General features: G+C 39.5%; 1 protein-coding gene across 5 annotated transcripts; it reads left to right on the top strand.

Annotated features, from left to right (window-relative positions):
- The first annotated feature begins 98,376 nt into the window (after window positions 1-98,376).
- On the top strand, window positions 98,377-248,127 carry IRF2 (interferon regulatory factor 2). Of its 5 annotated transcripts, none has more exons than XM_043971938.1 (10): window positions 98,378-98,624; window positions 120,561-120,611; window positions 182,761-182,854; window positions 202,325-202,424; window positions 203,301-203,477; window positions 203,753-203,799; window positions 212,567-212,684; window positions 229,299-229,463; window positions 244,673-244,719; window positions 246,671-248,126. In XM_043971938.1, exons 3-10 carry the CDS (start codon window positions 182,768-182,770, stop codon window positions 246,977-246,979), a joined length of 1,050 nt encoding a protein of 349 aa, XP_043827873.1. In that variant the 5' UTR covers window positions 98,378-98,624; window positions 120,561-120,611; window positions 182,761-182,767; the 3' UTR covers window positions 246,980-248,126. The 5 variants fall into 5 exon arrangements, with proteins under 5 accessions (XP_043827875.1, XP_043827873.1, XP_043827874.1 ...); XM_043971939.1 differs by having other exon boundaries at window positions 120,561-120,615; XM_043971937.1 differs by lacking the exon at window positions 120,561-120,611.
- Window positions 248,128-288,358: the final 40,231 nt, after the last annotated feature.

The following is a 288,358-nucleotide window of genomic DNA, read 5'->3' as shown; positions in this document are numbered from 1 at the left end:
CCTGAGTTCAAATCCGGCCTCAGACACTTAACACTTACTAGCTGTGTGACCCTGGGCAAATCACTTAACCTCAATTGCCTCACTAAAAAAAAAATTAATTAATTAATTAAAAAAATGTTGTCCTTGGATAAACTGTTGCCCTGGTTCTGCTCACTTTAATCTGTGACAATTCATGTTACCCAGGAATTCTGTGAGCATCTCATTTTCAGAGAATATTGCATTACATCAATATACCACAATTTGTCCAGAAATTTACCAACAGATGGGCATTCCTTAGATTCTAATTCTTTTTTCTCTCCCCCTGACGGTTCAGTGACTTGCCCAGGGTCACACAGCTAGTAAGCACACATACTTTTTACTGTCTCCTTCAGGATCAGGAAGTTTGTTTTATAGATGTTCCCTCCCTTGTATCATTATCCCTCTTGAGAATACATCCCCATCCCTGCTAATTTCCCTTGTGAGTTTGATGGTGTGTGTGTGTGTGTATGTTGGATTCTAAATTTATTTATTTGTACTTATACAACCTTTTTTTCTCTCAACATTGAGGTTAATTATAAGACAGCTACTATTTCCTTCCCACTAAAAGATATTTTTATGTAGTTAAAATATATTTTGCATATACTTATATGGGCAAATATCTGTTGAGAGATGTAAGCTTTTTTTTGTTTAATTTTAATATTTTTTCCAATTACAAACCATTTTTAACCTTCATTTTTTTTTATAATTTTGATTTCTAAATTCTCTCCCATCCTCTACACCTTCCCCATCTCATTGAAAAGGGAAGCAATTTGATAAAGTTTATGCATGTACAATCATGCAAAACATATTTCCATTAATATGGAAATTCATATTTCATATTGTGAAAGAAAACACAGGCAAAAAAAAGCTCTAAGAAAAATAGAGTTTTTTTTTTAAAGTATGCTTCCATTTGCATTCACTTTCTAAATTTGATATATTTCTAAAACAAACTGTTTTTGTATGTGTTCTCCCCTGTGTTTCAAGTAAGACTGAAAGTTCATCTGATGTTTTCTCCTCCCACACCTTCTTCCATGTTGCTATACATACTCATACACACTATTATGGGAAATTCAAAGGTCCATCCTCTTCTCCCTCCTTTCTACACTAGAAGATTCCTTTTAACTTCCCTTTACTTCCTCTTTTCAAAACACTCAGAACAGAACCAATATATCCCCAAGAACCTCTCTTAAAAAACAAAAACAAAAAACTTTAACAACCACAATGCCCTTTGAAGAGATGAAAATTCTGAAGGGACATTTTTCTCTTTTCCTTCTATTTAAATGTTAGCACCACATTATCATAGATTCCCTTTCCATTGTTCAAATAAATTTACCTTTCCAGGGTGGATTTTTCTTTCTTTTTTATGTTTTATTATATTTTAATTTATTTTGTTAAATATTTCTCAATCACAGTTTCATCTGGTTCATGCTATCACTGAGGTCCTTGAAGGTATGTTTGACACTTCTTTTTTGTTTTGTTTTGTTTTAATTTCTATTTATTTGTTTTAATTTTCATTTTATTTAGAATTTTCCCCATTACATGTAAAAAACTTAAAAAACAATTTTTCACATCGATCTTTTAAAACTGTATTTTCTAAATTTTCTCCCTCCCTCCTTCTTCAACTCTCCCTATGAAATCAAGCAATTCAATATAAATCATACATGTGCAGTTATGCAAAACATCTTCACATTAGTCAGGTTTTGAAAGAAAACAGACAAAATAACTTTAGAAAGATGAGCTAACAAATAAAAGTATACTTCAATCTGTATTCAGATACCATTAGTTCCTCCTCTGTTGGTTTGCATTTTTCATACATCCTTCTGATATCATCCTGCTCATCATTTCTTTCACAGTTACTATTGCTAACTGTATTACCCTTCATCTTATTCCCTCCCCTTGATCGTTACTCTATTTTCTATCTTCCTACACCCTTTTCCTCTTCAAAGTATTTTGCTTTTTACTGCCCCCTCCCCCAATCTGCCCTTCCTTTCTTTGCCTCTCTCACCCCCATCTCCTTCCCCTTCTACTTTCCCTCAGGGCAAAATATATTACTATACCCACTTGAGTATGTATGTTATTCCATCTTTGAGCCAATTCTGATGAGAGTAAGGTCCACCCACTCCCCCACTCCTTCCCCATCTTCCCCTCGACTCCATAAGCTTTTTCTGGTTTTATGTGAGCTTCTTTTCCCCAGTCCACCTCTCCCTTTCCCTTTCTTCCAGTGCATTCCTCTTACCCCTTAACTTTATTTTAAAGATGTCACCATCAGTCAGCTAGGTGACACAGTGGGCAAAGCACCAGCCCTGGACCCAGGAGGCCCAAAGCCCAAATCTGGCCCCAGATATAAGCCACCCCACCCTGCCTGCCCCACAAAAAACAAGGATAAACAAAAAAAATACTTTACAGATATCATCCCTTCATATTCAAGTCACACCTGTGCCCTCTAAGTATATTCCTTTCAGATACCTTAATACTGAGAAATTTCTTATGAGTTAGAAGTATTATCTTCCCATGTAGGAATGTAAACAGTTTAATATTTTAATATCCCTCATGATTTCTTTTTCCTGTTTACCTTTTTATGCTTCTCCAGGGTCTTATATTTGAAAGTCAAATTTTCTATTCAGTTCAGGTCTTTTGATCACAAATGCCTGAAAGTCCTCTTTTTCATTGAAGTCCCATTTTTTTTTGCCCTGAAAGATTATACTCAGTTTTGCTGGGTAGGTGATTCTTGTCTGTAGTCCCAGTTCTTTTGCCCTCTGGAATATCATATTCTATGCCCTCCAGTCTTTTAATGTAGATGCTGCTAGATCTTGTTTTATCCTTACTGTAGCTCCACAGTATTTTAATTTCTTTTTTTCTAGCCGCTTGCAATATTTTATCCTTGACCTGGGATCTCTGGAAGCACCAGTCAGAATAGCACAACCAAGGTTGGGATTACAACCAAGAATCACATATCATGCAAAACTTTATATAATCTTTCAGAGGAAAAAATGGGACTTAAATGAAAAAGAGGACTTTCAGGTATTTGTGATGAAAAGACCTGAACTGAATGGCAAATTTGACTTTCAAATGCAAGACCATAGAGAACCATTAAAAAATGGAGTTGGGGAACATACCTGGGGTCGTGCAGTGGGTGACTGCCTTGTGTCTAAGGCCGGGTTTTGGCTGGAATCCCCCTGGGTTCAGGGTGGATGCTTTGTCCACTGTGTCACCAAGCTGCCCCATGATGACATCTTTAGGGTAAAATTGAAGGGTGAGAGAAATGCACTGGGGGAAGGGGAAGGGCAAAGGTAGCATGGGGTGAAATCCCACATGAAAGAAACAAGAAAGAGCTTATGGAGTGGGGGAAGAGATGGGGGAGGAGCAGGGCAGTAAATGAATTTTACACTCATCAGAATAGGCTCAAAGACCTTAATCTCATCATAGTTGCCTCAAGGAGGGATAAACACACACCAAATTGGGTGTAGTAATCTATTTAATCTGGGCAGTAAATGAGCCTAACACTCATCAGAATTGGCTCAAAGATCTCAATCTCATCAGAATTGGCTCAAGGAGGGAATAATATATACTCAATTGGGTGGAAGAATCTATCTAACCCTGCAGGAAAATAGAAGGGGAAGGGGATAAAGACAGAGGGGCAAAAGAAGGGAGGGCAGATTGGGGGAAGGGACAGACAGAAGCAAATCCCTTTTGAAGAGGGATAGGGTGAAAGAAGATAGATAGTAGAATAAATATCATGGGGAAGGGAATAGGCTGCAAGGAAACAATAGTAATTGTGAAAAAGAGAAAAGGGAGGAAATTATACAAAAATATTCATAGCAACTCTTTGTGGTGGCTAAGAATTGGGAATGAAGGGAATGTCTATCAATTGAGGAATGACTGAAGAAGATGTGGTATATGATTGTAGTGGAATGATATTGTGCTATAGGAAATGACAAACAGGATGAAACCAGAAAAACCTGGAAAGACTCATGAACTGATGTATAGTGAAGTGAGCAGAACTGGAAGGACATTGTGCATAGTGACAGCAGTATTGTTCTATGAGCAATTTTGAATATTACAGGGTATGATGACTGCTTTAGTCTTCAGACATCTGCCAAGTCAAGGACTCTGAGTCCACTTGCTCAGGGTAATGTCACTTAACCCTGTTTACTTCAGTTTCTCATCTGTAAAATGAGCTGGAGGAAAAAATGGCAACCTACTCCAGTATCTTTGCCAAGAAAACCCCAAATGGGGTCACTAAGAATTGGATGTTACTGAACAAAAACAAAAACAAAAAAGGAAAATTAATCCCTCATATAGGGAAATGGGTGAATTCTTGGTCTTAATAAAGTCTTATTTGAAAGTTTTCCATTCCATTAAAGATTTTTTCCCATGTAGAATAATTGACAGACTAAGTTATGATTCTAAAATTAATATTTTAAAATTTTCTATTCAGAGTAAGTTGTGAGCCTTTATATTTTACCTTTTGGAATATTGTATTCCAAAAGTTCTTGTTTATAGTAAAAGCTACTAGGTTTCGTGAGATCTTGACTATGGATCCTTGGGAATTGACTTGCTTCTTTTTGGACAGTTGCAGCTCTAGATTTTAGCTATAAAATTCTTAGGGTTTTTTCTGTTACAGATTTCTTTCAGGGGTTGTATTATTTCTATTTCATTTTGTCCTCTGTTGTGAATATGTCTGAGCAAGTTTCATATTTTTGATTTCTTAAAATAGAGTGTTTAGGATTGTTTTTTAATCATAGTTTTCAGGGAGTTCAAAGGTACTTAAATAATTTCTTCTTAACCTATTTTCCAGCTCACCTATTTTTGATATTAGATACTTTAAATTTCCTTTTATTTTTGTAATCTTTTGACTTTGTTCTAATATTTCCTCCTATAGTATGAAATTTGGCATTTTCTCTTCTAAACTATTTACCTTCCAATTCTTTCATTCAGAGCATTTATTTAATTGTTTAACTCTTGATTCTTTTCCTCTAGGTATTTATGTATTTCTTGTGGAAAATCTATTTTTTCCTTTAAGTCACTGATTGTAGTTATGGAGTTATTCTCTCCATCCTTGGGGAAATCTCTAGAGACACAATGATTTGTTTTAATACTGACCAGTGTTTTCTTTGTCTTATTTATCTCTCCTGTTTTTGTTACTTTATTGAGGCTTTGTTCCAGGTCCTGGCTCTGTCTCCAGCTGTGCTTTTGGGTGGGTTGATCAGCCCTGCTTCTTCTCACCCTGGGTCACCTGGGTTCCTGTGCTAATGTCCATTTCCCTGAGTTGGGCCTCCTCCCATCTCTGCATCTTTGGGATTCATAGTATTAGATCTTCTGGGCCCACTAGTATCTCAGAACAGAGTGCTAATGACCTGACTTCAAGACATTCTCCTTCCTTTATCAATAAGTTCAGTGCCTAAATCATACATAGTCCTTCTCTCTGCCTTAACACCTGCCCTCATCCTAGGGAACTTCAACTTTCATACTGATATTCCCTTAACTTCCCAATTCGTCATTCTCAATTACATGGCAAACTCCTCCATTTCATATCAACTATGTACAGAGATGGTCCTACTCTTGACATTGCCATTATTCAACTTCTCCATAAATGAATTCTGAAATTCATTTATCTGATCATAATTGTTTATCATCCAGTCTTCCTTCTGACTCCTAACCCTGATTTTCATCCTCACTATTACTTCTTTTTTTTTTTTTGAGGGGCAATGGGGGTTAAGTGACTTGCCCAGGGTCACACAGCTAGTAAGTGTCAAGTGTCCGAGGCCGGATTTGAACTCAGGTACTCCTGAATCCAGGGCCGGTGCTCCATCCACTGCGCCACCCAGCTGCCCCCTCACTATTACTTCTAATTCCTCCACCCCTCAGTTCTGTCCCAGGCTATTACCCTTGCACTAGGTATGTAACAACATCTCTCATATAACCAACCCCCAAGCCCCTTTCTACTGACAGTGCCCCATACCTGGTAAGAGCCCTCATCACCTCATGCCTGGATTGTTGTAATAGCTGCCTCAAATCCCTCCCCACTCCAAACCATTCTCCATTCAGTTGTCAAATTGATATTCCCAATTTGCACAAATTTGATCATGTCACACCCCTACTTAATGAACTCCAGTGTTTTCCTATTTCCTCTAGAATCTAATATAAAATACTCTGTTTGGCCCATTCTTACCTTCCATCAAGTTTACACTTGTTAACTGTGGGTGTCTCCATCATTTTCATTAAACCAGTATTGATGTTTGTGAGTGTTCTGGCCCAGATGAATAAAGGAGTTACCATACACCAAATCTCTGAAAGCTGCCTGATCCTTTTCTACTCCACTGTTGCCAATCATGTATTGGTCCAGCTTTCCCTCCAAGTTAGCAACAAACTGTTCTTGCTCACAGAAGTGTTCTAATCTGTTGACATCAAGAATTCTGGTAGTCATCTTTCCTTCAGGCCTCCACTTTTGTTCTAAATTCACTCAGAGAAATAATGTCAGTTCAAATGTTACATAAAGGTTTCTTTTTATGCCATTGTATCTACATTTTAAAATTAATAGTATGAGTTTATTTTCATAGAGATTTTAATTCTTTTAAGATTGTGTTTTAAGACAGTTTCAATTTCATTGTCTTTATTATTCCATGTGTATTTTGTTCTTCTAAATGGTTTTGTTTTTCTGATTATTTGATCAAATTATATAAAGCATTTTCCTTGGTAAATTGATTACCATGACAAGTGTAAATTAATTCTAGAAGTACTATTTTTTACTGAGCTTTAAAAATTATTATTTAGAATTATTGTATATTATATTCTGAGTCAAAGCAAATTCTGTTTCATCAAGGAAACACCCTGTGTTTCTCGAGGAAACAAAGGGGGGAATGTGATAAAATAATGGGATTTAGCAGATACTCAAAGGCCCACCTGGAGATGAATCTAAACTGATTGAATTAAGTGAGACTGATTGCTGATTAGCCTACTTCAGGTTAACTAGATTGTAATCACACCTGGCTAGCCCTTAAGAAGGTATTGTTCTCAGAAGCTAAAGACTTTGAACTTAACTCGAGATCACCTTCAAATCCAGTGAACCAATGGATTTAGATGACAATAACCAACCAGCTTGAAGCAGTGTGTAAGGACCTTCTATGCTCTGGACCTATAAAAAGCTTCCACACTCAGTTTGCTGAGAGTTTTTGGTTGAAGCAGGTTCGTGGCGAAGGACTTGAGGAAGAACCCAACCAGGCTGGAACTCTAGGCTAGATAGGTCTTTTCTTAACTTTCTGAACTCCATGTGAATACCTGGTGTGCTTTAATAAATGCTTAATGCCCAAAGACTAGTGATAAAGCTTCTAATTTAAGGCAACCACACTATTTAGATTTTAAACATCACAGTTGAATGCCAATATTTAGCTTGGAGAGGATGAGTCTATGATTGGCCCAGCACTCTGTGCCACACATTGCCTTCATTACTCTCACCTCCTGTCTGTCTCACATAGTCTATTAAATACAAATGTTTGCTGTGAGGGTGCATCCATGAAGTTTTATTGCATCTAGATAAATGGAAGACAGTGTTGGTGATGAGTTCATGAGACATGCAAGTCCTCAATAGTAAGTGACCACTGCTGTTGCTGTTTCTGACTCCATTCCTCTCAAGGACTCCTTGCCATGTCTGATAGTCTCTGGTGTTAAAGTCACCTAGAATAAGAAGCTTGTCCTCTTGTGATACATTGATTATGGGGGTCTCCAGATCTTCAAAAACTTTTTCTTTGCCCTCATCAGAGTTTGCCATTGTGGGAGCATATGCACTGATGACGGTGGCGTGACACTTTCCTGCAAGTGGCAATCCCATTGTCATGAGACTATCATTCACTCCTTTTGGAGGGCATAGAAGCTCGTTGACTAGATTATTTTGACTGCAAAATGTATGCCAGCTTCATGATGCTTCTCATCACTGTGACCACTCCAGAAAAACACATACCCAGCTCTGACTTTGGTAAGCCGGTCTTCATTTGTTAGCTTTGTTTCACTCAGGGCTACTGTTTGAATGTGGTACTGATGTTGAGTTCTCTCACAATAGGAGTTGTTTGTTTTTCAGGTCTGCTCGAGTTCATGTTTTTCATAAGCATGCACATTCCACTTTTTGTATGTGTGTGTGTGTGTGTGTGTGTGTGTGGACTGCAGGTAGGATGCTTGCTGTGGTAAGCAGGTGTGTCATTTGAAATTATATGGCGGTTCCTATCTCTGCCCCAAGGTTTAGGGAACTTAGCTGGGGTTTCTAATATATTGCTACTTATAAATTAGCATCAGTCTGGGGGCATTAAGCATTTATTAAAGCATATTAAATATTAGTAAAGAGAGAGCATATGGCTCAGAAGGTTCAGAAGGGAGAGAGCTCAGCATGGCCACCTCCTCCAAGTCCCAGGCCAAGAGCAGGAGAGTGAGTATAAACTTCCTGCATTCCAGAGGAGAGGCAGCCCTTACACACTGCTTCAAGCTAATTGGCTAGCATCATTCAAATCTATTGGTTTACTGGACTTGAGGGCGGTCCATGACCAGTACATGCTGAGGTTAGAGTCTCAGAGGACAGACCCTCTGAGGGAAAAGGCTTTCAGGTAGGTGTGGTTTTAACCTCTATTGTGAGAATCAGGGTGCAACTCCCTGCTGAGAAAGACATTGTGAGAACCAGGGTGATACCCCCTGAAAAGAAAGCATGTGACTAGTGTCTGGAAGCTGCCTGGCATCTGGAAGTTACATTTATTCTTAGACTGCCCGTAAGTCATGTCAATCAATGGGCCAGCCAATTAGCTTGGTGCTATGTGTGTGGGCTGCACCTCTTCTGGTCCTGCAGGAAGCTTCCACTCAAATGGGACTAAGAAACTGTCTCTTTGGTTGCTGGGACAAGCTCATGGTGGCAGAAGAAGCAGGCCAGGGGAGATAGGTTTTTTCATAAACTTTCTGAACTCCACGTGTTCTAATATACTTTAATAAATGCTTAATGCCCAAAGACTGGTGCCAAAAGCTTCTAATTTAAGGTGACCATACATTAGATTTTAAACATCACACTATTCACAGTCCAAGGTCCAACTTGACTGACTCTGGGCTGGCCTTAAAAAAGTCAGGCAAGGCTCTGGAGTTAGATCCTTAAGTGGCGGGGGGCGGGGGGGGGGGCGGCTCTGGAAGCCCCCAAACCCATTATTTTCTCACACAGGCCAGAGCTGGGATAGATGAAGTGGACAATTTTCAGGGCACCTTTTCTAGCCCCTTCCTCATGTCAGGAGGTGAGCAGTCTGGTCCTTAAAAAAGGCTGCTCAGGGGCAGCTAGGTGGTGCATTGGATAGAGCACTGGCCCTGGATTCAGGAGGACCTGAGTTCAAATCCAGCCTCAGACACTTAATACTTACTAGCTGTGTGACCCTGGGCAAGTCACTTAACCCCAATTGCCTCAACAAAATTAAAAAAAAAAAAAGGCTGCTCATACACCCTGTGGTAAAATATGAAAGTTTTTAACAGTCGGTTAGGATAAGTGAAAGACGCCAGTTTTTCAAGGACCACCCTTTTGGGGAGGAGATGAACAGTCTGCCTGCTGCGCATGTCAGACTGCCTGCCGGGTACAGTCCGCCTGCTGCGCATGTCAGACTGCCTGCCAGGTACAGTGCGCCTGCTGCGCATGTCAGACTGCCTGCCGGGTTTTTTTGGACTTCCGGGGTGGAGAGAACGGGGGTAGCCTTTTTTGCCGGCTTGGCGGGACTCCGGGCGGCGCGGCACAGACGGTCTGACTCACTCCAAAGGTGGCCTAAATCGGTTTGGTGAGTTTTTATAAGGAATATAGACAGCCTAGATTTAAGACGATTTGTACTGTATTTCTGTTTTCCTATCCTTCTAATCAACAACACCTTATATACAATAAAGGCTCTATCTAGAAAACCAGAAGCTTCTTCCATTTACTAGTCTGGGAGATGAATTAAGGGAAGGGTTAAGTAGGGGAGATTTATGATCTAATATCCAATTTTAAATCTCACAGTTTGGCGACCACGAAGGGACCTTAAGGACCCTCCCACCCTCCCTAGTTTGGCCATAAGCCGGCTAATTCGGTGGATTTTCCAAATACCCCCCCCCCCCCCCCGCGGACTTTCCCTTTGTCTAATCTCCCTTAAAGACTTTAAGCCTCTAAAAGTCTTGCTTTAAACAGAAAAGCCAGCCCAGTTTAAAGGGCAAGATGCTCGAATATTCTACCATCCCTTTGATTTTTCTCATCGGAATGTATTGGGACAGCATAACATCCCGACTTAGAGGAATAGTTTATTCAATGGTCCTTCATAACATTATTGGTTTTTTCCTCATTCAGGCAGCAAAAAGTTTTTTGTATAATAGTATACGTGAGAATCTTTGGGAAAATACGTTTAATATAAGTAGAAATTTTATGCCTGCAATTGAAATACCTTTTAATACCACATCCATAGTTCATACGACTAAGGATTTTATTTTTTTTTGTTGTTTTTTTTTTGTTTTTGTTATTATCATTGTTTTTGTTATTATCATTGTTATGATGTGGGGGAAACTCTCACATATGGAGAGAGACCTCAAAATGGCTGTTTCTACTAGAGATGATCCAAGTTCAGAATCAGATCAGCAGAAACTACTCCCTCTGCAGGAAGCTATAGAACATAGTAAGAAGGGAGTGCCAATTCAAGTCAGAAAATATAGCCCCTTTAGACCAAGTGACTTGAGCGCATGGAAATCAATCATCCCTAGTTTTGAGAAAAATCCAAACACTGTAATTTCACAGTTAAGGACTATATTTAATGCATATCAACCCAGTTGGGCTGATGTTACTTGCCTTTTGGAAACTTTACTGTCCCCAACTGAGATTACAGATATTATCTCAGCAGGAAATGCCCTTGTTGCGAAAGGTAAGGCCGATGTGGAATGGCCTCTAAAGGATCCAGAGTGGAATTTATTAATTTGATCATTGACAATGCTATGCTAAGGTTTTAAAAATACAGCAATTCAAACAGTTAAAGAAGATAATCCAGCTTTCCAGACCAGAGTCCAGAATCCAGTTTTCCAGACCAGAATCCAGTTTCCTCCTGATGACATCTTACCACTTCAAGAAGACAAGAGAACTCAGAGACTTTATATGAACTGTTTTGCTTTATTAGCTTTTACTATCTCCTTTCTGTTATATACTATCTGTAACATGTACTCTCTGCAGAGGCTCTCCCTTTGCAAGACTAATGTCAAAGCGTCGGTTCATGAGGAAAAAAAAAAAATCGCCCCTCTGGACAAAACTTTCCTCTCTTCCTTTTCTGTATTGTTGTTCGCATATTATTAGTCAGCAAAAGTTATTATATTCTTTTTACTGTTCCATCAAGGAAACATTCCGTTTCTTGAGGAAGCAAAGGGGGGAAATGTGGTAAAATATGAAAGTTTTTAACAGTCGGTTAGGATAAGTGAAAGACGCCAGTTTTTCAAGGACCACCCTTTTGGGGAGGAGATGAACAGTCTGCCTGCTGCGCATGTCAGACTGCCTGCCGGGTACAGTCCGCCTGCTGCGCATGTCAGACTGCCTGCCAGGTACAGTGCGCCTGCTGCGCATGTCAGACTGCCTGCCGGGTTTTTTTGGACTTCCGGGGTGGAGAGAACGGGGGTAGCCTTTTTTGCCGGCTTGGCGGGACTCCGGGCGGCGCGGCACAGACGGTCTGACTCACTCCAAAGGTGGCCTAAATCGGTTTGGTGAGTTTTTATAAGGAATATAGACAGCCTAGATTTAAGACGATTTGTACTGTATTTCTGTTTTCCTATCCTTCTAATCAACAACACCTTATATACAATAAAGGCTCTATCTAGAAAACCAGAAGCTTCTTCCATTTACTAGTCTGGGAGATGAATTAAGGGAAGGGTTAAGTAGGGGAGATTTATGATCTAATATCCAATTTTAAATCTCACAACCCAGAGGGCTACAGAATGCCACTGTTGTTTCAGTTAAGTGAGAAGACAACCTTAAGGTCCCGGGTTGCTTGTGTGCAGGGTTGTGACTATAGTTCCCAGTATATCCACACCTGCTGCTTAGTCAATTGCCTGTCACCACAGGCCTTTGAGGTAGGCAAAGCTGCTAAAATGGTATAGGTGACATCCTATTGACTCACACATAAATTGGATTTAAGCTAGGAGGAGTTGTGCAGGGTTGTTGGCCTCACCTTGTTTTCCAGTCATCGAAGTCCTGCAAGGCAAAAGTCAGGATGACTGGTGATGGCCTAGTATCTTTGATATATGCCAAAGCTCCAAGCACTCCCTAGCACCTGCTTCAGCTGCCTTCATGGCCCTTGGAACAAATGGTTCTTATCTGCCCATTCTGCAGGGTCTGCAGCTCAGTCTCCACATGCTTGGGGCAGACCTCCCCCCCCCCCCACTGATGGGTTTGAGAGTTCTTGGTTACCCTGAACCTTGTTTAGCCCATCTGCCAAAATGGTTTACTGGGGTATGGTCCCTGAGCATGCTACAGCTTCTTGGAGTCATAGGTGGGAGTTGGGTGAATCAAGTGGACACCAAAGGGGGATGAGCAGGCCTGAAAAGGGCTCAGCAGCCCTCACAACAGGTGTACTACTCTTCCCTGAACACCCTTCCATCCCCGCTCCATATTACCACTAGGATCAACATAAAATCTTGTCTGGCTTTTAAAGATCTTTACATTCTGGTCGCTCATCTACCTTCTAGCTTTGATAAGTTTTACTGCTCTCCCCTTATCCACAAAATACTCCATGCCTTTTCACAGGCCATCATCTCTCATGCTTGGGATGCTTTCCCTCAGCTCAGCCTCATGATTTCCCTGGCTTCCTTCAAGAGTAAGCTTGAGTCCCACCTTCTGCAAGAGGCCTCTCTCATTCTTGCTCATACTAGGGTCTTCCATCTGCTCTGTATAGACTGTAGAGTTATTTACATATGGTTTCCACCATTAACATGGGAACTCCTTGACAGTAGGCACCATGTGTCTGTCTTTCTTTGCATCCCCAGCACTTAGCATTGTGCCTGGCACAAAGACAGAGCTCAACAAATGCTTATGAACTGGTTTCTTGATGTCCCTCAGAGCCCATTGGCACCTGAGCAGGCTGAGTCTGAGTGCTGTTGCTCCTGCACCACACCGCGTTGGTCACTGCTATTCCCCAGGGCTTCCAGCGTGAGCTCCTTGAGAACAGGGACTGTCGTACTTTCCCACTTATATTCCTAATGCTTAACACAGTGCTTTTCCTATAATGAAATTCTAGGGATGGTATATATAAGAGGAACTACTTCCATTGCTTGGACCCAGGGGGCAAAGTCAATAGGTACACTAGAAATTGCAGAAAGGTCAATTTTCAATAATTAAAACTATCCAAAATCAAAACTATCTAAAATTTTAAGGCCAGCCCAGAGAGATAAGGGGATGCCTCTCATTGGTTATTTTTTAGCTCTCCAAATCCAGAAAAAAAAAAACCAACACTGTGGAATCTAGATGCAGATTGAATCATACTATTTCTACTTTTTTTGTTTTTCTTTTTTAATTCTTTTGTTTTGATTTTTTTTTTGTTTTGATTCTTCTTTCACAGCATGACTAATGCAGAAATATGTTTAAAGTGATTGTGTATATATAACCTATATCAGATTGCTTGCTGTCTTGGGGAGGAGGGAAGGAGAGGAGGGAGGGAGAAAAATTTGGAACTAGAACTCTTATAAAAACAAATGTTGAAAACTATCTCTACATGGAATGAGAAAATAATAAAATACTTTTATGATTAAAAATTTAAAAAACTGTTTACCGATGTATTTTGTTTTTAAATTACAAACATTTGCAGATTAATTCCACTCCGTGACAAGTTTCTGGTAAATTAAAAAAAAAAAAGCCAGATGGAACAGTTCTGGAGCTGAAGTCAGAAGACCTGAGTTCAAATCCAACCTTAAACACTTACTGTATGACCCTGGACAAGTCATGAACTCTGCCTCAGTTTTCTTATCTGTAAAATGGGAATAATAATAGCACCAATCTCACAGGGTAGCTGTGAGGATCAAATGAGAATATTTATAAAGTACTTTGCAAGCTTTACAACACTATATAAATGCTAGCTGTTATCATTAAAACAATTAAGTAAAACAATAAGATAACCTCATCTGAAAGTTCATGCAACATTCCATATCTGTAGCACTCCCCTCCCTCTCTATTTTAATTTGGTTTTAATCACCAGTTAATTAATTCATTGAATAATTAATTTTAATTATTTTTTCCTTCCTACCTTTTTCCCATTAAAAAAAAGAAGAGAGAAAAGAAAAACAAATACCCAATAACAAGTATTCATAGTCAAGTAAAACAAAGTCCCTATTGGAAATGTCTAATAGGTGGCTTCTGATAAGGGATTGGAACTCAGGAGAGAGCTCAGGGATGGATAAAAAGATCTGAGTCACCTGTATTCTACTATAAGCAATCAATAGTGATAGCCCTAGAGAAAGGACATAGGTCCGTGAGAAAGAAGCTTCCTGATATCTTTATCTAGCTTAAATGTTTCGAAAGATCCATGATGTCATTTGTAGGGGTACTCCCCCTACTCATGGCTCACTCTGGGCCTTACCCTATTGCTTCATGCTTCATGAATGGCCAGGCCTGAAGAAGCGACTAAGTCTCTGGTGCTGTCTTTCCTCAAAGCTCAGCTGGTCTGTGAATGGCGGACAAGCAGTCCAACACCAGGCCTGTTCTCAAAGCCTTCCCAACTTGCTAAAATCTTCCAAAGTTTTTATTACTCCTCTGGGCCGACTTTCCAGAAGCCAGAGTCATCTCTATGCCCTGAGGAGGCATCAGACAAAAGTTTGGAGGGAGGAGCTATGTCACACCCACAGTGAATTAGACAAGGCAGCCTGTCATGGTGGACAGAGAACTAGACTGGGAACTAGGAAGACCTGAGTCCTGCCTCCAAAAGATACTTAGTGAACCTGAGCAGTTCCCAGCCTCTCCGAGCTCCAGGCACTTTTCTAAGGCTGGATATTGTAGAGAAGGTGCAGATCTACTGTGATGGAAGAAACGCCTCACCAGGGAGGGGCTCCTTACACTGATCAAGTCACCGATTGGTTTAAAAAGAAAAAAAAAAGGGAAATACACCAATAAATCACACTTGAGTCTGATACCATAAGAAAGAAAACTTCAGAAAATCCACAGTAGTAGATGGGGAAATCGGAAGCAAAATTTTACCAAAGTCTTAACCCAATTAGAAAAAAGGAAATAGACATGTATTAGCTGCCTACTATATGCTAGACATAGTGCTAAGTGCTTTACAAATATCTTATTTGAACTTTGCAACGACCCTAGGTGGTAGATTCTATTATTAACCCCATAAAATGGGGGTTGAGGAAACTGAGGCAGAGACAGAGGTGTGTGAATTGCACAAGGTCACACAGCTAGTAAGTATCTAAGGCCATATTTGAACTCCGGTCTTCCTGACTCCAGGCCTCGTGCTCTATCCACTGGGCCACCTAGAGGTCTCCAAAATTATCTGTTTCTTACTACAAGCAATCAATAGTGATAGGCATTCAAAGGGCTAAATGATATTGGTGTGGTAGGTAGTTCTTTCCTCATTATATCCTTCCAGAAGAGTCTTGGGGCTCAAAATATTCAACAGCATGTCCAATGGCATGATAAAAAGCAGAAGAGTCCTTATCTCTCCTCGTTTCCAGACTCTTCAATAATTTCTATCAAATTTTGTGCCTTCTGAAATGCTTTCATATCCATTCTATTTACTTAGTGAGGTATTGTTTTGGAATCACAGACTATGAAATTTGAAAGGGCCTTAGCGTTCCCCTAGTTCAATCTCCCACCCTACTTAAGACTCTCCCCTATGACATTCCTGACAGGTGGTCAGTAATCCTGTCTGAACTAAACTCTCATGATGGGGAAGCTCATGACCTTGTGCGACATACTATTCCACTGCTGAACAGCTCAGGGTTAAGTGACTTGCCCAGGGTCACACAGCTAGTAAGTGTCAAGCTTCTGAGGTTGGATTTGAACTCAGGTCCTCCTGAATCCAGGCCCGATGCTCTATCCACTGCACCACCTAGCTTCCCTCGTGATGGCAACTTCTAGTCTTAGTTCTGTCATTTTAGATACTCAAAATGTTGAATCTTTCATTTACATCAAAGCTCTTAAAATCAGGGAAGTAAACAATCTTCTCCCTCTTTCAATCCCCCTCCCAAGTTTATCTTCCTTCACCATCTTTGCTACATTTCTCTGAAAATGTGGCAAGTTTTCCATTTCCCTCCCCAGATGTGGCAGCCCAAGAAAAGCACCATTCCAGGCATGGTCTGTCCAGGGCAGATCTTAGGGAGACTATAATCTCTCTTGTACTGGATGCTGTGTTTCTATTAATGTAGCTTCTGGTGGCCTTATGCTGCCATGCCACACTTCTGTTGGAGATTGAATTTACACTGTCACAGGCAGCATGGTACACTGGAAGGAGGGACTGCTCTGCTATTAGAGAAGGTAGGTTTGAGTACTAGCTCTGGCTCTTACTTGTGGGACTTTAACCTCTCAGTGCCTTTGCTTTCTCATCTGTAAAGGAGGGGTTTGGATCTGATCACTTGCAAGGTTCATTTTATGGCTCAAACTATGATTCTAAAACCACTAAGTTTTTTTGTAGTAGAACTTCATACTCATGCTTTTGATTTTTTTTAAGCCCAAGTGCATTTACTTATATTATAATATGGCTTATCTTCCATGAGGGGTTGCTGTGGGAGTCAGGCAGCCTGCCTATTCTTTAGTCAAGGTCTCAGGCACTTTTATCACTGCCTCTGTGTGAATGGCCTACTTTCTTATCTGTCACAGGGATGGGCATGGGTTTCCACCAATCAAATTGTTCAGCTTATTACTTCCATGTATTCATCCCTTGCCATTTGTCACATCACATGTTGTATATCTTGATGATTCACCTCTTGCAGAGTTATTTATTTGTAATGTGTTTAATCAGATTAGATAAAAGGTAATAAAAATGAAAGCATTATTCACTATACATTCCATTTAATACACAGACTCTTCCAAAGTCAATCACTTGGGGTAACTCTCCTAGTCATAACTTCATGGACAAATGGGGTATAGGATACTGTAAGGGAATTTGGGGATGTTTCTCAGACAGAAATACTTTGCCTTGGTGTCTATCTAGCTGGCATATATGTAATTTACATTGTGTTTGTTTTAGCCCGTGGTCCCAACTCTATCAAGATACCTAGAGTTATTAGATTTCAATAGGGAGAACCTTGGAATCTATAAAAGATTGACATAGGTCTATAGAGTTATGTGAACTATCACATTCATGCAAATATAGGTTGCTCTTGAAGCCGCATCCCTAAAATAAGATTTCTTTGGGAAGAAGGAAGGGAGAAACCTATAGGTATACAATGAAAAATAAACTAATATGGGGTACATTCAAATTATATGTGAGACAGATTTCGTGAGGAGATGTATGAACTACATTTGGCCTAATACAGTAATTTGTTCAGTCATCAATAGAGAAACACATCCTATGATTCTGTTTGTAGAGGACATAGCATAGGCAATAACGTTCCTAACCTGGACAAGTCACTTAACCCTCATTGCCCGCAACCCCCCCCCCCCGAAAAAAAAACCAACCAACCCCGCCCCCGCCAAATGTCAAAAACAGTAAGTTCTTATTATTGTCTGTAATGTCTGAAGTCAAAGCTCCCATTGAATTTATTGCAATCCAATTTGGGGATTGTAGTAGAGGAATTTGTGGACTTCTTAAATCAGTTCAAGGTAAGAGACTTTATGTTGTGTCAACAAATTACTCAGGATGACTGCAGTCAATAGCTGATAATGGTGTTAGGTCAAGGATAGAACAGTCAACATCTGAGAGTGTTACTAAGTCAAGGATAAGACAGATGGAGAGGGCCATCAGCTGAGACAATATCTGGAAGGAAATGCCTACAGGGACAGACAGATTAGTGGTATTGAATAAGAAGGGTATTGTCAGTTCAGGTGGTACAAATGAGATAAGATTCTTAGGGGTGTGTGTGTGTGTGTGTGTGTGTGTGTGTGTGTGTGTGTGTGTTTAGGAGTAAGATGACAGACTTGATAGGGAAATTTAGTGGATGGAAGTATTACACAATGATGCTCAGAATGGGGAAGAATTAGAGATAAGGATCATGGCTTTAGAGATAAAACACATCCCCTCTAATCCAACCCCCTCATTTTATAGATAAGGAAACTGAGGCGAGGAGTGGTTTAATAACACATTCAAGGTCACACAGATATTAAGTATCATTTGAAACAGTAAGCAGTATTTGAACCCAGATCCTCTGACATCAGAGCCAGTATGTTTTCCAATATACCACACTGCCTCTGAATATAAACTATCTCTGTTGGCCATTTTGTCTGGAGGCATCTCAAGCCTACCTCTTAGCAGGAAGAAATTAAGAACCTCAAAATTAAGGATTGTATAGGATTAAGGAGTGTAAGATGAAGTCAAGACCAGAGTTTGAGTGCTACCTGAGATACTTCTTATCTCTCTGATAATGGGCCAGTCAATCTTTTAGAGCCTATAAAATATAAAATGGGGATAATAATAATTTCAATAACTATATTACAGAAAAAAACCTTGTGATCCTTAAGACACAAATATGAATGAGTCATATGACAGACTCACTTATTGTTAGGGAAATACACAAGAGTTCCAGAGAACATTAATAACCGGCCCCTGGTACTTGATAAATGCTTTTACGAACGGCTAGAACCAGCACTATCAAGACATGCCACAGGTTCTAGAGGAGCTCAGAAATCATCGTCACACATTGACTATCACAGAAGGTTTGAGGCTGTCTTTGGGAAACATGGCACATATAGACTCTGAACTCCACTTGAATCGGCAGGCCAGGTGTCCAGGGCAAGGCTATACCTATATTCCCCTGAGAGTTCTCTGGGAATACCAAGGCATTGCCTCTGATTGTTTGCTTCTCTAATGTACTTTTCTCAAGCTTCGATCTGTCATACTCTTCAATATTAATCAACCCTTTGCCATCTCCTCAATATTATCTAACTAATGATTAGTAACCCCAGTATCAACTGAGCACACTGTCTTCTACCATGTTGGTCCCTGGGAAAAATGGGCTCAAACTTAGTGGTTGTTACAAAATTCTTCCCACCAAATTTACATCCAGGTGTGGTATAGCCAATAGAAAAGTTGCCCCTTAGCTTGCAGGACGTAGTATCTCTGCTCCTGGGTCAATTCACTATTCTGCTGTTAAAATGAATAGTCAGCCTGATATAAGAAACTTTTTTTTCTTCTTCACATTGAGGTATTTTTTTTCCTTTTTTTTTTTTCAGGACAATGGGGGTTAGGTGACTTGCCCAGGGTCATACAGCTAGTAAGTAAGTGTCTGAGGCTGGGTTTGAACTCAGGTCCTCCTGAATCCAAGGCTGGTGCCTTATCCACTGCACCACCAAGCTGCCCCACTGAGGTATTTTTTTTAATGTCACCAAAGTCTGTAAATTTCACTTCAGTCCTTGAGGGGATTTCTAACTACTAGGATAAGGACTCACTATTTGACAACAACTGTTGGAAAGACTAGACAGTAGGATGGAAGACATTAGATTTAGACAATACTTCATGCCTTTGACAAAAATTAGCTCCAAATGGATATGAACTAGATATGAAAAGTCACATTATAAACAAAAAACTTGCCCATCTGATCTATGGGTAGGAGAAAAGCTCATGACCAAACAATGAATAGGAATTTTCCCAGAAAATATAATGGATAATTTTGATTACATAAAATGGAAAAGGTTTTGCACAAACAAATGTAATAAAGTTAATACAAGGGAATCAATTAACTAGGGGAAAGTTTTGCAGTAAGTATCTCTGATAAAGGTCTTACTCTTAAGAAACATAAGGAACTTATTCAAATTTATAAGAAAAAGAGCCATTCCCCAATTGGTAAATGATCTAAGGAAATGAACAGGCAGTTCTCAAGGGAAGAAACCCAGGCCATCTGCAAACATATGAAAAAAATTCTCCAAATCGCTAGTAACTAAAGGAAATTCCTATTAAAATAATACCGAGATTCCACCTTGCACTTATCAGAGTGCAAAGTTTGGGGCTTAAGAGTGACAAAGATTTTTTAAAAATGATAAGTACTGGAAGAACTGTAGGAAAACAGGCACATTGATACACTGTTAGTTTGATCTATGAAAGGGTACAACCATTCTGGAAACATATTTGAAATTATATTCCAAAAATTAATCAACAGTGATTCTCTGACCCAGCTATACCATGCTAGGCTTATTATACCCAAAAGAGATCAAAGAAAAAGGAAAATGTCCTATATATATGCATATATACATATATATATATAAAATTATATCAGCTTTGGGGGGGTTGGAAAAAATAAGGGGATTCTCATCAATTGAGGAATAGTTGAATGTTATATATGAATGTGATGAAATACTACTGAGGAAATTGATGATGTCAAAAAGATATATAAAGACTTATATGGACTGATATAGAATAAAGGGAGCAGAACCTAAAGAACAATTTATGCAATAACATCAATCCTACAAGAAGAACAATTTTGAGGATTTTTATAAATTGATTAAGTATGAAATGAACATAACCAAGAGAACAAATTGAACAATAACACATTACTGTAAAAATAAACCTCTTTAAAGGCTGTAAGAGCTGTGATCAATACAATTACTATCCATGATTTTAGAGGACCAAAAATGAAACATGCTACCCATAGATTTAGGGTGCAGAATGAGACATGTATATGTTTTTGTACATAACTATTGAGGGAATTTTAAAATTATGTATATTTTTGTAAGAAGTTTTCTTTTTTTCTCCCAAAGGGTTGGAGGAAGAAAAAATAGATTTCTCTAAATTTTTTAAAATAGAGAGATAGGTAGATGTTGCAGGTGTCAAATGTTGCATGTACCTTCAGTTGAGGTCGTTGTATTATTAGTTTTACTTAGCTAAATAACTTTATTATAAGAGACCTCTCAATAAGTGAGAATAATCTATAAAAGTTTATAATATAAAAAGAAAACATCAATAAAATATGGAATTAAGAAAATCTATGGGGGCAGCTAGGTGGTGCAGTGAACAGAGCACAGCCCTGGAGTCAGGAGTACCTGAGTTCAAATATGGCCTCAGACACTTAACACTTACTAGCTGTGTGACCCTGGGCAAGTCACTTAACCCCAATTGCCTCACTAAAAAAAAAAATCTATGGACCTATTAAATTACTAAGGTGAGCCAAGGAGTTATCAACTGATCTGTTTATGTCAGAGAGACAGACAGACAGACTGAGAAAGACAGAGAGAGGCATGATAACCAAAATTCCTGTTACAAAATTGGTCAAGACTTGTGAATTCCTTATTTCCTGGCACTAGAGTTAATGAAAATATCTTTTGCATTTATCCTAATTGAACAAAGAATCGCAATCCTCATATATGATAGCGTCTCTTGGTGGACGGCTATGATGGGTATGGTTCTTGTGAATTCTCAAAACAAATCCCCTCTTGAAGGAGGCTTACCATCATTTCCTTCTTCAAAGGCTGCTAACTTGTCTTTCAGTCCTTCTTCTGGTCTTCTTTCTTTGCACAGCGTTTTGGAAGCTTTGATGAATCTGTGGTTTCTAGTAGTATGGTTCTCACCTTCTTGCCTTCCTGCCCTGTGAGATTCTTATCTTATCCTTGTTTTCCCTTAAATCCTGCAGAGAGGATCCACCCTACACACTGGGAGCCTTCCTCCCATTCTCTTATTGTCTCAAAAGCCTTTGCTTCTCTGCCTCTCATTTTCATTCTGTGATAGGCCCACCACCTCATCCAGACTCACCAGTTCTTGATGTTATCTTTTAAGTCTTTTGTCTCTCCCCTCCCTTTAAAAAAACCCAAAAAAAACCCAAACTTGTTATAGCCCCCTTAGACCCACGGTGCTTCTTTATATTGCTCTCATAAAAAACAAAGACCAGCAAAAAATGTTTTCATTTCCCTCCTTTCATATTTCTTCATTAATTTTTTGCTTATGCTCCTCGTTTTTCAGTATTTCCATTTACAGCGAACAGTGACATTCACCAGTGTTCTCAAGGAAATTGAGGGAGAGGGAGGAGATAGAAATTCATAATTTTGTCTGTTCATAATCTCTTACTGCTACTTTTGCTTTTACAATTCCACTTTTTTCCTACCATAGTCTTCAAGGCCTATGTCCACACACTGCCTCCTCTGTCCTTTAGCTAGCTTAAATTGCTGTCTCCCTTAAGTGGCCCTTCTCCTTGTCAAGGAAACCCCCGCTACATGCACATGTGATCCCCTCACTTATCTTCAGTCTCTGTCTACTGGTTGCTTCTCTACTACCTATAAAAAGGTCTATGTTACCGCTATCCTTAAAAGTCCTCACTAGATCTCCATTCGCTAGTTGCCTATTTGTGGCTAAACAACTTGAGAAAATGTCTCCAATCTGTGCCTTTGTACCCTCTCCTCTCAATCTCTTAGAAACTCTCTGTAGACTGGCTTCCAATCTCATCATTCAACTGAAGCTGTTCTCTCCAAAGATCTCTTGCCAAATCTAATGGTTTTTTCTCAATCTTCATCTCTTTTGACCCCTATGCGTTCTTTGATATCGTCAATCACCCTCTTCTTCTCTCTAAGTTTTCGCGACGCGGTTCTCTCCTGGTTTTCCTCCTCCCTGTCTGACTGCTTTCTGTCTTCTTTTTCAATCTTCCTCCGGGTCATACCTGCTAACTGCAGGCATCCTCCAAGAGTCCATCCCAAGTCCTCTTCTCTCTCTATGATATTAGACTTGGTGATCTCATCAGCAGCCACAGATTCAATGATCATCTGTAGGCATATGATTCTCAGATCTATCTAGCCCTAACCCTTTTCCTTTGCATGTCCAACTGACTATTGGACATATTGAACTGGCTGTCTCAGGGATATCTTAAGCTTAACATGTTCAAAAGTGAACTTACTATCTTTCCCTACAAACCCCTCCTTCTTTAAAAAACTTCCCCATTAGAGTTGAGGGTCCCACCACCCTCCCACTCACCCAGGCTCACAAACAGTGTCCCCCTTGACTTTACTCTCAAGTTTCCCTTTTATCCTAGCTATGCCCTCCTCTCTCTCCAACACTACTGTCACCTGGTGTAGGCTCTCATCATCTCAAGACTGGACTACTGCAACAGCTTTCTGGTTGGTCTCCCTGTCTCAATTCTCTCTCTCCACTCCAGCCTATCCTTTCCTCGGCTGCAAAAGTAATCCACCTAAAGCCTGGGTGTGATTGTCACCTTTGTATAAAACTTCTGACTACTTAGAGCTGGCATTTACATGAAGCCTGCTACGTGCCAGGCACTGTATGAATATTCTCTTCCTTGATCCTCACAACAATCTTGGGAGGTAGGTGTTGTTATGACTCCTATTATACAACATGGGAAACTGAGGCAAACAGAGATTAAATGACTTGCCCAAGATCACACAGCTAGTAGGTGTCCGAGACTGGATTCAGACTCGGGTCTTCCTGACTCCAGGCCCAGTGCTTTATTCACTATGCTGCTTGCTACCTCTATTACCCCCAGGACCAAATATAAAATCCTCTCTTTGGTTTTTAAAGCCCTTCACAACATGTCCCCTTCATTTCCTCCCCTCTACCTAGTCCAGGATCCAGTGACATTGGCCTCCTGGCCGTTCGTTTCATAGGGCATTAAATGTCCAGCTTTTTCACTGGCTATCCATCATGTCTGCAATGTTCTTCCCCCTCTCTTTGACTTCCTGACTTCCTTGATGTCATTCAAGCTTCAGTTCATATCCTACCTTTTACAATTCTCTTAGCTGCTAGTGCTTCTGAGGTAACCTTCTGTCTACTCTGTGACTATCCACAATTAGTTATTTACACGGTGCTTCCCCCATCAGAATATGAGCTTCTTGAGGGCAGGGACCTGCTTTTGCCTTTCTTCATGTCCCTGGCACTTAGACCAGAGTGTTTCGAATACTGAGTTTAATCAATGCTTTGAACTGTTGTTATTATGCTGCAATATTGCTGGGGACTGTGTTATTCCTATTTTTTAGATCCAAGTCAGAACAAACTCTAAATACAGAAACAGGACTAGAACTCTGGTTTCCTGACAGGATGATTAGAACTTAAAGATCACGTAGGTAGGTCAGCCTCTCCATTTCACAGATGAGGAAATAAAAGTCCAATCAGTCAACAAACATTTAGTAAGCACTTATTGTAAGCCAGGCGCCATGGTAGATGCTGGGGATAAAAAGACCAAAATGAAAACAGGTCTTGCCTTCAAGGATCTTAATAGGCTTTACCACCAGAGCCAACAGCCCAGAGTAATGAAGTATCAGGGCCCCATTCCACCCTCAAGTTCTCTCATTCCAGATCTGGAATTCCTTCTTTCTGCTAGACCACTCTGGCTCCAGAGACTGGAACTGATAATGAATGGCTTAATGAGCTGGAGAGTCAGTTCCCACCACATCCCCTTGTTAGCTGTGCTCACAGAACCCCAGAGCTACAGCGGACCATGGTGATGGATCAGTCAATGCCCCTCATAGTGTCCGCCTGAACATTCACTTTATTGGAAAATCTGGGTGTTCAGACTCTCTACCCAGAGCTTTCCTCACTGCACTGTGTCCATCCCCCTCCACATATTCCCCACCTGTAAAAGGAGTGTACTGGATGAGCTGATTTCTAAGGTCCTATCCAGCTCCGATGCCCCATTCCCTCTAAAGAGCTTCCCCAATGTCCAGAGGCCAAGGAAAGACTGTTCTGACTCCCCATCAAAGTCTGAGAAAGCATGATTTTTTTTTTAAAGTCCAGCCTCAGGCTCATAGCTGGCAACTTTCCTAATTCCAGGAGAGAACATGCAGTACTAATTCCCATTTCACCTCCAGACTCCTCTCCCACTCGCTGAATACCTGGAAAAGATAATGCATCGACCCTCCCTATTTACTGACTTTAGAAGACACGGGATCTTTTATTTCCCATCCTTCATATAGAACCTCAGTAAAACAATAAAATGTAGACTGCCAAGCTGAGTAAACACCATGGGTCAGTCAAAGTGGGACTGCCATACACAAAGAATGTTTCTATTTTGAGGCTTTTGTGGGGAAATGAGAGAAATTTTCATATCAAATGAGTTGCAAATCCTTCTGAAGAATTTCAGTCTGGGATAAGAATAGAGCTGGTGAAGAGCAAGCTGATTACTTGAAAATGCTCTCTCATTTTAAGTCATGAGCTTACATCTGCCTGTCAAATGTCTGGAGAGAAAAAAACAACAATACTCTTCTATGGCAAAGACACAGTCCGCTGTCTGGATCCAGCGCTTTGTCATTAAATCATGATATCGTTGTGAGTCGTAGCGTTGTTTTCCAAGTGACTTGTAAATGATGTTGTTTTCACACTCATGACGGGTTCAATGTTCATTTCTGTCTAGGTTATCACAGTCAGGCTCCATGTCTATGGTCGAGAAAACCATAAGGAACAGCAGTAACAAGTTCTTCACAACATTTCCATCTGAGGGGATGCAGTTCCTATCTAAGAGATGTTGGGTAATTGCATAACTGGGGCTGCACAAGGAGGCCCTTGTGTCTCGAGTTATTATAACTCCTTAGTTATGTTAACAACCCACGGCTCTTGGGTACAGGGTCCTGTGTCTGGCAGGGTTTGAGGGGGGATGATAGTCAAGGTGGTGGTGGTGTTTTGACTTGCCTGGCACATGCTGTCTCCTGTCTCTCCCTCAAGGTGCCTTGCTGCTTCAGCTGGGCTGGTTTGCCTACTTGGCGGTGGCACTTGGTTGGCAGAAATGGAGAAGGTAGCTGGAGTGCTTCCCTGTCAGGGCTGTTGTGACAAGCTACCGAAAGGAGGCATGTGCAAGGTAGTTTATAAACCTAAAAAACATTTTATAAATGCAAACTATGAAGGCAAAGGGAAAATCCAGACAAGTGTTCCAAGTAAAATGGAAGAGAGAGATCACTTTCAGATGCTAAGACTATTTGGCAGAGCCAGATAGTAGTGGATCTTAAATGCCAGAGGCAAGCTGGACCAAAAGAAGACACCTGCACCTTAACACTTGTGGCTCTTCTGCTTCAGTGAGGCAAGAAAATCTAGCCCTTTGGAACTGACGATTCCAGTGAAATATTAGATTTCATTCCAGGTGCTGTTTTTCATATCCCTTTTCATGCCAACTATCTCCCAAATTACTTTCCAATATTGATAACCTATAGGACATCAAGGGACCTCACCCACAAAGTGAAGAGGGAGAAAAAACACTAGCCAGGAATGATCAAGGCACAAAGGATAAACAGGCATGCTTCAATTTCCTTGCCTCTGAAATAAAGGGGTTACACCAGATATTGGGGGATTTTTTTGGCAAAGATAGTGGAATGGTTTTTCATCTTCTTCTCCAGCTCATTTTACAGATGAGGAAACTGAGGCAAATGGGGTTAAGTGACTTGCTCAGTGTCACACAGCTAATAAGTATCTGAGGTCAGATTTGAACTCATGAAGATGAGTTTTCCTGACTCCAGGTCCAGTGCTCTCTCCACTGAACCATCTAGCTGTCCAACACTAGATTTTATTTTTTCCAAATTGCATGTAAAAACAATTTTAACATCCTTTTAAAAATTAATCTGGGGGGCAGGTAGGTGGTACAGTGGATAAAGCACCGGCCCTGGATTCAGGAGTACCTGAGTTCAAATCCGGCCTCGGACACTTGACACTTACTAGCTGTGTGACCCTGGGCAAGTCATTTAACCCCCATTGCCCTGCAAAAAAAATTTAATCTGGTTTTCTTCTTTCTTTTAAAAATTAAATTAGCCAATGGTTTATTTTATTGTTTTTTTCCATAGAACTAACTTCTATTTTTATTTATTAGTTCAATGGTTTGGGGTTTTTACTTTCAACTTTATTGATCTCTCTTTTGTTTTTCAGTATTCCTATTTTGGTGTTGAATTAGGGGTTTTAAATTTGTTCTTTTTCTAGTTTTTTTTTTTAAGTTTCATGCCAAATTCATTGATCTGCTCTTTCTCTTTTATTGATGTGTTTAGAGATAGAAAATTTCCCCTAAGCATTGCTTCGGCTACATCCTACAGATTTTTGTATATTGTCTCATTGTCATTATCTTTAACTAAATTATTGATTGCTTCTATGATTTGTTCTTTGACCTACTTATTCTTTAAGATCATTTAGCTTCCAATTAATTTTGAATCTATACTTCAAAGACCCTTTATTGATTTTTTTATTGCATTATGGTTCCAAAAGGGTACGTTTTAATATTTCTACTTTTCTGCATTTGTATGTGAGGGTTTTAATGCCCTAATACAGGGTCAGTTTTTGTGAAGGTGCTATGTACAGATGAGAAATGGGTAAAATTCTATTCATATCCTTTCTTATTTATTTTATGATTTGATTTATCTAGGTCTGAGCAGGAAATTGAGATCTCCCACTGATATGGTTTTACTGTCTATTTCCTCCTCTGATTAATTTAACTTTTCCTTTAAGAATCTGGATCCTACACCATTTTGTGCAATATTAATATATCAATATTAATATTAATTTATTACATATGAAATCTTTTAGTAAAATATCGTTTCCCTATTATCTCTTTTAATTAGGTCTGGTTTGGGATTCTAATATCACAGTCCTCATTGTGTTGCATGATAAATGCAATAGGAGTGGCATTCTGAAGGAACATGGGAAAAGCAGATGGGCTAGAATAAATATACACAGAGGAGCACAGAGGGGTGTGGGAGAGTCATATGAGAGACTGCACAATTTCAGGGGCATAGACAGACTGATTTTTAAGAAAGCTGAAAGAGGGAAGGGTACCAAATGTCTGGGAAAAATCATAAATGTTATTACTACCGTGCTCCCCCAAAGGAGATAGAGAGAATGTCATTAATTCCTAATCCATATGCCTACTTTCCCATCCCTATAAAATCATTTTGGGAAGAATCTACACAGATATTAAGGACATCACAGACAAAGGTACAAGGAGTTGACAAGCAGGCTTTTGCAAAAAAAATTTTGTATTGCAGATCATATCTTTACAATTATAACAGATACCATTATGTTTATTGTTTGTTGACTATCAAAAAGCATTTGACTCAGTAAGTGAAATGCTTCCTTAAAGCAGCAATGTCAAACTCAAATAGAAATGAGAAGCCTATAATCTGTACATAACGATCCCTTCAGGCCATACATTGACTTAGTTTTAAAGTGTAATGTTATCTATGTTTTATTTTATTTTATTTTATTTATTTTGCTAAATATTTACCAATTGCATTTCAATCTGGTTTGGACCAGATTGGGGTGTGTTACAGGCCACGTGCAGCCCACTGCCCACTCTCTCTTAAAGGATCTTCTCTAACAATGTGTTCTGTATGTATGTAAAAATCATATAAAATTTCTTAAAAGATATAACAACAAAGATAATCTTCCAAAATTGTCCAATTATCAATATCAAGGGACACAAAAACCAAAGAGGAGTATGCTTTCCAAAGGTTTTTGCCACTGCCATGTCGTATGCTTAGTGCAAAGCCAAAATCAAAAAGGGATTCCTTATAAATAGTGAAATCCTCCAAATGTTCCTATTTGTGAGTGACTTGTATTGATTGGATCCAGGCCAAAAAGCGTTGTAGAGTCTCTGGGTAGGATTTATAATAAATAATAAGAGTTAAGCTTAACCATCTACAGAGCAAACCAAGTGGAGGAAGTAGAGATTTTTTCATACTATAATATTCAGTTAGATGTACAATTCATAGAGCTATCCCATGAATACATGTAATTTTGGACAGACCCTGGGAATGACAATGAATCAGATTTACTTTTGAATAAGAAGAGAAGAATTAGCTAAATTATCTTTGATAAATTATGCAGTATTTTTAATGCCTCCAGACTTTTCCCCCAAACAAAGGCCCATCATTTAACACTATTATTCTTCTAGTAATGCTATATCTTTATAAATCCCAAAATTCTATACTCCAGAGAAGTAGGTTGAAGGTATCCTCAGAGAGAAGTATGACTCTAAAAGGAGGTGGGCTGGTCATTAGCAATACCAAGGGATACTGCAAGGATACTGATCCTTTGTTGGTATCCATGAAAGGCAAAGAGATCTAGAACAGGGCTTCTTAAACTTTTTCTACTCATGACCCCTTTTCACCTAAGAAATTTTTACATGACCCTGGGCTTATAGGTATATAAAATAAGTATACAAATCAAACATTTACTGCTAAATTTTTCGTGACCCCCATATGGGGTCACAACCCAGTTTAAAAAGCTTTGATCAAGAAGTGGATTTCCGGTATGTTGGGTGGATTCCTTGTGGAGTACTTATTAACAAACATATACAAATATATCAGATGAGATGGGTTGTAATATGCACCACTGGCAGCTATACTTAAATCAATGAGATTAGAGACCCATTAAAATATCAAGAAGAGATGGAAACGTAGTCATAATTGTCAATAGTTACTAGTGTTTCATTCACCTTTATTTTATTTTATTTTATTTTTCACCTTTATTTTCAGGTAATAATACCATGCAAGCGCTATCTAAATAGAATTTTGTTTTCTTTGAGAGGTTTTGAAATCAATTCCTGAGTTCCTTTTAAAGTGTGCTGCTCTCATTTCTCTTTTATGTCAGGTTAAACCACTCTTCTTGATTTCATCTTCCTATGTGTTATTTCCGCTTTCTTACTTAGTCCATCAAATACTGAAGAGTTAGAGTATAAATGTGGAGGTTCCCATTGACAATGATATTGAGAATGGGTCACTATAGAAACAATGGCAGATCTGTTTCATTTCACATCTATTTGTTGCCCAATTTCCAAATTTATCTACACACACTTTTACAGATGATTTAAGTTGAATCTCATACCAAGATTTCTACAGGGTCATCATCTCTTCTATTTTTGCTGTTCTGTGATAATGCAGTGCTCATAATTTTCCATCTTCTTCTTTTGTGCTGTTTTATAAATGAGTGTTCACTCTAAACTGGTGCTGCTTCAGCAAAGAGATGAAGTGTGTTGTTGATTAACAGTGGGGTTTTTGGCTGTTTTTGTCCTGGTTGGGGTAATCTGTTAAAATTTTTCTAAGAGGAGGCAGCTAGGTGGCTCAGTGGATAAAGCACCAGCCCTGGATTCAGGAGGACCTGAATTCAAATCTGGCCTCAGATACTTGACACTTACTAGCTCTGTGACCCTGGGCAAGTCACTTAACCCTCATTGCCCTGCCCCCCCCCCAAAAAAAATCTCTAAGAAATGATGGTAATCATAGTCAATGTTTTTTCTTTCTCATTAAAGTCAATATATTACATAAATAAAGTCATATTGCAAAGATCTCATGATTGGGATTGCACTTCAAGAAAGTTATTGACAGGAAGAAAAGAAAAATAGGCATATATATTCAGAGCAGCTTTATTTGTGATAACAAAAAACTGGAAATAAAATGTGTATCCAATAATTGGAGAGTGGCTAAAAATGTTAAATGAATGTAAAGAAATATCTCTATATTGTGAGGATTGACAAAGATGAAGAATTTAGAGAAATTTTCATGAAGTGAGACCAAGTGAAGAAAGCAGAAGCTAAAAAACAATATGCTCAATGCCTACCGAAACAGAAATAAAGACAGCACTAAGAGGCAACAACATCTAGGTTGTTCTAAGCCATCAGAGTAAAAGTATACATCTCTCCTTCCTGTTGACAATCAGTAAACTACAAATGCATAAGTGACATCCTGTCCATCACAATGAACTATGAGGAAGTTTGCTTAACTGTTTTTGGAGAATGTATTTTGTAAAGGATAACTCTGAAATGACTTTCCCCCCCCAAACCCAACCTCCACCACCTTGGTAACAAATTTGATTTGGTACACCGTTATTAAGTGCCTAATCTGAACAAACATCATCATTTACTGTCATTTGCAAAACAATTTCATTGTTGGCAATGTTTGCTACTCATCATGTCCAATGCTTTCAGATACTCTTCATGAACAAAATATGAACAAGATGGAAGGCCTGGGACTTCTGAATCATTGACAAGACTTTATCTTCTTTCATTTCTTTTTTTTAGTTTAATTTTTTTTTTGTAGGGCAATGAGGGTTAAGTGACTTGCCCAGGCTCACACAGCTAGTAAGTGTCAAGTGTCCGAGACCGGATTTCAACTCAGGTCCTCCTGAATCCAGGGCCAGTGCTTTATCCACTGTGCCACCTAGCTGCCTCCTCTTAACCCCAATTGCCTCACCCCCCACCCCAAAAAAAGAGTATATAACCTCTCTGCCAAGAAAATGGAAATGTACATCACTCTTGGCCTTCTGAAGTCAATCAGCCAATCAACAAGCATTTATTAAATGCCTGTGCCAGGCACTGTGTTAGATGTTTGGAATATGAAGACAAAAATGTTTATATTCTACAGGGGAAGACGTATGTAGGTAAATAATCTATATGAAAATACATTTAAAATAAATGCAAAGTAAATTTTTGGAGAAGACAGCATTAACACCTGGGATGATGAGGAAAGGTTTCATTTACTTACAAGGTGGCACTTGCACAGAATTTTGAAGGAAACAAAGGGTTCTAAAAGGAAGAACTACACAATGCCTGGCACTTAGTGTTTAGTAAACTTGACCTTGTTGTGCCATGTCTCTACTTTTTCATCTAATTTCTTTATGTTAGGACCTTTTATATTTAGGCTGTGTCACCATTGTGGCCTTTGGTATAAGATATCGCTCTGAGTCTAATTTCTAGTCTTCACAGTAGTTCTTGTCCCATTGGGAGACCTTATCTCAGTAGCTTATTCCCCTGATTTAATCAAACATTAAGCTATGATATTTGATGGCTTCAGGATTTTGCTTGTTCAGTCTATCCCACTGATCAGATTATCTATTTTTAACCAGTACCAAATAATTTTGATGATTATTTTGCTTTATGATATATTTTGATATCTGGTAATGCTAGACCCTTTTAATTTCTACTGTTTTTCTTTTTCCCTTGAAATTCTTCAGGTTTTTTTTTATTCCTACAGATGCTTTTAAATTTTGTTTAAATCTATAAAGTAATCTATTGTTTAATTGAGGCCTGAGGGTTATTTTATATTTTTATTATATCACCAGTTGCCATGGCCAAAGAATTTTTTAGGAAACATCCAAGTTGATGAGCATCTCTGAAATTCATTAAACTGCTCTGTAGAAACCAGGCTCAGTCTGTTGCTGGGATTGTATTCAAAGACTTTCCTGCATGGCAGAAGCAACAAAAGTTATAGTCTGTTGGCATAGCCTTCAGCAACTTGTGATGAGGTACTGGAGTATGTGAAAGATTTTTGAATATAATTTTGCATATCCATTACATTGAAGTTTTCAGTTTTTTAAAAAATACATAATTGAGTGTCTTTTCTGACAATTCCTTTTATTTTCTCTTCATTTCTTAGGAATACCTCCTTTTCATTTAAATTTTGTTTGGCAATTTGGTTTTCCTCTCTTTAAAAAATTAAATTAGTTAATGATTTATCTATTTTCTTGTTTTTGAAAAATCTGGTTTTATCATTGCATTAATTTTTTAAACTTTAAAAAATTATTTATCTAAGGGTGATTTTCCCCTCCTAAGAACTGTTCTGACTGCATCCAAATAAATTCTGGCATGCTGTCTCATTGTTACCATTTTCTTCATGGAATTATTTATTATTTCTCCGACTGTTTTTTGATCACTCATTCTTCAGGATTACATTGTTACTCTCTAAGTCTAAACACTTTCTTTCCGTTTCCTTCAGTGATTACAAATTTTATTTTGTTGTGTTCTGTAAAGAATGTTTTAATTATTTCTTTAACATTTCTGAATTTCTGTATTTATGTTTGTTACACCCTAGCAAATGGCTAGTTTTTGTAAAAGTGCTGTGGGAAGTCAGCTGAGTTGGTCTGGCTGACTTCTTTTAAAAAACCTTAAAAATGTTGAATATGTGGCAGTATAAGAAGGTGATGGCAAATGCTCATTAATTCCATCACCCCATGATACTGTAATAAGGTAGGAGTTTAGGTGACCCTAATCCCATCTCCTCATTTGAAATGTAGACAAATCAAGATTGTCTTTTGTTTATATGGAAATTGCTCACTCCTGTCTGTAAAAAGCAGCGCACAGATCAAGTCCAGGATGGTCCAACAGTATGTGCTGCCTTGGGGTGTTAATAAATTCCTTTTGCTTTACTTCTTGAATTTGCCTTTACTATCAGGGTGAGACCCTAACCTAGATTTTCTTTCAACAAATCTGACAAGTCTGAGCTGGGGGCCCTTTGTCTATGTGGCTATCACTGAGAGAGGACATGCTTCAACTTGGAGGCAGCACCCAGGCCCTCGTCTGATCTCCTTCCAAGTGGACTTCCCTGGTGCTTAGCTAGCTGTGAAGTGGTTGGAGAATTAAACTCTCCAAACTCAGGAAGAATAAGAAAAAAATAAGTCCTATACTCAAAATTTGATTCCCCTTCACCCCCATACTTGTGCACAAAAAAAAAAACGGAAGCTGAATGTATAGGAAGAGGCAGGGCAAGTAGGGGTCCTTACCCAATACTAGGTTGCCAGGGGGCAATTAGGGGCAGCTAGGTGGTGCTGTGAATAGAGCATTGGCCCTGGAGGGCCTGAGTTCATATCTCACCTCAGATACTTACTAGCAATGTGACCCTGGGCAAGTCACTTAACCCCAATAGCCTTAAAATCCAGGGTCTTCTCCAGTCATCCTAATCTACATCTTGCCACTGGACCCAGATGGTTCTGGAGGAAAGAGTGAGGTTGGTGACCTTGCACGGCCCTCCCTCACCTTAATCCAATTCACTGAAAGTCATGACATCACCACAATGTCATGGTCCTCTTCAAGAACAAAGGACAAACAAAAACAACAACAGGTTGTCCAGGAACAGAAAAGTCAAGAGGGCACTAGTACAAACAGGGGATCAGCACAGAATAAACCTCCTGCCAATCCCTGCTCAGGTGAGCTGTTAAAATCTTGAGAAAAGGAAAAGACTGCCAATTGAACCAGGAATGTCCAGCGTGAACTGGACTTGGTAACTGAGGTTTATAATTGTGGGAAGCAAATTTGAGAAGATAAATATGAGACCTTTGATTATTGTTAGCTGCACACATTAAAAACTGACTTGAAAACCAGAATGCAAGAGGAAAAAAGAAGAGGAAAAAACAAAGACCATATCATTCTTAAGGAACTGCTTTTATAGAGAATAATCAGAGAAGGAGGTACAGCTTTCCATGGGCCCCAGGAAGGAGGCCATGCAGGCAAGGAGGCAGGCTTACTGGGGCTTCCATTTCAGAAGGTTTTTTGGGGGGTTTTGTTTTGTTTTGTTTTTGTTTTTTGCAGGGAAATGAGGATTTTGTCTGATCTCAGTCCAAGTGGACTCCCCTGGTGCTCAACCAGCTGTGAAGTGGTTGAAGAATTAAACTCTTGCCCAGAGTCACCCAGCTAGTAAGTGTCAAGTGTCTGAGGTTGGATTTAAACTCAGGTCCTCCTAAATCCAAGGCTGGTGCTTTATTCACTGCACCACTTAGCTGCCTTCTTCATAAGGTCTTTAACAGGCACAAGGTCTTTTTACCTCAGAGACCTTTGAAAGTGAGCACTTTCCTTACCCATAAAAAACAACAACAACAACAAAAAACCCACAACACAACACTGGTGAGACAGCACAGAAGGGGAGATGAGATCTCAAACAGTTCTCCCAGCTGTCAAATTAAGTTGGTATGGGAGGCAGAGCCAAGATGGCAGAGGAAAGTCATTAATCACACAGAGCTCCTGACACAATTACCCCCCAAACAGCAATAAAACAACCCCTGGAGCAGAAAAACCCACAAAAAGATGGGCTGAGATTATTTTCCATCCAAAGACAGATTAGAGAGGGCCATGCTGGGCTGTAAGAAGAGTCCAACCCCATGATCTCACTGACAAAAACCCCAGGAAGGATGCACCAGAGCAACTTACCCCCCGAGCCTCCAAATCAGCTGTAGCACCAGCATCTTCTGGAACTAAGCTTTTGGTCAGGTGAGAGGGCTGAACGGCTGGGACCCTCTGAAGCTTGGGACAGTGTAGCTTGGAAGTAGGGCCCCACTGTAAGAGGGAGTTAAAAGTCAAGTAAAAGACGGCAAGTTGAACAAGCAAAGAAAGTTGAGAACAATAGAAAGTTTCTTTAGCAACAAGGAAAATCGAGGTACACCCTCAGAAGAGGATAACAACCTCAGGGCCCCTACATTCAAAGCTTCCAAGAAAAATATGAATTGGTCTCAGGCCATGGAAGCACTCAAAAGGGATTTTGAAGAGAAAGTAGGAGAGATAGAAGGAAGATTTAGAGAGGTGTAGGAAGATTGGAAAGAGAAATGAGAGCGATGCAGGAAAGTCATGAGAAAAAAGTCAACAGCTTGAAAAGCCAAATGGAAAAGGAGATACAAAATCACTCAGAAGAAAATAATTGCCTAAGAATTAGGGCTGAACAAATGGAAGCTAGTGACTTTATTGAGAAACCAAGGCACAGTAAAGGAAATCCAAATAAATAAAAAAATAAGGGACAATATGAAATATTTCCTTGGAAAATCAGCTGACCTGGAAAATAGATCTAGGAGAGAGTTATTTGAAAATTATTGGACTACCTGTAAACTATGCCCAAAATAAGATTTTAGACAGCATCTTCCAAGAAATTGTCAGGGAAAATTGCCCTGATATTCTAAAAGTAGAAGGCAAAATAGAAATGGAAAGAATCCACTGATCACCTCCTGACAGAGATCCCAAAACGAAAACCTCCAGGAACACTATAGCCAAATTCCAGAACTCCCAGGTCAAGGAGAAAATATTGTAAGCAGCTAGAAAAAAGAAATTCAAATACTGTGGAGCTACAGTAAGGATAAAACAAGATCTACCAGCATCTACATTAAAGGACTGGAGGGCATGGAATATGATATTCCAGAGGGCAAAGGAACTGAGTTTACAGACAAGAATCATGTACCCAGCCAAACTGATTATAAACTTTCAGAGGAAAAAATGGGACTTCAATAAAAAAGAGGACTTTCAGGCATTTGTGATCAAAAGACCTGAACTGAATAGAAAATGTGACTTTCAAATATAAGACCCTAGAGAAGCCTAGAAAAGTAAACAGGAAAAAGAAATCATGAGGGATATTAAAATATTAAACTGTTTCCATTCCTACATGGGAAAATAATACTTCTAACTCATAAGAACTTTCTCAGTATTAGGGCAGCTGAAAGGAATATACTTAGACAGAGGACATAGGTCTGAACTGAATATGAAGGGATGATATCTGTAAAGAATTTATTTTTTGTTTATCCTTGTTTTTTGTGGGGCAGGCAGGTTGGGGTGGCTTATATCTGGGGCCAGATTTGGGCTTGGGGCCACCTGGGTCCAGGGCTGGTGCTTTGTCCATTGTGCCACCTAGCTCACCCATGATGACATCTTTAAAATAAAGTTAAGGAGTAAGAGGAATGTACTGGAAGAGAAAGGGAGAGATAGACTGGGGAAAAGTAGGTCACATGAAAGAAATAAGAAAAAGCTTACAGAGCAGAGGGGAAGAAGGGGAAGGAGTGAGGTAGTGAGTGAACCTTACTCTCATCAGAATTGTCTCAAAGAGGGAATAACATACATGCTCAAGTGGGTATAGTAATATATTTTGCACTGAGGGAAAGTAGGAGGGGAAGGAGATGGGGTAGGGAGAATAGGGGAAGGAAGGAAGGGCAGATTGGGGGAGGGAGCAGTAAAAAGCAAAACACTTTCAAGGAAGGTGAATATGTTCTGCATAACTGCACATGTATGACATATTGAATTGCTTGATTTCATAGGAAGGGTTGAGGAGAGAGGGAGGAAGAAAAATTTAGAACACAGAATTAGCTCAAAGACCTTAATCTCATCAGAGTGGGTTCAAGGAGGGAATAATATACACACCCAATTGGAAGGAGTAATCTATCTAAACCTGCAGGAAAGCAGGAGGGGAAGAGGATAAGGAGGGAAGGGTGAAAGAAGGGAGGGCAGAGCAGGGGAGGGGGCAGTCAGAAGCAAAACACTTTTGAGGAGGAATAGGGTACATAAGATAGAAAATAGAGTAAATATCATGGGAAGGGAATAGGATGGAGGGAAACAGTTATGATGATTGACTATAATGGCAAAATGTATGGTACCTACTTTGCTGGGCTATGGGGAAGAAAACTCTTTGTCAAGTTTAAGGTACTATATAAAGGTTATGATGAACAGGATGCTATCAGAAAAACCTGGAAAGACCCACATGAACTGAAGCAGAGTGAAAAGTACTGTATACAAAATAACAGCTATAGTGTAAGATCATCTGCTGGGAAGCACGTGGTTATTTTCAGCAATGCAATATAACCCTGAAGGACTTAAGAAAATTGCAATCCATCTACAGAGAAAGAACTGATGGTTCAACCTGAAGACAGGTTGAAGCATAATTTTTTTTGACAGTTCCTTAATCTGAAGTTTTGTTTTTGTCTGTTTTCTCTCACAACCTGTCTAATGTGGAGATATTTTCCATGACTACTCATGTATAACTTATATTGAATTGCTTGAGCTCTTGGGGTTGGGGGGATGGGGAGGGAGGGAGGAAGAGAAGTTGGAACACAAAGTTTTAAAAAATTGATGTCAATATTTGTTTTTACATGTAATTTGGAAAATAAAATTCTAAACAGAAAAACCAGAAACAAAAACAAAAACAAAATCAAGTTGGTACTTACTCTTACCACCTTTTGATTAGACTTTCAGTGGGAAATAAGGAGGCAAAACTGAAATTCTTTCTGCTTTTACAAGCCTCAGTTGGTTGGAGATTGCAGAGATAAAGACAGACAAGAAAAGGATGGAAATCTTTTACCTGGTTTGTAGAAATTTATGACATTATAAACTAGAAACTAAAAGTTATCATGGAAATGTTTTATCATTACTGCAAATGTCCAAATTATGGTTTAAATATTTTTGTAACTGTTAAAATATCTTAGTGGATTTCTGGAAGTTTGCAGCTAGGATTAGGATTGAATGTAAACAGTGCACACCTCTCTCTCCTTCCTGGAGGATGATAGATAAATTCTGTCCTAGTAGAAGGTAAGTTCACCTTTTAGAATAAGCAGAACTGAAGAGAGTGTGAAATGATTCAATAGAATTTAATTCTTTAGGTAAACTGGAAGCAAAGTCACATAAATTGAATTAGACTCTGCAACTCAAGAAGTGAAAGTTTAGCAATTAATTGGTACTATATGTTAAAAAAAAACTTCAAGAGAAAAGGTTTAAGCAAGTAGAGAATTGATGTCATCTGATTGGCAATAAGTTTTGTTTCATGTTTTGAAGACATGCTGTTATGTGTGTTATTGTGTTTCTAAATTTTTTATGTTGTAAAATTTGAGAAATCATTATATCAGAAAAGCTATTAGAAAAGTAACTTCTATTTTAATCTGGATGTTGTTAGATTATAAATTGATCTGTTAAAAGAATGTGGTCAAAATATTTGAAAACTGCTAAATATTTAATGAGATATATTTTGCATTAAAATGGATCATAATGTCTTACTGTTGAGAGAAAAGTAACAAAAAGCCTCTTGAGTTATCCTTATCTGTGAGATTCCTTTTATAACATTGAAGGAAACATGGGATTATGGTTTTTGTCATACTCATGGCCACACTACATCTGTTTCCTGTTGTAAACGTAAATTTCCGAGCTTATAGCCACTAATGCTTACTCAGATTGATTGAGCACAAGCAGCGGAGATTAGGGTGATACAGTTGAGGATAGAGGAGCAATATAAATCCAGTTGTGGGGCTGTATCATGAGTACAGTTAGCACCAAAGTGGGGGCTGGGTGGAGTCAGCTACTTGGCAGTGACCCATTCCCCACACTTCACTCAAACATATATCCAGTTTGTGTAGAGGTGCTAGAGGAGATGCCAAGCTTAGGTGAGATGTATACCTTGCCCTCATGGAGTTATAGTCTAAGATGCAGGAGGATGAGACATATGCAGAAACAGCTGTATTACAAAACAACTCATGCGAAAAAATATCAGAAATAAAACAAAGTGCTAGGGGGATGTCTGAGGCTACTTAGGGGACATGGTTAAAGAAAGGAACTTTTTTTGGGGGGGGCATAATGAGGGTTAATGACTTGCCCTGGGTCACACAGCTAGTAAGTGCCATGTGTCTGAGGTTAGATTTGAACTCAGGTCCTCCTGAATCCAGGGCTGATACATCAGTCACTGTGCCACCTAGCTGCCTCCCTGAAAGGAATATTTTCAATTGGATTTTACTGGATGGACAGATGTCCAGCAGGCAAAAACAGGGAGAAAGGCCCTTTCCAGCATAAGGAACAGTCAGAGAAAGTATACAGAGGTAAGGAGGTACAGGAAGTCTTCAAGGGACAGAGTCATCTAGTGTGACTGGAGCTAAGATGGCTTGGAGGGTAGGAGTATGACATAAGGGAACCAGGCTGTAGAGGGTTTGGAATGCCAGGCAAAATGGCTTGAGCTCTAATCAAGAACCACTAAAGATTTTGGAGAGAAATGACAGGCTCTTTCCATGAAGAAGTTTAGCTGGAATCATTGTTTTGATGCATTGGGCAGAGAGAAGAGAAGGGAAGATTTCTTAGGTGACCATTATAATAGACCCTTGGTAATGAGGGCTTGTACTAGGGATTTCTTTCTCCATCTAGTGAGTCCTATCCCTTACTCTCTTCCCCCTGTAACACAGATAATGTCACTGGGGCATGTACTTTGGCCATGTTGGGGATGGGACAAGAGTTTTAGGCCCTTGATAAAAGACACACACAAACCATGTTGTTACTGTCTCCAGAACAGTCCACTTTGTCAAAGAAGATTGTCCATCAAGCTAGGAAGAGTATTCAATGCTCATTTCTTAAAAGAAAAGGCTCCATCTTCTAGTGTTCTTCTAGTATGCTTAGTATGTGGAAATTTTGTAAGCCCTTCTCTTGGATTTTCCATTAGGGGGAATTCTCTTCCCACCCTACCCCCAAAAGTTATGTGGTGGTCTGAATGAGTTAGAGCAAACTTTCACCCCAGCCCCCTTTCTCCCTCAGCTGCCTTTGAATGAATGAAAAAAGCATTCATTCATTGTGCCCTTACTATATGAATGGCATTGTGCCAGGTGATATGTATTCAAATACCCCAAAGCAAGACAGTTCTTGCCCTCTCTTTCCTTGAACTGTCCTCTGACCCGAGGGGCTCATCTTCTGATGTTGTATCTATTATCATTTTAATGCTATCCATGGGGTTTTCTTGGCAAAGACACTGGAGTGGTTTGTCATTTCCTTGTACAGTGGATCACCAAAGCCAAAGGCCAAAGTTGCTCAGTTCTATGAAGACCTACATTTTCTTCTAGGAATAACACCAAAAAAAGATGTCACATTCTTCAAAAGGAATTGGAATGCCACAGTAGGAAATTAAAAGATAATTGGAATAACGGGCAAGTTTGGTCTTGGAGTTCAAAATGAAGCTGGACAGAGGCTAGTATAGTTTTGTCAAGATGACTCTCTGGACATAGCAAGCACTATTTTTCAACACCCCAAAAGGTGACTCTACACATGAATATGACCACATGGTCAATACAGAAATCAGACTGATTATATACTTTATAACCAAAGGTGGAGAAGCTCTATATAGTGAGTTAAAACAAGACTCGGAGCTAACTATAGCTCAGATCATGAGCTTCTTATTGCAAAATTCAGACTTAAATTGAAGAAAGAAAGCAAAACAATCAGACTGTATAGGTATGACCTAAATAACATCTCTTATATGGAGGTGATAAATAGATTTAAGGGATTATATCTGGCAGGTAGGACTATGAGCAGAGGTTCACAATATAGTACAGGAGATAACAACAAAAAACATTCTAAAGAAAAAGAAGATCAAGAAAGCAAAATGGCTTCTGATGGGAATTTGCAAATATCTCAGGAAAGAAGGAAAGGGAAAATCAAAAGATGGACCCAATTAAATGTAGAATTCCAGAGATCAACCAAGAGAGATAAGAAGGTTTTCTTGAATGCGCAATGCAAAAAAAAAAAAAATAGAATAGAATGGGAAAGACAAGAGATCTCTTCCAAAAAAATAGCTATCAAGAGATAGTTTCATGCAAAAATGGGTATGATAAAAGACAAACATTGATAGGGACTTAAAAAAATGGAAGAGATCAAGAAGAGGTGGCAAGAAAATACAAAAGAACTATACAAGAAAGATGTTAACATCACCCATCACCATGACAGTGTGGTTACTGATCTAGAGTTAGACATCCTGGAGAATGAAGTCAAGGGGATCCTAGGAAGCATTGTTAACAATAAGGTTAGTGGAAATGACACAATTCCAGCTTGGCTATTTAAAATCCTAAAAGATGATGCTGTTAAAGTGCTATACTCTATCACCTCACACCTATCAGATTGGCTAATATGACAGAAAAGGAAAATAATAAATGTTGGAAGGGATGTGGGAAAACTCACCACTCATGTAGAGTTGTAAACTGATCCAACCATTCTGGAGAACAATTTGGAACTATGCCCAAAGGATAATCAAACTATACATATCCTTTGATCCAGCAATATCACTACTAGCTCTGTATCCCAAAGAGATAAAAAAGGGAAAGGATCTATTTGTACAAAAATATTTATAATAGCTCCTTTTTTTGGTGGCAAAGAATTGGAAATTAAGAGGATGCCCATCAATTGGGGAATGGCTGAACAAGTTGTATTCTTTGTAACAGAATACTATTGTGCTATAAGAAGTGAGAGCAGGCTGATTTCAAAAAAACCTAAAAAGACTTAAGTGGATTGATGTTGAGTGAAATGAGCAGATTCTGGAGAACATTGTACAGGAATATTGTACAATGATCAACTGTGAATGACTTAATTATTTTCAGCCATACAATGATCCAAGACAATTTCAAAGGATTCATGATGAAAAAATGCTATCCACGTCCAGGGAAAGAATTCATGGAGTCTGTTGCAGATCAAAGCATACTATCTTTCACTTTATTTTTTTCATGTTTTTTTCTTTTGACCTGCTTTTTCTTTCACAACATGACTAACATAGAAAAATGTTTTACACGATTTCACACATATAACCTAAATCAAATTGCTTGCCATCTAAGGGAGGCAAAAGTTAAGAAAGTTAGGGTGAAAATTTGGAACTCAAAATTAAAAAAAAAATAAATGTTAGAAATTGTCTTTACATATAATGAGGGAAAAATAAAATACTATATTAAAAATATTTCCTACCACCACCACCAAAAAATAAGTAAAGTGCTATACTCAATATCTGAGCAAATGGGAAAAGATCAGTTTACATCTCAATCCAAAAAAAAGAGCAATGCCAAATAATGTTCAAATTACCAAATAATTGTGCTCATTTCACATGCCAGTAAGGTTATGCTTCAGGTTCTGCAAGCTAGGCTTCAACAATATGTGAACCAAGAACTACCAGAAGTGCAGGCTGGTTATTAAAAAGGCAGAGGAAGACCAAATATTCACTGGATTATGGAGAAAGCAAAGGAATTCCAGAAAACCATCTACTCCTGATTCATTGACTATACTTAAAGCCTTTGACTATGTGGATCTCAACAAAATGTAGCAAGTCCTCAAAAACATGGGAGTACCGGATCATCTTAATTATCTCCTAAGGAACCTCTATGTGGATCAAGAAGCAAGAGTATGAAGTGAACATGTAACCACTGATTGGTTTAAGATTGGAAAAGGAGTATGACAAGGCTGTATATTGTCACTGTACTTATTTATCTTATTAGCACAGTACATCATGTGAAATGCCAGGCTGGATGAATCAAAAGCCAGAATTAAGGTTGCTGAGAGAAATATAAACAATCTCAGATATGGCGGAAAGTGAAGAAGAATTAAGAAGACTCTTGATGAGGGTAAAAGAGGAGAGTGTAAAAGCTGGCTTGATCTTAACATTTATAAAAAAACCACACACACCCCCAAAAACTAAAATCTTGGCAACGGTCCCACCACTTCCTGGCAAATGGAGGGAGAAGAAATGGAAATGGTGTCAGATTTTATTTTCTTGGGCTCAAAAATCACTGCAGATGCTGACTGCAGCCATGAAATTAAAGATGCTTGCTCCTTGGAAGGAAAGCTATGGCAAATATGGACAGCATACTAAAAAGCAGAGACATCACCTTGCTGACAAAGGTCCATAGGGCCAAAGCTATGATTTTCCCAGTAGTCATGTAGGCTGTGAGAACTGGACCATAAGGAACAGTGAGCACTTTCAAATTGTGGCAAAGACTTTTGAGAGTCCCCTGGACAGCAAGGAGATCAAATCAGGCAATATTTAAAATAATTCATTCAAACTGTTGTTTGGATGGACAAATATTGGAGCTTAAGCTTAAATGCTGTGGTACATCATGAGAATACAGGACTCACTGGAAAAGACGCTGAAGGTGGGAAACATTGAAGGCTAAAAGAAAAAGGGAAGGCCGAAGAGGAGAGGGATAGATTGATTGTTGTTCAGTTGTGTCTAACTCTTTGTGACCCTTTTTTGGGATTTTCTTGGCAAAGATACTGGAAAGCTTTGCCATATCCTTCTCCAGCTCATTTTACAAATGAGCTAACTGAGGTAAACAGGGTTAAGTGACTTGCCCAAGTTTACACAGCTAATAAGTGTCTGAGGCTGGATTTGAACTCTGATCTTCCTGACTTCTGACCTAGCATTATATCCTATGTGCCCAGATGGATAGTTAGGGTCATGGAAGTAATTAACATGGTGGATGGATAGGTAGTGGCGTGGAGGTCATGAACAGGGGCTTGGACAGATTACTTGAGACAGTGGAAGATAGAAAGGCCTGGCATGCTGCAGTCCACGGAGTCAGGAAGAGTCAGGCACAGGACTGAACAACAACAATGCTGGATCTGCATTGTACATGAAGACCTTGGTAAAACTTCAGCTTTGAGGGATTTTCCCTAGGGCTGAAGGCTGGGACTATAAAGAGCCAAGACTTTGAGGAAAAGCTTGATCCTTCTCTTCAGACCCTAGGCTCCCCTTGGCTGAACCTGGTCTTTTTGTGTGCTCAGAGTTTACAATCCTTGTGAGAGAAGGTCTCCTCCATCCTCCCATGCCTATTGGTTCTGTTCATATATTTCCATGGCTATGAAGACTGCAGTGGGCCCAAACACAGACCAGGAAACCAGCGGGCTTAAGACACAGATTTTATGTAAGGTGACTGGGTGACTAGGCAGAACTATGTTCATGATTCTGGAAGCACAGTGCTTATTAAATGCATTGCTGGGTTGCTTCTAGTGAGTCCAGTGCTTTCCTCTTTCTCTCTCTAAGTTCTTTTGTTTCCTCTCCATTGCATCCACTGTGGTCTCTCTCACAACATTTTTGGTACAGAGAAGGATTTGTGTGGAATTTCTGATGAAAGAGATAGTAGAAGTGGGGCAGCTAGGTGACACAGAGCACTGGCCCTGGAGTCAGGAGGACCTGAGTTCAAATCCGGCTTTAGACACTTAACACTTACTAGCTGTGTGGCCCTGGGCAAGTCACTTAACCCCAATTGCCTCACTAAAAAAAAAAAGAGAGAGAGAGATAGTAGAAGCTTTGACTACCATGATCTTTGGCACTGAGACATGGGAGGGTCACAGGGTAGAAAGGTTTGAAAAACACCATTGTGCACATAGGCTAGAGTGGAAAGGACCTGGATTTGACTCAAAGGATCATAGATTTGGATCCAGAAGGGACCTCAGAGGCCATCTCATCCAACCCCTTTATTTTTCAGAGGAGGAAACTGAGGTCCACGGGGGATGGGCAACCTCCACCGTCACGCTGGCAGGAAGTGTCAGAGCAAGGATATGCATCCAGATTCTCTGATACCAAGGACAGACACTTTCTATAGTACTACATGGTCTCTAAACTTTAGTCATGGTCCTGCTACTTACTAGTTCTGTTATCTTGGGTACATCAGATATCCCTCCCAGGCTTCAATTTCCTCATCGGCAAAATCATGGGGCTGGATTAGATGGGCTCTAAGAATTTTGCCAGCTCTAATTCCTAAGATTGTACTGGTCACATGTCAAGTTTGTGTCTACAAATTAAAATGTGACACATTTTCCTGAAAAAATGATCAATTAAAATGATTAGATTCCCTTAATTTCATTGGGAATGATGGCACACGTCAGAATATTTTATTTACTTTTACTGGCAGCCAGACTTGTGGGGTATTTTCTCTCCACATAAAAAGTATCCAAGAAAACATCTTTTATCATTCTCTTTTTTTAATCCTTGTCCCTTACTGTATATGCTTTTTAGTGTCCTGTGTACGAGCTCGGTTTGGTTTGTGTGTAATGGCCGATGAGCAAATTTGAAAATAAGTGGGTTTGCAGCAGTCAGAATGAGAGAAGTAGCAGGCTTAGAAAATAGAGTGGGAAGCTAACGGGCCATGGAAGGGATGAGTCATCACAGCTCAGTGTTTCAGAAACAGCTCAGCCTGGCCAGCTGTGTACACAGGTCCCATCATTTCAGAAAACTAATCAAAGCAAACTCCTAGCATTTGCCTGGAAAGGTAAAAGATGGGCAGTTCTGATATGAAAACCCACCTCAGGAAACATGTATCTGTGCCTGATGGAGAAGCAGGGTAAGGTCATCGGAAAAACATGGCAGAAGAGCTAGTCAACAGTGACCTGTGTTTTAGAATCCAATAACCTTCGAGAAGCTAAGCTGAATAGTTCCTTATGTTTCAGATTCAGAGGAACACCTCTAGGTTTAATCATTTTTCACAAGAAACTATGCAAAGTATTCATGTCACCCATGTGCCAGCTAATGCCAACCCAATTAAGTGTACCAAATGACCCAAGCCCTCACCCCAGGGTGAACTGAGGACCTCTGACATCAAGCAATACATGTCTAGGTGTGCCCATTATCATGATAATAGAATCCTGGGTAAAAACCATCATAGGCTTAGCAAAAGCATTTCAATGGAAAGAAAAAGAAATTTAAAAATAACACCCTAGACCCAATAATACTACAAGCATCAACATTCACCCTTTCCTGAATGAGTGTGCTTCCAGGAGAAAACATTACACATAAAAGCATTTGCAGAATAAAAATAAGGCAAATACAAATCAATACAGGGTAGTTGGAAAGGAGGGTAGTAGCAATTGAGGAATCAGGTAAGACTCGATATGGGAAGTTAAGCTTTGAGCTATATTTTGTTGTTTGGGTTTTTTTTGTTGTTTTTGGGGTTTTTTTTTTGCAGGGCAATGGGGGTTAAGTGACTTGTCCAGGGTCACACAGCTAGTAAGTGTCAAGTGTCTGAGGCCGGATTTGAACTCAGGTCCTCCTGAATCCAGGGCCGGTGCTTTATCCACTTCGCCACCTAGCCGCCCCCTTGAGCTATATTTTGAAGAAGAGGATTTCTATGAGGTAGAATTGAGGAGGGAGGACATCCTAGATATGGGGCAGAGCCAGTGCAATGACAAGATGTGTGGGGAACAGAGACGTGGCTAGTTTGTCTGGATCACAGAGTAGGGCGAGTCACAGAACCTCTTTGGTCTCAGTTTCTTCACCTGTAAAATGAGGGGACTAGACTAGCTGACTTTAATATTCCCTTCTGTTTCTAATCTATGATCCTAATCAGCCTTTGTCTCCAGTTCTGAGAAACATCAAGGATTGCAATCACTTGCCATCCCCTTGTTTGCCTTAAATTTAACCTTTTTATTTTTTGGCTTTCTCTTCATCATTGTGACATTCCAGTACTACTCGAATAGCATCCCTTTGGAAGTCAGCCTCAGCCCTCTATCAGTAGCTCTCGACCTTGGCCTCAGGGCCTCTCGGGACATATAATTTCTGCTAGACAGACCTATACCTGCTGCAGAGCATTCTGGGGACCACAGGCCTCTTCTCATTTCCTTCTCCTCTGTTTAAAAAACATTAGGTCTGGGGGAAGCTAGGTGGCGCAGTGGATAAAGCACCAGCCCTGGATTCAAGAGGACCTGAGTTCAAATCTGAACTCAGATACTCGATACTTACCAGCTGTGTGACCTTGGGCAAGTCACTTAACCCCCATTGTCCCACCAAAATAAATAAATAAACAAACAAAGGAAGGAACGAATAAATAAAAACTGTTAGGTCTGTGATTACATCAGTGCAGAGAACTCCAAGTGTGGAGACTTCCCACACCTGTGCCAATCGGTTACTGTCTCTAATTTTCAGGTGGGTGCTAAGAAGCTGTTAATTTTCCATGGTCATGTGTCAGAGCAGGGCTTGAATTCATCTTTCTCATTCCTCACCTACTATGCCATGCTGCATCATTTATGAATTAAAATGAGTTAATAAGGGGAATAGGCTGAAAAAAATCATGTTGCTTCATTTTGCTAGAACTACTGTCTAGGGCTTTTTAACGTGGGGTCTGTGGACCAGACTTCAGGGGGTCTATGAACTTGGATGGAAAAAAGTTACATCTTTATTTTCACTACTTTCGTATTAGAATTGAACATTTCCTTCTGTTACATAGGTAGGCAATGAATCATTATTCTGATTAGAGGTCCATAGGATTCATCAGGCTATCAAAAAGTCATGGTGTGGGTGCAGCTAGGTGGCGCAGTGGATAAAGCACTGGTCCTGGATTCAGGAGGACCTGAGTTCAAATCTGACTTCAGACACTTGACATTTACTAGCTGTGTGACCCTGGGAAAGTCACTTAACCCTCATTGCCCTGCCAAAAAAAAAAAAGTCATGATGTGGGGACAGTTAGGTGGCACAGTAGATAAAGCACTGGCCCTGGATTCAGGAGGACCTCAGTTCAAATCCGGCCTCAAACACTTGAAACTTACTAGCTGTGTGACCCTGGGCAAGTCACTTAACCCTCATTGCCCTGCAAAAAAAGAAAAGAAGAAAAAAAATCATGGTGCCTAAAGTCAAGGACCTCTGAATTAGGACAAATAATGTTATCAGAAAAGATTTATGCCATGAGTCAGAAAGAAGGAAAAGAATAGAATTATAAGTAGGATTCACACGTTAAAGGAATTTCTCCATATCCTCACTCGCAACCATGTTCTAGAATCTCCACCAAAGACAGATGCTTTGGGGATCCACAGTTCTTTAGAGTGAGTCTTGCTGACTTGCTGCTCTTGTCAAATGAAGTTGTAGGGAAAAAAGGAGGCATAAAAAATATTGTTTCTAAATAGAAAGACCTCTAAACTGCTTAAGGCATCCTAACAGTAAAAAATCATGCCCTTCTTCTCGGTTGAGTTATCAGATGCCTCTTTGTCCTTGATGCCCATCCAACTGTGAGCTTGTTGGGGGTGTTGGAACAAGTCTGACAATTAAAAAAAATAACATCCCAAACCAGCTGGGCATAGTGGTACATACCTGTAATCCTAGCCCCAGGGAAGCTGAGGTGAGCTCAGGAGTTCTGAGCTACATTGGGTTTGGCCAATTAGGTGTCTACTCAGTTTGACATTATATATTGTTAGTCCTTGGGAGCAAGGGACCACCAGTGTGCCTAAGGAAGGGTAAATTGGCCCAGATCAGAATCAAAGCACATCCAAGCTCTTGCCCTGATTAGCTGTGGGATTGGTTCCATGTGTAGCCCTTATACTTCCATCCTGCCTGAGATGGGGAGACCCAGTCTTAAAAAAAAACAAAAACAAATCAAACCAACCAACCAACCAATTCCCCCTCCCCAAACCCTATCAAATAGGGATAGAGGGGTTATAGGAACCAGCCAATGCATGTGGATAGAAAGCATCCCACAAATGATAAATTCAAAGTCATTCAATTGGGCTAGAACATTGAATACATGAAACAAACGAGTATATAATAAACGCAGAAAGGGACATTGGTGTCAGATTGTGGCTGGCCTTGTGCTTTAAGTGACCTGCAATTTATATGGCAGACAATGAAGAGGCATTGAAGGTTTTTGTTTGGTTTTTAGTGGAGGAAGGACATGGTCAGAGAAGTCCATCAGGAAGATTTTTTTGTTGTTCTGTTATTTTCAGTTGTGTCTGACCCCTCATCACCCCACTTGGGATTTCTGTGGCAAAGACACTGGAGTGAGGAAACTGAGGCAAACAGGATTAAATGACTTGCCCAGGGTCATACGACTAGTAAGTGGGTGAGGCCAAATCTGAACTCAGGAAGATGAGTCTTCCTGACTCTAGACATGGCACTTTATCCACTGTGCCACCTAGCTTGCATTGTTTGTAGGCTGGGACTTCTGGATGTCGTTTGTTCTGTCTTTGGAATGGTGTAGTAATATTTCACATACATTAAGTATTCTCATTCTCCAATATGGTTAGTGTAAAGGCAATGCAAAAAATAGTCACTGTTGGATGATTATGTGGACAGGGCACTATATCTGGAATCAGGAAGAACTAGGTTCAAATTCAGCCTCAAACACTTATTAGCTGTGAACAAATCACTTGATTTGTCTGACTTAATTTCTTCATCTGCAAAATGGAAAAATAGTGCCTACCTCTGAGGGCTGCTGGGAGGGTCAAACAAGATAATATTTTAAGTGTTTCATATACCTTAAAGTAATAAATGCTAGTTATTATTATTACTCAATACTTACAAGGAAAAAAAGATGTGTGTGTGTGTGAAATTTGTTGCCTGCAACATATATTTTAGTACTTCAGTATTAAAGTATATCATGTCACAAAAATCTATTTAAGATTAGGGCTCCTCTTCAGGCTAGGGCAGGCTCAATAAAGGATAGGAAGAAGTAGGTGGCCACTATTGATGGTCTGCCTTAAAGGCTTTTGGGATATTCACTTATCATGGGCCCCAGGGGCCAGAAGGTCAAGGGTATTTCAAATTCTCCAAAAATGGAAAGGTTTCCTCAAAACTTATTTAATATATACCCTTAGGTAAGATTGCCATTGAAATCATACATGTGACAGTGACATTTGACATCTAGATATGCCTAACAAGGCCACACTGGGCTGAAGCTCATTTCTCTGCCCTGTATTTCATAACAACTTAGAAACAAAGGGGTGAAAGGGATGAGAGCTGTGCCCGTTTTTCTTCTTGCCACTTTTACTTTCTGCTCACTTATCACCAAATTCTCCTCCAAAAGTTGTCTGACACACAACAGACTTCCTCTTCCTCACACTTAGTCTTGTGGGGATCTGGGGCAAACTACTGACATTTTACTAATCTTAACAAGTATGAACCAATAAGATTTGAAAAAACAAAACAGGGGGCAGCTAGGTGGTGCAGTGGATAGAGCACCGGCCCTGGAGTCAGGAGTACCTGAGTTCAAATCCAGCCTCAGACACTTGACACTTACTAGCTGTGTGACCCTGGGCAAGTCACTTAACCCCAATTGCCTCACTTAAAAAAAAAAAAAAGAAAAAACAAAACATGGTGGTCGGCATCAAGCATGAGCTGTCACGGACATGCACAGACGGAAAGGAACGTACTTCATTATGCTGTAGCATAACAGCACAGAGACCAAAATAAAACGTTGCTCTTGGAGAAATTCCTGTGGTTCAGGAGAAACCGTCGTCTGCATGCGAGGTGATGGTTGGGGATCTTTGGACAAGTCTTAACATCACAAGTGAGAGAGAGATACTGTGTGTGAGTCAGTGGTTGAGTCCTCTGACATACTTGGCAGTTTGGTAACAAAGGTGGAAAAAAAGTGACCCCCCCCATTATGATTATAAAAAGTGGAGACACCAACCCACCAGCGGTGCAGATGTTTCCTGAGTCAGAACTGCTGCAGAAGGCTATTGTTTCCAGAGGACTTTGTCACCGTAGAGGAAAAGGCTGCTTAGAGATCATAGGGTTGAAAGGGACCTGAGAGATCATATGCTCCAACTCCTTGATTTTACTGATGAAGAAATTGAGTCCCAAGGAAGTGAGGTGACTTGGCCAAGGTGATTCAATAGCATTTTTTTCTTTCTCCTATATAGGCTGATTTCTGAAAATCTGGTGTTTAATTAAAAAAAAACCCTTTAAACTTAATAATTAATGTTAAATGACTGAATATAAACCTGCAAGTTTTTTTACTTAATAGTATTTTATTTTTTCTAATTGCATGTAAAAATGGTTTTCATTTTTGAGTTCCAAATTTTTCTACCTCCCATCCATCCCCAAGACAGCAAGCAATCTGATATAGGTTATACGGTACAATCATGTTAAACGTATTTCCACATTAGTCATGGAGTGAAAGAAAAATCATAACAGAAGAGAAAAACCACGAGAAAGAAAAAAAAATGAGTGAAAATAGCATGCCTCAATCTGCATTCAGACTATTTACAATTTTAAAGGATGTATAATTTTAAAACTAAACCTTTTTATTTAAAGTTTTGAGTTCCAAATTCTATCCCTCCATCCCTGTTCCCTCCCCAAGGTGGCAAGCAATCAGATATAGGTTATACATGTCCAATTATGTAAAACATTACCATATTAGTCATTTTGTATAAAACAATTTGAATAAAAATGAAAGAAAGTGAATAATAGCATGCTTCAGTCTGTGTTCAATCAATATCAGTTCTTTCTTTGGAGGTGGAGAGTATACTTCATCATTAGTCCTGGATTATATTAATTTAAACAAAATTATAGCAATTACTTCCTGCTTGTTTTCATGTCCTCTTCTATTCTTTTTCTCTGTGTAATTTCTATCTTGTTGCTTTTATAATTTTTTAATTTTTATTGTTATATTTTGCACAGTTGCGTCTATACTTTTTTTTTTGGTGAGGCAATTGGGGTTAAGTGACTTGCCTAGGGTCACACAGCTAGTAAGTGTCAAGTGTCTGAGGCTGGATTTGAACTCAGGTCCTCCTGAATCCAGGGCCAGTGCTCTATCCACTGTGCCACCTAACTGCCCTGCGTCTATACATTTTATGATTCTACTTTTACTCTACATTATTTAAAATATTTCCTCATATTTCTTTGCATTCTCCACATTTCTTAAGGTTTAATATTTCATCTAAATTCAATCCTGGGTTGGCTTTAACCTGGAGTCTATATTGTAAAATGGAAAATATTTTTCTTTGGGCCCAAGGCAGCTCTCCACATGACTGTTCAAGACTCTGTTTTGGGTTAGTGAGGAAGCAAAGGAACTAGGAAATATTTTCTATGGGGCATTTAATTTCATCACTTTAGGCCAGTGGCAAAGATTCCATGTGATAGGAAGAAATAGCTCCTGCAAAGGATGACCTCCGAACAGTTATCCTTCCTAACTGTGGGGCTGTATAAAATATGCCACAATCATGCCATCTAACATCTTCATTTTTACTTATCTAGTGCTTAAAAGTTTTCTCTTCTAACCAAACATAAAACTTTGCTTTTTAAATGCCTGCTTTTTTTTAAAGACAAATGGTGATGAGGCTTACTATGAAGAAATATATTTTCATAACTGTCTCCTATGGAAAACGGTGAGAAATTAATGGAACAGATCAGAAAGCAGTTAGGAAAACACAGAACCAGTTTATTGTCCCAAGAGCAAGCAGGGATGTACATGTAGAGACTCCTTCTAAAGAAGAAGCTCAAAACCCTTTCTTATTAGTAGTTAAACTTTCTCTGCTCACTGGTTACAGACCTGGATAACCTCATTATCCAGTTTTTAGGTCTCTATTGGTAAATCAATCAGATCCAGATTGATCAATTTTCAGTTTTTCTGGCTTGTGAGCATAGGATGCTATTGGTTCCATTAGCATGATAAAAATCAGTTTGACATTCAACTTAAAAGCAAACAATATGACAAGAGTATATGATTCAAAAGGGGTTGTCAGAGATCAGGATACCCAGATGTTGTTACAAGTATGGGGAAGAAAACAGGATGGCTACCACAGACAAAGGTGTTCATTAGAGAGCCATAAAAGCTACCAATTATCCTGGGGAAAGAAGTCTAAGCAGATGGGAGCTGTTCTGCTAGCTATAAACTCTTAGACATCTGGAGAGGCAAATGGTACACCACACCCCAAATAACTCTGGGGTTTCTTGACACTCACTTGTATGCTGTCTGGGTTCAATTGAAGTTCAGTTGGAGGGTATTTTGATCTCATTAAGCCAAGGTTTCATAAGATTATTTTGTATAATAAGGCAGTTCCATCAAATGCAGGTGGTTTATATATTCATTACCTATCTAGGTGGAGTAGTGGATAGAGCTCTGGCCCTGAAGTTGGGAGGACCTGAGTTCAAATCTCACATCTAGCTGTGTGACCCTGAGCAAGTCACTTAACCCCAATTGCCTTAAACATCTGGGGCCATCTCCAGTCATCCTGATAGATATATATTGCTATTGGATCCAGATGGCTCTGGAGGAGAGAGTGAGGTTGGTGAACCTTGGATGGCCCTTCCTCACCTAAAACAAATTCAGCACAAGTCATGACATCACCCTGATATCATGGTCCTCTTTGAGAATGAAGGACAAACAACAACATTTGTATCTAGATTATTAAATTCTGCATAACACTACTACGTGCCAGGTACTGTGCTAAATGCTTTTCAAATATTATCTCATTTGAACCTCACAACAACCCTGTGAGGAAAATACTGTTATTACCATTTCACAGTTAAGAAAACAAACAGATAAGGGTGAGGTGACTTGTCCAGGGTCACACACAGCAAGTAAGTATCTGAGGCTGGATCTGAACTTAAGAATTCCTGACTAGAGGCCTAGTAGTCTGTGTACATTATGCCACCAAAAACCATTTTTTTGAAGTTCCTATATGAAGAAGTTTCAGCTAAGAAAGTAGCTGAACAGAAAATTAAGCCCCCCAACAATGCAAGGCAGGGCAGCTTTAACTATAAAGAACAACGGGACCAGATTAATCTCTTCCCCAGGCCACTGGAAGGCAAATTTCTCATTCCATTTTTCCCAAGAAAAGTTATCGTGAGTTTATTTCGTACAAAGAAGGAACAAGTTTAATTAAGTATTTACTACATGCAAAAGACAGTGCTAAGCATTGGGAATTCACTTAGAAAAGTAAGTCAGTGCCTGGAACTCCTCTAGGGACTCATATCCTAACAGGAAAAATAGAAGACATCTAGAAGGCTTCAGCTGCCACTGAGATGGAGACATGCTGGTCCTCGGGACGAGGCAAAGCCGATGTTAATGCCTCTTATTTTATTTCATGTTATTATTAAATGTTATCGGGGTCTGAGAGGAGAAGTACCCAAGGTGGTGGAGGTGGTTTGCCTTACCAAGCACATGGTGCCTACTATCTCCCGCTGCTCGGGGTGCCCTGCTGATCCAACTAGGGCTGCCTGTCCCGTGTATGACTATGACCCAAAATGAGTAAGCCAAGCAAATGAACACATCCTCCTGATTTTTAATTGTGGGTTACATCCATGTTTTCTTGTATAGGGACAACACAGCACAGTGGATGAAGGGTGAGCCTCGGGTTTGGAAACCTGGACTCAAGATCCTGTCTCTGTCCCATATTAAACTCAATGACCATTGACACATGATTAACTGTCTCAGCCTCAGTTTCCTCAACTATAAAATGGGAATAATAATGGCAATAGTCCCCACTTCCTTGGGTTGTTGTGAGGTTCAAATGGGACGGATAATGGATATAAATTGTTTTGCAAATCTGAAACCAGGATATAAATTTCAATTATTATAATATTAAACACTTCCCAAGCCCTTTTGATCCTGTGGTAGGGATCATTGGCATACCCAAAGTCTAGGCATGGGAAAAAGGGGAAAAACAAGAGATAAGAAGAAAAAGAAACATACTAGAAGAGGAAGGGATGAGGGAGACATGATATGAAAGGAAAATAAAAGTGGCAGCTAGACAGTGCCCTGGATTCAGGAGGACCTGAGTTCAAATCCGGCCTCGGACACTTGACACTTACTAGCTGTGTGACCTGGGCAAGTCACTTAACCCTCATTGCCCTGCAAAAAAAGAAAAAGAAAAAAAAGAAAGAAAAGAAAGGGCAGTAGAAAAGTGACACCAAGATGTCTATCCAAGTCCAGTGGATACCCAAGCCCTTTGTGCTCTGTGAAGAGGTCTACTTGTTGTGTCCTGAGCAGGGGGAGTGGAGGGGATTCCCTCCCCTTCCCCAAGGCACAGAGAGAGAAGCCCCTCCTCCACTCAGCTATCATATATCTATGAACACACGGCACCTGTTGGTTTATTCTATCTTGATCCAGTAAATTCAATCGATCTTTATGAAGAATCCACCCATGTGCCAGACATGGTGCTCAGTGCTGGGGACACAAAAAGAGGCAAAGGGCAGTCTTGGGCAAATGGAATATCCAGAGCAGGTTAGCAGCCTTGTGCACGTTGAGGGTCAGAAGCACCACTGGTTATCGGCCACCAGAGATGGCGACAGAGCCCCAGGAGCCCCAGCCGATGAACAGAGCCAGCCTGCAGAGGGGATCCGACTGCTGGAGACTCTTCGGCCAAGACACCTGCAAGCTTAGGGATGACTCATCCTGTGGATACGCCACGCCCAAACACAAGCTAGATGGGGCACTGCACTGTACAAAAAGAGACGCCCAGAGCCAGGGTCCTCCTTTGCCACATGTTTCCTAACATCTTAGTGCTTCAAGTGTGGGTCTACCAGGAAGCTTATGCATGTGGGTCAGCTGATTGGGATGGAGTGTTGTGTATACTTATTAACCCATAATTTCATAGATAGGGACAGCTAGGTGGCACTGACCCTGAAACTGGGAGAATCTGAGTTCAAATCTCACCGCAGACACTTCCTAGCTGTGTGACCCCGGGCAAGCCACTTAACCCAATTCCCTCAAACATCTAGAGCCATCTCCAGTGGTCCTGGTATCTATCTTGCCACTGCACCAAAATGGTGGAAATGGAGAAAATGGAGGAAAGAGTGAGGTTGGTGAATTTGCACAGCCCTCTCTCACTTAAATCCAATCCACTATTTAGTGGAAAGGGTGCTAGCTTTGTGCTGAGAGGACCTAGATGAAAATACTGTCTACCATTTGCTGCCTGCATGACCTTGGCCAAGTCATTTCTCTAGGCTTCAGTTTCCTCATCTGTCTACAGAGTCCCCTCTGGCTTCATATGTGTGATCTTATGATAGAAGTTGTAAAATCTTCAGCTAACCCCATTTTCCAACATACTATTATCCACTTTTCCCAAGTTTTTTATTCAGATACATAGCAATGACTGATTGAGATGAGATGATATTAAAATGAGATTAAAATATTTATAAGAAGTTATAACGGGGCAGCTAGATGGCGCAGTGGATAGAGCACCGGCCCTGGATTCAGGAGGACCTGAGTTCAAATCCGACCTCAGACACTTAACACTTACTAGCTGTGTGACCCTGGGCAAGTCACTTAACCCCAATTGCCCCACCCCCCCCCAAAAAAAGAAGAAGAAGTTATAATACTTTACATGAAATAATAAAAAAAATTAGGTAGTAGAGCAGATTATCTAAAAATAATTTACGTGAGGAATGACATTAAACGCACAGAACTCCTGACACAATTACCCCCAAAGAGCAATAAAACAGCCCCTGGAGCAGCAAAACCCACAAAAAATGGGCTGAGATTATCTTTCCAGCCAAAGACAGATTAGAGAGGGCTGTGCTGGGCTGCCAGAAGAGTCCAGCCCCAGGATCACAGCAACACAGATCTCAGGCACACTACGCCAGAGGAACTTACCCATAGCCTCCGAATCAGCTGCAGCACCAGCATCTTCTGGACCTAAGCTTATGGTCAGGTGAGAGGGCTGAACAGCTGGCCGGGGGGTGAGGGGGGTGAGGAAGTCAAGGGTGTCTGTGGGACCTAAGGGAGAATTTGGCTATCCTACCCCAGCAGGGAACCAGGAAGAAATCCTGAGCAGCAGGAGGCCCAGGTCGGGGAGGAGCACAGGCTCGTGGAAGCTAAGAAACAACAAAGCACACAAAGTTCTGCTGGCTGGTTAATTAGCAAGTAGGCTTGAGGTTATCTTTGGACCAGAGGGCAGGCCAGGTGAGAGAAAAACCTGCCTTTCCTCAAAGCAAAATACCTGGGACCTTCTGAAGCTTGGGACAGTGTAGCTTGGAAGTAGGGCCCTACTGTAAGAGGGGGTTAAAAGTCAAGTAAAAGACAGCAAGTTGAACAAGCAAAAAAAGTTGAGAACAATAGAAAGTTTCTTTAGCAACAAGGAAGATCATGGTGCACCCTCAGAAGAGAATAACAACTTCAGGGCCCCTACATTCAAAGCTTTCAAGAAAAATATGAATTGGCCTCAGGTCATGGAAGCACTCAAAAGGGACTCTGAAGAGAAAGTAGGAGAGACAGAAGGAAGATTTAGAGAGGTGGAGGAAAGAATGGAAAGAGAAATGAGAGAGATACAGGAGAATCATGAGGAAAAAAAGTCAACAACTTGAAAAGCCAAATGGAAAAGGAGATACAAAAGTTCTCAGAAGAAAATAATTACCTAAGAATTAGGATTGAACAAATGGAAGCTAGTGACTTTATGAGAAACCAAGACACAGTAAAGCAAATACAAATGAATAAAAAATAGAGGGAAATATGAAATATCTCCTTGGAAAAACAGCTGACCTGGAAAATAGATCCAGGAGAGAGAATTTGAAAATCATTGGACTACCTGAAAACCATGAACAAAATCAGAGTTTGGACAGCATCTTTCAAGAAATTGTCAGGGAAATTGTCCTGATATTCTAAAAGTAGAAGGCAAAATAGAAATGGAAAGAATCCACTGATCACCTCCTGACAGAGATCCCAAAAGGAAAACCTCCAGGAACATTATAGCCAAATTCCAGAACTCCCAGGTCAAGGAGAAAATATTGCAAGAAGCTAGAAAAAAGGAATCCAAATACTGTGGAGCTACAGTAAGGATAAAACAAGATCTACCAGCATCTACATTAAAGGACTGGAGGGCATGGAATATGATATTCCAGAGGGCAAAGGAACTGAGTTACAGACAAGAATCATGTACCCAGCCAAACTGATTATAATCTTTCCAGGGAAAAAATGGGACTTCGATGAAAAAGAGGACTTTTAGCCATTTGTGATCAAAAGACCTGAACTGAATAGAAAATGTGACTTTCAAATATAAGACCCTAGAGAAGCCTAGAAAAGTAAACAGGAAAAAGAAATCATGAGGGATATTAAAATATTAAACTGTTTCCATTCCTACATGGGAAAATAATACTTCTAACTCATAAGAACTTTTTCAATATTAGGGCAGCTGAAAGGAATACACTTAGACAGAGGACACAGGTCTGAACTGAATATGAAGGGATGATATCTGTAAAGAATTTATTTTTTGTTTATCCTTGTTTTTTGTGGGGCAGGGTGGGGTGGCTTATGTCTGGGGCCAGATTTGGGCTTGGGGCCTCCTAGTTCCAGGACTGGTGCTTTGTCCACTGTGCCACCTAGTTCACCCATGATGACATCTTTAAAATAAAGTTAAGGAGTAAGAGGAATGTACTGGAAGAGAAAGGGAGAGATAGACTGGGGAAAAGTAGGTCACATGAAAGAAATAAGAAAAAGCTTACAGAGCAGAGGGGAAGAAGGGGAAGGAGTGAGGTAGTGAGTGAACCTTACTCTCATCAGAATTGTCTCAAAGAGGGAATAACATACATGCTCAAGTGGGTATAGTAATATATTTTGCACTGAGGGAAAGTAGGAGGGGAAGGAGATGGGGTAGGGAGAATAGGGGAAGGAAGGAAGGGCAGATTGGGGGAGGGAGCAGTAAAAAGCAAAACACTTTCAAGGAAGGTGAATATGTTCTGCATAACTGCACAAGGATACGGGCAGCTAGGTGGTGCAGTGCATAAAGCACCAGCCCTGAATTCAGAAGGACCTGATTTCAAATTGGGCTTTAGGCACTTGACACTTACTAGCTGTGTGACCCTGGGTAAGTCATTTAACCCTCATTGCCCGCAAACAAACAAACAAACAAACAAAAATTGCACAAGGACATATTGAATTGCTTGATTTCATAGGGAGGGTTGAGGAGGGAGGGAGGACGAAAAATTTAGAACACAGAATTAGCTCAAAGACCTTAATTTCATCAGAGTGGGCTCAAGGAGGGAATAACATTCACACCCAACTGGGAGGAGTAATCTATTTGACCCTACAGGAAAGTAGGAGGGGAAGAGGATAAGGAGGTGTGAGATTTAAAATTGGATACTAGAGCATTAACCTCCCTTTTTAACTGTTTCCCTTCTTTATTTCCCAGACTAGTAAATGGAAGAAGCCTCTGGTCTCTAGTTAGAGCTTTTATTGTTTGGAAATTACAAGGTGATGTTGATTAGAGGGATAGGAAAGTAGAAATACAAAACAAATAGTCTTAAGTCTAAGCTTAGTCTATATTCCGTATAAAACTCACCAAAAACCCAAGGCCACCTTTGGGGGGGAGAGCCACGTCAAGCACATGCTGCTACGGTGACCTGGGCCGAGTCCAACCTCCGTCAGCCTCTGTCTGTGCAGCACAGCCAGCGAACAAGGAGAGCCAAAAAGAGAGATCAAAAGACCCTACTTCCGGGGGCAGCTAGATGGCACAGTGGATAAAGCACTGGCCCTGGACTCAGGAGTACCTGAGTTCAAATCCGGCCTCAGACACTTAACACTTACTAGCTGTGTGACCGTGGGCAAGTCACTTAACCCCCATTGCCTAAAAAAAAAAAAAAAAAGACCCTACTTCTGTTCTCTGCTTGCCTTTTAAGCTCGCACCCCGGAAGTGGATTGCCTAGCAGCCGGACTGGCGTGTGTAGCCCATGCACGGCCGTTGGTCTCCTCCCCGAAAGGGTGGTCCTTTAAAAACTGGCGTCTTTCCGTATTCACTAACCCCCTATTAAAAACTTTCTAGCACAGAGGGAAGGGTGAAAGAAGAGAGGGCAGAACAGGGGAGGGGGCAGTCAGAAGCAAAACACTTTTGAGGAGGAATAGGGTACATAAGACAGAAAATAGAGTAAATATCATGGGAAGGGAATAGGATGGAGGGAAACAGTTATGATGATTGACTATAATGGCAAAATGTGTGGTACCTACTTTGCTGGGCTATTGGGAAGAAAATTCTTTGTCAAGTTTAAGGTACTATATAAAGGTTATGATGAACAGGATGCTATCAGAAAAACCTGGAAAGACCCACATGAACTGAAGCAGAGTGAAAAGTACTGTATACAAAATAATAGCTATAGTGTAAGATCATTTGCTGGGAAGCACATGGTTATTTTCAGCAAGGCAATGATCCAATATAACTCTGAAAGACTTATGAAAATTGCAATCCATCTACAGAGAATGAACTGATGGTATCTGAAAGCAGGTTGAAGCATAATTTTTTTTTTGGATAGTTCCTTAATCTGAAGTTTTGTTTTTGTTTGTTTTTTCTCACAACCTAGTTAATGTGGAGATGTTTTCCATGACTACTCATGTATAACTTATATTGAATTGCTTGAGTTCTTGGGGTTCGGGGGGGGGGTTGGGAATGGAGGGAGGAAGAGAAGTTGGAACACAAAGTTTTAAAAAAATTGATGTCAAAATTTGTTTTTACATGTAATTTGGAAAATAAAATTCTAAACAGAGAAAAAAAGAAAGTGGAGGAGTGTGGCTACAAATGAAAGCAAATAAATACTTTGACAACTGAAAAAAATAGAAATAGAAATTATTTATGTGATGATTTTCCCCCTCCCTTTTTTGTCTTTAAAAATACTATTTGTACGGGCAGCTAGATGGCGCAGTGGATAGAGCACCGGCCCTGGAGTCAGGAGTACCTGAGTTCAAATCTGGCCTCAGACATTTAACACTTACTAGCTGCGTGACCCTAAGCAAGTCACTTAACCCCAACTGCCTCACTAAAAAAACAAAAACAACAACAACAAAAAACTATTTGTTATACAGGATGGCTCTTTGGGAGGGGAAAGGGAAGAAATACTGGGGGAAAGTATCGTAATGCAAAAAAAGAACCTTTAAACTCTGTTGTCAATTCCTTTAAGATTTCTGTTACAGAGTCAGGTAGGTGGCGCAGTGGATAGAGCACCGGCCCTGGAATCAGGAGTACCTGAGTTCAAATCCAGCCTTAGACACTTAACACTTACGAGCTGTGTGACCCTCGGCAAGTCACTTAACCCCAATTGCCTCCCTAAAAACAAAAAAACAAAAACAAAAAAAAAGATTTCTGTTACAACCATGACCCTGGAAATCTGGATTATTCAGTCACTGCCTCCTTCCCTACCTAAACTGATGTCCATGTCCTTGGCCCCTATATAGCCCTCAACATATCTCTGACAACTTCCTGAAGGGTTCTGCTGCAAGCACTTTGATTTCCTTCCTTACATACTTAAGCTTACAAAAGGAAGTTGAGGCTAAACAGAAGGATGGCTCATGAGTTGTAATTGGGGAGGCATATAAAGGAGCGAGCAGTCGATCTTCTCAGGCTGCCAGAGACAAGAAGAAACACCCCTTCATAGTCATTTTGTATCATGGTGCTCAGAATGAGCATTGTTAAATGGTGAAATGGGAAAATAATTGCTGCTTGTGCACCAAGAACTGCTGCTGAGAATGAGGATGAATAGGAATTCTAGAAAGAGCTCAATGAGATGCTCCAGATCAAATCAACACATACTTTTTGGGGGGGGGCGGGGCAATGAGGGTTAAGTGACTTGCCCAGGGTCACACAGCTAGTAAGTGTCAAGTGTCTGAGGCCAGATTTGAACTCAGGTCCTCCTGAATCCAGGACCAGTGCTTTATCCACTGCGCCACCTAGCTGCACCCAACATAAACTTTTATACCTTCAATGAAAAGATAGGGAGACATAGGATGGTGAAAAATACATTGGGAAACATGATTCAGTAATAAGAAATGCAAAAGGCTGAGGCTAAGTAGATTATCAATCTTATGCCTATATAGAAATCTCATGGATACTTTTTTCAAAAAGAGAAAATCGAGTTGGAGCTGGAAGAGAACCAAGAGGTCATATAGTACAGCAGTGTCAAATACTTGGTCCACAGGCCACACATCAGAACCAGATTAAAATATAATGGGGGGCAGCGAGATGGCGCAGTGGATAGAGCACTGGCCCTGGAGTCAAGAGTACCTGAGTTCAGATCCGGCCTCAGACACTTAACACTTACTAGCTGTGTGACCCTGGGCAAGTCACTTAACCCCAATTGCCTCACTTAAAAAAGAAAAGAAAAGAAAAGAAAAAAATATAATTGGGAAATACTTAACAGAATAAATACAAAAATACACTAGAACATGGTGTTAATATGTGGTTTTTCAAGTCGATATGTGGCCTCCAGGGTTGATGTATAGCTTAGTGACCCTAGTTTCTATTTGAGTGTGACACGACTGATATAGTACAACTCTTATTTTTCAGATGAGGGAACCAAGGTCCAGCAAAGCCTGCCCAAGACAGCACAGGGAACAAGCGACAGACATGGGGTTAGAACCCAGATGTCTCTGACTCCAAGTTCACAAAGCCATTTAAAAAACCCCACATCATTTTGTGTGTGTGCACATCTGTATACTCCCACACCCATATGGAACTGAGGTCCTCTGACTCCAGAGCCATCCTCATTCTACTCTGTATCATGTGACATCACATGATATCACAAAAAATGAAACTGATTATAGTCTAATGGACAGAGAATGGTGAGTTATTGATATGAGAGTAATTTTTCATCAGTTATCTACATAGTCAGTCTACTAATTTGTTAGAGCAAAAATAAAAATAAATTCCAACCTAGAAAAAATAATAAAAATAGGATGTGCAATTGAGGGAACTCTAATATGAACATTTAAACAAACTTTAAATTTGTCAAGCATAGAGACAGGTCAGTCAAGGGCAATACCAGTCCAGAATATATAGACTTGAGGCACCTGGTACAAGGGAACAGCCCTGGCTTGGGAATTAAAAGACCTTGATTCAAATCCCACCTTTGAGACTTATTATCTGTATGACTTGTTCAAGTCATTTAACCTCTGAAGGCCTCACATTTCATTATCCATAAAATGAGGGAGCTGGATTCACAGGGGCCTCTTGAGATCTCTTCTAGCTCTAAGATGATAATCCTTTAAGATTATTGCTTCATAAAATAGTTTTAGAGTAAAAAATCGAGGAAGAAAAAGGCAGTGGAGGAAAATAGAAGTTTAAAGAAAGGTTTTTGAGAAAACTCATTAAGTTAGATTGACCTAAGAGCATTTAAGGGTAAAACTGGAAGGGCAAAAAACTGACAAAAATGGAAAAGATTTTTAAAAAGGTTTCTAACAAACTGTTATACTATCATTGAGAATGGAGGTACTACATTGGGACACTAATACAATACCACAATTCCCAAAGTGCCGGATAAAGAAGTAGAATTGCTACCAAAAAAAAAAAAAAAAGATAAGAAGACAGGCTGGAGCAGATCAAGTGTATTTGCTAAAGGTGACATAATTTTGAGGGCATTGAGAGATTGATTCTTGAGATCTTTGAAATAGGGAAAGATACGAAATGCTTAATGCTAGAAATGCAGCTAATAGCTCAAATAGTGTTGCACAGCTCCAGTGTTAGCAGCTTGAGTGTTGCTAGCAGGTTGCTGCTCAAAGAATCCAAGCAGGCAGCAGTAGGTGGGTGAAGGCTTCTTTATTCATCTTCACAAAGATGGATACTCTTCTGAATGTGCTGGAGAGTGCACTATAGTGAGGTCCCTCGCCTCTATTTATACCCCTCAAGGGGCCCTCTGAATCAATCACATTACAGTTCCTATTTACATACAGCATTAAAAAAACAACCAATCACAGAATATAATACCAACTTCCCATAATATGGTAACTGTAAGGACCAATAAGATTGTATCAGTCGGCCAATCAGATTGTACTGGTTGACCAATCAGATTGTAGCACTAGGCCTTAATCTTATTCTGGGCAAGAATGTCCCCATTCCTCACTAGAACAGTGTTTTGTTAACACATATAGCCATACATAACTTGTCAAGAAACAAAACCTAAGTTGGGGTTTGAACAAGGGGGTCACATAGGGATCACCTCTGGTGCCTCAAGGTAAACTCCCAGCTTAACTCAGCTCCCACAAAACACAGGCCTCGTTATGATAGGTCCTGAAACCAGACTCACTCCCTGCCTTAAGGGCTCTGAGAAGAGTCCAAATAAGGTCTTTTCTCTCACTTAAAGAAATCATACCTTATTATTACTCAAAAAGCAACCAAGAAAATATCAATGTCCACTGAACCACATTCCTGCTTTCTCATCTCTAGAAAACATTTCTAAGAATACTACACATACATTAAATGTAGCCTTGATGACAGCAGAAGGAGAGAAGAGGTAGGCTTTCAGAAATAATTTTTACAGCAGACATCTTTACAATCCCACAACTGACTGAAATGGGCAGAGACTACAAAAGTCCATTATGAGCTTGATGAATGTCAAATTTCAAAAAGCAGTAGTATAAAATGCTACCTTAAATTTGAGTCAACAAGTTGGTTCCCATATCTATATTAAAATCACACAAGATTCAGTGAAATATTATCAGAGATACCTTGTTGGATTAATCTCTTGATTTTTAATATCAAATAAGCCCTAAAGCAGGAAACTTGTGAGGGGATAACTATCATAGAGATATCTGGCACATCCCCTATCAAAGAGGAATTCCCAACGGATAGTGACATAATCTGGATACTCTTGTTTGCTGGTAACAGTTTAGTGCTGATTGCAAAAGAAACCCAAAAGGCACATTATATTTTCACAAATGAGATTCATAATCACTCAAAAGAATTTGGCCTAATTATCCACAGGGGAAAAGCAAGTAGATGAACAACATCTAGATTGCAACGTGTTGTCATTACTCATTGAACTTTACCATCAATACCATTGTATGTGTGTATATAAATATTAATATATAGGACATACATCTAAATATGTCTATATCTAGATGTAAAATAGATGTATCTATTATATCTATATTACATTGTTAATTATATTATATATTATATTGTATGTGTGTGTATAGATATGACATATCTATACTATACATCCATCAGATATTTAGATATTTACAGCTACTATTTAGATATGAATCATATGCCTATTATATATTGAAATATACTTATATATACATAGAGAGCTATCTAGTTATATATAGGTATATCTAGAGAATATTTTTAGATATAACTATATTCATTTAGTATGAATATCTAGTTGATATATTTTCTATATAGATATCTATTTATATAGATATAGAGCTAGATATATTAAAAATATACCTCTATATGGTCTATGTATCTATAGATATAAATATATCCTATATATAGATGTCTATATCTATATACACATGAAGGGAAAATATGTATACATACATGTTTGTGTGTAGAGCATATCTTCAAAGCTTTAGTGTAGCTTTAAGCTTTAATAGGATCTACTTAAAGTATCAAAATTATATATAATACAACATATATGTACTATATACTTATTACATTTAGATATAAGTAGGGTCTCTGCTTTCAGGGCCTAATTACCGTTCCCTTTTATATGCATACATAAGTATAGATCTGTAGATACCTAGATAGATATACAAATATATTTAGACATGTGAATGTAAATATATGATACACCTGTATATGTGTATATATACACATGCATACATGCATTTGGATAGAGTGCTGGGCCTGGAGTCAGGAAGACCTGAGTTCAAATTCGACCTCAGACACTTACTGTATGATCTTGGCCAAGACACTTAACCTATATTTGCCAGTAGATAGCAGATATCATATAGATTTGCATACACATGCATATGCAATACACATGTCCACCTCTTCCTGGGCCTGTCTTTCTCTCTCTAATGGACTAGGCCCAGGGTTGACCAGGAAGAGTCGAGGGGACCAGAGGTCATTTGGAGAACGATTCCCCCTAAAACAAAAGCTCATTTTTGGGGTGGTCATAGGGGGGTGACGTCATAGAGGTGAGGTGGGAAGTTCTGCCGTTGCGTCCCGTCGACAGTTCACCATAGCGATGTTAGGAACGGAACATTAAAAAAAAAAATCAATAAAAAAGTTTTTTTTTAAGTCCAACAAAATGGACAAACTACTGATATCTCCATCGATCAAGGAAAAGGAGGGAGAAAACCGAAATCCGCAGTATTCGCTCAGAACCCACATTTGCCGGGCTGCTTCGCGGAACGAGGTTCTTGTGGGCCCAGAATCTCCGCGACCCCCGTCTCTGCCCCGCTGGGTTCCGAGGTCCAGGGCCCGGATCCTAGGGGAGCTGTGCGCGCATGCGCCTTCGCTCACTGTCTCGTGCACGCGCGCGCACGTACGCTCGTACGCTCATACTCTCTAGGGCCAACACACTGGGCAGTCCACGGGGGAGTGAGGGAGGCGCCCTGGGAGATCAGGACTTCCCGCGCCTCCCAGGCCCTTGGATGGCCCTGCGTGTTGTGGCGCCTAGCCTCTCCGGTCAGTGAGCCCGCAACCGCAATCGGGATGGACTCGGGCTGTGCCCGGGCCTGAGGTCCTTGCCGGCGGGCTGGCGGCACTACGAGTGCAGCTCCTTCTCTGCGCTCAGGGCTCGGAGGGACCCCGGAGAGGAGAGAGGCGTGTGGGGGCACCCCCGCGGAAAGCTGCCATCCCTAGGAGTGGATGGGGCGGAAGAGGATGGGCTCAGACCTGGAATGGGAGGGGGTGCACAAGGGGTTGAGCTCATGAAGCGGGGTGCAGAAAAGGATGCGCTCATCACAGAGTTAGGGGCGCAGAAAAAGGGCTCAGAACTGGGAGGGGGCAGAGAGGGGGTGGGAGGGGGCTAGGATTTCATCAGACGCGTGAGAGGCTAGAAAAGGATGAGCTCATCAGAAAGTGAGGGAAGAAAAAGACGGGCTCATGCCAGGGATACAGGGTCAGGAAAGGATGGAGCCATCCCAGGGATGCTGCTCTGGAAGTGGATGAGCTCATCAGGTATGGGGGAGGGGGTCACCATAGCAACTGGGGTTAGAAAAGGATGAGCTCATCCTGGGGGCGGGGCACAAAGAAGTGGGTTGATCCCAGGGATGGGGGAGGGGCAGAAGGGTAAGTGGGTAAAGGATGGAATTCTCCCTTCTCTCCCCCTTCCCTTTGTCTTTTCCTTTTCCTCTTTTGTTTCTTTTTGTTCTCTTCACTTTTCTTCCCTACCCCCTTTATTGTTCTTTTCTCTCTTTAGTCTTTTTCAATCTTCTCTGATTTTCTAAATAAACCATATCATCTGTTTATAAGAATAATACTTAACATTTATTAATTCTTTAAGATCACTTATATAACCTTATTTTTATGCATGTGGCCATATATGTGTGTGTGTGTGTGTGTATGTATGTATATTTTTTGGCGGGACAATGGGGGGTTAAGTGACTTGCCCAGGGTCACACAGCTAGTAAGTGTCAAGTGTCTGAGGCCCAATTTGAACTCAGGTGCTCCTGAATCCAGGGCTAGTGCTTTATCCACTGAGATACCTAGCTGCCCCCCCCATGTATTTTAATATCAACTAAAATCTGTCAAATAGGGGCAATAACATTTACCTTGCAGAATTGTAATTTTCGGATGAGAAAGTGTTTTGCAAAGTACTTAAGGAGCATATATAAATGACCAGATATATGTTAATATATTACACAAATCTATTATATATTGCCTATGTAGTATATTCATTTGAACCTCACAGAAGTTCTCCAAGGTAGATGCTATATTATTCCTATTTTATAGAGGAGGAAACAGGGTAAGGAAAATAAGTGACTTGTTCATTGTCACCCCCCCCAAATAAATGAATGAGGCAGGATTTGAACTTAGGTTTTTGTGACTCTCAAACCAGCACTCTATTCATTGTGCCTCCTAGCTGCCTCCATAGCTCCTAAATAGATATTTCAACCTCTTCCTTGTCTGTACTTCTTCTCTTAATTTTTAAAAATTTATGTCTGACATTTCTAAAACTGAGTGAAAGTAAATATCTTGACTTTAACCCTGTTCATAGCTGGAGAACTTCTAACATATACTGCTAGCTTTTTGGAGTCAAATAAATGCTTTAAAAATCATACGAATGTTTTTCTTTTATTCTTGTACAAAATGACTACTATGGTCATGTTATACATAATTGCACATGTATTAACTATATCTGATTGCTTACTGCCTCAGGGAGGGGAGGGGATGGAGGGAAGGAGTGATAAAATTTGGAACTCAAAACTATAAATAAAAATGTTTATTATTTTTTTAAAAAATAACTATATGAATGAAAAATTATATATTAATGGGTGATGTATCTGGCTTTTTCTGTTTATAAAATCACACTTTTTCATATTTAATATTTATGTCATCTGTTTATTTTTGGTGAGGCAATTGAGGTTAAGTGACTTGCCCAAGGTCACACAGCTAGTCAGTGTCAAGTGTCTTGAGGCCGGATTTGAACTCAGGTCCTCCTGAATCTAGGGCTAGTGCTTTATCCACTGTGCCACCTAACTGTCCCCTATGTCATTTATTTTAAAATTTTTTTCTAATGAAATATACTTGCACTTTTAATGTGAAATCTATTTAATCATAATGTTATCTGCTATTATACTTTATTTTCTAGTATTTTCATATTTTTACAGATTTTAATGATAATAGTCTTTAGTTTTTTTTCTTTCTTTGCTATATTTTTATTAGATTGGGAATCAGGACTGTATTTACCTTCTTGAAATAATCAGGTAAAATATCACCTTTCTCTATTTTAAAAAATTTCTCAGGGCAGCTAGGTGTCACAGTGGATAGAGCACCGGCCCTGGAGTCAGGAGGATCTGAGTTCAAATCCAGCCTCAGACACAACACTTACTAGCTGTGTGACCCTGGGCAAGTCACTTAACCCCAGTTGCCTCACTTAAAAAAAAAAATTCTTTGAAGGATAAAATTAACTTATGAGTATACATCTTGGTACATATAGTATATGAATATTATAATTGTTCAAATAATTAAAATAATCTTTGAGTACTGCTTTGGCTGTATGATATAAATTTTATCACTATAATTAATGATTTAAACAAATTTTTTCTGTAATTTGATCTTTAAGCAAACCTCTAACATAATTTTAGTTTGTACCTAAGCTTGCATCTTTTGTATCTATTTCTCTTAGTGATAGATTTTTATTGCTTTTAAAAAATTTTATTTTATTTTTGCAGGGCAGTGGGGGTTAAGTGACTTGCTCAAGGTCACACAGCTAGTAAGTGTCAAGTGTTTGAGACCGGATTTGAACTCAGTTCCGCCTGCCACCTAGCAGCCCCTTTTATTACCTTTTTTTTTTTTTTTTAAACTGATATGAGAGGCTTTGCTATGTAGCAGACTAGAATGAGCATAATCAGGAAGAGTAGATTCAGGTCCTACCTCTGACATATACTGACTCTGTGGCCCTGAGTAAGTCACTCAACCTATTTGGTCTAATCAGTTATCTAAGACTAAGTTGTAGAGAAGTTGCCAACCTGCAGTGGTAGAGAGTAGTTTCCTCACGAAGGAAGTAATAGGTACAATCTGTTATCGGATAATATGATATTTAATTTTTCTGCCTTTTGTCACTTTTTTGTATCCTACTGCATCATCTATTTTTGTAAATGTTCCATGTGTATTTGGAAAAAATGTATATTACTTTTCCATATTCTTTCCATTACGATATGCCAAATTTTTGTTTGATTTATCATAACCTTTGTATGGTGGCATTGGGGGGAATTTGGAATCACTGGAATGGGTAGGGTATGATGGGGTTGGATGTATTGATGGGGAAACAGGGATTTATCCATTTGAATCCCTTCTCTCATGATAGGAATTGGTTCTGCATTGAATGCAGTGTAATAATAGCATAATATTAGCTAGCATTAAATAGTGCTTTAAAATTTGCAAAGTGACTTGATAAGACTTGCCCAAGATTTTGTTATCAACTATCTACTTGTAGTTTTCTCTCCGGTTCATTCCCACTCTTGTTCAAGTTTTGAAACAGTCCAGGAAAGAAGATCATCTAACTTTCTAACTAGAATTCTCTCCCTCCCACATCCCTGAAACCATTATACTTATAGAATCATGGGATTGAAATGGAACTTAAGATCATCTGCTTCTGAGTAAAGGATTTAACTATAATCCTAGAAAGTCTTAGTCTTAAACTAGGCCATTCTATTCATGAGAACACAGATATTAGAGCTGTAAAGGACCTTGGAGTTTACAGGTAAGAAAACAGACCTAGAGAGATGAAGGGATTTACTTAAGGTCACACAGACAGGAAGTAGTAAGACTGGGGTTGGAGCCAGCATCCTCCTGACTTCTGCTCCTGTCCTCTGTCTCCTTTCCACAATGCCATGCTGGTACTCTGAATTCCAAGACTGGTTCTTTTTACTGATGCATAATGTAGCCTGATAGGGTTTTGAACATTTGCCCACATCAGCTCTTACCCCTCAGATTCTAGAATGTTCATTGAGAAAGACCCAGCTCAGATGTTGAGGAGTGAATGACCCACAGAAGAAACGGGTTAGGTAAATTCCTCAGCAATTTCCAGTGGCATAGAAGGTAAGAAGAGAGGGGTCCTAACAAATAATCAAGCTAGAATACAGAAGTATGTTTAATGGATGTGGGTCGTGGAAGTGGGATATTCATTGATCAGTGTTTATTGATCCTATTTTCCACTGAGTTCTACTCCAAGGCTTCATCATGGCCTGGAGTTCCATTTCTCAGAGACTGTGCCCGCAGAATGTAAGCTCTGACAGGTCCTACCAAGGTGGGAAGACTAAATAGAGATTTAACAACATCTAGCCAAAGGTTTTGGAATCAAGAAGCCCTGAGGGGTGCATGGAGTGTCCACGGAGGACTTGCAGTTCTGCTACGAGGTCTTGTGGACCCCTCTTCAGGGCTGCTTACCCACATTTGGTGTCTCCTTGGCACTCAACTCTCACCTGTGCCTCCAAGAAGCTGGAGCGCGCATAGCTACCCCATCCTGGTAAAAACCATCCCAGCAAATGGGCTAAACCAGGCTGAGGGTAACTGAAAGACCTCAAACCCATCTGTGAGTTAGGGGAATGTCTACCCCAAGCATGAGAAGACTTTTCCCCAGGCGGAATGTGCAGAAAAGAGTAGTTTTTGTTCCAGTGGCCATGAAGGCAGCTGAAGCAGGCACTGTGAAAGATTTAGAGCTTAGACATCAAAGATGCCAAGGTCACCCATTGCATCACAAGCTGTATACTGGTCATTCTGACTTTTGTCTTGCCACTGGACTTGGATGACTCTGGAAAAGAGAAGAAGGCTCATAACTTTGTGCGACTGTCTCACTTAAATTCAGTTCATATGCAAATCCAGACATCACCCTTGTGATATCATTGGTTCTCTTGGAAAGGAAGGATGAACAAAAAGGAAGAATTGAGTTCGAATCCCACATTAGACACTTATTTGTTGTATAGCACTGGGCAAAGGTCCAGACCTCTCATTTTCTCATCTGTAAAGTGAGGGAATGTGACCCTATCAGTTTTTTAAGTCCCTTCTAGGTCTAAACCTCTAATGACCTTGTATAATCTGTCATCAGAGGAAAACCTAGCTGGGTACAGACAGGCTCATCCCTAGAGGAGTGTGTTTGTCAGCCAGAAACCCCCCCACCCCCCAGCAACTCACACGATGCCATTTTGTCAGGCATAAAAGTCTGATCTGCAACAGTGAAAGGAGGGACCACATTGATGGCATCACAGACCTTTTGAAGTAGGAAGTGTAGAATTATTGACACTGTGCTTGGCTTCATTTCTTTGCTTCCTATTGCAAAGTGAGTATAACTTAGTGATTCACCTAAATAATTAAGCCCTGCAGCTCTTGGGGGCTTGTCTTTAGTAAGAAATAATTTTAGGAAACCCTTGGCACTTAAGTTATGGGTATATATTTGTATATACATATACAAGGTTTGTGAAGCATTTTATAAATATCTCACTTGGGGGAGGTAGGTGCTATTATTATCTCTATTTTACAAATGGGGAAACTGAGGCAAATAGGTCAAATGGCTTGTCCAAGGACACAGAGTTATTAAGTGTCTGAGACCTGATTTGAATTCAGGTCTTCCTGTGTGTGTGTGTGTGTGTGTGTATATACACACACACACACACACACACACACACATAATGTCTAAAATCTCATTCAATCTTTCTTTGTTTATATGCTGTCCTGGAATTGTTTTCTAATAGCTTTACATTTATAGATCTTATTCTGTGGTATAATGATTGGAATGACGCCACCTGCTGGATAGTTACTATAGGAAAGCTCAGCCATGAGGAGAAGGCTTCTGAGGGCAAGCCATGTGGTCAGGTCCTTGGCGTCAGGAAGTGATGTTTGCTCCTAGATACAGTCTATCAAAGCTACCAACCAATTAGCTTGGAGCTGTGTATGGGGGGGATGTGCCCAGTTTCACAGGAGGCTTCTGGGAGGAAGGAGGAAACGTTGGGTCCTTTTTGTTCCTGACCTCACCATGGCAGGTTGCATGATGGGGTCTCTTAGAAATAGTTAGATTTTTACTTTTCTCTCTGATCCTAATGCTCTTTAATAAATACTTAAATACTAATGCTAAAGCTTCTAATTTATTGGCTACCACTCATTAGATATTTTAGACAGTATAGCTAGAATTTTAGTCCCTTACAGAGGTGTAGTAGAAAAGTTATGGAGATATGGATCAAAATAATGGAGTTAGTAGACCTACATACTATCTTTGGGACCTTGGGAAAATTACTTAATTTTGCCCATAAGGATGTTGGTTTCTTTTAGCTATAAAGGATCTAGTATACTCATTGAGCCTTTTCTGCGTCCCCACAGCAAGAACTCAATAGATGCTTTTAGAATTGAATTGGAATATGAATATCAGCATAGTCATTAACAAAGACAGACTCTGTTGTTTTGTTTGTATGTGTTTTGATAAATTATGATGCTCATGTCAAGCTCCACCACATGGAATGGTGTTCTCCATGATATCTGTAGTTGTTCAAAAGAGATAGGCTGAATAGTTCACGCTGGGGAAACAGTAGATGAAAAGCTTATCTTCCCCAGGTTAAAACATTCAGGAAGACACCCAAAGTGATTGGCACATAGTAGGTACCTAATAAATGCTTATTGGCTGACTGATAAAGAAACCCAATGTGTTACATGTATTAAAATGTATTAAACCCAGTGTATTAAAAGGAACCTGAGAGATTATCTAAGCCAGGGATTCTTAATATTTTGGTGTCCTGGACCCCTTTTCAGATTTAAATGCCTAAAATAACAATAATAATGATGACAGTTGCTAGCATTCAATAGTGCTTTTTTTTTTTAAGTGAGGCAATTGGGGTTAAGCGACTTGCCCAGGGTCACACAGCTAGCAAGTATTGTGTCTGAGGACGGATTTGAACTCAGGTACTCCTGACTCCAGGGCCGGTGCTCTATCCATTGCACCATCTAGCTGCCCCTATTCAATAGTGCTTTAAGGTTTGTGAAGCATTTTATAAATTTCTCACTTGAGGGAGGTAGGTGCTATTATTATCTCTATTTTATAGATGGGGGAACTGAAGCAAATAGGTTAAATGACTTGTCCAGGGACACAGAGCTATTAAGTGTCTGAGATCCGATTTGAATTCAGGTCTTCCTGACTATGACTAGCCCTCTATCCACTATGCCACTTAAAATCCAAATGGTTATAAAGGAAATCAATTCTCCTGGAATATAGTTATCAAAATATTCTTAAAAATCAAGTTCACAGTCCCCATGATAACAAATTGTGATCCAGTTGAACTCTTCATTTTATAGATGAGGAAAGTAAATCCTAAGAGAGGGAAATAACTTTCTTAGGGTTACACAGGTAGGTTTTAGCAGACCCACCTAGTTCTGGAATTGTAAGTTACTCGAGTATCAGACATTTGGAGGTGCTGCAGATGGACAACGAGCTAAACCCAAAACTGAGTGGGGAGTAAAAAGTGGGCATGTTATGGAAGATGACTTGAATAGGAGTAGTATAAAAGACTATCTTTAGTGATAAGTGCACCCAGATAAGGTAGACTGGCTGGCTGTCCACTGAGCGGGACAAAGTGTGAGTATTGTACCAGAATCCACAAAACAGTAACAGAGGGACCATGCATAGGCCTCCCATTTGCTGACCGGATACTTTAGAGAAAATTGGCCCAAAACTACGCAGGATGAGAAGGCAAGGCAGGTGTGAGATCTGCACTGAAAAGAGGAAGTACCCACCCTTATGGGATCACAGAACCCTCTACTGAGATGTCAGCATGAAGTACAAAATTGTGAATGAAACAAAAAGGGCCTGCTGTGCATGCGTTGGTACAAATACACGGCTATGGTTCTGGTAGTGCCTAAACTGATAGTGGACTGGTTTTCAGTGTCTGCACTGAATTGCTCTTTGGTAGTGGACACAACCATTTTCCTCTGATGAGACAGGGGAAAAAAAGCTGCACCAAATACAGCAAACATATGGATGAAAATTTTAATCAGATAGCCAGGTGTTTTGTATCCAGGGTGTCCCAGAGGCTTTCGTGCAATTTCAAGCTTTAGTTTTAAAACTGAACTAAGGCTTTGGAGACACCCTGTTTATGACAAACATTTAGATATTGCCTGAATTTTATTTCTAGTTTTTGTCCCAGTGTTTGATATAATAGTATTCTCAGGAGTGACATTTTTACCTGTTGAAATTCTCCCATTTTTCTGAGGTCACCTCTTTTGCAAAGCTCAAATGATGCTTAATAGTAATAATAACAATAATAACTAGTATTTATACAGCACCTACTAAGTGACAGGCACTGTAACTAAGCTCTTGAAAAATACCAAATTGGGGGGCAGCTAGGTGGCGCAGTGGATAGAGCACTGGCCCTGGATTCAGGAGGACCCGAGTTCAAATATGACCTCAGACACTTGACACTTAACTAGCGGTGTGACCTTGGGCAAGTCACTTAACCCCAATTGCCTCCCCCCCCCAAAAAAAAAGAAAAATACCAAATTGATCAAATGAGATCCTCACAACCCTGTGAGGTAACTAGGTCCTATTATCCCCATTTTATAGTAGAAGAAACTTGAGGCAAATAGAAATTAAATGATTTGCCCAAGGTTATGGATAGTAGCTGAAGGCAAATTTTGAACTAAGCACTTACTGACTCTAGACCCTGCTCTGTCTATTGTGCCTATCCACCTAGCTACTTCATTAAAACCTTTTTTAATAGGCCCAGGCAGTAGTGATCTTACCCTCATTTGAACTTCTAGATCTTTTTTTTTGGTGGACTTTTCTTATATACTTGACACATTAAAATATGTATCAAAATTCCACGAGAGGGGGCAGCTAGGTGGCTCAGTGGATAGAGCAGTGGCCCTGGAGTCAGGAGGACCTGAGTTCAAATCCAGCCTCAGACCCTTGACACTTACTAGCTGTGTGACCCTGAGCAAGTCACTTAACCCCAATTGCCTCACTAAAAGAAAAGTTCCACGAGAGGCACTTGGAGTATACATAGAGGAAAACAACATAAGTCAATATAAACAGATTTCAAACAAATATTGATGACCAACTTCCTGAAAAATTTACAAAGAAATTGAGGATACTTTTATTTATCAGTTCTTTGTGTACAAAAAATTAATCATTATAACTATAACTAACCTGAAAAAATTATATATAATTGGATTTATGAAAAATTATGATTATAAGAGAAATGATAAACTTAGAAAAATTATAATTGGGCCTTAAGTCCCTTCGTGGTCACCATTCAAATGTAAAATATTTTGTTAACTAGGGCTAATTTTGGGGTGCTAAACTATGGATGACTTAGAGGACTAATCTGGGGACTTTAAGACTATTTGGCTATCTGACTTCGTTAATTTAATGCGGGCCATTTATAAAGTTCCACCACACTGCTCCCAAATTCATAGACTAAAGATTAAGAAGCCTCTTAACCAAATAATCAAAGCAGAGTTTATTTATGAGATACTATTTCAAATTAGGAATACAGGGAAATAAAGTACAACCTGATTGCTTTCCTGCAGTCTCTTTCCACTGCCTCTTTTCCACCTGGGGCACCTCGAATTTCTTGAATACAATAAGGGCCTTAGCCGCCTCGGGCCTCAGGGGACATTACACTTTCCCTGGTTTGTATTAAGGCCTGTAACCTTCTGTCTGTCTGCTCTGTCAGTTTGCCCTTTGGCCTCTCTTTTGCCTGCTCCTAGTCCTTCTAGTCTTCTCCTGTGTCCTTGTAGCCCCGTCTCTAGTCTCCTCAGCCGCCTCTTGACCTCTTCTTGTCCATCCGAACCCCTGAGTCTTGTCTATCTAGTCTGTCTCCCCGCTCCTGTCTCACTCCCAGGTCTATATATACACCTTTTCTTCTCTCCACTCAAATCTCTGGGCTTCCTTCAACCCCACAGATCAAGCTAATCCGCCAGCCAGAGCTGCAGCTGCGGGGTGTGCTCTCGAGCCTCATGCCTCAGCACAGGCCATCCGGGATCCTTCAGATAGCTCTGCTCAGGTTGGAGGGAGCTGGGGGCTTTTCTTCCCCCAGCTGTCTGACCTGGCGTCTTGTATAGCCCACGGGGCTTTTTCGCTCAGCTGAAGCTGAGGAGGGGGAGAGACCCTGAGGGCCTAAGGCTTTCTAATCTCAGCCTAAAGGTAGGGTCCCCAAATCAAAATAAATTTCCACATTTGGTGGATAGTATTTTCCTTCATAGGTCACTTCTAGTTGATTTGAGTAATTATAATACTCAAAATAACTTAGATGTTCACAATTATTCTTAGAACAATATTGCTGTTATTGTATAGAATGTTCTCTTGGTTCTGCTAATTTCACTCTTCATTTTTTTTTGTAAATCTTTCCATGTTTTTCTAAAATCGACCTGCTTATCCTCATCATTTCTAATAGAACAGTTGTATTCCATCACAATCATATGCCACAGCTTGTGTAGCCATTCCCCAACTGATGGGTATCCCCTCAATTTCCATTTATTTGCCACCACAAAGAGAGGTGCTATAAATATTTTAGAACATATAGATTCTTTGCCTTTTTCTCTGATCACCTTGGGAAACAGACCCAATAGTGGTATTGCTGACTTTAAGGGTATACACAGTTTTATAACTCTTTAGGTATAATTCCAGATTGCTCTCCAAAATGGTTGGATCCATTCACTAAAACACTGTTTCACCAACAGTGTATTAGTGCCCCAATTTTTCCATATCTTCTTCATTTGTCATTTTCTCCTTCTATCATTTTAGCCAGTTCAATAAGTATCAGATGATATCTCAAAATGTTATAATTTTCATTTCTCTAATCAATAATATTTAGATTATTTTTATGACTACATGTAGTTTTGATTTCTTCATAAAAAACTGTCTGCTCTAGCTGTGTGACCATGGGCAAGTGACTTAACCCTCATTGTCTCTGGGGGAAAAAAAACCCAAACTGTCTGCTAATATTTGATCATTTATCAATTGGGGAATGATTCATATTCTTACAAATTTGCCTCAGTTCTCTATGTAGTTGAGATATGAGACCTTTATCCAAGAAACTGTCTATAAAAATTTCCCCCCTACTTTCTACTTTCCTTCTGATCTTGGATGCATTGGTTTTATTTGTATAAAATCTTTTAAATTTAAATTGTAATCAAAACTATCCATTTCACATTTCACAATGCTCTCTGTCTTTTGTTTATTTATAAATTCTCCTATCCACAAGTCTGATAATGTGTTCCATGTTTTTCTGTTTTTTTTTAAATGATATCTCCCTTTATATCTAGATCATATATCCATGTTTAGCTTATCTTGGTAAATGGTCTAAGATATTGATCTATACTCAATTTCTGCCAGACTGCTTTCCAGTTTTCCTAACGTTTTTTTTTGACCAAATAGTCTATTCTAATCCCAAAAGCTTAAATCTTTTTTTTTTTTTTTTTTTGGTGAGGCAGTTGGGGTTAAGTGACTTGCCCAGGGTCACACAGCTAGTAAGTGTCAAGGGTCTGAGGCTGGATTTGAACTCAGGTCCTCCTGAATCCAGGGCCCATGCTTTATCCACTGTGCCACCTAGTTGCCCCCACTCATCTCTGTTTTTCCCAAAACAGGGTGCTTAGAACTAACATAATACTTGAGCTCTGTTTTAACCAGGGCAGAGTCCTAAGGGACAATTACTTCACTCGCTAAAGACACTGTGACTAAGAATCATCTGATGTATCTGGAGGGTACAGACTATGGAACAAGATTGGATAGGCAGCCCAGGTAAGTGGTGGTTCTCTTTAGGGAAGGAAAAGGAATAAGCATTTATTTCATGCCTACTGTGTGCCAGGCACTGTGCTAAGAACTTCACAAAGATTAGGTTTCATTGGGTTTCAGGATGGTGGCAGTGGGAACAGAGAAGTAGAAAGAGGCATGGTGCAGGTGGAGAATCAACAGGACTTAGCAACTATCTGGCTGTGAGGAGGGAGAGTCAAGAACATTTACAAATTTATGTTATTGTTTTGTTTTGTTTTGGTGAGGCAATTGGGGTTAAGTGACTTGCCCAGGGTCACATAGCTAGCTAGTAATTGTTAAGTGTCTGAGGCTGGATTTGAACTCAGGTCCTCCTGAATCCAGGGATGGTGCATCTACAGATTTATGAATGTGGGAGATGGGGTGAAGTGGTACCAACAGAGAAATGGTGAAATTAGATTGTGGAACAGGTCTTTGGTGAATAATAATGAGCTTCATCTGAATATGATTCCAGGTGGGATCTCTCTCCATTGGCACTACTCTTGTAAGAAAGGAGTCTTGTCCTTAGGGGGAAGTGGAAGATTTTCTCCTTCTGGTAGGAATTTATATGTAAAGTACATTTTAGGATTTTGTTTTTGTTTTTGTTTTGATGAGGCAATTGGGGTTAAGTGACTTGCCCAGGGTCACACAGCTAGTAAGTGTTAAGTGTCTGAGGCCGGATTTGAACTCAGGTCCTCCTGAATCCAGGGCCGGTGCTTTATCCACTGCACCACCTAGCTGCCCCATAAAGTACATTTTAAAAGTAATATATTCACATTATTGTGCTATAAGAAAAGACAAGCAGGATGATTTCAGAAAGGCCTAGAAAGACTTGCATGAACTGATGGATGGTGAAGTGAGCAGAACCAAGAGAAAGTTGTGTGCAGAGACAGCACTATTGTTTGATGAAGAACTGTGAATGACAACTATTCTCAGCAATAAAATGATCCAAGACAATTCTGAAGTACTAATGATGAAACACACCATCCATCTCCAAAGAAAGAATTGATATTGACCGAACACAGATTGAAGCATGCTATTTTTCACTCTCATTTTTCTTTTATTCAAGTTTTCTTGTACAAAATGACAAATATGGTCATGTTTTACATAATTACACATGTATAACACACATCTGATTGCTTACCACCTCAGGGAGGGGAGAAGGGAGGGAAGAAGGGATAACATTTGAACTATAAATAAAAATGTTTATTATTATTATTATTATTTTGGTGAGGCAATTGGGGTTAAGTGACTTGCCCAGGGTCACACAGCTAGCAAGTGTCAAGTGTCCGAGGTCAGACTTGAACTCTGGTCCTCCCGAATCCAGGGCTGGTGCTCTACCCACTGCACCACCTAGCTGCCCCTATTATTATTTTTTAAGGTAACACATACACATTTCAGATATTGCCTGTGTTGGTACTCAATAAGCAGGCAAGGTCCTACATTGGAGAGAGTGCTGGCTTTGGATTCATAGGATTTTCATTTGAATCCTGGTTCTGCCACTTATTACCTCTATGACCTTGGGCAAGTGATTAAACTCTCTGGGCCTCCATTTCCTCCTCGTTCAAATTCTCTTCCAGCTCTTAATCTATTACCCCTCACATGACTCAGAAACTAGGTTGGGGATGATGTGGTATAGAAGAAAGGATTAGGTTTGCATTTGGAGGACCTAGTTTCAAATCCCAACTCTGCTACTTTCTATCCTGACTCCAGACCCTGACTGTGTTACCTAGCCACCCCCAAGGCACTTAAATACTTATTTAGTCTGACTGATCTGTAAAATTAGTGGGTTGGACAAGATGACCTCTAAAATCTTTTTTATCTCAAATAAATTGTTAATATTAGTATCAAGCAGGACCCAAAGACAAGAACATTTTGTGTTTGAAATGCATCATACCATATAGAATAGAATGTAGAACTGGAAGGTAATCTTTTGTTCAATCCCCATTTTAGAGATTAAGAAACTGAGGCCAGTAGATTAAATTTATTGCCCAAGAATAAAATCCTCAAGTTGGACTCCTTAATTCCTATCTCTCCCTTGTCTAATCCATCCTACCTACCACTGCCAGGTGAGTTTTATTTGAACACCACTTTAATAATGTCGATCCTCTGCTCAAGAACCCACATGGGCTTTCCACTGCTTACTGGATGAAGTTCAAATGTCTCATTAAGTCACTTGTAAGTGGCAACATCATGTTGGACTAGCTGATCTCTAAGATCACTTCCAGCTCACCATCTTATAATAAACCATTCTGGGATTTAAAGTTTTCTACTGTCTGCCAGATGGTAATGGTAAAAACATGTAAAATTTTACAATACATTTCTCCTTTGTCTTGGAAATGGGGTCCACATAAAGCTGTGGACCAAATGTGAAAGACTGTGAGAAAATGACTCTATCAATTTAAACTGGTAATATCATTCTTTGAAGTCTATAACTTCTCCCATGTGAAGGAATACTCAAGGCTAACAGCAACTTTTAACGTGGGATTCTCTGCACATGAGCCTGCCTGAAGTAGCTGTCAAAAACCCATTTGAAGGGGCAGCTAGGTGGTGCAGTGGATAGAGCACTGGCCCTGGAGTCAGGAGGAACTGAGTTCAAATCCAGCCTCAGACACTTAACACTTACTAGCTGTGTGATCCTGGGCAAGTCACTAACCCCAATTGCCTCACCAAAAAAACAAACAAACAAACAAAAAACCCTTTTGACCAAGACTATCTTAGTCAAACTCAGGGAATTTCCTTAGTCAGATCATAATAGTATAAACAACACACAAGTAGGAGTCAGGAAGCAGACCTCACTCTGACATTAGTTACCTGGAACAAGTGACAAGGTTAATTTCTTCAACTTTAAAATAAAGAGGTTGGATCAGATGAATTCTGAGGCCCTTTCCCACTCTAAAATTCTGTCATTGTTTCATGAATCTCTTTCGTTGACTGTTGAATCACCTATCAGCATCTCAGTTTATCCCAATTATGAGCCGAGGACACTAGTAGTGTGCCCTGAGTGAGGCTCAGCCCAGAACACCAGGCTTGTTCTGTATCCAGCCAAACTGGCCAACTTCTTGTTGTCTCTGTTCTTTTCTTTGCAAGGCTCTTCCTCTTGCCTAGAATACACTCCTTTGTCTTCTGTCTCTGCCTTAGAATGAATTCATAGCTTCCTCCAAGGCTCAACTCAAGTGACGCTTCTAAAAGAGACCTTTGTTAACCCCACCTTCTCCTCCTCCCTAGTTATTAATGTCTAGTACAATTTTTTTGTCAGACTCTTCATGACCCCAGTCGGGATTTACTTGTTAAAGATACTGGAGTGCTTTGCATTTCCTTGTCCAGCTTATTTTACAGATGAGGAAACTGAGGCAAACATGGTGAAGTTGACTTGCCCAGGGTCACACAGCTAGTAAGTGTCTGAGGCCAGATTTGAACTCAGAAAGATGAGTCTTCTTGATTCCGGACCTGCACTCTATGCACTGTGGTGTCACCTAACTGCCTTTGCAGTTACTTTGTATCTATTTTGCACTGTATTACACAAGCAGGGATGATCTTTCTTGCCTTTATATCTGGTGCTTGGCACATAGTAGGCCCTCAACAAGTTCATACTGATGATAACTTTGATAGAGAGATGGCCCTAGAGGCAGAAGGACTTGGTTCAGGTCCTTCCCCTGAAGCATGCTGGCCTTGTGATCCTGAGCAAGCATAAAGCTAGGGGCATAGTAAATAGAGTGCCAGACCTGGAATCAGGAAGATTCATCTCCCTGAATTCAAATGTGGCCTCAGACACTTAAACTGCATGACTCTGGGCAAGTCGCTTGACCCTGTTTTCTTCAGTTCCTCATCTATAAAATAAACTGGGGAAGGAAATGTCAAATCACCCCAGGATCTTTGCCAAGAAAACCCCGAATGGGGTCAAGAAGAGTCAGACACAACTGAAAAAAAAAATGACTGAACAACAATAGAGGATCAGAGATGGATAGTCCTTTAGAGATGATCCTTGAAATGGGTACCAGTTTATGAATGAGGAAACTGAGTTCCAGAGTGATTTAGTGAATTTCCTAAAGTCACACAGATAGTAAGAAGCAGAGTTGAAATCTAAACCCAGAACCCATCATACTATATCATTCTTTCCATTACCCACTCTCTTTCACCAAGCTTTAAGAGTCACTGAGAACCAGCTGCCATGCTGAAGTTCTCTCCCTGCTTTCTCTACCACACAACCTGAGACCATGAGAAGTTAGGGGGACTCACCGTTAATTCTTTGCTGGTATATATTATGTTCACAGATTACAATATTCTCATCCAGAACATACATACACACATGTTTATCTGTATATATGTGTGTATACATGCATATACATATACATACACAAATATAGAAATATACACACACAAATTATTTTTTAAAACACACTCCAATTACAGTTTTCATTTTTAGAGTGGTTTTCTGGCCAGGTTTCCTTAGTATATCAATGCTTGTTATCCCACTTAGCACCCTCAACCTTTAACTCTTTACAACTTGGCTACATCATTTTATTAATCACCTCTGTATCTTACATGAAAGCCCTCTTCCATTGTCTCATTGTGACTTGGAGAGGACTCTGGTTCCTTGAAGCCTAGACCATAGGAGCACAAGGTTTGGCAAAGCCTATGTTAAGGACGGCCTGTTAAAGGACCACTCTAGCCAAGATCAGGAAAGCCTTCAGGAGATTATTATTTTTGGCTAAAACTCATGAAGATCTTCACAGTATAGGGATTATTTTGACTTCACTTTTCCCAGAGCAAGGCAAATTTCTCACTCAGGGTTCTAGAGTTGGAGTAGCAGCCTGAACTCCCATTCTACTCTTCCTCCCACTGTTGACTTCCAGCAATGAACTACTCAGTTCCCTTTAGCTACGTAACCCTAATTAGCTTTTATTTTGAAGCTAGAGCAAGCATGAAAGTACAAACATTTCCTGTTCTCCTTGCCCTACCCACTCCAACATTTCAGGGGGTATACTATCCTTTCTGTCACCTTGGTCTCTGGGGAGGGTGAGCTAAACTTAGTGTTGTTTCTACATAGCATTGGGCCCACCAAGTTCATGTCCTGAGACAGCACTGCTGGATACGCCACCAGATAGTTGAATCCTTTCTAGTTGGAACTTTAAAGCTGGGCCAGCTGTCTGTAAAATCCAGTATGAACCCCATTCCTGGATCTCCTGACCTTTCAGAACACAAAGTCATATCTTTCAATATCCTTCACCAAAAATTAAAGAGGGAATGCTGGGGTAAAGAACTGTGTGTTGATCTCAAATGTTCTAAGGTCTCTCATTCTACAACAAAATGTCTCTTCTCTCACTAGAAGGCTGTCAGAAACTTTTGGAAGGAGATATTCTGGTGACTAGCTCTTTTGGATTGTACCCCGGTTCTGGCCATCCAATCATAACTAACCAAAGAACCCTCCCTAGGGAGGGCAAATCAATCTAAAATCATTAAGTGCCTACTATGCACCATGCACTGGAATAAGAGCTGGGAATACAAATGGAAAGAATGTTAAGGGTGTACAAACAAGATGAATTCTTTGGTTCCCTTCTAGAGCTGGATTGAGAGAAATTAGTGGGGCAGCTAGGTGGCGCAGTGGATAAAGCCCTGGCCCTGGATTCAGGAGTACCTGAGTTCAAATCTGGCCTCAGACACTTGACACTTACTAGCTGTGTGACCCTGGGCAAGTCACTTGACCCCCATTGCCCCGCAAAAAAAAAAAAAGAAAAAAAGAGAGAAATTAGTATTTCTCTCTTGGATTTAATAATTAGTTATTGAATTAGGGCTAAGGTTTTTCCCCTTTTCTATTTCCTTATCCATAAATCAACTGTTGTAGGAAATTTTGAGAAAAATTGAACCAACCTGGGGCAGCTAGATGGTGCAGTGGATAGAGCACCGGCCCTGGATTCAGGAGGACCTGAGTTCAAATCTGGCCTCAGACACTTGACACTTACTAGCTGTGTGACCCTGGGCAAGTCACTTAACCCCAACTGCCTCACGAACAAAACAAAACAAAATGAAAAAACAACTGAACCAACTGGCTGAGAGAACTGGTAAGTCCCTATTCATTGGGTTTTGTCAGACAGGTCTGGGGTAGAAGTGAATTTCCTTTTTGATATATATATATATATTGATAAGTCTCTTTGATTAAGACTTGGGTGATCCAAGTCACATACCCCTCAAGACCCTCATTAGAAAGAGTCCACATCTCATTATAATATTGATTCTCTCATTAATTGTTATCCAGCAATCACCCACTCTTCCAAGGGCATATAAACTTTGAGTTCACCACCATGAGGGGATGTTGGCGTTCAAGAGTGTTACTGACCCTTTTATTGGTAAAATGCTAGCATTATTAATAAATTGATTAATTATACAGAAATGTCTCTTGACTTTTTAAAATGTCATAAGATGTATTATTTTTATGATTTCTCCCATACACTTTGATACCCAGATACTGGGCCTCTTGCCTAAGGACCTTGCCAAGGGTCAAAGATTCAAGCAGTAAGACTTCTTGTTTCCAGGACCCTGTCTAAGAGTAGTGTTTCTGGTACCAGACTCAACCAGGAGCCAAGCACACTTCACAATGCAAAGAATTCTCCAACTTTACAACATCTCTTGCCATCTTGGGATGAAGCAAAGGAATTTGTGTTGGAGAGCTAGTCACTAGGTATTTACATACAGATCCTGTACTCAGTTGTCTTTTGTTGATGTTTGAAGTCTTACTCTTGGACTGATCATTTTGCTTGTAACATTTTGCTTAGCCAACTGGTTGAGCAAACAGGTTAGCCACACCTTGGAGGACTTTAAATAACTGAATGAATTTCAGCAATTCAAGTTTCAATTGTAGAATTGAAGTGTCCAAGTTTGGGATTACCTTGTAGAGAAGATAGGGATGAGGAAGCGAAGAGACTTTCCATCTTTTCTCCTAACCCTGCCACCATTGGACATGTTATTGAAGCAACTGGACAAGAGGAAATGCCTCTACCTAGGAGCATAGACACACCCAAAGATTGTCATTGATACAGAGAGATACTCACCTACTCACCTGAGGGAGGAAGCAGTTTCAGGGAGTGTGTTGCCTTATAGCAGAGAAAAGTGATACTATGGATTCAAAAAAGCAGCACATCTGGGAGCCGAATTTGGTGTCCTGCCCGGCAGAGATGCTGCGTCCAAAGGGATCAGTGTAAGGGCATTACAAAGAACAAAAGGACTTCTGAGCTGAGCCATACAAAGAGTTGTGAGTTATCCTTTGCCAGCAGTGTATCCTTTAAGCTGGAACCGATTCTTCCAGATGTTGGGCTTGCTTCTAGGGTAGAGAGCACCCCACCTTAAGCCTTGTTAGCAATTGCAAACTCTCATTTTAATGGTGGTGGATTCCTGAGTGGCAGAAAAGGCCATAGCAGACTTCAACATAGTTTTCAGGGCCTTCCATGCCTCATGTTTACATGTTCCTTTTTGAAAATCAGAACATTGTTTTAATATTTCCATTCATTGGGCTTTGCTGCTATTCCCCACAACTGGAAAAAACCCACCAAGAACAGTTCAACATCTGCAAATTATCTAAAGGAAGTTCATTGTGGCAGAGTCTCTTGATGCTGTTGTTACCTTATCAGCTCCTCACCTATATTGCAATTTTCATTAATTATTAACTATTTTTATATATAACTATCCTGCCCAGGGTGAAAACTTGCTTCCCAGGGAGGAGCTGAAACCCTTTCATACTAAAATGTGCATTAAATTCGACCTGATATAACCATAGGGCAAGTCACCTCAGTTCTTTGAGTCTTGGCTGTTTTATTTTAAAAAATGAGGACAATGCCTGTAGTATAATAGGGATAATGATAGTACCTACCTCCCAGAGTTGTTGTGAGGGTCAGAGATAAGATTTGTAAAGCCCTTAACATAATGCCTGGGACATGGCAAGTGTTTAATACCTGGGGTTTTTTTTTCCCCTGAAGTGCTTTACAAACCTCAAAACATCATATAAATGCATTATTTTAATGCAACTAATATTTTTAAGCATCTACTTTAAGTATACTCTACTTGGTGCTGGGGACGTTATACTTCTTTAATACTTAAATAAGCATGTGAGTCCACTCATAATAATGGCTAACATTTATATAGCACTCATTCCATGCAGGTAATCTCATAGCCTTCTCATTGTTTCCAACTTCTATGAATGCTTTTTTTTTCTTTTTTTATTCTTCTTTCTTTATTTTTTTGTTACAATTTGAGTTCTGAGCTCTCTCCTTCCCTCCTAACCCTGCACTGGAGAAGGCCAACATTTGTTGGCCAACACAGACAGGTATATGAAACCATATAATATATTTTTCCATATATTATTTCTTTCTTTGGTAATGGAAAGAATTTTCCTCTTTAAGTCCTTCATGGTTGATTTGGTTGTTTTGTTGTTGTTGTTGTTGTTGTTGTTGTTTTTGCTGCAGGGCAATGAGGGTTAAATGACTTGCCCAGAGTCACACAGCTTTTAGAACCCAGGTACTCCTGAATCCAGGGTCAGTGCTTTATCTACTGTGCTGCCTAGGTGCCCCCTAGTCCAACAATTCTTATGTTATCCCTCCTTGATGTACTTTCCAGGTCTGTTGTTTTTCTTTTTTTTTTTTCTTTTTGCAGGGCAATGAGGGTTGTGACTTGCCCAGGATCACACAGCTAGTAAGTGTCAAATGTCTGAGGCCAGATTTGAACTCAGGTACTCCTGAATCCAGGGCTGGTGCTTTATCCACTGTGCCACCTAGCTGACCCCAGGTCTGTTGTTTTGCTAATGAGATACTAGCTATTTTGTGTTCTCTTCTATTTTTCATTCTTCTGATTTTGTTTTATTTACTGATGTTTTGTGAAGTCATTAGTGTTCCCTTGCCCAATTCTAATTTTTAAGTAGTTCTTTTCTTCAGTAAGTTTTTGGATCTCCTTCCCTAATTGGTTGACTTTCTTTTCATAATTGTCTTGATTTTCTTGTGTTATTCTGATTTCTTTACCCAATTTTCCCTCTACCTCTTTTATTTGACTTTTAAAATCCTTTTAAAGCTTTTAAATCCATTAAAATCTCTTCCAATAACTCTTTTGGGGCCTGTGACCATGAAAAAAAATCATTTGAAGCTTTACAAGTAACTATTTTGACTTGTCTTGTTCTGAGTTAGAACCCAGATTTTCTCTATCACTATAGTAATTATCTATGGTCAGATTTCTTTCTCTGTTGTTTACTCATTTTTAAACAATGGCCTACTTCTTGGCTATTAAGTTTATGTTATAGTTGGGCTCTGCTCCCAGTGTGTGTGGGATAATGTCTCAAGTTTCAGGATTTTTAATGCTATTATTTTTAGAGCTCTATCTTGGGGTCTTTCACCCTTTTGGTTCTTCCAATGTGCTACAATCCAAGGCCAGGTGTGGTCACCACTCTTCTGACTCACACTTTGATCTAAGAGTGACCTCACCTACTTCTTTCTGCCCCTGAGCTATGACCAAAGACCCCAGCATGGCTGCTACAACAAACACTCCTATCCTCTGTGGCCCTTCTGACCGCTGCAAGTGTCAGCTCACTCCTCTGCCCTAGAAGTGAAACCAGGGACTCCTCTCTCCTAGGAGTGACCACAACAAACAGGGCCTTTGCCTCTCTCTGAATGTTCTCACTGATGTGTGTTCATTCCTCCAGCACCCAGCCACAGCCTGAGACTATGCCTGACCAATTCCCCTGAGCTCTGTGTCCAACAGAGGTCTCCCTGCCCACAATCATCGCCTGATTACTGCTGGACCCCAGTTTCGATGAAACTTTTCAAAGCATCAGCTGCTCCTGACACAGCTACCACTCCCCCCCGCCCCGGCCCCCCAGCTTCTTGCTGTTTGTTGAAGGTATATTCACTTCACTCCTCTCCAGACCATCACCCAGGTAGACCAGATCTTTCCCAACATCCTCCCTAGTTGTCTTAATCTGGATGACCACTTTATCCCAATTTTTAATTATTTCTGCCATTCGAAAATTCACTTTGAAGCATTATTCTAAGTTATTTTGAGGGAAATTTGGGGGAGCTGGGTAATTTTATGCCTTATTCCACCATCTTCCCACAGTTCCCTCCTCCTACCTGTTTACATTCTCTATGCATGTTTTTCCATAGATAATTCATAGAACCACCCCCTGTCCCTATCCTAAATACAGACAGTTATATTTTTACCTAAGTGGACCATTCTGAAGACTTCTAAGTAAAGAGATTTTTAAGAAATGCCAATGTGGCTGTGGAGGTGGGGGAGGGAGGCAGGAAGGAAGGGGACCATGTGCCTGTGGAGGGAGGGGGCCAGGGACAGAGAAGTGAGAGCAGGAGGAGGAACACAATGGGGGCTGGGGCCAGCCATGTCGGGGCCTGGCCAGAACAGAGAAGAAGAACACTTGGGGAGCAGGCAGACACGTGGGAACCAGCCACGGAAACTGTCTGCAGTGGTAATTTGCAAGGCAAGACAAAGGTGATGAGCATTTATTAAATGCTTCCTATGTGCCAGGCTCTGTGCTAGATCCCAGGGATAGAAAGTAAACAACTGTGCACATTGGTGAAATCCAGAGAGAGACAGAAACACAGCTGGGAGGGAAAGGAAACATGGCCAGTCTGGTCTTATCCCCCAGCTAAAGGCCTTGGAAGGAAGACACAAATGGGAGATGGCGGGTGTTGGAGGGAGAAGATGCTCCCCAGTGGGAAGACTCCAAATGCTGAAGTTCTAGGGTAAAAAGGTAATTGAGCTTTGACAGTGAAGTGCAGAGAGAGTTAAAAGCATAGCAGGGAGGGGAATGGAAGCATCTCCAGCTTGGGCCAGTCACTAAAATGAAGGCCCTGGAAAGAACTTACCAGTGGGAGAAGGGGCCAGCATGGTGGAGGGAGGCTATGGGACTTAGAAAAAAAAATCAGATGAATGAATAAAGCATCAGGTCTTTTATTATATCTTTAATCCATAGATTTACTGAAGTAAAAGGGGGAGGGGGAGAAGGAGACGGAGACGGGAGGAGAGACAACAGTGGCAAAGACAGAAAGATTCATTAACTCAGTTATTGAGACTTTGAATGTGTTGGCCTTCAAAGGCAGAAGGGGGCTCATCAGTGGCACTTTAGGGAGGCTGCTTTTGGACTGAACACCCAACTCCCCAAAGCTCTATTTATTTCTCAGTTTTTGTGTGGGTTGCTTGGATTGCAATCACCTTAACTTTGGGCCAGCTCCCTGAGACAGCTTAAGTTCATGGGTTTTATAGGGAGGGGGCAGATTCTTGCTTAGGCAAATTTGTTTGGTTCCCCATTTCTGGAATCACAGACAGAGAGGCACTACTGGTTAGGGGGAGGTCCTGCTGAATCAAAGAGGAAGTACAAGTATGAGGCAAGGCAGGGCCTGGCAGGGTGTGGGCATTAGGAAAAGTAGGCATTTCCAGTGTCTAGAGGAGAAGCAGCCTGTCTTATGTGAAACTCTGGGGATCAGAGAAGTCTATAGGCTGTACCCCTTTTTGGATTACTATATGACCTATTTTGGGGGTGGTTTTCCTCTAGGAAAGGCAATGTAGTGGATAGGGTATAGGACCTGGAACCAGGAAATCCTGGGTTCAAATCCTGCTATGGATCCTTACAAATTATATCACTGTGGGAAAGTCACGTGGCCTCTCTGGCCCCAGTTTTCTCAGCTGTAAAATAAGTGGGTTGGACTCGGTGGTCCCTTCTGTCCCTTGATACCACAATCTTATGAACTTTGTATATTTTGTGGGTGCCAGCTGTTTTTTTTTTTTTTATCTCTCACTCTTGCCACAGGACTGGCCCACACCCTCTTTCTGATGAGCCATTTCCTCAGTGCTATCCCTAATGCTATTTTTTGGATAGAGGTCACCCTTAGAAATATGCTGTGGTCTTCCTGTGCTCACCATGCCTCTCTCCTTTTGGGTCACTGAAACTTGGATTCCTCAGATGTTATTATGTTATGTGATTTACAACTGTGGGAGCATCATGGGGAGAATGTTCGAGTTGGAGAGATGGATCTTTCCCCCAGGGAACCATTTAGGATGACTAAAAGCACAGTGTAATTTCCCAACTGCAAGCCAGCCCAGTCTTCCTCCTATTCAATTCTGGGCTCAACCTGTTGTCTTTTTGCTGGGGATACAAAGATGGAAAAATAACAATTTCTGTAAATAGCTGATCATTAACAACTTAAGATACTGTTTTACTCAAGGGGATTTACATTCCCAGGGGTACAAAACATTTAAGTCACAGGCTCTTAACCTTTTTCATGTCGTGAACTCCCTTAATAATCTTCTGAAGCCTACATCCATGTTTTTTTTAATGCATAAAATAAAATACATAAAGGAAACCAATTACATTAAAATAAAAGGACATCCCCCCTCAAAGGAGGCCATGTACCCCAGGCTAAGAATTCTAGCCTTAAAGGAAAAAAAGTTCCTAAGAAAAATTGCAAGTAAACAGGTTGGGATTTGGTGGGGGTGTGGGGGGGAATTGAGGGGGAAGGAGAAGGGGAGACCTTACCTTGCCCTCTCCTAGATCCTCAGTGCTATCATGCTGTATGTTTTTCTTTTTACAGGGAGATCTGAGAAACTAATTCACACTAACATGTTAATGACCTAGGGTATTAATCTTAGGAATGTTTTCATTTTAAAAAGAGGACTGGGGCAGCTAGATGGCACAGTGGTTAAAGCACCGGCCCTGGATTCAGGAGTACCTGAGTTCAAATCCGGCCTCAGACACTTAACACTTACTAGCTGTGTGACCCTGGGCAAGTCACTTAACCCCCATTGCCCCGCAAAAAAAAAAAAAAAAAAAAAAGAGGACTGACAGGATAGAGAACAATGATAATGCAAAAGATTGAATCTCTAGTAGTGGGACTTATAGGTCCTGTGGGAGGGATATTTTTGAGGATTTTCTGGCCTCCCTAAGATCACTTCATGGCAAATGGAGTAAGAATTAGCCCAGGTAGTCTATCTCTAGAGCAAGCAAGTCCTGCAGAATGCTGTGAGTAAAATAAAGTGGGGTTAATTGATTGGAGGTTCTGTAGGAACTGTGAAATCCAGGCAAGAGTTACTGATTTCCTTGGGCTTCATTGGCCAAGGGGAAATTAGAAAAAACAAACAAACACCTTGCTTCCTTCTTGGGGGCTATAAGTAGAGTGGAACTAGAAAGAGAACAAAGACTTTTCTTCTTGTATATCCAGGGAAAACAGAGTCTGGCACAGAAATGGCTTATGGCATCTGCGTAACTGGACAGATTTTTCAGAACCAAGGGACATAGAAGTGGAATTTATCTCCTACTCTAGACAATATAGGATGCAGACTTTTGTATACCTGTAATTTCCTCTCAGTTTATATAATTCCCGACCTTGTTAATACTTGTGCCATTACAAAGTAATCTGTATTGCACTCAAGGCAACTGTTGTGTGCATGCTGTGTGTTTGTGTGTGTGTATTGATGGTGTTGGTGGTTGTGTTTTCCTTCATGCCCTTACCTTATCTGTGAGCAGGTTGTTTCCCCCAGGAGAATACAACATCTTTGAGGAGAAGAGCTATTTCATTTTTGCCTTTGTATGTATTTAGTTATATTCATGTTTGTCTCTCTGGATTATTTGAGCTATATCTAGTACAGTGCCCAGCGCATAGTAGGTACTTAATAAATACCTCCTGTTGTTTTGTCCTTTTTTTGTTGTTGTTGCTGTTGAGGCAGTTGGGGTTAAGTGACTTGCCCAGGGTCACACAGCTAGTAAGTGTTAAGTGTCTGAGGCCGCATTTGAACTCAGGTCCTCCTGACTCTAGGGCCGGTGCTCTATCCACTGCGCCACCTAGCTGCCCCTGTCCTTCATTTTTGAAGAGGACAATGACATCATGGGGTGATATCTTAACCCATGCATGATTTGGATTTAAGTGAGGGAGAGTTGCCAAAGTCATCAGCCTCTCTCTCACTTCCAGAGTCATCCAGGTCCAGTGGCAGGATAAAAGTCCAAATAACTGGTGACGGCCCAGGGTGTAGTGGTTGACCTCGGTGTCTTCAATGTCTGATCAAGCTCTAAGTACTCCACAGCTCCTGCTTCAGCTGCCTTCATGGCTGGTGGAACAAATTGTTCTTCTCTGCCCATTGGGGGGGGAAGTCTTCACATCTGCCCAACTCACCCAAAGGTGTGAGATCTGTGGGTTACCCTCAGCCTGGTTAAGCTCATCTACTGGGACAGTTCGCTGGGTGTGGCCACTGTGCATGTTACAATTTCTTGGAGCCACAGGTGAGAGGTAGGTGGCAGGTGGGCACCAAAGGTGGATGAGCAGCCCCCAAAAGGGCTCAGCAAGCCTTCACACCTGACATTCTAGTCCTCCAAGAATACCCTATAAATCCCATGGCATTAAATACTTATTGACTGACTCTATGTCTTGTATGCATTTATTTTCATGTTTGTCTTTTCCATGAGTTTGAGGGCAGGGATTATTTTTGTCTTTCTCTTTCTCTCCAGGGTCTGTCCCTGAGCACCAGAAAGCTCCTAATAAATGGTTGTTGATTAATTGATTTTACATATGAAGAAACCTTGCCTTAGAGAGGTCACACGACTTGCCTATCTATGGTACCAGAACTGGCAAGTGGAAACAGCTAGTATGAGTTGGAATTGATACAATGCTCTTGCTCCTCCACTGCTTGCCCCTCAGCCTTCTCAGTGATGAGCAATACTGTAGCAACAAAGAGTGCAGAACTCACATTGTTTCACTCTCTTCCTGTACTGCCAAACAGACACTTTCTTGTCTTTTAGTTAAGTTTATTTTGTATGGTTTTTTCCCATTAGTTGTTTGTTAATATTGAAAATTGTTTTCATAAAGATTCTATTATTCTACCTTTACTAAAGTTACATTCCAGTGGCTCTTAAGGGCTGGGATGGCAGTGTAAAGTTCTTACCAGGCTGGAAAGGCTTCAAGTACTGGCTATCCAACAGACTGTCTATTGTGTAAAGGTACCAGCTAGGTGGCATAGTGGACAGAGTCCTGGACCTGGAATCAGGAAGACCTGAGTTCAAATCCAGCCTGGTACAGTTACTAGTTGTGTGACCCTGGGCAAATCATTTGATCCTGTTTACCTCATTTTCCTCATCTGTAAAATGAGCTGGAGAAGGAAATGGCAAACCTCTCCAGTATCTTTGCCAAGAAAACTGCAAATGGGGTCATGAAGAATAGGGCATGACCTGAAAACAACTGAATAACAATAAGCACCAATAGCAGTTGGAGATGAAAAAGAAAAGGTCTATGAAGAATTTGACAAGGGTGTTCTAAGCTATGTCAACACATGACTTCAATGTTAAACTGGTTTGAGGAGGTCAGTGCAAGATATCTTGGAAAATTTATTTCAGGATGAAAGCAGACAAAAGCCAAAGATTTGTAGGCTAATGTCTATGTCACGAATACTTTTTGCAAAAAGAAAATTAAAAATCACTGGTTGCAATGACATAAAAAAATGAAATTGAGTATGTGCCAATAGTAAACATAAACATAGCAGTCATTTCAAAATCCTATGTGTGTGCAGATTATCAGATGGTTAGAGAACAGGTTCAGGTAAGTGGCCTTATTAAAAGAAAGGCTAAAGAGAAGAAAATATGTTTCTAATTCTAGTAGTTTCAACCCAAACAAGGCATCAACTGAAAAAATGGGAAATGGACAAAAGTAAAGGTTAAGAACCCTTCTGTCCTTTTGTAGAAGTTAAATGCATACAAAACACTGACCATGTGGTAGATACTGAAAGCATTGAGCAGTCACCTCATCCAGAAAACATTGATTCTCCTTGCCAAAGGGGAGTACATTGGCAGTCAAGAGCAACACTAATTTTGAATACAAGCTCATTTGTAAAACATTACTGAGGACTAAAGAACAGTAGCATGGTTCTCTCTCTCTCTCTCTCTCTCTCTCTCTCTTACAAACACACACACACACACACACACACACACACACACACACACACACTCACTCCTGAAAAGTAGTCTGAGGTAACAATAAATGAATGAAAGAAAAATTCTTAAACACCTACTATGTGTCAAGCACTGTCCAGTTAGCTGGGGAATAAAAGGAGAAAAACTGACACATGCCTTGTTTTCAAGGAGTTCATGTTGAATATAAAAGAAAGTTCAGCTGTAGAGCAGATGGAAAAAGTGCAGCAAACTCTGAAGGTAGCACTATTGAGAAGGGAAAGCCCAAAGATCCATAGGTTACATAAGGAGTTAAGTCCACAGTATCAGAGGACGTATTGCAGGAACTAAGTTTTAGAGGATTTCAGGAGGTAGTGGCAAAGCCGATGGTAAGGCCTGGAAATCCTCCATCTCCTTAGAAGAATGGGAGCTAGATTTGAGCTATGGCTAAGTCAAGCTAACCCCAGAAGTGAATTCAGAAGAAAAACATACTGTTCTAAAAAGGAGATTTGTTGGCATTTTAATAGTGATAAGTCACGCTTAGACAATCTTTTTTTCTTCTTTTTCTTTTTTTGGTGAAGCAATTGGAGTTAAGTAACTTGCCCAGGATCACACAGATAGTAATTGTTAAGTGTCTGAGGCCAGATTTAAACTCAGGTCCTCCTGAATCCAGGGCCCGTGCTCTATCCACTGCACCACCTAACTGCTCCACTTAGACAATCTTTTATTCTCATAGGCAACGATGATGTAACACAGTTGTACCCTACCACCTTAGTACCTGATGCACTTAGTCAAGTAGGTGGCAATGGTAATTTAAGAACATGAAATCAGGTTGAGTGGCTGGAACTGACCAAATATATACAGAAGAAAACTGTGCTGAGATGATTTAATTTAAAAATCACTCAGGGATCACTTCTTAAGATACCTCAAAAAAGGAAAAGAATGAATCCAAAAGAAGCCGAAGATCACAGACAGTACTTTGAATGACAAAGTAAGGCAACTGAGAAGGCTTAGTAACTACTGATACTTCTCATCTTTATAAAACTTTTCCTTCTTCTCCCTCCCCGTTTTTCCTTTTATTTATTTAAAAATATTTTCAATGCCTTGTGTCTTTACATTGAAGTCATTTCTTAATTTTTTTTCTTTTAATCAGCTCATTGAAGTAATTTAAACCTCTTACCTATTCCCTCTCAGTGACATCTGAAGAGATATATGATATTCTGACCCAGGAGTTTTCTACTTCTCTGATATAAAGGGGAGATAGACTTCTTCTGTTCCTTGAGACCTTCACATTTTTTGTAATCTACTCAGACTTTAACTTTCAGTCATCTTTTCATTTATATTTTTGTAGTCGTGTATTTCGTCCTTTTGGTTCTGCTTATTTCACTCTGTCAGTTCATGAAAACCTTTCCATGTTTCTCTGAATTCTTTCTATTAATAATTTTCTTACTGCATGACAATATTCTATTATTCCATATACTATAGGTGGCTTCTCACCCCAGCTATTCTCCAATTCATGGGCACTGACTTTGTTTATAGTTCTTTGTTACTACAAAGAGTGCTATTAGGAATATTTTGGTATATATTGGAGCTTTCTTTCTATCTTTGACTTCCTTCAAATATGTTCAATTGTGGAATTGCTGGGACAAAGGAAGAGACAATTTAACTACTTTTCTTGCATAATTCCATACTGAGATCCAGACCGATGGTACCAATTCTATAGTGGCTAGTCTATTCTTCCATCTGTATAAAATCTTCATAAGAATAGGCTATACTATGTATTGGGAGTACTTTCATTGAAAACATTAGCCGGGAACAGACTTTTGTGGAAAATTTTCTACAGCAGAACACATCTTTACAGTCGTACAATAGGCTGAGATATAGCAAATATAAGATCCCACAAGTTTATTTGTTTATCAATTTTAAGAAAGCATTTGACTCAGCAAAGTAAATATGACCTGGACAAGGTGTCTCCCGTGGTTACATAATAATAATAATAATAATAAAAATCTCTATGATAGATATAACTACAAAGATGACTTTGTTCAGTGAATCACTTAATATTTAGATCAACTGATTATCAGACAGGGAAAAGCATGTTTGTCTACATTGTCTGCCAGTGTCTTGGAGCATAGCATCATACATGAAAAGTGCTTGCTTTGGAGTCAGTTCAAATTCTGACTAAGATACTTTCTAACTATGTCAATGTGAGAAAGTCATTTAACTGCTCTCAGCCTCAGTTTCCTCATTTGTAAAATGGGGATAATAACATCTTCCTTACAAGGTTTCTGGGATCATCAAATGAATTAATAGAATAAAACATGTTGCAAACCTGAAAGTATTTCATACATTTGAGTTATTATTTTTATTATTAGTCCCAAACGGGATTCTCTTTTGATAGTGAGGTTGTTCAAATCCTCCTATTTGCACTGCAAATTGCATTGAGTTCTGGAACATTACAAAGCCTGTCAGTAAAATTAACAGGATAGTGAAAAGAAATGGTCTTACCATCCACACTAGGGGAACAGATGGTAGAAAAAACTGCCCAAACTATGACTTGTAGCTAGTTCAGTAGTTCATCATATAACTCCATTACTGGGTAAAAATAATAATGATAATAGCTAGCATTTATATAGTACCTTAAGTATTGCAAAGTGCTTTACATGTTATTTTATGCTCACAACAACCTGTGAGATAGGTGCTATTATCTCCATTTTACAGAGGAAGAAACTGGGATGCTGAGATATTAAATGACTTGTCCAAGGTTCATACAAGTAGTGTCTAAGGCAGAATTTGAACTCGGGTCTTCCTGACTCCAAGCCCAGTGCTCTCTGCATAGTGCCACCTAGCTTTCAGAATAGATCTTGGACAGCTCCTATGGTTGGTTGGACATTGAGTTAAGCTGAGAACAATGTGGGTAAAGGAGATCTTAGAGCTATGGAACACGAGTGTGAAGTGTCCCCAGAGGCCAATCCCATCACTTTACAGATGAAGAAATTGAGTCTCAGGGAGCTTAAGGGATTTGCCCAAATTCACACAGGTAGCTAGCAACACAGGATGTGAAACAAGATCCTCTGACGTTAGTCGTGCTCAGGGCTGCCCCCTTGAATTGCAAAGTGCTTTCATTGATTCCAAACTACTCGGTGCTACAAAAAGCCCATTATCTCCACGCCAAAATCCTTCAGGAGTTGCTTTAAGACTGCAAACCACAAAGGAGTGCCTTGAGCATTGAAGAATCAGTAAGTGAAAAGGCAAGGGAAAGAAGGTGCTAGATGGTGCAGTGCATAGAGTGCCGGGTTTGGAGTCAGAAAGAGCCATCTTCCAGAGTTCAAATCTGGCTTCAGACGCTTACTAGTTGTGTGACCCCAGGCAAGTCACTTCACCCTGTTTACCTCAGTTTCCTCATCTGTAAAATGAGCTGAAGAAGGAAATGGCAAACTACTCCAGTATCTTTGCCAAGAAAACTCCAAATGGGGTCATGAAGAGTCAGACTGAAAACAGCAACAAAATGTTTACATAACCTAATAACTAGATATAAAAGGCGATTTGCTGCCAGAAATAGTTTAAAAGACGCTAAAAAAAGACATATCCACATGGGAAAGTAGGTGTATTCACTGGTCAGTAGCAAGCATGAGAGAAAAGAAATGCACAGCTCAAATGGTAGGTAGACTGGTACCCCAGGAGATACGAAAGGAACCATTCAGTAGGAAGAATCCCAGGAAGGGTTTATGGGAAAAGATGGATTAGAATCCACAGGAAAAGCAAGCCTGGAACTGCTACTGTTCTCCACGGTTGGAGTAACCATCCACCAAATACTAAAGTACCTACTCTTTTTAAACAGAAATCAAACCCCAAATATTCTCACCAGATACAATAGCCCTTAGTCTCCCCTAAGCCCCACCCAGATCGCCCTCTCCCCCAAATTACCCTCTTCTCAAACCTTGTCACTTCAGCTAGGGAGGGAGGTGCCGGGTAGTTTCTGTCACTGCTTCTTGACTGTGGCCTGAATGGAAACCTCTTGAGTTCCCTCCCCCTCGCGTGTGTGTGTGTGTGTGTGTGTGTGTGTATGTGTGCTCGCGCGCGCACCGTGCAAAGGCAAAGCCGACCCACGAACAGTTGCAGGTTGGAAGGAAGTGAAAATGAAATTGACTTTTCTGAGAAATGATGAAAGCAGCCCTGTGGGCCAATGAGAGGCGATGGCAAACTTCCGCACCTCTCCCAGCGCCGACTGACTTCCACCCTCTTCCTCCTCCCCTCCCCCGTCCCAACCCCCTTCTCCCCACCTACCCGATTGCACAAGGCGAAACAAACAGGGCCGAGGAGGAAGGGCGGAGGGAGGAGGGCGGAGAGAGGAGAGAGGAGGAAGGAGGAGGGAAGAGGGGGATTTCCAGCCTCTGCTCTTTGCAGTTTCCTCTCCTTGTTTTGCTTTCGATCTGGACTGTTCTCAGGCAAGCCGAGGGAGTAACTTTTAGTTTTGCTCCTGCGATTATTTCCACTGACGGGTTTTCATTTTCCATTTTTACACAACCCTAGCAACACTTTAACCGTGCAGGAATTACACGGGTAGCGTTGAACAAGCAAGCACACAGTGTGAGAGAGGTAACAATTATTTATTTATTTTCCAAATAATGGTTGTGTCTCTTTGCGAGGGGTTGTCTCTCTATGTGTGCTGGTGTGTTTGGGGGGTTCTCGCAGGGGGTATGCCTATGAAGACATATCCGTGGGTCTCTGTGTCCTCTGTGTGTGTTTATGGGGCGGGGGAGGAGGTTGACACAATGTTCTCCTGGCAGGAGATGCCCTGGCCCCGGAATAATCGTCTCGAAGGTGGATCCTCTGCAGTTTAGGGGAAGCTGCTGCCACTGCAGTCGCTCTCTGGGCTGCTTGGTGGAGGAAGCGGAGGAGGAGGAGGAAAAAGAGGAGGAGGTTGGAGGTGGTGGTGTTGGTTTAATTTCACTTTTGGATTTGTAGACGCCGAGAGGTGACTCCTTGGACACGGAGGTTGAGCCGCGCGTCCCAGCCTGTCGTCCCCGCCGTGGGGTTGTGGCCTTGGACCGGGGCCATGCCGATGATCACATCTGTCGGGGCTGCCCCGGAGGCTCCGGGCGCCCTCCCCAGGCCTGGGCACCGCTGCGAGCCAGGCAGGGAGAGGACGAGCCCGCCGGAGGGGCTCGTGCTGGGCCTCTGCTCTCCCGGCTCCCGGGGAGAGGACACCGCGTCCTTCCCCCCAGGCCCTGCCCTCGGGCTCGGGGGTCAGCCTGGACCCGGTTCGAGTGCCTGAGCGGCGAGGGGGGTGGGGGGGGGCTCGGCCTGCAGGCCCCCGGGACGCAGGGGAGGCGAGGTGCGCCTGGGGCTAGGCCCGGCCGCGCGCGTGGGGCGCAGCCAGCCCGGTGCCCAGGAACCGCAGCAGGGACAGGCCCCGGCTGCCCCAGGGACGCGGGTGCGGGGGACATGACATTGGCCCCGCACACGCGCGGGGAGACGCGCTGGTTACCCCAGAACCGCCGCCGCTTCTCCCCGGCTTGCCGGGGAGCTGCTCCTGGGCCCGCTCACTCCCAGCCGGCTCGGAGTGACGGCCCCTAGGGCCAATGGCGGGCCAGCGCCGAGGCCGGGCCAGAGGAGCCGGCCGAGCTCGGCGAGGGAGCAGGGTGTTCATCAGCTGCCCCCAGGCATGGGACACCTGGCGGCCAGACTGGAGCTTGCTTGGGTGGGGGGGTAGGGGGCACTGCCCAGCCCGCTGCCCCTGCCCTAGTTCCAGCATGAGAAGAGAGAGCCTTTCTCCAAATTTAACCCTGTGTGCTCAGCTCTTCCTCCTCCCCGGGGCGGCCCTAGGGCTGCTGGAGGTGGGGAGGGGGGAAGAAGAATTTCCCGTGCTTAAATGAAGCTCCATGGGTATAGGAAAGCAATGGCATTTCTAGCCTAATTAAGAGTGGCTCAGGCATTGGCTGGCTGCCTCTTCCTTCTGTAAGTGCCGATCAGATTGGATGTGCTTTTGATGAATGGCGAGCCAGGGTGGAGGACAGCTGGATTTCCTGTTGTTGATTTTCAGGAATTAGTAAGGTTGTGGTCAGGCTTTCAGTTATCCATTAATTTTCCTCGGAACCTACTGGTCTAATGCTTTGTTAATAATCACTGTCAACTTAAAAAAAAAAAAGGAATCCTATGACCTTGGAAAATCATAGGATTTTCGAATTCGAAGTGACCTGAGATAATTTCGTCCAGGGGATTCTTCTCCTGGGGTTCTTAGGTCACCCTTCCCCTTGGGAGATCCAGGATAGGAAGAAGTTACACCTTTAATTTCACTAACCTCTGACTGAATTTTTAGTATTTCCTCCAGTTTTGTAAAAGCTTTATTCTGAGAAAGGCTCTACCATATTGTCAAAAGAACTCCATGACACACCAAAAGGTTAAAGATTTTTTTTTTTTTTGCTGGTGATAAAACAGAGGATTTAGGGATTTTATACAACGACAGAAAGGAAGTAAGATCCAGAATTCCAGAACAAGGACAGTGCTTTTTAATCCTATGCTGAATATAAAGGTCTTCTGACTCCAGATTTATTGTTATATCTATTATCAGTGAATCAATAAGCATTTTAAAAATACCTATTTTGATCAGGTACCCGCTGGGGATACTCATGCACAAAACAAAACAAAAAAACCCAACCAACTTTAAGAAAAAAAAAAAAGCAAACATTCACGTGTTGGCTGCTGGAGATAAAAATACAATAAATGAAATTCCCCGCTTTCAAAGAATTTAGATTCTTTCATACTGCAACAGGCTTCCAGGGATGATAGAGGTTTAATTTGTATGAGTAATGATAATTCATCATTCAGTCGACTTGCATTTATTAAGCACCATGTCCCAGGCACTGTGCTGAGGTCTTGGGGTACAAATACAAGTGGAAAGTACACCCCTGCCCTCAGAGTGTGGACCTGGTAAAGACATTCAAAAAAGCAGAGGTCAAAGGGTGAGGGGAGGGAAAAGGCAGGGGTCAGATGTCAAGGGAGGGATGGACCATTTGGCCAAATCCAGAGAATAAAAGGATTCTATGGCTGGTCTGAGACCATTCCCCCAAATGGGAGAAAGCTGTAACAAATAGCAAAGAATGTTGCTCCAATAGACAAGTCAATTCAGCAAACTTTTTAATTTTTCTAAAGTCTACTAGGTGCAAGGCATTACAGAGGACAAAAAAAAGGAAATGATTCCTCCCCTCAAGGACCTTGCATTCCACTGGACATATGAAATAGTTTAAAAAATTTTTTTCTCTCTCTCTCTTTTTTTTTTTTTTTTTGCTTAGGGCAGTGGGGGTTTAAGTAATTTGCCCAGGGTCACGGAGTTAGTAAGTGTCAAGTATCTGAGACCGGATTTGAACTGAGGTACTACCTGAATCCAAGGCCGGTGCTTTATCCACTGCGCCACCTAGCTGCCCCCTTGAAATACTTTTCATTTGATAGTCAACATAAAGCATAGGGAGGGATTCTGGTGTGGTTGGAAGGTTGGCCTCTGGGTCAGGAACACCTGGGTTCAAGTGCTACCTCTGATGTATACCATAGACAAGTCAATTATCCTCCCAGTTCCCCAGGCAACTCTCTGGGACTGTTAAATTATAGATTCACACTGATGGAAGGAATTTCCACATTAGAATTCTCACAGGGATGAAATTCCATATCCACACACAAAAAAAGGGTGGGGTGGGGCATAAACTATCCAATTTCTGAATTCATTCAAATGTTGAGAGCTAGAAAAGTATCTTTAATATTCTATCTTCTGATTATTATTGTTATTCTAGGACAGAATCCTAGTTTAAAATTCACAGGTCCTACATAAAGATATTTGATAAGAAGCTAGGCTATTTCATATTTGATTTGTTTGCTCTTCCCTACCAACATTCTACTAACTGCCTGAAAGTGTGTATGTTATTTAATTGGGTGCTTTTTATTGTGAGCCCTTTGTTTGGAGACTGATCTCTTCAATTTTGAAAATTATTCCAACTCTTGGTTGAGCTAAATAAAGTGTGTGATTGACATGGAAAAAAAATGTGAACTGTCCAATTAAAAATGGTATCTTTTCATGTACTTCATGCATTTAACAAACATGGACCAATCAATGATTATGAACCTAGTTTCTTGTAAAGTCATGAAGGGAGAGGGAAAAACTGCCTGTTTGAGATATATGTGAGAGCTAATGTTTTTGGAGACACAGGCATTAAAGTTGGCTAAGTTTTAATAAACATTTAGCCATCTAAACCATGTCGAGTCTCCTACAATTCATTTCCATGAAAGTTTTCTTAAAATACATTTATGTTCCATTGAGGGCTACATTCGTTTCCAAACTGGATATGTTCACATTTAATTTTTAATTTACCTTTGTACCTTTTCTAAGAGGTTAAATCTTTACAACTTAAACTGATAATCTTAGGGAGAAAACCAGCTATTGATTTCAATGGCAAAGACCAGTGAATGATTATAACTTATAGCTTGGTTTGTTGTGCAAGAAGTTGAGTGCAAGGGGAGCCCTAGATATAGCATTATGTTTTCCTTTCCTTTTTTTTTTTTTTTTTGGTGGGGCAAATGAGGGTTAAGTGACTTGCCCAGGGTCAGAAGCTAGTCAAGTGTCTGAGGTTGGATTTGAACTCAGGTCCTCCTGAATCTAGGGCCAGTGCTTTATCCACTGCACCACCTAGCTGCCCCATAAATGTAGCATTATGTAATATATAATTGCTGTGATTTGTGTTGCTATGATAAGAACTTTTATATTAGAAGAAAATTGGATTTTGGTTTTCATTCTTAGGCTCAGAAGCAATAAAGAGATCATTCGATACTTCAGGGCTAACTTTAGAAATGCCAACATGATCATCCAGGTACACCTGAGGCAAACCGTGGCAGAAAATTGAGTTGTCACATTGAAATGACAGCAATTTGCACCAAGCCTACAGATTTCTGGTTCCTGAACAATGAAGTCATCATAAAAACTGTCCCCATTTTTCCTTGCTCTGTCATCTGAACTGCTTGGTTTAGTTGGTAAATATTATAAAGCATTACCACTAATTACAGATTAATATAAACTAACTTTCTCAGTTTTGGAGAGCTCAGCATTTGTTTTGCATTTATTTTTTCTTACTGCCCACTGGGTTTGGTTTCTTATTTAAAGGAAGCAATTGTTTAAATTCTTTTACTTTTTAAAGAATTCTATCAGCTATCCTTAAAGTAACAAATCCAGGTATTTGTAGACCACAGAAAAAGAAATGTTGCTCTGGATTAAATACTTTTTTCCCCTGGCCATAACACCAAAAATAAGTTTGGAAGAATTTTGTTCCTTATGAGTAAATTTAGACAGTAAAGAATTAAACATGAACTGTTTTATGTAAATGTATCAAGGGAAATATTTAATTATGAAATACAGCACTGTTTTTATTTTCTCATGTTAAAATAAAAATGCCATTCATCTCTGCCTTTGTTTAGGTTTCTTGCATAGGACCTGGGGGACAGGGGAGGGTCCCATCATCCTCATCATCAGTATCATTGCCTTATTATTATTAATCAGGCTCATTTGAACTTGACATTTTACAAAGCCTGCTGAACAGACTTGGTGAAGTTACTGTGGGCACTATTTAAAAGGGGGAAGAACATCGATCTGGGAGTATGGGTACTTGGGTTCTAGCGCTGCTCTTGCAATAACTAGCTTGTGACAGTAGTGAAATTATATAGCTTCTCTGCATTTTAGTTTCCTTATTTACAAAATAAAGGAGCTAGATGAGGTGTTCCCTCATGAAGTTTCCATTCCTAAAACTGTATCATCTACATTTGTCTGTCCCTGGTTATGTCTACACTGTCAAACCAAAGCAGAAGTTGATCCTTTTCTCACTTTGTAACCTTTGCTCATTTAAATAATTGATATGTAAACATCACTAACCAGTTTTGATAATGTTGGCTCAACCTGCCTTGCAAAGAAAATACTGTTGTGGTAGAGAGGGTTATTTCAGCTCTTCCTTTGAGAAGGATCAACAGGAAGGAATTTGTTTTGTGAGACTGGCTCTTTGTGAAGAGAGCTATTTTGTAATTGTTGTTGCTTTGTTTTAGCCTCAAACTCCCTTTTTATAGGCTTTGTGCATTCATTGTCTACCAGAAAAAAAAAAAAGAAAATTAAAGGTTGAGCCAGGAGCCTCATTGTCTACATCAGTTTCTCAGGTCCTGTGTGCTTTCCAGCATGATCTGTCAATGGAAAGAATGGACAGTTAAAATTCTCCCATTGCAGCTGATTTTTTACTACACCTGTCTCAATGGTGAGACATGTTTGGCTCAGAAAAAAAAAAAAGTTTGGTTATGATTATGTGGAAGATGTCAACTCTGCTTTCATAGTGGATATAGTGCTAGACTTGGAGTCAGGCAGACCACGTTTTAAATCCAGCCTCTGATATTTACCAGCTGCATGACCTCCAGGAAGTCACTTTTAATCTCTTTGAGCCTCAGTTTTCTTACCTGAAAAATGGGGATTATAGTACCTTGAAGAATTTACCTCATAGGATTGAAGTGAGACTCAAATGAGGTAATGTACAGAATCTCAACATTGTAAACTTCAAAGTACTTTATAAATATCACTATTATTAATAGTTACAATAACTACTATTTATCAAATTCTCACAGTGTGTTGGCACTGCATTGTACTTATACAGAAAATTAAATAATAATTCAATGAAATGAAATCGACAGTTGCCTTTTTTTTTTTAAAGCCAAGCGTACCAAGTACCAAGCATTCTCCTAGGCCTATGGGGCATATAAAAGAAATGCAGTATTTCAGTGGTTTTCAAGGAGCCCTTTACACTCTTTTTTTTTTTTTTTTGTGAGGCAATTGGGGCTAAGTGACTTGCCCAGGGTCACACAGCTAGTAATTGTTAAGTGTCTGAGGCCAGATTTGAACTCAGGTCCTCCTGAATTCAGGGCCCATGCTCTATCCACTGGGCCACCTAGCTGCCCCCCAAGGGGAAATTATTAAAGCAGCTTGGTTTTGTGGAAAAACTAGTAGGCTGTAGGTCAATAGTCCAATTAAGTCAATAAGTATTTATACAGTATTTGCTATCTACTAAGCACTGTGCTTAATTCTGAGGATATGAGTACAATAAAAATGAAAGCACATTCTAATGGAAGAATCCATCATGTAAAGGGGGCTGACAAGGAAGCTGCCTTGGATATTAAAGTCAAATGTAGGTTCCTAGAGAAACTCACCAATGGGAAAAGGGTTCCCCAAGGGAGTACGAAGTGAGGAGGCCTGGACCTGGGTTCAAGTTCTAGCTCTCATGATCTTTTCACCTATAAAAACAGAATGTTACTTTCAGGACATCTTTCACAAAGTAGTTGTGAGGAAAGTCTTTGGAGAGAGAAATGAGTACATAAATGAGTTAGCATTAATATGAAGAGGAGAATTATGATGATTTGGAGCAGCCTTGTTCCCAAAACCCTTTGGATGGGCTGCTTTTACAAAGTGGTAATGGTTCACCTGACTTAAGAGATTATTCGTAAGCTTTATTAAGTTAGGAAAGTCGTGGTGTTTATTATGACTTGGACAAAATTGGGAGGCAGGTTAAAGGTAACAACTTTGTGTGGTACTTTTCTTGATGCCTAAATAGTTCATTGTCTAAATTCCCTTCCATTTCTAAATGTTGAAGCTGTGGCAGACTACAGATAAAGGTGGAAGAGACTGGATTCATTGTCTGTGTCCTTAAGTTCACACCTGAATTCAGATGCAGAGAAAAGATGTAGAGATCAAATTTCTTTTTTCTTTTAAATTATTTTTAATGAGAGGGTAGATAAGATAATTTCTAAACTCCTTTCTAGCTCTAACATCTACATTCTATATTTGAGCATTTATTGTTCTAAATCTCTTTCAGGTAGCTCTGTGACTCCAGACAAAGTACTTAACCTTTGTGTATCTCCGTTTTCTCATCTCTAAAATGAGAATAATAATAGCACATGCTGCTGAGAGTTTTTGTGAGCACAAAATGAGATAATATTTGTAAAGTGCTTTGCAAATCTTAATCTTAATAAATTCAAGCTATCTTCTTCTTCATCACCACCACCACTGCCACCATCATCATCATCAACTCATAAATTCCCATCTCACTCTAAAGTTCTGTTCTCCGATCTCTTCCAGCTCCAACACTCTATATTTCATAAGGTAACTTGAACATTTTTTTTAAACTTTCTATGATCTAAATTATTTTCATTCAATCTCTGACATTCTGAAGTCCCTTTAAATTCTGCCATTCTGCTGTATTCCAAGTCTCCTTTTACCTCTGACATACCATGCTCTAAGATTCCTTTCAGTCCCAACTTTTTATATTCTGCATTGTAATTGGAGTCAAACTTTTTTTTATTAATTGGTTTTGTTTTTATATTTACCAACATTTATAGATTAATTCCACCTTGTGAGAGGTCTTATAACAGTGAAATAGCTAAGTAAAATTAATAATTCAGTGGTCTCATCTGAGAATGCTTGAAATACACATCTATAGGATCTTCCCATTTCTCTATTTTAAAAAAATGAACAGATATCTATTTACTCTCCCTTCCATGGTGCACTTTATTTTAAAAAAAGGAAAACCAAATTCTTTGTAACAAATATTCATAGTCAAGCACAACAATTATCTCAATAGCTGTATATATTTTAAATATATATTTATAAATTATATTTATAAATTGTGTGTGTGTGTGTGTGTGTGTGTGTGTGTGTGTGTGTTAGAGACCCTAAATCTACCACCTCTCTGTTGTGGATCATCAGTCCTCTAGAATCATGAACTATCAGTCTATTGATCATAGTTCTTACAGCTCTCAAAGTTGTTTGCTTTTTAAAATGTCATTGTATAAATTGTTCTGCTTATGTTCATTTCATTCTTCATCAAGTTGTAAAAGTCCTCAGAATTATTCAATTTTATGGTAAAGTATCAATTGTTCTGGTTTGCTTTCCTCACTCTGTATCAGTTCATACAAGTCTTTTCACGGCTTTTTGTTTCAACTTGTTTAACCAGTCCTCAACTGATGGTCATTTCTTTAGTTTCCAGATGTTTTTTTGCCACCACAAAAAAGATGCTATAAATATTTTTGCACATAAAGACCTTTTCCTCTTTCTTTGATCTTTTTTTGGGGGGTATAGGCTTGACTGTGATATAACTGGGTCAAAGAGTATGCACTGTTGAGTAACTTTTTGAGCATAATTCTACATTGTTTTCTAGAACGGCTGTGCCATTCAGATCTTCCAACAGTATATCAATGTACCTGTTTCCACATTGGCCCTGTCCAAAATTTATCATTTTTGTTTTCCTCTTTGCTACTCTTAGGGTTTTGAATTGTTTTAATTTGCATATATCTAATTAGTACTGATTTGGAACATTAGTAGCATGGATTTTTCTCCCCTATGACAATTGCCTGTTCATCTCCATAGACCATTTATCCATTGGAGAATGGCTCTTTTTCTTATAAATTTGAATCAGTTCCATATATACATTTCAATTACATATGCATGGGTATATAGATAAACACCGTGTTCTATCATCCATTTATCTTTCTATCTATCATCTCTATCTTTCTATCTATCTATGTGTATATCTGAAGTGATACCTTTATCAGAGAAAATTGCTGCAAAAACTTACCCCAGTTAATCATTTCTCTTTTAATATTAGCTTTGTTTGTACAAAACCTTTTTCATTTCCTGTAATTTAAATTATCCATTTTAGCTCTTGTGATTCTGTTTTCCTTGTTTGGTCATAAAACCTTTTTTCTTACCCATACATCTGATGGGTAATTTTTTACCCTGTTTTTCTAATTTGATTTTGATATGGCCTTTTATATCTTGGTCAGGTACTCATTTAGAGCTAAAAGATGTGAAGTGTTGGTGTAAATCTAATTTCTTCCATATTGCTGCCCAATTTTCCCAGCAGTTTTTGTCAAATAATAAGTCCTTATCTCAGTGGCTGAGGTCTTTTTGTTCATGGAATACTAGGGCATAAGATATATTTGCTTCCTTATGTTGTCTATATATCTAATCTGTTCCACTGATGGATCTCTTTATGTTTTAACCAAATTGTTTTTTAAAAGTACTTCTTTGGGGGCAGCTAGGTGGCACAGTGGATAAAGCACTGGCCTTGGATTCAGGAGGACCTGAGTTCAAATCCAGCCTCAGACACTTGACACTGGCTGTGTGACCCTGGGCAAGTCACTTAACCCTCATTGCCCCACAAAACAAAAAAACAAAAACAAAAACAAAAGTACTTCTTTGGGGCAGCTAGGTGTCAAAGTGGATAAAGCACCGGCCCTGGATTCAGGAGTTCCTGAGTTCAAATTCAGCCTCAGACACTTGACACTTACTAGCTGTGTGACCCTGGGCAAGTTACTTAACCCCAATGGCCTCACCAAAAAAAAGAAGTACTTCTTTCTAGTATAATTTGAGGTCTGCCACTGCAAGGCCCCCTTTGTTCTCATTTATTTTTTATTATAACCCTTGACATTCTTGACTATTTTACTTTCATATCAATTTCCATATTTTTTCCTAGTTCTTTGGTAGTTTAATTGATACAACATTGAATAAGTAAATTAATTTAGATAGTATTGCCATTTTTTGTTATTGACTGGTTTTATGTGGGAGCAATTACTATATTTCCAATTATTTAGCTCTGTATTTCTGTAAACAGTTATTTATAATTGTATTTATATAGTTTTTGAGTGTATTTTGGTAGGCTCTCAAGTATTTTATATCTTCTATAGTAATTTTAAATAGAATTTCTCTTTCTATTTCTGACTGAAGAGTTTTATTGGTATTATGTTGAAATACTGATGATTTGTATAGATTTATCAAATGCCGACATTTTTTGTTTCAATTAACTTTTTTAGTTGTCTTTTGAGGATTCTTTAAGTATACTATCTTATCTGCAAAAAGGAATAATTATGTTTCATTTTAACCTATGATTATTCCCTCAATTTCTTTTTCTTCTTGCTATGTGTGAGATTTAGAGCACTAACAACCTGTTGAGAAAGATATTGCAGGAAAGTTCTGCCATGAGGATAAAGCATGTGACTTAGAAACCATGTGACTTTAGCATCTGGGAGTGACCTTTTCTAGGGTTTCGAAGGTCAGTTTGGCATCAGGAAGTAATGTTTGCTCATGGGTTCTGTCAATCAGAGCCACCAACAAATTAGCTTGGAGCTGTGTATGTGTGGACAGCCCTGTTTCCTGTTACACAGGAGGCTTCTGGGAGGAGTAAAGCCTTTTCATGTCCTGGGGTGGGGGGGTGGGAGGGAGCTTGGCAGGAGAGACAGGCAGGAGGGAGAGAGAGAGAGCAGGCAAATCTCATAATTGATCCACTTGTTTCTCTTTACTAACCCCTAATATACTTTAATAAATACTTAAAAGTCTAAACTCTTGCTAAAACTTCTAATTTAAGGCGACCACTCATTAGATTTTAGACATCATAGCTAGAATTTTAGGCCATTACACATGACCAGAATTTCTAGTACTATGTCAAATGGAAGAGGTCACAATGGACATCCTTGTTTCACTCCAGAATTGATTGGAAAGGATTCTTCTTTCTTTCCATTATAAACAATGGTAGCTCTTAGTTTGAGATACGTACTATTATCATTTTAAGGAAACGTCCATTTATTCCCATGTTTTCTAATCATGTTGAACAGAAGTGGATGTTGTATTTTGTCAAAAGCTTTTTATGCATCTATTGAAAAAATCATAAGATCTTTTTTCATTTTGTGATTCATATTGTTTATTGAGTTTGTAGTTTTCCTAATATTAAATCTGACCTTAAATTCCTCATGTAATTCCAATCTAGTCATAGTGTATAATCCTTGTTATATGTTGTTTTAGCTTCTTAGCTAATATTAATATTTAAAATATTTTTTATCTATGTTCATTAGAGATATAGTTTTCTTTTTCTGTTTTGATTCTCCCTGGTTTATGTGTGATGATCATATTTGCATCTGAAAGGGAATTTGTTGGAATTCCTTTTGTGTGTATATGTGTGTGATTTTACAATTTATGTAATATTGTAATTAATCATTTTTTGAATATTTGGTAGAATTGGCTTGTGAATCCATTTGATTTTGTAACTTTTTTTACTTGGAAGTTCCTTTATGTTTTTTTCTAATGTCTTCCTCTGAAGCAGAAATTTCCCTAAAAAACCCCCCAATCCAACCCCTTGTTTAATTGTTAATGTTTTTTCTTTTTAATTTTGTTTGTTAATTTCTTCTTTGATCCTAAGGATTTTTATCTTCATGTTTAATTGTGGTTTAAAAAATTTATGTTTTTCTAATATTTTTATTTACATTCTCAATTCATTAATCTGATCTTTCTCTATTTTCTTAATGAAAGTATTTAGGGATATGCATTTCCTTGTAAGGACTGCTTTGGCTGTATCCCCTAACTTTGGAATATTGTCTCATTGTGGTTATTATCTTTAATGAAATTAATTATCTACTGTTTCTATGATTTGTTCTTTTAGATAAATTTTCAAGATAAATTATTTAGTCTCCAGTTGCTTTTTAATCTTTTCAGTGGGCAGCATTATTTAATATCATTTTCTGCTTTCTGTATTTGTGTCCTTAGGTCTGATTGACTTTGTAAAACATACAATTGAGAAATATGCATACTCCTTTCTATTTCCATTCAACAATCACCACTGATTTATCTTATCTAATTTTTCTAAAATTCTATTCAGGTCTTTAACTTCTCTCATGTTTGTTTGTTTGTTTATTTATTTATTTACTTACTTTACTTACTTACTTGCTTACTTACTTGCCCCATAAGTAAGTAAGTGACTTGCTCAGGGTCACACAGCTAGTGTCAAGTGTCTGAGGCCAGATTTGAACTTAGGTCCTTCTGAATCTAGGGCCTGTGCTTTATCCACTGCACCACCTATCTGCCCCTCATGTTTATTTTTAAAAAGGCCAATGGGATAAATTGAGGTCCCCCATTAATATAGTTTGATGGTATATTTTCCTTATAATTTAATTTTTCTTTTAAATATTTAGAAGCTATATTACAGGGTACATATAAGTTAGGTGTTGAAATAGCTTCATTGTCAGGCTTTCCTTTCAGCAAAATATAGTTTTCCTTTCTATGTCTTAGTTGTCTATTTTTGCCATTTCCTTGTCTGAAATCATCTTTGCTACCTCTGCTTTTTTTGTGTGTTTAGCTGAGGCATAATAGATTTTGCTCTGACCCCTATTTTAACCTTGTGTAAATCTTTATCTTGCAAGAGTGTGTGTGTGTGTGTGTGTATGTGTTTACAAAGAATCTATTGTTTTATGTTGCTTTTTAATGCATTCTGCTAACTTTTGTTTTATGGGTAAGTTAATCATATTCACATTTATGATAGTTAATTCTTTATGTCTTTCCATTCTCTTAGTCTCATACCTTTTTTTTTTACTCTATACTCTTCTTTTCCTTTTTAGCTCATTATTACCCTTTTTCCCCCACCCTCTGAACTTTCTCTTCACTATTCCCTCTCAAAGCTTAAGGTTTGTTTTACTTATGACTAATCCTTCTCTGAATCTACCCTCTCTCTTACATTTCTCCCCACTTCCTGTACTTATCAGTATCTCCACCAAATTTAATGTATTTCTACACCAAACTGTTTGTATTCCTTCCTTGTGTGCCTATAGTTCTACTTGCACAACCCAATTATTTGTCTTAAATTCTCCTTTCTCTTTTCCCATTTTCTATTAATATACCCTCTCTACGTAGACTCTTTTCTTTTTTCCTACATCTTTAAAACATAACAAAACTGTTTATAGGTCCTCTGTCTCAATTGTCTGTCTCAATATCCTCTTCTGACATTAAGCCTTTTTACACTTCATCCTCATAAAATCTCTTCATATTGTTCACTTATAGTTACATTTTTCCTTGATTTTCATATTTATATTTCGAAGTTTCTTTTTACAGTTTTCTTCCATCAGGAACATTTGAAAATCTTCTGTTTCATTGAAGATTCCTTTTTTTCTCCTAGGACTATTCTCTATTGCTGAGTAAGATTTTTTTTTAAATTTTTTTTATACCTTTGTCTTTGGTCTTTTGGAATATCTCATTCTTTGTTCTCTGCTTCTCTGGCATATCTCATGTGATCCTGATTGTGTTCCCCTGATATTTGATTTCTTTCTTTTGGGATGCTTATAGTAATTTTTTATTTGTAAGTTCTGGATTTTGACAATGACATTCCTGGAAGTTTTATTTTGGGGTTTCTTTCAGGGGAGTTTGGTAGATTCTTTCTATTTCCACATTGCCTCATTCTATTATGTCTGGGCACTTTTCTTTAATATGATAGTCAGCTCTCTCCCACCCCCCCACCCCCATGGATTTCCTGTAATCCTGTCATTCCTAAATGATCTCTCCTTGTTCTGTTTTTTTGGTCAGTTGTTTTTCTTTCTTTTCTCATTCTTTTGATATGCTTTCAGAGTTGTTTGTTCCATCTTGGAGGTATTAATTTCCATTTGGTCCTGTCTGATTTTTAGGGAATTTGTTATCAGTTTAGGTTTTGTACCTTTTCTGTTAAGCTGTTGATCATTTTTCTACTCTACCCTCTATAGTTCTCATTTCTTTTAAATCTTTCCCCATACTCCTACCATTTCTTCAAAGAATTTTAATATTCTTATGGGAAAGTTATTTTTTTCTTTATGGTTTTATGTTGTTTTTTTTTAGTTATTCTCCTCTAGGTTTGTTTGTTCCTTGTTCATCTCTGATGTCATAAAAGTCCTTTCCCTCCCTTTTTTTTTTGTTGATGAGGGCTCAGGAGTTGAGGTCTAAGACTCCCATACTCTGGGGAATCAAGTGAATTAGAAGACCTTTTCTTATACCTTTGTAGTATTTAGGCTTTTTTCTTAACCATAAACATTTTTTTCCTTAGTTGAATGAAGTTCTTTCCTTTGGATGGGGATAGAGGAGAAGGAGAAACTTTTAATTTAATCTCATTTAAATTTGGGTATGCCCTCCTATGGTGGGAGACACCTTGCTGAAATCTAGAGTGGGAAGGAGGAGAAAGGTTAATGTCTTTTTCTTCCACTTTCTCTTTTAAAAAAATAATTCAGCTTGAATAGAGGCTTCCCCTCCCACCCCCTACTGAGATGGTTATTCCCTTACCCCCCCCCCCCCCCCCCCGAGTATTTTTTTTTTTAATCTTAGTAGTGAAGTTTGTCAGTTTTACCTTAGTCCCTCAGGGATTTTTTTTTTCTCCTGAGGCTGTTTTTTTTTTTTTTTAAATCAACTGTCAACCAGAGCTGAGCCTTTTTTTTTTTTAACTTTAAACGAGGTGTGAACAAATTACATTATAGAAATATAAAGCCAGAAACCCCAAACAAAACAAAACCAAAAATACAAGCCCATCGAGAAACAATAGACTCCCTCATTTTGGTCCCTAATTCACTTATTTTAGTTTAGTACTCATAGATGTGAATATGGCACAGAATGAAGTTTGATGGGCAAGAGAAATAGGAAGAGATGCCAAGTGACTGATAATTGGATTTCTGCTGGAGAACCTTAGGCATAGTACAGCTGAGAACAGCTTCTGTTTGTATTAACAACTTAAACCCACATCTCTGTGCAAGGTACTGTGCATCAGTAATATTGAGAGATGGGCCAGGAAGCCTACTGTAAAGTCCCCTGCAACTGAGCCCTCACTCTCCTCCATAGAGATGGCAAAGAGACAGTGGGCCATTGCAGTTTGCCAGGGAGGTAGTCACAAGACTAGTCAACAAGAATGACAATGAGTGGGCAGCTCTTCCTTCCAGCAGGTGTGGAAGGCAAAGGGCATTTTACAATGACCCAAAGAGATCACAGTGTTGTTTTGTTTGCCAGTGGAAAAGTAATAGTTATATATGTATAAAGTGGAAGTTCTCCTTCAACTAAAGGAGAAAATGAAAAAGGTAAGAAAATATACTCCTTTACATTTCAGAATACCAGAGAGAGAAAAAAAAATTATTTGAAATGTGTGTTTGTATGTGTGTGTGTGGGGAGGGGGGGTGCTTCAGATGGCTTGGGGGGTAGTTAAAGTGCTTCAGAGAGAGAGACTGAAGAGGCAGAGGGGAATCCTAATTTGCTTTGGAAGATTTGAAGGATGTGACCCAGAAAATGAAGAGGAGGAATTTCTCAAGGCTTATATCTATGAAATAGGCTAAAAGCTTCCCAGATAGGGTGTATCTAGACCCTAAGAGGTGGAAGCAAGTTCTTTATTTTCAAGGAATAATGGTATGAGTAATCTATCCACTGCTATTAGGAGAGGGGTTGTTAGAGATCTGAGAAGCCATGGTGCTTAGTGACTCCTTGATGAGTGATACTGAGGCTAACTTATTCTAGCCCACAAGAACAATAGAAAAGGCTGCTGTATTCTACAGTTACCCATTACATTGTAAGCTCCTCATTAGATTGTAAGCTCCTTGAAGGCAGGAGCTGTTTTTTGACTTTTAAAAAAAAATTTCTAGCTTTTAGCACACTGCCCAACACTTAGTAGGCACTTAATAAATGTTGATTGATATGTTTGAGGACATATGATACTACCAAAAGGAGTCCTACAAACATTCCTAGAAATGATGAAGGGTCACAGGAATTCCAAAAGAGAAAAGTTGATTGGAAAGGGAACAAGTAATTAAGGAAATGGTGTTTGAGAACTCTATTCAAATTTGTAGACCATATCTTAGTTTAATAATGATGATAACTAACATTTGTATAGTCCTTTAAGGTTTATAAAACTCTTTACATGTTATCTCATTTTCTTTTTTTTTTTTTTTTTTTTGCGGGGCAATGGGGGTTAAGTGACTTGCCCAGGGTCACACAGCTAGTAAGTGTCAAGTGTCTGAGGCCGGATTTGAACTCAGGTATTCCTGAATCCAGGGCCGGTGCTTTATCCACTGCGCCACCTAGCCGCCCCCGTTATCTCATTTTCTATACAAGGTGTCCCCAAAGTCTTAGTGCAGTTTTAAGCTCCAACAGATTGCAGACATTGCCTCCTCCCACTTTGTGGCACATTTGTACCATACTCAAGTGAATCGTTGGCCAAATTCTGGGAGTCTTTGTTTCTTGATAGGTTTAAATTTTTGTTTTTGTCTTGTTTTCCTTCTCACAACATAACTAACCCACCTTCTTTTTTAGTCATGCGTCTCCATAATGACATAATCATTGTTGGTATAGAGCTATAGGTTGCATATACCCACCATGTTTGTCTGCCATCTTTCTCCTGGATATAAATTTAAGCTCCTTGACTACAGAGTCTGTGGTTTCACTATTGTTGAATGCCTAATGCTTTCTATAGTACTTTAGCACATGTTTGCTGAATTGAACAGGATTGAAGAGTTATAGAATTTCAGAACAGAAGAGATCTTAAAGATGATCTAGTTCTTTTTTCATTTATTTATTTGTTTTTGTTTCATTCATCTATTCATTTATTTTTTTGTTTTTGTTTTATTTGTCACATTTATTGTCACATTTATTATTTATCAAGTTATTTGCTTTATACATCCATTCATTCATTAATTTGCTTATTTATTTTTGTTTTTTGATCTTGTCTGACTCTTCATTGACCCCATTTGGGATTTCTTTGGAAAGATACTGATTGGTTTGCTATATCCTTCTCCAGCTCATTTTAGAGATGAGGAAACTGAAGTAAACAAGATTAAGTGACATGCTTACGGTGATACAGCTAATGTCTGAGGCTAGATTTGAACTTAGGAAGATGAGTCTTCCTGACTCCAGGCCCAGCACTTTATCCACTGTGCCACCTAGCTGCCCTTATTGGGAATATAAGGTGAAGGGAAGAGTGTGAATTTATTATAATTTACTTTCATAAAGAAGCAGTCCTTAATTCAGGGTACCAGTGTTGTAACTGAAGATGCCAGATGCCAACAAGCTGTTTTATACTCAATCCACGCGTGCCAGGCGAGTCCCCAGTCTCATGTCCTCATGTTTTCAGATACATAAACTTTATTTTATCAGCTTAATAAGGGTCATTATGATGCTCTAGGAAACTGATTCATGTTAACCAGAATACCTTTATATAGGATAAGATATGAGTGCTCATCATTTGTAAATATTACCTGCTTCTTGGATGGGGAGGGGTAGATCCAAACAGCGAAACAAATCAAAAAGTTGCTTCATGATCATAGATCTAAAAAATTATAATTTAGAGATTGCTACAAGGTTATTCACATAAAGCTAATGCATTATAGAGTAGTATCCTTCTTCACTGTAGGGTTCTTACCCCCCTCCCTCCCCACACTGGTATAGTCATTAGAAATCAGAGCTCTCCCACTTCTGAACAGATTTGTAGAAATACTGAAAAAACTCTTTTGCTTTCCAACTCCCCCTACATCTCCTTTTCTTGACTCTGTAAACCATCATCTTTCTATTTGTATTTGATATTCACATGTTATAGTTTCCAGGATTACAGTTCATTTTACAGTAGTTTACATTTAGATTTGGTAGCTTCTTGGGAGATAAAGTTTCTCAGCAACCATTTATAAATAATCTCATTCTGGGAAGATTTCCATGGATGATTAAGCCCATATTTTTATATCATTTCAGGAGGAGAGGAAGAAGAAAGGGAAAGCAATGCGTATATTAAACGGTTGTTTGTTTATGATAGGTACTTACAATGGAAGTAAATTTTTATTTCACACCGTGGAAATGGTATGCACTTTGTAAATATTTGTAGTTTGAGTGGGTGACTGACACCCCCAGAACCTGATGAGCAAGCCATAACAAAAGTTTATAACTACTTTTTAATCAACAAGTATTCATTGCTAACTATGTGTCAGACACTGGGAAAGCTGACAGAAATGAAGTCATCCCTGCCCTCAGGAAGCTTACAGGAAGGCTGCGGTGGCACAGCAGATAGAGTGCTGGGCTTGGAGTTAGAAAGACCTGAGTCCAAATCTGGCCTTGGACACTTACTAGCTGTGTGACCCAGGGCAAGTCACTTAACCTCTGTTTTCGTCAGTTTCCCCAACTGTAAAATGGGGATAATAATAGAGTTTACCTTGAAGGGTTGTCATGAGAATACAATGAGATAATATTTGTAAGAAGCCCATAGCACAGTGCCTGCCACATAGTAGGCACTATACAAATGCTTGTTCCTTCTCTCCACCTCCATACTGCGCCTTATAGTCTATCTGAAGAAACAACACACACACACACACACACACACACACACACACACACACACATATATACAAAGTAAATTGAATGAATGAGATTTTTCGGAGAGAGACCCTATCAGCTGTGGGATCAGTAATGACTTCATGTCAGAGGTTTTAGGTATTTTTTTTTTTTTAGTGAGGCAATTGGGGTTAAGTGACTTGCCTAGGGTCACACAGCTAGTAAGTGTTAAGTGTCTGAGGCCGGATTTGAACTCAGGTCCTCCTGACTCCAGGGCCGGTGCTCTATCCACTGCGCCACCTAGCTGCCCCGGTTGTAGGTATTTTGAGCTGAACTTTGAAGGGTTTCTGAGAGATGGAGATGATGAGGGAGTGAATCTTAGGGATTGTAATTGTTCAGTAGTGTCTGACCCTTCATGACCCTATGGACCATACTGTTGTGAGGGCCAAAATTTGATATACAGAGCATTATTTGGGTGACTCACTTTAATATTGGGGTCCTAGAAATATGAGGGACCTTTAAGGTTTAATCCTCCCCTCTGAACTGCCCTTTTTAGATATTTCTCCCAGGCCAATAAGAAAGGAGCCTTTAAGCTTTAGTTCACAAAAGGATCAGATTTTATTACTTGGGAATTAATTAAACAACAAAGGTGAAACTAATAAAAATCAAAGATAAAGAAATAGGAAAATAGGAATACAGGTAGATATTCTTAACTCTAAATTTAGCCTATGTAATCCTCAGACTGTTTTCTATTAAGCTAATTCAAAGGAATTTAGGGTTTTCCGTCATTAACTCACCAAACACCTCAACAGCCCTCCAGACCGAGAACCAGCATGTGCCACCAGGACCACAGTCGCCTCACGTTTGGGAAGTGCCTCGAGAGCTAGCGTTCCGGAAGTGCCCTCTAACCTCCTTTCAGGGAGTGTTCAATCTTTTCTCCCCCAAAAGGGGAGGTCCTTCAAAAGCCTATACCACAAATAATTTTTACCACACTGTCCATGGGGTTTTGTTGGCAAAGATACTGGAGTGGTTTGCCATTTCCTTCTTCAGTGGATTAAGGTAGACAGAGGTTAAGGGTCACAAACATAGGAACTATCTGAGGCTGGATTTGAACTGAGGTCTGGATACCTGGAATAGGAGACAGCAAAACCTAAAGAGCTAAGAGATTGCATGTGTGTAGTAGAATAGTAAGAAGGCTAATTTGGCTGGATGGTGGAATATGAGAAAGAGAGTAAAGACGATGGAAAAGGTAGCATGGAGTCAGGATGGTGAAGGACTTTCGGTGCCAAACTGAAGGATTTCTTGGATCCTAGGGAGAAGAGGGAGCCACTGGAGTTTATTATAGCGAGGTTGATCTGGTGCTTTGGCAAAGGTGTGGAGGATACACTGGGGAGAGAAGGCGATAGGAGGATCAATACCTGAACTCTAGAGATGACCCCCTGAATGGAGAGAAGGGGGCAGATATGGGAGATATTGTGTAGGTAAGAATCAAAAATATTTGGCAGCAGATTGGGCCTCTATATGGGGTAAGATTGCATGAGGAGATGAGGACGACCCTGAGTTGTAAACCTTGGTGCCTGGAAGGCTAAGGATGTCCTTGACTGAAATAGGAAAGTTTGGAAGAGTGGGTTTGTAGGCAAAGATAATGAGTTCTGTTTTTCATGCTTTAGGTTATATTGTAATGAATCTAAGTCCACGCCTGCTACAGGGTACTTAGTCATGGACCTAAAAAGAGATGTTAATTATGTCTACCTGTGTGAAAGGCCTTATGCTGGGCACTGGTGCTCCAGAGTCCCAAAGTTCCTGTCCTCCAACAGTTTACCTTCTGTTGTGTGGAGGAGAGTCCATGTTCCCGGAGAAGTAGATACACAGTATATTCAAAGTCATGTAAAGTAATTTCAAGATGGGGAACATGCTAATAACTAATGGAGGGGAGGTCGGGCCTCTTGTGGGGAGGATGCACCTTGGTTTTCTTCAGTGCCTAGTCATTTAATTAAAGTGAATTGGCAAATTATCTCCCTAACAAGATTATAAAACACTTTCATGTCAGTAATTTAAAAAATATATTATGTTTCTAATACATAAAGCACAGTATTAGGTAATAAGAATTAGTCCTTTCCCTCATGAAGATTGCAGCTTAATAGTGGGTCAGGACATGTAGACCACTGACTTTAAAACAAAATAAAGGGGCAACTAGGTGGCACAGTGGATAAAGCACCAGCCCTGGATTCAGGAGGAACTGAGTTCAAATACGACCTCAGACACTTGACACCTACTAATTGTGTGACCCTGGGCAAGTCACTTAACCCTCATTGCCTTGAAAAACAACAACAAAACCCCCACCACCACCAACCCCCCCCCCCCCCCGCAAATTAGACCTAAGTACCTAAGAGAGGCACAAAGGCATGAAGGGGAGAGGAAGAATCACCTCCTGGAGCCCCCAGAGGAGACCTGAGGAGGAGGTGACATGGGAGTTGGGCTTCAGTAATTGGAGCTTGGGGGTGAGGGGTCACTATGACACAAAGGGTTAAAAGTCTTTATGGGGGATGGTAAGGAGTCAGAAGTATAGACTATCTGGGGGGATGTAGAGGGAGATGAGGATGGAAGAGCCTGTGGGGCACCTTGATCTTTATCAGGAAGCACTGCAGGGTTTTAAGAGGAGACTGAGCTGGAGCAGGAAATGGCAAACCTTCAGTATGTTTGCCAAGTAAACGTCAAATGGGGTCATGGAGAGTTAGACACATGAAATGGCTGAACAACCAAGAAATCTGTGTAGAAGGCAGCCTCACACATGGATTTCAGAGGGAAGAGGCTAGAGGTGGGCATGCCTGGAGGACTTGAGTAGTTAGTGCTCCGCAGGCTGAGCTGAGGGACGGTGGAGGCAGTAGGGGCAGACGAGGGCACTGGGGAGCTGTCCCGGAGTCCAACTGACCGATTGGATATGACCAGTAGGAGATAACACTAACGTTTCCAATATGACTAGGTGATTGCCACTGAGGTCGGAAATCAAAAGGGGGAAGAGGTTTTGAGGGAAAGATGGACATCCCTAGAGGTTAGACATAAAGTCTGCTATTTCTTTCTATTTTTAAAGGGCCTAGCATAATGCTATACATAGAAATGAATGTATTTTAAGTTCCTTGAGGATAGGAAGAGTGTTTTAACACTCAATACATATTTCTCATTTTATTTTCAGATCAAATCCATTACAATTATACAGTTATATTACACATAATGCATACAGTTAGGTAGAAATTATATAGACTACATAATATTATACAAATATCCTATATAATTTTATATACACATTCATATAATACAATGACTCAGCATCAGCAATGTATAGGATCTGGATTTGGAATATTCCTCATAAAATCATCTACTCCAACCTCTTTATTTTTCAGATGAGGAAATTGAGGCCCATCGAGGTGAAATAACTTACCCAAGGTCATCTGGTTAGTAAGTAGCAGAGCTGGGATTTGAACCTAGATCCTCAGGCTCCAAATTCACTACTTTTTTTCACCTTCCCACAAAACCATCAACCATACCATGTGCCAGAATTTTATACATAACAGCTAAACACTAGTGCATTTCTACCTTCTCTCTCTCTCTCTCTTTTTTTTTTTTAGTGAGGCAATTGGGGTTAAGTGACTTGCCCAGGGTCACACAGCTAGTAAGTGTTACGTGTCTGAGGCCGGATTTGAACTCAGGTACTCCTGACTCCAGGGCCGGTGCTCTATCCACTGCGCCACCTAGCCGCTCTACCTTCTCTTAAGAACATGATGGCTTATTTATTGGAAAGTATTAGGTTTTGTTGTTCTACATAAGAGGTTGCTTTTTGTCCCAGCATCTTTTTTTGTTTGTTTGTTTTTGGTTTTTTGCAGGGCAATGAAGGTTAAGTGACTTGCCTAGGGTCACACAGCTAGTTAAGTGTCAAGTGTCTGAGGCTGGATTTGAACTCAGATCCTCCCGAATCCAAGGCCAGTGATTTATCCACTGTGACACCTAGATGCTCCCCTTTTTAAAAAAATTATTTCCCCCAATTACATGTAAAAACAATTTTAATGTTAGTCTTAAATTTGAATTCCAAATTCTCTCCCTCCTTCATCTCCGGCCCCCCCACATTGAGAAGGCAAACAATTTACCGTAGGTTATACATGCATAGTCATGCAAAATGTATTTCCATATTAGTTATATTGTGAAAGAAAACACAGAGCCCCCCCCCCAAATCCCAAGAAAAATAAAGTTTTTTAAAAAGTATGTTTCTATTTGCACTCAGATGCCAACAGTTCTTTCTCTAGAGGTAGATAGCATTTTTCATCATGAGTCCTCTGGAATTATCTTAAATCATTATAATTGCTGAGAAGAGCTAAATCATTTACAGTTGATGATCATTCCATATTGCTCTTACACTCTTCTCCTGGTTCTACTTCCTTCACTTTGTATCAGTTCATGTAAGTCTTCCCAAGTTTTTCTGAAATCATCCTCCTTGTCATTTCTTATAGCACAGTAGTATTCCATTAGAATCATATACCACTACTTGTTCAGCCACTTCCCAATTGATGGGCATCCCTTTGATTTTCAATTCTTTGCCACCACAAAAAAAGCTGCTATAAATATTTTAGTACAACTAGGTCCTTTTTTTTTAATAAAAATATTTTATTATTTTCCAGTTACATGTAGATATAATTTTCAACATTTGTTTTTATAAGATTTCCAATTTCAAATTTTTCTCCCTCCCTCCCCCATCCCCTAGACAGCAGGTAATCTGATATAGGTTTTATATATATATATGTATATATATATATATAAAAACATCAAACATATTTCTGCATTAGTCATGTTATAAGAGAAGAATCAGAGCAAAAAGGAAAAACCTCAAGAAAGAAAAACAACAGCACCAAAAACAAAAGAAATAGAATGGTTCAATCAGCATCCATACTCCTCAGTTCTTTTTTTTTTTTCTGGATTTGGAGATCCTCTTCCATCATGAGTACCCTGGAACTCTCCTGTACCATTGCATTGGTGAGAAGAATCCAGTCCATCACAGTTGATCAACACACAATGTTGATGATACTGTGTACAGTGTTCTTCTGGTTCTGCTCATCTCATTCATCATTAGTTCTTGCAAGTCCTTCCAGGTTTCTCTGAACTCCTCCTGCTCATCGTTTCTTACAGCACAATAGAATTCCATTACATTCATATACCACAACTTGTTTAGCCATTCCCCAATTGATGGGCAGCCCCTCAATTTCCAATTCCTTGCCACCACATAAAGAACAACTATAAATATTTTTGTACATGTGAGTCCTTTTCCCTTTTTTATGATCTCTTTGGGAAGAAGACCCAAGAGTGGTATTGCTGGGTCAAAAGGTATGCACAGCTTTATAGCCCTTTGGGCATAATTCCAAATTGCTCTCCAGAATGGTTGGAACAGTTCAGAGCTCCACCAACAATGCGTTAGTGTTCCAATTTTTCCACAGCTTCTCCAATATTTATTATTTTCCTTTTTTGTCATATTAGCCAATCTGATAGGTGTCAGTTGGTACCTCAGAGTTGTTTTAATTTGCATTTCTCTGATCAATAGAAATTTAGAGCATTTTTTCATATGGCAATAGTTAGCTTTGGTTTCTTCATCAGAAAACTGCCTGTTCATATCCCTTGACCATTTCTCAATTGGGGAATGACTTGGATTCTTATAAATTTTATATAGTTCCCTATATATTTTAGAAATGAGGCCTTTATCAGAAGTACTGGCCATAAAAATTGTTTCCCAGCTTTCTGTATTCCTTCTAATTTTAGATGCATTGCTTCTGTTTGTACAAAACCTTTTTAATTTAATGTAATCAAAATCATCCATTTTGCATTTCATAATATTCTCTATCTCTTGTTTGGTCATAAACTCTTCTCCTTTCCAAAGATCTGAACAGTAGACTATTCCTTCCTCTCCTAATTTACCTATAGTATCACCTCTTATGTCTAAATCATGTACCCATTTTGACCTTATTTTAGTATAGGGTATAAGATGTTGGTTTATGCCTAATTTCTGCCATACTATCTTCCAGTTTTCCCAGCAGTTTTTGTCAAATACTGAATTCCCAAATAGATACTTAAAAAAAAATTCTCTTTGGGATGTAATCCTTATATGGATGGTTTTATGGTCTTTGGGGCATAATTCCAACCTGTCTTCCAGAATGGTTGGATGAGTTTACAACTTTACCAGCAGTGCTCTGCTGTCTCAATTTCTCCACATAACCTCTAACATTTTTCATTTTCCTTTTCTGTCATATTAGCCAGTCTGGTATTCAGTTGTTTTAATTTTCATTTCTCAATCTATGATGATTTAGAGCATTTTTTTCATATGACTATAGATAGCTTTGATTTCTTCATCTACAGTTTTCACTACATGTTCATATCCTTTGACCATTTATCAATTGAGGAATGACTTACATTCTTTTAAATTTGACTCATTTCTCTATATATTTGAGAAATGAGAACTTTGTCAGAGAAACTTGCTATAAAATTTTTTGATTTATGATTATTGTATATTTTTCTCCATCCCATTTTCCCCCTTGTTCATCCTTCTCTTTGTGTGTCTCTCTCTGTTTTTCTCTCTGTCTCTGTCTGTCTGTCTGTCTGTCTCTCTCTCTCCCCCTTTTTCTCCTTTCCCCCATCCCTCCTCAAAAGTGTTTTGCTTTTACCACCACCTCACCCAATCTGCCCTCCCTTTGATCATCCTCCCTCCACTTTCTTTTATTCCCTTCCCCTCCTACTTTTCTGTAGGCTAAGATAAGTTTCTACACCTAATTGAGTATGTATTTTATTCCCTCTTTGAGCCTGTCCCAGCATCTTTTAAAGACAACAACAGAACAATAACAACAGCTTACCAACCTATCTTTTGCTATACTAACATACCTAATGAGGACTAAAAGCATTGGTATGCAATTAATAAGCTGTAAGGAAAGGGGCTACTTAGACAAAAATAGTGATTTACCTTAACATGTATCATTAACAACATGCATATTATTGTATAATTGTGGAATAAAGTGCATCATTATGAAATGAAGTCTCTTTAATGCCATCCTCTTATTGATGCTAAATGGTTGTGAGTTTACAGTATGGACTGGCCAGTGGAATAAAGGGAATTCTTTTTTTTTTAATAATAAACTTTTTTATATATGGTTTTGGGTTCCAATTTTATCCCTCTTTCCCTCTCTCCCCTGCCCCCTCCTTGAGGCTGCAAAAAATGAGATATGGGTTATACATGTATGATTATGTAAAACATTACCATATTTGTCATTTTGTACAAGCCGACTTGATTAAAAGAAAAAAATGAAAGTGAAAAATAGCATGCTTCAGTCTGTGTTCAGTCAATATCAGTTCTTTCTTTGGAGGTGGATAGTATGTTTCATCAGTAGTCCTTTGAGATTGTCTTGGATCATTGTATTGTTGAGAATAGTCAAGTCATTCACAGTTCTTCATCAAACAATATTGCTGTTTATGTGTACAATGTTCTCTTGGTTCTGTTCACTTCACAATACATAATTTCATGCATGTCTTTCCAGGCCTTTCTGAAGTCATCCTACTTGTCATTTCTTTTTTCTTTTCTTTTCTTTTCTCTTCTCTTTTCTTCTCTTTTCCTTCCTTCCTTCCTTCCTTCCTTCCTTCCTTCCTTCCTTCCTTCCTTCCTTCCTTCCTTCCTTCCTTCCTTCCTTCCTTCCTTTCTTTCTTTCTTTCCTTCTTTCTTTCTTTCGAAGGGCAATGAGGGTTAAGTGACTTGCCCAGGGTCATACAGCTAGTAAGTGTTAAGTGTCTGAAGCTGGATTTGAACTCAGGTCCTCTTGAATCCAGAGCTGGTGCTCTATCCACTGTGCCACCTAGCTGCCCCATGCCTTAAATCTTAAAAGCACCAGAGGAAGGCCTCCTCTATGGAGAATTTATGGAAAGACCATGGACAAGAATTGTATGAGAAGAGGGAGCATGTGCCAGATAGGTTTTGACCTGTGATGGTGGATTGTCTATAAAGTTCTAACATGATCAAAATAACACTGTGAAATAGCCTTCATTGAAGAATGTCAAAGAGGAAGCTATTTGACAAGCAAAGTCAATTCAGCCAGCCATTATTAAGTGCCTACTATGCACAAGGCAGTCTGCTTGACTTTAATTGCTCATTAGAAAGTAAAGATTTATGTCCCCATAGCTGAAATAACCTATTTTTGCAAGAACTAAAAAATGCTGAGGTCGTCTTTTTTTGCAGGGTTAGATGAATCATCCCAACAAGGCTAGCAGCTAGAATAATGAATTGTAAACGAATCCTTCAGCAAAGAAATTTCCAGCTGCTCAGGGTGTCAGAGCTTTCTTGTTTGTATTTTTCCAACACAAACACAATATATTAGTTCTTTTTCTTTTTCTTTTTAAAAAAAATATATTAGTTCTTAAAGACTTCTAGAGCATAAAGAACTTATAACCAACAAAAATTAAAAAACCCATTTTCACCCCCCCCCAATAATTCTAAAGTGAAATTTTGATGATCTTTTCCTTTGGTTAAAAGACTTTAAAAACTAAAATTAATTGCTCATGTTTAGGTTAATAAATAGTCATTAAGCACCTACAATATGTAAGGCACTGCTAAGATACAGTTTATAATCTAGTATAAAAAATGTAGGCCCCTCAAGGGCAGGGGATTTAAAAAAAATTGAATTGTTGACATCCAGCACAGTGCTTGGCACATACTAGGTGCTTTACAAATGCTTATTGATGAAAGGAGATGACATGCAAATACCTGATGCAAAATAGAAAATACCTGAGTAAGGATGATCTGGCATGTCAGGAATCTCAAGAGGAGGGAGCTATTCTTTTCTGCTGGAGAGATAAGGACTGGCTTTGTGGAAGAGATGATGTCTAAGCATTGTCTTAAAGGATGGAGAGGAGGACTTCAATAGGCAGAATTTGGAGAGAGACGGTTTGGAAGTGATGGAAGTGATGAAAGCATGGGGCTTGTTTTGAAGATTGGCTATTAATTGACAAGCATAGCATACATGTAGCTTGGGAGTGGTACCAGATAAAGAAACAGAAGTTATAGCATATCATGGAAGGTCACTACCACTTGCGACAGGCACTGGAGGTTCATTAAAGGTGTTTGAATTCTGAAGTACTGTGTTCAGATGTGGGTATTAGGAAGATTGATCAGACCAGGGTGTCAGATGAATTAGAATGGGGATAGGCTGATTCTAAGGCTGTCACAGTGGTTTGGATGAAAGATAATTTGAGCCTGAGCTAGAGGACTGGCAGTGGGGATTGCCAAGGGGAGGACAGGTGGGAAAGAAATAATTGAAAATGATTTGGTGTTAGGAGGTGGGATAACTCAGAAGGGAGAGAGGCTAAAATCATTGAGATTCTAAGAGCAGACCCAGGGCAAATGGCAGCACCATTGCTAGGGATTGGGAAGTTAGGAGGGAGTTCAGGTTTTGCGGAAAAGTGATTGATGACAAGAAAGCTTAAAACTTTCTCTTTTTTTTTTCTTTGCTGTTCTTTGCCACAGCTATTGATATTCAAGTAAGAGAAATGGGTATTAATCAGATGTGTATGAAGTGAGAGACACTGGAAAGAGTGCTGGATTCAGTCTGAGGAAGAGAGTTCAAATCCCAGTTTTTCATTTACCAGTTATGTGATCTTGGCCAAGTCACTTAACTTCTCTGGGCCTTAGTTTCTTCAATTGTAAAATGAGGGTGCTGGACTAGATTACTTATAACCACTGTCCCATCTCTAAATCTATAATATTCTAATGCATTTCTCCAAATCACAGATCCCTCTGGTATTGAGGAACTCCCTAAGGTAATATCGAGACCCTATGATATGGCTGCTGTTCCTCACTTTCTCCTATATTTTTGATCGGGGGTATGCAAAAGTGTTGGGAGACCAGGAGGAGGTCAAAGTATTTTTTATTGGAGAGAAGTATCAATTACAGAGATTTTTGATAAAATAAAAATTTTATTTGCTTAAATTTTGATAAAATTTTATTTGCTTATCTTCAAATGGCAGTTGGGAGTTTTTAGATAAGTTGTGGCTGTAAGAACTTGATATGTTTCTTTGGACTGTATCCATGAAAACAAAAAAATTAAGGGAAGATAAAGTGAGACAGAAATTTGAGAGAATGATAATACTTGGATAATTTCCTGTTAATTCTCTGATCGCCATGGCATTTGGAGTCAGAGGAGCTACATTTGAATCCTAGCTTGGCAGCTTATTACCTGTGTGACTTGGAGCAAATTGTTCTGAAGCTCTTTGAGCTTCATTTGTAAAGTCATGTAGGAGCCCTAACCACGTGATCTAAGCATTCACTTTCCCCTCCAGTATGCTTAGAGAAGGCATTTGATCTGAGTCCCTCCTTTGCCTCCCTCACTCACTACCTTGATTTATTCTTACCTGGGAACATCATGCATTCATTGCCTCCAGTGGAAGGCACATTCCATAAGGATGCTGTTTTCTTGTTACCTTGGTAACTTAGTAGACTTAGTTACTTAGTAGCTATGTAAAGTAACTTAGTAACCTTAGTTACTTAATAAAGTGCCTTGTATATGGTGAGTGCTTAGTAAGTGCTTATCAAATGAATGAACAAATAGAGCAAAATATTCTTTTGAAGGAGAAAAAAATTTCATGTTGGCTGTTTCATTCACTCATTCATTCCTTCTCTTCCCTTCCCTTCCCTTCCCTCCCTTCTCCTCCCCTCCCCTCCCCTCCTCCTTCCTTCATCCAACCCCACGTTGCAAAAAGAATTTGCATTTAGCTATTTTTTAGTTTGCCTATAGTCTCCTCATTTAGACTGTGAGCTCCTTGAAGGCAAGCACTGTCTTTTCCCCTTCTTTGTATCCTCAGCACTTAGCACAGTGCTTGGCACAGAGTGGGTGTTTAATAGATGCTTGTTGATTTGACTAAGTGGCCCAATTTTCATGGTCAAGGAAAGAATGGAATTAAAACAGTTCAGTGAATTTTTGCAACTCAGAAAGCCATTCTAACTTAAGCCTGTTTCAGCTCCCTCCTGGCTATCATGACTCACTGTTTCCATCCCCTTGTCAACACTTTTAATTATGTTCTTTTTCTGAAACACGCCGGGTCTACTTGGTTTTGAGGGGAATGGCATTCTGGCAACTAACAGGTATAGTAAGAGCCTCCCCCCGCCCCATGCATATTTTCTTACTAATTTTTTTTTTCCTATTTTGCTTTTGGGCTAAAAGGTACCTTGGCATAAAAGGTAACATGACATATTCAATATAAAATAGAGGGTTCGGTAGTTACCTAAGTGAATTTCAGTTAACACATAAAAGCAATTTGGATAATTTGGGACAATTTTCCCCCTTTTATAATAAATTTTTTTTTGCTTCAACAATCCTTATAATTACGTCAGTGTCCCACTTTATTGTGTTACTGTCTCATAAGCACAGTTTAAAAAAATCTCATTCTAATTCCTTTTCTGGGTTTTTGTGAAGTTGGAGAATTCAACTTCATTCATTCTGGCAGCAGTCACTGGGAAATACTGTCCTCACAGAACTTGAGGGCACATACTTTTATCCTGTGTGACTTAAATGGAAGAATCAGGATATTGTTTCATTTAAAAAACACCATTATTTCCAGACATGAGTAGGAGGAAAAGATTAGATTGGATAGCAGTTGGGAAACTGTGCAGTTGTTTTAAGTGATGGCATATGGCTATGTCCATCTTTCACTATTATTTGGGGGTGGTGGTGGAGCAATGAGGGTTAAGTGACTTGCCCAGGGTCACACAGCTAGTAAGTGTCAAGTGTCTGAGGCTGGATTTGAACTCAGGCCTTCCTGAATCCAGGGCCGGTGCTTTATCCACTGTGCCACTTAACTTCCCCCTTTCAGTGCTATTCTTATGGCAATGTTACATGGCATTATACATCACAGTTTTGAAAGAATCAAAATTACAAGTAATCCAATAAGGAAAATGACTGAATAGACTGTGGCACATTGGTAAGGGAGACTTGATTGTGCGAAATGAAGGAAAGATATTATTGAGGAGAAATATAGAATCAAGAAAGGAAATAGGTCTTAGAGTGAGAAGAAGAGAAGACAGATGAATATGCCAAGACATTGAGAGTCAGAGGGAATCTCCCATTTATTGGATAGATCTTCCTTGGAGGTTTACGATCAAGAAGGTGTATACATATCATATCCACATTAATGAATGATATATCCATCAGAGTATCCTTAAAATTGTTTGTAAAAATGTCTTGAGGGCTTGCCCTCCGTGAAAAATCATTTTATGTTAGAGTTCATTTATCATGGCAAAGAATGCCATAGTTTAGAATGACGAATGCTAAATGTCTGTTCCCTGATCATTGGAAGCATTGGGGAATATGGTAGATTTGTGCAATAACTTTCTTTTGGTTTATTTTAAAAATAATAAACATTTTTATTTAAAGTTTTGAGTTCCAAATTCTATCTTTGGCTGTATTTTGAAATGATTTTTATTGTCGTTGTTCAGTTATTTCCATCATATTCAATTCTTCAGGACCTCATTTTGGGGTTTTCTTGGCAAAGATACTGGAATGGTTTCTTATTTCCCATTCTCCCTCATTTTAGAGATGAGGAAACAGGTGAAAATGCCTAAGTGATTTGCTCAGGGTCATATAGCCAACAAGTGTCTGAGGTTGGATTGGAACTCAGGAAGATGAGTTTTCTGATTCTAAGTCCAGTGTCTTATTTACTGTGCCACCCAGCTGCCCTTTGAATTAATGAATCAGCCCTAACAAAAAAACAAAAAAAACCCCAAAACCAACAAACTCCCAGCATTTCCCCACTTTATTGTAAGTGTACAATATGGCATCAGCTTGTTTATTTGGAAACACTATAAGGCTGTTCCTTTGGATAACAAGAACAGTCAAGAGCTGAATTCTTACAAGATGAATTAAGCCAATGTACATAGTTAATAAGAAGAGTTAACTTAACCTTTACTTTACCTGCCAGGGCTTTTTGGGCCCTATTTACAGACTCATTCAGCATCTAACTGGTTTAATGGAAAGAATGCTGGCCCTGGAGTCAAGAAGACCTAAATTCAAATCTGGCCTCAGACAATTACTGGTCATTGTGCCTAGCAAGGGGATAATAGCTAGTAATGGAGATAATAATAACACCTGTCTCAGAGGATTGTTGTGAGAATAAAAGGAGATGCTATTTTTAAAAGTGTTTTGTAAACCTTAAAGTGCTGTATAGATGCCAGCTATTGTTTATTCAACAAATATTTGCTGTCACCCTCCAAATTTCCAGCATGGAAACGTCTTCCACCAATGTAGATCAACAGTTCCTCTGTAATTTAGTCTTAGAAAGTTTTCTAAGGCACATAATTAGTGGGGCAGCTAGGTGGCGCAGTGGATAGAGCACTGGCCCTGGATTCAGGAGGACCTGAGTTCAAATCTGGCCTCAGACACTTGACACTTATCACTTACTAGCTGTGTGACCCTGGGCAAGAAATTGCCTCACCAAAAAAAAAAAAAAAAAAAAAAAAAGATAGGGAGGGGGAACTTGAAGAGAAGAGCATTCCAAATAGAGTGGAGAATGTGAGTTAGTGATGTGTAAGTGTAGGGTATGCTCCCCTCTTCCCTCAAAGGGCTGTGTGCAGCCAGAGCAGGAAGTTCATTAGTAAGAGTAGGGATGAGAGGTTTTGAAGAAGTTGGCATTTGGATTAGGCTTTATGGGATGCCTGGGATGTATGGGGTATTCCAGGAGGACTAGCACCTCAGCTGTGAGGGCTTGCTGAGCCCTTTTCAGGGCTGCTCTTCCATGACTCCAAGAAGCATGTATATGCACAGTGGCCACACCTCTCTGCAAATGGGCTAAACCAGGGTAACTGATAGACCTCAAACCATCGGTGAATTAGGGCGGTCTACCCAAAGCATGTGAAGACCTCCTGCTGAATGGGAACAATTTGTTCTAATGGCCGTGGAGGTCACCAAAGCAAGCATTCTGAAGCATTTTGAGTTTGGTCAGCCGTCAAAGACACCAAGGTCATCCTGGGCCATCGCCAGTCACCTTGACTTTTGTACTGCTACTGGACTTCAATGACTCCAGAAGAGAAAGGCTGGTGACTTTGTGCAACTCTGTCTCACTTTAATCCGATTCATCCATGTGTCATGACATCACCCTCATGATGTTATTGGTCCTCTTTGAAAATGAAGGATAAACAGTAACAACAACAACAACATGGAATGCCTAGAAATTCAATATGTGAAAGAATGCAAAGGAAAACAGCATAAGAAATAACAAAGGCTCTGGACATATTGAAGGGTGGGAAAAAGGCAAAGTAGACCACTTTAAGTTGGATAGATAGAGTAGATATATGATATAAGACAGGAAAGGTAAGATTGTACCAAATTGTGGAGGGCCTAAGATTTCTGGTAGAGGAGTTTGAACCTTCCTCAGTAGGCCATAGAAAGGATTTCGAACAGAATAGTGACATGACCAGATCTATGCATAAAGAAGAGTAATCTGGATCAGTATGGAAGATAGGTTAGAGATGTTAGAGAGTGGTTAAGACCAACACTGTGATTAGCGATAGGGGGAAAAAAAGGTCACTGTTAAGAGCTAAATGGGACAATGTAGAAAATAAGTTTTCCTCTATTTTAAGCAAAAAAATTTTTAGCATGTTTGTTGTTTATTTTTATTTTTTCTCAATTACATGGAAACAAAATTTTTAACATTCATTTAAAAAAAATTGTGTTCTAAATTATCTCCCTCCTTCCCTTTCCAAGTCCTTGAGAAGGCAAGCAATTTGATACAGATTATACATGTGCAGTTATGCAAAACATTTCCACATTAGCCATGTTGCAAAAGAAAACACAGACACACAAAAAAGGATAAAGTTTAAAAAAATATGTTAAGCAAAGAGCACTGTAGTGTTTTGGGAACATAGAATTTAGAGTTGGAAGGAACTTTAGGGGTCATCTAGTTAATTCTCTCATTTTAAAAATGAGGAAACTGAGGCCCAAGACGGTTAAATACTCAACTTCACACAGTGAGTAGATAGCAGAGCCAGTATTTAAACCAAGTCCTCTTGGTTCCAAATCCTTTACTGTTTCTGATCGCCAGTTCTGACGTAAATGCGTTTTAAAAAACATTGGCTGAAGGAAGGCATCTCAAAGGTTTTGAATGCTCAGCTGAACCTTAAGATTTGATAGAAGGGGAAAGGTACTTATTAATCCTTAGTAGTCCCTAGCCACCATTTGGGTAGTGCTGATGCCTTTGGAATGAACCACTTTTGTATTTGAGAGTGATACTCAGCAGTTTATAAGACAGGAGGTACAAAGGAACAGAAAATAAAAACATTATGAGTAATCGCTTTATTTTGTTTTATTCTTTCAAGACAGTGGTGATAAGTAATTTGAAGTGCATGATAAAGGTAATTATCTGTATAATTCAGACAAGAAATTTAATACAGAATAAAGATAAAGGTGAAAAGTACAAGGAACTTTGAGAAGGCTATTGGGGTGTAAAAACCCCATCTCTCATCATTTGCGTCAACAGTGAAAGGGTGACTCACTGAGATGCTATTGTATCAGAGAGTAAATACTTAAGGATATTGTTAGTTGATGCCACCAGGATTTATTTGATAAGAAAGACTCAGAGATTCACCAGATACTTTGAGCAAAATAAGCAAAGATTTGCCTTTATCTTATAATTGACTCATGGCTAGACTGGCTCAGCTCCTTCCTTGAGAATTCTATGATTATGTGATAGAAGAAAAGATGCATATTTAAGGTTCCTTAGGGATACACAGATTTAAAAAAAGATTAAGGATTGAGATATTCCTGTGCAGTGATAAAAGCTAAAGACTGAAGAGAGTTGAGCCTCTATTTCTACCATCAAAGAAGAGCATTGCTTCTCTAAACTATAGAACAATGAGCTTTATTGCTTATCCCAGGCAAAATTCTAGAATAGCTTATTAGAATAATATTTTTTGAACAGTTTGAAAAGGAATTAGTGATCACAAAGCATCATCATGGGTATCATAAGAATAAGTTGCACCCATTCAGTCTCATTCCCTTTTTGTAGAGGTTTGCTAGACTGATGTAGAAACATGAGATAAATTATAACACAATCTATCTAGAATCTATCTAGGTTCAGAATAGATTGAACAGATTTAAAGGGATTGGCCACTGATCTTGTGTTTTTGTGAGTGACAGAGATGGGGGAAGATTTGTACAGGGTGGGCCAAAAGTCATGAAGGAGTTTCAATATTTAATAACTCCTTTATTTTTTGTGTTTAGGTTACAATACCATAGCATCATATATAGTATACATAGGAAATGAATTTACATTATATGTGAAAAATCAAATCTCATAAATGGAAAAAAATAAAACAAATTTTCAAAATGTTATTAAAACATCATGACTTTTGGCTCACCATGTAGTAATTTGGATACCAGTGTTAGATTCCAAGAGGATCTCCATGGTCAGGAAAGATGTGAATCTAAAGACCATGGCATGGGGGCAGCTAGGTGGCGCAGTGGATAGAGCACCAGCTCTGGATTCAGGAGGACCTGAGTTCAAATCTGACCTCAGACACTTGATACTTAGTAAGTGTCTGGGCAAGTCACTTAACCCTCATTGCCCCTTCACCACCCCCCCAACCCCCACCAAAGACCATGGCATAAAAGAATAGGTAGGAGTATGACAGCTAACTTCAGATATTTGAAAGGTCATCATGTAGAAGAGAGATTGTTTTTATTCTCTATTTTTCCTGTGGGCATAATGAGAACCAACTGGGTGGAAACTTCAGGGAAGCAGATGTGTCTCAGTATAAAGGGTTACCTAACAATTACAGCTATCCTAAAAAGGAAGAGGTTTTTACAAAGTAGAGTTTCCGGTTACTTCAGGTGTTCAAGGAGAGGCCAGATGATAGTCCATCAGTTAGCAGCGGTATAGGGGAAATTACCACGGGTGAATGATTTCTGAGGTTCCTTCAAAATTTTGTTTTTTCTATGATTGTCTAAAGTCTTCTACTCCAAAGAGTTGTACCAGTCTGGCACATCAGAGTTGGAGACCGTTGATCTCTGGATTATTTGGCTAAACTGAATGAATTCACCAGATTGTTCATCTTCCCAGTTCTTTTACCAGTATATTTATAGCTTTATTAAACCTCCACTGCCTTGCGGCTATACCCTTATATGGGAAAGGCTTCGGGAGTTAACCCCGAGGAAAAATCAGGAGTCGGAGTCCCTTAGGCAGTTGGATGTTGGACATCACATCCCTCTGGCAACTCCTGCGGCAGCACCGGTGCCAAACTGTACTGGCTCTGCCTCTCCTTTGGATCCAGCAATGTCACGGAGAGGGAAAACCTGCTGCATGGGCAACAGCTTGTTTTCCATATTGATCTGCCCAGGCCAGTGCCCTGGAGAGGACACTCCAGCTAATCCTCATGGGGTAGATACAACACGGGATGTGTCAGTTACCGTTAGAAGTCACTCAGGAGCTGAGGCTCCTGTATCAGACTGCACAGCCACACTGTGGCCTGTGGCTCTTCAAGGCGCTGATCCATGGTCGTCCGCGACTGATGGAGGCCTACACCACACTATAGCTTTATTGAAGATCTTATTAAAATTAAATTGTGTTACATAATTCAACAGCTGAACTGTGATAATTCCTTAAAAGATAAAACCAAACAAATGTTTTTTTTTTTAGAAATTCTGCATGTTCGCAGTGAGATAGGTGTGTTGAACTATTTTTAATGAATTGAGTCAGCAAATACAAATAATTGATCTGGGCATTTTTGAGCTAGGTTATTCAAATGATTGCTTCAGTTCGTCACTTAGACTTTCCTATTTAACATAGAAAATATACATATATTTGGCTTTGGAGACATAATGAGATATATTTTCTGTGTTTGAAAGACTCAAAGAAAGAGTGATAGAATTAGAGATTCACTGTGATAGGAATGGAATTCCTTAGACTTTCCCCTAATTTTGTTTGGAGGACAGAATATTTATCTTGTTCAATTTCACAGTCCTTGCTGATCATTATTTGAATCTTTTGTGTGGCACACTGTTTGTGCTGAGCCGAAAGTCTGAACAGTTATGGCTCTCCTTCCCTTCTCCCTTTAAACCCCATCCCCTTTTTAATTCCTATTGGGTATATGTCTTTTTTTTTTTTTTTTGCGGGGCAATGGGGGTTACGTGACTTGCCCAGGGTCATACAACTAGTAAGTGTCAAGTGTCTGAGGCCAGATTTGAACTCAGGAACTCCTGAATCCAGGACCGGTGCTTTATCCACTGTGCCACCTAGCTGCCCTGGGTATATGTCTTTTAATATTCCGGCATCTCATTAAAGTTTTTTCTTAAAATTTTCCTCTTAAATTTATAGTGTTGGGGCAGCTAGGTGGCACAGTGGACAGAGCACTGGCCCTGGATTCAGGAGTACCTGAGTTCAAATCCGGCCTCAGACACTTAACACTTACTAGCTGTGTGACTCTGGGTAAGTCACTTAACCCCAATTGCCTCACTTAAAAAAAAATATAGTGTCTGTTGATTATTTTTGGGGCACTGAGCCCAGTTTATTATTTTTATTTTATTATTTTAGTTTTGCTGAAGTATTCATTAGCATCACAGAAGATATCACAGACATTACCCAAATGAAAGGATTCACCATAGTGAACCTCTGTCTGCAGTGTGCACTGTGCTTTTATATTGAGGTTTGGAATGCTACAGACTCCTCCCAGATCAGCCTGACAATCAACTCAGGAAAAGCCAAGTGGATCAAAAATTCCTGTTACCCAGATGATGATTTGAAGTTGGCATGGAATGCCAATTGTGTTAGTTTATCAGCTTGATGAGGGAGGGAAACCCATTCTTGCAAAAAAAAAAAAGAAAAAGAAAAAAGGAGAAGGCATAGTAGGAGGAGGAGAAGAAAAGGAGGAGAATGATGAAAAAAGTGCAGATGAGAAAAGGAACAATAAAAAGATGTGTGCTGGATGCATGAGAGGTCTTTGATCTGATCTCATATGCCTCGAACATATGTCTAGCAAGGAGGTGGGCTAATTATGTCTTAACAGTGAGAGCTAATGGATGGGATACATAGTATATTAAAAATCCTAGTGAGAATGTTAATTAGAACCTCAATGGACTATTTATGGAAAAACATGAATGAGAATTGAGACACAGGATGCAAAGGCATGCCTGAATGAGTTACAGCCTACTTCATTTGGAACAGTCCCAGCAGAAGAGATCACAGACCCATTGAAATGATATAGTAGGAAGAACATTGGCTTTCTAGTCAAAGAACCTGGGTTCAAATTCTGCCTCTGTTGCTTATTACCTCGGGCAAGTCCCTTCTCCTCTCTGAGATTCAGTTTATTCCCTGTCACTCATACACTGATGGGGCTGGTCTACATGACCTCTGAGATCTCTCCCAGTTTTAAATCTATGATCCTATTATCCTGTAAACATTGAAGCAATTCACTCTGTCTGGTAATGTTTTTTTTTGTTGTTGTTGTTGTTGTTGACTTTTTTCTTTCCTTTTCACACACTATTTGCCAGTGTAATTCTTTTCTTTTTTTTTTTTTGAAAATACAATGTTCAGCTTTTTATTGTTTTTCTTTTTTTAAATTTAAATAAAAGTATTTTATTATTTTCCAGTTACATGTAGAAATAGTTTTAAAGATTTGCTTATATAAAATTTCAAATTTCAAATTTTTCTCCCTCCCTCCCCTCCCTCCCTAGACAGCAGGCAATCTGATATAGGTTAAATATACACAATAACATAAAACATATTTCTCCATTAGTCATGCTATATGAGAAGGATCAGAGCACAAAGGAAAAACCTGAAATCAGAAAACCAACAGCATCAAAAACAAAAGAAATAGTATGGTCCAATCAGCATCCATATCCCACAGTTCCTTTTTTTCCCCCCTGGATTTGGAGAGCCTTTTCCATCATGAGTCCTTTGGAACATTCTTGTTCTGTTGGATTGGTGAGAAGAATCTAATCTATCACAGTTGGTCAACACATAGTGTTGATGATATGGTATACAATGTTCTTCTGGTTCTGCTCATCTCACTCATCATCAGTTCATGCAAGTCTTTCCAGGTTTCTCTGAACTACTCCTGCTCATCGTTTCTTACAGCACAATAGAATTCCATTACATTCGTATACCACAACTTGTTCAGCCATTCTCCACTTGATGGACATCCTCTCAATTTCCAATTCCTTGCCACCACAAAAAGAGCAGCCATAAATATTTTTGTACATGTGGGTCCTTTTCCCTTTTTTATGGTCTCTTTGGGAAAAAGACCCAAGAGTGGTATTGCTGGGTCAAAGGGTATGCACAGCTTTATATAGCCCTTTGAGCATAATTCCAAATTGCTCTCCAGAATGGTTGGATCAGTTCACAGCTCCACCAACAATGCATTAGTGTTCCAAATTTCCCACAGCTTCTCCAACATTTATTATTTTCCCTTTTTGTCATTTTAGCCAATCTGATAGGTGTCAGGTGGTACCTTAGAGTTGTTTTAATTTGCATCTTTCTAATCAATAGTGATTTAGAACATTTTTTCATATGGGAATAGATAGCTTTGATTTCTTCATCAGAAAACTGCCTGTTCATTTCCTTTGACCATTTCTCAATTGGGGAATGACTTGGATCCTTACAAATTTGATTTAGTTCCCTATATATTTTAGAAATGAGGCCTTTATCAGAGGTACTGGCCATAAAGATTGTTTCCCAGCTTTCTGTATCCCTTCTAATTTTGGATGTATTGCTTCTGTTTGTACAAAAACCTTTTAATTTAATGTAATCAAAGTCATCTATTTTGCATTTCATAATATTCTCTATCTCTTGTTTGGTCATAAACTGCTCTCCTTTCCAAAGATCTGAAAGGTAGACTATTCCTTTTTCTCCTAATTTACCTATGGTATCACCTCTTATGTCTAAATCATGTACCCATTTTGACCTTATTTTAGTATAAGGTGTCAAATGTTGGTCTATGCCTAATTTCTGCCATACTATCTTCCAGTTTTCCCAGCAATTTTTGTCAGATACTGAATTCCTATCCCAGAAGCTGGGGTCTTTGGGTTTATCAAACAGTACATTACTAATGTCATTTACTACTGTGTCTCCTGTGCCTAGCCTATTCCACTGGTCCTCTACTCTATTTCTTAGCCAGTACCAGATAGTTTTGATGACTGCCACTTTATAGTAGAGCTCCAGATTTGGTACAGCTAACCCACCTTCCTGTGCATTTTTTTTTCATTATTTCCCTTGATATTCTTGACTTTTTGTTTTTCCAGATGAATTTTGTTATTATTTTTTCTAGCTCTATAAAATAATTTTTAGGTAGTCTGATTGGTATGGCACTGAATAAGTACATTAATTTAGGTAGAATTGTCATTTTTATTATATTAGCGCGGCCTATCCATGAGCAATTGATATCTTTCCAATTTTTTAGATCTGATTTGATTTGTTTGAAAAGTGTTTGGTAATTGTGTTCATAGAGTTCCTGTGTTTGTCTTGGCAAGTAGACTCCCAAGTATTTTATATTATCTACCATTACTTTAAATGGAATTTGTCTTTCTATCTCTTGCTGCTGGACTTTGTTGGTCATGTATAGAAATGCTGACGATTTATGTGGATTTATTTTATATTCTGCTACTTTGCTAAAGTTGTTAATTGTTTCCAGCAATTTTTGAGTTGATTCTCTAGGATTCTCTACATATACCATCATATCATCTGCAAAGAGTGATAGTTTTGTTTCCTCCTTGCCTGTTCTAATTCCTTTAATTCCTTTTTCTTCTCTGATTGCTAATGCTAACATTTCTAGTACAACATTAAATAATAGAGGTGATAATGGACATCCCTCTTTCACCCCTGATCTTATTGGGAAGGCCTCTAACTTATCTCCATTACATATAATGCTTGCTGATGGTTTTAGGTAGATACTGCTTATTATTTGAAGGAATACTCCACCTATTCCTAAGCTCTCTAGTGTTTTTATTAGGAATGGGTGCTGTATTTTGTCAAAAGCTTTCTCTGCATCTCTTGAGATAATCATATGATTTTAGTTAGTTTTCATATTGATATGTTGATTATGTTGATAGTTTTCCTAATATTGAACCAGCCCTGCATTCCTGGTATAAATCCCACCTGGTCATAGTGTATTATCCTGGTGATCACTTGCTGTAATCTCCTTGCTAATATCTTATTTAAGATTTTAGCATCAATAGTCATTAGCGAAATTGGATTATAATTTTCTTTCTCTATTTTGGCTCTACCTGGTTTTGGTATCACCACCATATTTGTGTCATAAAATGAATTTGGTAGAACTCCTTCTTCACCTATTTTTCCAAATAATTTGTATAATATTGGAATTAATTGTTCTTTAAATGTTTGGTAGAACTCACCTGTACCCATCTGGCCCTGGGGATTTTTTCTTAGGGAGTTCATTAATGGCTTGTTCAATTTCTTTTTCTAATATTTAAGGAATTTATTTTCTCTTCAGTTAGCCTGGGCAGTTTGTATTTTTGTAAATTTTTATCCATTTCATTTAGATTGTTAAATTTATTGGCATACAGTTGGGCAAAATAGTTCCTAATTATTGCTTTAATTTCTACTTCATTGGTGGTAAGATCACCCTTTTCATTTTTGCTACTGGTAATTTGGTTTTTTTCTTTCTTTTTTTAATCAAATTAACCAGTGGTTTATCTATTTTATTGTTTTTTTTTTTCATAGAACCAGCTCTTTGTTTTATTGATTAATTCTATAGTTTTCTTGCTTTCAATTTTATTAATTTCTCCTTTAATTTTCAGGATTTCTAATTTAGTAGTTAATTGGGGATTTCTAATTTTTTCTTTTTCTAGCTTTTAAAGTTGCATGCCCAATTCATTGATCTCCTCTTTCTCTTTTTTATTCATGTAAGCAGTTAGAGCTATAAAATGTCCCCTAAGCACTGCTTGGGCTGCATCCCATAGATTTTGGTATGTTGTCTCATTATTGTCATTCTCTTGGATAAAGTTATTGATTATTTCTATGACTTGTTGTTTGACCCACTCATTCTTTTTTTGTTTGTTTGCTTGTTTGTTTTTGGCGGGGCAATGGGGGTTAAGTGACTTGCCCAGGGTCACACAGCTAGTAATTGTCAAGTGTCTGAGGCCGGATTTGAACTCAGGTACTCCTGAATCCAGGGCCGGTGCTTATCCACTGCGCCACCTAGCCGCCCCCAACCCACTCATTCTTTAGAATGAAATTATTTAGTTTACAATTGATTTTCCGTCTACCTTTCCATGGCTCTTTATGACATGTAATTTTTATTGTATCATGATCTGAGAAGGATGCATTTACTATTTCTGCCTTTCTACATTTGACTATGATGTTTTTGTGCCCTAATACATGGTCAATTTTTGAAAATGTGCCATGTACTGCTGAGAAAAAGGTATATTCCTTTCTATCTCCATTCAGTTTTCTCCAGACATCTATCATGTCTAACTTTTCTGTATTCTATTCACCTCTTTCACTTCTTTCTTATTTATTTTGTGGCTCGATTTGTCTAATTCTGAGAGGGGAAGATTCAGATCCCCCATTAGTATAGTGTTACTGTCTATTTCCTCTTGTAACTCATTTAACTTCTCCTCTAAGAATTTGGATGCTATACCACTTGGTGCATACATGTTTAATATTGATATTATTTCATTATCTATAGTACCTTTTAGCAAGATGTAGTTTCCTTTCTTATCTCTTTTAATTAGATCTATTTTTGCAATTCGCTTCCGTTTAACGGGAGAGTTCATCCCATTCACATTCACAGTTAAAATTATTAACTGTTTATTTCCCTCCATCTTCTTTTCCCCTTTGTATTCTTTTCCCCCTTCTTTCTCCCTATTCCACTTGACCAGTGTTTTGCTTCTGACCACTGCCTCCCTCAATTTGTCCTCCCTTTTATTAGCTGCCCTTCTTTTTCTTGCCCCTTTTCCCCCCCACTTGTGCCCTCCCTTCTATCAATACCACCCTTTTCCCCCTTCCCCTTTTGTTTCCTTAAAGAGTAAGATAAGTTTCTTTATACAAATGGGAGTGTATTTTATTCCCTCCCTGAACCAAGTCTGATGAGAGTAAGGTTGCAACCATGCCCACTCCTCCCTTTTTTCCCTCTGTTGTAATGGGTTCTTTTTGTGCCTCTTCCTTTGATATAATTAACCCCATTCCACCTCTCCCTTCCTCTCCTCCCCCTAGTCTTCTTTTATTTTGTCCCTTAAGTTTCTTTATATCATCACATAAAAGTTGATTTAATAACAATACCTTTACAGAAATACAGATCCCAAGAGTTGAAAGTATTATCCTCCCTCATATGGACTTAAGCAGTTTAACATCATTGAACAACCCTTTTCTCCCTCTTGTTTACCTCTTTATATTTCTCTAGGGTCTTGTATTTGGAGATCAAATTTTCTATTTCTGGTCTTTTTCTCAGGAAGCCTTGGAAATCTCCTAGTTCATTGAATGTCCATCTTTTGTTCTGAAAGAGAATGCTCAGTTTTGCTGGGTAGTTGATCTTGGGTTGTAATCCAAGCTCCGTTGCCTTCCTGTATATCATATTCCAAGCCTTGCGATCATTTAATGTTGAAGCTGCCAGGTCCTGTGCAATCCTGACTGTGGCTCCATGGTATTTAAATGGTTTCTTTCTGGCTGCTTGGAGTATTTTCTCCTTCACCTGATAATTCTGGAGTTTGGCTACTATATTCCTTGAAGTGTTCCTTTTGGGGTCTTTGGTGTTTGGTGTTTGGTGTTTGATGTTTGGTGGATCTTTCAATGATGTTTTTATCCTCTGATTCTACGATTTCAGGGCAGTTCTCCATAATAATTACCTGGAATATGCTGTCTAGACTCTTTTCTTGATCATGGCTTTCAGGTAGTCCAATAATTCTCAGATTATCTCTCCTGGACCTATTTTCCAGGTCAGTTGTTTTTCTTCTATTTTTTCAGTCTTTTGATTCTGCTTGTCAGATTCTTGTTGTCTCATGGAGTTATCTGCTTCCATTTGCTCAATTTTAATTTTTATGGCCTTATTTCCCAAAGTAAGCTTTTGCACTTCTTTTTCTGTTTGGCTAATTTTTTCTCTCATTTGGCCAATTGTAATTTTTTTTTTTTGTAAGGCAATTTGGGTCAAGTGACTTGCCCAAGGTCACACAGCTAGTAAGTGTCAAGTGTCCGAGGCCGGATTTGAACTCAGGTCCTCCTGAATCCAGGGCCAGTGCTCTATCCCCTGCGCCATCTAGCTGCCCCACTAATTGTATTTTTTAAGGAATTGTTTTCCTCAGTCATTTTTTGTGCTTCTTTTTGCAGTATAACTCTTATTTCTCTTATTTTTTTTTTCCATTTTTTCTTCTACCTCTCTTATTTGATTTTTAAAAGCCTTTTTGAGCTCTTCAAAGATGGCTTTTGGTCTTGAGACAAGATCATCTTCCATCTTGAGTCTTCACTTGTGGCATTTTGAGTAACTCATCTGTGTTTGAATTTTGGTCTTCCCTTTCACCATAGAAGTTGTCAATAGTAAGGTTCTTTTTTGGTTTCTTGCTCATGTTGTAGGCTATTTTTAAACTTATCAAGTTGAAGTCTGTTCCTGGGGCACAAGGTTCATTGTTTCAAGCTTCTTACTGCTCTCAGCTACCCCACTCTCAGCTGCCCCACTCTCGGCTGCCCCACTCTCAGCTGTGTGGAGTTACAACAGTGTTGAGCTGCTACTGAGTGGAGCTTTGCTGAGGTGATCTGCCAGCTGAGACGAGTGGTGCTAAGCCACACTGAGCCGAGCTTTACTGAGGTGAGCTGCCTTCCCCTTTTACCCCAGGTGAGACAGACCTTTTCTGAAGTCTTCTAAATTTTCTCACATAGCAGGATTTTGTCTCTCTTTGTAGGTTCTATAGTTCCAGAATCTGTTTAGAGGCTTGGTTTAATGTTGTTTTTGAGGGAAATACGGGAAAGCTCTCTCCACCATCTTGGCTCTGCCCCCGGAAGTTCCCGGTAATGTTTTTAAGAGGCATTTCTGTACATTATTATCATCTAAAAAAATAAGGTATCTATAATAGGTTAAAAACTAAAGCCAAATACATTTCCATTTAAGATAGGAATGCCCTTTCTTGTCAATAGAATTCATTGGAATTAACTTCTCAAATGGAATGCCTTCTGTCAGCTTTTAACCATAATGTTGTGGAATCTCAGGAAATACTCCCGGATGGAAGAACAAATTTAATAAACTTTTAATAGAGGGATGAGAAGTAGAGACTGAATTTGTCTGTAAGACCACAGTGACATAAAGGTGCAGCTATAAGATAGTGTTGGCACAGTTACCTGAATGCTGTGCCAGTGATGGAATTGGTATTTGTGCCTACCTGCCATGGAGAAGTTTCAGTCTGTAGGAAATTTGTCAGCAGTCTGAAGCTTTTTCAGCCCATCTGATTCAGCTTTGCGTCTCCTGATAGGGTTTTTGTTTGTTTGTTTTTAACCTGCCAGAACATTTTAAAATCTATGTTCTCATTTCATTTTTAATTCCCCCCAACCCTTTTCATCCTGTAGAGAAGATAGGCCAGACCTGATTCCTGTTTTACAAATGAGGAGACCAAGACAGAGCTATCATGTGGCTTATCTGATTCCTGAGTCTCTTTTGTTCATCTTTAGTTCATTAGAAAGTTCAGTTTTTCAGATAACTAAATATAGCTTGTTAGTCAAAGAGCTGTAAAAACACCGCAGTTTTTCTGACTTCCATCCCAGACCCTTTTCATAAGATTTGTGATGGAGCTCCTTGATTCTTGCCTTGGTAAGTAATTCCCTAATGCAGCTTTGGTGGTAGATAGAAGGTCCTAAGCCTTATACCATCTTCAGATGTCCTATCCTAGTTGTTATTTGGCTGTAGGAACAAATTTTAAGAAAAAAGGTTACTTTTTTTTTTTTTTTGGTGGGGCAATGAGGGTTAAGTGACTTGCCCAGGTAACCCAGAACCATATGCATTTCCCCTCTTAGATCATAGGTCCTATTTTTTGCTTTATAGAATATTGTTACTGTGGATTTGGATATTCACCATAGATCAAAACTTAGGCATTGCTTTTGACCCTGGGATTCAGAAACTGTAATTGAGATTTGCTCATTCTGTCTGGGTGTTCTAATACAGAGGTGTCCAACACTTCCTAGCTCATCTCCTGTTTCTATTCGAGTTTGACACCATTGCTTTAATGACAATTATTCACTCAATACCTATTTTTGGGTCCTCCTAAATGTAAGGCAGGGTACTAGGGACTCTGTAAGATATAAAGATAAATGCTGGGATGGTCTGTGAGTTCAAAGAGTCAGGAGAAGAAAGGAGGACTCTAAAGGTTTGGAAATTCTGAAGTTCAGCCAATACTGGCTTCCCCTGTTCTTCCTTCCTCTATATGCATGCATTCAGCAAACATTTGCAAAACTCATACTGTGTCGACTGTACACATGTGAACAGAGTGTGTCCCTTTTGCTGAAAAGAGGATCACTAAATATTGGCCTAGTTGGTTCTTGGAGTTCAGTCTCCCTCTTAATACATGAATCTATTCACCCTCACACTTGATAGATAGCCACCAGGACTCAACTCGAAGGGATCCTGGGAAAAGGGGAACTCATTCCTTTGAAGGGCAGCCAGTTTTAGGAGCACTTCTGTTGCATGCATGCTGTCCCCTGCTTCTTGTTCCTGCCCTGTTTCACTCTTCCACAAAACTCTGAATTCCCTAGATAACAGGGACACTTAACAAATTTTTGTGGCACGGATCCTTTTGTCAGTCTCCTGAAATTATGAAATTAAGAAGAGTCTTAGAATAATGTTTAAAAATGCTTGCAGTAAAATGCATGGGATTATGAAGGAAACCCATTATGTTGAAATAAATTTGATCAAAACAAACATTTTTAAAGTTCATGGACCCCAAGCTAAGAACCGCCACTGTATGGTGACCTTATAGAGATACATCAGCTTCCAGAGATGGGATAAATGTTTTATTCCTCCTCAGGAAACATGAAGAACAACAGCAAGGCCTGGGTTTTGGAGATGTTTCCCATAGATTCAGCTCTGGAGAACCCTCAATGGGAAGTTGGGTCTTGTTCCAATTTAATGAACACCTGAGTCTCTTTCCAGAAACATAGAAAACCATAGAATCTTCCAGTTTGAAGTCCATACTAGAGATGGAAAAGCTTTCAGACACCATCTTATCCAATCCAATATTTTACTGACTTTAAGGTCATAAGCCAACCTCAGTCATCTTCTAGCTTTTCTACTTGGAACTCTCTCATCTCTGAGGTACCCTGACATCTCCAACCTCCCCTTAAATAGTTTTCATTATAAACTTGAAGTTAAGACTAGGGATTTCCATTTGTAACATGTGAGCTATTGTGAAGTCTTACTGTAGCAATCACCATCAGGAAGAACTGTGAATAACTTGACTATTCTCAGCAATACAATGATCCAAGACAACCCCAAAGGACTATGGATGAAATGTACTATCCACCTCCAAAGAAAGAACTGATATGGATTGAACACAGACTGAAGCATGTTCTTTTTCACTTCTTCCATTTTTTTCTCTTATTCAAGTTTTTGGTACAAATTGACTAATATGGTAATATTTTACATAATCTCACATGTATAACCCATATCTGATTGTTTACCACCTCAAGGAGGGGGGAGGGGAAGGAGGGATGAAAATTGGAACTCAAAACTATAAATAAAAATGTTTATTATTTAAAAAAAAGAAACAAACAAAAAAAGAAATCACCATCAGCAGTTGCTTAAATGCTTAAAACAGAGATTCTCAACCTGGGGGTCTTTGTAGTTTCTGAATATTTTGATAATTGTATTTCATTTTTTTTTTTTTTGCTGGGCTGTGAGGATTAAGTGACTTGCCCAGGGTCACACAGCTAGTAAGTGTCAAGTGTCTGAGGCCAGATTTGAACTCAGGTCCTCCTGAATCCAGGGGCTGGTGCTTTATCCGCTGCACCACCCAGCTGCCCCCAATAATACAGCAAAATTATACATCTCCAACAAGGCAAATGCTCAGGAGTAAACAAGTGTCAGTTGCACTTTTTTTTGGGTGGTTGTCCTTTATTTTATTTTAGAATTGCATTTTCAGAAAATTGGGAAATCATTCACCAGGACCAGGTCTAGTTCCTACAGAGGTGGGGTTTTCCTGAACACAAATAACTGATGACTTTTAAGTTGCCAACGTTTGATTACAGCCTCCCAATGAAGGAACGAAGATGAGCTTATTGTGTGAAATAAGCAGGGGGGCCAATAGGTGATTTTTCTGACTGTGAGTTTGACAAATTAACACAGTCAGCTTTGTGTAATTTGGCTGAGACAGATCCTGATTAACATCACTAGGGGCTTGCACTGAAGGCTTGCAAATCTTAGATCTCCACAACAACCATGTGAGTGAGGTGCTCTCTTTGAACTCCTTGTGGCACAAAACAAAACATAGATGATTGTGATTGCTTGTTAGAGGTGGGGCTCGAGTTGAATTCTTTTTGATGGAAGTAGAGTAACTTGTTTCATTATGATTTTTGCCTCTTAAGCTTAACCTCAAAAATAGATGTGACACAGAGATGCAGGTAACAGTAGTTTAAAACATGTCACTGTTATACATACTACTGAACACATGAATGCAATCTGTGAAAGCATTTAAGGGCAAGAACAAATTTAAAAGTAAATTTTTTAAAATGTCTGCCTCTTAGCAGACAGACAGCTTCTGAAATGGGAGGGCAGTATTACTACTTACTTTTTATTAGGGGCAATGGTTTGATTAATGGGGTGATGGATGGATGGCATGCTAAAGAGCAATTAGAACTTAGTGTAATGTCTTTCATATTGCTGGTCATTTAAACTTTTAAAAAGTTTTTTCCAATTACATGTAAATACAGTTTTAAACAATTAAAAAAAATTTTGAGTTCCTAATTCTCTCTCTCTCTTTTTCCTGCCCCCTCATTGAGAAGACAAGTAATTTGATATAGCTTATACAAGTGCAGTCATGCAAAACATATTTCCATATTAATCACATTGTGGAAAAAAACAGAACAAACAAAACCCAAGAAAAATAAAGAAAATTAAATAAAAGTATGCTTGCATCTGCATTCAGACTCCGTCAGTTCTTTCTCTGGAGGTAGATAGTATTTTTCATCATTCCTTCATAATTATCTTGGATGATTGTATTGCTGAGAATAGCTGTGATTCACAGTTGATCATCATACACTATCACTATTACTGTGTACACTGTTCTCCTGGTTCTGCTCACTTCATTTTGCATCAGTTCATGTAAGTCTTTACAGGTTTTCCTGAAAGTATCCCGCTTGTCATCATTTATACCACCATAATATTCCATCAGAATCATATATCACAACTTGTTCAGCTGTTCCCCAATTGATGGGCAACTCCTCAAATTTCAATTCTTTGCCACCACAAAAAGAGCTCCTGTAAATATTTGTATACATATAGGTCCTTTTCCTTTTTTAAAACAATCTCTTTGGGTATAGACCTAGTAGTGGTATTGCTGTGTCAGAGAGTATGCACAGTTTTATAGCCTTTTGGGAATAGTTCCACAATGCTCTCCAGAAAGGCTGGGCCAGTTTACAACTAAACCAACAGTGCATTAGTGTTTCATTTTTTCCATAGTCTCTCCAACATTTGTCATTTTCCTTTTCTGTCATATTAGCCAATCTGATAGGTGTGAATTGTTTTAATTTGCATTTGGTGATTTAAAGCATTTTTTCATGACTATAGATAGCTGTAATTACTTTGTCTGAAAACTGCCTGTTCATATCCTTTGACCATTTATCAATTGAAGGATAATTTGTATTCCTGAAAATTTGACTTAGTTCTCTATGTATTTGAGAAATGAGGTTTTTATCAAAGAAACTTGCCATTTTTTACAGTTATGATTATTGTATATTTCCCTCCCCTCATTTCTTCTTTTTTTCTTCTTTCCCCCTGTCCCTTGTCAAGTATTTTGTTTCTGACCACCACTGTCCCCAATCTGCCCTCCCTTCTGTCAGTCTCTCCCCCTTTTATTTTCTGACTCCTGCTTCCCTGTAGGGCAAGATGGATTTGTGGGTTCTGCTGCTCCAGGTTTTGTCTTATGGCATGATTTTTTTTTTTCGGTAAGGCAATTGGGGTTAAGTGACTTGCCCAGGGTCACACAGCTAGTAAGTGTTAAGTGTCTGAGGCCGGATTTGAACTCAGGTACTCCTGACTCCAGGGCCGGTGCTTTATCCACTGTGCCACCTAGCTGCCCCTTATGGCATGATTTTAAGGGAGTTAGAGGGATTTGGGGGAGAGCTCTGAGGAGTCACTGCCTGTCCTCTGCCATCTTGACTCTGCCCAAGATAGATTTCTATACCCAACTCAAAGATGGCTGGATGGGCAAGAAAAAACAACCAACCAACCCAGCTGCACTTTCTAACAGTCTTCTAAGCATTGTGATCTAACTTCTTTATTTGGAAGTCCAAGATCACAGAAATATAAAATGTTAAAGCTTGATGGGACTTTGGCAACCATCCAGTCCAGTTTTCTCATTTTTCAGTTAAGGAAACTGCGTTTCATAGAGGATAAAGAATTGACCCAAAGCCAACAGCAACTATGGCTTGATTATGATTCCCAGCTCTCTGCTCTTTCGCTACCTTGTCTGCTTTCTGGCAAATCAAGAGTAAATGCATAATTATGATCAATTTCCCCTTGTTTTGCCAATAAAAATGTCAGAGCTGCCCTTTTGATAAGAAAACACTTTATTTCTTCAACAGATAGTGCAAGGCAAATAAGGCAAATGAAAGGAAGGGACAAAGTAGAGTGGTGGGTACTCCCTAGGTCCAAGGCAATATCTTGTGATCTTAGATGGAGGTAATAGTAAAAAGTGGTGGAGGGGGAAGAAGAAGACAGGCACCAACAATTGATAATTTATTGTTGTAGTAATAACAACAATACTATTATAATAATATATACAATGAATCAAAATTTGTTGTAACAACAATGGCTGGCATTTATATAGTGCTTTTTGTTGTTGTTGTTGTTGTTGTTGTTGTTGTTTGCGGGGCAGTGAGGGTTAAGTGACTTGCCCAGGGTCACACAGCTAGTAAATGTCAAGTGTCTGAGGCCAGATTTGAACACAGGTTCTCCTGAATCCAGGGCCATTGTTTTTTTATCCACTGTACCACCTAGCTGCCCCACTATATAGTGCTTTAATGTTTGAAGCTTTATAGACGTTAATTTATTTACTATGGTTACAGACACAAAGGTGAAATAATACCAGCCTTCCAGAACCTTAGGTGGTAGCAGGAGAAACAAACAGGGACATGCATACAGAGACAAACAAAATAAGATCAAAGCTCAAGGAAAAGAAGATAAATGGTGATTTGTCCCAGTTACTCCATTTGGCTTCCAGTTACCATTTGGAATAGACACTCAATTCATATTTCCTAAAAATAGTTGAAGGGACTTCTGCTGGCAGGGGAAATATGCATTATGTGACCCTGTGTCTTGGACCCTTTTTCTTAAGTTATTTCTGTGCCTTTAGCAAGTTATCATCCAGGTGGTTGTTGCTTGCTGTGGCAGTCAATGTAAATCAGAGTAGTTATTTTTCTTTCTCAGAACTAAGTTAATTTTAACCCCAAATTATAGTAATAGATGCTTAGAACTGCAGATCGAAAACTTCTTTCTGAAATCAGCCCTGTCGAAGAGAGCAAAGTATTACTTTCTTTTCCTTCCCGCCCCCCCCCCCACTTCTGTCTGTTAAGATCATGGTTTAAAGTTGCTATCACTCAGTGCTTTAATTTTTAGCCTTGCCATGGTTCTGGAAAAGTTGTTCTGTTAACTAAGTCAGGATTTGATCAAGTTTTGATCAGGACATTGAAATAGAATGAAGATTTCTCCACCTCTTTCTAGTGACTGACTATTGTAAAATTGACAACTGAGACAGTATCTCTCATCAGATGGTCACATTTATTGACTTATTTCTAAGTGTATAGCACTTGACTAAGTATTGTAGATTGCCTAGTGTATTGGAAATAAAGACATGGCACAAAAGATCCCTATTACCATTAGTTATCAAGGTCAGGAGGGGCCCACAACTAGATTTAGATAAAATAATTTAGATATATGAATATTTATTTCTTGACTTCTACCCATCATTCCCCCCTCCAACCCCTGATCTTCTTTGTACACATTTTCCTCTTTTATGTTACTATCATCTGTTCATTTGAGGAAGCAGATCGTTCAATGCATCAATGAGTATTTGTTATCTATATCTGCTATGTGGCAGTGAGGGGTACAGAGGTAAAAATTAAATCACACCTGCCTCGAAGGAGCTTCCATTGTATAAATAAAAGCATCAGTAAAGAGACTCCTATTGGTACTAAACTCAGTGCTCTCAAGCATTTCTTATTCACTCATTTTGGAAGAGGGCAAAGAATGAGTATAGAATGGGGGCAGCTAGGTGGTGCAGTGGATAAAGCACTGGCCCTGGATTCTGGAGGACCTGAGTTCAAATCCAGCCTCAGACACTTGACACTTACTAGCTGTTTGACCCTGGGCAAATCACTTAACCCCCATTGCCCCACAAAACCAAAACAAAACAAAAAAGAATGAGTATAGAATGGCCAGTAGCTATTTGATACTGTGATTGGAGGGTAGCCTAGTTCTTGCCAAAGCCTTTGCTTTCAGATATGGACCCATCGATATCAAGCAGCAATCCTAGTAAGTCTAGACTTGTCACAGGACATTTCTGATTTTGAAGACCACAGAGAGACCAAGTCAACTTGATTTGGGTGACTGCACAGCTGGTATGAAGAAAGCTCTGGTTTGGACCTTGGACCTGCTTTCACGTGACTGCATAGAAGAACTACCCTTCCACTATACCATTGTCAAATAGCCAATTTACCAGTCCTCAGATCCTGTGGTTTGTCTGGAACTAGGTCTTGAGTCAGTGAGTTTAATTGGGTGGCTGTTTATAAGTTAATATAATGGAATGTAACATAACATGATATAATACAATATAATGTAGCAAAATATAATATAACAATTAAATTTAATGCATTGTCACATAATCCAATATAAAACAATCCAAGATAACATAATATGATGCTATATATAGCAAATAGACATATTTGCTGTATTCTACTGTCCATACTTAATGCCTGGCTTTCCACTTTTCTGAAGTTATTGAGTTTTACAACTCTTGAAGCACTGAGTGGAGAATTTCTGCTTAACATTCATATTAATAATTTGTTGTTGTTGTTGTTCAGTCCTTTGTAGTTGTGTTTGACTCTTCCTGACCCCATTTACAGTTTTCTGGACAAAGATAATGGAATGGTTTGCCATTTCTTTCTCTCTCTTTTTTTTTTTTTTTTTGCAGGCAACGGGGTTTAAGTGACTTGCCCAGGGTCACACAGCTAGTAAGTGTCAAGTGTCTGAGGCCGGATTTGAACTCAGGTCCTCCTGAATCCAGGGCCGGTGCTTAAGCACTGCGCCATCTAGCTGCCCCTGCCATTTCTTTCTTTTAATAATAAAAATAATAATAACTCATGAATAATCTCCAAATATAGAATATACCTTTGAAATGAGATCTCTTTGAATGGAAAAGATAGAATCCGGAAAACAATTCCACAGTTAAACCGTATTAAAAATAATTTACCTTTTTCTTAACATTTCTTTTAATTCATTGTATAGTGGAAGGGGCACTGGATTAGGATTAAGAGTATCTAGGATCAAATCTCGACTCTGTCCCTTTCTATGTATATAACTTTGGGCAAGTTTCCCTCTCTCTAAAGCAAGAGAGTTTGTCCTAGATGAGGTGCCTTTGAGCTTTTAGATTTAGGAAACATGATTCTATTTCTTATTTGTTTTTTGTAATCACTGTCTTTGATAAGCAGGAATTGTAAGAAATAAATGAATTTAAGAGAGAGATTATTGACATCACTTAAGTTTTTATATGCCAGTTTTTGGAGAAAAATTTGGCTTAAATTCAAAATAGTTCAGTTAGATAGCACTTTCTATTAATACAATGCTTTATAGACACTGATTCATTTGCTCCCTACCATAATCCTTTGAGTGTGAGCATTATCTCCTCTTATAGTTGAGGATGATGAGGCTAATAATCTAGATTAAGATCATATCATGGAAGTGGTCGATCTGTACAACCAGCTCAGGTCTTCTGATCCCTAGCCCAGGATTTCTATCCATTAGGTATGTGGTAGAAAGGATAGAGCAGGGGGGCAGCTAGATGGTGCAGTGGTAAAGCGCCGGCCCTGGATTCAGGAGTACCTGAGTTCAAATCTGGCCTCAGACACTTGACACTTACTAGCTGTGTGACCCTGGGCAAGTCACTTAACCCTCATTGCCCTACCAAAAAAAACAAAAACAAAAACAAAACAAAACAAAAAAACAAAAACAAAAAAAAAAGGATAGAGCACTGAGTTTGGAGGCAGGAAGACCTGAACTCAGATCTGGCCTCAGATACTACCTGTATGACCTTGAGAAAGCCTTTGTCTGCCTTAGTTTCCTCAACTGTAAAATGGTCATAATAATAGCACCTATTTCCCAAATTGTGAGGATCAACCAAAATAATATTTGTAAAGTGCTTAACACAGTGCTTGGCACATGGTAGACATTTAAATTATGTTGTTGTTTGTCCTTTGTTCTTTTTTTTTTTTTTTTGCTGGGCAATGAGGGCTAAGTGACTTGCCCAAGGTCACACAGCTAGTAAGTGCCAAGTGTCTGAGGCCGGATTTGACTCAGGTCCTCCTGAAACCAGGGGCAGTGCCCCATCTACTGCACCACCTAGCTGCCCCGGTAGACATTTAATAAATGTTTGTTCCCTTCCTTTCTTCCTCCCTTCTGTAAAATGGGGATAATAGTGCCTTACAGGATTATTGTGAGATAATATTTGTCAGGGGCAGCTAGGTGGTGCTGCAGTGGATAAAGCACTGGCCCTGGATTCAGGAGGACCTGAGTTCAAATCTGACCTCAGGCGCTTGACACTTATAGGCTGTGTGACCCTGGGCAAATGACTTAACCTCATTGCCCTGCAAAAAAAAAAAAAAGAGAGAGAGAGAGAGAGATAATGTTTGTAAAAGTACTTAGCATAGTGCCAGGCACATACTCAATAGATGCCGGTTTCCTCCTTCTCCCCATTACTTAAAGAATAGGTCTGTCATTGGTGAAGAGAAGTTAGCTTCAAGAGGTGATGGAGCCCACATAAGTGAGTCCCCCTGGAGGAGAGAGATTTCATTCATCCTTAACTGATGGAAAAGATAATTCTTCTGTGAGAAGCACCCTGAATATGGGATGTGTACTATTACTACTAGACATTTTTCTTTGAGGAAAGGTGTGGTAAAATGGCCATTCAGTTGTCCATGGAGCCTCTCTGTTGTCAGCTCAGAAAGTTTGTGCAAACAAGGTTTCTTAGAAGTCTTTTATGTCCTTTCTAAAATCTATACTTTCCATGTGAAAAACACTAGAACAGGAAAATTGCAAATATGCAACTTTTGAGATGGTGGTTATGAATGTTTTCTTCCCTCCTATTCCTTCCTCATTTTTGCCAGTAGCTTTTTGGACACTGAGCTTAGAGTTCACCAAAACCACTTGTTTTTTCTTGCATGAACTGTGGATTGGGTGTGCTTCCCCCATCACATATCTGTGTGTTGAATCCAGCTCTGGGTCTTCAGATTTGTCCCCATTAAATTTCATCTTATTAGATTTCACTTGTTGTTCAGCCTGTTAAAATGTTTGCAGCTTTAAATGCAGAAAGAAAGGTCACTGTTGTTGGGGCTGTGGATTGGTCTAACTGTTCTGGACCACAATTTAAAATTATACTAAAAAGGTAACTAAACTGTACGTAACCTTTGACCCAGCAATAACACTACTAGGCATACATCCCAAAGAGCTCAAAAACAGAAGTAAAGGTCCCATAATGCACAACAATATTTGTAGCAGCACTTTTTTTGTAGTAGCTTGGAACTAGAAGAGAAATGTGTTCCCATATGGAATATGACTGAACAAATGGTGGTATATGAGTGTATGTAATATTACTCTCCCCCCCCCCCAAATCCTGCCCCCAAATAAGTCCAAGAAACTTGGTAAAACTTGTATGAGCTGATTCAGGGACCCAGATGAACAGAACTAAGATAACCATAATAATGAAGTATTTTCTTTTCAATTTCAAATCTGACCTATTAGGTTTATTTTATGAATAGATGCTTACTGATATCTTTTGTTTTTACATCACCTACATTTTCCACTTTACCTTATGATAAAAAAATGTGTAATGCGCATAGTAGTTCCCAAGAAATGTGAGATGTGCAGATTTAGAGACCTCTCTACTCCAGAGGTTCATATGGACTATTTGTGCCCGACCTCTGCCTTCTTTGTATTGGTCTGGTTAGACCCAGTCAGACACATTATACCTTGATCCCGACAGAGTGACGTCATTTTGGTCCTCTTTGAAGGGCAACAACCGTGATTTTTTTTTTTTTAAAGCTGGATTACAAAAAAGCCAGCAACACATCCATATATTGAAAATTTCTTGTCTTATTCTGAAGTTTTTAATAAAATGACCAGTTGTGACTTTAGAGAACCAATGGTGAAGTCCCTTTAGGGAGGTGATGGACTATAGGTCTATACCTATAGGCATCTATTTTCACATGTGGCCAGTGTGTTGATTTGTTCTGCTTGAGTTTGCATATTTATTACAAAGGAAGGTTCTGTTAGGGGCAGAAGAGTCATTGGAAAGTGATGTGTTTTTTTTTTTTAAAAGAGCATCAATAAATCATTTAAAAGGAAAAAAGAGGTTTTCTATACTTCTGCTGCACTATAAAAGCATCATTAGGAGGAAATGCTTATTAAGGGGAAAATTGTGCCTTTCTTTCCCCCCTTCTACCATATGGAAAGAATGCTTGAAAAACATACTATGTGCTTGAGTGCATCTGTCTTAGAATTTGTGTTCTGTTCTCTCTCATCTTGCTGAATTGCAGAATCTAATGGCATCACGTCCTAAGAATTGCTTCTAATGCATTTATATATTTCTGTTATAGCTCATAGGATTATAAAATTTGGGGATGGAAGAGACATTAGAGGTCATCTAGTCCAATCTCATTTTACAGATGAGGAAACTGAGATACTGACCAAAGTTACCCAGATAGTAAACAGAACTATGATTTGAACCTTGGTCCTTTGACTCTGTCCAAATCCATTGCTCTTTCTTCTTTTTACTCTGCACTGCTTCAACTATAGTCATGATAGGTTAGAAATATAAGAATAAGTACCTTTAAAATGATAGCTTATCTTTTTTACTTCTTGCCTTATTAGAATTCAGTGAAAAACTAAAGATTCCTTTCTGGTGGTAGAGAAAAGGTGTTGAGAAATTCATTGGATCATAGGATTTAGAATTGGAAGGTTACTTTGAGATCTTACAGGTCAATTCTTCCTCCTCCTCCTCCTCCTTTTCTTCTTCTTCTTCCTTCTTTTTTCTTCTTTCTTCTTCTTTCTTCTTCTTCTTCCTTCTTCTTTCTTCTTCTTCTTTCTTCTTTCTTCTTCTTCGTCATGCTACCTAGTAGATTATGAATAATTTAGACTCTTGATAATGTATACCTTATTCACAAAGGACATGTCAGTTACTGAGGTTTAAGAAAACCAAACCAACCACTCAACAATCTTCAAACAGTTGCACATTTTATGCAGTTTTATCTTTTTGAGTCATACACTATGCTTTTCTTGCTAGTTCTTAGTAGTATGTTTTTATTGTTATTGTTGTTATTGTATTTTGTCTAAGCAAAAAAAGATGTAATAACCAAGAGAGGCAACATGGTATACTAGGCAGAATGCTAAGTTTTGAGACTGAAGTCCTGGGTTCAAGTTTCAGTTCTGCTACTTAGTACCTGTAGGTTCCTCTAGAGGAAGGTAGTGGTGCAATGGATAGAGCCTTGGGCTTTATCAGGAAGATCTGAGTTCAGATGGGACCCGAGATGCTTCCAAGCTGTGTGACCCTCGGCAAGTCACTTAACCTCTCTCTGCCTCAATTTCATCATCTAAAAAATGAGGATAATAATAGCCACTACTTCCCAGGGTTGTTGTGAGGATGAGATGAGAAAGTAGACCCTTAATAAGTGTTTACTTCCTTCTTGCTTCCTTCAAAATGTCACTTTCCCTCTTTCAACCTCAATTCCCTTATCCATAAAATGAGGGGGTTGGGCTAGATTCTCTTTTAAGTTCCCTTGAGTGGTCCTGTCATTCCGAGCTATTGCATCATGCTTGGACCATTTTAACTTTTCTACAATCTGACATAGCTCAACAATACCATATAATGATAATAGATAATGCTACATATTGAAGATATTATAATACCAACAAACCTCTTTAGCACTCATAATGAAATATTAAAAAGACTCTTTGCATGACTTCTCTTCAAGGAGGGTAGAAACATCCTTAATGTGGCACTCAAGGTCTGGTTCCAGTATATCTTTCCAGACCAAGGGTCTTGTATCCCTCCCAACATACAAAAGAGAGAGAAAGAGAGAGACAGAGGCAGAGAAAAAGAGAGACAGACACAGACACACAGAGACAGAGAGAAAAGAGGAGAGATGAGACAGAGACAGAGAGAAAGAGACAGAGAAAACAGAGAGAGAGAGAGATCCAGAGATACATAGAGACAGAGGCAGAGAGAAAAAGAGAAAGACAGATCAAGAGACACAGAGACACAGAAAGAGATAGAGACAGAGGCAGAGACAGAGAGAAAGAGACAGAAAACAGAGACACCAGAGACAGAACTAACAGCTAGGGGTTTCAAAAAAGACTTCTGATACAAGATAATACTTCCAGCTAGACCTGGAACAAAGCTAATGACTGCAGGAGGTAGAAGGGAGAAGGGAGTGCGTTCTAGGCATGAGGGTCAGTCTTTAGGAAGGTGGAACTATGGAAGATGGAATGCTGAGACCATGGGTGAATCAATCACTTAACTCCTGTGAGCCTCAGGTTTTTTCTTTACATTTGTAAAATATTGTTGTTGTTCAGGCTGGTGTGGTCTTGTGATAAGGTGCACGAAGGGAAATCATGCTATGCAAGGAAAGACAGGTTGGATCCAAATTGTGAAGACTGAGGAGTTTGTGTTTTTGAGGAGTTGTATATGTTTCCCTAGAGCAGGGTTCTGTGGGAGCGTTACTTTGGCAGCTCTCTGGAGGATAGGCTGGAGGCGGGGTGGGTGGAGAGACCACAAGCAGGGAAACCAATGTGGAGGACATTGCAATCGATGGGGCTGGATTTGATAAGAGTTTATACTTTGATAGTGGTCAAATGAGTGGAGTACGGGGCATCTATCTAATGCCTCTGCATCTTCGATTGGAGAAGGGAAGAGACTTGAAGCAGGGAGACCAATTAGGAAGCTCTTACAGTGATCTAGGAAAGAGGTCATCTTCACCTCAAAGGATGGTGGTCCTATGAGCGGAGCATCTTCACCATAGGTAAGGTTTCCTAGATCTCAGGCCTCTACCCCTTCAACTATTGCTTGTATTTCATTCTTCACTTTTCCATCTCTTATTTGTTGTCTGATCGTAAGCTTCTCAAGGGCAAGGGGGGCTTCACATTCAGCAAAGATTCTAATCTTTGCTCTGTACACAGCCTAATTCAGCTGAAGCCCTGATTAGGGTTTTTGGCTGCTATGATGGTCTAAAAGGATCCAGGGAGACCCTGACTTCATTTCAACTTACCAGACCTTTCTAGAGTATTTTTCATAAGATTTACACCTTCCTCTGAACAACAACAATATTTTACAAATGGAAAGAAAAAACCTGAGGCTCACAGGAGTTAAGTGATTGATTCACCCATGGTCTGACCAAAGCTAGTAAAGGTCCTAGCAGAGCCAGGATTCAAACCCAGGCCTCTTAATTCCAAATTTCCAGATCTTTCCAGTACACCTGACTACATTCCTCTCACCCAAAGTAACCTCCCACAGTGTTGGGGGAGGGGACTTCTAGCTCCTGGACAAAGATTGCTCTTCCTCTGTCAACATTAGTTTAGCATTGAAAACTTCGTACCTAGTATTTACCTTTGCAGTTGGAATTGTCCTGAATTGTAATGATCCTAAGCAAGGAATGCTTGTTTGTTTTCTTCAATAGAACACCAAGGCCACGTGATTTCCTCTTTGTGGCCTACTTGTAGCCACCTCTTGTACTTTCTCTTGTATCCCAACTAGACACCCCTCCCCCCAACCCCACCCTATGGGTTACTAAGGTACATAAGTAGTACTAAGTGAATGAGGATGGAGGAGCCACGAGCTTAGGCAAAATGGCCTATTTTCTCTTTGCAGTATTTTCCCCCCCTTTCAGCTTGTCCTAGGCTCTTTTTTCTTTGTTCCCCTTGAATAGGACCTCTGATTTAAATTGTATTGGGAACACTCAATTTATACAGATGGGTCCCTGCTCAGCAACTTAGTCTTGGGGAGTCGCCTGTGGCACTGGTCACACTGTCAGGATGTGTCAGAGGGGAGACCTGAGCCTTGGTGGTGTGGTCTCCAAAGCCAACTCTCCCTCCTACATCTTGGATACCTCTTCTAGGTGCTTTATAGTCTTAATAAGAAGAATTTACATTTTTATAATAATTTTTGTTTGTTTGTTTTGCGGGGCAATGGGGGTTAAGTAACTTGCCCAGGGTCACACAGCTAGTAAGTATCAAGTGTCTGAGGCCAGATTTGAACTTGGGTCCTCCTGAATCCAGGGCTGGTGCTTTATCCACTGCACCACCTAGCTGCCCCTTATAATACTTTTGAGGAAAGTAATGTGAGATACCCTTATTCCCATTTTAAGGGTAAGAAAAATGAGGCTTAGTGGTTTTAAGCAATTAGGGTTGCACAGCTAGCGTTAGAAGAAGGCCAGGAGTCCTTACTGCAAGCCCAGTGTTCTCTGTACTATATAACACAGGGCCTCTCTTACATAAGGAGACAACTGTCTGAACAAGTCTGGCTCTGGTATCAATTTTGGAAACCATTTGTATATTCCAGCATTAATTGAGAATCCCTAATGGCCCTGTGTAGGAGGATTCTATTTCTCAAAGAATTTCTATTTTTATTCTTAAGTGCCAAGAGTTGGATCCTTTCTGCAATCACTTAGATGTCTGTGATAGTACTTTGATATTTCAAAAGATTAATGATTTCACTGTTCAGTGGTTACTACAGTGACTGGCACGTGGTAGGTACTTAATAAGTGTTTCCTTCTTCCCTTCCTTCCTTCTCTAGAGTTATAGAGAAGTCTTGATTGTCAAGTCACATTGTTAAATTCACATTTCTGCTCATTCTTTCAAACAGTTGTTAATAGTTTTTAATTCTTTTGAGAACTACTTGATCATGTCCTTAGGCAGCTTTTGCTATTGTGTATTTCCATTAGTTGTCTGTATAGCTTGGATGTCGAATATTTATTAGTGATATTTGATATAAAGATTTCCCCCTCACTCCCAGTTACCATTTCACTTCTTATCCTAGATGCATTAATTCTGTTTGTACAAAAACTTCTTAATTTCATGAAATTTCAAAATTATTTATTTTACCTCTTGTAATTGCCTCTATTCCTTATTGGTTAAGAAATCATCTCATATCCATATCTATGAAAGGTGTATGATTTGCTTATTTCCTAATTTTTCAAGGGTATGATATTTAATATTAAGATTATGTATCCATTTAAAATTTATTGTGAAATATTATGTACAATATGGTCCCAAGCTAGTTTCTGCCAATTTGGGGGGTTGGTGGTGGGGCAATGAGGGTTAAGTGACTTGCCCAGGGTCACACAGCTAGTAAGTGTCAAGTGTCTGAGGCAGGATTTGAACTCAGGTCCTCCAGAATCCAGGGCTGGTGCTTTATCCACCTAGCTGCCCCCCAATTTTTTTCTAGTTCTTATCAGAGATGAAATTCTTTAATTTTAGGTTTATTGAACATTGAGTAATTAAGTTTAATTATTCTACTTTGTCTAATCTATTTCATTGATCTTTTCTTTTTTAATGAGTACCAAATTATTTTGCTATATTATAATATAGTTTTATGTCTGGACGTGCTATTCCTTTATTCATACTTTTGTTCATTAATTTCCTTGATATTCTAGGTCTAGTTTTTTGTCCTCCAAATACTTTTGGGGGGGTGGGGCAGGGCAATGAGGGTTAAGTGACTTGCCCAGGCTCACAGAGCTAGTAAGTGTCAAGTGTCTGAGGCTGGATTTAAACCCAGGTCTTCCTGAATCCAGGGCCAGTGCTTTATCTACTGTGCCACCTAGCTGCCCCCCAAATACTTTTTAAAAATTATTTTATCTAGCACTGTGTAAGATCTCCTTGGTAGTTTGATTGAGAGAGCATAAAATCTATACATTTTTGTGGTATTGTTATTTTTATTATATTTTCATGAACAATTCTAAGTTTTTTTTAAAAAATCATTTATAACTGTATCTATACAGGTTTTGAGTATGCTTTGTTAGATTGATTTCCAACTATTTTATGCAATTAGTAGTTATTTTGAATGTGACTTCCCATTCTATTAACTCCTGCATTTTGTTATTATCATATATAAATGATGTTGATTTTGTATATTTATTTTTTTAGTCTTCAAATTTGCTGAAGTTGTTGTCTCAGTTAGTTTCTTTGCTGGATCACCTAGATTTTTCTATGTCATGTAATCAGTAAAAAGGATAGCCATTACCTTAGTGGGTACCAACTTTGTCTCTGTTTTTTTGCTACTACAAAAAGAGCTGTTATAAATATTTTGGTATAGATAAGACTTTTTTTTTTTAAATTGTTGGCCTCTTTGGGGAGTGGAATCATTGGCTCAAAGGGTATGAGATATTTTAGTCACTTTCTTATCATAATTCCAAATTGCTTTCCTGAATGGTTAGAACAGTTCATAGCATGGGAGATTTTAGGAGAATTTTTTTCTCATAGTGATCCAGCTCTAAAACACTAGACCAGCTTTTACACATACATACATATTTTTCACAAGGCAAGTAGGTATGTGCAATTATCAAACTCCAGAAGAGAATTGAGACACACCCTCCATCTAACCAGCACTGCCTAAAATAGTACTCCACTTAAGATTAATCCTGGCACAGGGTCAAGTAGACCCTAGTGGGCTGGGGAGTAAAAATAGCTTCTATCCTCATCCTAGAATATCAAATACAAGATGTTTCTGAGATGGCAAAAAAGGTTACAATTGGGAAAAGGAAAATTCTAAGTACATTTTCCAGTAACCAAGATACTTTTCCTGACTTTACCACCAACTTCAGTGATGCTGGTCTAGTCATTTTTGCCTCTCTGCGTTCCAGTTTACTACTCTGTAAAATGGGAATGTGAAGCCAGACAACCTGAGTTTCCATTTCCTCCCTCCAACATTTATTACCCCTGAGGCTATGTCACTTCACCTTTCTCATACTTAGTTTGCTCATCCATTTAATGGGGTTAATAATATTTCCATATAGTAACTTAGAGCTTTATAAATCAAGTTGTTTTAGATAGTCTCCAAAGTTTCTTCCCATGGGAACATTCTTTGGTTCTAAGGTTGTAAAAAGATACTCATAATGCCTACATTTAATTATTTTTAGAGAAAAATGTGATTATTTTGAAACACAAAGGGAATTCTGATGTATGCTATATGGCTTCAGAATAGGACTTTCCAGAGGTGTGATGGCATACGATTTGAGAACTATTTCAACCCCCCCCCCCAAACCTCCCCACCTTTTTTTCTTTAGGTTTATAAAAAATTTCTTTTCCCTTTGAATAATAACACGAGGAGGACACATTGTGGTACAATGGAAAGAATTGCTGGTAACAGAATCAGGGGACCTGAGTTCAAATCACACCTCAAATTTTTGTTATTACATGTGTAACTTTGGGCAAGTCACTTCCTCCTTGGGTTTCCTATACTGTGAAATGAAGGTGGCTTTGAAGGTCCTTTCTAGCTTGAAATCTGTGATCTTTAGTCTAAATGGTTTGACTGAAAAACTGCGGTCTTTATTGAATATTCTTTCAGCTGCATCTGAAATGTGCTTAAAAAAGTTTTTAGAATAAATAATATTCACAGCTAAAGAGTTAATATTTAATGATCCATAGATTTATTTATGGAACTATTTTTGTCCTTGCCCTGGGGGATCCTAAATTTTATATATATATATATATATATATATATATATATATATATATATATATATATATATATATATATATATATATATATATATGACAGTAGTATAATGCTAGCTTCACAAGTCAGGAAAATCACAAAGTAAGGGTTTGAAGGCTAATATCTTATCATTTGCATGTCAGGTCATTTTCTTTAGCTACGTGACCCCAGATAACTCACCCTCTCCAGTCCTCTGTTTCCTTATGTGTAAAATTAAGGGTTGGATTCCAGTTGATAACCTATAAAAGAGGTATCATATACACGGTCCACAGATTGCATGTGGACCATGAGATTTTAAAGTGTGACCCAAACTATATTAAAGTGTAATTGGAAAATATTTAACAAAATAAATAAAAATATAATAAAACATAGAAATTATAGTTTAAAAATAAGTCAAAATGGGATCCACAGGGTTTCTAATGTGTGGTTTAGTGTCTTGTCCTTTCTATTTGCATTTGACATCACTCATCCATAAAATCCTTTTTACCCCTACTAAATTCAGTGATTCTATTATCTGGAAAGTGAACGGAATCACTGAGTTAGAAGGATTCTTGAAAGTTACCTTGTCTAACACAAACCTGAAGAAGAATTCTATCTATAGTATCCTCAACAAGTGTGCAGCCAAATGTTGCTTGAAGATCTTCAATGAAGGTGAAACCTTCCTACTTCTTGAAACAGTCCAGTGCACTTTGGGATAACTCTCATTATTAGGAAATTTCTCCTAATGTGAAGCCTAAATTTACTTCTTTACAACTTGTGCCGATTGGTTTTAGTTTTGCCTTCTGATGCCAACGTAAGTTCCTTAAGAACAAGGACTGTCTTTTGCCTTTGGATTCGCATAGTGCCTGGTACATAGTTGACGCTTAACAAATGACTGACTGACTGTGATACTGCTTCCTTATACAAAGAAGTCAGCAGAGTGTTTGTGGGGAAATTGGGAATAAGGTATGAAAAGGCTGGCTCCTGCCAACAGCCTAGCTCACAACCTGCCTACACAGTCTTAGCCTTTGTGACTCTTGCCCAGGTTCTCCTCCCGATCTTCCATAGAGGCTCCACTCAAAGGGAGACTTTCTCTAGATTAAAATTTCTTAACCTGGGATGTACACATGCACACACACACACACACACACACGTGTATATACATACACATGCACACACAATGTGTATTATATGTCATATCTGTATATACATGCACATATACAGGTGTGTATACATGTACACACCTGTATGTGTGTATGTATACCACACACACATACATACACACATCTGAGAGGATGAAGACCTGAGATAGGTGGTTTGAGTGGATAGAAGGGATTGGATGGGAAAGATGCGGAGGTAGAACTGACAGAATTTAGCAACTGATTACATATTGGGGGGGGGGATAAAGAAGGGGAAAAGTCCATGATTATTCCTGGGTTCTCTGGGTAATGATAGCAAAAAGAAAAAAAAAAAGGGAGTGTGAAAGAGGACTGGGTTTATAGGAGGAAAGATAGAACTCCATTTTTGATATGTATCCTATGGAGTTGACAAGCATTTAGATAGATGGTCAAGTTGGGAAGTTAAGCAGTTCAGATGAGTCGTAATTACATCCTATGCTAAGAGGGTAGCTGAGAGGATAGAGAGAAGGGAATGGACGTGACAGATATGGTAGTGGCAGAATCAACAAGATTTGATAAATTATTATGGGATATATGAAAGGTGATTGGAGAGGAAAGAGTCAAAGAAAATCCAAATTTTTGAACATACTGAAAGCTAGTTGAATGGTGTTCCTGCATAAAGAGTTTAGTAATGATAATAGGAATTAATAGTAATAATAATAAAGTCAGTAAGAGGAACCCTTTACCCCTGTAGGCCTCATATAGAAAATGAGGGGATTGGAGTCAGTGTCTTCGAAGGTCTTTCCGAGCTCTAAATCTAAAATAGGATGGGACTTTGTGAACAGTACTTTTCCCATGATACCTTTCTCATTCCTAAATTCTTCGATGGGTTTTCACTTTCTGTTAGTGTTGTTTTCATTTTCTTTAGAATATTTTCAATATGCAAAGTGCTTAGCATGCTCTGGGGCAAATATTTCCTACTGGTGTTTTAGGGGAAAGGTAAATCAGTAACTAGGCTGGGGGTGGAGGGAGCCAGTTGCTGTAAGCTATGCAAAAAGCAAGTCTAAGTTGCTAAAGTTGTTTGTTGTTCCTTTGGGCTAATGGAAGTTCTGGCTAACTATGAGAAAGGGGAATATGTGCAGTACAGAAAGTGAAACTGTTGGGAATGCCAACTTTTGGGACTTTGGTGAAAACTTCAATCGTGCCCTGCCAAAGAATGTAGTGTTGCTCAGATTCCAGATACAGGATGTCTAAAACAATGTCAATCAGTCTAAAGATTTTGTTTCTCTGAGTCAAGAGCTCATGCAATGCTTTTGAAGACCCCACCTTTGGTTTTCATAATTTCCCAGTGTGGTGTGCAATTATCAATTAGTACAACACCTGGAGAAGTGACCAGGATGAGAGTTAGTTGGAGACTGATAATTTTAAAAAACATTTTAAAAAATTATTTTATTTTTATTTCTATTTATTAATTTATTTTGCAAGCACCCATTTTATTATTGATTCTTAGCAAAACCTAGAGCCATTCTCAGAGAGAGAGAATGGCTTACTTTGATTTCCGTAAGGCAGGTACTTAAGCAGTAATAGCACAGTCCTTGGACAGTTCAAATTCATGGCTTGTCAGTCAGGTCCAGGGTCTGATTAATTCCCTGTTTCCTGGTTTGCGACAGGGTGTTCTTTCTTTCATGTGTCCAACACAAATCAATCTGATAATTTGAACCTTTTTTTTTTCTTAATAAAGGTTGGTTTCAGGGGGCAGCTAGGTGGCGAAGTGGATAAAGCACCGGCCCTGGATTCAGGAGTACCTGAGTTCAAATCTGGCCTCAGACACTTGACACATACTAGCTGTCTGACCCTGGGCAAGTCACTTAAACCCCATTGCCCCGCAAAATAAAATAAAATGAAATAAAGGTTGGTTTCTTTGCCCAGAGTGGCTATCCAGTTTCTTTTTGACATACCTGGGTGGGAGAGAAGTGAGGTGCAAGAGTGCAGCAGCAGCCGCCTCTGGACTCACAGCAGGGAGCCTCCATGTTTTTTATTTTTTTCTTGGGGGGGCGGAGCAATGAGGGTTAAGTGACTTGCCTAGGGTCACACAGCTAGTAAGTGTCAAGTGTCTGATGCCAGATTTGAACTCAGGTCCTCCTGAATCCAGGGCCAGTGCTTTATCCACTGCGTCACCTAGCTGTCTGCTTCCATTTTTTTAAAAGCCTTCTCTGATATTATCCCATGAGGAGAATGTACTTTCTCTGTGTTGCAACATTCAAGAGGGCTGGTTGTACCTCTATATGCTGCTGTTTTCACTCTGATAGGCAGAATTCATGACTTAAAGGAATTATGGTCTGTCACTCCTTACATACTTGGAAATAAAACTCAGGTCCACTGATGTTTGACAGTCATTTGGACTTTTGCTTAGAGGATGTGTGTGTATGTGTGTGCATGTGTGTGTGTGTACCAGTGCACACAATCGCCTATGTGTATATTTCTGTTTGTGTTGACAAAAGCCACAGTGTTTGCTTTAGTTATAAACTGATGGCAGAATCATTTGTTAAACATGGCAGATAGAGTTGAGAACTTTCCAGAGTTGAATGTGCTTGCTTGGATCGAGCTCTTTAACTCCTCCTCATTCCCTAAAAAATCAGGCACAAGTATTCTGGTTTTCCTATCTAATGTTTTCCAGGAGAATGAGCTTTTCCTCTAATTTAGCGGGGTATTCTTAGAGGGGAAAATCCCTTTTCAGTTCTTTCTTCTTGCTGATAAAGAAACCTTACCCCTCCTGTCATGCTTCCATTAGCCTTGCACCCTGCTTTCGTAAGTTGTTGCTTATGGACCTTTTCCAGATTGCATAGGTCTTTCCTGAAAGGCACAGACAGTTATTTAGTCCTACTGCTATAGTAAATAACTGCTTGGAGCACTTGTGTACAGTTGGGTTAGTTTTGACTGATTGCCACCCCTTGAAACAAAGGGGAGGCAACATGGTCTAGTAGATGGGGGCAAGGAGACAGAGAGGGAGAGGGAGAGGGAGAGGGAGAGGGGGAGAGAGAGAGAGAGAGAGAGAGAGAGAGAGAGAGAGAGAGAGAGAGAGAGAGAGAGAGAGAGAGTGAGTGAGAGAGAGTGTTTATGTAACCACATTCTCAAGGCTGTGGTACTAAGAACATCTATGTGTCACGTCTGTATTTATTATTGTTGAGATTCAGCTAGGAGAGGTCATTAGCCAGCATTGCAACAATGGAGAGACAACACAATGTAGTGACTCCCACTGGCCTCAGTGTCAGGAGAAAGGAGTTCAAATCTTCCCTCTGTCATGTATTAACTATGTGACTCTGGGCAAGTCATTTAATCTCTCTGAGCCTCAGTTTCCTCATCTGTAAAATGGATGAAGTAATGATTACACTGCTTATCTCATGCGGTTGTTGTGAGGGAAACATCTTGTAAACTTTAAAGTCCTTTATAAACATGAGTTACTATTATTATTGTGTAAATTTTAATCTGCTGTCACAGAAGCATTTTTACTGGACAGACTTTAGTCAATCCAGTACTGTTTGATGAACCTCATCCTAGAGGACTTTAAGATTTGTATTATTTATTGACAGAAATAATGAACCATAAATTGGATGCCTGCAGGCAACAACTAGATACTGACATGCTTGAATAAGGCTTATTATGAGAGAGTTAACTAGATTCTACCAGGTCAGCAGGCCAACTTCCTCTTTAGGGTCACTGAGAGCCCTTGTCATCGTCTCTGTCATGAAGTCACAGAGATATAGGAGAAATTGACTACCTGTTTTGTGATGCCAGCAGTACCTTCTTGGCAATGTGACCTACCTTTTTCCTTTAAAACCAAGGTGGTAAGAAACACCTTGGCTAAGTACTTAAGAGTCTGCTGAGGGTGGGTGGTGACAACGAGAAATACCAAGACATGATTGACTTCACAAAATTTGACAGATATCTTAAATTATTATAGAGAAGCAATATGGTCACCTATTTCCTTCCTTCCTTCCTTCCTTCCTTCCTTCCTTCCTTCCTTCCTTCCTTCCTTCCTTCCTTCCTTCCTTCCTTCCTTCCTTCCTTCCTTCCTTCCTTCCTTCCTTCTTTCCTTCCTTTCTTTCTTTCTTTCATCACCCATTTTCAAATCCTGGCTGTTACCTTAAACTTACTTCAGGACCAATACACACAATCATTTGCTAACTGTCACCTCTTCTACCTTTGCTAAATCACTTGTATCCTTCCCTTCTTTTTATTTGCACTGCAACTATCTAAGTATGGCCCTCCACCCAGACTATTACAGCATCCTGCTGACCAGTCTTCACACTTCTATTCTCTCTTCCCTCAAATTAATACTCCACACCCATGCCAAACTTATCATGTCACTCCTCTGCCCCAGACCTTTCATTGACTTCCTGCTGTGTACCAAATAGAATCCAGGATATACAGTCTGATATGTGAGGCCTTCCAAAACTGGAAGCCTACCTCTCTAGCCAGACTTATTTCATACTGCTGTCTTCCATCTACTGTTATGCCAAACTGGACTTTTTGCTATTTCCTACATAGAAACAATGCTCTGCTATCCCTGTATCTTTGTTTATATAATTTCCCATGTTTAGAGTATATTTCTCATATTGGTCTGGGGAAATCCAAGCTTTCCTTCAATCTAGGTCAGGTGATATTTTTATCATGAGGATTTTTCTCATTCCTACCCCTCCCATTAGGAATAATCTGTCTCTGTCTCTCTTCATTCTTCTATCTCCTTTTTTTTTCTCTTTTCAAGCTATAATATCCTGTTTATGCTTCTCTTATGTATTTAATCATGATTTTTTTGGTGGTTATTTGTACATATTATTTTATGTTATAAAGTACCATATCTAAGAGGTGACATTAATGAGAAACACCTTTAGCTAGAAAAGGAGAGACCAGTCACATAGCATGAATGAAAGGCAGTGGTTGTACAAACAACATGGTGTGTATGTTGGTACCCCTGAGATATTAAAAGAATCAGAATAAGGCCTCTATTCAATATACTGTTGAGGATCTATGGGAAGAAATGGGTGTGAATTATATAAGATAGAAAGGTATAGCAGATATTGAATCTATATCAGTGGAAAGAGTACCCATATTGAAGAGGGACCTGCCAAATTAACCATTTTTATACACCCCCACCTCTGCTGTTTTATTGTAATTCCCATCAGAGCCTTTTCTTATTTCACTTTGTATCTCTCCATGTGCCTAGCCATGGTTATCTCTAAGCCCAACTCACCTCCATTATCTCAAGACAGAAATATTCCCCCAAAAGTAAAGAACAACAAAAAGTTAAAAAAAAAATTCTCTGTAGAAAACTGAAAAGTGACTAAAACAAGTAAGAAAAAAATGACTTAAATGAATATCATGGAGTTAAAGAAGAAAAGGAGGGAAAGAGCAATTAAAGAATAATAATACAACATTCAGAAGTAAAACTGGAATCTTCAGAGTGATTAATGAACACAATAAAAGAAACTGACATAAGATCAATGAGAATGCTATTGTGAAAAAAATGAATATGAGACTCTGAAACTTGGAACAGTTGGTAGAAATCATAATTAATCAGTGGATTTTCTGAGGAATAGAAGGGCCCACTTGGAAGACAAAAAATGCAGAATGAGTCAAAAAAGAATTTAATAAAACTTAAAAAAAAACAAATGGAAGAAGATCTATCAACTCTGAAAATGAAAATACTGGAGCAAGAGGACAAGGCTAGGTGAGGTAAATTGAGAATTATTGTTCTCAGAAAAAATATGAAGAAGCAGGGTTTAAAAACTGTACTTCAGGAAATCACATATGAAAGTGTTGTAAACTGAGGACAAAGTGTTGGTTATTCAATTCCATTTGAGAGGAACCTCAAATTTAAGTCACACAGAAATCTAATAGTTTTCAACCCTCCAATGATAGCATCTTATAAACAGGTAGAAGCAAATCACATTTCAGAAAGTACTAATTTGACTTATGCAGCATTTGTCATTGAGGGTGGGAGATTAAAACAGTTTGGATTGATATATCTATATCAAAAAGCAGATAAACTGGTGGTTGCTAGACTTGTGTTATCTGGCAAAAATAGAGAAAAAAAGTGGTGGGTTTTTATTAGAAACAGTTCCACCTTTTCTTGTAAAAAAAAATAGAGACTACCTCTGGACAAGACCTTTGATATGCAAATCTGACCCCAAGTACAACATTAATAAAACAAATAAGACTTTAAAACAATGGAAAAAGAAGAAAAAAAAGGAAGAAAGAGCAAAGAAAACCCCCAAAATGATTCTTTTTTGCAGGGCAATGAGGGTTAAGAGACACACAAGGTCACACAGTTAGTAAGTGTCAAGTGTCTGATTTGAACTCAGGTCCTCCTGGATTCAGGGCTGGTGCTTTATCCACTCGGCCACCTAGTTGCCCCAATTCATTGTATTTTATATTCTATATGGAGTAAGAAGTGTGTGTGTGTGTGTGTGTGTGTGTGTGTTTATCTTACATTTTTAGAGTGACAGTGAGATAATAATGGCTAGAAATATTAATAGCACTGTTTATAATAGCAAAAATAAAGGGAATGGCTGAACAACTTTTGGTATATGGATGCAATGGAAAATTATTGTGCCATTAGAAATACAAAGAATTTAAGGAATTATGTGAAGACTTACATGAAGTGGTAGAAAATAAATAAAGCAGATCCAGAAAAGTAATACATGCACTAACTGACTATAGCTGCACTAATGAAGACAATTAGTAACAAATCTCAGCTTAAATATAATGGATGGCATTGGTTTTACCAGCTCACCATTAAAGTGCACAATCTTTCCAGGGGGTTATGTCTCTATTCCTTTTGTTTTGGTTCACTTATTTTCAGGTTTTGTACTTAGTGGTTTGTTTGTGTGTTTATGCTTGTCTGCTGTATTAAAAAAGTTAATTGCATCATCTAATTCAATCCTCTCATTATGACAAAGAAAAGAAAGAGAAATTGCTCAGAGTAATGAAACTAGTTAATGACAGACCTGGGAAAAACAAAACAAAAAACTCGTTTCCTTCATCCTGATTCAGTCTAAATTGCATTGGTTTTTAGTATTTATCCTTCAAAATAGTTCAGTTCATTTCAGACCAATAAATATATTTGTTGAGAATATTTAAGCATTTTAATAAACTTCTGGCACATTAATTAAATATTGACTTATGCAGTTAATATTAAGGTATATTAATGTTGGATTTTGCTGGTTGCAGTCTAGTCTAAAAATAGCTTTTCTGGTTTAATCAGTCATAAGTTATGCCAAATTACTAACTCCTTTTCTTTTAAAACTCAGTTTAAGGACTCGGGTAGAAGGAAATGATCTCACTCACCAGCTGCCTATATTTTTTACTTTCTATAAGAAAAAAAAAAGCAAAACCTAATTGATAAAATGAGATTAGAGTGCCAGGCACATGAATTTGTATAGATGGTGGAAATTATACTGCATTGGGTGACCTTTGTCCCCATGAAAGATGCAGGCTTGGCAGGGCATTACATCCCTGGGTTTTTATCTTGATAGTGTCTGTTTATGGATTTGCTAAAGACTCATCTTCAGGAGTTTTAAACCCAGCCTTAGACACTTAATAGCTGTGTGACCCTGGGCAAGCCACTTAACTCTGTCTTAGTTTCCTCATCTGTAAAATGAGCTGGAGAAGGAAATGGCAAAACCACTCTAATATCTTTGCCAAGAAAATAGCAAATGGGGTCATGAAGAGTTGCATGTGGCTAAAATGACTAAACAACTAAAATACCGAAAGACCCAAAAGCTTAGCTGAGGCCACAGGTGAAGGGACATTTGATGATATGAAAAACGGTTTCAACTCAGCCGCTGCCTTCATACTTCAGGAGCTGTAAAAAGTTCATGTTGGAGACTGGACCATGCATCACCATCATGTTACTGCTCTCTCTTGGCCCACACTGCTCAAACCTCTCTACTCACTAGCCCTGTATACTCTTTTCCAGCAAGTAGACATGCAGAAAATATATAACCATGATCTGGGAGAAGAGGTTGCTTGCAGTCGAAATTCCATTGGAGGCATGGAAGCATCATCTCAGGGGGTCTTCCCCCTTATTGTTGTTCATGTGGTAAGCCTTCACACTGCCTAGCAGTCCAGTCAGTGCAAAGTCTTCTGGACACTGCACCATTTTCCATTTGGTTCCATCTGACTACCATTTACAGTCAACCCTCAACATTCACACATTTAATTTTCGTGAATTCGAGCATTCGTGTGATTTTATTAGTAACCTCATTGTCACTTTTGTGTTGGCAACAGAGCATATTCACGGCTATGTACGGTAGAGGAAAAAATGACAGGTCTAATGCTATGTTGCCAGAAAGAGGAAAGTATTTGTAAAAGTGTGACTCTGCTCCAGAAAGTGTCTAAGTATGTTTCAAGTACACAGTGAAAAGAAGCTGTTTGGGGGTAAATGAGATGGTCAGCATCCTCGCCCTCTCTCCAGTGCTTATGGGACTGAGCAAGCATCCCCCCCATCCCCCTCAACTGCCCTAGCTAACAGCAAACTGCCCAGGCAGGAGTTCAGGACTTGGACAGGGGCTGGGACTCATCCAGAGACATACTTTTCATGGGGATACAGTAGAAAGGGAGATTCGAGATGGCAGGTATTGCCCCTTTCCCTTTTTTTACCTTGGGGTTCTTCTGACATTACTCCTGCCCCCCACCTTTCCTTATTCAGTCCTGCATTGCCTCTCTTCTCGCTAAAAAGAATTTTTAAAAAATGAAAATTTTATGGGTGATTGCATGATCACAGTTAGGAAAAGTGCATATTATCAGAATTAATGTTTTGCTATAAAAGATTGTAGGCAGAAAAGTGTATTTTCAGTAGTCTCTAGTGGTTTTTGGTGGTCAAGGAACCCAGCCACCTATTTCTCATAGGTTCAATGTATCAACATTTGCATTTTTGACTTTTGCACCCACCCTATTTTTTTTTGTTTTTTGGGTTTTTTTAGGCAACGGGGGTTAAGTGACTTGCCCACGGTCACATAGCTAGTAAATGTCAAGTGTCTGAGGCCGGATTTGAACTCAGGTACTCCTGAGTCCAGGGCCGGTGCTTTAACCACTGCGCCATCTAGCTGCCCCCACCCTATTTTTTTTTAACCTGGGAGCTCCCTCTGGATTTTGGTTTTAATATTTCTGGGAGGTTTTTTGCCTTTTTTTTTAAACGGGTGATTCTTTTCATTTCTATTTTGCCCTCACGCTCTTATTGACTGTATGTTCAGGGACATCCCCATTGGCAGACAGATGTGCTGCTATAAAATCTGAAGTTGCATGTCCCAAGGATCATTTGTCCTGACAGGCCCTTCTCCAGACAATAAACCTGGCAACTACTAAATGTGAACCATAAATTTTAGCAGTAATTGATCCCATAGCAAGTGCGGGACAAATATTTTCATGGATTCTTGTGTGCTTTCTCAGCAAGCACCATCTGTATGCCCAAGGTTAGACTCCCATCTCTAGTGGGCTCCTACCCCTCTGCTTGTATCTTCATGTGCCTCCTGAAAAAGTTTGTGGGAAGCATCTACCTTTGTCACAGCAGCCCAGTGGTGGGCCTTGCCACTCTGTTCAAAGGTTTAACATGGTTTCTGGTGACTTTTGGTTTGCCTAGTACATCATTAGATTGTAGAGCGGAAACAAGAAGGGGTCTAATAGGCCAACTTGTTCAATCACTTCATTTTATAGATGAAGAAACTGAGGCTTTAAGTGTTAAATGACATGGCCACGGTCACATAGGTAATAATTTCTGAAATATGTGCTAATACCTAAGACCCAGTAGGGATGAAAAGCCACAATGCTTGATCCAAAACTACTCCCATCCCTCCTTGGTTGATGATAATATTAGAGGTTTTTTGACTCTGTGTGTGTGTGTGTGTGTGTGTGAGAGAGAGAGACAGACAGACAGACAGACAGACAGACAGACAGACAGACAGACAGACAGACAGACAGACAGACAGACAGAGACAGAGAGAGGAGATCATTTTACAGGACTTTAATTCAAAGAATCAAAAACCACTCTGGACATTCTTAGATATACAATGATGCCTCAAAGCTATCTTGCTTAAAGAAATGGATATTTTTTGATCTGTTTTGAAAGACATGTACACAGTTAACTTCATGTCACTGCTTAAGTGCAATTTAAAATTGAGTACAAATTTTGATTGAGTAAAGTCGATTTTTAAAGAGATTTTTTTTTTCTGCTTGTGCTGGTCTTTTCTGTTAATATTTAAGCTAAGATCTAAAGTAAAGAGTTGGCTTTGTATTCAGAAGCAAGGTGCAGTCATGCAATGGAGTAAAATCCACCTCTGAAATGTATGAGCCAATATGCAATGAGGACTTTAAGAAATATTTGTTCTTCTCAAATATATGCGAGATCAATGCTATCTTTCAATGTAATCTTTCATTTGTGAACTGTTCTAAAGGCATTTGGGGGGAGGGTAAGGGTTCAAACAATGTTAATATCAAGTCACTCTAGAACTTAGCTTTTTCACTATTTTTCTTTTAAAAAAATTTTTTCAAGACACTTCAAGGAAATAACTTTAATTTCCTAGCCTTGACAAGTTTGTGGTATTATTTGATGTGAAAAATGTCACGTAACTCAACACATACTGCATGCATAAGAACACTTTCATTTTTTATATAAATATTACAAACATTTTCTCTCCCTCTCCTTATCCTCCCCTCCTTGAGCAATTCTTTAAAAAAAGTCCTCCTAACAAATACACATAGTATGGCAAAACAAATCTTAAGTCCAAAAATGCGTGTCTTATAACACATTTTAAATCCATCACTTCTCTGGTAGGAAGCACACGGCATGTTTCATCTTCAGTCCTCTGGACTCATGGCTTATCATTTCATTGATAAGAGTTCTATGTTTTTTCAAAGGTTTTTCTCATGTTATCTTTGCATAAATTGTTCTACTGACTTCACCATGCATCATTTCAAGAGGTCTTCCTGTTTTGTTTTGTATGGCATAGTTACAATCCATTACATTCTTATACTTTAATTTGTTTATTCATTCCCCAGTAGGTGGGCACCCCCTTACCTTCCAGTTTGGGGTTACTATGAAAAGTGCTGCTATAAATATTTTTGTACACATGGGTCCTTTTCCTCTTTCTTTGATCTGAGAATAGTTTTAAGACCCAAATGGTGGGCATTGTTAGGAAATATCTTTCCAAGGAACCTGTAGTTTTGAATTTGAAATTTGACTGTGATTTCTAAGTGGTCAGCTGAAGAAAAATCAAAGGCCAAGCTTCTTGTTTGATTATTGGTCAAAATATTGGGTACCAAAATGTGCTATTATTTTGTGGAATTTGAGGTTCAGATAGAATATCATGAGCAAGGGTAGCTAGGTGGATAAAACACTGGCCCTGGATTCAGGAGGACCTGAGTTCAAATCCGACCTTAAGACACTTGACACTTACTAGCTGTGTGACCCTGGGCAAGTCACTTAACCCGCATTGCCCTGCTCCAAAAAACCTCCCCAACCCTCCCTCCCCAAATCATGAGCAGCATGAGAGGAAGAGAGCCTAGTTCTGAATTTTTAGTAATTTGTGTCCTATAAAAACATGAATTCCATGTACATTTTTGTTCCATTCCTGATGAAATGAGGTATGGTGGCCTCACGTCCTCTCAATGTGGCCTTTAAGCAGAAAGGACTTACCTGAATCCTAGAAGAAGGAGATGTGTATTCTTCCACTTATGACACAAGTTAGTTGTGTAAACTTGGGCAAGCACTTAGACTCTGTGGCCTAAGTTTCTTCATCTGTAAAATGAGGGAGTTGAAAAAGATGAGCTTTAAAGACCCATCCAGCTCTAAAATTCTATGAAATCAATTACAAAGTCAAAGGCACTGTAACAGTTACCATGGAGGGATACAGATAAATCAGATCACAGAATTTTAGAATTCAAAGGGGCTTTGGTGGCCATCCATAGTCAGTCCATCTCTGAAAAATATTCTCTTCTACAATATCCCTGACAAGTAGTGATCCAGCTTTAGGACTTCCAGTAATTCCTGTCCTCAAGGAGTTTACCACCTGATCATAATTAGGTATGACCCACATAAAGGTGCTTTATATCCAAGCCCCATGCTGACACTAGGTTACCTTCTATAATATCATCTGTGACGGGTAAAACTAAATGCATGTGGTCACCCTATCTGTCCCCTTGTGGGGAAAGCTAACTAGGACAACAGTTTAACAGTTTAGGTATTAAACATTTATTAAAATATATTAGAGGTTAACAAAGAGAGAACAAGTGTCTCTAAAAGAATCGGAAAACCCAAACTACCTCAACTACTCCTGGTTCAGCTGCCAACCCCATAAGGTTCCCACCACCAACTCCCCAAACCAACTGACAAAACCAAATGCCTCATACCCTGCTTCAAGCTGATTGGTTGAGTGTGGTCTCATGTTGGTGTGAAGTAACTTCAGGACACTGAACCTTAGAAAAGTCAACCCATGCTCTCACAGCAGGGGCCTCTGGTAATAATAATATTCTCACACATCCAACCACTTCCAGACAATCCTACCTTAACCCTGTTGCCCAGTCTAAAAGTTTATTCATATTTGATTTCTTAGCCTGGTGAGTCTATAGCAAACCTTCTTAAACTGTGGGTTGATCCCATATGGGGTCACATAACTGAATGTGGGGACCATGAAAAAATTTGGCAGTAAATGTTTGATTTGTATACCTATTTTATGTACCTATATACCTGGGGTCATGCAAAAGTTTCTCAGGCAAAAAGGGGTCATGAGTGGAAAAAGTTGAAGAAGCCCTAGTCTAGAGGATTCATTTTTAGGAGTAGCAGAAGAAAAAGGAAAAATGGGTTTAGAGCATAAAAGGCCTTGGATGTCCCTCTCCCTTGCCTTCCTCTCAACCCTTCCTCTGGGCCTAGGCTGCCCCGACCCATTCTAGGCTGTTCAACTGCTCATATCATTTGGGTGGGTTGGGAATCAATTCAATTCAATAAACATATATTAGGGACAGCTAGGTGGCACAGTGGATAGAGCACCGGCCCTGGAGTCAGGAGGACCTGAGTTCAAATCTGGCCTCAGACACTTAACACTTACTAGCTGTGTGACCCCGGGCAAGTCACTTAACCCCAATTGCCTCACTAAAAAAAGCCAAACAAACCAAACAAAAAACACATATATTAAGCACCTACTATGTGTCAGTCACTGTGTTAAATTTACAATCTAATGGGGGAAGACAGTCAACAAAAGGAAGCTGGGGGTTGGGGAGAAACACCATGAGGTAGCCAGCATGAGGCATCTGAGATTAAACCCGAAAGTTTGGATCCTTGCCTTCTATACAGGAAAGGAATTGAATGCTCCACCCATCAGCCTTCCAGTCAGAGGAGAGACAGAAATCTGGGAAGATGTTGAGGTTCCAAGGCTGAACTAAGTAGCAAGATGAAAAGATTTGAGGGGAGCAGCTTCTCCTGGCAGGGACATCTTGGTGTAGAAACCAAGCAGAGAGAAACTAGAGAGTGATGACATGGAGGACCACCAGGCTTTGACACTTCTTCTGCTACTGCCTCTTAGCATCCTCTCAGCCTTAAATCTGCTCTCTTTAAATGCCTTATACACTCCAGAGCACCATCATCTGACCTATCAGTGTCACTTATAGATACCCTGTACTTTGTCATCTACCCTGCTGTAGAACCCTTAGGTCTTCTGGGTATTTTCATCTATCCGATAGCTGAACGCTCTGTTATAGACCATCTTCTTCAGTTAGTGTGTACACTTCTTTTTTTTTTTGTGTAAGTAAATCTAGTCATTTAATAATGAAATAAAACATTATTTTACAATGATAATCATATTTTTGTTTTAATTCACATATGGTTTTTCTCAAATAGCTACTAAGTTGTTAGGAAACAAATACTTATTTTGTTATTTGAAACTACTTAATAAACAGAATTATTAGCTTTTTATTTTGCCCTAGGGGAATCATGAATAAATTACCAAAATATCGAGTTCCCAAAAATGTTTAGGAACCTCTTTTCTAACATCTCAATACTTTTAAAAAAATAATAAACCTTTTTGTTTAAAGTTTTGAATTCTAGATTCTAGCTGTCCTTCTCTTCCTCCTCTACTCCCTCCCTGAGGTGGTAAGCAATCAGATATAGATCATACATGTAGACTGTGCACTTCTTTTTTCTCTTTCTTTCTTTCTTTCTTTGTGGGGCAATGTGACTTGCCCAGGGTCACATAGCTAGTAAGTGTCAAGTGTCTAAGGCTGGATTTGAACTCAGGTCCTCCTGAATCCAGGCTGCCCCCCCAAAACCCACTACATAGTTTTCGGGTTTTTGTTTTTGTTTTGTGGGGCAATGAGGGTTAAGTGACTTGTCCAGGGTCACACAGCTAATAAGTGTCAAGTGTCTGAGGCTGGATTTGAACTCAGGTTCTCCTGAATCCAGGGCCAGTGCTTTATCCACTGTGCCACCTAGGTGCCCTCTAGAGTGTGCACTTCCTGAAGGGAGGAACTGGCTTCCTTTCTCTGATGCCTCCAGTGCTTGACATATAGTAAACACTTAATACATTTTAACGCATTCATTCAGCCAAGGAGTTTTTGTGGGTAACTGTTAAAAGATTTCTGAATGGGGGAGTAAGGTGATCAAAACATTGATTTAGGAAGATTAACCTGCCAGTCACATACAAGAAAAATGGGAAGGAGATAAGAGTGGTAGAAGACCATTAAGATGGTTACGTATGAGATGATATGGGCCTGAATTAAAGCAACAGCAGTGACAGTATGAGGTGAGAGATTCATGAGAGATTTTACAAAAAAAGACATAGTGTGGTGAACTAATTTCAGCTTGCCAGATTGCATGGTATAATAGAGACAATAGGTCTGATGCAGTAAGTTCATTTGGTCAGAAAATGCTATTTATGCACAGGAAATAGTGTGGGTGAATCAGCAAATAGCCTTTGTCAGGATAGCTTGAGTTAGTAATGTTATCTTGTTTTTTAGAAGATAAAAACAGGATTTAGAAATCGGAGGGAACCTAAAAGATCCTTTAGTCCCCCTTTCCATTTTAGATAGGAGGAAACAGAGACACCGAGAGCTAGAAAATGACTGCTTGAGGTCACACAGTTAATAAGTGGGACAGTCAGGATTTGAACCCAGGACTCTCGGTACCAGATCTTTCTACTACACCAACCTTATTTTCTAACACATTAAACTTTGCTTGACATTTCAAATTAAATGATCCGAAAACTCATCATCAAAGGAGGTAACATATATATAGCACTTTGCAAACATTAAGGTTCTATATAAATTCTATCATTATTACTGGTAGTAGTAGGAATACCAAAAATATCATATTCAATTGATGAACATTTATTAGTAGAACCCAAAATATCATTCAATCAAGCAAGCAGTAAATATTTATTAAGTGCCTACTATGTGCGAGGCACCATGCTGTGGATTCAAAAAGAGTTCAAAGATAGTTCTTCCTCTCAAAGAGCTTCATCTCTTCCTCATAGAGTTCTTAACATGAAGCTCAGTAACACCAAAAACTCCATTATCAGACATGGCCAACGTACGGGTTTATTGTCGCTTGACTCTGCTTGCTTATTACAAGGGAGACTTAAAAAAAATAGAAGGGGTTGTTGGGAAGGAGAAAGGTAGGCTAGTGATAGCAGTGCTGGGGAAAGAAAGGAATACTAGTGTCAGGGAAGTATTTGATAAATGCCAGAAGATAACAGAAAATATTTTTAGAGTGAATTACAAACAAGTGGGACAGTTTTAGAATTAATAAGCTGAATTTTTTATATACTTAAAAAAAAAGAAACTGGATAGATGTAATGGAGACTTGTAGTTTCCTTTCCGGTCCTGTTATTCTGTTCTCTGTATATGGAAATGTGTGTGTTTGTTGGTGTTTGTCAGCAGAATGACAAAAATTTCATAATTGAATAAAGTTAAACCTAAGTAATAAATGAAATGGTTTAGTGTTTCTATGAGTATTTCCCTTACTCCTCCCATCACCCACCTCTCCCTTTGGCTTTTATTTAACTGAGAAAATTGAGACCATTTGACATGAGTTTCTTCTCTGAGTCTCTTCCTCAGAACTCCACCTCAATGTCCCACTCTCTCCTCTGCTTCACCAGTTTCTAATAAAGAGTTTCTTCACCCTGAGCACAGATCTGGCCCTCTGACTTCAATCACCTCTAGAGGCTACCCATGCGCTCTGGGATAAAGTCTAAATCCTGTTTTAGCTTTGAAAAGCCTTCCCAACCTGGTCCCATCTGATCTTTCCAGTCTTATTGAACATTTCTCTCCCTCTCACACTCTGCAATCCAAACTGGCCTTTTTCTTCACATATGACGTGGAATCTCCTATTTAGTGTATTCAAGGCATTCTAGGGAATGCAAAAAATAAATTATTGAATTCTTTTTCTTGTATAGCAATTCTTCTCTGGTTGGGGAGATAGGATATAAAAAGGCACAAGTTAAATAATAATACTATTATTCACTAATATTATAATTGCTGTATTACTAATACTGAAATAGTAATAAGTTAAATAAGAGGTAGCATTATAATAAAGAACATAGAATTCCACAAGGTAACTTCACAGGCTAATACAGGATCTGTGACTAAATTTATGATTTTTATGAGCCAGGTCAATGATCTTAGGCAAGAAGTAAGGCTGGATTGGGGTGAAAACATTCCATATGTAGGATGTGAATCTTGACCTGGATGTTGAAGGATGGGCATTAACCAGGCTGAGAGGAGAAGAGGGCCATTTCCAATGGGACGTGAAGGGAAGGCATGGCTGTGGGCTAACACAAGGTAGTTTGGGGGGCATCTTGAGTAGACATGTTGTTCTGAAGTGGTTGGTTTTGGAGCAGAGTAATGGGAGGTAATACTAAAAAAAAATAAGTTTGAGCCACAAGTTTAGCATGTGAAGATGATCTCTACTATATTTTTAATTGGTTTAATAACATTTTAAATGGCATCATGTTAGACTTTCAAGCTTAGTATGTGTGGATTGAGATCCTTTGTAAGAAGGGAAGCGTAAGTCCTTGAAAAAGTAATAACTATTGGGAATCCAGTTTGTCAAATGCTGCACATCTCTATTGACCCAACTCATATCTAGACTTGGAAAATGGGATGGTGAAGAGGAATGAGTGAATGAAAAAGCATTTCTTAAATATCTACCCTGCTATGTGTTAGACATGAGGAATACAGAAACGAAAAACAATAGTTTCTTCTCTAAAGTAACTTACATTCCAATGTGGGGAGCAACGTCCAGGAAAGGGCACTTTGGTTCAGGGAGCTACAGGTTGCTGTTACAGAGAGCTGATTGGTAGTCTGGGTGGATGGCTAAATGAAATGTGAAGTGTGTTTTAGTGAGGGACCAAGGAGTGGTTTGGCTTTGTGCTCTTTTATTTACCAATCAATTTGGTTTAGCCCCAGGGAAAGAGTTCTGATGCTGAGTGGGTTAACTTTTGTAAGAGAAAGAGAAGAAAATTACCTGAAATATGTGGACCTTATTTACCTTGTACATTGAACTTGGTGAAAAACAAATCAGGCATCACCTTTGTCTTTACTTCATGGGTTAGATTTTGCTGCTCAAATATCCATTTGATTTGGGGTCTTATCTATATGGGAACTCTACCCAATGATGAAGATGACAGTCCAACCATTGTCTATGCATCCTGTGCAAATCTCTTCTTTGTCTTCACATAAATGGGCAATAGGGGGTCCACTTAATGTGCTTGGGACCTTCCTCTCATTCCTGTGACTGTGTGCATACTAGTAGAGCACGTGGGTTACCCACCAGTCATCTCACATTCTCTGTGTGTGAATGATTCATCTTTTTTCCTGTTTATACACTTCTCTGATGACTTTTTAATGTCACTGTTCTTTCATAATTTCTTATCTGTAATGTGTTATAGCCTGCGCTCTCTCTCTCTCTCTCTCTCTCTCTCTCTGATAGAGAAGGGAGTAGTAGTCCAGGGACACACAGGGCCTGTAAGTGGGTCACAAGGTCCAAAAGTTGTCATGCCCTTTCCAGTAGCAATGGTCAGGTTGATCTAGCTACTATTCCCAGAGTAAAAGGAAAAAAAGAGAGGAAGGGGGTGACAAAGGGCTGACAAGGCAGATAGCAATTTGTCCAGGTAGGTCCAAGGCTCCTGGAGGATGACTAAACTGGATGTGGTCTGGTGCTGGCTAGATACAGTACTTAGGAATGTTTATATGCACTCTCTTACTCCTATATAGTGGCAGGTCGATGAAAGGACATGTAAAATTAAAATCAATGATTAACTTAGGGTTTTAAAATACAATGTTAGCAGTTTATAGCATATACACAGTATGAGGTAGCTTGGTGGCTCAGTGGCTAGAGCACTGGGCCTGGAATTAGGAAGACCCAAGTTCAAGTCTAGCCTCAAAACACTTACTAGCTCAGTGACCCTGGACAAGTCACTTAACCCCTGTTTGCCTTAATCCACTAGAGAAGGAAAAGGCAACCCACTGCAGTATCTTTGCCAAGAAGACCCCGTGGACAGTCTTGGCGTGTGACGGTCCATGGAGTCACGAAGAGTTGGACATGACTGAACGATAACAACAAAATACAGGACTTCAGATACCAAAAAGGATTGAAATGATTATAAAGGCTCCAAATTCTTACCAGAATCTCAGGATCACAAGTTTAGTGATAGAAGGAACATCCAATGCAACTCCCTCATTTTACATATCAGGAAATTAAAGCCATGGGGCTATTGGGTTTCTTGTCTAAGCTCACTCAGCTAGTGTCAGAGGTGAGACTGGAGCTCAGGCACTTTGACTTGAGACCCAGAGTGCTGTCCACAATACCACAATGCCTTTAACGGTTGTCTCCCCATTCTTGGAAGTATAGAACTGAAATATTTGAAAACGTCTGTTCAGTTGACTGGTTAATTGATATAAAACACAAGCTATGTTACTAGAATCTGCAACTGTATCTGTGTAGTGGTGGGCTGTGCCTTAAGGGGAGATGAATAGATTGGTTTTAGGGGATTTTTACTGTCTAAGCATATGTCCTTAGGGGGATTCGGCTGGCAATCTCACCTGACAGCTCATGGGAAACCAGGTGGCTGGTACTCTCCTCTCTCTCATGCAAGGAAGAGGTGGATTTTGAGCCCAAAGTGGAAGATAAATGAGCACCTCCAAGACAAAGAGCTTGAATTTACTTTTTCTTCCAATTGTACATTTGGAGATAGAGACAGGGGTCAGGGAGGAACACAGAACCTCCTTCTGTAACCATGATTCCGGCTTCAAAACCATCTAATATCATCTTTTTTCCTTCTTTAAAGGGGAACTATGCCTGTGGAGAGGATGCGAATGCGCCCCTGGCTGGAAGAACAAATAAACTCAAATACAATACCAGGGCTAAAATGGTTAAGCAAGGTAAGCGCGTTGTTTCTGTGTGCGTGGGAGGGTATGTGTGTTTGTGTGGGCTTTTGCATGTGGTCAGATGAAAATCAGAGGAAGCCCGATGTCCACATTCTCAGAATAAGAGACAAAGTCAGATGCTTGCTGATTCCAAACACAGAAAGCCAGACATAGATGACTTTTTGTGAGTGGCGACTTTTTTAGTTTTTACTGGTTTGAGCTTTTTAGCCTTAGGATGACATCAATAGTTGTGTCTTCTCCCTTTTTTGCATTCCTCATCATCCTTTGATGCTCCTTTCCTCCCGATGTCCTTTCCTACTCAAGTGCACTTCTCAAGACAGATGAGGAAAGGCCTCCATGGCCTTTCAGAGTTGGGAGGGCCCTTACACTTCATCAAAGTTAATTTTTATAACTTAGGTTAAGATCAACTAAAATAACATTGGAGAATGTTATGTTACAGATGAAGAATTTAAAGCCTCACTTCAAATACTCAGCGACAGAGCAGAGATTCAGCCCCAAATTTCTGACTCCAAATCTAAGACCTTTTCCACCCTACCATCCTCCTTCACCATTGTAACCCTGGACATGATTTCTGCTAGAATTAGCAGAAAATAAGCCAGGTTGAAATAGGGAGTCATTTGCCTGGAGATAGCAGTGTCCTTTGTCATTGATTTTCTACTTCTGAAATGGCCTCTTGGAAGAACACTGGAGCTAGGACACAGGGCCTGCAGTTGTATGGCCCAAAGGATATTTGAGTCATCCAAGCTGTTGGCTTTGACCAGGAAGGGTCCCCAGCCCCGTGGCGTAGGTATCACTAGTGATGTGCCACTGGCCATGCCTAGGGTTGGGATAGGGCCTTCCTGTTTTAAATGTCCAGGGGCCTTTCCTTCTTAGGTTTTCTAAGATGGTCACGCAGTGGAGCATCTCTTAGGGCAGTTTAATTAAGGTAGAGCTCTCTTTATCCTAACTTTTATGATCGATGAAGTTTTCAGAGACTCAGGATTATAGAATTTAGAGGTACAAGGAAACCTAGTGATCATCAGATGAGAAAATAGAGGCCTAGAGGGGTTATGATTTGCCCTGGGTCACACAGATGGAGAATAGAAAAGCTGAGATTCTTATTCAGGGCTTTGTGGTTCAAGTTTAGTCAGTCAATAAGCACTTGTTAAAAACCTTCTATGTGCCAGGCTGTGTGCCGTGTGTGGGGGATACAAAAAGAGGCAAAAGATGGTCGCTACCCTCAAGGAGCTCACTGTCTCATGGAAAAAGTCATTGTTCTTTTCACTATACCCTAATGCCTCATGTGGTGTATGTCATGTAGTAAATATTGCCTTTTTTTTTTCAGGGCAGTGAGGGTTAAGTGAGTTGCCCAAGGTCACATAGCTAGTAAATGTCAAGTATCTGAGGCTGGATTTGAACTCAGGTCTTCCTGAATCTAGAGCCAGTGCTTTATTCACTGTACCACCTAGCTGCCCCTAAACATTGCCTTTTTTTGTTTGTTTGTTTGTTTGTTTTTTGGTTTTTTTTTTTGTGGGGCAATGAGGGTTAAGTGACTTGCCCAGGGTCACACAGCTAGTAAGTGTCAAGTGTGTGAGGCCAGATTTGAACTCAGGTCCTCCTGAATCCAGGGCCGGTGCTTTATCCACTGCGCCACCTAGCTGCCCTAAACATTGCCTTTTTATCATGATTTTTTGAAATCCAGGGGCACCTCTTTAAGTTCCAAATGGGTGGGTATAGTACCAATTCATTCCTCCCCCACATTGTCTGTGCTGATTACAGTTCCTTCTCTTAAACAGAAGACTTGTATCCCTTTATTAATTATCTGAGTTTTTTTTATAAATACATATTAAATCAAACAATTAAGAAATGTTTATTATATCTTTTCTTTGTGCAGTGCCCTATGCCTACCTGTTGGGAGCAAAAGTATTCATTATGCTTCTGTTTTGTTTCAAGAATTTTTAAATGAGAGGACCTAGGTTCAGACTCTGTCTTTAACACTACCTAGGACTAAATCCAGTGCTCTCCAGATATGGTCTGATCAGGACAGAGTATAGCAGGGCTACTGTTACCTCCCTTTCAGTTGTTACTGTGACTCTTTAAATTACAATAGTTTTTAGTGGTGCTGAGGTATTTTTTTTCTAGATGGCCTCAGTTTCCTTCTCTGTAAAATGATGATAATAAAGCCTATAGCACCAACTTCACAGCATTGTTGTGAGAATCAATTGAGATAATTCATGTAAAATGCTTTTAAAACTTTAAAGTAGGGCAGCTAGATGGCACAGTGGATAAAGCACCAGCCCTGGATTCAGGAGAACCTAAAGTTCAAATCTGGCCTGACACTTGACATTTACTAGCTGTGTGACCCTGGGCAAATCACTTAGCCCCCATTACCCCGCCAAACAAACAAACAAAACCTTTAAAGTATTCTATAAGCACAAGTTATTATTACTAGGCAGCTAGGTGGCACAGTGTATAAAGCAGTAGACCGGGAGTCAGGAAGATCTGACTTCAAATCTCATTTCAGACACTTATCAGCTGTGCAACCTTGGGTAAATCATTTAACTACTCACTGCTTGCCTTGGTTTCTTCATCTGTATAGTAGGGATAAAATGCCACACATCTCCCAGGGTTGTGAGGATGTGAGATAATATTTGTAAAGGTGCTTAGCACTGTGCCTGACACATAGGAGGTGCTTAATAAATGCTTGTTCTCTTTTAAAAAAAAACCCTTATTTTATTTTGAACTTAAGAAATAAAACAAGTGTTTCTGTAGCATAGTAGACTTTAAAAAAAGGATGATTGCATATGAAACTGCACATCTATCATGTACAACTTGCTGTTCCTCTTAAATATATAATAAAGTTATCATGTAAATTTCTCTTTTTTCTCTAACTCCCCTTCCCCCACCCCTCATGGGTACCATTAGACACAAATAGGTAGATATGTAAAATCATTCTTTACATACTTCTATTTATCAGTTCTTTCTCTGGATGCAGAGAACATCCTCCTTCATAGGTCCTTTCTGGTTAATTTGGGCATTTATAATAGTCAGCATTTTGACTTAGTTGCTCAATGACATTCTTAAAACAACATTGCTTCCCTTTATTACCTGTGTGTAGCCCTAGGAAAGTCACTTAAACTCTCATGGGTAAAATGAGATGATTAGATGATCTTTAAGGTCCCTTTCAGTTCTAAATCCTCAATCCTATCTCTTTGAGAGTCTGGAAGAGAGACTGGAGAATTTACTGCTCTGCGACTTCTCTTTTCATAGGTTGTCATGACCAAAAAAAAAAGTCATCCATCACCAGGCAGTCCGCCTACAGGTGGGGTACCTCTGTAATTAACTAGGTTAGTCCTCAGGGAGAAAGATTCAGTCTGTTCCTGGGACCATATGATTCAGAAATGGAGGGTCATCTCTACACACAGAGAGTCAGCCCTCACAGGATTCATCTTATGTGCACAGTCTTGCCACAAGGTTTTGGAAGGAGAGAAACATTGGAAGGGATCTGAGTATGGATCCTAGTGCACCTGCATGACCTTGGGCAAATCACTCAGACTTCTTTGGGCCTCAGTTTTCTTCATCTGTAAAATGGGGAGTTTGACCAGCTGATCCATTCTAGGTCTGTCATTCTGCCTATGAGCCTCATTTCTTGGGGAGGGTGAGGTGGGGCAGGACTGTGAATGACGCTGACATAAACATGTTCTCATGAACTTTGTTGGAGCAAATTTTGTTTTTGTTACTGCCTTGTAAAATTGTGTGTGTATGTGTATGAATGTGTGTATATGTATATCTATACATACATACATACATATATACACATATACATATATACCCGTATGTATCAGAAGTCCATAGTTCTGAATGTAATCTTCTTGTTCTTTTTTCATATATTCAGATATCTGTGTTTGCTGATGGTTGTTAAGTTTCCAATAGAAAATTTTTAAAAGAAAACTTTAACAAATGAAAATAGGGGGCAGCTAGGTGGCGCAGTGGATAGAGCACTGTCCCTGGAGTCAGGAGGACCTGAATTCAAATTTGGCCTCAGACACTTAACACTTACTAGCTGTGTGACCCTGGGCAAGTCACTTAACCCCAATTGCCTCAAAAAAAAAACAACAACACAAAGAAACAAATGAAAATAGAATGGGATGACAGACTTGCTTCCTTCTTGAGGCTTCAGCCCAGGTGAACTCCTTCTTGGCCCAACCTCTCCCTGCTACTCTCCCATCTACAATCAGGCAGTACTTTCAGTCTTTCTGCCCACAAAGAGCATGGTGTAGTAGGTCGGGTCTACAAACATTTATTAAGGAACTACTATGTTCCAGGCACTGTAATTAGCACTGGGGATACACAGAAAACATCTCCCCCACCCCCCAAAAAATCTCTGCTTTCAAGGTGCTCACAAAGCTAAAAGAGCTTAGCTCACATTTGTCTGTTTTTGAGTCAGTCAGGGTTAAGAGACTTGCCCAAGGTCACACAGCTGATAAGATAAGTGTCTGAAAGGAGATTTGAAGCCCTGATTCCAGGGCAAGTGTTCTATCCACTGCACCACCTAACTGCACCTTGGCTCACATCTTAAGGTGGTTTCAAAGTCTCATTTCTGCCACTTATCAGCTGGGTGACTGTGGGCAAATCACTTATTCTTCTGGCTTGTTTTCCTCATCTGTAAAATTAATGGGTTGGACTAAGTGATTTGTAAGGTCCTTTTTAGTTCTCCTATTCTTTGAGTCTATAGATTCTTCTGCTCGGTGGTTTTGAAGAATAAAACTCGTCTTCCTTCCCTTATTTTTCAGCTGTCATTCTACTATTAACTGTGTTCTCCCTATTGCTGTTTACTCATAATGTGTCTTGGCCTCAGCCAGTCCCCAAGAGAAGGGTAACATTTGCTAAAACAGAGTCTGTGAACCCTGTGTTGCTCTGCCCTGCTGGGGGCTATTACAATGTGGGAGCTGGTTCAAGTCAATGAATATTTATTGAACATCTCCTTTGGGCAGGGTACCCTGACTCATAGTGGAACTCTGTATGTGGGTGCACTTGGCTTGTTGGGCTCTACCCAAGGGCATAGAATCATTTAGGGATGTTCAAAAGCATCCAATCAGTCTGCTCTGAAACAGCCTCTCAGTCATGCAAATATCAGGTTCCCTAGCACTGATCTGAAGAGAAAGAACAAAATTGCCCAGCTGCTTAAAAGGAATTGTTAAATATTCAGCATTTGCCTAAAGGAAGGTGGCAGAATGCATTCACACGTAGGGGCATTTCTTCTCTTTAGTTTGAGGCAGAGTTAAATGACTATCAAATGAAAAGGGTTTTTTTGTTTGTTTTGTTTTTAAACTTGGTCTAGGCCCATCTGTTCCATCTCCAAATGAACAGGTTTCTGCTTAGGGCCTGTATTAGACCCACAGTGTAGCAGAGCTACAAACAGTCCTCATTGTTGCTCTGCTTGTATGCTAAGCACTCCAGGGTAGACTGGTTCTGGTCTTACACTGGCTTTCTCAGAACTCTAGCCTGGAGTCAAGAAGACCTGACCTGAGTTCAAATATGGCCTTAGACACTTACTAGCTGTGTGACCCTGAGCAAGTCACTTAACTTAAGTTTGCCTCAGTTTCCTCAATTGTAAAATGGAGATCATAATAGCATCTATCTCCCAAGATTGTTGTAAGGATCAAATGAAAATATTCATGAAGTGCCTTGTACACAGTGGGCACTTAATAAATACGTATTTCTTTCCTAGTCTCACACAGAAGCTTCAACATTAGCATTTGCACTATATACTCAGATGGGTTGCCTCTAATCCTACCTTCTGTAAGAGGCCTTTCCTTCCTCCCTTCTCCCCCACTACTAATGTTTTTTCTCTGAAGTTACCTCTAATTTACTCTGTATGTACATGTCTTGTTTGAACATAGATGTTTACATATTGTCTCCCCCCAACAGAATGTGAGCCCCTGAAGGGCAGTGCCCATCTTTGTATCCCCAGCACTTAGCAGTGTCTAATATACAGTAGGTGCTTAATAAATGCTTTTTGTCATGACTTATTCATGAATAGCAGCATCATCACTCATCTGTAGAAGCATCTGTCCTCATCAGCATTGTTACCTTTGAATATGAGAGTGAATTATAGTGACCTGGGCTAAAGTTCATGCTGGTTTGGACCACTTTTTCATTTAAAATAAACCACAGCGGGCAGCTAGGTGGCTCAGTGGATAAAGCACCGGCCCCAGATTCAGGAGTACCTGAGTTCAAATCCCGCCTCAGACACTTAACACTTACTAGCTGTGTGACCCTAGGCAAATCACTTAACCCTCATTGCCCAGCAAAAAAAAAAAAAAAAAGATAAATCTAAAATAAACCATAACCCTCTCCAAACTTTAAAAAAACCATCTAGAATCATAGACTCTCTTAAAGTTAGAATAATTATCTCTTAAAGCTGGAGGGGCCATTAGATCTTGAGCTGGAAAGGATCTCAGAGGGAAGGGATCTCATTGAGCCTCCTCATTCTACAAGATGAGGAAACTGAGACCCAGGGAAATTAAGTGACTTGTCCAAGGTCATCTTGTCAACATTCTAAAGTGACATGACTTGACCAAGGTCCCTTAATTAGTAGTCCCCTTTTAAGCTTCAGTATTTTAGGGATAGTCCCCAGAGGACAAGGAGAATGCTGGTCCTGTGGTTGAAGACTAACCAGCCATAAGTACATTATGAGGAATGAATAAACTTTATGTCATTGTTCTCTCTCTCTCTCTCTCTGTCTCTCTCTCTTTCACTCTCTCTCTTTCCCTCTCTCCCTCTCTCCCTCCCTCCCTTCCTTCCTCCCTCTCCCTCCCTCTCTCTCTTTCTCCTTTGATTTTTTCCCCCACCAATGGAAATAACCACTTTGAAGGCCAGACATCGCTTCATGGCATCAGGCCTTGGATGTTGGTCTCCATGATAGTAGGTTCAGTGGGAATGGGCTCTTCAAAAAAGCTCTTGTCCACACATGTGGTTTTCCATATTTCACTCATTTCTCTTCTCGTCACAGTTCACTGTTCTTGCCAAAGTACATAGAACAAATTCTTTTGAAAGTTGGCACCTATAATAAACATGATATCTTTAGGACCTGGGTGTTTTTAGGTCAATTCTGGTGCACGTATGCACGCGCGTGCGCATGTGCACACACATATACACACACATACACACACACACACAGAGAATAAGCCCTTTCATGAAAGCTCCTATAATATCTTTCTGTGTCGGGGGGTAAATATTTTTAAAAGTACAATGGGCAGTTTTGCCCTCTTGTTTCCTATGTTAAAAACTGTTTCTTATCATTGTGCATTTTCCTTTTCAAATACATGGACTTTAAAGAGAATGGCTGAGGAGGAGTTTGCAAAAACTTTGATAATTTTGGTGCTTCTTTACCAATTGTTGTGATGTTGAAATGAAGCCAGATTTTCTCCTTGAAATCTTTGGGGAACTCTGAGAGGTCCTGAAATAGTTTTAGTTAGAACCATGCATTTTGTCACGAAAAGGTTCACCTAAAAGGCCAAGCCTTTTGAAAGGAATGCTGCAAAGGTGGTCCAGGAATTTCTGGGTGATGGCATAGCAAGAGTGGTGTCAGCTTCACCTTGTGACCACCACCATCTGACCCAATTTGTCTGCTACTTAAAATATTTTTTTTAAGTTTTATTGACTTTTTAAAAAACATAAAGATAATTCCCACTTCATGAGAGGTCTCATAACAAAGTAAAGCAGCTAAGTAAAACTAATAATATAGTGACCTCATCTGAAAAGGCATGTAACATTTCACATCTGTGCCACCCTCACCACCACTTTCTATATTTTTTTAAGTGAAGAGAGATCTGTTTTCTCTCTTGTCCCCTCCCCACCTCAGTGGTGCAAAAAAAAAAAAAAGAGAGAGAGAGAAAGAAAGGAAGGAAGGAAGGGGAGAGGAGAGTAGAGGACAGGAGAGGAGAGAACCCTCCGCCCCCCCTCCCCCCCATCAAATTTCTTGAAACAAATATTTGTAGTCAGGCAAAACAAATTCCCTCAGTGGCTGAGCACAAAAGTAGATATGTCTCTTTCTTGTACCCTAAATGCATCACTTCTCTGTCATGTAGAGCATGCTCAGTTCTCTGGAATGATGAAGGGTCATTGTATTGATCATAGTTGTTACAACTTTCATGGTCATTTTTTAGAGAGTTGTTATTGAACAAACTGTTCTGCTGGTTCTATTCATTCTATTCTCCACCAGTATATAAAAGTCCTCAAAATTATTTATTATATTATTGATGTTATAGTATAAATTGTTCACCTGGTTCTGCTCCTTTTACTCTGCATCAATTCATAAAAGTATTTCTAAGTATCTGAAATGTATTTTTTCCATTTCTTACAGGGCAATAGTATTCCTTCACATTCATAAACCACTACTTGTTCAGCCCTTCCTTAACTGATGGGCATCCATTTAATTTCCAGTTATTGGGGGTTTTTTGCCCCAATGAAAAGAGCTGTTACAAATATTTTTGTATATTTAGGACCCTTTCCTCTTTCTTTGATGATCCCTTTTGTATATAAGCCTACAATGGTATAGTTGAGTCAAAGTTACACTGTTGGGTACTTTTGGGGGCGTCATTCCACATTAATTTACATAATGGCTGTGCCTATTCACAGGTCTACCAACAGTAAATCTACCTGTTTTCCCACGGTCCCCACCAGCATATATGATTTTTATTTTTTGTCATCTTTGCCACCCTCATGAATGTGATGTGGAATCTCTGAACTGCTAGAATTTGTATTTCTCTAGTTTTTAATGATTTGGAGCATTTTTTATTTCCATGAGGCTATAGATAGTCTGAGTTTTTCCCCATGAGAATTGCCTATTCATTTCTTAAGACCATTTATCAATTGAGGAAGGGTGCTTTTTATCTAACTTGGAATCAGTTCCTTATATATCTTGAAAATGAGACCTTTATCAGAGAAACTTGCTGCAAAGAGGATTTTTTTTTTTTGCTGTTAATTGTTCCCCTTTAATTTTAGCTTTATTGGATTTTTGTGTGTAAAACCTTTTCCATTCTACGTAACCAAAATTCTCCATTTTAATCTTTTGTGATCCTCTTCACTATTCCTTATTTGGTCATGAACTTTTCTTCTTTCCAAAGATCTTATAGGCAATTTTTTTCATGTTTCCCTAATTTGTTTATCTAATTTTACATGTAGGTGGTATACTCATTTAGAGATAATCAATGTTTGGGATATAAGGTGTTGGTCTAAATCTAATTTTCTCAGAAATTTTCTCAAATAGCGAATCCTTATTTCAATAGTTATAGTCTTTTCATTTATCAGATACATAGTTTTAAATACATTTCTTTCTATCTACTGTATACCTAATCTATTCCACCTGATGCACCTCTCTGTTTTTTAAGCAGCTCCAAATTGCTATAATAATTACCACTTTGAAATAAAATTTGAGATTTGGCATTACTAAGTACCCTTTGTTCCCATTTCTTTTTACTATTTCTCTTTAGATTTGTGATCTTCTCCCCCACCCCCCAAATGAATTTTGGGATCACATTTTTCTATATCCATTAAAAAATCCTTTGGTAGTGAACAAAATAATTTAGGTAATATTGTCATTTTTATTATGTTGTCTTAGACTACCCATGAGAAATTAATGTTTTTCCAATTATTAAGGTCTGTCTTTATTTCCCTAAACAGTTGTTTGTAATTATAGTTTTTCTATGTATCTTGGAAAAAAGGACTCAAGTATTTTATGTATCCTGTAATAATTTCAAGTGGAATGTTTCCATGTAGTGCTGGGGGTTTGGGTATTATTTAGCCATGCTAATGATTTGTCTGGATTTATTTTATATCCTGGACATTTGCTGAAATTAGTCATTGTTTCTATTAATTTTTTCATTGACTTTTTTGGATTCATTAAGTACATCTTCATGTCATCTGCAAAAAGGATAGTTTTGTTTCTTTCTTACCTATGGTTATTCCCTTGAATGATTTCTTTTTCTTTCCTTATTGCCATAACCAACATTTTCAGTGCTGTGTCAAATAGAAGTGATGACAATGGACATTTCATCCCTGATTGAAATAGAAAGAATTCTAGTTTATTTCTATTACAAATACCAGTAGCTCTTGTTTTTGCATATTATTTGTCATTTTAAAGAAAGGTCCCCTTATTCTTATATTTTCTTAATGATTTGTTTATAACAGAAATGGATATTAGAATTTGTCAATAACTTTTTCTGTATCTATTGATAGAATTATATGATCTCTGTTTATCTTGTTATTAATATGGTTCATTGAGTTCATGGTTTTCCTAATATCATACCAACCCTGCATTTCTGGTATAACTGCAGCCTGGTGATAGTCTTTATGTAGGTGTCCCTCAGGTGCTGTCTTGTGCCCTTTACTCTTCTCCCTCTGTACCATTCACTTCGTGATGTCATCAGTTCCCATGGATTTAATTACCATCTGATGATTCCCAAGTCTCTGTAACCCGGCTCCAATCTCTGCTCACTTCCAGTCTCGTACGTCCAACTGCCTTTTGGACATCTTGAGCTGCATGTCCAATAGACATCTAAAAGCCAAATGTCTGAAACAGGACTCATGATCTTAAACTCTCCTACGTTCCCTGTTACTGCCAAGGGTAATATCAATCCTCAGTCCCCAGGCAGGAAACTTAGGGGTCAGCCTGGACTCCTCAGGATCTCTCACTCCCCCATAGCCAAGCTGTTCCCGAGGCCTGTTGATTTCACCTTTGCACCGTCTCTCAAATATGCCCCCTTCTTTCCTCTGACACTGCCACCATTCTAGTGCAAGCCCACATCACCTCATGCTTGGACTCTCCCCACTCCAATTCATCTTCCATTAGTCACTAAAGTGATTTTACTAAAGTCACACACAGCCCCCACCCCCAACTCAGTAAACTCTAGTGGCTCCCTATGGCCTCCAGGGGCAGATACAAAATGCTGTGTTTGGCATTTAAAGCCTTTTATAACCTACCTTCCTCCTACCTTTCCTGTCTTCTTGCACCTTCCTCTCCACCATATACTATTCAATCCAGTGACACTGGCTTCTTGGCTGTTCTGTGAACAAGACCCTCCATCTTTTGGCTCTGGGCATTTTCTCTGCCTGTTCCCCATGCCTGGAATGCTTTCCCTCCTCCTCTCCAACTACTGACCACCCTTTGCCTCATTTCTTTGAGGGATTTTAATTGTTCTTGTGAGCAAGCTGTTTTTTCTTTGATGTTTTTAATTATAGATGTTTTTGAGGTATTTCTCTTCTGGGGTTGTGCCTTGGTCTTCAGTATAATCATAAAAGTCCTTTTTCTCCCTCCCCCATATTTCTTTCTTTCTTTTCTTTTCTTTCTTTCTTTCTTTTCTTTCTTTCTTTCTTTCTTCCTTCCTTTCTTCCTTTCTTCCTTTCTTCCTTTCTTCCTTTCTTTCTTTCTTCCTTTCTTTCTTTCTTTCTTTCTTTCTTTCTTTCTTTCTTTCTTTCTTTCTTTCTTTCTTTCTTTCTTTCTTTCTTTCTTTCTTTCTTTCTTTCTTTCTTTCTTTCTTCCTTCCTTCCTTCCTTCCTTCCTTCCTTCCTTCCTTCCTTCCTTCCTTCCTTCCTTCCTTCCTTTCTTTCTTTCTTCCTTTCTTCCTTTCTTCCTTTCTTCCTTTCTTCCTTTCTTCCTTCCTTTCTTCCTTTCTTCCTTTCTTTCTTCTTTCCTTCTTTCCTTCTTCCTTTCTTCCTTTCTTCCTTCCTTCCTTCCTTCTTTCCTTCCTTCTTTCTTTCTTTCTTTCTTTCTTTCTTTCTTTCTTTCTTTCTTTCTTTCTTTCTTTCTTTCTTTCTCTCTCTCTCTCTCTCTCTCTCTCTCTCTTTCTTTCTTTCTTTCTTTCTTTCTTTCATCTATATCAATCACCCTATCTATCCCTCCCTCATCTATCTATCTATCTATCTATCTATCTATCTATCTATCTATCTATCTATCTATCTATCTATCTATCTATCTACCTACCTACCTACCTATCTATCTACCTGCCAATATCAATCACCCTATCTATCCCTCCCTCATCTATCTATCTATCTATCTATCTATCTATCTATCTATCTATCTATCTATCTATCTATCTATCTATCTATCTATTATCTATCTCTTCATCTATCATCTCTCTCTCTCTCTCTCTCTCTCTCTCTCTCTCTCTCTCTCTCTCTCTCTCTCTCTCTCTCTCTCTCTAGCTTCTTTACTCATTTTTATTGCTGAGACCTTAGGAGTTGAGTTTTAGATCTCCCCTAATCTGGGGTTCAAATCAAACTGAGGACTTTTGTTTTACCTTGCTGTTTTTTCTCTATGCTTCTCCTTGAAAAGGATATCAAAGCTCTCCTGTGATCAGCCTTAATTGAAACCATTCTCTTTGAATGAAAAAAAGAAGAGGAAGGAGAAACCTTTTCTTAAATCCTCAGTTAAATATGAGGAAAAACCCCTCTGGTGGGAAAGACCAAGTTGAGGGGGAAAATGAGAGATATTAAGGTCCTTTTCTTCCACAATTAAAAAAAAAAATCAGGTTGAACGAAAGTTTTCTTTTTCTTTCTTCACACTTCCCATCCCCTTCCACCCGCCTTGGTCCATAGTTTTTGTTTTTTGTTTTGTTTTTCCTTTCTTCTTAGAGCCAAAGTCTGTCAGTTTCACTTTAGCGATTTCCTCAGGTGATTTCTTACTCTTGGGGTTACTTAAATTTAGAAATTTAATTAAAATCACAATGATAGGAAATCAGAATGATACTTAGGGTTTATCATACGATCTTGCCTACCTCTGCAATGTACTTCACTTGTGTCTTTTCTACTCTGACTTTAACCATTATTTCTTTTTGCCCAGAGTATTGTTATGAATAGTTTCCTAAAAGTTTTCATTTCTCCATTCCATCCCCCTTCCAATCCATGTACCCCAGAGCTGCCCAGATCATCTTCTTAAGCTACCACAGTAATATCACATCTGTATTGAAAAATCTTCCATGGCTCCCTATTGTCTACTTAGTTGAATTCTCTTGACATTGGCATCCAAAATCCTGCACACCTATCCAACTTTTTTTTCCCTCTACGATTTTATTTATTCTGTAATCTGTCTAAAACAGAGTACTCTCTATTCTGTTTTTATCTTGCCCTTCTATGCTTTGTGCTTCTGCTCACCATGCTTAGAGTAGCTTCTCCCCTCATACTGTTTTCCTTCCCCATGTATTAAAGTTACCACTTCTGTTGGAGAGTCTCCTCCACGAATCCTTTCCTGCTTTCAGCCAGGTCAAAATTATCTTTCCTTCCTGTTCCTATTCAGTGCCAGATTGGGTCATTTGACCTCTGAGGTCCCTTCTAACTAAATCTGAGACTTTATAATTCTATGAACTAAACTTCTCATAATATTGCGTCTACCTCTCTTTTGTCCCTATCGTGTATACACAAATCCTGTTAGATTGGAAGTTTCTTGAAGCCGGGAGCTGTTATTATTTTCATTTCTGTATTCCTCATGCCTTGCACCGTGGCTTGTACATAGCAGGTTTTTAATAAATTAATTCTTGACCACCTTCAGTTCAATTCTACAAATATTTATTATGTACTTACTCTATGTAAGGAAATATAGTAGATAATGGTGATGAAAATATGTATTACAGACAGTGCTCTAAAGAGTTTATGGTTTGGGGGCAGCTAGGTGGCACAGTGGATAAAGCACTGGCCCTGGGTTCAGGAGGACCTGAGTTCAAATCCAGCCTCAGACATTTGACACTAGCTGTGTGACCCTGGGCAAGTCACTTAACCCTCATTGCCCTGCCCCCCCCAAAGTTTATGGTTTAATTGTGGGAAAGACATATACAATAATGACAGTTATACCTTGAATAAAAACATTTCCATAGCACCTACTATGTGTAAGGCATTGTGCTAAGTGCTTGAACAATGAATGAATAAAAATTCATTAAGCATTTATTATATGCATATATTAAATAATAAATTATATATGCCTATATAGTAAGTATATTTATGCATGTATACATAGAAAGTACTTGATATTTTTTCAATCATTATACACACACAGTGTATAATATAAACACTTGGTTAAATGTTGGGAGTACAAATAGAATAAGTGAGATGGCTCCTCTTCTCAAGGAGTACACAGTCTAATTGAGGGAAAACATGTAAAAGAAAGTTCTGCTGCAGAAATCTTAAGGAATCAACCAAAGGGAAGATAATAAAGCCCAGTCATCCTTAGGTTACATCAATAGGTCAGATAACAGTGCCAGGGGTGTTCAGGGTATAAAGGAAAGACATGTTAAGGTCTAGTGGTGTTCCATCTTAGTAGATGGAATAGAATTGGTGCCTCCCATCCCTTTTAATCCCTATGAACTGTCAAACAACCCAGTTGGTTTGGGGGCTGCCTGCACTAGGGGAGAGGGCAAGTTGGAAAGGATGACCCCATTAGTAGTAGGTCTTCGCACTCCTCCCCCCTCTACAATCCCAAATGGGTTCTTGTTTGGTCTCAGGCTTTGAAAGAGGATGAGGTAGGAAGGGCTTCCCATAGTAGCAGGTGGTCCTGTGCTCAGCTCTCCCTGTTAGATTCTGTGGAAAGAAGAAATTCAAACATGCTATGACAAATTGGAGGGTGGAAAGAGTGTTAGGGGAAGGTGGGAAGGAAGTACTTACTTGATCTGGATCCTGAAGAAAGGAAGGACTCAGTAGATAGAGATGGGGGTCAACATGGAGAGAGAGACAGTCCATTCAGGTATGTGACAGAATGAATAAAAGATAGCTACCGCGTTACTTCCATTGAGCCTTGCCTTGTGGTCAAAGGAGATGATTGAGAGCAATTCTGTTTTTATTTCCACTTTGCACTTTTGTTGCTAGTCTATCTGTTTACAATCTCCACATTTAGTTCTGTGGGTTCAAAGAAGGTTAGAATTCTTATTGCATTCCAAGGTACACAGGACAAGACAATCATAGATTTATGACTAGAAGACACCTTAGAAACCATGTAGTGTGGCCTTTTCACTTTACAGTTGAGAAAACAAAATCTCAGTGACATTAAGTGGCTTAATTTTATACAGATAATCGATAGCAATGGTAGAATTTATCCCAAGGTGTTTTGACTCCAAATCCAGGGCTTTTTCCCTTGCATCATGAGAAATAGATGAAGTCTTCTAAGAAATATTATACTGTCTAGTCTACATATTCTTTGCACAATAATAACTAACATTTTATGAAGTTTTGAAATTTATAGTTTTCTTATTATAAATGTTATGTCCTCTGATTAAAAAAACCTGTGTACTTTCCAGTACTTGACTTCCTTGTAGGATTTCATGAGTACACTGTAGAATTCATATCAGGCAACTGTGGTATAATAGATAGTGAGATTACCTCAGAGCTAAGAAGACTCAAGCATACTGATTGTGTGACCCTGGACTTTAATTACTAAGTAACTGTTATTGTTTAGTTGATTAGTCATGTCCAATTCTCCAGGACCCCATTTGGCGTTTTCTTGGCAAAGATACTGGAGTGGTTTGTCATTTCCTTCTCCAGCTCATTTTCCAGATGAAGAAACTGAGGCAAAGAGGATTGTGACACAGCTAGTAGGTGTCAAAGGCCAGTTTTGAACTCACGTCCTCCTGACTCCAGGGCTGGCACTTTACATGTTGTACCACCTAGCTGCTCTAATTGCCAAGTGGTCCAGGCCATTCTTAAAAACCATAAGCTGAAGACAAGGATCTGATTTGTACCATTAGACAGTGTTTCTCACAAGAGCTGCCTATACTCATACAATTACAGGTCTGGTTAAAAAAAAAATAGTCCCTAATAGTGACAAAAAAGAACATGTGCTAGATATTAGCCCCTTAGTACAGTATTTCTTCAGACAAACCTCAAGATCTGGGCCATATTAATTTATCATCCATTTGGTTTTATCTGTAAAATAAGAAGATTGGACTTAATGCCCATTCAGGTCCCTTCTAGCTCTAAGTCTAGAATCCTGTTGTTAAGCTAATCTTTTTTGAATATGTGGATGTCATTAAAGAGGTGCTGACCATATTTGGGCACCATAAATCGGAGCATTCAGATAACCTCACCAGAACGCCTTTCCTGTGGACGGCTTCTGATGTGGTGGACACACCTTTGGCAAGCCAGTGCTCTGTTGGATACTGCTAATCACAGCCTCACTGAACAAAGTCATCTCTGCCATGATCTTAACACGTGTCCCAGACACACCTCAATGAATGAGACATTTACTCATTTATTGACTGTGGTGTTTTGTTCTACTGAGTCAAATGTGTGTTTTTGTTTTTTGGTAACCACTTGAATAAGATCTTATGTTCATATTTACATCTCTTGGTCCTATGGTTATAAAGAATGCTGTGTGTTTTTTTCTACCACTGTTATACTATCTCATAACTAAACCTTCTCCCTGTGCCCCCGCCCCAACTTATAGAAGCCAAGTTCTGAATGTTCGGTGTGATAGTAGTTAAATGGTCAAGGGTTGATAATGAAAGAATTGCTTCCATTGTCTTAGAGAGGTTCTGAAAACACAGAAGTTGGAGGCAGTCAGATCCTACTTAGATTCCAATACTAATTAATTAAGACTTTGCTTGGTGTGGTTTGAATATCATCGATTGGGCACCTCCTGTGTGTGTTAAAGGGGATGGTGAGTCAGGAAAGAGGGAACATGAGCAACTGGTTATCTAGGAGTGAATTCAGAGCATATCCCAGGACAATTATAGACCCATAATTTATTTTAGGCACATGGTCAGAATTATTCACCAATAAATTATTTTAAAAATTTAATTGAAAAAAATCTAAACTTAAATATCAAATGAAATAACCACTTTTTATACATAATAGAATAGATCTGTCCATAAATTCCTCATTATAGCAAATTTTCTTCACCAATTAAAATAAAAATAATAAAACAGTAGTTATGTTGTAGTGAAAATTCAAAGGGAAAGGGGGAGGGGGCATCAGTTTATTAAAGGTTATTTTCATGATATAGTGACTCCAAGTTGTCTGATAGAGGTAGAGTAGATAGAGCCCAGTGAGCTTGCCCTAGTTTACTCTGTAAAATGATGGCTTCGATTCAGTGATCTCCAAAGCCTGTTTCAGCTCTAAATCTGATGATCTTATTACCTCCTTTGACTGGGACACAAGGTTACATTAAAGGAAACACAAAGTTTATAGAAGCTTCTCCTGGCAGTCATATCATGGAGACTGTAGTTAATTAAATCTTCCTCTTCCCCCTCCAACCTTGTGCTTTTACATGAAAAAAAAAAATAGAATTGGAAGTTTTCATTTATGTCTCTTTCCAATTTCATCTTGTTTGGTTCAGTATATTGTGATCTTTTGAAGGCTAATTTGTCTTGCAATGAGTAGGCTCTTTACCATCCCTTGCACCCTCACTCTCCTCCTTGGTCTTTATTGTTTGGGAAAGCACATCTTACGTGACATCATCTGAACTTCCTGATAAATTCTCACTGCCTGTGTAACCTACAGAAAATCATTTAGGTTCTCTGGGCCTCAGTTTCTTCATCTGTAAAATGAAACACTGGAGTAGATCAAAGCTTCTTAAACTTCTTAACCCTCCATATGGGGTCACAAAACTGAATGTAGGGGTCATGAAAAATTTGGCACCACTAAAAGGTTATGTATACCGTTTTATATACCTATATACCCAGGGTCGTGTAAAAATTTTTCTGGTGAAAAGGGGTCATGAGTAGAAAAAGTTTAAGAAGCCCTAGATTAGCTAAATCTCTGAATTTCTTTTAGCTCTAAATATTTTTATTCTTGGATGGCTAGGTGGCACAGTGGATAGAATGCCAGTCCTGGATTCAGATAGACCTATGTTCCTCAGTTCAAATATGGCCTTAGGCTCTTAATAGCTGTGTGACCCTGGGCAAATCTTTTTTTTTTTTTTGGTGAGGCAGTTGGGGTTAAGTGACTTGCCCAGAATCACACAGCTAGTAGGTGTCAAGTGTCTGAGGCCAGATTTGAACTCAGGTCCTCCTGAATCCAGGGCCAGTACTCTATCCACTGCGCCACCTAGCTGCCCTGGGCAAATCATTTTATTCCCATTTGCCTCAGTTTCTTCATCTGTAAAATGAACTACAGAAGGAAATGGCCAACCACTTCAGTATCTTTGCCAAGAAAAACCGAAATAGGGTCACAAAAAGTCAGACATGATTGAAAAACAACTGAATAACAACAAATCATTATCCTTTGATCTATTTTAGAGAATTATTTCCAGAATCCTGCTAACTCCTTTTTCATCTTTTCATTGAACACAAAGGCTCATGGATTTAGAGCTAGATGGGACCTCAGAGATCATTTACTCAATGCACTCATTTTGCAAATGAAGAAACAGGTGAAAAATTGTCCAAATTCACATACCTAGTAAAAGGAAAGAGCCACTATTCGAACCCAAGTTCTTTGATGCCAAATCCAGCATGCTTTCTGCTGTATTCGATGCAAAGACTTAGAAAAGATTTTGTAGAGATGGAAACATAGGCACATGTATCAGTGTTTATTTATTTCTTCTCAGTTTGTTTGGAATTAATATCACCTGCGATGTTTTCCATTCTCTTTGAGATAGCTTTGAAAGTGGATCCTGGTATATCTCTTAAAACTGTGTCACTTCCAGCATTGATGTATGTATGTGTTTCTTTATATATTCCTCAGTTCCTCTTCCTTCATTTTTCTGAGCAGCTTCTTCTTGCAGTCTATCATTTGCTAAGACGCTAGTGCCCGGATGTGATTGTTCCACTGTTACCAGTAATGAGAATAGATTCTTATAGAAATAATGGCAGATATATTGCAATTCATTTCTATTTGTTGTCTTCCATTTGCCTTCCATCTCTAAGTGCTCTTGCAACGATCAAGTTTAGTTGGGTCCCGTGCCAGATCTTCTACAGATTCTCTGAATAAATTAATGAAATAAATTGAAATTCTGTTCATCTTAGAGTGATGCATACTAGAGGAAAGGAAAAGAAACATAGATACCGAACATCCAAGAGTTAAAAACCATTTGCATTTGACCCTGAAATGCATCCTACCCTATCAGACATGTGTTTGGTATCCACCTATCAGGGATCCTCCCCTGAAACATCTTTGAAATATGTGTTTTATGGGGGCAGCTAGGTGGCCCAGTGGATAAAGCACTGGCCCTGGATTCAGGAGGACCTGAGTTCAAAATCCGGCCTCAGATACTTGACACTTAACTAGCTGTGTGACCCTGGGCAAGTCACTTAACCCTCATTGCCCTGCAAAAAAAAAAAAGAAAGAAAGAAAGAAAGAAAGAAAAGAAATAAATATGTGTTTTGGGCCCCCCATATGTTTAGAGCAGGATGGCATAGAATTTGGGTTGTTAAGGAGTCATCTAGAGAAACAGTCATAGATTCACAGAAAAACAAAAGGAGTTGATCAGTTCTGATTTTCGGACAGTGTTCGCATTGTGGACCAAAACTGATGGCTGTAGTTCTCCTCTACTTTAATTTCCAGGAGAAGAAGATTTTTCAGATCCCTTGGATGCATGCTGCACGACATGGGTGGGATGTTGAGAAAGATGCTCCTCTCTTTAGGAACTGGGCAATTCACACAGGTATGAAAACACCCTTTGTTCTCTGGGGTGTGCGACCAGGGGGATGCTCCGCCATATTCCCCATTATCATCACACATTACAAAATAGCTTGGATTTTGGTCTCGTGCCAATATCTGTGAATAATGTATGGATATAAAACCGGATGCCTCAAAGTGAAATGGGGCATGTGCTTTGTCCCCCTGGAATGTTATGTTTAGCCCTTATCAAGTGCCCTTATAGGGCAGCTAGGTGGCTCAGTGGATAAAGCACCGACCCTGGATTGAGGAGGGCCTGAGTTCAAATCCGGCCTCAGATGCTTGACACTTACTAGCTGTGTGACCCTGGGCAAGTCATTTAACCCTTATTACCCTACCAAAAATAAAAATAAAAATAATAAATAAATAAAGTGCCCTTATACAGAGACTTCACTTGATCTCCAAGTGCTGAAGTGCCCTAGTCAGTCCGCAGTTGTTTGTTGGAAAGGTCATCCATCCTGGACAATGACATTGAGTTTAATTTTTAAAAAACCATCAGATATTTCACATGTCTTTTGCACTCCTGATTGGTTACAATCCCAGGGTAGTCCTATGTAGGCAGCTAGGTGGCATAGTGAATAGAATGCTGGGCTTAGAAGTCAGGAAGATATGAGTTCAAGTCCCACCCCCCAGACACTTACTAGCAGTGTTACCCTGGGCGAGTCATTCACCTCTCTCATCCTCAGTTTCCTCTCATGTAAAATGGAGATGCTAAATAGCACCTACCTCACAGGGGTGTTGTGAGGAGCCAACAAAATAATGTATGTAACATGCTTTGCAAACCTTAAAACTCTATAAATGCTAGCTATTATTAATGATTTAATTTTTGTTTGTGTTTCTTTCCCCTTTGCTACCGTGTTAGGAAAGCATCAACCAGGAGTAGATAAACCAGATCCAAAAACATGGAAGGCGAATTTTCGATGTGCTATGAACTCCTTGCCTGACATTGAAGAAGTGAAGGATAAAAGTATAAAGAAAGGGAACAATGCCTTCAGGGTCTATAGGATGCTGCCCTTATCTGAAAGGCCTTCGAAGAAAGGTAGAGAAAGCAATTCAGGGGTTCCCAGGGGATCCCTTAAATCCCTTCCCCCAGTGTCAATATTATATGTCCCTAAGCTTTCTTCCATAGCTGTTCCAAATACAGAACACCTTCTGCTCTTAACTCAGAGATGTAAAATCTCCTCTAGTTAGTCTCCCCGCATAGGGATGAAAGAATCTGTTCCACTGAGGACTGTCAAACCTGTTCAGCATACGGGAAGTGTTTGTACTTGCATCTTTCCTGGAGTATAATAAAATGACCTTTTGTCACTACAGGAAAGAAAACAAAGACGGAGAAAGAAGACAGAGTTAAGCACATTAAGGTAATTTTTGGTTATTAAAAATATACGAACAATGTGACAGTTGTTTTAATGTGTCTGTTTCATGAACACAAGTAACTGAAAGGTCTATAGTGCATTTCCATTTATGTTTTTTCATGAGTCAGGAAATGTGGCTTCACATCCTAGCTCTAGAACAAAGATGAATCATTCTATTTCTCTGAGCCTCAATTTTCCTTATCTTTAAAACGGGCATAGTAATCTGTGTACTTTCAGTATTGCAGGATTGTTATGAAGGAAAGTTCTTCGTAAACCTCCAAGGATCATAAATTTTTTTTTTTTAAGTAGACAGCTCTAGAACTGCATATACACACATATCCCTTGCTTACTTAAAATTGACTTAGCAGCAGGGGCAGCTAGGTGGCGCAGTGCATAGAGCACCGGCCCTGGATTCAGGAGGACTTGAGTTCAAATTTGACCTCAGACATTTAACATTTACTAGCTGTGTGACCCTGGGCAAGTCACTTAACCCCAATTGCCTCACCCCCCCCCCCCAAAAAAAAAATTGACTTAGCAGAATTTGGGACCTATCAATAAACTATTTTAAGTCATGGATTCACTGTAAATGAATATAAAATATCACCCTCTCCTCCCCCTACAAACTTTTGAATTTTGAGGTTCTTTGCCTCCCTCCTGCTTGGCAACACTATATTATGACTAACAGTTTGCTTCTTTCTGATAATGACCATTATGTCTCTGGACCCACAGATAGAATTCTGCTATTTCAACAATGCCTGATGAAGACAACAGTCACCAATTAAATAAACACGTCATTTGGTTGAAGAGAAAATACAGGCCTAGACACTGGCTATATATTGCCTGATCTTGCCTGAAAGGATTCTTTACATCCCTCAAAATTTCCAGTAGCCACATACCCTTTAAAGTGCTTGTGATGAGTTTAATGTCTAAGCAAGATTATACCTTTTAGCTGTAAATGTGAGAGTCAGCAAGTGTTATCTAATGTAATTTAAAAATTTTATAGATAAGGACGCTGAGGCCTAGAGGGGTTTTGTAATTTGCCCCAAATTACTCTGTCAATAGCTTGACTAGGCCTTCTGATACCCATGAACTAGGGTTCAATGGGTTTTTTTTTTTAATTTTTATTTTTTCAGGGCTATGGGGTTAAGTGACTTGCCCAGGGTTACACAGCTAGTAAGTGTCAAGTGTCTGAGGCCGGATTTGAACTCAGGTATTGTACCACCTAGCTGCCCCCTCAATGGGGTTTTAAAAAAAGTTTTTAAAGTTTTTTTTCCCCTTTAGCATGCTTGAAAAAAAATTTTTTATGAGATCTGTGATTTCATCAGCATAGGAAATCCCTGGTGAAAGACTAACTCTCTCTCCCAAAGCGGATCAGCATCTGCTCTTACAGGTTCAAGTCCTTTGGGACTTACTTGGGGACACACAACCATCATGTGACAAAATCAGGACTTGAACTCAGGTCTTCCTCCTCTGCTATACTGCCCTGCCTCTCTTAGGAAGCTTTAAAGACAACATAGGTATTATCTAGCAAAAGTATCTGAAAAGGGTCCAGTTTAATTTGTGGAAAGAAATGGGAAAAAATATCTTAGGTGTGAAATTAAAGGTGTTAAAAAGCATTCAAATTTAGTGAAAAAGCATGCTAAATTGCAAAAATTATAATGGTAAAAAAAAAAATGAGATAGGGTAAGGTAGATGAATTTTCCGACCAGGTTTCTAGTATTGTAATAATGTTTCACACTCAATATTTTAATATTTATTCTTTACTTATTTTACTATGGTCTTATCAATATTTCATTAGTTTTATTTTTATAAAATTGTCAATTTTCTCCATATCATCTCTTCTTGGGAGGTGAGGGTATCCAGTATATATGTATTCCCCAATGAAAAGAAATTCTGATTTTATAAATATATCTATTTTATAAATAGGAATTATACATTGTATATATATAATTTTTATTTAAAATACAGTTTTAAATCAATGTATACCCAATGTATGTTTTTACCTATTGAAATGAAACTCTGATTTTATAAATATATGTATATTTCACATGTGTACATACATATATATATATACTTTGTACATATACACCCAGTATAGATTTCCTCCTATTGAAATGAAGCTCTTATTTTAAATATATATATTTTATAAACACACATATGTATATGTATATATATATATATGGATATGTGTGTGTGTGTGTGTGTGACACACACTTTAGAAATACATACCCAGTTTATATTTTTCACCATTGAAATGAAACTGATTTTATGTTGGAAAAGTTATATTTGCTCAATTTTCCTTTTCACAATGAATTCTGCTGGAACAAATATTTTCCATTAATTTAAACAGCATTCATTAAGCATTTATTAAGCAGCTACTTATTTCCTGCAGGGTGCCTACTCTATTCCAAGGGTGTTAAACAAGGGATTGCTATGATGAATAGATATTACAAATTGGCAGACTTTGTTTATATACATTTTATCTGTAATGGAGATGTTATGGCAGTGTTAGAAATGGTCATGGTGGTGGTTTGGAGTAATAACTAAGACCATGGGATTTAGAGCTAGAAGAAACCCCTAGAGATCTGTTTGTACAAATCTCTTATTTTACAGATAAGGAAACTGAGGCACAGAGAGGTTCAGCAACTCATTCAGGGTGATACAGGTTAAAAAAAAAAGAGCATAGGCATGATTCAAACTCAGGTCATTTGATGCCAAATACAGTGCATTTCCTACTGTCCCACAAGATCTCTCTGGGAGGAGATGAAAATTAGATATGGGAGGGGGCAGCTAGGTGGCGCAGTGGATAAAGCACTGGCTCTGGATTCAGGAGGACCTGAGTTCAAATTTGACCTTAGACACTTGACACTTAGTAGCTGTGTGACTCTGGGCAAGTCACTTAACCCCCATTGCCTGGAAAAAAAAATAGATATGTATTCTAGTAAAGTTAGAGAGAAGAGGTCCCCTTACACCATACTCTGTCTGTATGATAGAGCCATCCAAACCTGAGCCGATGGTCCTCTTATTTTAGGCTAGACTACTACAAAATTCCCATATATTATAGGAGATCAGGCCACACCTGAATGTTTACTGTAATGAAATTTGACTTGCACGTGTTTCTGCTCTATTTTTCATAGTCTTGGTCCCGGAGTTGTCTACAGTTTTAAATAGAAGCGGGATAACATATGTTCATAATACTAAAACATCTAAACAGATGAAGTGGTTAGCCAATATTAAAGCACTGGGTAGTTGTGACATATTATTATTTTGTGGCACAAAAGGAGATTGTCTGGTATGTGTTGAAGCAAATAGGAGAAGCTGCTTCTGGAGCAAACTACTCGTGGACTCTGCAGAGTGAATTGTGAGATATAATTAGCAGACACCCAGCACCTCTGGGCTGAGCTTCAGAATGTTACCTGGTTCACTTACTGCTCACCATCCAGGTCACCCAACAAGTGTGGCAGCAATCTTCCATCCCACATAATGTGACCCCAGTAACCAGTCATTGAGACTGACTCAGGCCTTGTCAGTTCTGTAAACAGGGGAGACACTGGCCAAGACTAGAGGAAGCTCTGGAATTTTCCACTGCAATAATAATTCAACAATTATGTACCTGATACCTGCTGGACATTTAGCACGGTGATAGATTCCATCTTGGGTAGGAACCCTGGACTTAGAGTCGAGAAGACCTGAGTTCAAATCCAACCTTGGATATTATTAACTGTGTGGCCCTGGGCAAGTCACTTAATCTCTTCATCTGTAAAATACAGATATTAATAGTGCAGGGTGGATAAAATAAAGCACTTTTTGAGCCTTAAAGTGCTCTGTAAATGCGCAGCAGTATCATGCAACAAGGTTTAAGTTATGGTGTTGGTCTTGAAAAGAGCTTGCATTTTAGTTGGCAAGTCAAGGTTAACACATATGACATGGTAATAAGCAGTGCAAGATTGACCTATGGGTCAGTACAATACTATACAGAGTGTGGGTGATAAATAAGGGAACTTTAAATGTGAACTAAATATTATCTTACAGTTATCACTGAGATTTGATATTTTGTTGAAACATCCCTGCAAGATAAATACTTGCATAGAAACCTGAGGACAGTGGTCTGATAGAGAGATTATCGGCGTAAAGATGAAAAAAACACAGAAACAAAAATATTAATGTCGTGTGGTTATGTGCCAGACCACCAGAGATGTTGTGAAGGGATGACTGACTGGCACTGGGGGAAACTAGATGTGAGAATTTCTAATTCTTAGGTTCTTTGCCTAAATGAAATAGGAAGTCAGTGAATGTTTTTGAACAAAGGTTTACTTGAGGTGACTTAGTCTGATGGTAGTATGTAGGGCAGATTGGATGGGGCAGATTGGGTTCAGGTACGGCAGCTGAAAGACTCTCAAACAATCATTCAATCAACAAGCATTTATTAATCACGTATTACATGACAGACACTGTGCTAGGCACTGGGGTCACAAATAAAAAGAGTGAACAAATCAATCCCTTCTCTTGATGAGCTTATATTGTAATGGGGAGATAAGAAAGAAGTCCATAAAAATGCATGCAGAATAAATACACTTGTTCAAATCAAGCTTATAGTTTGGGAAGAAAAGCAAGAGCAGTTGAGAGGGATCGGGAAAGGCTTTGTGCAGAAGGTGGTTCTTCAGCTGAGACTGTAAGGAAAGATGAGATTCTGGGAGGCAGGGATGAGGAAGGCATACACTCTAGGCATGGTGGATAGGCAGGGCAAAGACTTCGAGATGGTGGATGGAGTATCATCTGTGAGGAGCAGAGATAAGGCCGTTTGCCTGAATTATCATCTGGTTGAAAAGATGTCAAGTTCAGTTTTAGATATGTTGAGCTTGAGGTGACAGCCAATAGGAAAGAACCAGAAAGAAAGCAGGGGTGATGAATATCTTATTGCTTGTTCTCTCAATGGGTGGAGGAGGGACTGGGGGAAGGAGAGAATTTGGAACTGAAAATGTTTAAAATGAAAATTTAGGGGCAGCTAGATGGCACAGTGGATAGAGCACTGGCCCTGGATTCAGGAGTACCTGAGTTCAAATCCAATCTCAGACACTTAACACTTACTAGCTGTGTGACCCTGGGCAAGTCACTTAACCCCAATTGCCTCACCAAAACAAAAAACAAAACAAAACAAAAATTAAAATGAAAGTTTTAAAAAAGAGAAATAGAGTTAGGAAGAAAGTAGATGGAAAATTTGGAGTCAGTTATGTAGAAATGGGGGTTGATGCCATAAGAGAAGGTAAGATCTTAAAATTGGATCCACTCTCACATCTCTTCTTTCATTTCATGTCGGATAGGGTTGGGTGGGCATGAACACTCCCATTTTACATCTGAGAAGGCTGAGGCTTGCCAAAGGTCCCAGAGCTAGTCAGTGGCAGAACAGGAAACTATATCGGGTCTCTTGATCATTGGTTCTGTTCTTTTTCTATTTAATTTAATTTACCAAACATTTCTTTGGTAGATGTTACCTGCAAAGCACCATTCTAGGCATGGGGGATAGAGACAAAAAATGAGCCAACCCCTTTCCCTGAGGACTGTATAGTCTATGAGAGAATGCATCATGCATGCAGTTACATAAACACAAGGTCACTTGGGTAGAGAATGTGCATGACTATGGTCAAGCTCTTCCTGTTAGGTCACACTGCCTTTCCAGACTTATGACTCTCCTTTTCCTTCCTCTTTCCTTCTTTTCTCTTTCTTGGTTCTCCCCTCTTCCCCATTACTCTAACAGACAGTGAAAACAAAATGAAACACTTGATAAATCCCCATAATGACTCCTTTTTAGCCAAACCAGTCTTATCTTTGTTCCTCACCCACAATCCTTTCTTCTCCATGACTTTGCAATGGCTATTTTCCATGCCTGGAAGACACTTCATTCCTCATTTCTGCCTCTTAGAATCCCTTCTTTTCTTCAAGACTCCGCTCAGGTATCACCTTCTGCATAAAGCCTTTCCTGATCTCCTCAACGGCTCTTGCTTTGCCTCCCAAACTACTACCTCATATTGAATGAATTTGTATTTATTCCCTTTATATTTATTTATATATTTGGTTTTTCTGTTGTTTTGTTTTTGTTTTTTTTTCAGGGCAGTGAGGGTTAAGTGACCTGCTCAGGGTCACACAGCTAGTAAGTGTCAAGTGTCTGAGGCTGCATTTGAACTCAGGTCCTCCTGAATCCAGGGCTGGTGCTCTATCCACAGCGCCACCTAGCTACCCCCTAGATTTATTTTGCATATACTTACATATGTAGGTGTACATCTTATCACCACCATTAGAATGTAAACACCTCAAGAATAAGGATTTTTTTCATTTGATTCTTCCTCCACCCTCCCTTCTCCCCTCCTTTCCCCTTCCCATCTAACCCCCTCTTCCCTCTTTTCTCACCCTGCACCTCTCTTATCCTCTTGTACAATTCCCACATTTGAGGATGTTAAATCAAAATGATTCAGCATGCAAAAACTCAAGTATCTTCCCAGGATTCATGAGAAATAGATTAGGCCATCTTTAGGCACTACTTCTCTAATTGGGAGTAGATTAAACTATTCACCCTAAAGTTCATGAGCCATTTGGTTAGAATCTACTTTAACTACTTAATTCATTTTCAACTTAGGCTCATCTCTCCCTTGAAAAAAGTAGCCATTCAAAAGTCAGCAGCAGGGGCAGCTAGGTGGCGCAGTGGATAGAACACCGGCCCTGGAGTCAGGAGTACCTGAGTTCAAATCCAGCCTCAGACACTTAACACTTAGTAGCTGTGTGACCCTGGGCAAGTCACTTAACCCCAATTGCCTCACTAAAAAACAAAAACAAAAACAAAAAAAAAAACACAAAAGTCAGCAGCAAACATCTGTCTCATTGGTCTGTATGCACTCCAGGGCAGCAACGGACATTTCCATCATAGGCAGTTTCAAAGCACAAACACCATTCTCAGTTATTTTGACAAATGACTGCTCTCTTTGGAATTTGTTCCATGAGTTTTTGCTTATGTGTTACACAATTGCCCTAGTGGGAAGGGAACCCTGCAAATTTACTCGGGAGCACAATTTTCAAGCCAACCCTTCTGAAAAACCAAACAGCCACTCAGGATGGACTTTCTCCAGCCTGATGTGTTTGATTAAGCCAAGTATTCATAACCTTAAATAAGAAAAATGACATTTTCCTCATCATTCATAAACGAAGTCCTCCTTGTAGGCTCTGTCATGACCCAGGTTGTGACTCTGAATTTTCAGAGGTCAGGACTGCAGAACAAAGACTTTGGCAGGCCCCCCTTTAACTGGAAAAACTGCTAGGGCAGAGCAGCCAGTGTAGTGTGTCTCTCACCGGAGGACTGGCTCATCACCAGAAAGTTGACCTCCAAGTGATGAATTGTTTGGTCCCAGAAACTCATAATGACTATGGGCCGAGGCATGGAGGGTTTATAATATGAGTAGGCAGAAGGAGTAACCATAAAAATGAAATCATGGACCCTTCAAAGTACTGACCTAATTTTAGATGTGGTGTTCAATAAGTTAAAGTACTTGTGAGGCATTTTTTTTATAAGATCTGGTGGCGTTGGGATTTCTGGCTTGATTCCCTCCCCCACCCCCAAGTCTACTTTGAAGAATGATTTGGCTAAAAAGAATCTGTCCCATGTTATATTTCCCGGACACTTAGACTTATCAAAGCATCAGAGATGGCCTCAGAGAACAGCAAATCCTGTCCCAGAGAAATAAATAGTCTAGACTTTTCTAATTTTGGGGTCACAGATGGAGACAGGGTCCTTTCTTAGAACAAGTTTACATAGTATAAACTCTTAGAAAGATGGTGTGTCATCAACAGTACAGAGTGGTAGAAAGAGTACTGGGCTTGAGAGTCAGAAGTCCTGAATTGTAATCTTGATTCTACTGTTACCAACCTTGGATGAGCCAATTTCCAGGCCAATAAACATTTATTAAGTGTCCCAGGCACCGTGACTAGATTTCTCCTTATCTGTAAAATGGGAATAATGTTATTTCTACTATTATAATACTATTTACATAGTATTATAACAATACTATACTATTTCACCTCATGGCATTGTTGTGAGAGATGAGGCCCTGGTCAGACTTTAAAAGTGTTGTATGTTTCTAAAAAAAAAAAAAAGTGTTATATGACAGCAACTTAATCTCATTATGATCTGCAGTTCAAGGGAGTGAAAAAAGCTGTCAGAAAATCTGATTGCTTAGCTGGATGGTGGTGGGCAAGTAGCTGAATCTTTCTCAGAGTGTTTCCCCTCTGTAAATCAGCAATAATAATAATCCTTGCAGGACCCACCTCGTAGGGCTATTATTATGTGGGGGGTGGGGGAGGGAAGAGTATGTTGTAAACCTTATTAAACCTTAAGGAGCTACCTAAATGTGGGTGGTTATTCTGTTTTAGAAGAAAGGGTGCATTGGATTCCAAGGGGCATTCCTCAGAGTCTTTCAGACTTAAGTATTTCTGCTTAGACTGACAGTTCTTAACTACAGAAGCCGATTTTCTCCCTGTAAGTGGGTCAGAGGCACTAATATAATTTCACAGTTTGAACATAAATGAGGAAAGGTGAGAAAGTTAGCTGTGCCCTCTCTCAGGCCCATCAAATCCAAACTGACTTATGGAGGCAAGGTACAGCATCGGCCCAACACAATCCCAACATTAAAGAAATCTGGCAGATAGCAGACTATGAGCTGAGAAAATGGGGTGGGGGAGAGAGCAAGAACATGTTCTCAACTCTTTTTCCCCCTTTTCTTTTTCCTAGCAAGAACCGGTCGAGTCGTCCTTTGCGCTTAGTAATGGAATAAGTGAGCTTGCTCCCGAATACGCGGTCCTGACTTCAACTATAAAAAACGAAGTGGACAGCACAATAAACATCATAGGTAAAATGGTTTTGACATCACATTTTTACACACATAATATGCAAGTCTGGAAAATGTCATGCGTCCAGCCTCGGAGTGGAGAGATCTGACTTTGGGAAATGTGAAGCTTGAAATAACCTAGTCTTCTCTTCCCCAGACAAATGATCCCATTTCCTTGCACCCACACTCACATGGTGAGCTCTTAGCACACCACATGGAGTCCTGCACGGCCTAACTTACGTTCTTCCTAGCACATGGTGTCCGGAACTGAACACAGTAAACCATACATGCGGTCTGAAGGGGGTGGATTAATATCAGTCATATATATCTATGTAATTCTTCAAGGGTTAAGTGCTTTGTTCATAGGTCAAGAATTATCGGGGCAGCTAGATGGCACAGTGGTTAAAGCCCCGGCCCTGAATCCAGGAGTACCTGAGTTCAAATCTGGCCTCAGATACTTGACACTTACTAGCTGTGTGACCCTGGGCAAGTCACTTAACCCCCATTGCCTGCAAAAAACAAAAAAACAAAAAAACAAAAACAAAACAAAAAAAAAGAATTATCCTCTTCATTTTAAAATCCAAAGTCTCAAGGCTCAGTGAATTCCAATACTCAAACCCACTTTGAATGTCACCAGAGGAACTATTTTCAATTGCACTTTTAGTGCCATTTCACTTGAGGATAAGAAGAAGAATATTCCTGTTTTGTCCCCACATCACCTATTGAATCATGCACTAGGCAAAGGGCCAAGCATTTTGTTCATTTTATGGATGAAAAAATTGAGACGGTGAGCTGTTGGGTTATGACAGATAACCTGGGCTGGTAGGTCACTGAAGACTTCCAAAGTCAACTTTCCTTAGTCCAAAATGGTGTTCAGTAAATTGGATGGTAGTGAGAAAATGATTTCTTATGCCTGCTTCCCTTAAGGGCACCCCATAAAGAAATATCCTGGGCCATCTCTCTGGGACGATTTAGGATTACAGGATCACAAATCTAGAGCTGGGAGAAAACTCAGCAGCTATCTAGTCAGAGGTGGCTGGCGGCAGAATGGGTAGAATTCTTAGCCCAGAATCAGGAAGATCTGAGTTCAAATCTGGACTCAGATACTCACCGGGTATGGGATTCTGGGCAAATCACTTTACCTCTGTTTGCCTCAGTTTGCTCAACTCTAAAATGGGGATAATAAAGGTACCTATCTTGCATGATTGTTTAGAGAATCAAATGAGATTTTATTTATATAATATATAATATTACATAATATACAATAATATCGACATAATGTTTGTATACTAAATTATTTATATAATTATAGTTATATAATAATATTTATATAACACATTCACATATGTATGTGTGTGTGTGTGTATTTGGTAAAAACAAAACAAAAACAAACCCTTAGCACAGTGTCTAGCAAGTGGTTAGGTACTATATAAATGCTTATTCCTTTCCCATGGCATCTAATTCCTTCATTTTACCTAACAGGTAGATGTATTTTCATTTCTCCCTTAGGGTGGATAAATTCCAACAGGAGTAGAGAAGTGATGATTGTTATGAGATAATTGGGAGGAATGATTACTCATTTACATAGCACTTATAGCAATTGCTATATGAGGTAGGCAATAGGAGTTATTGTTATTCTTCCAATTTGACAAATGAGGAAACCAAGGCCTAGAGGCCTCTATTTAAGTGACACAGACAAAGTGACAGAGCCTGTGATAGAACTCAGATTTGAAAACCCAGATCTCCTAATTCTGGGTCTAGCACTAATCCCTTACAACATACTGCTTCTCAGTAGGTGGTCAGAAGCACAATTACTTGGCACCTTTCTCCCTCCATTCATTTTGGAGGGGAAGGTTAGTCCTTGGTGGAGTAAATTTTGACTTTGTAGAAGGTGTGTAATTTTCCTTGATTTTTTTTTTTCAAAGGTAAGGATGATTTTTTCCTCCTTATACATTTCTGAGTAAAAGATTCCTTAACAACCATGCATGTAGTAATCTGCCTCTTGCCTTCCCCTTCTCCTTCATTTTAATGTTATTCTTCTAGCTACTGAGCTCATCTGATTCATCTTTACTAGACCGTCCCTGCCTGGTCACCTTTTTATCTGCCTTTTCAACCCCCTTTTTTAAATGAAGCTCTCTCCTATGCCATTAATGGGCTTGGCTCTCATTAGGTTGGTTGGATTGTTTTCCAAGATTATTTCACAGTTTATAAAGTGAATTCTGTCTTAGATGAAATTCCTAACCAAAAAAAGACAGACCTCTAAGGGCATTTGTGTGCATCAATTCTCCAAACGGAAATTTTACTATAAAGTTGCTTGTTCTGGGAAGGGACTATTTTGTGGGTATTTTTGTACTCCTAGCACTCAGAGTAACACCTTTCACAGAAGGCAAGTTAATACAGTCTTCTTGTTAGGTGAATAAATGAAGGATTGGCATGGATAGCAGGATCCATATGGCAGGAACAATGAACCTTTTCCAACTTCTATGCCAAAGATAAGTGAAAAATATGGCCACCAGCTTCACTTTAGGCATCAATTCTCTGACTGTAAATAATGACCATAACAATACCAAAAAACAACAAAATAACCAGTTTCATTATGAATTAGAATGTCTCTTGCCTTTGATGACCTTTGGGTCACACAAAGCTATTAAGACTGCCAGATAAAATGTCAGCTTCTTGAAAAATGGGGTTCTCTCTGTGTCCCTCTCTCTATCTTTTTCTCTGTCTCTGTCTCTGTCTCTCTCTGACTCCTTCCCTCTCGTTCTCTGTCTCTCTGTATTTCACTGTTTGTCTTTCTGTCTCTCTCTGCCTCTATTTCTCTCTCTGTCTTTCTGTGTCTCTCTCTCTTTCTTTCTCTCCCCTCTTATTCTCTCTCTCTGTCTCTCTGATTCTCACTTCCTCTTTTCCTATATGTCTTTTACTGTTTCTATCACTGTCTCTCGTTCCCTCTGTTTCTGACTGTCTCTCCCTTTTTCTCTCTCTCCTCTCTCTTTCTTTTGCTCTGTATCTCCCTCCCTTTCTTTCTGTAATGCTGTCTCCCTTCCTTTCTGTTTCTATTTCTGTCTCTGTCTTTCTATCTCTGACTCTCTTTGTCTCTGTCTCCCATCCCTGGCACCTAGCAAAGTGTCTGACACATTGATTTATTAATTGACTTGGATTTAAGATAAACACACATATATGTGTGTATACACATATACTATACACACACACTATTTTGAGGAACTCAGGTATATGAGAAAATTAAGAACAGTTAAAATGATCATACTTTGCCTTTTAATACAGTTTAAAAAGCATTTTCATAGAATTATCTCATTTGATCCTTCACTAGCCGCCTCTGTCTTGGCATTAAAACTATTCTAATTATGTTGAAGAGAGTTTTTTAAGTAACTTAATCCAGGTCACATCGTGGTTCTTAGAGAGCTGGATTTGGGAGTCAGAAGAATTAGGTTCAAATCCTGTTGTGCTGTTTACTAGATAAATGAGACTTGGTAACTCATTTAACTGCTCCAGGCCTCAGTTTCCTTAGATGTAAAATGATGGGGCTGGACTAGATGACTTCTGGAGTCCCTTCTAGACTCTCTAAAAAAAAACCCTTCCTAATAAGCAAATCTGTATAGAAAGGGAACAGGCTTTCTCGGACAGTAATGAGCTCCTTCCTCACTGGACTTAGTGACCTCTGACGTCCCTCTCATCTCTTAGATTTTGTGAGTACTTTTTTTTTTTTTAACAGGGCAGTGGGGGTTAAGTGACTTGCCCAGGGTCACACAGCTAGTAAGTGTCAAGTGTCTGAGGCCGGATTTGAACTCAGGTCCTTCTGAATCCAGGGCCGGTGCTTTATCCACTGCCCCACCTAGCCACCCCCGAGCACTTTCTTAAAAGATGTCTAGCATGATTCAATTGTGGTGTATTTACCATTCATAGGAGAAAAGATGAGGACAAAACTATCTGTAAACAGATGTAAACAGCCCATTAAGTTCTATGGAGGCCTTTGCCCCCTCCATCCCTCCCTCTCCAACCCAGGGTCAAAGATACCTTCTTCCTCAAATGACCCATGATCTTCTATGTTCAAGCAAACCAAGGAGGAGAATCGCCTTTGAGTATTGAGAAGAAAATTTCACTCTATTTATTTTTTGTGAGGTGTTACAATTACAGAGAAAACTTGTCCACATCAGACCCTAGAAAAAGTACCTTTTTTTTTTTTTTAAACAACTCTTTTTCTAAGTTAAGCCCTGGATGGCTCATTTTTTGAGGAAGGGGAAGTAGATGGGCAAACTGTTCTGAAACTACCCAGCTGGCATCTTGCCCAATATAGCAACACTTTTGTTCAGCCATGCTAGAATTCTCCCTGGTCTGGGCTAAAAATTCTGCAGGTGTGGAGGTGAAAAGTTAAGACCATTTTATCTGACTTCAATTAGGCCAGGCTGTATGGCCCCATTGTATTATGGAGATAACAGGCAGCCCCAGTAAGAGGAAAGTTGAAAGGCAACAAGGGAGATTGTTCATTACTCCCCCCCCCCATCCCCCACATGAAAGTGATCGCTCCCTTGAAATTCTTAATACCATTTCTCTTCTAAGCTCCTTAAGAAGAACAGGGTGCGTGCGTGTGTGTGTGTGTGTGTGTGTGTGCAAATACATGTATACTAGTAATATTCCAATGAATCACTAATCTCATTGATTTAGAAGGTTCCTCACAGGTTGGAGATCACAACACCTCCATGTCTGTCCATCCTGTATGACTCTTGTCCAAGTTTCCCCTAAGGTATATGTTTCCCAAAGGCAAATATCTTTGATGACAATACATCCCTCTGTTCTATGCCTCCCCTGATGTTTATTATCAAAGGGTCACTGAATGGGGTTATTTCTATTGTTATAGCTTCCAAAGAATAATGAATCATCTGAATGGTTTTGACGTATGGATATTGTGGGGGGAGGAGTATGCAGGAGAATTTAGTGGATTGTAAACTCATTCTGTTTACAGATGGCTTTGTGCTTATCTTTTACAAATGGTACAAGGATAAACTGAACCCCACTAGTTATTACACTCCATTGCATTACTTTGCCCCGCAAAAGCCTGTAAGGCGGCATTTTGTTCTGCTTAATCAAATGCTTTTTCATAAACAACAGACAGTGAATACTTTGGGTTGACATATTCTCTTCCTCTCTCAGATAACTACGAAATAGTAAAGATGTCATCAGTTATCAAAGATCACTCATGAAAACCTGTCTATCCCCTACTCAAACCCTCATCAGGAATATCCTCGATTAGAATATAGATAACTTTAAAGTGCATGGGTATATATGTGTGTGTGCATAAATATACATATATGTGTAGATACACATGTGTGCATCGTATGTGTGTATATATAAACACATGCATCTGTATAAAACTTTGACATATATAAAACTATAGGTTTTATATAAAACTTTAGGTTTATAAATCCTATGTAAAACTTTAGTTTTGCAGAGGGTATTCCTCACAAAAATCCAATGAAACTGGTAGTGAAAGTACTATTAACCTCATTTTACAAGTGAACAAACCAAGACACAGAGAAGTTAAATGTTGGAGCTAGCACTCGGTAATCCTAAGACTCATTTTTGTATTCCTAGTGACTTAGCACAGGGCCATGTGCATAGTAGGAAATTAATGTTTATTGAATTTAATGGTTGAAACAGAAGAAGAACCATCCATTGACCATATGTGAAGCTGATAGAACCCTGGGATTTATTTTGGATTCTCTCTAAATTTTTTAGGTTGGATAAAATGACATACAATATTCCTTTTCTGCCACTGAAAATAGGCCAACTTGAGTTCTCTATCTCAGAATCATTTTTGTTAGCTAGGAATTATTAGGATTCCTTCTGGGTCCTTTCTCATACTGGCTGCATGAACTGCAAGTTATTTAAGCCTCTCAGTTCCAGATCAGGTACTGATTTCAATTAGTAGAGGGAGTAATTTCACTGGGAAACTGGGAATTCATTGCCCCATTGAAATCTTAGTTCTGCCCTCCACCCCTTATGGAAAACTCAATTTATTAGGGAAGGCGAGGACAATTTGCTACTCCCTTCTCACACTGGGCATTCCAGGGATGAAGGAGCAAGAGACTTAATTAAATGTCAGTTTAGAGCTCAGTCACCATTGTAACTCTAGACCAGATGTCTTTAATCAAAGCATAACATATGGAAAAGTTTTGAGTGGGGGCCAGAACCATTCCTGGACAGAATTGGGCAGTAGGTGGAGTTAGACTTTGTCTCTCACCCATCTTCTCAATATCCTTTTCTTTCCCATGGGGGCCCCAAATTCCCCAGTGTAGGCTGTCATCGTGACCACTAAGAGCATCACACTGCTGTGACTTGTGAGAGCTGAGCTGTATAGAGGTATTATTGATAGAGGGGGAGGAGGAGGAGAGACAGAGACAGAGAGAGAAAGAGAGAGAAGGAGGGAGGGAGAAAGAAAAAAAATGCAGATTTGGCTTACCACCTGAGAAAGTCTGCCTGCTGCAGACCACCACCTGTTCACCTGGGAGACACCAGAAAGATAATTGGTCCCTTGCTCAGCGCAAGGGCAGAGGAGAGAAATGGAAGGCCCCCTTTTGTTGTCCCATTCAAAAAACCTTGGTCCTCTTTTTTTTTTTTTTTGGTAAATGTTGACAATTGAATTCATGCTCTAAAACTCGTCTAATTAAAATATTCCACTTATATTTCATTTTTATCTGTTTATAACTGATGAGAAATTCCTTGGAAGGATTGACTTCGGTCAGAAAGCCTGGTCTTGTAGATAAGCATACATTTTTAGCCTCAAGTTGCTGTGTCATCCTTGATTAAACTAGGAAGCTCAGTGAATGGAGTTCAGCTGTTGTTTTAAGAAAACCCTGATAAATTGGTCTTTATTTAAATAATAATAGTTCACGTTTAGAGAGAGTGCTTAAAGGTTTCCAGAGTTCTTTCCTCACAATAACCCTCTGAGGTAGGGTGTTACAAATATTATTATACTCGTTATATCCATTTTAGAGATGAAGAAACCGAGTCATAAGGAGGTTATGTGACATTCCCAGAGTCTCCCAGCTAGAAAGTATCTTCGCTAGGAGTCAAACGCTAGTCATCTAACCATAAGACAAGTGTTTATGTAAGAGATTGAACTTCAAACAGCAGTACAGAGAAAGGCCCATTGGCTGAGCTCCCTCACATTGTGGTAGCTTTACTTATTATCAGGGCTTCAAAACCTATTCCAAAGGCACCACACCCCCTTTCCCAGCCCCCACCTTCCACCTTTAGCACTGGACTGGCTTCTTTAAGGACAAGTGAGAGTATTTCCTGCTCCCTACCTCTCCCTATTCACTGAAGAAACACTTGGGTTAAAGATAACTTTTTACTGAACAAAGGTCAGAACACAAGTAAAACAGGACAAACCAAACAAATCCAGGGGCTTAGGTACAAGTCACAGAGGTTTAAAAATCAATATTTTAAGGATCTGTGAACTCATTGATTTTATTACTTCCACCGATCCCAGTTGCCTTAGTGGATGGTTTGAGATATATGCACACACATAGGGGGTGTGTGTGTGTGTGTGTGTGTGTGTGTGTGTGTTTATGTGTGTTTATGAGAGAGACACTATCGTCTCCGGAAGGTATTTTTGCTTATTTATTAAACTGACTCATTTTAATAATAATTTTAGACATTTAATAAGTTGGGTCCCTCGTCAATAGGCTACATTCCACAGACTACGAACCAGCATCATGGGCTAATTCTCCTCCATACACCCTCCATTGGTTGGTCAAGTATCTCCTCTATATTATTTCTGACATTTACCTGAAGACCTATTATGAACGGGAATTCAGAACTGCTGGGGCAACTCATTCCCTCTTCACTTTGAGCTATGTAAATAGCCTTAGCTGCCTCTCCAATAAAAAGACAGACCACAAATTTCTCCCTCAGTGTGTAGATTTACATTGAAATTAAGACCTTCAACACTAATTAGTGGATAGTCATTTTCTTTTTTCTTTTTCTTTCTTTTTTTTTTTTTGTGGGGCAATGGGGGTTAAGTGACTTGCCCAGGGTCACACAGCTAGTAAGTGTTAAGTGTCTGAGGCTGTATTTGAACTCAGGTCCTCCTGACTCCAGGGCCAGTGCTCTATCCACTGCACCACCTAGCCGCCCCACCCCAGTCATTTTCAATGGTATCTGACTCTTTGTGACTCCATTTAGGATATTCTGGGCAAAGATACTGGAGTGGTTTCTCATTTCCTTCTCCAACTCATTTTATGAATGACGAAACTGAGACAGACAGGATTAAGTGACTTACTAGGAAGTATCTGAGGTCAGATTTGAACTCAGGTCTTCCTGATTCCAGGCCCTGCACTCTGTCCACTCTGCCTCAAAAGTACCATTTTTCTTTGATTCATCCAGGTACTGAGTCAGATTTGGGACCAGCAGAAGCTGGATTCAGATCCGGGCTTTTCTTATCTGTGTGGCCTTGGGAAAGTCCGTTCAGTTCTCTGGGACTCACTTTGGGGCTTCTGAGGTCCTGTCTGGCACTAAATCTATGAGCCCTTCATCTTTGAGTGGGCCCTTGTGTTGAACTTGTAGGAAGACACGGACGAGGGTTGTGTGGAATGGGCAATCCTGGATAAGTTGCAGCTTGCATTTTTGAAGGGGCTCCCTTCACTGTGGTCACTGATCCACTCTTCCAGGGCAAGTACCTAATAACTGCTGGCCTGGTTGTGTATGGCAGTAGGCATCGTAGATGTCTATGAAATGGTGGCTAAACTCTACCTTCATGTAAGATAGAGTACTGCTGATAAAACCAGAGGTTCCCTTTTAGAGATGTAGTTTGGAGACTATTTGGTGCTAGACTTGGAATCACAGTGTGTTAAGCTTTGTGTTGTGAGGGCCAAAATTTGATATACGGAGCATTATTTGGGTGACTTGCCTTAATATTGGGGTCCTGGAAATAGAAGGGACCTTTTAGGTTTATCCTCCCCTCTGAACTGCCCTTTTTAGAGATTTCTCCCAGGCCAATGAGAAAAGGAGCCTCTAAGCTTTAGTTCACAAAAGGATCAGATTTTATTACTTGGGAATTAATTAAACAACAAAGGTGAAACTAATAAAAATCAAAGATAAGGAAATAGGAAAATAGAAATACAGATAGATATTCTTAACTCTAAGCTTAACCCGGACCCTTTCCAATTTAGCTAGTTCAAAGGAATTTAGAGTTTTCCATAAGTAACTCACCGAACCTGAAAGTTTACAGTTGCTGACCAGAGACAGCAGTCACCTCAGACAGAGCATGAACACGCACCGCGTACCACCACCACAAGGGCCCAAGCAGAAAGTCCGAATCCCAGAAAAACCTTCGAGTTTTGGAAGCAGCCTGCCTCCCTTCCAGAGGGTTCAATCTCCCCTCCCCCAAAAGGGGAGGTCCTTCAAAAAGCTGCCTTCATAACCTCAGGGTGAGCCAGGTGTGGCCCCTCCCAAATGAGTTAGCAAAAAATGGGAATATTAATCTTTACCACAGTGTCCATGGGCCCATCGCTTACCATTTCGGTGCCTTAGTCTCTATATTTGAAATCTGGGACAACAACCCTTGCACTACCTACCCTGTTGTGAGAAAGCACTTTGGAACCAAGTAGTCAGTCTTCTAGAAAGGGACTCTCACAAGGCAGGCGCTCTCTCAGTAGTCAGAGGAAGCTATACAAGGATATGTTCAAGGTCTCTCTCTGAAGGACTTTGGAATCGATTGTGTGACATGGGAGATGCAGGCACAGGACTGCCCGGCATGGCGTGCCTTCTTCAAAGAAGGCACTGTGCTCTAGAAGCGAAGCAAAATTGCAGTAGCTCCAAAGAAACAAGAGATATGTAAACTTAGAGAAATCTCCACTCCAAATATTCACGTGGACTATCTGTGCCCAACATGTAGTGGAGCCTTCTGAGCTGGTATTGGTCTGATCTGCCATGATCAGACACGCTATACCTTGACTCCAACATAGGGATGGCAGTTTGGTCCTCTTCGAGAACGAAGGACAACAACCAGTCTGTTAGTCAGTCAATCTTTATTAAGCACCTACTATGTGCCAGGCACTGTGTTAAGAGCAGGGGGTAGAAAGAAAGGTTAAAAAACAATCCCTGCCCTCAAGGAGCTTACAATCTAATGGGAGAGACAACATGCCAACAACTAAGTACAAATATGCCATACAGGATAAGTTGGAGATAATCAATAGAGGGAAGGTACTAGCATTAAGGGGGATCAAAAAGGTTTCTCATAAAGAGTGGCATTTTACTTGGGGCATGAGGGAAACCAGGAGGTAGAAACAAGGAAGGAGAGAGTTCTAGGTGTTATATAAAGGTGAATCATTATGATTTCTCTTTGGTGACTTTTCAGATGGCTTCATTCATATGAACAACATTTTCTTTTCACTTAGGTGGCTTTGTCCTCCTTGAAATTCTCACTCTGTATCCTTGTGATACCTTGTTTAGAATGTCAGAAAAGAAATTGTTGCAATGGAGCCAGTCTTGAGGAGGTGAAACCCTAGCAGTTTTGTAGTCCCGGGGGCAGAGAACAAACTTTCAGAAAGGTTCAGGGTTGGTTTTTTGTTTTTGTTTTTGTTTGTTTTGTTTTGGTTTGGTTTTGTTTTTTGGGGGTTTTTTTGGCGGAACAATGAGGGTTAAGTGACTTGCCTAGGGTCACACAGCTAGTACGTGTCAAGTGTCTGAGGATGGCTTTTGAACTCAGGTCCTCCTGAATCCAGAGCTAGTGCTTTATCCACTGTGCCACCTAGCTGCCCCCTCTTTGTTTTTTTAAATGAACTTTTATTAACTCCTTAAGTATCCTTTAGCATAATAAACCAGTAACTTAGGACCTTGTCTATGGTGGTAGATTTTTTTTGTGGTTTCCCTATTTGTGTGTATCTTTAGTTATTTATATGGCAGTATAGAAAGGAAGGAAGGAAGGAAGGAAGGAAGGAAGGAAGGAAGGAAGGAAGGAAGGAAGGAAGGAAAAAAGGGAAGGAGGAAGGGAAGAAGGAAAGGAAGAATTAAGTCCCTCTTATGTGCCATGCACTGTGCTAAGCACTTTATAAATATAATCTCATTTGCTTCTCACAACAACCCTGCAAGCTAGATGTTATTATTATCCTCCTTTTACAGTTGAGGAAACAGGCAGACAGCAGTGAAGTGACTTGCCCAGGGTCACATAACTAGTTAGTATCTTAGGCTGGATTTGAACTCATATATTGCTGACTCTGGTGCCAGCATTCTATCAACTTCCCCACCTAGCTTCCTCCTTTTTCATGCGTGTTCACAGCTATGTTATTTTAGAGGGTGTAAGAGCCACATTTGGTTCCTTCAATTCACACTAGCCAGCCCAGTGCAATGCATTGTAGATACTTTGTTATAGTAATGATGAAGGAATTAAGGCACCTTCTAAAAGAGCTGAAAATTCAGCCAAGAGCAGCTTAAGCACTGGGAAAATCTGACTCACCCTTTCTAGTTTGTTGACATTTAGTTGGGACCTATTCCAAAAGCTGCTTCAGCAGAGAAAAGGGAGACGTGTCCATCAAAGAGGGAGTGTGGGCTGTGTGTGAAGTAGCACACAGTCTTTGAGTAACTTGACCTCAAAGAGATTAAATGGAAGTTGTTATTAGGTAGCCAGACTATAAGCTAAAAATCACAAACACATTTTTTTCCAGCCTGACCCCTGGTGTTCTGGACCTTGTCAGTATTTCAAACTTCTAGAGCTCTCGTCTTCTAGTCCAGCTCCCTTGTCATACAGATGAGAAAACCGAATTGAAGTAATTACCTGCCATATTCTTACAGAGGATGAGAAAGGAGTTCAGGGACCAGCATAGTCTTTTAAGCTCTGAAAACACTTAATAAAAAGCAAAATGTTAGATAGCTGCGGCTTGGGCATCCATCCATCCATCCATCCATCCATCCATCCATCCATCCATCCATCCATCCATCCATCCATCCATCCAGTCATTCAACAATGCAATGCATTCTAATTCTAATACATTCTAAATCTAATCATTAGGATTAGAGTGGAAGAGTTTAGTCTCATTGGGGAGAGAAGTCCTACACTATTAGACTGTGAGCTCCTTAAGAGGAGGGATTTCTTTTTCTCTATATCTCTCTGTGTTTAACATAGTGGTTGGCACATAGTAGGTGCTTAGTAATTGCTTCTTGACTTACTGCCTTGCACAGGACAAACAAGCTAATATAAACATTAGCCATATGAAACCACATGGTAAGAGATGTTACAAAGCAGTGTACTGATTAAATGTTAAGTGGAACAGACACTGTGGGGGGCACCTAGGTGGCTCAGAAGTAGATTTGGCTTCAGATACTTCCTAGCTGTGTGACCCTGGACAAGTCACTTAACCTGTTTGCCATAATCCACTGAGAAGGAGATGGCAAACCTCTCCAGGATCTTTGCCAAGAAAATCCCATGGATAGTATGGTCCATGGGGTCACAGAATCATATATAACCTAAGGACAGAAGAACAATGGACAATAAGCATTAGGAAGTCAGAGGAGAGAGAAATCACCGTGGGCTAGATTGGTCAGCAAAGGGGTTTTAAGTGAGCCCCAAAGAGGTAGATAGGATTTGAATATGAGGAGAGGAAGGAGGAGGGCATTCCAGGCTTGTCATGAAGGCAAACCTGATAATGCAAATATTTATATCCTGTTGTTATTAGCACTTCTGAGAATCAGACAGAAAGGAATTTGAGTTCATGTGGATGAGACAGCATTTCAAACTGGTCAGTTTGGGTAAAATGAAATGTTTATGCCAGAATTCAAAATGACTCGCACATGACCTCCCTCAAATACTTCCTTCTAGAAACTTCTCCCAGAGAATTTGGGTGTCTACGTCAAGTCTAAGAGACCCCTTCTTGTAGTAATGCAAGGAATAAAAGAGACCGTCAAACATCACCTTCATTATTTGGGATGAGAGGGTTTGTGGTGGGGACATAGGAAGGAGGAGTAAAGAATGCCTGTGTTATTAAAGTGATAGGAATCGTGGGTAAGTACCATTAGAAGCATCTACTAGGCTACCTTCTATGTCACTTTCATTATTGAGATGTATACCTTCCTTCTCCTGACTGCCTCCCATCAATCAATCAATCAATAAACATTTGTGAAGCACCTACTACAGACCCCAGGATCCAAGTATAAAGAATGAGATAGAATTAGACAGTGCCTACTCCCAAAGTGCTTACATTCTATTAGGGAGTATAAGCACTCCCTATCTAGTGAGTAAATGCCCTACAGCCAAGCTGCCTTGGACAACTTAACATTCTGGGGGTTGTTCCCCCTTTCATCCCCTACCTTTTCTCTTTCTCTTCTACCAAATAAATTTTTTCACAAATGTACATCTACTTGTTCAGATCTGGGTCTTTGGAGTTAGAAAACCTAGATTCCAATGTCTACTTTGCCTCAGTTTCCTTAATCTTTAAAATGGAGGTGATAATGCCCACAGGGTATAGAGTGCTACGCCTGGAGTCAGGAAGATTCATCTTCCTGAGTTCAAATGGAGCCTCAGACACTTACTAGCTGAGTGACCCTGGCCAAGTCACTTAACCCTGCCTCAGTTTCCTCATCTGTAAAATGAGTCAGAGAAGGAAATAGTAAAGCACTTTAGTATTTCTGCCAAGAAAACTCCAAATGGGGTCATGAAGAGTTGGACATGACGGAAACAATTGAACAACCACTGAAACACCCACAGCACTAACTATTGACATGGTTGTGAGTAAAGGGCTTTTGCAAACTTTTAAAGTGCAATATTTTTACCCATGCCCCCCACGCCTAACAGTGCCCAAGCCATTTTGCCCCTTCCCCTGCCTCCATAGGCATTCCTGAAATTCAGCTTCTCCCTGCATCCTTCCATGTAGCATGGAAATAAGCTATTTCCCTCTCCCTACCCATCCTCCCCCAAGCTGGAGCAATAACTTTGTTTATTCCAACACAAGAAGCCAGCAAAAAATTTGTATAAGATGTAAATCTGTAGGATGAGTAGACTGTGCTTTGCAAATAGTGGGTGCTCAACAAATACTTATATTAACTTAAATTAACTCTTTCTATCTCTGTTCAGGCTACTTAGCCTCCCACTGGCCTGTTCATCTGGTAGATGCTACCCTCACCCCACTTAATAAACTCCAGTGGTTCCCTATTGTTTCCAGGAACAAATACAAAATGCTATGTTTGGGGGCAGCTAGGTGGCGCAGTGGATAGAGCACCGGCCCTGGAGTCAGGAGTACCTGAGTTCAAATCTGGCCTCAGACACTTAACATTTACTAGCTGTGTGACCCTGGGCAAGTCACTTAACCCCAGTTACCTCACCAAAAAAAAAAGCTATGTTTGACATTCAGAGCCCTTCATAACCTAGCCCCTCCTCCCTTTCCAGTCTTCTTCTGCTTTACTCCCCATCATGTACTCTTCCATGCAGTGACACTGGCCTCTGAGCTGGCTCTTCTGTCTCTTGGACCTGGGCGTTTTCTGACTATCTTCCATGCCTGTGACACTTTCCCTCCTCCGCTCCAACTACTGACCTCCCTGGCAGTCCCAACTAAAATCCTACCTCTGATAGGAAGCCTTCCCCAACCCCTCTTAATCTCAGTGTTTTTCTCTTATTATTACTTCCTAATTATCCTGTATATAGCTTGCTTTGCAGATGTTTGTTTACGTGTTGTCTTCCCCCTCCCCCCCACTAGATTGTAAGCTCCTCGAGGGCAGGAACTGTGTTTTGCTTCATTTTGTTTCCCTAGCACTTAACAGAGTGCCTGGAAGAATAGTAGGCACTTAATAAACGTTTATTGAATGAATGAACAATTGTTTAGATGATATCTCATAGAAAGAATGTTTGCTTAGTTGGGAATCAGGAGGCCTGGACTTCAGTCTGAGCTCCACCATTATATCTATAATTAAATCTATAACTGTGTTCAAATCAATTATTTTTTCTCTCCATCAGTTTAAGTTCCATCAGTTAAGGAGATGATATCTGCCCCACCAACCTCATAGATTTCAAAAGTTAAAAGCAACCCATATACAAATATGGGGATAATAAAATCCTTTTTTATACTTATATTCATCATTATTTTCTTTCTTTTTCTTTCCTTCCTTCCTTCCTTCCTTCCTTCCTTCCTTCCTTCCTTCCTTCCTTCCTTCCTTCCTTCCTTCCTTCCTTCTTTCTTTCTTTCTTTCTTTCTTTTTTTCTTTCTTTCTTTGTGGGGCAATGAGGGTTAAGTGACTTGCCCAGGGTCACACAGCTAGTAAGTATCAAGTGTCTGAGGCCAGATTGGAACTCAGGTCCTCCTGAATCCAGGGCCAGTGCTTTATCCACTGCACCACTTAGCTGCCCCCTATTTTCATATTTTCTATAAGCAGATGGGAATTTTTTTTCATCTCATTAAATGCCCTTCAACAGTTTGGTTCAGCAGTGTTTACTTAGTGGCCGCTGTATGCAGAATGGGAGAACCAGGACAGCTAGCTCATCATTGCCTACCTAGCTGCAAGACTTCATCATGCTCCCATGCTGGGTGCCTTCCACCCCTTCCCTTCCCTCATCCCTTTTCAGCATCTTCCCTCATTAGATTGTGAACTTCTTTTGTTGTTGTTGTTGTTGTTTTGCAGGGCAGTGAGGGTTAAGTGACTTGCCCAAGGTCACACAGCTAGTAAGTGTTAAGTGTCTGAGGCTGAATTTGAACTCGGGTCCTCCTGAATCTAGGGCACTGTGCTACCTAGCTACCCCTAGATTGTGAACTTCTTGAGGAAAAAGACTGTCTTGCACAGTGCCTGGCACATAGTACACACTTATTAAATGTTTATTGACTGACTGACTAGGCACTGGGGAAAATACAAAATTTAGATAAGAAACAATCCCAGCCTTTATATAGTTTATAGTCTGGGGGGGGGCAGGTTATGAAGCACACACAGGATAAAGTAACACCTAAGTGCCTAAGAGATGTGCAAATAGGGTGGGTGGGGGAGGAGGGTCATAAACCACAATATCAGTGATCTTTAAAATGGTGGTACAAGGGCAGAGACATGGCAGTCAGATCCTTGGGGGTATGGGCGGGGGGGGGGGGGGCTGGCGAAGCCTAGAGAGGTTATGTAACTTCCCAAGATGATGGTCTAGTGGAAAGAGGACTGACTTGGGAGTCAGAGGACCTGGGTTCAAATCCTGCCTCTGACACTTAGTACCTTTGCAATCACAGGCCAAAATACCCCCAAAACCTTCAGTTTCTCCAGCTATCAAATGGAGGGGATGGATTCAGCCACCTCTGTGGCTCTTTGTTCTCTATAGACCTGTTCTCCTGAGAAGAGTGGCAGAGCAGGGGTTCGAACCTACTTCCTTTGACTCTACCATGTTCCTCTCATTTCCCTGTACCACACTGCCCTGCAGAGACAGCCCTTGTCCTGACTCTTGGGGGCTGGAAGATTGCCGGCTGCTGCTTTGTAAGCATCACCTGTAAGCTCTGGGTGTCCTTTCTGGATTCACGGTAGTTTGCAGGTTTACAGCAGAGTATTTCTGTGTTCCTGAGGAACCTGGGGAGGTTTTCCTGGGATCAAGAGCAATTTCACTAAAGTTCAGGTTGTTTAAACAAACCTACCTGGATCAGTGGATGATCTATCTTTTCTTTGAAGTTGTAGGACAGTCACACCTTGACAGCAACATCGAGGACCAAGTGATTGTCACTAACCCACCCGACATATGCCAGGTTGTCGAGGTGACGACAGAAAGTGACGAACAGCCCGTCAGTATGAGTGAACTCTACCCGCTGCAGATTTCCCCCATCTCTTCCTATGCTGGTGAGTCTCTCTTGGGATGGAAGGGTGGGAGGAAACTGCTTCCCGTGCTGAACAAAGAATACCATCAGCCGACTCTCCAAGAGTCACTAGCATCTCCAAGTGGAGAATTTCTCTTTGGTCCAGATAGATAAGTGACCTGGATCCTGGCACTCATTTGGCTTGACTTGCTCATAGCTACCAGCATTTAGTTTATTTTTCCTCTCAAATGGGAGACTTGGGCACCATATTGCTTCTGATGGAAATATCAGTCACATCACCCACCCTGAGTATGACCTGTGAATAATAAGGATTTTTCTGAAAGTGGCTAGGCAGAACAACCCTGTTTTTGTTATTATTGCACTCAGTTAAAATCAATGAACACATTAAGTGCCTACTCAGTGCTAGCAGGTTCTTGGAATACAAAGACAAAAATAAAATAATCCCTGCCCTCAGGGAGTGTACATTCTCCTGGGAAAATGTCCACTGTGCATACATAAAAAACGCAAAAGCATTATACAAAGTGAGAGAGAGAGACAGACAGACAGAAACAGAGACAGAGAGAGTGAGAGAGAGGCAGAGAGAGAGAGAGAGAGAGAGAGAGAGAGAGAGAAATATATAAAAGGTGATACCTAATGTGTCTAAGAGGCAAAGGGAGGAGGGGTGCATAATGCCAGAAATCCAATAGGGTATTTCCAAGATTAATTTTCAGCTCTACTTCTCCCCACATCATCCCTTAAATGGTGCTTTGTAATAAGTAGGAGATTAAAGTCTTTTTCTAATTCTCTCTGGGAATTGTCGCATAATTGTAGGAATTGGCCCGTAGAATTATATAGGGGGAAAATCTGATTCAATTGTTTTCTCCATCCTCATGGAACAGAGCAGTGGCTACGTTATGCCAAAGGCATTTTGTCTGTTTGCCTCCCCTGCCTCCCCCCCACACCTGCTTGTCACATGATTCAATGTGACATTTCCATTCGAGAACATAGCTACAAAGTCCATGTTGTTCTCAGGCATAAAAGGCATAAATTACAAATCTCAAAGAATCAGCCCATGTTCCACTCATTTAGGCACTGGTTAGTAAGCCCTCTTCAGGTTCCTTTGTTGTGCTGGCTAATGAAACTATTCAAAAGTAAGGGTACCGGGGTAGCTAGATGGCACAATGGATAGAGCACTGGCCCTGGAGTCAGGAGGACCAGAGTTCAAATCCAGCCTCAGACACTTAACACTTACTGGCTGTGTGACCCTGGGCAAGTCACTTAACCCCAATTGCCTCACAAAAACAAACAAACAAAAAGCAAAAGTAAGGGTACCAGGGACAGCTAGGTTGCACAGTGGATAAAGCACCAGCCCTGGATTCAGGAGGACCTGAGTTCATATCCGACCTCAGACACTTGACACTAGCTGTGTGACCCTGGGCAAGTCACTTAATCCTCATTGCCCTGAAAAAAACAACAAACAAAAGTAAGGCCAGTGGGCCTATCTCTGGGCACCAAACACAGCCTCTAGCCTGGGTTTACGAGTTACCCAGCAGAATGAGTGGAAGGTGGGGAAGGGGTGATAGAAAGTATTCTTAACAAGTTATGCAATGGAAGGGAAAGTGGAAGCTAGACCCTTGTGCCTTCTACCATGAACTTTGTGTTGTTAGGGAGGGCCAGACACCTGTTCACAGAATATATATCTCTGCTTTCAGTGAAGATTGGAGTTCATTGCTAACTTATTCTTGGTAGGGAAGTAGGTTGATAGAAAGATAGATGCATAGATAGATATATAGAGAGAAAAGGATAGATGGATGGGAAAAATGATAGAAATGGAAAGAAAAAATAAGACATAAATAGAAATAGATAGAAAAAATAATAGAAATGGACAGATAGCAAAATGATAGTCATAAATAGAAATGGATAGATGGACAGAAGAAATGATAGATATAAATAGAAATGGTTAGATGATAGGCAGACAGAAAAAATGATAGACAGGCAGATAGAACCCTCATGGAACATACTGTCTAAGAAGATTAGAAAGATACATAGATAATCATGATACACAGTAATATAGGATTGATAGATTGAACAGGTGGAAACAAATTTCTTTGGGGGCTGGGTAGCAAGGTGGTTACTGACTGTGGGGATCAGAGAAGGCTTTGTGGAGCCGGTGGTATTTGAGTTGAATTTTAAGGATTTCGGAAGGCAAGGCACATGGCAATGGGGGTCCAGGCGAAGGGACCACAAAAGTAGAAGTCTGAGAAAGTATAGGGTGTGTTTGGATCTGATTTGAGTTCAACAAACTTTTATTTAAACTCTGTGGAGAAATGATCTATTGTCTAATCTCTAATTTTATCAGTCTTCTGATGTTGTAGTAAAGTAAATAAGCACCATAAAAAAGTATCCATGAGCTTTCATTTGCTGGGTGATAAACTGCTAGAAAATGAGAAGCAACTATGATGCAAAGGAGAAACCTTGCCAATGAAAGGGAAATAGTTTTTTACTGACTTGTAATGCAGAATAGGCAGGTTTTTCTTTTTCTTAAATGGGGCAATGAGGGTTAAGTGACTTGCCCAGGGTCACACAGCTAGTAAGTGTCAAGTGTCTGAGGCCAGAGTGGAACTCAGGCCCTTCTGAATCCAGGGACGGTGCTCTATCCACTGCACCACCTAGCTGCCCCATATAGGCAGTTTTATATAAACCATTTCTGAGTCTGGGTGGGGTTAGGTAATCTCTTTGGAGGAAAAAGGACTCAGATTGGTGTCTATTAATCAGACCTTGGAGAGAAAGTGAGCTAGGCAGCCAGGAGATAAGGTAGATAAGAGACCTTATCAATACTATGACTAAAAGTTTATATGTGTGTGCGTGTGAATATGAATCTCTATATAATACGTATAAATGTTGGTTTTGGGGCTGGAGCTATGATTTCTTTGGCATAGGGAGCTTCCATTGAGAAATTTCTTCTGCCACTGCAGAATGACACCTGTTCTGCAGCTTTTTAGACTTACAGAGGTTTTCTTGAACCCTGGACTCCTCACCTCCCACTGTACCATGCATATGTATCAACAAAAAGTTTATTAAAAAACCCCAAAAAGCTGTTCTCCACATCCCATCCTCCAAGGCGTTAATGTCCCTGAGAATATTTCACTTTATTTCCTCAAGGCTAGAAGTCATTTAGAGAGAACCAGGAAGTATTTTTAAATGAGGCTAAAGTCAACTGAAGAATATGATTTAAGAAGGAAAAATTCATCATAAACATTTGAGGTTTTTAGGGCTTGGTTATAAAATGGGATAGTACCTTTTCTCCTCTAGTTATCTGTTTTGATAGTGTGTATAAATCTTTTGACATATATCATCATTGTAGAATATTTGAGCTAGGAAGGACCTTCAAGAGTGTTTAGCCCAACATCCTCATTTTATGGATGACAGCCTAGAAAGACTAAATGACTTGTCTAAGGTGGTACAAATGGTACAATTCTATACAACTTCTCAGCTTTCCCAGACTGTACCCTTAAAGTGCTCCACGTTTCTGCCACTGCAGGAATTATTGACACCAAGTGGTAGCAAATGAAACGAGGAAGGAAGATTCAGGAGTTCCATTCAGGCAACATTTATTAAGCGCAGCATTGTGATAGGCACTATTAGTGATATTAAGATTACATGTCTACCGGCCCCGGAGTCAGGAGTACCTGAGTTCAAATCCAGCCTCAAACACGTAACACTTAATAGCTGTGTGACCCTGGGCAAGTCACTTAACCCCAATTGACTCACTTTTAAAAAAGGATGCCTTTTTGACAAGACATACTTCAAAGAACACTGTTACATAGGCAAGGGTTTGAAAGGTCATCAATTGGAGGAATCACCAAAAGCTTCTGGGAGAAAGTAACATTTGAGTTGGTCTTTAAAGACAGGGCAGGGATACAATGGATGTAAGAAAAGGGAAGAAAGAACATTCCAGGCATAAGCATCAAAATGAACAGAAACATAGAAATAGAAAAGTAGAGGATCTAGGCCAAATATAGTAATTAATCCAATTTATCTGGGATGTGAAGAGGATGGAAATGTTGACAGGTAGGCAGCAGGGAACCAGTGATAACTTTTGAGCAGAGAAGTGATATGCTCAGAACTAATCATAAGGGGCAACTAGGTACCACAGTAGATAGAGTGCCAGGCCTGGAGTCAGGAAAACTCCTCTTCATGAGTTCAAATCCAGCTACAGACACTTAATAGCTATATGACCCTGGGCAAGTCACTTACCCTTGTTTTCTTCAGTTTCCTCATCTGTAAAATAAGCTGAGGAAAGAAATGGCAAACCACTCCAGTATCTTTGCCAAGAGAATTCAAAATGTGTGCATGGAGAGTTGGACACAATTGAAAAATGAATACTCATGAAGGTGAGTTGAGAGGCATAGACTGGAAGTAGAGGGAAGTAGTGGCGGAAAGACTGTCCTTCATTGATCATGTGGTGGGAATAGAGAGGAGATGACTTACACAAGAGATGTTATAGAGGCTGATTTGTTAGTACTTACTTGGTTGCTGATTAAAGATGAGAGGTGAAGGAGAGGTAAAGGTCCAAGCTAACAATGAGGTTTTGATCTTGGGAGATTGAATAAATGAGTGATGGTGCCAGAGACAGTCATAATGAAATTACAGTATAAGCTCCTTGAAGGGAGGGGCTGTTTAATATTTTTTTGGTGCTTGGGCACATAGTAGGCACCTTAAAATGCTTATTGAATTGAATGTGAAGTCAGAATCAGGAGCAGGTTTAGGGGGGAAGCTCATATCAATTCAAGCTAGGGAAGGAGGTTAGGACTAAAGACAGATCGTGGGGGTCATCTGCATGGAGGTGATAGTTAATGACATGGAAGTGAATGAGATTCCCAAAGAAGAGATTATACAAAGAGAAGTTGAGGGCTGAGGATGAAATCTTGCAGGGTTGGGAAGATGAGGAGCTAGCAAATGAAATATCAGGGTTGAAGGCAATAAGACAAGAACCTGGAGAGTGGGGTGTTTCAGAAGTCAGGGGAAGTGGTTTACTGTGTCACTTGCTACAAAGGGCTCAAGGGAAATGAGGATAATGACAATGTGATGATTAAAATATCATCAAGAAAGTAGTTTCAGTATAGCGATAGATTGTTGTTCAGTCGTGTCAAACTCTTTGTGACCCCAGTTGGGGTTTTCTTGACAAAGATACTAGAGTGGTTTGCCATTTCCTTCTCCAGCTCATTATGCAGATGAGGAAATTGAGGCAAACAGGGGTAAGTGACTTGCCCAGGGTCAAACAGCTAGTGTCTGAGGACAGATTTGAACTCAAGTCTTCATGACTCCAGGCCTGGTGCTCTATTCACTTTGCCCCCTAGGGAAGAAGAAAAAGTGGATAATGAGGAAGTAAAGTTGTAAATTCTAGATAAATTTTTCCCTAGGGAAATTTTTAAAAAATGTTTTATTATATTGTTTTTAGGTTACAAACATTTACAGATTATTCCCAATTTGTAAGAGGTTAAAATAACCACAATAAAACAGCTAAGTAAAATTAATAATACAATGACCTCATCTGAAAGTGCATGCAACATTTCACATCTGTAGTACCTTCTGGATAATTTAATCTCTCCTACCCACAAAACGACCCATTTAAAAAAAAGAAAAAAGAAAAAACATATCTCTTGTAAAAAATGTGTATAGTTGAGCAAAACAAATTCCCTAAAAGACAGTACACAAAAACATCACATTCTGTACCCTAAATCCATCACCTCTCTCTTATGGGTCATAGGTTTCATCACCAGTCCATGGAAATGATGGAAGGTGATTTGATTAATCATAGTTCTTATAGCTCTCAGAGTTTCTGTTTTTACAGTGATTGTTTAAATTGTTCTGGTTCTGCTCATTTCATTGTTCACCAGTTTATGAAAGTCCTCAGGGTTGTTTATTTTGTTTTATTTTTTGGAGGGCAATGAGGGTTGTGTGACTTGCCCAAGGTCACACAGCTAGTGAGTGTCAAGTGTTTGAGGCTGGATTTGAACTCAGGTCCTCCTGAATCCATGGCCAGTGCTTTATCCACTGCGCCACTTAGCTGTCCCGCGATTGTTTATTTTTATGATATTGATGTTTTATTTGAATTCTTTTTCTGGTTCTCCCTTCATTCTGCCATCAGATCATACAAGTCTTTCCTCATTTCCTACAGCACGATAGTACTGTACACATTCATATTCTACAACTTACTCAGCCAGTCCTCAGTTAATGGAGAGCCTCAAAATTTTATTTTCTTTTCCTTTTTTTTTTGGTGAGGTGATTGGGGTTAAGTGACTTTCCCAGGGTCACACAGTTAGTAAGTGTCAAGTGTCTGAGACTGAATTTGAACTCAGGTCCTCCTGACTCCAGAGCTGGTGCTCTATCCACTGTGCCATCTAGCTGTCCCAGCCTCAAAATTTTTAAGTTTTTTGCCATGACAAAAAGAACTGCTATAAATATATTCGTACCTATAGAATCTTTTCCTTCTTTCTTTGATTTCTTTTGAATATAGACCTGGCAGTGGTATAACTGGGTCAGAGGGCATGGGTTCAGTGACTTTTTGTACATGATTGCAAATCACTTTCCAAAGTAGTTGTATCCATTCACAGGTCCACCAACAGTGGATCAATGTAGCTGTTTTCCCACAGCCTCTCCAGCAAGTATTATTTACCTTTTTTATGTCATCTTACTATTCTGATGGGCGTGAAAAGGAATCTCAAAATTGCTTTAATTTGAAATTGTCTAATTAGTAGTGATTTAGAGCATTTTTGGTGACGTTCAAAAAGTTTGAGAGACGAGGGCAGCTAGGTGGCTCAGTGGATAAAGCCCCGGCCCTGGATTCAGGAGGACCTGAGTTTAAATCTGACTTCAGATATTTGACACTTACTAGCTGTGTGACCCTGGACAAGTCACTTAACTCTCATTGCTTCCCCCCCCAAAAAAGGTTTGAGAGACATAGTTTCTGGATAATTTAATTATATTATCAATAAGGCTAACTGTCATTGATGTTGTTAGAATATTATTAACAAAAGAGGTCACTGGCGCTCTTCAATGCCAAAGACCCCTCCCCTTCATGGTAGTGGGTTCGTGGTTTATATGCCCTTGGAAGGGTGGATATTCCTGAGGGTGGCAATCAACTCTGATTGGTCAATAATTGATGAGAGAATACATATTATAATGAGAGGTAGGTTATATTCCAATGAGAATCATGGGGATATGTGGCTTGGATCACCCAAGTCTTGGTCAAAGAGAATTATAAATTTCCATATCACCTGACTGACAAAAGGGAGAATCTACATTTTCCCAGATTTGTGTGAGTAAGCACACTGAGCAGGAATCCACCCATTTGTCTAAACTTAGAATTTTTTTTACTATCTTTCATTAGTCTGGGTAAGTCTTTGCCTAAGATTTCTCATACTGGTTGATTTCTTCATGAGGAAGGAGAAAAGGGATAAAACCTTGGTTCTAATTCAATAATTAGTTATTAAATACAAGAGAAAAATAATAATTCCTCTCATTTTTATATGACTATAGTATGGGTTTCTTCCCTTATGAACTAACTGCCTTTATCTATTTAGACCATTTATCAGATGGGGAATAACTTATTTTCTTATAAGTTTGTTTATTAGAGACACTTGTTGCAAAGATTTTCCCCAGTTAATCATTTCCCTTCTAATGTTAGCATTATTATATATGTTTTTGAAAAACTTTTGCATTTAAGTAATCAAAATTTTCCATTTTATCTCTAGTAGTCTTTTTTCTTCAGTGTTTGATCATGAATTTTTGTTCTATCCTTAGATCTGATAGGTATTTTCCCCCCGATGTTTCTCTATTTTGTTTATGATTTGACTTTTTACACTTAGGTCAGGTACATTTGGAGTTTAACTTGATATAAGGTGTTGGCCTACAGCCAATCTTCCAAATTCTACTGTGCAAATTTTCTGGCATTTTTGTGTGTGTGTGTCAAATATTCCTTATCCCAATAGCTGAGGCTTTTGGGTTTATTGAATTCTAGGATACTAGATACATTTGATTCTTTCTGTTATGTATTGAATCTGCTCCATTAAGAAATCTCTTTATTTTTAACTAGTATCAGATTGTTTTAATAATTACTGCTTTGTAGTATAATTTGAGATCTAGCACAGCTAGGCTCCCTTTGTTCCTATTTCTTTTCATTATTTTACTGAGATACTTTGACCTTTTTTAAAAATATAGATTTCATTATTATTTTTTCTAATTCTATAAAGTAATCCTTTTCTAGTTTGATTTGTACGCTTTTTAACAAGTAAATCAATTTATGTAGTATTGCAATTTTAAAAATTATATTAGCTCCTCATATCTATGAGCAGTTAATATTTTTCCCTTTATTAAACTCTTTCTTTATTTCCATAAACACTTGATTTTATTGTATTTATATACTTCTAGTGTGTGCCTTGGAAAGTAGGTTTCCACATATTTTATACATTCTGCAATAATTTTCAATGAAATTTTTCTATTTCTTTGCTAGATTGTGTAAAGTTGATATCTGTATGGGGCTAAAATTCTAGCTAGACTGTCTAAAAATCTAATGAGTGGTCGCCATAAATTATAAGCTTTACCAAGAGTTTAGACTTTTAAGTGTTTATTAAGGAGCATAAGAATTTGGTGAGGAGAGAGAAAGAGGCCAAGATTCCTTCATCTATCTATCTCAGGGAGCCAGCATCTCAGCTCCACTCAAACTGAGGTCCCAGGCGCAAAAGAGAGCGCTCGCCCCTTCCTGCTCCCAGAAGCCTCCTCTCTAACAGGAAACAGGGCCGTGCGCGCGCACACACACACACACACACACACACACACACACCTCCAAGCCAATTGGCTGGTAGCTCTGATTGACAAGTCCCACAGGTGGTTCTATAGATGTAACTCCCAGACGCTAAAGTCACATGGTCTCTAAATCACATGCTTTCTCCTCATGGTGGAGCTTCCCTACAGTATCTCTCTAGCAGGGGTGCCATTCCAATTCTCATACTTGTATTATATATAATATATTATATCACACCCCCCCCACATACACACACATATGTATTCTGATGATTTGTATGGTGGACTTATTTTATATCCTGCAACTTTACTGAGGATATTTACAGTTTCAATTCACTTTTAGTCAATTCTTTAAGCATTACCATCATGTTATATGCAAAAAGTGATAATTTTGTTTTCTCTTGACCTGGTTATTCCTTTGATTTATTTTTTCCTTCCCTTATTCCTATAGCCAGCATTTCTAGTATAATGTCATATAGAAGGAGCGACAATAGTCATCCTTATTTCACCCCAAACTCATTGGAAAGGATTCTAGTTTTGTTTTAGATATATTACTATTTATATTACTATTTATCATTTTAAGCAAAGATATAATTATGAAATAACATAGTAATCATGAAATTAGAATGTAAAGTCCTTTAAGGTAGTTTAATGCTCCATGATTTTTTTTTGTCTTTGCATCCCTAGCATCTGGCCCAGTGAGTGGCACAAAGTAAACATTTTTAAAAATTCTTATTGAATTGAATTTTTTTTTAAGTGAGGCAATTGGGGTTAAGTGACTTGCCCAGGGTCACACAGCTAGTAAGTGTTAAGTGTCTGAGGTCAGATTTGAACTCAGGTACTCCTGACTCCATGGCTGGTGCTCTATCCACTGTGCCACCTGGCTGCCCTATTATTGAATTGAATTGTAAAGTCAAAATGAGGATCAGGATTAGGCTGAATGTTTAGATTAGTTGGAGCTGGAAAGGAAAGGAAAGGTCTGTTTATTCCTCTGTTTTCTGGTGATTTTGACTGAAATGGTGGTGTATTTTGTAAAAAGGCTTTTATGCATTGACTGCAACAGTCATGTGATCTTTATTGATTTTGTTATTAACATGGTTCATTGAATTTGTACTTTTCCTAATATTAAAGCGATCCTGCATTCCTGGTATAACTCTAACCTGGTCATAATGTATAATCTTTGTGATATGTTCCTTATGTTGCTTATATTTTCTTTTAAATTTTTGCATATATGCTCATTAGGGATATTGGTCTATACTATAGTTTTCTTTCTCTGTTTTGATTATCCCTGGTTGATGTATCATGGAAGGTAGATTACCTTCTTTTCGTAAACAATGCATTTTTGCAACAATGAATTCTTTGAATGTTTGGTAAAATCCATTTGTGAAACATCTAGTCCTGGCTTTTTTTTTTTTTCCCCCTTTGGAAGTTCACTTAAGGCTTGTTCAATTTCTGCCTCTGAAATCAGGTTGTTAAATTCTTTCTTTCTTCTTCATTCGTTTAGGTATTTTATGTTTTTGTAAATATTCATTTATTTTATTTAGGTTGGTCTTACTGGCATATAGTTGGGAAAAGTAGTTTATAGGAATATCCTTCTGTTCTTCATTTGTTATAAATTCTCCCTTTTTCATTTTTCTGTACTGCTAATTTGGTTTTCCTCTTATTTTTAACCAAAATAGCTCATTTAGATTTGTCTGTTTTACTGGGGTTTTCTAAAAATTACAGCGTCTAGTATTATTTATTAATTCATTTTTTGGGTGGGGCAATGAGGGTTAAGTGACTTGCCCAGGGTCACACAGCTAGTAAGTGTCAAGTGTCTGAGGTCGGATTTGAACTCAGGTCCTCCTGAATCCAGGGCCTGTGCTTTATCCACTGCACCACCTAGCTGCCCCTATTAATTCAATTCTTTTTTTGGGGGGGGGGCTGGGCAATGGGGGTTAAGTGACTTGCCCAGGGTCACACAGCTAGTGAGTGTCAAGTATCTGAGGCCAGATTTGAACTCAGGTCCTCCTGAATCCAGGGCCGTTGCTTTATCCACTGCACCACCTAGCTGCCCCTTACTAATTCAATTCTAAAGATTTTACAAATGAGGAAACTGGGGTAGGCAGAAGGTTAGTGACTTACCCAGGGTCTAAGGCCAGATTTGAACTCTGGTTTCCCTGACTCCAGACTATGCACTCTTATCTACTTCATCACCTAGATGCCTATTTATTATTTCTTTAAATGTTGCTATTCAAAGCAAGTTCTTGCCTTGAACACCTTGGAGGAAAAAAGGGGTTTTGAGAAATTTCCCTGTTCACATGCTTCCTGTGCTCACACTATTAGCTCTTTTCTCAACATACAGAATTAAGTCTTCATCTCTTTCACGTTTCATCACCTAAGAACAATTCACATTGATCTATTGTTTCAAGTTTTACAAAGTGTTTTCCTTATACTGTGAGGCCAGTAGTACAGAGGTGCTATTTCACCCATTTCATGGATGAGGAAATTGAGGCTAAGACAGGTGGGTGCTTGCCCAAGGTCATAAAGCTAGCAGTTATCAGAGCTGGGACTCAAACTCCACGTCCCTTTCCAATAGGCCACACTGTTTTTTTCTAATTGTCATTTCTTTGATTTTGCCATATGAACTGAGTCAAAAAACTTCTTCACCTTCTCTTTCACTTTCTGCATGCATATATGTGCTTAGACATATATGCAGTAGATGTCCTCATATCTATGTATGTACATGTACAGGTATATTGTTACATTCTAATGGAAAAGGAACAGAAGATGATAACATGTGTGGAGGGTACCAAGGTGGGAGGAGGGAAGGGGGAAACTTGAAGATTTTTGGAAGGAGGAAGAAATTGACCTTGGAGCAGGAGATTGCGGTATAAAAATGGAAAGAGGATCTTGAAATTTGGTCAGAGGTACCAGGACAGCAAGAACAGTTTGAGAACCGGAGTCCTTTGGCAGAGGGCATTAAGTCGTGGAATGAGGCCTTTTTTATCTCCTCCCCCCCCCCCCCCCCCCCGCTTTTTCTCCAGCTGACTCAGAGCAAAGCCCAGGCATGTTACTTAACATCTCTCTTCCTTATTTCTCTTTACAAATTGGTTATACTAATCCTCCCCCCCCGCTCCCCCGGCCAGGGATAGTGATCTTTAGTGTGAGCAGAGATTAGAGAGAGAGAGAGAGAGAGAGGCAGGCAGAGGTAGATGGATAGATAGATAATAGAGACAGAGAGATAGAAGAATGGATGATAGATAGTAGAGACAAAGATAGATGGATAGATATAGAGACAGAGAGATAGATGATAGAGAGATAGATGGATAGATGATAGAGACAGAGAGATAGATGAAAGAGAGATAGAGGATAGATGATAGATATAGATGGTTGGATAGATACAGAGATAGATGGTAGATGAAGATGGATGGGTAGATGATAGAGACAGATTGAGAAAAAATAGAGATGGATAGATAGGTGATAGAAGCAGAGAAGTGGATAGATAGATAGAATGATAGATTGTTAATAGATAAAGACAGATGAATGGGTAGATAGATGATAGAGAAAGAAAGGTGGATAGAGACAGAGATGGATGGATGGGTAGATAAAATGATGGCTAGATAGATAAAGATAGATGGTTATAGATGATAGATAATAGATAGGTGATAGATATAGATGATAGTAAATAGAGGATAGCTGTATAGTCATTGAATTTGCTTTGAAGTGGAAACCATTTCCAATACTCATTTCTTGTCATTTCAGCCTTACAGATGAAAGCAGGGTTAGGAGAGGTGAATGTATAGAACAGAGGTATATTGAACATAGAACCATGGGATCTCAGAGGTGAAATGGACTTCAGAGGCTATCAAGTTTAACCCAGACCTCCTCAAGGACCTACTCTGTGGCCTCATCAACAAATGCAAATGTAGCCTTCGCATGAAGAACTCAGATAAAGAATCCATCACCTCCCAAGGCAACCCAGTCCATTTTGGGATAGCCCTTAATTTCTAGGAAGTTTTTCCCTACCTTGATTCCAAGTCTGCCTTTCTGCTTATTCTCCCCCAGAGCTTCTAGAACTTCCCCTTGACATCATGTAGAACACATCTAATCCCTCTTCCATGGGACAACCTTCACATTCTTGAAAACAGGCTATCCTGTCCCCCTCTCCTTATGTGCATATGTGTACACGTATGCACACATGTGCACCCACACCCACCCACACCTGTCTCCATCTCCATTTCTTTCACCTAATGAAATGGTTTCCCATCCATCCTGGTCATCTTCCTCTAGATGAGCTCCAATTTGACTTCCCAAAATGTTGTGTCCAGAACTGAATGCAAAATTTGAGGTATGGTCTGACCAGGACAAAATACAGTGGGACTCTCCTCTCTCCCTTGTTCCAGACACCATGTCTTTCTGAATAGAGCTATTTGTAGAATCATGGAATTTGAGATTTGGAAGGGAGCTCTGGAGGCACCCCAAACACCCCATATATGAAAAGAATCGCTCTATAACATTACCGGCAGATGTTCATTCAGCCTTTCCTTGAAGACCCCCAAGGAGGAAGAATCCATCACCTCTGAAGAAAGCCCCTTTCACTTTTGGACTGCTCTTCCTGACCTCAAACCCAAATTGGCTTCTTTGCCACTTCTACTTGATCCATCCTCTACTTAAGCTCACCTGAGCTTTGTTTTTTCTTTTTTGCAAGCTTGCAGTTTGATAAGACCCCCACTTTTCTCACTTATACACTATTGCTTAGCAACAACTTTCCTCATCATGTACTTGGAAAGGTAGCACACACAAAAAACTTCATATACTTTTTGTAACCAAAAGTCCAGGACCATATGTTTATGTCTATTATGTTTTACCTTGTTCTAATTGTCCCAATCTTTTCACATCCCTACTCCTCCATTTAGCATGTTACCTATCCCCCTCAGCCTGGTATCATTTACCTTCATCAAAGTCTTTGATAAAAATGCTGACTACTGCAGAGCCAGTCCCTCGGAAACTGCACTAAGATATCTCCAAGTTGACATTCAGAGTACTCGTCAGGACTGGTCCTTCAATCATTTCTAAATTCACCTAAATATGCTATCATCAGACCCACAACTCTCCATCTTATCCATAAAGATACTGTGAAAGACCATATCTAAAGTTTTGGTAAAATCCAGGTATACCATATGGCTCTAGGATTCCTCTTTTCTACCTGTCTAGTTATCATGTTACAAAAGAAATGATCTGTCCCACGCAACTAGCACAATGCGTGGCATATAGTAGGCACTTAATACTTGTTGATTTGATTGATTGACGTGTCCTTGAAGAAGCCTTTTTAATGACCACTGTTTCCTTTTCTAAAGGATCAGAAACCATTGCTTCAATGAGATGTTATAGAATGTTGCCAGGAATTGAAACACTTTGCCTTATAGTTTCTAGGATCTATCTTTTTCCTTTTTTTTTTTTTTTTTTAAATCAGGATAGCATTTGGCCCTCTCCAGTCCTGTGGCACCTCTCCCATTCTTTACACTTCAGAAAACATTTATAACCACTCAGCAGTCACACCTGCCAGTTCTTTCAGCACCTAAAAATAGAGTTCAACTGCGTCTGATGACTTGAAAGTGCTCTTTTAGGATCTCCCCACTTATCTTGTGGTAAATGAGCATATCATTTGTGTTTCAATTCAAGATCTAACTCTTTGTCTCTTGGTGTTCACATGCTGCTTGGGGAAATCGGATGCATATTAATGGAGAACAATTACTGCATGGGCATATGCAAGAGAGTTGACTACTTCTAAAAGATTAGGGAAAGGCAGCAACAAACTTGGACTGGGGAGTAACAGGATGGAAGAAAGCTGAAGGGAGATTACTTTAGGAAAAAAGGGACAACCCATGTTGGGAAATAGCTCGAGGTCAGGCTGGGAAAGTGACTGTGAACCCAAGTGCCCAGAAGTCTCCTCTTCTGCTCTTATTGCTACAAGCTCACATTTGTGTGGCATTTTACTGTTAAGAGGCATTTTACTTAGAACAACATCTCTGTGGTCTGAGGATAATTATACCCATAGGAGGAAACTGAGGTTCAGAGGTTAAATGACTCGTCCGCTCCCCCACACTTTGTTAGTTGTCAGAGCTAGGATTCAAATCTATGCCTTCCAGCTCTGAGCCCAGTTCTCTTTCCATCAGTCAGCATGTTTAAAGGCTACTTACTGTTCCAAGGGTTTTGCCATTTCAAGAGTACAGATGATGCAAAAATAGTCCCTTAATATTCAAAGAGCTCACGTTCTAGAGACAACAAAATATTAATCCCAATATTGCTCAGAAATCAGCACCTTCTTTGGCTGGGCTGGAGGCTCAGCTACACGTTACTCCTTTTAAGAAAGATAACCGTTGTTTCTATGGTGTCTGAATCCAGTGGTGTTGTGAACTGCAGGAATTATGGTCTTCTTTTATTTTTATTTTATCTCTCTAACAGAAAGCGAAACAACAGACAGTGTGCCAAGTGATGAAGAAAGCACAGAGGTGAGTGTGGGTGGCTGTTGAACCCTGAGAGAGATGTTTCAGGGAAAGCATTGCCAAATGCCATCTCAGTTTAACATTTGTTAGAGAATGTTTTTGTTGGAGGATAGGGAGCGTGCAGAGAGGGTAGGGAGGTGCGCCAGAGGCCGGCTGCTAACGTATTCTGCTCTGCTGAGGATCACGGATTCTAAAATCAGGCCATTGGAATTAGATGGGAGAAAATGAGGAGAGAACATTTTAAAAAGGAGTGGGGCTTTAAAAAAAAAAAAAAACCATATTAAATGATAACGTGAGAGGCCTGTGCAGCTGGTCAGTACCGCAAGGGAGCTTATTGGTAGAAATGTCGTCTGACCAGGACCACATAACCCAGACCCAACATACAAAAGAGCCGAGCACTCGGGATAGAGCTTGATTTTCTCTTCTTTTCTGTGATCCAGAGCCAAGGCAGTTGTTTTTTCTGTTTTATCTTGATCCTGGCTCTGCCTCCTTGAGATTTCCCTCCTCCTGACAGTGATTACACAATGACAGGAAATGGCTGTGATGGTGATAGAGAACTCTCTGGTTTAACTCGTGTATGTATATGTGTGTGTGTGTGTGTGTGTGTGTGTGTGTGTGTGTGTGTGTGTGTATGAGAGAGAGAGAGACCCACAGACAGACAGAACGAGAGAGAGGAGGAGGAGATATAGAAGGGAGAGGAAAGGAGAAGGGAAAAAGAGGGGAAAGAGAAACAGCAAAGAAGGAGGGGGAAGCAGAGAAGAGAGGGGAGACAGAGCTAGAGGAGGGGATGGAGAGAGAGGGAAAAAGAAGAGAGAAAAATACACTTTTCAAGGAAAGCACAGGGACTTGAAGGACAAAATGTGGAGATGTGCATACAAATGCTGACTGATCCTTCTGGGATCGAAAATCTCACCAGGTTTTCCTTAAAGACACATGATTAGGCGCTAGCTTTGTGCTTGAGAGATGCTTATGATTCCTTCCCCTTGAACTAATTTGGAACCCAACAGGAACGTTAAGGCTGCTGCTGAGCAGTTCCTCATTTTGTTTCCTCTAAAGTAGGGGTTCAAAAAAACAAAAATAAAGCAGGGGTTCTTTGAACCTATGGCTCATATGAGAGTCAGATTGGATGTAGCCTGTTAGTGTAATGGGCATGAAAGCTCATGAATAATTCTGAATTTGGGGATAGGTAGATAGGAGAGGGTCCCCAAACTGATCTGCTGCTATCTTTTCCTACTTTGCATAGTGGTCTTGTCTTTGAGGAGTTAGTGTGATAGAGAGGAAATAATTCCTAATCTGGGGGCCTTGAACACTTATACATACACAAATACATGCATACATAATACATGCATTCATGTCCACACACACGCATGCATATGTATGGGTGCATATAGGTGCATGCATGTATTTCAACAAAATTAGTTTCCTTTGTAATACTGTGTGTTATTTATTGCATTTAAATCATTCAGAGAAGGGGTCCATAGGTTTCAACAACCTACCAAAAGGGTCCAGACAGAACAAGTTAAGAAGCCCTGCTCTAAAGTTAAAGGAATTGGGTTCAAATCCCACCTCTGACACCTACTAGCTGTGTGAGATTAGGTAGATCGGTTCATCTCTGTGCTAAGCCCCAGTTGCCTCTTCTATAAAATGGAATTGTGCTGGATAGCCTCCAAAGTCCCTTCCCACTCTAGATCTCTGTTTTTACAGTCAGAGAATGGGAACTGAATGAGGGGAAATCCTTGCTTCGGTTACAAATAACCACATACACATATAGTTCAGCAAAGGGCCCTCTTTAGACTATTGCTAGGTCTGTGACTAGAAAAAATGCATTTGAAAACAACATATTTATTCTCTGGAGGAATAAAAGTATTTTTTTAATGTTTCATTTTGAAACAAAGTAGTTTAAAAACCTTCCCAAAGTGAAAAAAAAAGCCCTTAAAATTGTTCTTTTCTTTGAAAGGGACGGCAACATTGGCTGAAAAGAAATATTGAAGGTAAACAGTACCTAAGCAATATGGGGACAAGAAACAGCTACCTGCTGCCCAGCATGGCCACCTTCGTGACGTCCAACAAGCCTGATCTCCAGGTTACCATTAAGGAGGAAAGTTGTCCTATGCCTTACAACAGCTCCTGGCCCATCTTCACCGAACTCCCCCTAACGTCTTCAGTCTCTCAGCCTCCAACCAGTAGTCGGCCCGACCGGGAGACCCGGGCCAGTGTCATCAAGAAAACATCAGATATCACCCAGTCAAGGGTCAAGAGCTGCTAAGCCTTTGACTGTGAATTTTGGCCACGGCTGTTGGGGGTTTCCTTGTTTCTGTTTTCGTTTGTTTGTTCATATTTTATTTTTCTCTTTGAACACCTACTTTAGACAAATCGAAAGGGGAAAAGCCTTGACAATAGAACATTAATTGCTATGTCCTACTCCAGTACCGGAGCCTTTTTTAAACTCAGGACCCCAGCCTATCAGTAAGTCTCTCTAAAACGTGTTGGATCTCCCAGTACAGAACTTTGGGCCTGCTCACTCAAGTCTCAGGACTTCCTAGGACCATCAATACCCTTGTTTGGGGGCTGTCTCTCTCACAGTCAAGGATAGGGCAAGATGGAAAGCCTTGGAGTGGAAGAGAAAATGTGAACTCGCTGGAATTTTTAAAATCTTTTTTGTTTTTTGTGAATATGTATATAATGCAGTACTAGCAATATTGCAGTTCTGCTTTCTGCACCTTATCTGATGAAAGCACTTACAAATAAGCCTTTTTCATTATCTTGCTCTAAATTAATGGCACATTCAGAACCTCTCTTTTTCCTGTCCTCTTCTACTGCAAAGTCTATCCATGCTCCATGTGCATAAGGATGAGGGGGAAAGAATATTGATCTTCTGTACAGATGTCCCATTTTGAGACTGCTTTTTAAAAACGTTTCTAATCTGCTATGCTTGAATGCCACGCGGTACAATAATAAACCTATCATGAGGATCTTATGCAAATTCCCAGATTTGGAAAAAAAAACAAAACCAAACACTCTAATTCTAACCAGAGCAAGCTTTTTTAATTTTTTATACAGGGGAATATTTTATTCAAGGTAAAAAAAAATTCTAAAGTGAATATAATTGTTTTTTATCTTTTCTACAGCAAATTTATAATTTTAAAATTCATTTTCTTGTTTATCAGCAATTATTACATCCTTGTGGCACATTTTTTTTAATTTTGTAAAGGTGAAATAGCTTTTATGAGCTCGTGTAGCAATCAGATTATCCTGTGGATTGATAATAAATAAATATGATATAAAGTTAAATTTTTAATGAGCATCTTGCCTGGTTTTGTTTATAGTCTTCTTCAGAGCACCATGGCATAGTGCATAGAGAGCCATCCTAGAAAGCCAGGAAGACCTGAGTTGAAGTCCTGCCTCTGAAACATACTTGCTATGTGACCCTGGGCAAGTCATTTAACCTCTCAATGCCCTAAGCATCTCTCTCTCTCTCTCTCTCTCTCTTTTTTTCTTTTGCTGGGGCAATGAGGGTTAAGTGACTTGCCCAGGGTCACACAGCTAGTAAGTGTAAAGTGTCTGAGGTTGGATTTGAACTCAGATCCTCCTGAATCCAGGGCCAGTGTTTTATCCACTGAGCCACCTAGCTGCCCCCTAGCCATCTCTCTTAAGACAGAGCTTCTTAATGTGTGTATGTGTGTGTGTGTGTGGGGGGGTATTGTGAAAGATGTCTTCAGCAACCTGATGAAACCTAAAGACTCCTCAGAATATATATTTTTTTAAATTATAACTGAAGGAAATGCTAAATTTCAGAGAGGTTACTAATTTTGAAGATATCATTTTTCATTCCCGTCCATATTCATAGACATTCTGAAATCTTTCCATAGACCCTTTTGGGGATCTATGGAGCCCAGGTTAAGAAATGTTGTAAGATTGTCAGTTTCAGAGAATGTGCCAACCTGAATTGCTGGAAGGAATTTCCTGACTCAAAAGTCCCTTATAACAACAAAATTGAGGGTCTTGTCTCTAGCTCTGTTTCATAACTCAGAGATAATGAATATTGATGAAAATTAATAAGTAGCTAGTAACATTTACATAGCATATGTCATCTTACTTGATCCTCAAGTGCTGTTATCCTGATTGTACAGATGAAGAAACTGAGGCACAGAAAGCTTAAGTGATTTTCCCCAGGTCACAAAGGTAGTAATCATCCGAGGTCAGATTTGAACCTAGATTTAATTGACTCCAGATCTAGTACTCTGTCCACTTTGCCACATAGCTGCCTCTGTCCATGGGACAGAGTTGGAAGAATACTAATCAGTATTCTTAGAAGAGGTGCTTTTAGGGAGCCTCAAGCCTTTTCCTTTAAGATAGGTACCCATTAAGGGGCAGCTAGGTGGCACAGTGGATAAAGCACCAGCCCTGGATTCAGGAGGACCTGAGTTCAAATCCAGCCTCAGACACTTGACACTTACTAGCTGTGTGACCCTGGGCAAGTCACTTAACCCTCATTGCCCTGCAAAAAAAAAAAAAAAAAAAGATAGGTACCCATTAAATGGAACATGAAGAGCTATAAGAAAACTCCTGTTTTCCTCAAAAAGAGAAGTTAGAACCAAGAACTACATGAGGGAATGATAATTTCCATCCACCAGTGGGATTTTTAGTACTATTTGAACTGTAGAAAACCACTGGGTTTTCTATGGCCCAGCCTCATTTCTTTGAAAGGCAGACTGCCAAAAAGTAAGACCTCAATTTACCCCCTTCAAACTCTAGATAAATCTAACCAAAAAATTAAAAAGCTAAAGCTCTGAATAGAATTTTAGGAAAATTAGTTATGATTTTTCTGATGATTTTTGAATGGAAATAAAAAGGCATACATATTTCTCAACTATGCAAAGCATCTCTACAAATTTAATTATGTCCTGGAATATAAAAACCTCACAAACAACTACAGAAAAGAAAAAATATATAGATTCTACACTGATCACAATGCAATAAAAATTATATAAAGGGTCCCAGGAAAAAAAATATTAATCAACTGGAGACTAAATAACTTAATCCTAAAGAATTGTTTGGTTAAAGAACAAATCATAGAAATGATATATCATTTCATTGAAAGCAACGAGACCACATTTCAAAATTTGGAGGATGTAGTTGAAGCAATCCTTAGGAGAAAAATTATACCACTGGACACTATTAACAAGAAAGAGAATGAACAGATCAATGAATTGAGATGCAACTAAAATAATAGAAACAAAACATTTTAAATATCAAAATTAAAATCCTAAAAATTAAAGAAGAAATGAACAAAATTGAAAACTAAAAAATACCATTGAATAAATAAGCAAAACTAGATGCTGATTGTTTGAAAAAAATAAAATACATAAATTATTGGCTAAACTATTTTGCCCAACTATGTGCCAACAAAACTAAAAACTTGAAATAAATGGAGATTTATAAAAATATAACATTTCCAGATGAACACAATGAGAAACAAAGAAACCATTTAAACAATGCAGTTTCAGAGGAAGAAATTAAATAAGCCATAAGTGAACTTTGAAAGATAAAACTCCAAATGCATTAATGGGGGAATTCTATCAAACATTCCAAGAATAATTAATTCCAATATTAAACAAATTACTTGCAAAAAAAAATCAAGGGATCCTACCAAATTCCTTTTCAGACGCAGATATAGTTTCCATACATAAACCAGGGAGAGGAGATTCAAAACTGAAAAAGAAAACCAGACCAATGAACATATATGGAATTTTTTTTAAAAATAGCAAAGAGACTATAACAATAGAACTACAAAGATCATACACTATGACCAGTTAGTGTTAAACTGGGAATGTGAAGTTGATTTAATATTAGGACAATTATAAAAACAACATCAACAAAGTTCATGTGACTTTTTTAATAGACTCCAGAAAAGCTTTTGACTCAAATAACACCCATTTCTGTTAGAATCACTAGAAAACATAGGAAAAAATGGACCATTCCTTAAAATTATTTATACACACACACACGTATATATATATATGTAAAACCAAGGTACCATTGTTTTTAATAGAAATAAGCCAGAATCCTTTCCAATCACATTGTCACCATTTCTATTGGACATAGTCCTAGAAATACTGGCCATCAGCAATAAGGAAAGAAAAAGAAATCAAGGGATTTTTTTTTTAACAACCAAAGGTCAAGAAGAAATAGAATTATAACTTTTTGTAAATGATATGAGAGTATGCTTAAGGAACCCTAAACAAAAATAAATTGAAGCAATGAATAACTTTAGCCAAGGTACAAGATATTAAAAAATCCATGAAAATCATCATGTCTACATAATTCTAATACTACCAAGCAGGAAGAGAGAGAGAAATTCCACTTAAAATTATGATAAAATGTATACAGTACTTGGGAGTCTATCTTTCCAAGACACATGCAAGATCCATATAAATATAACTACAAACAACTATTTATAGAAATGCAATAGTAGAGCCAATATAATAAAATATAATAAAAATGACACTACTAATTTATTTATTCAATGCCATACCAATCCAACTACCAAAGGATTACTTTATAATAATTAAAAAATAAAAATAATGAAATTCATATGCAGAAAAAAGGTCAAGGATCTCAAGGAAATTAGTGAAAAGAAATGGGAAGGAAGGGGAACTAAGCACGGCTAGAGTTCAAACTATGCTATAAAGCAGTAATTATTAAAACAATTTGGTACTGGTTAAAAAATAGATCTATCAGTAGAACAAATTAGGTATATATACACAACATGCAGAAGCAAATGTATCTGTTATCTTAGTATTTGATAAACACAAAGACCTTTGCTTGGAAAATTACACATAATGGAAGAAATTATGTTTAGACCAACATTTCACACCTTACATCACAAAAGATTCTAAATGGATATTTGATCTAGATTTTTTTTTAAAAAGGTCACATCATAAATTAGAGAAGTACAGAAAAAATTAATTATCAGATCTTTGGATATGAGGAAAGTTCATGATGTAACAAGGAATAGAGAGGAATCCAAAAGAAAAAAAATGGATAGTTTTGATTACATAAAATGAAATATAATAATAATAATAAAATTATAATATAATAAAGCTAAGATTACAAGGGAATAACCGTTAACTGAAGAAAAATATGTTGGGGGATATCTTTGATAAGGGTCTCATTTCCAAGATGTATAAGAAACTGATTCAGATTTAGAAGAAAAGGAACCATTCCCAAATTGAGATGAACAGGCAGTTCTCAACGAAAAAAAAAGAAAAGAAAAAGAAAAAAAACAAAAACCCCAGGCTATCTATAGCTTTATGAAAAAAAAAATGTTCCAAACCACTACTAATTAAAGAAATTAAAATTAAAGTAATTCTGAGATTCTACCTCACACCCATCAGAGTGGCAAAGATCATTTTAAAAATGCTAAATGTTGGAGAGGTTGTAGCAAAACAGGCATAAAAGTGATCCTGTGAATGAATACAACCATTCTGTAAAGCAATTTGGAAATATATTTAAAAGTCACTAAACAATGTGTGCTTTAACCCAATCATACCACTGCTAAGTTTATACCCAGAAGAAAATTTTTTTTGAAAAAGGAAAAAGTCTCATGTTTAAAAAAACCATACCGCAAACAGCTGTTTTTGTGGTAGCAAAAAAACGGAAAAAGGGCTGCCCATCAATTGAGGACTGGCTAGGTTGTAGAATATGAATGTGATGGAGTATTTTTGTATGGTCAGGAATGAGGAAACAGATTACTTCAAAGAAGCATACAAAGACTTACATGGACTGATGCAGAGTAAAGTGAACAGAACCAGGAAAAAATTTCATTATTACAAAAATGAATAATTTTGAAGACTTCTATAGACTGATGAACAATCAAATGAACAAAACCAAGTAAAAATAAGTAACTTTGAAAATTGTAAGATCTATGATCAATAGAATGACCATCCATGATTTCATAGGACCAATGATGAAGCCTGCTATCCACAATGGGGAGGTGATGGATTTAGGGTGAATTATGAGACATATATCTTCCATAAAACCATTGAAGACATTTGTTTTGTTTGACAACATTTGTTTGTTACAAGAATTTTCCCCTCAGTGGTGTGGAAGTGGGAGGGAGAGAAAATAGGTTTCTGTTCATTAAAAAAAGAGAGAAGGGGTGCTGCAGATGTGAAATGATGCTGTTTTGCTTTGTCAGAAGAGATCTCATGATTTGGAAGTCATCTGTAAATGCTTCTAATGTAAAAAGAAAACATATCAATAAAACTTTAAGTTGCTACTCTAAAAAGAAGGCAAGACTCAGGGCCCACCTGTGGACATATCTAAGCAATCTATTGTCCTCAATGGAGTGCTCTCCCCTTCCATCCTGGCATACAGATAGCAAGAATTGCTTTGCACTGATCTCCCTCCAAAGCCCATGGGATGGGAAGTATATATTACTAGGGTTGCTGAGCTGGAATTCTAAATCCTGTTTATGTATATGGGAGAAAGAGACTAACTAACCTTGCATTAGTCAGGGTCAACCCTGAAGGTCTCTCATTGGCCCAAAAAATCAGAAAAATAAAGCCTGCCTCTCCCTCACTCCGTAGGGTAAGGGTGAGGGTGGGCATAGGTATTGAGAGGATTCAAGAGAGGCACCTTTGTGGGAAGTACAAATGGTTCTTTTTTTTTATGGGGCAATGGGGTTAAGTGACTTGCCCAGGGTCACACAGCCAGTAAGTGTCAAGTGTCTGAAGCCGGATTTGAACTCAGGAACTCCTGAATCCAGGGCCGGTGCTTTATCCACTGCGTCACCTAGCCGCCCCAAATGGTTCTTTTTTTAAATACTTATCTAAGTTTGCAGAGGTTGTAGATGTAATTAGCAGTCTTAAAAATATCCAATTTTAAATTAAAAAACAAATTAACCTTCCGTTGGTTGGCCTCTTGTGGTTGGGAATTCTACCCATGGACACAAAATATTCCTCAATGAGTAGGTTCTTTGTAGGTCTTCTGTTGATTCCCACTGAATTTGAATCACAGAGGAGGGTTTTTTTTTTTTTTACATTTTTGGGGGGTGGGGCAATGAGGGTTAAGTGACTTGCCCAAGGTCATATAGCTAGTGTCAAGTGTCTGAAGTCAAATTTTAACTCAGGTCCTCCTGAATCCAGGGCCCGTGTTTTATCCACTGCGCCACCTAGCTGCCCCCACGGGGAGTTTTAAAATGAGGAAAAAGGCATTAGTCCAGGTGGTATCAAACTCAAAGGGAAACAGAGCCCTGCAGGCCACATATTGAGTTAGAAAACCACAATTTAACATTATCTATATTGTATTTAATTTTTATTTATTTTTGTTAAACATTTCCCAATTACATTTGTGGGGACGGGGGCGGGGGGGGGGGGGCAGTAAGCAAATTGAGGCCTAAGGAAATTAAATGACTCGCCCAGGGTCATGCAGATAGCATCAGAGGGGCATAATTTCCCAAAAGAACAACATGCTAAAGCAGGACCCTAATGTGTGTCACTTAAAAAGGAAAAACGCAAAAGGAATGTAGTCCAGCCACCTCTGTAGAAGTTTTAAGAAACAAATAAACCTCCTGTGGTAGGTTTCAGTGGGTAGAACAGAGGAAGGCTAGGGGCTGTTCCAGCTGCCCAGAGTTAAGAAGCTCCTCCCCATCTTCCTTTCTTGCTTCCTCCTTAATCCCACATACAAACGGACCCCCTGCTCCCTTCCTGGTGGCATCAAAGTCAAAACAGACTCCAGATCAAATTCTTCTCTGATCATCTCTGGAACGGTTTGCTCCCCACACTTCAGCAGCCGTGACCAGTCTTAGTAAACTGTGGGCAGAGAAAATGTAATAAGCATAGGTACAAGTGTGGGAATTTAGAGGCTGAATTGAAATAGTTTAAAGAAATGATCCCATTGCCAAAGGGAATTTGAAAAACTGGCACAACTTTGAAAAGTATCAGTGAAAAACAGTTATTCCCCCCCCCCCCAGTAATTGTTTTCCACCAGTCCAAGTGCAGGTGCCTCTGCTTCATTTTTGAGTGCCAGGAAGAAGAATTCAGTTGGCTTGGAGGGGAGGGGAGGTTCCTGACCCAACCTCAAACTATATCTCCATTACCAAAGAAAGGATGACCACAGGGTCATAAATCTCAAGCCAAAAGGGACCTGGGAGGCCATCTGGTACACTGGACACATAAGGTGAAATACACTATCTGACATTAGGCAGACAGTAACTGTCAGAGGCAGGATTGGAACCTAGATATTTTGACTAAGATCAGTGTACTTTATGAAAAAACAAAAAGTCATTTTTTCCCCCACCCAAATTTATGGACTCTGAAATCTCTTCACCAATGACTTTTTGGCTATCATGCATGCATACACACATACCTACCTACACACGTGTGTATATATGCATACACACATATCTAGATATACATGTATATATAAAATACGTATACACGTGTAGATATATATATGTGGGCATATATCTGTGTATACACATACCATATCTCTATCATCTATCTCTATCTCTATCTCTACGTGTATATGCAAAATCTCCACACATTTGTGGGTTTTGCTTTGTTGCCATAGGTTCCCTGCTATTGTTATTTAGATAATGGTCACCGTTCTTCTTCATAGGCACACAATAAGTAGTACACTAAGCCCCCAGAGATTAAATATTAAAAAGCAAGATAGTCCTTATTTTCATGCAGTGAGAGAGAGCCAGCTTATCTGGATGTTTTAGCTTTGGGTCAGCTGGGAAGACCCCATGGTCCTCAGAGCAAGGAGCCAGAGCAGATGGTATAGGCCATCTTTACCTTCAAGTTCGTAGTTAAAGCCATTTCTAGTTCTGATGTAGAATGATTTTACAAAGAACCCTAATGGCCAGAACTTTCTCTTCTCAGTTGTTGGTAGGTGTAATAGCTGAGGAGGTGGGCAGGGGGCTGCAGCACCCTCGGTGTCAGTTGTCAGGTTTCATCTTCCCAAATGTTTATCTCGTTCACCATGACTATAGTGACAGTTGCAGGGGTGTGTGGGGGGGTGGAGAATGTGCCAGATACACACAGAAATGTACCTGTTTCCCTCACTGAGGCACAGATGATTAAAGAGCACATTTCTCCTCCGGAAAAAATTATTTATTTTTAATTTATGGAACAGAACAAACATTTCTATAACATAGTATAATAAAAAAGACGATTGCACATGAAATTGCAAATCTATTTTGTACAACTTGCTATACCTTTGTGGGAGGGGAGGGGAAAAAAAAGAAAAAAAAGAAATTTATAAGCTTCATTTCAATGCTTAGAGTAACTCTCAGACAGCCTCAGTTTCTTTATCTGAAAAAATGAGGGGGTTGGACTGGCTGATTTCTGAGGTTCCCTCCATCTGGAATACTAAGGGAAGAATTTTCGTAAGCTTCCACATTTCTTGTCCCCTTTGCCACTAAGTGTCTTTGTCTCTTTGTCTCAGCTCTGGTCTCCCTCTCCCCCGCCCCCAGAGTAGAAAAGGGCACCCTGTGATCTTCTACAGCAAATGGGAGGTTTTCAAAAAGATATCTTATTCTGGCTAAACTAACTCAAACAACAGGTGCAGGGTTTCTGCGACAGCACTACTGAAAATTGTGACTGACAGGAAGGAAGTGGTGAGGCCTAAGAGCTAGTTTTAGCATAAAAGTTAGTCTGTCCAAGAACCCTGGTCCTAGCTTCCAAGAGCCCCAGGCTGCAACATGTTTCCTGACAAGAGGGTTGGGGAGCTGTTTAACTACATTTCTTGAGGAAGAAAACACACACACACACACACAGCACAAAGCCCAACATTTCTCTCTCCAGGCTGCTCTTTACAGGCCTGGTCAGCTTCTCAATACCAGTCCCATAAACATGTTCAAACACGGTATTCTGTCTGGGTAGAATTTATCTTGCTAAGACTGTGCAACAGCAGCTTGGTTAACCCCTCTTGAACAACATGAGCAAAACCACACACAAACCGTATAAGGCATCCTGGATGGCGGAGACGGTTAGGTGGACGGGCAAAAAACTGCCCCTCCAGGTGCTGTGATTGGCTTCAAGATATTCTCTTCCTTGGACTCTTTTTGAAAAAAAAAATTTTTTCTCAGTTTCAGTTTCCAGTAAAATTTGCTTTCTGAAAGAGGCTTTTCTAAATGTAAACATTTGTTCGCACTAGTAGATTCTCTGGTCTGACACAGAAACAGCCTGTGTGCTGCTGAGGGGCCAGAATCATGAATGTGCCCATCTGTGAGTAGTAGAGGGGAGAATTTCCATACTACAAAAAGGTCTGTTCCTTTTCAGATCCTCCAGAGTGGAGTCAATTCAATTTAAATATTTATTAAGTACATATTCTCTGAAAAAATAGGCCCACAGCTACAAAGACAAAAAATATTTTCTTGCCCTCAGGGAGATTATAGTCGATATACTCTTAGAAGCCATTTAGGATCCCCAGTTTTCCTCTAAGACTTGGCTCCATACACCTTCTACACCAAGGCTTCTTAATCTAGGGTCTGCGAATTTGTTTTTTAAAACAATTTTGATAGCCATATTTCAATATGGTCAGTTTACTTTGTAATTTTCTGCATTTTATTTTATGCATTTAAAAACATTATTCTGAAAAGAGGTACATGGGCTTAAGTGGGCTACTGAAGGGATCCAGAGAGCTTTAGCTGCTTGCTCTTCATCACCCAAATTACCTTTTGTGTCTATTTAAATATAATGTATAAATTTTATATATTTTCGCTCTGTCTCTGTCTGTCTCTGTTTCTCTATGTCTCTCTGTGCCTCTCTCTGTCTCTGTCTCTCTCTGTGTACAAGTTGTCTGCTTCATCTAGATCATAAGCTCTTTGAGGGCAGGGACCGTGTCACTTTTGTCTTTTCAACCTGGCCCCTACAACAGGGGCGTAGTATGCAGTAGGTGTTTAATAAATGCTCGTTGCTTACTTGCTTGCTTGATTCAGTTCCTCAGATGGATCTGTTGGCTCATTGATTTTGATACTCACGGCCAATGATGCAGAAACTATCCCTTTCATGGCTGCCCATCCTGTGTAATTCTTTCCATGTCCTCCCCTAAGTTGCCACAGGGGGTTCACCCAATATGTTCAGGGCCTTCCTTGTTTTTTTCCTGAAATCCGAAGGATAACAGTAAAGGGCCTGTTATTCTCCCCCTTTGCCACATAAATCATTATAACAATGATATTTACATAGCTAAGGTTTGCAAAGATCTTTACACAGACTATCTCATTGATGAACATAGGAGGGAATAATGCCTGTGAGGTAGGTACTAATATTATTTCCATTGTACAGTTGAAGAAACTGAGGCAGGCAGAAGTTAAGTGACTTGCTCAAGGTCACATAACTAGCAAGTGTCTGAGGGAGGGGTCGAACCCAGGTCATCATGATTCCAGGACCACAGTTCTATCTGCTGTAGCCCGCCTAGGGTGTGAGCACAAGGTCTGAGCCTTGAAGTGGGATAAGCGTGCTGAGATACAGAGTGAGAGGGTATTGCAGTGTTAGAGACAGCTCATACACTTTCATAGACTGGGGAGAGGCTGTTGAGTTCAGGAAGTCAATGCGGGTGCTGTCCAGTTGGCCAGCTTGGATGCTGCTCTTCAGACATGTGGTGAGCTCCATAGAAATATGGAATGTTGAAACTGGAGGGGACCTCATTTTTCATTGGTGGCTATATACAAAGTCACCTCACTAAGCATCTAACATATTCCTCTCTCATTGTTTCCTGTATGTGAGTTTTCTCTCCCTTGTTGTTCAGTCACTTTAGTCGTGTCCAACTCTGCATGACTCCATTTGGGGTTTTCTTGGCAGAGATACTAGAGTGGTTTGACATTTCCTTCTCCAGATCATTTTTCAGATGAAGAAACTGAGGCAAATAGGGTAAGTGACTTGCCCAGGGTCACGAGCTAGTAAGTGTCTGAGGCCAGATTTGAACTCAGGAAGATGAATCTCTGACTCCAGGCAGGGGTACTCTATCCGTAGCACACCTAGCTGCCCTTGTTTCCCTAGCTAGATTATAAATTCAGTGAGGTCAGGGTCTAGGGGGCTGAGACTTCCCTTGTATTCCTTAAAAAAATTATAAATTTTTGTTTGTGATATATAATTATATGTTATTCATATATCGAGCATAGATATAATAAATACATACACATATGTATGACATATATAATGTGAATTTTCTACATGATTACATTTAGATATACCTAGATATATTCTAATACATTAACTTAGTTTTTTAAATCTTTAAATAACTGTTTTATAAATAATGGATACATATCAATTTATATAAATAATATATGACAAATTTGTTTAAATATAATTCTATATAAATAAGACCTAAATAACTCATAGATGCCAACATATATATGTGTGTGTGTAGATAAATGCATCTATACCTCCTGAAACCCTTCCCAGCATAACCCTCCCCCACCCTTAAACATTTTGTTTCCAGATTAAACATTTTTATTTAGATTTTTCTGTTCTCAATCTTCTTGTATTCCTAAACACTATGTTCAGTGGTCACAGAATCACAAAATGTTAGAATTCAAAAGAATATTAAAATAATTGAGTTCACCTCCCTCTTTTTTTTTGTTTAGATGAGTAAATTGAAGGCCACAGAAAGGAAATAAATTGTCCAAGGGTCACACAGCCTAGTGAGTGTTGAACCAGATGTCCAACCCAGGTCTTCTGGCTCCAAACCCAGTAAGCATCTTTTGCATGCAGCATTTTTCCATTTTTCATTTCCATACCTATAAGTGTAAATTAGCTGAGATCCCACAGACCATGAGAAAAAAAAACCCACCACAATACAGGTTAGTAAGGATTTTTATTAAGAACGTAAACTACAACTCAAACTCTCAGCTAAATCATGTCCAGGACTCTGGGAAATCTGAAAAGGAAAACATGGCTACATATGTTACCTCATTTGATGTACAAAGGAGGTAATAATACTATATTCTATACCCTGTGGTTGTTTTGAAATATTACAGCTGGTTCCCAATTAAGAAATAGTCAAAGGATATGAATAGGCAGTTTTCTGAGGAAGAAATCTGAGTTATTCATAGCCATAAGAAAAAAAAAATCTGAATCATTAAAAATTAAGAAATGCAAATTAAAACAACTCTGAGATAAGACCTCACACCTATCCGAATGGCAAAGTGACCAAAACAAAACAAAATGGCAAATTCTGGATGGCCATGGGAAAATTGGTACAACAATACACTGTTGGTGGAGCTGTGAACTGGTGGTCAGACCATTCTGGAAAGAAATTTGGAATTATGCCTCCAAAAATACTACACTGGGCCTACTCGTTACCCAGGATAACCCAAAATGTCAAAGAAAGAGGGAAAGGACCTATATATACAAAAAATTATAACGGTTATTTTTGTAGTGACAAAGAATTGGAAACTGAAGAAGTCCACCAAATTGGGAATGGCTAAACAAATCCTGCTACATCAATGTAATAGGATATCATTATGATGTAAGAAATGAGGAAGGGGATGGCTTCAGGGAAACCTGGGAAGACTTGTATGAATGGATGCAGGGTGAAGTGAGCAGTGTCAGAGAAGAACTTATTGGGGGGCGGCTAGGTGGCACAGTGGATAGAGCACTGGCCCTGGAGTCAGGAGGACCTGAGTTCAAATCCGGCCTCAGACACTAAACGACTTACTAGCTGTGGTGACCCTGGGCAAGTCACTTAACGCCACTATTGCCTCACTTAAAAAAAAAAAAGGAGAAGAACTTATATAATAATAGAAATAAAGAGAAATGACTTGGAAGGCTTAGCTTATTATTTTTTTCAGGGCAATGAGGGGTAAAGTGACTTGTCCAGCGTCACACAGCTAGTAAGTGTCAAGTGTTTGAGGCTAGATTTGAACTCAGGTCCTCCTGAATCCAGGGCAGGTGCTTTATCCACTGCACCACCTAGCTACCCCAATCATGTGGTTTTAATAGGCATGCCCCATTCTTTGTATTTCTTGGTCATAAATGTTCTTTGAGTATGTCTCCTACTGCACTGGAAGTATGGTAACCTATGGGAGAATGTATCCCTGTGTGTATAGGAGAAAACTTTTATCTTATGCTATTTAATACAATACAATATTTTTTCTTTTCTTTCTTTTGCTTTGAATTAATGTGCTTCTGGTTGTTTTGTACAAGAAACACATTGAAGGGGGTCTCATGAGCTGGATTAAATGGATGATGACACATCTACAGCAACGCCTCTAACCTGAGTAACATTTGGAGGTGGCAGGTGCTTCACTATTTTGTAGTAACTGAAATCTCCTTTTCTGCAACTTCTTCTCATTGCTTTTGTTCTGCCCTCTGGTCACGCCTCTCCGCTATTTTTGGCTAGTGTTGCCTCAATTAGGAAGACAGGAGAGATGAGCTAGGGGAACAGGAAGATGGCTGCTAATGCTGATAGCGCTAAAGACTGTTTCTAGCTTGGCGTCGTTTGGCACCAGCTAGGCAGACTTTAGAGGGCAACTGGGTGGCACAGTGGATAGAGTGCCAGCATCAACTCCAGTAATCTTTGCCAAGAAAACTCCAAATGAGTCACAAAGAGTAGGATCACACGCTTAAAAAACAACTCAACAACAACAAATCCCCAAATTGGTCCTTGGACTGTGGATGTAAAGCTAATCTCTTGACAAGACGGAACACCAAAGAGCCAAATGAGATCTCTTTAGTGGACAGTGGAAGGAAGCCTGGCTACCAAGATGACTTTCCTAATTTGTCTGGATAGTGAGACATTGGATTTACTTTCCCCAACTCGCATGAGTCTCCAGAGTATGGCTGCTGTCCCTCTCAGGGCTGTAGGGGTACCCCTTGAGAACTGTGGGATTCTTCTCATACTATGAGCTCAAGACGCCATTCTGATGTTTTCCCTCCAATATCAATCTCCTAGAGCCAATTAATATGTCCTCAGTATAACCAATGCCAGTGATTAGTACCCTACTATCAATTTAACTAGCTGATATCTCCTCAATGTCATTGATAATCAATTACATCAATTAGTTTTTACAAAGGGCATATTTACTGAAAATATATGGCAAGAACCAAAGTACGGAAACATCTCCCCAGTGGGGTCATCCTATCTATCTCTACCACCCCAGTTTTAGGGAGAGTGGGTTCGATATTAAAGTGGTTGTTACAAGACATATGCCCCAACCAAGCTCATTTCCAACTATAGTATAACTAATGCAGGAAGTTACTCCCTTCCTTGCAGGATGTGACTTCTTCATTGCCGAGTTGATCCACCACCAAGCTGGGTCAGTCAGTGTGCTTGGCAGGGCTGTACTGGATCATGAGGCATGACTGCCACCCAATTCAATATGACTTCCATTTCCTGAACCTCTGGTGGCTCCATTTGATAACCTAGTCCATTTCACCTCTTATATTCATTCACCTAGGAGCAGGAAAGAGTGAAGCATATCAGAAACAGAAAACCAACAGTGTCATGTGTGCAAAGCCACACAGCATCTTGAGTTGGAAAATAAGACCCAAGCTGCTCTTTCTACTCAACAGCTTAAAGAATGTCTTCTTTTGATGGCTAACAGGAGGGAGAGCCAGATTGGGTCTGTTCTTTGCCATTTTGTATTACCCTCCATTCTGACTCAGCAAACCAATAAAAGGCTTTTCTTTACCATGGAGTAAACATTCAGGAAATAATCATAGAATACACATATGTGCACACACTCCCTGAAGTAGAGGTCAGTGCCTTCCATTACACATATCTGGAAGCAGTCTTCCCATAGGACATGTGAGTTCAAAGAGGAAAGGGGGAAGGGAAGGAAATTCCTTCTCTCTCTCTCTCTCCTTTCTCTCTCTCTCTCTCTCTCTCTCTCTCTCTCTCTCTCTCTCTCTCTCTCTCTCTCTCATATTCTCTCCTGGCTCCCTTCCTACCCATATAAATGCTTTTCAGTCTCCTTTCCTGGCTCATCATCCATCTCGCATTCTCTAATAGTAGATCTTCTGTAAGACTCTGTCCTGAGTCATTCTTCCTATCTCTCTATCCCCTCTAACTTAGTGACTCATCAACTCTCATAGGTTTAATCATTTCTATACAGATCACTTCCAGTCTATATATATTCAGTCCCAGTCTCTTCCCTGAGTTCAGTCCCACATCACCAAACCACATCTTGCATGTTTGAACCAGATGTCCAGGAGGCACCTGAAAACTCAACATGTCCAAAATAAAACTAATTGACTTTCCCTCTTAAACTTCTCCCCCTTTCCACACTTCCTCATCTCTGCCAAAGGCACCACCCGGGTCTAAAACCTCGATGTTCTCATCCACACCTCACTTATTCTCACTTCACATATTCAAATAGGTGCTAAATCTTGCCTTTGTTTACCTCAGTCACATATCTGGAATCCTACCATTTCTCTCTGCCTACAAAGCCCCCATCTTTGTTCAGGCCCCTTTTACCTCTTTTCTAGGATATTGCAACTTGATCTCTCTACCTTAAGATTCCCTCTTGATGGTTCTTGAAAGATGTTTGAACTGACTCAAAAACCTCATGGCCATTAGTAGTAGACTGAAGGTCCATCATTATTAACAAGGCATTAAGATGGGGCAGCTAGGTGGTGCAGTGGATAGAGCACGGGCCCTGGAGTCAGGAGTACCTGAGTTCAAATCTGGTCTCAGACACTTAAACACTTACTAGCTGTGTGACCCTGGGCAAGTCACTTAACCCTAATGCCTCACTAAAAAATAACAAAACAGAAAAACAACCCCCCAAAAACCCCAAAAAACCAAGGCATTAAGTTTATGCATTAAGGGAAGGAGATTGGGTATTTATCAGAATGGGAAAGGATGTTAGGTGACCATCTAGGTCAACTTGAACCTGCCTGAGAATCCCTTCAACAACATCCTATCAGGTGGTCATCTAACCATGACCTCCTAGAAGCCCATTCTACTTTGAGTAGATTTGCTTATGAAGAAACTTTCCCTTGTATCGAGTCAAATCTGGCCTCTTTGGGACCTTCTGCTCATTGTTCTTAGTTCTGCTTTTGGGAACTGAGGCAGAACAAACTTCATCTCTCTCTCTCTCTCTCTTCTCTCTCTCTCTTCTCTCTCTCGTCTCTCTCTCTCTCTCTCTCGCCCCCCGCCCCGGGGCAATGAGGGTTAAGTGACTTGCCCAGGATAACACAGCTAGTAAGTGTCAAGTGTTTGAGGTCGGATTTGAATTCAGGCCTTCCTGAATCCAGGGTCAGTGCTTTATCCACTGCACCACCTAGCTGCCCTACTTCATCTCTTTTTCATAGTGAGCTTTTAAATACTTGGAAAAATAAGTTATTTAGTCTTTTTCTATAATTATGCTTAGCACCTGAAATACAAGAGCAAAAGTGAGGCCTGTCACTGCACACAGAGAATATACCTTCTAATGGGGGAGACTACAAACACATAAAGGGAAATGGTGGCTTGGGAGAGGTGTTTTGATTTGAGAAGTTACTGGTGAATTTTCAGTTTGATAATTTATATCTTGGAAATCATCAACTGCTACAAATGAAGGCTTAATTTATTATCATTGCCTAGATTTAATAAAATTATACAGAAAATGTTAATAATGCAGATTAAACTTAGAAGAATGTCCTCGTACATTTTTTTCCCTCCTGGAAAGCCAGTTGTTAACATTTATCATATACTATTGTTTACAGGTACAGTGAATGTTTCTATAGGAGAGTATATTGAATGACTAGAAGCAAATAGAAGCAAAGATAGTTGATTTGATAATGGTTTAACAGTTGGAAAGGTTGAGGGAGGTGGGGAAAAGAAGGTGTGCCCATGGTGAAAAGGAAGTTATTGAGAAGATGATTGGAGAATGAAGGGAAGAGTAGCCCAGGCTAGACATAGGTATAGTGGATGACTGAGGGCAATGATTCCTCCCAACAGCGAGGGCCCAGGGTGGTTGCTTCTAGTGGTGAAAGGGTTAAGTCCTCCCAGGCATGGTTTCTGGTCCATGTGGCAAACTAGCCAGCCATAAGCTGTCTGGAGAGTAAACACGTCTATCACATTCTCCATCAGACTTCTCCACAATAGACACTCTCAGTTCCTTGAACCAGTACAGCATGGTATCAAAACTCTTCACTGTCCTGGGAACCTTCACTTGGCTGCCCTCCAGTTTATAAATGTCCTTTCTCCATTAGGCAATTGAAGCTTGATGCAGCACATCAGCTGTGGCCTGACTAGGGCAGAGAGCAGAAGAACCATCACCTCCCTCATTACGGGCATGGTGCCTCTTTATAACCACCAAAGATCACATCATCATTTTCATCTTCCATTTTACATAGTTGATTCACATCAAGCTTCAAGTTAGTTTTCTTCTGGAGAATGAATGGAAGACATGAAGGGTTGGGGATTTCAATGGCTGAGAACTGGCAGGAAATGGGAAAACCAGATCATGGTATGCTGATAAATGTTCAATAGCCAACTCTCCTGAAAGAAGATGTAGCTGGACACATTTTAAAATTTTAAGCTGCTTAGTGGCAGGTTGTGTAGTGGGTAGAGCACTGGTCCTGCAGTCAGGAGGACCTGAGTTCAAATCCGACATCAGACACTTGACACATACTAGCCGTGTGACCCTGGGCAAGTCACTTAACCCCAATTGCCTCACCAAAAAAAAAAAAAAGAAAGAAAGAAAAGAAATGTCTTGATGCAAATTGCACAGATTTTTTAGTGGCACTTGACCAGAAGTATGTAGAAATGTCAAAATTCGAACTAATGAGAATACAAGTATAAACCACACAGGTAATAACTATGACCCTAAAGAATTATAAGCTAATCCAACTGTCACCATACCTCTCAGCTTCCTGTTGAACTCACTGTTGGAGGGTATAAAAGTTTATGCAAAATAAACTCTGGCTTTCTAGGAGAGCAACATGAATCTTTTCATTAGGAAAGACAGGGTCTACTCTGACTTGGATCTCTCTAAATCTCAAACCTAAGACTGTTCTTGAGTGGTTATGAGGAAGAGTTAACATGGACCCTGAATGGATTTAAGATTAAGGGGTCCTGGAAAGATGAGTATTTTGCTTATGTATTGAGTTTCCATTTACATGTGAAAAATAACACTAAGAAATGGGAATAAAGCCAAATGTAGATTATTGATACAATGCTACTGGGTTTCATTCTGAGATGGTGATGTAGCCTTTCTATGCCTACCCAAGGGGCTATAGAAAGATATATAGTGGGGCCACAACTAATGATAACTTGAAAGAAGTGTTATAAAAGTTGTCATCTAAGAAATGTATGTTCAGAAAAGTGCAAGACCTAGAGAAAATACTCCAATGAATGGGATAAGCTATGTTATGGGGGGGGGTGATAGGGGAGGATGGGAGAATGTAGGGATAAAGATGAAAAAGTAAGAATTGGTTATGATTGCCCACTGAAGGGAATATCTACACTGATCAAATCATGGATTCACTGAAATGTTGGAGAGGAAAGAATACATGTTCTATGTAGGCAAAGATGGGTGACAGCCTTGGATTCAGTAAGACCTGAGTTCAAGTCCTACCTTAGATAATTACTATCTGTGTGACCCTAGATAAGTCACTTAAACCTCTTTAGCCTTCAGTTTCCTTGTCTGGAAAAGAGGGGATAATAAAAGCATCTATATCTTACAGTGTTTATTAAGAGAATCAAATGAAATAATAAGTGGGAAACACTTTGTAATCCTTAAAGCACTATGAAAATGTTAGCTATTTTTATATTTAGCTTAGAATGCTCAGAGAAATGAAGAGTTCAGAAGAGATGGTCTGCTTATAATAATCCAATTCAGACCAACAAGCATTTATTACATGCATTCTGGGCAGCTAAGTGGCAGAGTAGATAGAGTGCTGGGCTTGGAATCAGAAGACTCATTTGAGCAGTAAGAAGGCTGGTTCAGCCAAAACAGTAATGGGAAATTTGTCTGGTGGAAGACCTGAGTTCAAGTCTTACCTTAGATTATTACTATCTGTGTGACCCTGGATAAGTCACTTAACCTCTTTTAGCCTTCAGTTTCCTTGTCTGGAAAAGAGGGATAATAATAGCATCTATATCTTACAGTGTTATTAAGAGATCAAATGAAATAATAAGTGGGAAACACTTTGTAATCCTTAAAGCACTATGAAAATGTTAGCTATTTTTATTATTTAGCTTAGAATGCTCAGAGAAATGAAGAGTTCAGAAGAGATGGTCTTGCTTATAATAATCCAATTCAGACCAACAAGCATTTATTACATGCATTCTGGGCAGCTAAGTGGCAGAGTAGATAGAGCGCTGGGCTTGGAATCAGGAAAGACTCATTTGAGCAGTAAGAAGGCTGGTTCAGCCAAAACCAGTAATGGGAAATTTGTCTGGTGGAAGAGGTTGAGGACAGATAGCTGAGGACTGTGTTGTTTTTTCAATCCTTGAGGCCATCCTGAAGCCACTGAATCCTCTTTAGCAGGAGAATGACATGGTCGAGTCATTGGCTTTGGGAATATCAGTTTGGCTCCTAATTGCTTTTGAAGCCAGGGTCATTAATTTCTGCCTGGTGTTTCCAACCTTTCTTTATTGGTTTGTCTCCCAGGCTTCTTTTGCCCTGTTTCTACTTCAGGGATATCTTGTCTGTTCATGATCATCTGTCGAAAGAGGGAAAAGACCAGAGGATTTCTTAGAGCCCAGCTGATTCCAGAATCTATGATCCCAACCAAGATCTCTCCTCTCCTCTGCTCCATTTTCATTTGCTTTGATGAGTGTTAATCCCATGCAGCATTATATAGCCATTCAGAAGTCTGGCCTCATGCTTTATTGGGAAATGAACTCTAAGGCTAACCAATGGATTCCAGCAAGGCATGGCTATGGAAGATTAAGTTGGTTTATCAAATGCGAGACTTTGACACCAATCCTTCTGATGCCCCAGGGACCAAGTTCCTTCACTACTTTATCTCTTAAAGGTTGTATATCCTAGAGAAGCTGGGATGAGCACCCTTTCCCAGAACTACTTCTTGAAATATCTTAATGCTCTTCAAACTCTGTGCTCCCATATTCACAGAGACAGGATCGGGCTCCCTTCCCCTAGTAGGTGACACAAATTTCATGGGATGCTGGGAGAAAGGGATTTCAGGCACGCCAAGATGTCCTTTGAGGTGTGACAGAGGAGGTCCAGCAGTAACTTCATTTATTCAATGCTGTTCAACAAGCATGCATTAAGTGCCTACTATATGCCAGTGACTGTGCTAAGTACTAGGGATAGAAAGGCAAATGCAGTCTCTGTTCTTGAGGAGCTCGCAGATTCATGGAGGAGACAACATTAACTTTGTACAACCAAGCTATATACAGGATAAATAGGAAATGTTCCACAGAGGGAAGGGACTAGAATTAAGAAGGATTAAGAAAGGCTTCTTGTGGAAAAACAGGATTTCACCTGGGACTTGAAGGAAGTCAAGGAAGCCAGGAGGCAGAAATGAGAAGGGAGACAGAAAAATCTGGTTGTCCCCCAGTGCAAATGCCTGGATTTGGGGGGATAGAGTGTCCTGTTTAAGGCACAGTAAGAGACCAGTGTCACTGGATCAAAGTGTACACTGGGGTTTGGGGGCAGTGTGTAAGAAGACAGAAAGTTGGGATGGAGTAGAGCAAATGATGAAGGACTTTGAAGGTCAAACAGAGCATTTTATATTTTATCCTGGAGGTGATAGGGAGCTATGGGAGGTTATAGACTGACAAGGTCAGATCTTCACCTTGGAATATTCCTTTGACAGCTGAATGGAGGCAGGCAGACAGACCAATAAGCAGGTTGTTACAATAGTCTAGGTATTAGGTCCTGCACCAGGATGATGGCAACAGCACAGGAGAGAAGGAAACATATTTATATATTGCCAGAGCTGGAAGGGATCCTGGAGTTCATTTGCTTTTCTACTCCCTCATTTTGCAGATGAAGAAACTGAGGGCTAAGAGATTTTAAATATCTTGTATAAATTCATGGAAGGAGTGAAAATCAAAGCCAGGGTCCAAATCCACATCATTTCACTCCTCATGCATTTTTCACTAAGACATTTGTGTGGCTATCAGCAGTGGCGACTGCCACTTAGCAAACTGGAGGGCTGCAATGATGGACGTAGCTCTGTGCCCCCAGTTTGATAAGAGCCCCTCCTGCAATCAGAAGGTGGCAGAGGCTGGACTCAATAACCCCTGCTCTTTGGTTTACTTATTTTCTTGATAATGATCCATCTCTCTGTCTTTCTGTCTCTCTCTGTCTCTGTGTGTCTCTGTTTGTGTCTGTCTTTCTGTCTCTGTCTTTCTCTTTCTCTCCCTCTCCAATTTTTCTTTCTGTCTCTGTCTCTCTCCTAACTTTTCTGTTTCTCTCAACTCTTATCCCATGCCCCACAGATTCTTTTTGTCCCTCCCACTGGATGTATTGACAAATGTCACACTTCCTGCTCCTGAAGCTAATCTTTTTTTCCCACCCCCCACCCCTGTCTTGGAAGGAAGCCCAGTTCTATAGGGTTGGGTGGGGCTAGGGAAGGAGATGAGAAAATAATATATGCAAATACTAGGCAGAATGCATGAGAAAATAGAGTAACAGGTACAAAAAGATTATGGGGCATCAGAGGAAGGAGTGATGACCTTGGACTGGAGTAAATAGGCAAGACTTTGACTTCTTGCTAATCAACAGCTGATAATTGTACATTGAATTGATATTATTTCCCTTCATCTTCATGTGAAGGGCTATTAGCATCAATGGCCTCTATAACTGTCAGTGAATAAAAACTTCAGAGAAACCAGGTGCAGAGGCAGAAGCATGCCTGAGCCCTCACTGTGTGTGATCTTGGACAAGTCACTTATCTGCTCTGACTTTCATTTTTCCCATCAATTTTTTCTGCATTTCCCACCTTTCTGCATGCTTTTGGACCTTTCCATTGTGGTCCTAGGAACCTCATCATCCTGCAAGATCACATCAGCCTTAGTACCCACACTTCATAAAGTAAACCCCAAATGGGATTATGAAGAGTCGGACATGAATGAAAATGACTGAACAACAGCAACAATGATCAGAAATGTCTTTACAGGGAGGTGAGGTAGGGAGGTTACCCATCTAGGGCATATAAGTGATGAGTACTCCATTGACTCATTGGAGTGTGCCTGGAGAAGGGGGGCCAGGAGGATGGGGGATTTGGAAATCATGCCATTAAAGATAGAAAAACTCGCATTCATTTATATAAATGAATGAATGAATACATACAAATATAAATGCCATTTATACATATATATGCATCAGCTACTATGCTAAGTCCTAGGAATAGAAAGGCAAATTCAGTACATATGTATATACATATATACACATATACATATTTGGAATATACATATAAATGTATATATGGAGATAGAGACAGAGAGAAACAGACAGAAGATACAGAGACAGAGAGAGACAGAGGAAACAGAGAGAGAGAGAGTCTTAAGGTTAACAAAACACTTTACAAGCATTCAAAGTACTAGGAAGGCTTAGTTAGTAGAAGATCAGACTAGGGAGGAAGGGGGGAGCAGAGCATGACTCTACCTTGTTGTTGTTTTTGTTGTTGTTGTTTGTCCTTTGTTCTCAAAGAGGACCACGACCATCAGGGTGATCTCATGACTTATACTGAACTGGATTTAAGTGAGGGAGGGCTGTGCAAAGTCACCAGCTTCACTCTTTCCTCCAGAGCCATCTGGGTCTAGTGGCAAACTATACATCAGGACAAACTGGAGATGACCCTAGATGCTTTAAGGCAATTGGGGTTAAGTGACTTGCCCAGGGAGGGTCACATAACTAGTAAGTCTCTGAAGTGAGATTTGAACTCAGGTCCTCTTGACTCCCGGGCCAGTGCTCTATCCACTGCACCACCTAGCTGCCCTCTAACTTTATCTTAAACTATTTTTTAAAGGATTGTCATAGAGACTATTGATTAAGCTTTTCCTACAGCACCCAGTGGGCAGAACTAGAAGCTATGGTTGGAAGTTGCAGAGACACAGGTTGTGGGCAACACTAGTGGCCAGAAAGTCTGGCCCTTATCACCATCAAAAATCTCTCCAGCATATCTGACAGTCAGCCAACTTGAAGACCTCCAATAAGGGAGAAACCACCATTTCCCAAGGCAGCTCATTCCACTTTTTCAATGGCTCTAATTGCTATGAAGTTTTTCTTTTTCTTTACATTGAACCTAAATTTGCTAGATACAATGAAACACTTCTTTAAAAACTGTTTTTATTTGACTCTTTCAATGAGCAATTTTTTTCCTTCTTACTCCCTCCCATTGAAAAAGAAAAGGAAAGGAAAAAAGCCATACAAAAAAAAGCTTCTGAGCAACTGGAGCTGTCCAAAAGTTGAATGGGATGCTTTGGGGGACAGTGATTTTTCTCATTACTGAACACCGAAGCAGTTGAAAACTTGTTGGGAATATCAAAGAGATAATTCCTGTTCAGTTATACTTTGGATTAGTCAGGTTTTGAGGTTACTTCAAGCTTTTATACTCTATAATTTCTATGAAATGGTGCAATGATATGGCAGACCCAGGAGATGGGTGCCATGTTAATTCTGGAGAACTGTATCCCCCCAGAAGACTGTGTACATCAGAAACTTTTAATATATCCAGTCAAAAAGACTCATGGAGACGGGCAGATAGGTGATGCAGTGGATAAAGGCACCAGCCTTGGATTCAGGAGGACCTGAGTTCCAAATCCGGCCTCAGACACTTGACACTTACTAGCTGTATGACCCTGGGCAAGTCACTTAACCCTCATTGCCCCGCAAAATAATAAATAAATAGATAAATGAATAAATGAATGAATGAATACATAAATAAATAAATAAATGAATGAATGAATGAATAAATAGATAAATAAATAAATAGATAGATAGATAGGTAGATAGATAAATAAATGAATAAATAAATGAATAAATAAATGAATAAATAAATGAATAAATAAATAAATGAATGAATAAATAAATAAATAAATGAATGAATGAATGAATGAATGAATGAATAAATAAAAAAAAAAAAGATTCACAGAAATCTCAAGGGAGGGCCAGATGGAGGACTGCTTAGATAGATATTGACTAGAAATGTAGAAATGGAAGTCAGAAGGAGAGTAATCATAGACCTGGCCAGGAATAACCTAACTGTAGGTAAGAAGAAGCTCAATCAGAAACTAGGGGTAGTAGCAAGAAGCAACAGGAGATCGGATCAGGAGCCAGGCACCAAGCTGAGGAAAGAATTAATTATTGAATAGAAAATGGAGCCATTTGGACACTTTGCATCTGTGATGAATGACTAATTTTTTCTTCCCATTGTGTTGGGGTGGACTGGTGATTTACTGGGAGTGAGCCTTGTACATCCTTGTGTATAAATGTAGGGAGATGGATAACAGCCTTTTAAGAATTGAGTGCTGAGAGGGCTTAATACATCATTTACTTAATTGTTGTTCCCGGGTAATTTGATTTCATTAAATTTGCCTTTGCTTTGAATTTCTAAGTCACTGGCCTGCAAGTTAAAACATTAGTAGGGGCTCATGAAGCAGAGCTCTTAGAATTAATGACTATCTCGAGAGTACCAGAAAATTGGGGCATAATTAAGAAAGGGGCATATCATTGGCCCTTGAGAGCATGGAGGAAAAGCAACCTTGTTACTGGTGGAATGTGTTGTTTGAATCACTACTTCTCTTCTGCTTAGGCTGATTACACAAGCATGACCCCTACCAATGTTGCCCGCCAAAGTGCAACTATTTGCTTTTCAGACCAACTTCTTTATATGAACTATCTTCATCCCATTTCTTCATCAAAGTTGTTGATTGGCTGTGTAAAGCCTGATAATGGTTATAAACCAGGAATTGAGTCCTAGGGAGCAGAAGCTACTACTAGCAAGCAAGCTTCCTTAGTGCACTAATACATTTCTTTTCAATTTGGTTACTCACTTTCTTTGATGTCCAAGGCTTATTGGACCACTGGGGGGGTGAAATACTCCTTGAAAGCCAACTCCTCTCTGCTTGATAAATTCCTTTTTTTTTTTTCTTTTTTTTTTTTTTTTCGGGGGCAATGGGGGGTTAAGTGACTTGCCCAGAGTCACACAGCCAGGTAAGTATCAAGTGTCTGAGGGCAGGATTTGAACTCAGGAACATCCTGAATCCAGGGCTGGTGCTTTATCCACTGCGCCACCTAGCCGCCCCCTGATAAATTCCTAAAACAGGAGATACATTAGTATTTTGTTTCCAAGGAAAGAGTGGGTAGGGACGACTTTCAAAAGCCCAGATGATTAGGGAATCCAATTGAACAGGCAGAGAAGAAAAAAAAAAGAACTTGCTTGATGATCTTTGCTTTTTTACACCTGTATTTCTTCTCAGTAACTACTCTTCCACTCCCACAGAACCCCAACTTGTTACAAAGAAAAAAGATGAGGAAAATGCCTCTCATAATGATTATATTCGACAAGAAGAGGAAAATGCCTCATCCTTCCATCATTCTTCCTCTTGAGCCAACACCCATTTACCTCCCACCCAAAGATGTGGAACCAGTTGTTACATTTTCAGGGAGATCATGTAGACTTCACAAATCAACAAATGCTACAAACCAGGGCTTGATTTTTTATTGCATTGGTTCAAGACTTAAGAAAATTATGGAGAAAATGATAATAATGAAAATTAAACTTTAAAATATGCTATGAGACTGTCCCCTACCTCTGCCCCTTTGGAACAACCTGTTGTTAAATATTAACCAGCATATCCCACTCCTACCTCTTTCTCTGGCAATGACAATAAATTCAACATTCCTTTTTTGCTACTAGGAAAGGTAATATATTGTCACAAACACAACCCTTTAACAGAAGCAAAGGCAATATTTTGATGATCATTCCCTATTCCCTTATATCCATTCAAGTCAGACCAATTCCTTCTTCCAATGTCTCTATCCCACTCCTTTCTGCCCTTCCAGTTTGTTCTGTGGTACCTGTGTTCTATTATTAACAAATTAATATTCATATTGAGACCTGTACCTCCCCTTGGAAGTTACATTGCATATAGTCTGTACTTATCTGTATGTGTGTATGTTGTTTCTCTTCAGTAGAGTGTAAGTTCCCTGAGGGTAAGTCTTTGTATTCCATTGCTTATCAATCACAGTACCTGGTATATAGCAACTGTATAACTGCTGGTTGAATTGACTTAAACGGAGTGAGGGAGAAGACAGATTCTTCTCCTAGGGGCTTTGTGGAGTCCCTTCCTATGTTCTTGGGCCAACCCCTACTCTTTAGGGCCCACTACAGTCAGGATCAGCTGGGGTGACTTTTTCCCCAGGGCTCTCCACCCAGTCAAGCCCCAGGCCTGGGGAACCAGTTGGGGGACTTACTGCTCTACTCCAGAACCTGTCATTGTTTATTTCAGAGTAACCAAAGCAAGAGACCATTGCTGAGAAAGCAGGAAGGGGAGAGACTTGGCTTTTTCAAAGCTTTTACAGCTGTTAAAATGCTGTTTGCTCTTTCACTCTGTTTAGAAAAAGAAGAAACAATCACCTCCAAACCACATACTCTACCCCCACACAAAGTCACACAATGTGGTTGTTGTTGTTGGTTATCGAGTTAATCTCCTCCAATCCTGAAGGCTACTGGAGTTATGTTTCACTCTGAGGCTACCGTAATGTGAGATTCACAGGCCTGGGGTAAGGTAGCCCCTTTAGTTTAGACTTTGAAATTACTTACCAGCCCAGGAGCCTTAAAGAAGTAGAAGATTGAACTAAAGCAGGGATTTTTAACCTCTCTTGGGTCATGAACCTCTTTGGCAGGCAGGTGAAATGAGATAATATTTTTTAATGCTTGGCATAGTGCCTGGCACATAGTAGGTATTATAGGAATACTTATTCTCAGAAAAGTGGTATTTTGTTTGTTTGTTTGCTTGTTTTTCTGGCAGGGGCAAAGAGGGTTAAGTGACTTGGCCAGGGTCACATAGCTAGTAGGTGTCAAGTGTCTGAAGCTGGATATGAACTCAGATTCTCCTGAATCCAGGGCCAGTGCTTTATCCACTGTGCCACCAAGCTGACCCCAGAAAAGTGTTTTTTGGAATGTGGCATTTTATTTCATTATAGGGCATATGTATCTACAATACAATGAGTGAAAGTATGGTTTCCACTTCAAATTTGTGCACTTAGATCATTAGGGTTTTTTTCCCCAAAAGGTAATCCCTATTCATTGCCAATAGCAATTATATCAATAGCAGACCTGCTATTGATATTAAGGCAGTACATTGAATTTTTTTAATAGCAAGATAGTACAGTGCATTGCTCTCTGACAATGTGGTTCAGTGCCTGAGTTTTAATTCAGAGCACCACTACGCAATAATAAATTATATTGAAATATTTTGATGGGGCTGGATAAGACAGTGGATAGAGCTGGGACTTGGAGTCAGGAAGACCTAGGTTCAAATCTTGTCTCAGGCACTTATTAGTCATGTGACCCTGAACAAGTGGATCTCTCTCTCTCTCTCGCTCTCTCTCTCTCTCCTCATTGTCTGTCCTGTTTTGTTTCCTCAGGTGCATCTACTTCCCCAGTGTTGTTATGTGGATAAAATGAGTTATATTGTGTAAAGTGTTTAGCATATTGCCCTGATACATACTAGGTGCTTAATAAATGCTTATTTTTATGTATCATAATATAAATATCCATTCTTGATTTTTCCCTTTAAAAAAAGCAAATCTGTCCTTCTTACCATAGGTTTTAAATGCACACAATAAAATATATAGGATTACAAAAGAAACCAATTATGTTGAAATACAAACTTATTAAAAAAAGCACCAGGTTCATAGATTCCAGCTTAAGACCTCCTAATGAAGAGAATTAGGCAGCACAGTTGATTAAGATTAGACAGAAGACCAAGTGAAATTCAAGCAGTGGGATTCAAAGAAATGTAATATAGTCTAACTCTTTAGTTTGTTGTTCCTGGATATCCCTGTAGAGGCTATAAGATGTGGTGGTGAAATCATAGATCTGAAATCAGTCACTCAATAAGCATGTATTAAGTACCTACTTGGGCCGCTAGATGGCACAGTGGCTAGAGCACAGGCCCTGAAGTTGGGAGGATCTGAGTTCAAATATCACCTCAGATACTTACTAGCTATGCGACCCTCCCTGGGCAAGCCACTTAACCCCAATTGCCTTAAATACCCAGGGCCATCTCCAGTCATCCTGCTGTATATCTTGCCACTGGCCCCAGATGGCTCTGGAGGAGAGAATGAGGTTGGTGACTTTGTACAGCCCTCCCTCACTGAAACCCAATTCACTGCAAATCATGACATCACCCCCATGTCATGATCCTCTTCGAGAATGAACGACAAAGAAGAAGAAGAAGTACCTACTATGTGTCAGACACTGTGTTAAGCCTGATGATACAAAGGCAAAATATCGCCCCTGCTCTCTTTGGGAAGGCACTAAGCAAACAAATATGTATGAATAAGCTAAATATAGGATAAATAGTGACATGGGGCTTAGGATGACCAGATAATAGGACAGACATATCAAGGAGTCAAGGAACTATGAAACTTTAGCTTGGCCAACTACATCTCAGGACAGACACACCTAAGAAGTAGGGGGAGATAAAATTCTATAGCAGGAAAGTCAGTTGGGCATGGCCACTACCTGACCTGAGTAGGAGACAGGGATAACCCCAAAGGTCAGGACTATCTTTCAAGAAATAAATTCCCCTGACTCTCAGGAATCTTTTCCCACCCCACTCCCCCAAAAGGAACTTTTCCATCATGTGGTCATCCCATCTAGCCCTCTATAAAAGCTTTTGCCTTCCTTCTGTTCTGAGAGGAAGATGTTCTAAGCCATCACCTCCCCAGTTTACGCTTTGGTCACTTCTCTAGCACCAAAATAAGACCATTTCCAATCCTAATTGGACCATGTGCAAGAGTGTAATTCTTTACAGAGGAATACCTAATGACCTCCACCACCTTTCTCCCCATGACAATAGGAAATAATCAACAGAGGGAAGGCATAGTTGGTTTTAGGAAAGGCTTTTACAGAAGGTGTGATTTTAGCTGGGATCTGAGGAAGACAGGGAAACCAGGAGTAGAGATGAAGAGGAAAGAGTATTCCAGGCACGGAGGATAGTCCGAGAAAAAGGAGAATTTTTATTTTGTGGATTTATTCAGTGTGTCTGGATTGAAGCACATGTGAGGGAGTATAAAGTATAGAGCAAGATTGGAAAGGGTAAGGGGTGGCTAGGTTACAAAGGATTATGATGCCAGAGGATTTTGTAGTTGATCCTGGAGGTGAGAGAAGAGTGTGATTAAGTATCGGGTTGGACATGGTTGGACCTTGTAATGTAGCAAATTACTTGGTGGTTGAATAGGGGAATGGATTGGAGTGGGAAGGGGCTTGAGTCAGGCAGAGTTCAGGCATCAAGGTGATGAAGGACCCTGTACCAAGTTTGGTGGCATCGTCAGAAGTGGAGAAGGGAAGCATAGTCCTTAGAGCTAGAATCACAAAATCGTAGAGCTCAAAGGAACCATGGGTCATCATTAAGTCTGGTGAGAGGGATTCCTATTGCTACCCCATGGCAGCCTTTTCTCCTTTTAGGGCATCTGCTTAATTATTAGGAAGTTTTTCACAGGATCATATATTTAGGATGAGAACGGACCTTAGATATAATGTCATCTTATAGATGTGGAAACTGAGGCGCAGACAGGTTAAATGTAACATGAAGAAGCATTTATTAAGGGCTTACTGTATACTAAACATTGTGTTAAGTGCTAATGATAAAAAGGAAGACAAAAAACCACCTTCCTTGTCCTCAAGGAGCTTACACTTGAATGGAGAAGACAAATGCAGGTAGCTATAAATACTATATATATGTATGTGTGTATATGTATGTAATATTGCATATTTGTATATATATGTATGTGTAGATATGTATGTATGTGTATACACACACAATGGATGGAAGGGAAATCTCAGAGGAAAGACACTGGATGGGGGATAGAGGTGGGGAAGGGTGGTAGTGTTAAGAAAAGTCTCCTACAGAAGATCAGATATGAGTTGAATGTCCAAACTCCTCCTGTTAGTAAACAGCAGAGTCAAACTGGGTTGAGTAAAAATCTCAGTTTTTGCCCCTTATGAGCCTTGTGACTGAGAGAAATGATTATTTCTCTCTGTATTTAATACCTTATTATTGAATCAGGACCAAGGTTTTTTAAAATGCTAGTATTATTATTAATGAGTGACTAAAAAACTATATCTCTCAACTTTTTTAAAGGCATCACAGTGACTGTGGGTGGGTCGCTTCATTGTTCTAAGACACAGTATCCTCATATGAAAAAAGGGACCAGTAAAAAAGTACTTACATTTGGTCAGCTAGGTGGCACAGTGGATAGAGCACCGGCCCTGTTTCAGGAGGACCTGAGTTCAAATTGGCCTCAGACACTTAACACATACTAGCTGTGTGACCCTGGCAGGTCACTTTAACCCCATTGCCTCACCAAAAAAAAAAAAAAAAATCAAAATTACTTACACTGTATTCTTTGTGAGGCTGTTGTGAGCAAAGTACTTTGGAAACACGAAAACACAAAGGAAATGCGAGTTGGTAACATTCAGCATCTTGGCTCTCTCTATTAGGAACTGTATGAAGAACTGCATTCCCCAGGAAAGGGAGAGGAGTAGTTAGTGAATACTCCCTGGGAATCACACCAATTAGAATTGCGATCTAGGGATTTAGGAAACTTTTTCAGGCAGTACTAGTGAGTAACAAGAGGAAAAAGGGGAATGTTTTATATTTTTTTTGTAGGGCAATTGGAGTTAAATGACTTGCCCAGGGTCACACAGCTAGTAAGTATTAAGTGTCTGAGGCCGGATTTGAACTCAGGTCCTCCTGAATCGAGGGCCAGTGCTCTATCCACTGTGCCACCTAGCTGCCTCCAAAATACATATTATTAAGAAAATGACCCAGAAACTATATCTTTCGAACTTTTTAAAGCATCACAGTGACTGTGGGTGGACCACTTCATCTTTCTAAGACACAGTTTCCTCATATGAAAAATTGGGACCAGTAAAAAGTACTTACATTGTATACTTTGTGAGGTTGTTGTGAGTAAAGTGCTTTGGAAACACGAAAACACCAAAGGAAATGTGAGTTGGTAACATTCAGTATCTTGGCTCTCTGTATTGGAAATGCCCATTGTTATATAATCAAGCAAAAGAAATCCCCACATCGGCTGTGTCCAGAAATGTTGTCTTATCTTGCCCATTAGTCCATGATGGTCTTCCCATCACAAGATGGGGAGTATTCTCCTTTGTTAATCTTCTGGAATCATGGTTGATCATTTAGTTTATCAGATTTTCTTAAATCCTTCATTTTCATAACATTGATGTTAAAACATAAATTTCTGCTCATTTTATTCTATTTATACAAGTTTTCCCTGGACCCTCTGAAATCATGTCTTTATTTCTATAGCAAAATAGTATCCCATTACATTCATATAACATAATGTATTCATCCATTTTCCAATTAATGGGCACCTTGTAGTTTCCCATCCTTTGGTCACCTCAAAAAGAACTGCTTAAATATTTTGTATATATAAGGTTTTCTCCTCTTGCATTGATCTCTTTGGGGCATAGCCTAGCGATAAGTCCCCTGAGTCAAAGGACATGGACTGTTTAGTAACTTTTAATTGCTTTCTGGAATGGTTGGACTGATTAATGGGTAGAAAAAAATTTAGGTGGTAAAAAAAAAAAAGGCAAGTTCAATTTCTTCATAATGTGGGGTCATAGGATTGCAGATTTTTGTCCTGGAAGGAGCTTTAGGGACCATCTAATCCTAAACCTTCATTTGACTGATAATGAATATGGGGCTCAGAGAGAGTAAGTAATCTGTCCAATGGAGTCACCAGGATCTTCCTGACTTCAAGACATCTACTTAACTACACCTCAGTGTTTCTCTAAGACCCAAGACCAAATTCCCCCTCTCATAGTTTGTGATCTCTTGGAGGTGATCTTGGGGACATCCAAGGCTAAGACAGTAGCTCATAAACTCTTGTGAATGTTTCTAGAATGGTGTTACAACAGAAAATGTCTCTGCTATCAGAGGGCCAGTCCCCCAGAGAAGGTCAGAGAGTCTCACCACCAGATGACTAGCTGCCATTGATGAATACTTTTGGCCACAGTTTACTTCTGAAGATCACCAACTAAGCTGTTGGAAGGATGTCAAATCCATGTGGATGGAAAGTCCCCCACAAGAACGAAATTAAGAATCTTTGAAAGTTGAAGTAGGTAGCAACATTTGGGTGAGTTTTCCAGTGTCATGAAATTCAGAAGGAGAATTTAAGGTAGATCATGCTGTTTTGAAAATTTAGAGACTCCTTCCCCTTCTCTAACCTCATTCTCTATTCCCTCTGATTCAAATTCTTAAGAAATGTTTGCCCACTTTATTTGCCCCTTCTTCAACCTGGGAAGGGTTAAACCACTAGTTTCTTGTTCCAGTTCCAGGGTACCCCCATGCTTCTTGGAAAACCTACACTCTTCATTTTCCTGGACAAAGCACTGGATGTGGTCTCTTCCTCTGGGGATAGGTCACTCAATGGTCTTTTTTGTTTGCATTTTGGGAGGGGATTTCCTGTTATATGTTAGGCTATAATTGAGCCAAATTGAAATTCTATAGGAACTGCACTGACTGGACTGACTCTGAGAAATGCCAGCAGAAAATACAGGTCCCCAGAGGGCAGGGACTGCATCCTCATTTCCCCCAGCATGAGGGAGTAGAAAGAACATTGAAATTTCAGTCAAGAAGACACAGGTTTGAGACCAAGCTCAACCATTTACTATTCTTATGACCATGGACAAATCTCCCAATGTCATTAGTTTTTTTGTTTGTGGGGCAATAAGGGTTAAGTGACTTGCCCAAGGTCACACAGCTAGTAAGTGTCAAGTGTCTGAGGCCAGATTTGCACTTAGGTCCTCCTGAATCCAGGGCTGGTGCTTTATCCACTGTGCCACCTAGCTGTCCCATGTCATTAGTTTTTTGTAAAATGGGCATGAAAATCATGCTTGTTTTATCTTTTGTGGTTTAAGGAAAACATTTTGTAAATCTTAAAGATAGATATGCTTTTCAAAATTATAGGCCATAAAATATAATGTTTATATATCATGAGGCTGGAAAAGCACTTTGATTTTTTATCTAATTTGATCTTCACAACAACCTTATGAGCTATTATTGTCCCCATTTTACAGATAAAAAAACTGAGACTAAGAGAGCCTAAGTGATTTGCCCAGTATCATAGAGGTAGTAAATGTCTAAGGCAGCATTTGAACTCAAATCTTCCTAATTCTAAGACCAGTACTCTAACTTCTAAGCTTCTAGTACTCATTTTTGCTCCTATACTCATTTTCAAATCTTTTTCTCCCCATTGGTTCTTCTTGTCTGCTGAAAAAAATACACCAATTTCTTCATAAACCTAAGAAAAACTTCTCTGGATACTTCTAGTTAATATATCTACCACCCTATCTCTTTCCACCCCTTCTTTGCTGAACTTGAAAAAGTTTTCTCTGCCCAATATCTCTATGTCCTGATTACCCACTCTTTTCTTGGTCCCTTGTAATCTGGTTTCTGACCTCACCATACAATTTTAAGTCCTCTCTCAATGATCGCCAATTATTTTTCTTTTAAAAAAGCTTTCATTTAAAACTATTTTTTTTATGAACACATATGTATTTTGTCTCCCTCTCACCTCTTCCAACTTATAAGAAAAAAGAAAAACAAACTCCATATAACAAATATCTATAATCAAGCAAAACCAAATTCTCACTTTGTCCATGTGCAAAAATATATGTCTCATTCTGTTTCTTGGATCCATCACTTCTCTATCAGTAGATGGGTAGTGTAGTTCATCATAAATCCTCTGGAATCATTATTAACCATTGCATTTGACAGAGTTCTTAAGTCTATAAAAGTTGGATTGTCTTTACAGTGTTGTTATCATTTAAATTGTTCTCCTGCTTTTGCTCACTTCACTGTGCATCAGTTTATATAAATCTTCCCATATGTTCTGAACCCATTCCTTTTATCTTTTCTTATGGCACAATAGTATTTCATTACATGCATACTATAATTTGTTTAGCCATTTCCTAATTGATGGGCACCTCTTGAGTTTCTAGTTCTTTGCCATTACTCAAAGAGCTATTACAAAGAAATAATTTTGTGCATGTAGCATCTTTTCTTATTCCTTTTTTCTTTTTCTTTATCTTTTTGGGGTATAAACCTACAAGATATGTTGTTGAGTCAAACTATGTGAGGCATTTAATTACTTTTTTGGATATGGTTGGTTTTTTGTCCTCCACTCTTGAAGAGGATCAAAATGATATCACTATTGTGGTAAAAATTATTTGTGATAAAATTATTATTGCAGTTTTTAGCTGACTCATTTGGGAGGGGCCACACCTGGGCCACTCTGAAGTTACGTATACTACGAGGTCAGAAGGAGAGCTCTCCATAGGCAGTTTTTGAAGGACTTCCCCTTTTCAGAGAGGAAAAATTGAATGCTCCCTGAAGGGAGGCGGAGGGTTCTTCCTGAACACTAGACTTCTTCCAGTACTCGGTCTTTTCGGACTTCTCCCCTTGCGGTGATAGCATGAGTTCGCTCTCTCTGGCGGCTGCTTTTCCCAGTAGGCGTGAGCACTGTAGACTGTCCAGGTTTTGGTGAGTTAATTACAGAAAACCCTAAATTCCTTTGAACGAGCTTAATTGGAAACGATCTGGGGATTGCATAGGTTAAGTTTAGAGTTAAGAGTATTTATCTGTATTTCCTTTTTTCCTATTTCCTTATCTTTGATTTTGATTAGTTTTACTTTTTTGTTTAATTAATTCCCAAGTAATAAAATCTATCCCTTTGTGAATTAAAGCTTAAAGGCTCCTTTCTTACTGGCCTGGGAGAAATATCTAAAAAGGGCAGTTCAGAGTGGGAGGGTGAACCTAAAAGTCCCTCATTATTTCCAGGACCCCAATATTAAGGGTGAGTCACCCAAATAACACTCTGTATATCAAATTTTGGCCCCTCACACTATGTTTGAGTCAAATACAATGTGCCACCTTGGGGTGATGAGACCAATACAGCTTAGAATATTCTATAACAGGTTGGGCACAAACAGTCCATGTGAACATTTGGGTTGGATTATTTAAATCTGTGCATCTTGCATTCTTTTCTCTCTTTTTTTTCTTTTCTTTTTTTTTTTGTGTGTGGAGGCAATTGGGGTTAAGTGACTTACCCCAGGGTCACACAGCTAGTAAGTGTCAAGGGTCTGAGGCTGGATTTGAACTCAGGTCCTCCTGAATCCAAGGCCGGTGCTCCATGCACTGTGCCACCTAGCTGCCCCCATCTTGCATTTCTTTTGAGCTACTTCAATTCTGCTTTGCTCACAGAGCATAGTACCTTCTTTGATGAGGGCAATCCTATGTCATGTCACACAATCAATTCTAAAGTTCTTCACAGAGACCTTGAGAGTGTCTTTCTATTGCTCCTTCTGACCTCCATGCAATCACTTCCCTTTCTCTGTAAAAGTCTTTTAGGCAAATATATGTTTGGCATTTGAACAATGTGGACAGCCCTTTGGAGTTGCATTCTCTGCATTAGAGTTTGAATGCTTGGCAATTTGGCTCTGGAAAGGACCTTACTGTCTGGTACCTTTTCCTGCCAGGTGATCTTCAGAATCTTCCTAAGATAATTCAAATGGATGCAATTCAACTTCCTGGCATAGTACTGGCAGACTATTCAGGTTTCATAGGCATACAACAATGAGACCAGAACAATGGCTCAGTAGACCTTCAGTTTGGTAGTCAGTCTAATACCTCTTCTTTCCCATGCTTTCCTTAGGAGCCTCTCAAATCCAGGCAATGTGCGTGTCAATTTTATCATCTCTGTGTACATCCCCAGAAAGTATACTGTGAAGGTAAGTGAATTTATCCATAACATTCAACATTTCTTTGTTTGTTGTAATTGATGGATCCATGCATGGATGGTGTGGTGCTAGCTGGTGGAGTACCTGTGTTTTCTTGGTGTTAATTGTTGGGACAAAATTAGCACAATTAGATGGAACAGTAGAAAGAGCACTGAACTTGTAATCAGGAAGACTAGCTATGAGACCTGGGGCAACTCACTTTGGACATAGTTATGCTTTGATATATTTATATTATATACTTTATTATATTAGTTCAGCCTACCAATGGGCAATTATTCCTTTTGTTATTAGGTCTGTCTTTATTTCCATAAATTTTGCCTCTGCTTATTCCTTCCATTTATTTTTCTTGTCTTATGGCTATAACTAGTATTTCTAGCATGGTATCAATAGTAGAGATTATAAGGAACTTCCTTGCTTTACCATTATCTTATTGGAAAGGACCATAATTTCTACCCCACTACATTTAATGCTAGATCTTGGTTTTAAATAGATACTTCTTATAATAGTGAGAAAAAGTCTAGTTATTCCAATTTTTTCCATTGTTATTTTTTTTAACAGAAATGGCTATTTTATTTTGTCAAACATCTTCCTAATTATATCTATTGAAATAATACTATAATATTTATTGTTCTTGTTATTAATATGGTCAATTATGTTTATTTTTTTCTGATATTGAATCAAACCTATATTTCTGGAACAAATCTGACCAGGTTACAGCATATAACCTTTTTGATATGTTGCTATAGCCTCTAGCTGTGTGACCCTGGGCAAGTCACTTAACCCTCATTGCCTGCCCCCCCCCCAAAAAAAAATGAAGACAAAAGCAATGACCTAGGGAAAAACTAAAGGATATCAATCTCAATCAGTCATTAATCAGCCATGAAATGTTCTTGTATTATAAAATTACAAAGTACTATTTAGTAAAAGAGAGGGGGTAGGTTGAAAAGAGTAGGGGTGAGGGCAACCAAAAGCAGATATAGAAATGAATATGGTTTTATCAATGGAAATGACACTAAGGAAGATGCATTCTCATCTGTACCATACAAACTAGTAGCTATATAACCTCCTCCCTCCTTCCTTCTCTCCTTCCTTCCCTTCTTCCTTCTTTCCTTCCTTTCTTCCTTCTCTCCTTCCTTCCCTCCTTTCCTCCTTCCCTCCCTCCTTCCTTCTTTCCATATAAAAGACTTTAAAATCTATTATATTTCCATCTGTGGCAGTTGAGATGTTTTTAGAAGTATAATGACCTCAATAATGTGTATTAGCTCTTGAGTTGACACCTGGGCAAGAGGATATTCTAGTTTCTGCATCTGATCTAGAATACTTTTTCCTTAACCACTCTTCTCTGACTTGATGACTGAAAGGGAGACCAGGAAGGGAAAGAGCTGGGATGTAAATACCAGGAAAATCTCATTCCATCCTAGTTTTTAATGTTATTTCCATTGAAATGTTTCTTTTTAGAATTTCCATCCTTTCTTGCTTTGGGGATTATGGGAAGGGGTTTTAAAAATCTTAATCATTCAGTGGGCATTCAATTTCTGAAAAGGGGCAGACCTTCCTAATTTGCTTAGAATATCCAAAATATATACATCATGATTATTTTTTTAAGGTTTTTTTTTTGGCAGGGCAATTTGGGGTTAAGTGACTTGCCCAGGGTCACACAGCTAGCAAGTGTCAAGTATCTGAGGCCACATTTCAACTCAGGTCCTCCTGAATCCAGGGCTGGTGCTTTATCCACTTTGCCACCTTGCTGCCCCCATACATCATAATTCAACCTTGAATTTTGCTTTTGTGTGGTGTAGAGCTGCAATTCCATCTCTATCAGGAACTCCTGGAATGGAAACTTGGTCTCTTGATATAGAATGCAGCCCAGCAATGTAAAGTTTTCAGATTCAGTATGTTGAGCATTATAGGATCATAGATTTGGAGCTTGGAGGGATATTAGAAGAACATCTAATTCAGACCTCCCATTTTTCAGATGAGCAAACTGAGGCTCAGAGTGGTAAATTGACTTGCCCAATGTCACACAGGTGGTGAGTGGCACAGGCAGGATTCCAATCCAAGTCCTCCAGATCCATTCCTCTTCCTAAAGAGATACTAGGACTACTACAAGGTTTCATGGGCACACAGCTAGTATGTATAAGAGGCAAGTCCTGAACACAGATCTTCTTGACTTCAAGGGTATGAGTCTTGCTACTACCTCCCTTACACTGTTGCCCATCCAACCTGGCCTTACCACTTTGCTTCATTGGGCCCTTGAAAACGATGTGTTAAACTCTGTTCACAAAAGCCAAGTCTAGGCTGAGATTAGCACTCACTCTGAGAGATTCCAGGCAGCCTAGTTAAATTCCTTACACGTTTTCTGAGGAACATGGCTCTCCCTCCTTGTCCCGATGGTGTTACACTTAATCCAGTCGGGCGGCCTTGGCCAGGTTTCACATAGCACTCAGGGATTTTTTTTCTATGTTGTCATCCTTTTAATGTTGACAAAAGGAAATCTTTCGGGACCCGGGGTCCTAGGACTATGAAACCTTGCAGCAATGTGGTACAGGAAAGAACACTGAGTCTGGACTCAGAGGAGATGGCTCAGGTCCCAGATCTTCTGTTTACTGCTTATCTGACCTTGGGCAAATCACTTAAACAGCCTGGGCCTCAGTTTCCTCATTTGTAAAATGAGGTTGGATCAAATGGCTTCTAAGTTTCTTGGAGCTCTTAAATCTAAAATCCTATGGTTTTTAAAAAAATATTCACTAACACTGGAAAGGTCCCTTTCAGTTTCTACATGAAAACCTCTGTTGCAAGATTCATGGATGCCAACCCTCTGCTCTTCCTGCTTTTGCAAGGGCTGCCCCAGTGACCTTGGATAACCAAGGCTCATTTCTAGAAACCGGTGCCACTTTGTCAGCATCTCTTTAGCCAGTAGAGGCAAAAAAGAGAGACACCTTGTGATCAGGGACATCCAGAGAAAATCTAGAGGTGAGGAGAGAGTTGGCCTCACGAGAAGGGTAAGGCAATGCAAGGTTCCTCTTGTGTTTCTCATTTATCCATTTCTTGTCTGTTTTTGGAGGAGGGCATGGGCACACGTGTGACTCTTTATGTAACACTTGGATCTGATTCCAGTAAAGGGTTGTGTACACACAGCTGGCAGGGTTCAAATCCACTGCTCAGTGAGCACATTTTCTTAGCCAAATGTCTCTGCACATGAATGCTACCCTGTCATACTGAAGGTATGGTTGGGGAACTTCCCAGGCTGGTAATTTAACATGCTGGATAGCATGTTATGGACTGCAGGAGGAAGAGTAGGTGAGAATTCTCCCTCTGCTGATTATGGATCTATAGGTTTTGAGGTATGTTAGCATATGCTTGCTCTCCATGTTTTCTCTAAAAAGTTGAGAGGTGTGACCTTTAAAATCTGCCTACAAATGGCCTGATAAAATGCAATCCAGTAAAACACAACAATAAAAAAGCACATTTATTAGATACCTCGTGTATAGAACTCTACACTTAATGCTGTGGGAAATAGAAAGAAAAATAAGGCACAGGTCCCTGCTTTCCAGGAGGGGTATATGACATTGTAATAGTTAGTTGAAGAAGGGCAGCTTGACCTAGTGGAGGGAATGACCTAAGTCAGGAAGAACTGAGTCTGAATCCTAACCTTACACACTTCCCACCTATGTGACCCTGGGGCCTTCTCCCAACTTCACCAAACCAAAACCAGAAATAATGAGCATCTCCCAAGGTGTTTTGAGGAGCAATCAGTCAGTAGGCATTTCTTTATTATTATTATTATTATTATTTTTTAGGTTGTATATATACAATCACATTAAACCTATTTCTACATTAGTCATCTTGTGAAAGAAGAATCAGAGAACAAGGGAAAAACCTCAAACAAGAAGGAAAAAAAAAAAACAGTTCGAAAGGAGAAACAGTAGGAGGCAGCTAGGTGGCACAGTGGATAAAGCACCGGCCCTGGATTCAAGAGAACCTGAGTTCAAATCTGGCCTCAGACACTTGACATTTACCAGCTGTGTGACCCTGGGCAAGTCACTTAACCCCCATTGACCCACCAAACAAAAGTAGAAAGAATATGGTTCAATCTGCATTCATAATTCACAGTTCTTTTTTCTGGATGTTAAGAACACTTTCTATCATGAGTTCTTTGAAACTGTTTTGGATCATTGGACTGCTGAGAAGAGCCAAGTCTATCCCCATTGTTCATCACACAATGTTGCTGTTACTGTGTATAATGTTTTCCTGGTTCTTCTCCTCTCAGTCAGCATCAGTTCATGTAAGTCCTTCCAGTTTTCTCTGAACTCCTCCTGCTCATCATTTCTTACAGCACAATAGTATTCCATTACATTCATATACCACAACTTGTTTAGCCATTTCCCTATTGATGGGCATTCCCTTCATTTCCAATTCTTTGCCACCACAAAGAGAGCTGCTATAAATATTTTTGTACACGTGGGTCCTTTTCCCTTTTCTATGGTCTCTTTGGGATACAGACCTAGCAGTGGTACCACTCGGTCAAAGGGTATGAACAGTCCCATAGCCCTTTGGGCATAGTTCTAAATTGCTCTCCAGAATGGTTGGATCACTTCACAGCTCCACCAACAATGCATTAGTGTTCCAATTTTTCCACAGCTTCTCCAACATTTATTATTTTCCTTTTTTGTCATATTAGCCAATCTGATAGTGGTAAGGTGGTACCTCAGAGTTGTTTTAAT

The sequence above is a fragment of the Dromiciops gliroides genome, chromosome 6 (genome assembly GCF_019393635.1).
Source record: "Dromiciops gliroides isolate mDroGli1 chromosome 6, mDroGli1.pri, whole genome shotgun sequence".
Lineage (NCBI taxonomy): Eukaryota > Metazoa > Chordata > Mammalia > Microbiotheria > Microbiotheriidae > Dromiciops > Dromiciops gliroides.
This window is presented reverse-complemented; position numbering and strand designations above follow the sequence as displayed.

What these genes read in the sequence shown, in the direction of transcription:
- IRF2 (XM_043971937.1), top strand. Translation starts at nt 182,768, where the DNA reads ATGCCTGTGGAGAGGATGCGAATGCGCCCCTGGCTGGAAGAACAAATA. An exon ending in TGAAAGGCCTTCGAAGAAAG is followed by an intron (nt 203,478 to 203,752) that starts GTAGAGAAAGCA and finishes TTGTCACTACAG; the next exon opens with GAAAGAAAACAAAGACGGAG. An exon ending in CAGCACAATAAACATCATAG is followed by an intron (nt 212,685 to 229,298) that starts GTAAAATGGTTT and finishes TTTTCTTTGAAG; the next exon opens with TTGTAGGACAGTCACACCTT.